The sequence below is a fragment of the Gambusia affinis genome, linkage group LG15, assembly GCF_019740435.1.
Source record: "Gambusia affinis linkage group LG15, SWU_Gaff_1.0, whole genome shotgun sequence".
Lineage (NCBI taxonomy): Eukaryota > Metazoa > Chordata > Actinopteri > Cyprinodontiformes > Poeciliidae > Gambusia > Gambusia affinis.
Window position 1 is genome coordinate 4,868,086 of NC_057882.1, and position 288,358 is coordinate 5,156,443.

Sequence of the window (288,358 nt, forward strand, 5' to 3'; positions counted from 1 at the left end):
TGACTGAACAGTGAATAAAAAAAACTTTCTAAAACTTGATGTTTCTTTCCATGTTTTGTAGCATTGTCTGTGGGTTTACAGTGGGGGTCACCAGCCACAGGTTAAAACTATTTGGGGGGGAAATTTTGGGAAGCCAGGTGCTAAATAACTTAAAGTATCAAAAACTGAGCTTTAATTTTATTTATGGGAGCCAAAAAAAACAAAACAAAGAGATACTGAATTTTACTTTTTAATGTTATAAATCATCTGGAGTAAAAAGTAACTTTTAATTGTGCAGCAGATGAAGTGGAATCCTGCCTAAAAGCCTCTAATTGATATTCATGTCATTCAGCTGCAGCAGTCATTTCTGACATGATGTATGATCTGTAGATGGACTTTCTGCTGCAGTCACCTCAGTGAGCTGCTGCTTTATGGAGCGGAGAGGTGGGGCTTCACACGGATACGCCCTGCGCTGCCCACTGACGCCAACAGGGTGTCATAGTGGAAGTGGGTGAAGTGATGCGTTAAGCTGATGGATATGGAGGATAAGGGAGTCTGAGGTCTTCCATCAGAACGACAGGAGAGCCGTCACAGCAGCAGAGACCAACATGAGGCTGTCATCGGGCTGGACGACGCTGCTCTACCTGCTGCTCCATGGAGCTGCTACCGTCTGCACAGGTATGCTGCACTTCACTTTAATACACTGTAAAAACGGAAATATTAACACCGACCTAAGATTAAAGCGCCAGATTAAGTCTCAGTCTTAGTGGCTGCAGAATGTTCAGATGTCATTTTTTGTCTGTTGAGTAAATAAATGAAAATATCAATAGCAGGTCTAAATTTCAGAAATGATTCAGATATAACTAATGAAATAACTTTCTGAAAATGTTCAGACTAGTGTAGTTCTGTCAAAATTATTGCTCTACAAAGTTTGATTTGCCAACAATACAGTTGATTGCCCAAAAATACTGACAAAAATGACAAATTTAAATCAGTACAAATGATTAGTTTACTATAACTTACGATTTATTACTTGATTATAAATAAATAATAAATCAAAAGAATGTTACAAGGTGGGTATTTTGTTTTGCAAGTATTTATTAATATAGTTTAAGTTACTCAAATTTAACTTTAGAAAACACTCACTACTGCTCATTTTGTTGTTTGTGAAAACAAACTGGCTTTTAAATTTGGCCTCAAAGCAACAAAAGGGAAAACCTGTAACTCATAAAATATTAAATTTAAGCAATTATTTGTAAGATGTCTACAAGTGTGTTCACCACGTTTGACGTGAGTAAAAGTTGTTGAGGAGTTTCAGCTGTACTTTCATGTTGGGATTTTTTAAACTTGCAGTTTTAAGTTTTACCAAAAATAATTCACTAAATCAAAGATAGTCCCCTAAACGTACAAGCAATTCATTTGACCTTGCTTCTGATAAGTGGTGCTTTAAGATTTTTCAGCCTGTTTTCTGATTTTGTCAAGTTTTAGTTGACGGATTTTCTGATTTCACAGCTCTGCCTTTAGAAGGTTTTTGGGCTGCAAAAACCTAAAAACCTTTTTGATAATAAAACTTTAAAAGGTCGACCTTTGTTATCATGTTATAGGTCCAAAATATTTTGGCAATAACTGATTACATTTAACAAGGAGAACATCCAGTCAACTAAGTAACATAATTTAAAAACTGTATTTCATAATTACTATGGTTATATTTGGCAAATATTAACATTTATTTCAGGATCTAAAAGATGCAAGTGTGGCAAAAAGACTGAAGAAATTTAGAGAGTTGTTACAGTTTTTATTGTAACAGAGTTAGTAAGGCTTTAATTCTTTCTATTCATATGCTATTAACAGAATTACATTAAATCACCTTTTTACCGTTTTGACACTTTTATAACAGCAAGTGAATGTTAGCAGAATAAAATGTCCTTTGTTGATTTTGTGTGAAGTAGAAAGCAATAAGCAGTGAAAAGCATCAATGCTTTCTTTGTGTTGAGGCTGCTGATAGAGTCTCTAACAACCCAAGAGATCCACACATGCAAAGAAATCAACACAAATGAGTCTATAAGTTTGGTGAAATAAAGTGAAATGTCAGCGAGAGAAAAGCATTGAGCTTGAAATGCCTTCCGCGCTCAGCTGCTGTCGTTGGCAATAACAAAATCAAAATGTTTCCTGAACGGAGAAACTGCTGACATGCATTATTACCCAGGTGACCAATTCTTCCACTCAAACTTTCATTAAATCTCAAAGGTTTTCTGGATATTTTGTCTCACTGAAAAATGTTATTATTAGATTCTTATGAAGAACAGTCCTTTACGTTCCTCAGCTCTGCCATCCTTCTGCCTATACTGTGAAGTTTCCACCTTCAAACTTCACATTTATTGCGGTTTTTGAGGGTTAGGTGGAAGGAAATTTCCCTTCTACACATGGTGTGAACAAACATATCCAAAAACTTGAGATTTGGTCTTGATTTAATGTTCTGGAACAAACTTTAAGGAAGCTATAGCGTGCTTTTTTTCCAGCAGTGGAGTCTTGTGCCGTGACGGCCTACATAAGCCGTGGTGATTGAATGGATCTCTTACTGTTTTCATGGAAAAACTGGATCTGCTAGTGGATAAATAGACAGATTATTCCTTTGTCAGATTTCTTGGGATCAGTAGCTGGTGGTGGCCGGTTTATGGTGAGATTATGGTCTCTGCACATACAGATTATGCCCCCAGTGGTGCTCAATGGTACATTTAAATGATTAAAAGTATGTCTGTGCTTAATGGCATCATTATGTTTAGTTTCTTGTGTTATGTATTGGAAACAAGAAACCTTTTTTATGTCTAAAACAGCTGAGTTTTTTTTTTTTCCTCAGTGAGAGGAAGGAAGAAGATTTCTGTAATTTTCTATTCTTATCTTTATGGTTTCACATATTTAGTGCATGAATTCCACTTTATAACACATAACATAATTTGTGGACAAAGTTTTCATGATTTCTGTTCATGTGTGGATTACCACGAAATGCAATTTATTTTTGTCTGTTCTAATGTGTAGAGCATTTTTCCTTCCTGCTGATTCACATGTGAACGTGAATAATTTGCCGTTTTTCAGTTAAAAAGCCGCCCAGTAACCCCGGAAGGTTTGCCAACGCCACCTTGGTGCGGCTGGCTGACTTCCTGAGCGCTGGATATAAGAAAGGAGTGAGACCTGTGAGGGACTGGAGGACGTCTACTGTCGTTGCCATAGACCTCATGGTTTACTCCATCCTCAATGTGGTGAGTTCTGCTCCCAGTTGGGTGGTTCAGAAATGTCTCTGGACAGATCAACGTCTTACTGGCACTTAAGCAACGTGACGGATTTTAGACTCTTGTGTATTTCTATATCTTAAAGGACGAGAAGAACCAGGTATTGACGACGTATGTGTGGTACAGGCAGGTAAGAGCAATGACTGTTAAGCCGTCTGAGTTAGGGCTGGACAATATGGCTGAAAAACGTACCACAATATAAGCATTTCATATCAGTGGATAATGATAATTATTATTAATTTGTTTTTCTGTTATAAATATCTGAAATCCTGCCACACTAGTAACTTTTTCACTCTGCGCCATTCCTATTATTTTTAAAGCGTTATGAGACACAGTGGCAATATTGGTGCTGCTCAACAGATTGTTGCTAGGCAACCAAAGAGTAAGTTTCCTCTGCCTACATCCCCCAGAATGCTGTGCGGTTCTGGATGGGAATTCAGTGAAATTATTGAAAATTCTTTCAGACACATTATCCATTGATATTGATGATGTGTCTATTGTGAAATATATTGTTGTTGATTAATTGTCCTGCCATTGTCTGAGTGAATAACTGTTTATTGATATTTTGTGAAAAACAATGTTTTAATTGTTGACCTAATCTCTAGAGATTAGAAAAAAAACAAAAAACTTCAAACACAGCAAATATCTGCTAAAGTATTTTAGCAGATATTTTGCTTCTCCAGATGAAGCAAAAATATCTGGGTTTTTTATTTTATTCTCTTTTATCCAAATCTGAATTAACTGTTTCAGTGCTCTAGTGTTTTAGATTTCATCATAAATAGAAATGCAATTTTTTATGTACATTTTTATTCTTATTGATTAGGTACTTTTTAAAAAAGCGTTTTAAAATTTAAATCTTTCAACAGTGTTTATGTCTGATTATATTGATCAGGTTATTATTCTTTGTTTTATGCACTATAACAAGTGGTGTAGTATTGGAAAACTGATCATTTACGGCGTTGAATCTTTCAGTCGTGGACGGATGAGTTCCTGGTGTGGAACCCAGAGGATTTTGATGAAGTCAAGCAAGTCTCCCTGCCTACAGCTAACGTCTGGGTTCCTGACATTCTCATCAACGAGTTGTATGAGATTTCCTTCACTTCGGCCCGTCCACTGCGCTGAATCTGATCATCCAGACATGGTTTGCGTTTGTTGTGTGTCACCGGCAGCGTCGATGTGGGGAAGTCTCCAGATATTCCTTACGTCTACGTTACACATGAGGGTCTGGTGCAGAACTACAAGCCCATCCAGGTCGTCACCGCCTGCACACTCAACATCTACAACTTCCCGTTTGACGTCCAGAAATGCAGCCTCACCTTCCAGAGCTGGCTCCACACTAGTAAATCTGCATTTATTCACAGAGGAAATACAAAGTGTTAGTTGCTTGGCTGAGATCTAAAAACCCTCAGTCATAACAACACCAGTTCTGTACAAACACTTGCCTCTCTACAAAGTTCTCGTCTTTTTTCTTTGCTTTGCTTTTCTCACGTAAATGTTTGAGATCATCAAACTAATTTTAGCATCAAAGATAACCTGAGTAAATATAAAATGCAGTTTTAAAATTATGATTTCTATGAAGGCTGATAGGTGCAAATGTGATGCGCTGCAAACACACGAATGATGCAAACCCCAAAACTCACACACACACACGCACACGCCCACACACACACACTCGCACGCACACGCATTAAATACAACAGAATAACTGTTGCATTAATCTAATAGAGAATAATGCTACAATCTCAGAAAATATATTCACTGCAAAACAAACAAAAAAATATATTTTGGGTACGACTTGTAGTGTAAATATTTTAGTACACTTAAAATAAGATAAAACTAAGAAGTAACTTTTCCACAACATATGTTAACTTATTTTAAGTGAATAATTCCTTGATATGAATAAATATTGTCATCCTAAACTTATAACAAGACATTTTTCAGTTTTACAAGTGGAACTAGTACATTTTCACCAATATTAATAAATTATTGATTTGAAACAAACACCTACATCTTGCTAACTTGTAAGTTAGTTTTATCTGACTTCAAGTGTTAGGATTTTGTGTTTTTGCAGTGTTCTGTTTATCGAGATGTTGTATGTGTTTTCTTTGAACATAAAATCTGTTTTTGTTTTTTGGGGGGTTTTTTTGCTTTAAAATTTAAATCTTAGATCTTTTAAAAGACATAAATTTTTTTTTTAAAAACCAAAAAAAACACAGAAAATGACAGATTTCACCTCCAAAGCAGCACATTGCATCCCGGTTGTGAGGAGAAGCGTTGTTGTTCTTGTTTGGCGCCTCCTGCTGTGGTTTAGGCTTTACAGAGCGGAGGCGGTGAATGAGAGCTGACTTGTTGTCAGGCCTGCTTCGCGCTGCTCCAAACATCGTGTTTGATCTGCAGTCGATGACATCAACATCACCCTGATGCGAAGCCCCGAGAAGCTCCGGGACGACAAGAGCGTCTTCATGAACCAGGGAGAGTGGGAGCTGCTGCACATTCTGTCCAATTACAAGATCTTCAGCGTGGACAATGACGACTACTACGCAGAGATGAAGTTCCACGTGAGTGTGCAAGGAAAAACTACGGAGATGAAATACTAAATGTTTCTCAGCAGATTGGAAACGCCAAACAGGACAAAATCTTTTAGACGCTTGCTTGTTTTACGTTTTGTATTCCACATTCTGATGAATTTTGGGTTTGGAGCACATCTAGATGGATAACTTATTCTCAGGTCACACATTCAAAGCGTAAATTAGTAACAAATTAAACTTTAAACAGTTTAAATAGGCTTCTTATTCAGCCTAACATGTTGATGCTTTCCCCAAGGTGGTGATCCGACGGCGGCCGCTGTTTTACACGGTGAACCTGCTGCTGCCCAGCGTCTTCCTGATGGTGATGGACATCGTTGGTTTCTTTCTGCCTCCAGACAGCGGAGAGAGAGTTTCCTTTAAGATCACTTTGCTGCTCGGCTACTCGGTCTTCCTCATCATCGTGTCCGACACGCTGCCTGCCACGGCCATCGGAACGCCACTGATAGGTGACTGGGGTTCACGAAGTCTGGAAGGAGTTTCCATTGAACCAGAAGACTATTTAATTATCTCTAAAGAAATGCAACATCATTCTGAGTTTGTATGTAAACAGTACATATCCAAAACTAGTTTACTCAAGCAGACAGTACTTTAATGCAGCATATTGAATTATTTATATTGAATTGTTCTGTCTCATTTCAAATCATATCAGATTGTCTCAGGTCAAATATTTCAATATGGCTGTGCATTACATCAAACCTAATCAAACTGCATCACGTTATGCTATTATATTATTTTATGCTGTCGGATGTCAAATTATTGAAAATCATATGTCATGCAAAACTATTTTATTTTGTATTGTAAAATATTCTGTTGTGTAATATATTTAAGCACCTCAAATCAAAAAGCATCAAATTTTGTATTATTTCAGTTTTTTTCTGGATCATTTTGAGTTTGGACAACAACAATGTATCAAAACCAACAGGAAAATAATAAATGCTTGTGTGTTTTTTTTTTAAAACCAAAAGTCTAATTTTCAGCACTACAGAAATTACAAACACAACTCTCTTCTGTGCAGCAAGCTAATGAGATGCTACAAACCTGTGGTTAAAATAGCTCCTAATTGTGTTATTTTATATCATCTTGCCTAACTTGGTAATGTCTCTTATCACATTATATTGTATTATTTCCTTTCATACTGTATGTTCCCATCACATAGCCTGTCAACTTCAAAATGACTGAAACCTGTGGAAGACCAAAATAATTACAATAATCTTTAGATTTGGCCAATAATAGTGTCAAATCATTGGAAGTTCAGGAGAAGCAAAGCCAGATGGCAAAGAGTAGAAGTCTTTCATTTCACATCATATTGAAACCACGTTGCATTGTACTGTGTCTCCAAAACCTTCAATCTTTGTGCTCTTACCTGGTCCTGCAGGTGTGTACTTCGTGGTCTGCATGGCTCTCCTGGTGATCAGCCTAACAGAAACCGTACTGATTGTTCGTCTGGTCCACAAGCAGGATCTGCAGCCACCTGTCCCCCACTGGGTGAAGTACCTGATCCTGGAAAGAGCTCCGGTTCTCTTCTGCATCCACAAAAAGCACCGCTTCTGTGCGAGGCTGTCGTCTCAGGCTTCAGAGCTGGATCACTCCAAGGAAAACAACTACGGGACGGGTAAGGTATACATGGCTATCGACACCGCCTCTCCTATAAAAGTTTAAATCCATTTAATTTTACTTCACTTTATTTTGCCTTTCATTCACTCAATAATAAAGACGAGCGGTTCACATAACAACGAAAAGTAATAACTAATGAAACAGAGAAGAAAGAAGCATAAACTTGTAATATTCCCCCCTATTCACGTTCAAAGAAAGTTGGCTAATAAGCTCAGAAGATAATGACTTATTTGGTCCAATGTAAATTGAAAAAGAAACACAATAAATTTCCACCAACAAAATCTCAGAAATTATCTAAATAAATTCTTAATGCTCTATTTGTTTACACTGTCTTTTCCATTTGTCAGTCACAGAATATTTTGATCGTTTGAATAGAAAAATGGGTTTCTAAATCAAAAATAATTTCTGAATCAAATTTCATTTTTAAATTGAAATTTAATCGTTAGACATTGAAAGATTTGCGTCTCTGTTTTAAGTTCTACCCCACACTTCCACACAATATGTGTGATCTAGCAAAATAAGAAACAATCTTTGAGCTGCTTTAATATTTTCTTCCTAAATAAATTGCGTTCTTCGTAGATGTAAGAGCCTAAATTACAAGATTACGCCTTTGTCTCATTCTGCAGCCCAGTGCTCCCTCCACCACACCTGTGAGATAGGCCAGAGGCTCAGCCAGCAAGAGAGAGAGGGTGGAATGCTTGGCCTTCGCCTGGCCCCATCCAGGGACAACACGCCGCCCGTCATGGACAACATCCTCCACGAGGTGACGGCCATTCGGCAGTTCCTGGAGAAGAGGGACCGGTGTCGGGAAATAGCCAAGGAGTGGCTCCAGGTTGGCTACGTGCTGGACGTGCTGCTCTTCAGAGTCTACCTAGTGGCCGTGATCGCCTACAGCATCACACTGGGCACTCTGTGGTCGGTCTGGCAGGTGGCCTGAGTTTCGCCCCTCCACCCAGTCAGCGGAGGTCAATCACAAATAAGGATATCAAGTGTAAGTGGCTGAAGCTCATCGGATAAAAGAGGCATTCATGAATAGAGAAATAACTCCTCTAGATGAGGCCACCATGTAAATTCAGAGGACGAGACACTAAAATGTCCTCGTAAACATTATAATTTAGGCCTAATCTAGCAGTTTGAAGGCATATGACTGAAAAGTAACAAGAGGGGCTTCATCAGGAGGAACACAAAAGCTTTCTGAGACGATCCAAAGGCACATTGGCATTCTGTCCCAATCTGTTTTAGGTGCAGTTAATACACATCGTTACAGGGGATAAAACAGGGACATTAGTGAAGCCAAAGCTAAGTTTTATCCCAGATATCTACTGAGTTGAAGAAACTAGGAAATGAAAAACAATAATCTGAAGATGGGAAATGATAATAAACTTGGTTACCAAATGAGAAAATATGTAAGAAAAATCTATGAATATGTAAATGGACGCTATATTGCTACACAATTAATGACTTAATATATGTAAATGGGTAACAAATTCTTTAGGACTGCTTTTCGCATTTAGATTTTCCTGAACCTGAAACTAAGGAAATGTGAAGTGGGACAGTTTTTGGAGAGCTACACATTAAGGCTATTGACACAAAGTTTATCTCTCCATATGAAACATAAAACAAACAAACAAAAAAAAAATAAAATAAACTGACAACTTTAATATTACTTACAGATTTAAAGCAGTTTTAGATTTAAAGAGCTCAGCTCAATTTAATAATTTTTCAGTTGGCAAATGTAGATTAATAAAATTCTGTAAGCAGACAAAGAAAGTGTTATATTAAAATATTTAATCTCTTTGTTGCTAATTACTACAGGCTACAACTGTAGTTAGCAGTTTCTGGTTCTCTCTCTGTTCCTCCTGTCCCCCAGAGCTGCGGACAGGAAGCTACAAATACCCAATAAACTGGCATTTATATAGCAAAAGTTAGCTGTTCTCTGCATATTAGCTAAATTTAGCTGATGCTAGAATATAAATTTATGTTAGCTCACTAACCTTGGCTAATCTTGTAATCTGAGCTAACTCGTAGAAAGCCAAAACCTCATCTCTTACTTTTACGTTCTCGTCTGAGGTTAATGTACATTTTGCATTGTCTGATGCTGGAAAGTACAATTCGGCTAACACAGTGTACTACAACAAGACAGTAACAATGTTTTTGTTTTTTTTGTTTTTTTTTAGTGCAACATTGTGCGCATTTTTGTGCCAACGGAAAATAATGCTGTGTGTAATGACCGGAAAAAACCCGCTGTAAACATTTCTACTATGTTGTAAAATATATCTTCAATTTTGAAGACACATTTAACGTGAAATCATTTTATTCCTCTCCAATTGTCTTTGTGTAACTGTGTGCACTATTTAAGAAAAGATACATTAAAAACAACAACCACAAAAAAAAACAATTGAATTTTCAGGTTATTGAGTGTATAAATGAAAAGTTTTGACACAAAATAAACGATAGATTAATCAGAAAAATTTACCACTGACGTTTTACCAAACTGCTCTTCCTTCCAACCATTATTATTTAATAGCAGCTCCAATAAAATTCCGTTATGTCTTGCTGTATAAAATGTATACTACAGTTTTACTGCTTTCCAGATTATCTGTATGTAATTTTACCAGCAGCCTGCAATTCACACAGTGACCACATGATGGCAGCATGTACAACAGCATCCGCCTCCTTCTACAGCACCCACCCTCATGTGAACCCTATTTTTCAATCAAAAGGACTTCAAAATTGTTCTTCTGATTAAAAGGAGAAAATGTCACAAATATAAAGGAGTTATAGATTTACTGCACTGTGAATAAAAGTGAATAAAACAATGTTAAATGTGTTGAAAGATATCAAAGAATAGAAACAAGAGGAAGAGTGTTTAGACATGTGGGTCAGAAATCATACCTGAAAACTCCCTCCTTAACAAGCCTAACAAACCATTCACCAACCCCTTCCTTCCTAATGCCCCAAAATAAGATCAAAGCAACAGGTCCGACAGAACCATTCACAATGACTTTTCCCTCCTGATTTCCTGTTTTTGTTTTCCGTCAAAATCCTGAAAGAGAGGCCTCATTAGTTTCCAATATGCTGTAGCCCAGATCTGATTGTGAGTGCGTCACATGGAGGAAATGAGTAAATATTGGAGCGATATTAGAACACAGAAGAGACACTTTGATGTGACACGGGTTTCACATGTAAAATAAAAAGGCATCCGCACAGATTTGACTGAATATTTCATATTAGTGATCTGTGCTCGCTTCTTCTCAACGGCAGAGAGAAAATATTACCAGAACACACGTCCTCCTGCACCACCTAACTACAGAAAATTGTTCATGCATTTATTTGAATGAATTAGAGGTCATTCGGTTGCTTTTCTGGACAGACATTTCATGATGCGATCCTAGAACTCCACAAGCTGTGAAGTAAACATTCATTTCAGTAAATGTGGTAAAACCCCCCCCCCAAAAAAAAACAGGCAGCTAAAGGTGTTGGAAATTGTACCTGAAATTCTCTATTGAAGTAAAAAACAAAAAACACCTTTTTAATGAACTTAAAACTTAGAAAGGTTTCTTTCTTCCCTCTGAAATGGTCCCTCAGCGGGACTGGAATGTGGGTCAAGGTTGGCTGTGACTGCACTGATATAAAAGGTCTTTTCTAATTCAAAACTTTATCTGCAAATTTGCGAGCAGTTCTTTGAAATATCTCATTCATAAAGCTGCACGGACATAACTTTTATAAAAAATATATATTTTTAAACATTTGTTGAAACTGTCACAGAGTCATGACAGAAGGAGACAGATAATCTGTGAAAAAAATAAAATCAAGCTCCTCTGCTTTCTCCTAGTGTTAACTAGAAACAACCCATCAGAGCCAGGAGGCGGGTCTTAGAGCTGTCAATCATCATTGTGCACTTTACAGTGTGTTCCAGACAACAGAGACTGTTGTGAATGCTCAGGCTTGTGGCCTCTGATGACGGATAAATGAATGGATGGATGAATGAATGAATGAAATGATGAATAATTGGTTGTATGAATGAAGTGATGGGTAGATTGATGAAGATTGTTGAAGGGATGGTTGGCTAAATGAACGATGGATGGACATTCATCTGTTCATCCAGATGAATGGATGGATGGACAGATTAAATAATTAAATAAGACAAATGTCTTTCATACATTTCTGGTGTGATGTGAACACAGAAGAAAAACAGGGACATTTTTCACATTATTTTACATTTAGTAAATTCTGCAAACTTTGAAAAAACTGGGATCACCTTCAAAATAGTTGGGAGAATCCTTTTTTTTTTTTTTTTTGTGGATGTTATTACATACATTATGAGCTTTGATTTTAACTGCATTGCTATAAATCCCATTAGTAAGTTGCTGTGGATAAAAGCATAAACGTAGCAAAAATGACTGATGAGTAACTAGATATGAATATAATCCACAGCGGGAAGATAAACCAGCACTAATATTTTACCACATGAATCTGTTTGGTTTTTTTAAACGGTTTTTTCAACTCAAACTGTGGTCTCAGAGAAAACCCAGGGGTGTGTCTGGAGGTGGCACACCCCTGAAATATGATTGGCTGAGGCCAACCCTGCCTCCATACGCTGGGTTCTGCTCCTATGAGCAGCTGCTGAACCGCCAGATTATTTTCAGTGCCTCATGTGCCGTCGCTGCTCTTCCCTCGGGTTTAATCGTATTTCAGGGCAGGAAGAAGGAGCCGGAGATCATTTTCAATGTTTTTTTATAAAAAATTCTGAATGCTGTAATATCGCAGAGTCTTGAAAATAAACTACTCCATATTTCCTCACATCAAAACCGAACAGTTTAATGCAATGTTCTCTAACCAGAATGGATGGAAAACATCTGAACATCAATTTGGACTTTGACTGGACCATTCTAATATATATATTGGGCTTCATCTGCGGTTTTGAATCGTGGTCCATTGTCCTGCATGTTTGAGGCATATTCTAGCCTCCAAACAGCCAACTTAAATAAATAATGTAATTAATTAATGAGATTTAGTTTTTTCCTTCACAGTTATTGTGTACTCTGTGATGGTCTGTTACATAATAAAATTCACCAAAGTTTGCTATGCCAAGACAAAATGACAAAAAATAAAGTTATCCCCCGTTTGGTGTTCAGCTCACTCTGAAACTCTTTGAGTGAGTTTATTTAAGGTGTTGGAGTTGGACAAACTGCTGCACTAAGAAGAAAAAAGAGAAAACGTTTGATGAGAACAGTGAAAGAAGAAACGTCATGGGGATTAACTTCAAAGCATCTTTCATGCATGCATAATTAATACAGATGTATGTGTTTCAGCATATTATATTGTTGCTGCAATTTATCCCAAATGCTTTGAGAAAACTACTAGAATAATATATATATATATTTTTATTTTTTTTATTTTTTGTCACTCCAATTATTTTTATTGGTCTAAAATTTTTGCACACATACATAGTGTGCCATTCGGACTTTGTATTGACTTGCATCCATCTTTGATTTCTATAGCCGGACACTAAACCAGGGGTGTCCAAACTTTTTCACACGAGTCAAAATCCTCAAGTCAGAACGTGTGAACCCGATGAATGTAATAACTTTAAAACCCAAAATTACTGAGTAACATTGTGATTCATTTCAATGTAAAAGTAAATCACAATACATTAACATTGGACGTACTCAATGGGCTAAGGATGCTCAAGTTTAAATAAAGTTGTCAGACTTTCATAGGGAGAGGATGTGCACTTGAAAATTAAAAAGGGTTTTGCAGGTTTGCTTTATAAGAAAGAAAAACATACAAAAAAAAAACCATTTAGCCCATTTTATGCAATTAGACCAATATTTGAGTTTGTTCTTATTTTTTCTTAAAGTTTAATATATTCATTCATTCATTAAAATCTAATCTGGGAGCACCAGAATTTGCTTTTGAGTAAAAGTCGCTGCATAGTTGGGGTGAACATAATGTAACAAAAGCCTTGCTATGTTTAATTGATCAAGAAGAGTTTTGCTCACATTAAGGATAAAAAGTGTCCATCTGCATCAACCTCCTGTAGATTGGGTGAAACAAATCTGTATTAGTTTTTAATTGCAGTCAAATGATCTGTCTAGGGGCCACACATGGTCCCTGTGCCACACTTTGGACAGCCTTACCCTAATGGGGCCCAGGCTTTGGGCCCCATTAGGAGCAGTGGGCCCTCAATGCAAGTACATGTTGGAAAACTACACCTTACAAAGTGAGAAATGCTAACACACACACACACACACACACGCACACACACACACACACGCCAGCACACATAGACAGAAAATAAGTGTTTTTTTCTGTTAAAAGTGTTTTAAGGAGTAAATATAGAGCCAGATGATGAGAAAACATGAAGTCCATTTTTTATTTCGTTTTCTAACTGCAGATTCAAAGTATACAACTCAACATCATGATTTGATTTTCATTATGAGACCCATAAATAAAAATACAATTAAAAAAACCCCACTTCAATCAACAATCTACTGTTAGTAGGATTTGAAAAAAGATTCTTTTTTAATATATATTTTTTTTCTATCAAAAGGCACAACATTGAATTTATTAACATGGAGAAGAGAACCTGCAGCATTAAATCTTTTCATTTTCCTTTTTATTTTTTTTTCCAACACTCCATCAGAGAACACTGAAATGTTACAAAGATGTGTCTGAATCTACATGGAGAGAAACGAAACAGGAAAAAACAACCTCTATATCAACAGACGGTGGCTATAGATTGGTGCCACGGCTTAAACAGGAAACGTACTGCCACGGGAAACAAAACAGAAACCGACCGAAAAATTAAAATAAAAATAGCACGTTGTCGCCGGAAAAGACAAAGGACCTTCGCAAAGCTCTAATGCAAAATTTCAAAAACATTTTTTTTTCCATTTTATTTTTGTACAAGTGACAACAATACGAGAACAACAGCAACAACAACAACAACAAAAACAAAATAAAAAATAATAATTGGGCACCTTCTAAGATTAGGCTAAGATTAGGTGCTGAGGTAGACAAAAACTAAAACAATTCAAATCATAATAGAAACACTATTTTCTTAATACAGAGCAACTCGACTGGCACTTGTGCTGCAACGACAATGGAGGAGAGAAGTAGCACAGACAAAGCCAGGGAAAGACGGGAAAAAAGCTTTGTTACGATACAAAAAACAAACAAACAAAAAAAAAAGCTTCGTCACGCTTGGTCCGACGGGGCAATTGGTCCTCAGTGCTAATATAAAAAAATACAATGTCTTGGTGCTTTGTTACTCAAACAGTTTTAGTCTAGACCTCAATGGCACATGCACTGCAACACTGCATGAAAATGGCTACTTTGTTCTAGAAAAACACCACACCAAAAACACAGAGTGCCAGCTTCCAGGGATGCCACGATTCCTCTCGGACCAAATTTTACATCCCCGACTGATAAATGCATTTTGTAGAACAAGGGGGATAAACAAACAAACAATAATAAAAAGTACTTTAATAAACAGAAGCCTAGTGCCAACCTGCACGAATGGAGGTTTTCCACTCATTTTCTCCTAAAAATCCCCAACAGCAAGGCTGTTGAGACAAAATAACAACAATTGCATTAATTCAGAAAGTTATTTTTTTAATTATATATATTTTACTCTAAATCAACTGCTGAGAAAAAAAAAGCTTCCGGATGCCAATAACAGAGTACAGCTTAAAGAAGTGAATCCAGAAGGTTTATTGCAACAATTGGCTCTAAAAAGTAAAAGAAGTCACAATTTGAGCTTCATGACATCCCTAGGGTGCTGGAGACAACACTTTTATTTTTCTTCTGGAAATACAAAACGTAAGCAGATACAGATGGATTATTTTTGTCGAACAATTTCCATTTTTAGGCACAAAGATAGTACAGAAACACCCGAGGAACACTGAGGGAAGAACTATATCGATGCCAATGTATATGTATATATTTATATATATATATTTATGTATATATATATTCTTTTTTTCCCCAACAGAAAAAAGTGGCATAGAATATCATTTTATTTTGTATCTGATTAGTGCATTTTCCCACAAACACACACACACGCACGCTCACACAGTTACACTTTTTCAACAAGTAGAAAACATTCAGAGGACGATGAGAAGAATAATGTGACTGAACAGGCTTGCATTGTGGCGTTCAGACTGAACCGTGACTGGGTTTTCATTTATTATTATAGTGGGTGGATATTACCCGGAGTCCCACCCACCACCCCGGCCTCAGCTCACAGTGTTTGAGAATAAAATGGCAAGACACCACGGGACATGCCATCCCTTATTCTTTTCTCTCTTTTTTCAAGTACAAAGAAATAAACTAAATAAAAACGTTGACAGTCAAGTTTGATTGACATAAACAACTGAATGACGAGTGCTAATTGGTCGGTTCGGCAGCGCCCCCTGTCTGCCGTTTCCGTTATTTTATTATTTTTTTTTCCTTTTTGTATCGTCTTGTGTCTTGATTTTTAATAATCGTCACTTTTTCACACATTTGTAAAACTGGTGGATAGATTTAGTCCTTCACCGACAATGCAACTGACATCCAGAAAGCAACACTTATCATTACAACGTGTTCACACAAATATTTTTTTTATTTTTTTTTTTCCTTTTGTTTTTGTCCAACAATATCAAAGAGGAGCAGGCAAAAATTATTCACACCCAGAAGGAGGGGGAAAATAACGCTTAAAAAAAATTACAAATATTTTTGTGCCCTGCTTTAACCCTCCACAAAAATGGAAAAAAGGACCGACACTGAATACAAAAATATCACCATTTTTTTATATATCAAATTGCCTCTGTTGGCTCTTGTTCAGAAACACACGCATGCTTCTCTCAAAGGGAGAAGCTCTATTTTTAACCTCCTGGTTGGTCTTTTTTCTTTTGTTTTCTTTTTTTTTTGATTACGCCTTGCACGTCCAAATTGTCCAATGCGCTCCGCATCAAATGTGACCTGCCCTGTGCGCTGCAGCGTTCTCAACCAACAACCTGTTCACGTTGCTCTTTTTTTTTTATTTCACATTACAAAACTACAACTCTATTCACATATGTTCAAGTTTAAATTCTTGTTTTTAAACGCTCTCAAGAAGCAACAGAAGTCATCCGTCTTACTCGTCACTTTAAGGCTTCAAAATAGCTTTTTTTAGCTTTTCTTTCTTTTTTTCCCCCCCTCTGCTCTTTGTCGTCGTCGGAGGTGCAGGGGGAGAACGTAAGAGAAGAATAAACATCCATTCGAATGACTTTCCTCATCCTGTCCACCTCCGCTTTACCGTTTCATAAGAGACTTTTCTTAAAAACACAGACAATCATAAATCAGCTTAAAAAAAAAAAGAGCATGAGATGATGTAGCATTGACAAATAATGCAAAAAACACAAAAGAATGTGAATTTTCTTTTTTCTTTTTGCCCCAAAAACAAAACACAAACATGAAAACAACTCAGAGGTAGCTTTTAAAACGAATGAGTGAACCATCCGGCTCCTTAACAAACAGACTTAATACCAAGTTTGGTAACACAGAAAACAACATGAAAAAAGAAAACTGAATCTCTTCTCTGTGGCACTTAATTTCTCTGCAAACGTGTTCCGCCTCATCACATTTTGTTTTTTTATTTCCTGCGATGCATCCTCCGACACGCACCGGCCCAAACGTACACATGAAACAAAAGGGAAATTATAAAATACACAAGGAACATGAGGTCACACACACAAAAAAAACCCAACAAAAAAAAAACAAAACACAGAGAGCGCGAGAGAGAGAGAAAGAGAGAGAGAGAGGTAATTCAAGTACAATGTGTTGAGCTCAAACTCAAAGTCAATAAGAAGAACCACAATAAGAGACGAGAGGGACGAAGTGCACAGACGGAACCGCAGAAAGAGCTCATTTCCTCTGCCTGGCTGCGTCTCATCCGACCGGCGACCACCTGTCTTTTGGATATGTGAATCCCCAAAAGATGTCATGACAATCGCTTGTGTGGAGCAGGTTTAAACGTCAGAAAGTTGGAGAGGCCCACCTTCACTTTTCCAGCGTTGTTTTCCTCAGCAGGACTGAGTAGAGTGCACATTTCAAACGATAAGGATGCTTCGCTTTATCCAAGGCAGGAAAATTCATAGAGCAACGTCTAAAAAAAGGTGGGAACTTTCTGTTTTCTGACGTCGAAGCATCAATCTGTACTTTCATACAGCCTCATCATACGCTCCTCATTTCCAGACGTTCACATTCAGGGCTCTTGCAATTTAGTCCTTAAAACCGAGGAGCGTTGGGATTGTGCAGCTAAGGCATCCTCAGCATGTTTACCGCAAACCGTCCAAGTCACAGGATTCGCGCAGACGACAAGCCTTCTCCCCCTCATGATTGGTTTTCCTCTGCTGTGGTGAGCTGACAGATCTACGGCAGCTGAAGCTTTTCTGCTACGAGTCAGTTTATGTTGGGTATTGTTAGTGTGAGACACCGATAGTTATGGGGATAAATGGGTAGAAGCAGTCCAGACACCTGCTGAATATAGCTGGGTTTTCTTGTGTGATATTATGATAGCGAATTATATTTTGTTGAAGGGTTTATACACCTTGCTGACATCAAACAGAGACTGTTGTCGTAGTTTGCTTTACCTGTGCAATCAAGCCATGATAAACTATGATGCAGAGCTAAAAAGAATAATAATAACATAAGACATAAAAGTGACGGTTGTCGGCCTTGAGCGGCCAGTGGTGACTGGAGCGTCTCCGACTCAGGAAGACCGCTGAAGAAGCCGGGGAGACCTCCAGGGAGAAGCAGCGCTGGTGTCTTCCCTGCTTGGTTTGCAGCATCTTAATATTCCCACTAGTCCAGTTCAACTGTCCCGCCTACTGCATAAGCCTGCAGGGGCCCACACTGATTCTCAGGGGCTATCTCAGAGCCACCACTGCTTCTGGTGGAAATTCAGGAATGGACTCATAAACTTGCAGGTTTTTGGGCATTGGAAAAGGAAACGGAAACAGTTCAAGAACTTAAAACAGAATGTTCATTAAAATACTCAAATCTAGACAGCTTGGAAAATAGCGAATGCAATATTTGGAAAGCATGGCACCACAAAAGCAATGTGAAAAAAAAGGAAGAAAAGAGGATGGTCAGATAGCCCTTGAGAATCTGCCTTCTCACCAAAGCGGCAGCAGCATCCAAACAGTCACGTCTTTGCAGCCTACTTGCTTTGTGGTGCTGCAGGAAATGACCTGAAACAATAGCACAGTTGCAGATGTAGTGAACGACCCGGTGAATCCGAACAATGCTGGAGAACTCTCTCCACGTCCAAGTCTTTTAGCCCCACCGCCCCTACGCACTCGCCGCCGCCTTTGCACGTAAAAACAAACAAACAAAAAAAAAAAACTAAACGCTCTTTTTTTTTTTTTCAAGCATCTTCTTGTTGACATTCCTCAATCTTCAAGACCTCCCACCCGCGCCGTTAGATTCTTCTTACCTCTCTGCCCCCATCCACTCCCTCCCTCCGCATTCACTTCACCCCATTCCCGTCTCAGACGTAGCAGAGGTACAGGTATGTCTTCTCTATGCGCCAGTCTGGAGGGATATCTTCAGGCTTGTGACCTTTCATGTGCTTCTGCATGGCTGACAGGCTGGGGCAGTACTCCAGGCAGATGGTGCATTGGTAGGGCGAGGCGCCATTGTGGGTGCGCAGGTGCTTGATCATGGCCGAGTAGTCCCTGGATCGCTGGTGGCACAGCTTGCACTCGAATGGCTTCTCACCTGCAGATGATGGGGAGGTGGTGGAAGGCAACGATTATGTTAATTACAAAGTCAATCTGGGCTCATTTTACACTCCTGCTGAGAACCGATGCTAAATCTGACTGAAAGGGTAAAAAAGAAAAGGTCTTATTGCCAATGACTTCCATCATTCACATAAATGTTAATACAAACCAAACTAGGAGAAGCAGCATTCAGCTTCTATACACAAATCTGGAACAAACTTCCAGAAATCAAGGCTAAAACCCCACCTGTTCAGAGACGCCTTTAACCCATAATAACGAGAACATTGACCAACAATTATATGATCCACCCGTTTACTCCTCACTATGTATTGGATTCATTTTTACACCTCTCAAAATGAAACAAATGGTTCTTTGTCTCATCAAACATTTAACTTGTGCACAGCATCAAATGGTTTTTGTTGAGATTTTGATGTAATTCTCTAACAAACAGAACCAGATGCATCCAGTTATAAAAAAGAGCAACATATTTGCGCTAAACTTAAAAAAAGAAACAAAAACCAAATGGAAACATTTGGATTGCTTGTTGCATGTTTTTACCTATGCGTCGACGACTCCTTAACATGTTTTTTTGAAACATAACACGAGTTAAATATGCAAATCATTATGAAACAGTACAGCAGTATTTTTTAAATAAAGAATTTACCGTAGAAAAGACAAAATATTCACCATAAATGTGCAGAACAACGCTGATTCAATGGCCGGGACAATCTGTGATCTATCTAACATGCAGCTCCTGCCACTTTAAACTCCTGAAGGTGTTATAAATCAGAACGACGCTGCTCTCCTGCTGCTGGGGCTGTTATGTTTAACGGCCACATTTCAATTTGGCAGCAGCGGCCGTCCTGAACGTGCTAATGATTTGAGTGATGGCAGGGAATAATCCACCAGCGCTCAAGCCGGCAGACTCAAATTAGACATGTAAATGCTGACCTTTACCAATGGCATTTGAAATGAGCTGTCGGAAGTGATCTGGCCCGGCGCTTTGCTGTCACCTTTCAGCAGAACCGCACACGTGTGTATGCGGTGACAAACAGCCGTGTTCCCGCCACTGTCGCTCGTCCAGTCTGTCCCGGAGAAACCCCGGTTAACCTTGACCTCAGCCGGCGCCGGGTAACGGTGTCACTTCGCCAATAGGTCTGAACGCAGCGCTGAAAAGCTGTTTAATTTCAGTGCGTACGCATGCGGGGTGTTGATATTGATAACCAGACTGTAAACACAGTCCCCTCAGATAATCAGCTAATAACGAATTGCAAATGGGGCCTTGGTATTGATCAGTCATTGGCATTTGGGATGTGTGGAGAGGCGTGGGGTGGGTAGGGGTTAGGTTGCCAATGTCGATGATTCATCAAGCAGCTGCTTTTGTGTGAGGTGGCCTTTGACTGTGAGCTTGTCACTCGCTCTTGTTATCTGCTGTTGCTCTCCGGCTTAACGCAAAGCCCCCCTCCCTCATACAAAAGGCGAAAGGGTGGACGGAGGGGAGCCAATTATTGGACAGGCTGCCTTGATAGTGTGGCTTAACAGCTGGTTTATTGAATGGGAGATGGGAGGGTGCTGCTGCGAGTGTGTGTGTGTTGGAGGGGAAAAAGATGGCGAGAGAGCATAAACCCTTGGCCGTGTGCCACCCTGGTGAGCGCTCGTGGTGGACTATACTCACTCAATCGAGTTTGCAGCATGCACTCATTCTCCAGGGCACCTAGCCTATCACTGTGTCAACATCTTTATGGGGCTCTAAATATACTGGGATCAATATAAAGTCTTCTGAGACATTCATCCACTGTATCACAGTAATACTGATTTTCATCTGCTCTGCTCTGGGCCTGGGAACTTTGATATCCTTTAGTCTTTTAATGGCTGTTTAAAAAAATGACCAAGAAATCCCTGAAGCATTGACTGAAAGTGTTTTTCTTAAAAATAAATGAATTGGAGTTATGGTAGCAGGAGGGCTCATGCATATTTTGGAAAATGTTAAGAAAGCTTTCATTTCATGTTGACTTTGGGAGCGTACTTCAAAGGTATCAAGAATTTATACTTTTATTTTGTGAAACTAGAATACACAGAGGCATGAAAAAGTATTTGGTCCCTAATGATATAAACGACAATCAGAGTAAATATAAAAGGCCCTTCCCCATTTATTAAAGGGAAAAACCTCCCAAAACTAACTTGACACAAAAGAAAGAATAAGTGCCAGATCTGTAGCTTAATGCGATCCTTTAAAGAGGACCTGCCTGACAACATGAAATAGGCAAAAAGTTCTCAAAAAGAACAAATCATATCCTGATTTGAATTACCAACATCTATCAGTCTGGAAAGGCTACTCTAACTCAAAATGTAAGACTAATTTATAGCTTGTTTTAGAGTTCAACATTTTTAAGTCAAGGAAAATATATATTTCTGAAAAACTGCTTTGAATTTTTGTTACTTGTTTCCAGAGAACCTTAAATGGTTTATCATATTTAGAGACATTTAGAGAATGTCTGTAAATAAGCTAACCTAGCTTACCAACACTACCAAATGTAGCTAGCTAAACAGCTAGCATGGCTCTTTAGAAAAATAATTCCATTTTATATTAATCCATTTTAATGAAAGCACAATTTGATTAATAGGTAAATAAAAATATCATGCTTTACATGTAGTGTTGGATGAAACTTAGTTAGCCTGCAGGCTAACTGCCAGCTAGGTTCCTATAGCAGCAGCCTGGCTGCTAAAGCTGGATGCTACAAATGTTGATGTTTTGCTCATGGCACCAAACCAAAGTTTTTAAGTCATTAATTTAGGTTACAGTCTAAATGTAAACACTTCTCTGGAACGTGTGTTTTAAAGTTTTGACTGTTTACCTCACAGTGCTACGCAAATATTTGAAAATTGAAAAGATAAAGCAACGCTGAATTCAACATGTCTTAAAGGTCAGAACCGGATTCTGTAAAAGGAAACTCACTCAACTTCAAAGTGACCCAATTGCCAGAAAACCTGTGGAAGTTGCTGATTAATTTACTCCATGACCATGTTAATTACTGTTGGCAATACAAGCTAATAGCTATTCTCTACACTAAAAGAACATCTTCATGAATATGTATTGTGTGGTGTATCTGTCACACAATGCATATTTAATACTGATTTAATAATATTCAGAAAGATGGTTTCTTTCTGCAACGTTTCACAATTGGAGGGAGCCATACTAGTTTTTGCGGTCTGGTTCAAGGAAGAGAATTCAGCCTTTAAAGTTTTAATCCAACTTTAGAGGCATTCTAGTTAATTGGTCAAAATTAACCTCAAGCGGAAATGTAAGGACCAATAAACCTTTTTCCATCTTCAAAATGCAGAAGTACGTGTTCCCTGGAGGTCAGTCTCCATAGAGACTGTTTGAGGTAAATGACTGAATCCATCCCTCCTTGTTGAAGAGCTGCTGCTTTACATCTGAACTTGTTTTGGAGGCAGTACCTGTGTGCACACGGTAGTGGGTTTCCAGCTGGTGCTTGAGGCTGAACTTCTTCCCACAGCCGTTACATTCATAGGGCTTCTCCCCGGTGTGGATGCGCTTGTGGCCCTTCAGTGTACTCTCATCTCGGAAGCAGCTACCGCAGAATTCACACTCGAATGGATGGTCCCCTGCTGTGATGCAGACACAGAAAGACCAATTTACTTAAAGTGCTGACAGTACATAGTCGCAAAAAGACAGGTGATTATTAATATACACACCAAACCATCTGACAGCTGAGCTAACAGCTCAAAACAAAGCTTTGTTATGTGGACAGACAGTGTTATGCACAAACAACAAGCATGTTTTAATGGATATCCATTTCAGTACCAGCAGACAAATACCAGCCTTTGTCTTTTTCTACAATTTTCCCGCACCGCTGTTGTGCTTTGTTTGAAGCCTTATAATTACAGTCTGTCTCAGTTATTCAGCAGCCATCCAATGTACGGTATTATAAACCATACAGACGGACTGTTTACTCTGCACTAATAGACAACCACACTGATAAACGGGGTAATACTAGAGGGATGAGCTTGTCATTGGGTATTTTAGCTCCTTTGAATTATTGCACTCCTAATTCAACAAAAACTAAGATGTTATTGTCTCTAGAAAGCCTAAGAAGCTTGACGAGTCGTGAAGGTCACTGTGTCATTGTGAATTCGAAGCTCTTTTGTCCATCTGTGATGTATCAGACCTATTTCAGAAACCTTGCTGCCTGTGGATGTACAGTATTTGTGCATTCTGAAATGAAAACAATCAAAGGAATTGCGTTCAACTCCTCAGGCTGCCACAGCAACGTGTCCCTCCTGGGCAGCCGTAATGGATCTTCACATGTCAACGTTGGGCAATATTATGATTTGCAGGGAGTCTCTCCGCAGCAGCCCAAGGACTAATTGTATTCCCGTGTTTGATGAGGACCCGCTCCTTGCATCATTTGCTCCCTTACGTGTTATCCTCTCCATCTGAGTGATGTTGCAGATATTTATTAATGTATTTTGCTCCACCGCTGCAGGTTTAAGTCACCATCAATGACCTATGCCTTTCATTATCTGCCTGTCCAAGCAGCAACATGCCGGGGAATAAATTGCATTTCTCGTTATGTGCCTCCACCGCTGCCCTGCTGTTAAAAAACAATTTCACTTCCACCCATATATTTTATTTATAATTTTATGTAAGTACATACAGTATGTTTGCCTGAGCTGGTTTATTTAAGATCCAGAGAGGAAAATGGGAGTAAAAGTGGAACATACAACGTACACATCCTCGAGTCTGATCACATTATGGGAATGTTATACTTTTATGGTGGAAAACATTTTCAGATGCCGTAGGGATGATGTTGGATGCACTTCCATTAAAGGGAAGCAATGGGAATGAAGGGACGGGGAATAAAACGCAGACAGGGATAGAGCAGGAGATATGGGTGTATATGGCCTCGGCGGTGGGGGCAGGGTAAAAATCAATAAAAGTGACAGTCTTTATTTGTCTGCATGAAGTTATCAGTGGCTCCCGCTGTAAGACATTGTGCTCTTTCTAGCGTCTCATTCACAGCAGAGATCACAATCCATCACAGAGCTCGGTGGGCTTGCACGATGCTGCAAGAATAATAATTGAGTTCAGATTCACCTGCCTTTAATTAGGAGCCTCCTATCAGTCTGGCAAATGCAATGCTAATGCACAGAGGAGGCCTATGGAGGGTTATTTATGTTTAATGTCCTGTTGCTGTGCAAGTGTCTGCTGCTGGAAAAAAGGAGGACAAATTTGACGAATAAAATACATTTAGCTGTTTAGGCAAGACTTCTTGCTTGGAACAAACCTTAAAAACATAAATAGTATGCTCCACTTAAGACTGCATTTCTGTTCTTTACACTGGTTACAGCCACAGATTTACGCCTTTGAGGGACAAGTCTCAAAGAAAAGAAATGTCACACTTGTGAGAGCCAAGTCCAAGTCTAAAGTCTTTGACTCCAAGTCCAAGTCGAGTATTAAAGGTTTCCACATTTTCGGGCATACTTCACACTGCAGAGGAAAAATGGACCTCTGATGACTTAATTACGGGGTCTGCAATTAATTAATCACAATCACATTTTAGAACTATATATATTTACAAAATAAGAAACATTTTCAATTCCAAAACCATGTTTGCTGATAAATCACTGAATAAATTAACTTATTATAACAAAGACAATCCTTTCTTGCATTTGTTATTTACATTATTCAACATTCAGATTGGCACAAAGTGCTTCAGAAATGTGCACTGTGGATCCTGACATCAGCATGAGCTCCAACATGCTGCTGCAGCGTTGGAGCTCATGCATTGAGATGCTACTTTAGGCTTGAATAGCTTCCCTGAAAGGCTAACTCCTTTTAGCACAACTTGAACACAACAGTAATCCTCTCCAGCATCCCATCAGAAATGTTTTTGAAACGGCTTTTTCGTCTATTACTGTTTGCAGATGTTCTTGTGCGTCGAATGTTTGGGTGTACCAGAAACATGTGTACACAAAGGTTCTGGTCGGAAAAATAAGAGAGGAATATATTTGACATTTGGTTGAAGTACATTTTACTGAAATAGACAAAATAAAACAGGATGATGTCTCGCTCCTGTCATCCTCCACTGCCACTTGGGAACACTAAAGCACAAAGACGTAAAGCAGGGCTTTATGGAAATCGCACACATTTCTATCACCACAAAAGGAGTTCATGTCAGGATCTTCTCGTTGCCGTTTCAAATGGAGAACACGTCGTCTGTCCATCTGATAACCGCTACCATCCCGACCCGCTTTCATTCCACTCCATTTCTCCGTTTCATTTCTCTTTCTCTCTGGCGCGACCACATGGCAGCGGGGGGGCGCCGCAGATGAGGACCCGGCACAGTGAGGTGGAACCGCAGCACGCCAAGTGAACCCAAGGGTGCCCCCAAGCATCACCACCTGCGTCTCCTGACCCCCCTCCCCTCCACTCCCCTCCAATCACCTCTTTTGACACCCCAAAGGGCCGCCGAGGGTGCCCATGGGCGCACGGAGTGTGTTCATTATACACGGTAAGAGGCTGTAAATTACCGGGCGACGTCTCTGCCAAGACCAGAACTGGCTTCGGTCCCCTCTCGCTTTCTTTCCCCGCTCTGTCTGGCTGCGGCGCTATCAAATACAGCTGCGAACACAAAACAACCCCGCCACAGCAGACAGCAAATTGGCTCCGAGTGAAAAAAAAGAAAAAAAAGAAAACCACACAGACACTTACACACAGACAGTGCACAACAACAGAATATTAATGAAGGCCTGATCTGTAAAGAGAGTGTCTGCCCTCTGTGTGTGTTCATGCGGGCGCACGTTGGTGTGTGTGTGTGTGTGTGTGTGTGAGAGAGCAGCTTAGGAAAGGGAAAAGCACAGCTGCCATGACTGCACTTCTACGAGCCAGCATTGTGTTTATTCACAAGTGCTTGACTCTATACTGTACGCTACACATGCTATAAAGACGAATACAAAGAGGCAGCATGGTTGTAACAGTATGTCCAGCAGAGGTGATGAAACTGCAGGTGGATGCAAAGAAATAACAGACTTGGTGAGGGCGAGGAGGCGAGATGTTGAGATTAAGAAGCTGGAATAAACACCATTAAAATCTGGTTTTTCTCTTTTCTCCTCCTCCTCATCCCTAAATGGTGATCCAGTGTCAGAGCCAGTAGCTGCAAGACTGCTTTCAAAAGATAAGGCTGCAGGCAGGTAAAATGAAGCAGACGCAATGAACGTCCATAAAAGTGCTTTCTGTTGTCAGCTGATACGACTGAATACTGATTCGAGCTGCATCTAAAAAGCTTCCGCCCCAAACAGACGCTGCCACGCTCCGTCCATTAAAATTAGAGTTGAACAGCGAGATCTTGGGATTTACAGGGAATTCTTGTCTTAACTTAGGACACTTTTCGCGGGAAGCGCCAACGGGAAGGAGCGATTTGTTTGATGCTTTTGTGCGCGAAAAAACTGCCTGAAACAAAGAAACCTCATGAAAACATCATCCACAGCACAGCTGACAAGCTTCAATACAGAAGTCGTTGTGATCTTTAGGGTCTGCTTTGAGTTCAGAAAACAAACCGGAGATGAAAGCTGGAGAATAATTTCAATTGAATCTGGGTTTATTAGCTATAACTGAAACGCCTGAACTACAGAATGTACTTCATTTTATGGTTTTTCTTCTTACAGTAACACACTAGGATTTTATTTGTGGAACTCCAAATTCTTTGCAAAAAATGTGAATACGGCCTGTATAAAAATATTTGATAGGAAATACGGCTTGTGAAGCTGAAATGCCACAAAGCTACTTGTGGCGCTACTGGAAGCCAATCCAGGTGCGCCGTTCATTTGGCTCCTGATTGGCTGAACCCCCAAGTGTGGAGATGAGGAAGACTGTAGATCAGGGGTGTCAAACTCCAGTCCTCGAGGGCCGCAGTCCTGCAACTTTTAGATGTGCCTCTGCTGCACCACACCTGAATAGAATAATTAAGGCTCTGGAGAACTGATCTACACAAGGTGGAGGTAATTAAGCCATTTCATTCCAGCGTTTTGTACCTATGGCACATCTAAAAACTGCAGGACTGCGGCCCTCGAGGACTGGAGTTTGACACCCCTGCTGTAGATGTTAGCGACTGTGATAATGCTATGACGGTTTCCACTGTGCGTATTATTGGATATCCAGGTATATTTGGCCTTCATTCATTTTGTACATTAATTGCACTCAGAGTGAAATATTCTGTGTTTATTTTTCTTAATTTTGTTAACTATGGCTTCCACTTACACACTGCAAAATCATAAAGGCCAATAATATTAACAAGATTTCTAAAAACAGGATCAAAGACTGCTGACCTAACACCCGACCAGCTGATGAGGCGCAGAAGGTCATTGCTGCAGAAAATGGCTGTTTACACAATGTCTTGTCCAAGAACTTTACTGGAAAGTTTAGTGGAAGAAAAACCAACACCAGCCATGTCATTGGCTGGTGTTGGTCCACTGTGTTTTATCGAGTCCAAAGTCAACTGTGACTAATTGACCATCAAACTCAGTTCATATAGGATCTGTTTATTTATTTATCCATCCGTTATTATTCCTGAGAAGTTGAATTTTAGGTTATCCGCTATCCTCAAAATGAACCAAAACATTTCAACTTTAACAATTTTAGCAGAATTTATCGCTGATTGAAGTGAATTACTGGAACAGGCATCTGCATGATTGGCTGCTTTAACTGGGAGAATCTTAATTTCCTTTTCATCTCCAAAAACTCTCTGAAGGCAGACAGAAAACTGAAAATCAGCAAAAAAAATCATAAAAAATGAAGTGATAGTAGATAGTAAAGCCACAGTCTTTATTTTTCTCTGACAAGTCTTTAAAGATTTAAATATCCCCAATCTCATGAGACAGTATTTAGCAGAATCTCAAGCAGCTACAGGGCTGATCTTCTAATGCGAACCTGATGTTTTAATCAGGATTTCTGCAGCGTTACGCATTGAATGGTAATAACATCAAAGGGTGACTCCAGAGGAACACCAGCCCTCTAGTTTTATTTAAAGGTTAAATTAGGACCCATTTCTGGCTCACACGACGCCTGCGTCAGTTGCTGACTTTATAATCCCCCGACAAAAGCCTCTGCGTCATATTTAAACGGCCGCGTTCACGGCTGGCTCATTGTGATTTAGCACACGCCCACAGTGGGACCAGGTTCAAAGTGGCAAAAGGCTGCAGAGTCGCATCTGCAGCTCCGTCGCCGAGCTGAGGTGACATTTGCTTCGTCGGGGTGGGCAGGTGGATCAGAGACGCCGCATGTGTCCTCTCCGGCGTCTGGTGGAGGGAACAGATGTGTGCATCGCTACTGTAACCCCCCCACCCCCCCACAACCCTCCTGTGAAGCCCCTCTGCTCCCACCACAATCACACACTAATGGTGTACTCGCCTGACTTGTAAATAGGGCCGACTGCTCTCATCTCGCTGCCTTTCGTTTCAAATATTTATCCGCGAGCTGGTGAGCTAAATCGGCTTTGACAGTGAGACTGTTATTTAAGGTCGCAGACAGGCGGTTGGGTGAGAGACGGAGAGAAAGAGGGAAGAAAAAAGGCCCTTTTCCTCGCTGCTGAAATGGGATTCATTTCCATGTGTTCATATTCTGTCATGGCCGCGTTTCTTCCCCTCCCTCCACCTCTGCTCTCAATAGCCGCATCTGTCAGGCTACCTCTGCTCCAGCGAAAAAAATGTATTAGAATCCCGGTCTTGTCCTTGAGAGCCGACACTGAGTGAATTATAGTGGACTGATGGAAAGGGGGGGAAATAATAAGAAGAAAAAGAAAAAAAACAAACCAGCCGCTGTAAATAATCTTCCCCCGAGTGCTGCAGAATGCATCCACGTTGACCTGAATTCATGCTGTTTATTCAGCGGAGCTAAATTTCCTAAAATAAAAACGCGCCTTTGTACCTTGTTTTGTACTGTAGGCTGTATTCGAACATGAGAATCCTTGTACTACTCACAGGAAAAGCTGAATCCAATTTAATTTTAAGCTGTCAGGTATTCTGTTACCCAGAAATCAGACAGGTGGGAGAGGGATTGTGCCAGTTTGATGGAGGAGCTCCAGGGCAGGGCCATTAAACAATATCAACTCAAATGTTGTCTTAAAAACTTTAATTTTGTAGAATAACCTCTAGTGGGCAACTTATTAGACAACAAACGTGATGTACTATTATGTTTAGTGGTTAATGTGTTGTTTGATGCCAGTGAGAGACTCTGTGCTGAACCATTATCCTATGAAGCTACAACTGAATTGGGCCCAGGAATGGTGTGGGACGTTCCGGTTCTATGTTTATTTTCCTGTATCCAAGAAATAGTCGACAGCAGACTCTGTGACGTGATCCGCAGCCAGAATACACTGGATTCAGCATAAACAGGACGCCGTTAAAGATGCCAGCTGCATGTCTCAGACTCTAAGAGTTGATTAGTGATAAGATTTTTTTTTCTATTATTTTCTATTTGGAACAAAGTTTGTATTTTCCCACAAATGTAGAAATAAAACCTTTTTTAGTTTGTTTTACAGAAGAAGGTATCCATTTCAATTGCACCTTTGGTTTTACAGCTTTTATGACCATATGCAATGTGTAATTTTAAAATAAAAGAAGTTATGCTAATGAATCAAGTAGGTATCCAAAATCAGATCTTTACTCATCCGTTTCTCAATACTGTAATGCCTGTAGTACTTTTTCATTACAGTTTCTGCACTGGAAAGGTATTATTCACCCGGTAATGGTGCCTACTCTTTGGCACATGCCAGTTGCATGTTTCAGACTTAGAAGACCTGAAGGTCATCCACTCCAGTGGACACCGAAGGTCAAGACTTGAAGACACAGAACCACAAAATCCACAAACAGCAAAGCTGAGCAAAGATCGCTTTTGCAGGTTTAATGTTGGAGTCTTTTTGTTTTTTTGTTGCAAAACCACAACGCAAAGCAAGTCTCCTCTGGAGGCCTGGGGTGTGCCTGGATGGAAACCGTAATGACGTCCCTCCCTCACTATCCTGCTCTATTAATTATAAACTGATCTCTATAATTTAGAAATGTCAGTCAAAAGGGGAAGAAACTCATTTTCCTTCACTTTAGCAAATATAGAGCACAAGATATAAGCCAAAAACAATAAATCCAGCATACGACAGCTTGTTTTCCCCCATATACCTTGAATTAATTGGAAAAGATGATGAACTTGTTGAAGTGTTTCACTATTTCACATTGTTAATGGATATGAAGTCAGGTTAGGCTTTAGAAATTTCAGCCACGTAAGTTTGAGTTCTGGATATTCACTAAAAGGATACATTAAAAAGGAATAGTAAAACGTTCAAAGCACGTTGCATAGCAACAGCAGAGTTTAGGGTAAACAGCAGCGCAACAGAGGAACCTGAGTCAAAACGAAACGAGATACTTAGACATGAAGCCCTGAAGATGCCCCTGTCTCAATCAGCAGTGAACACGGACACAGAGTGCTTCCACTGACCTGTGTGTGAGCGGAGGTGGCGTTTGAGTGCAGTATGGCTGGGGAAAGTACGGTTGCATTCGCTGCAAATGTAGCTGCGAACGCCGGCATGCACTTCCATGTGCTGCTGCAGTGCTGTCTGGGTCTGGAAACGCTTCCCACAAAGAAGGCAAAAGATGGCCATGTCCGAGCCTGCAAAGAGAAAAAAAAAAAACACAAAACAAAAACAGAAAGGTCACAGGTTAATCAGAGGTGGAAACTGGACGACATTGTTCCAATATTTTTTTCAATGGCCCGTTGCACGTCTGTCAGCCAATGTGTCACTGGATTAATTTGACGAAGGTGGTCAGAATTACAACAAGTTCTGTCTGACTGGATCGAAGAAAAAAACGTGTATATCAGGTATACGTGTCCAACAGGACTTTGTTTCAATTGCTTTACTCATTAGGGGGCAAGTCGGTGGTTCCTTAATTGTGCAAAAGCCCCAAAATACATTCATATCCTCCACACAGCACAACAGGAAATTTACGACAGTAAAAATAGTCTCCAAAACATGCCTGAACTGGAAAACAACCAGGGAGCAGAGAACATTGTCTGCAATTGCCTCTCAGATCTGCTAACATTAGCATGCAAATGCTAATACAAATAGTTTCCGTTAAGCAAATTTATTTTCATAATTCCATTTTCTGCAATTTTATGGCCAGTGGAAATGCAGTTAGTGTAAAATTTATTTTGCTCCCCTCGTACCACTGGATTTCACTTCCTTTATCTTCCACTAACACACGCTGAAGTTACTATCTACAGATGATGCTCTGAAACTCCTCTGCACCTTTCCTCCCATCATATTCCTCCTGCAACATCTCCCCCATCATTCTTTAGCACGCCACAACGGTGATTGATCAGGTGTGCAGGCTGTCGTGGGCCCTCCTCTTCCTCCTCCTCTTCCTCCTCCTCCTACTTCAGTGGTTATGAACATGAGGCGGGCTGCTCTTCATAGATTTTTAAATTAGTGTCAGCTTTGCCCCAAAGATGTGTTATTGACTGATGAAATAGAAACTGAGCTCCAAACACTCAGTCCTTCCCCAGAGTTTTCCCCAGCCTGGTAATTGAAAAAAGTGTGAAGGGAGTGTGTGTTCGAAGCGGTCGTGCAACCCTGTGGTGTGTGTTTGCATTTTTTGTTGTTGTTGTTTAGCTGTTTGTGCTTTTGCAACCATGTGCTCTTTATCTCTGCTGGAGAAAAATGCACCACACTCGCTGGAGTCGAGATTCGATTGAAGTATTGCATAGGAGATCTTTATCAGTCTGCGCAGCCACCCTGAAGCATTAGAAATGTGTACGTCTTTAATCTCTATAAATACAGTATGCAGCACATAAGCCCGCCAGGGAACAGTTAGTAAAATATAACATGTCACACGAGTGTGGCTGTGTTTCCTGTCGCATTATTCACTCCATCAACAGCTTGTGTGATTTGTTTGTGAGTGCTGTTTGAAATGCTCACTCCTTCATTAACTATATGGAGAGAGGTACGTGTGTTATAAGGACACCCATGTGTTGTTCTTCATTTATGGTGCTGTAGTAATTCATTGCAACATTGTATGTAGCATAAACAAACACCTGCACCAGTATTCACACCTACATCGGAGGTGATGAACAGTTAGATTTTTGCTGCTTTCAGCTGAAAACTCTGCTGTAATTGACTGTAAAACAGCCGCAGAATGAAACTGTGTCACAACATTTAATGCCAAAAATCTTGAGTTCACTAATGGGAAAATAGTTTATATAACCTGTTATGTGTGGTCGAGGTCTGATTAAACACATATTTGCATATTTTATTATTATGAAATTGATCTGGTCTTTGCTTGGAGTGCAACAACACATCAATCCACATTAATACATTGATTAAACAAAAAAATTGAACTGCCTTTGCACTTTGATAAATAAATCAAGTGGTGCTGATCTTGGTTAAATTCTGTGAAAATGTTTTGTTTTAGACTCTAAAAGAGGTGGAAGCTTAAATTCTGCTTTAATGTATAAAAAGAAATTTAAAAGTCTGTTTAAAAATGTATGTGAATTTATAAAAGCTGAATATATATTCAGTTTGTTTCTTCATGACTGAAAGTTTATCAAGGGCACTTTTAAGTTACTAGGTTAGCAATAATAAGGAATTTTAATAAGGTAGGTGAAAGTGTGCTTCTAAAAAAAGGAGAAAAAAAATAAAGTTGATTATTTTTTCATGGGTTTAAATTAAACTTCTTACCTACCTGTAGACTTTTAAAATAGTTTGACTTGGAACACATAAATAATGCCTGTGTTCCAGATCATTTTGGAGGAAAATCATTATGACAGAGAAACAAAAAAAACTGTTTATTATGGTTGTGGAAGTGGTCCAGAGTCAAAAAAAGAGGGAGAGAAGTAGATGTTAAAGGGGTGGGGGGCGAGTTTGGCCTCACAAAGACTTTGGCCAAATATGGGGAATTAGAGGAGAAAAGGTTTCTGGAATGTAAAAGGTCAACACACCTCTGACCTTTGGGCTTTAGCAGGGCGGATATATGAAACCCAGATGCAAACACGCCCTGACATCCTCACAGAAAAACAAAGCTTGGAAACAAAAAGTGGAAGCAAGAGACAACTAAAAACGGCCACTTTGAAGTCAGGGCAGCTACAGTGGCTGCTGGGACACATTAAGTTGATTGGAGAACAATATGTGTATCAGATTTAAAAGCAGCCAGTCACTTCTGTTAGAAAAGCACTGCTTTACGTGTCAAAGTAGACACGTAAAGCATGGAACGACGGTGGGAAAAATAGTTACATAAATCCAAAAACTGATCAACATTTAAACAAAGACAAATGTACCAAAGTGTGTAAGACGTCGGTCAAAAGCAAAGCTGAAATGAAAAAAAGTATGCAAAAAAACCAAACAAAAAAAACAACATCTTATACTTGCTTTCAAGGTATTTTGTGGTGTTTTGTCTGTATAGCAGCACGACTGAATAAACTTCATGAATTGATTCTCATCAGTTACATCAGTTTGCTGCTCTGGAGCAAACAGACAACATCAGACAAACTTCAGGAATGACCTCAGAGTAGAAACTGTTATTAACCATTAACCTAGCAAGGCTTATATGACTATTTTCCAAACACTTTACAGAAAGATTCACTAATGGAAAACATTTAAGACAGCTGACCATCTTCCCAGGAGCAAAAATTGACCTCAAGGTCAGAGCATGCAACGTTCAAAGAAGTGACAGACACGAGACCTCTCGACTTCTCTGTCCTTTGGACGGATGAGACCAAAGTAGAGATGTTGTACAGTTCCATATTGTACAGCTCCATGATTGAAGAACCCAAACAGTGCACCAGGCAGAGTGGTGAGTGGATTTTGATTTATGCAGTTTTGCAGACAATACACCTCAGAGTCATCAACTCAGCAATGAACTCGGCTGTAGACCAAAGTATTATGGAGTCACATGCGATGGCAGCTATTCCCAATCGGTCATCATCTGAATAATAATTATTAAACTGTCACATCAAACCTAACTTTGATCATCGTGTCATTATTTGTGGTTGGACTTGACTCAAATTCTGAATTGAGTTTTTTGCAGGGTCTTTAATCAAGTTTTTTCATAAAAAAAAACATACATAGAAAAAAATACATATTTTCATTTCAAACCCCTTTTAGTTGTTAAATTACTGAATAATTATATGAGCTCAACAAAAAATATTTGATGTTTGTAATGTGTCATCCAGGTTCTTCAACCATCAAATTGATGCTTTTCTACCTTTAATCTTTCCAGTGTCTCAGGAAGCCCTGATCCTCCACAGATCCTCTCTAGAAATGTAAACTGTGGGCGCTGACATCTGTGCTGCTGCCACATGTTTAGCACTGAGTTGCTATTTTATGCTAGAAAAGCTTCGCCGATAGGCCAACTCCTGTTAGCACAACATTAGTCTTTTCCAGCGTCCATTCAGATCACTTTTTGAAGCAGGAATAAACCTCCAGTTTGCAGGAGAAGCTGCTTTGTCGTCCATCTTTGTTTTCAGATATCATCTGTGCCTCACATTTATGGGCGTATGAAATGCATGAATACAAAAGATCTGACCGGAAGCGTCGTATGTAAATAAACAAAGTGACAATTCTAATGAGTTAAAATCTATGTAATCACTTAATAAAAATAAACGTACATCTTTAAAGAGCTGGTTATTTATTATTTCCAAGACATTACACCCGCCAGTCGTTTTAGAGCAGGGGTCTCAAACTCCAGTCCTCGAGGGCCGCAGTCCTGCAGTTTTTAGATGTGCCACAGGTACAAAACACTGGAATGAAATGTCTTAATTACCTCCACCTTGTGTAGATCAGTTCTCCAGAGCCTTAATTATTCTATTCAGGTGGTGCAGCAGAGGCACATCTAAACTTTGCAGGACTGCGGCCCTCGAGGCCTGGAGTTTGAGACCCCTGTTTTAGAGTAAAGGGAAAATGTGCCTCCAGAACTCAATTTCCTCCGCTTAAAAAACTTTAGCAATAAAGCAAAAAGAAATTAGAAGCAATCTCTTCATCGAGGTAAATTTCTAAATCTAAAAAAACCCAAATTAGTAACTAAATAAAGATAAGCCAAAGAATATTCAGATGTAATTTGAGAACAAGTTTGTCCCAAACAAAAGCTAAATCTGCAGGTTGTTTTACTTTTACCTGTGGTTGGTTTGAAGGAAATCTGTTTGCTACTTACTTTCATTTGGACTTCTTGCCTGAAAAGAGTAGTTTGTGGCAAGGTGCTAACTTCGATTACCTTTAGAGAAAAATTAAGTGGTACAAAGTATACAGTCAGTGCGGGGAATAATGGTGTGTCTCAGGAAAGTGAGTTAAGGTGTTGTCAGAGGCTGATAGATAAAGAGAGTGGACGAGAGATAAAAAAAGGAAGAGAAAGTGGGAGAAAACTAGTTGAACCGGGAGGTCCATTACAGTGTAAAATTGAGTCAGCCGAAAGTGACACCTGAAAGGAGGAGCTGGGATGGTGGCGGTGGGGTTCTTAGACTCATTCCTGTTTGGCTGTTTGGGAATAATTTATCTCCTCTAACCAGCCTCTCTCTTTACTTCTCATGCCATCTATTTATAAAGGCGCGGTGCGGTCGGGTGCAGTTTGTGTGTGGATTGTAATGGCTCTGAAGTGGCAGCGCTGCTGTTATTTAAGCGGGGGGGATGGACAGAGGCAGGTAATGGAGAGGAATACTCCCTGAAGGGAGGTGACATGAGGCCGGATGGGCGAGGAGCAGAGAAATGGCCCAAGGCGTAGAAGCCGGTCACTGAGCCGGGTTCGATGCGGAGGAAGGTAAACACACACCGACCCGTCTGAGCCGACCCCCCGCCGACACCGAGGGGCTTCTTCTAATTCTGTTTGGACGGGTGGGGAGAATTTGGGTTTACAATGACACCAGTCAGCAGTCTGTGCACAAAAACACAAAAACAAACTGAAAATATGAACAAAAAAGAAACTTTTTGGAAGAATGTCAGTTTTTAATAATGCTGAAGTTATGGAGCTACAGACCCATCGTTGAGAGAACTATTATTATTTAAATTTTTTTTACATATTTAGAACATTGACTGTGAAAACAGTAATAAAAAACAGAAATAAGGAGCAACGCCCATAAATTTCTCTAAAATGGCCAAAAATAAATGATTTCTTACTTATAAAAGTAATTTGTTTGTTTATTTGCGCTTTTGCATTTCTAATATTGTATAAAATAACCTAAGTGGTTAAGTGAAAAATTTACAGAATGGGCTAATTTAAAACAAATAAAATAATTGTAAGTAACTTTTGTCACGCTGTTAAAAATCGAACTGATACTAGAGACGCACCGATCTGATATTATCTGCATCAGTCCCAGTAGTGGAAATATTTTTAGATCAAGGATCTGTGACAATGTGCTCAATCCACAGGGCAGATCTACTCAGTCTAATTCTATGCTTTGTGCTCTGAGTGATATAATGCTTTATTACACCGACTGAATAAAGTTAAAGGTGTTTTTACATGTTTGACCAAGCTTGTGAAGCTGTACTGGAGCAGAGTTATCATATAAATTTGTACTTCGGAACATTTATGTCTGTTTATAAAAAGAAGCATTTTAAATTACTTCAGTTCTGTTCTTCTGTATCAGGTGATACTAAATCTCATATCTATAACCGGTATGAGAAGTGAAAACATGGATCGGTGGATCCCTCGCTGACATCAGCTGATTAATATTACAGTTATCTTCTAATTACCAATTTCCACTCTTTTTCCTTTGATTGGCAGTATTTTAAAGCAGCAGAATTTCACTTTCTTTAAAGCATGTTAAAACGAATTCAAGCCTCCTTTTAGCCAGCTTACCAGCAGTGTGTAAGCGCGATTGTACTCCCACCCAAACACTGAAATGATTTCTGATCCGGTTAGTAAGAAAGCTTTAACCCATTTTCAGAAATGCCTAAAGGTGACAGCTGCACTCCAACACTTCTTATTTACAGAAGAAGCTCCCCAGCCGTAACTGCTGTCATAACGAAGTGTAATAATAACACAAACACAGCTGAAACATTGGGACCCCCGAACTCCATCTCCACTGCACATGGTCCAGGGAGCGCTGCAGCCGAGACGCTTTAATGTGTGCTGACGGTGTCCTGCAATGCAGCGTGCCGAACAGAGAACCTGCCAGATTTAATGAGGCAGCGAGCAGCGGGACGTCCGCACAAGGTGTTCAATCACAGGCCATTACCAACAGACCTCAACCTCTGTTACTGCTTGCTCCTGTCAATAGCAATCTATGCTAAGGTATAGCTTATCTATGCGGAGTACAGAATAGTGACTAAACGTAGGTATTTGTATCCTCACACGCCTCCGTTCACTTGGTGGCGTGGAGACAGAAGCACGATGCAGAAGCTGCCTTCAAGCGCTGCTCATAAACTCCAACTTACAAGCTTCAGCTCATCTAAACCTCATCCGTGTTGTGCCTGAGCGCTCAAAGCTCACCTGCTAACGGGAAAACAACAACAATTAATCTCTTTAACTTGAGGGTTCTGCAAAAAAAACAAAAACCTTCCAAAGTAGAGCTCCACATAAGAAGGTCTGCAGAAAAGAAGTTCATCCCAGAACTTTAAAATGCAAGAGGCAGAGTCAAAGTATGCAAGCAGACGCTCCACTTTGAGTTGTTTCCCACTCCTACATACCACATGTTTTATTTTTTAGAGTTTGACAAAGTCTAAAAAGTGTGGCAGATGTCATAACATCTAAGTAAAACACACAAGTAGGTGGATGTTAGGTGAAAATGTGTTGAAGTCTCAGGCCATCATAAAACTATATGGAAACAGGTTCTTCTCTCCATGAAGACAGAAATCAGTAATTATTTTCTTCTGCCTTCCTAACCGTCTTCATTTTGCACCAGCCGGGGGAATCTATGTCCTCTGCACTCAGTCACAACAACCTTCACTCCCTGTTTTGGCTCGGCGCTGCTTTCTGTCGCCGTCTAACTGCCAGTTGCCACAAACACCCGTCACAATAACCCACCTCCCCCGTGTCGGCACGTCTAGGTGTGAGAAACGAGAAAAGGTGAAGTTCCTGCCGCTCTGCAGCTCCCGTCAAGTGTTTGTTTGTTACTCTAATCGGCAACGAGGCTTCATCGCACATCAGGTCACAGCTTCTCTGAAAAGGTCGCCTCAACCAGAAACTCTGTGAAGCGTCGGCGGGGGACACGCGCCGTCCTGTAAAAGAACGCTTTCGGATGTTCACCGTCGGAAAGGTCTCTGATAAAACACTGGGACATATCCATCGAAGCAGTTTTACAATTAACAACATCCTCCTGCTTACGGTTGGAGTGTATTTAACAGCAGCTGTTTTTGAACAGCGATTAAAGCATTGGAGTACAAACATTTTGCCACAAGGGCCATTTCTATTCAATCAATAAAAAAACTGTTCTACTTGCTCAACAACAAACTACACATGCAATCACTTAAGAAATAGTCATTGTTAAAGGAAAAATGTCTGAAAATTATTGCAGAACTAAACTGTGTTTTGTAGGATTGTCTTATTTAAAGAAACTCAGAGTTTACATAAATGTTGTTGAGTCTTAGTGGTCTTGTTTACTATTCAAATGATAAAGAAAGCAAAAAACATTGTTAATAAAAGATAAATACTTTTGTTCATAAAATGTTTCACGTTACGATTTCAGTAAAAGTCCAAAAAAACCTCCACCTTTCCTAATTAAATTCCATTTGGGGGGCCACAAATGGCCCACGGTCCACACTTTGAGCACCCCTGGATTAAAGGATGCAGATTGAAAGGAAGAAAGGGAAGAATTTTGGACACAAGTAAGAAAGGACAGGAGGGAGAAAACAAACAAAAACAAAAAAAAGAAAGAAAAAGAATTAAGACCCCCCCCCAAAAAAAACATAAATGACAATAAAGCAAACATCTGGGTCACTGTTTTCCATTTCATCCACACCTGGAGCATCCTGACATCAGATTCCAGGTCATTCCCTAGAGACTTTTCCTGTCTGAATAAATGCATTCAAATTAAAGTGATATCCTCCCTTTGCAATAAAGGATGAAACTATTTCAACCGTTTTTAGTAATAAACGTGGAAGCCGCTGCACATCCGACTGTCAGCATGAGAAAACAAAATGAAAAGCCGTTTTTTTCCCCTCTCCTCAAATCAAACTCTCAGAGATTTCCCTAAGGCATCAGAATCCACCGTTTCAGACCTCTGTGTGAATAGTTAAAGAAAAATCTCCACACAGCAACTGAATGTTCTCGGCTGATAAACGAAAACTGCCAAAACTGATAGAGAACGGGGGGAGGAGGAAAGTGTCATCACACGCGTTGCATCAGAATTACATCATGCTGCTGCACAAACTTAGCAAATGACTTCCTGTTTGTCATATTCAAACCTTTATTGGTAACAGTTTGGAAATAAAACAATCTTGGTTTCAAAAGAAGGGATATCTTTGAAGATTTTTGCTGGGCTTGAAGTCTCTTTTTGCATCCAATTTCCGTAGATTTCCTCAGGAACAGCGAGTAATTTGAGAAATCGAGAGTGGAACATATTAAAGAAGTTTTCAAACAAGACCAGAGAGTTCCTTCTGTTTCAAGGCAGAACATGCATCTGCTGCTTGTGGAGGATTGCCTGTATTATGTGGGCGGGGGGGCAATGCAGTGTCGGCCCTTTGATTCAGATGATCCTGTTATGCAGCTCTGCACAGCACAGAAACACAGAGCTGCAACTTCAGAAACGCAGGACTCTGGCTATTATATATGGCAGGAGAAAGAGAAGAAGTTTGAATGTTTGCGCTACTTCTAATTCACGTAAAACGCCCCCACAGAGATATTTATTGATCAGAGTGGAGGACGGAGGAATGAAAATGAGCCTGAGAGAGATCTGGATCCGGGGAAAACTGCTGGATGAAGTGGGAGAGGAATAAAACCTGAACTTTTAGGCTGGAAGAGCTTCACTGTTGGAGTAGAAGGATGCTGAGCTCATAACTCAATTAAACATTTTAATTGAGTCTGTAATTCATCACATTTTTCACAATTTAATCAAAATTGTGATTATGTTGATGAAATAAGCTCAATTTTCAATTAATAAGTTGAAGTACCAGGTCTAAAATAAAGTAATACTAAACTTCTGATCCTAGAGCGACTATAGTGTTTTCCTTCTGCATGGAGCGGAGAGTAGAGAAGCCCTTCCTGCTCCTGTTGCTGCACACTGCCAGAAAGGTGGCTGGAAGTAAAATCCTTACAAAAACACAAATTTGTCCCTTAGAAATATTTTCAATCCAAAAGAGAAAGAAAAATGAACAACAGAGCACCATGTGTTAAGCAGCAGAATGCTGGCTAATTAGCTAGCAAACACAAGTTTGTTATTTTATGTTCTACTCTAAAGGCATGTAAAATCTAAAAACCACAATGTTTTAAACAATATAAAAAAAAAAAAAATAAATTAAGCAATTTGACTTTATTTAGGGATCACTTTTCATACAAAGTAGCACAAAGGGGTTTTGTAGAAGGTAAATGAAGAAGCGATCACCATCAATAACAAACAGTTCTAAACTACTTCAATAAAAAGTGTTATTAGACAACTAGAGTGAAATCTAAAGGTGAAAACCCAACTAGAAAACAGTTAAATGTATGAAACAATTATGTAAGCTGAAAACGATGCTAAAAAGTAAAAGATATAGAACATTAAAAGCATTAAGGTCAAGTTGTATACGTTACAGAACAATAAACCTAATTAAAACAAATTGCGAGAACACAATTCAAGATGCTAGTATCTTCTAACAGCAGTGGAAATAATTGTCACTTTTTTTGTTTTGAGTAAAAGTAAATGGATTATGTTTTTTTGCCATTTTGTTTTAACATTTTTTGTTGATACATTTACTTCGCTCTCTTATAGTGAGTTCCAGCCGTTAGGAAGCAGATTTTGATTGCTGTCACCCGAATGTCTATTTGCAAAGCTTTTATGAGTGAAAAAAAAATAAAATCCCAGCAAAGCAGCATGATATATGATTAATCAAATGCCAATATAGATCCGATTATAGAGAAAGTATCCGGCCACATTTTTCAGGCAGAAATAAAACAAATCAAAGGGAAATAAATCCGTCCGAGCAGAAAATTCAGCGACCTGTTTTGTTTGTCTTTCGTTTTGTTGAGGTTATTTTTTTTCTCCTCCTCGTTTCGCCGGGCAGCGATAATTCACGTCGGGCCTGCAGCGGCGCTGACACTGTAAGATGAACGGCTCCCGGCTAGATTAATGCCACCAGATGCCAGGCGAGATGCCATATTAATTACCCAGAGATAATGTCAGCACAACCATATGGCAGCTCAACCGGCCATTTAGTTTGACAGGGAGAGGTCTTTATAGCCGTGCAGATTTGCTCATCTGCACGCCGCCATGTTCCCTGCCTACTGTAAAGTGCCACTTCCTGCTCTTTATGAGTATTTGCACATCATCACACAAGCTGTGGCGTCCGCTCGGCGTCTGCAGAAGGTTACGGAGGACAGAAAATGTGTCGAAAAGGAAAAAACAGAGAAGGCCTTCTGAGTCTGATTATTGTTATTAAAAGGAAGAGTTCATCCTAATTCATCCTATTAGACAGCGTTGACCTTCCTGTGTGGATCATTTGATGGTAAACTCTCTGATACTCGGCTTTGAATCTTCGCTAAGACAGAAAAAGAAAATATGTTTGTTCTGACTTAAATACTCAATACCTCAGCAGAACTGGGTTTAAAAGTCCAACAGGAACAAAAGCTAATCAAAAATGCTGGGATTTATCCATCCCGTTTTGTTCTTTTCATCACACACAAAAATTTCAGAAACAAATGTTTGATATTAGTCAAAAATACAAGAAGCAGAATTTCGGCGATGAGTTCGTTTATAGTACCAATCATTAAATTCGGACACATTGGAGGGTTTTTTTGTTTTAGCGTGATCGCCCTGTTTGAGGTAGTGCCACAGCCTTTCAATCCGATTTAAACACAGACTTTGACTATGCCATTCAAAAACTGGATATTCTCCTTCAGGACTTTCTGGTAGAGAGCAGAACTGATGGTTCAATGAATTCTGGTTCTGTAGAAGCAAACAGGCCCAGTTCGCCACACTAACACCGCCATGTTTTCCTGGCAGAATTAGATTTTTTTTTTCTGAAGCGTTTTGCTACTTTTATGCCAATTTAACAGGTTATAAAATGTTCCACTGAACTTTTGACCTTTGAACTGTCCCATTTTTGCCCAGTTTCTGTTTTTACTGGCCTCACTGCCTTACTGGAGACAGTGAGGCCTGCAGAGCTTTAGATCTGGTCTGGATTTCTTTTTTTTTTTTTTTTGACCTCTTGGACTAATTTTGATATTTTAAACTCCACAGTTCCTTTCTTCTTCTTCTTCTTCTTCTTTTTTTTGTGTGAAAGTTTTCAGGAACCTCAAAACTTTAAACCCCAATTTCAGATGGCGGAAACATTCTTGAATTCCTTTAGATCGAGCATTTTGAGATCTTTTAGCCTACTTCATGATGTAAGGCAGGTCCTGCTTTAATGGGTCTCACCCATCGATCTGCCAATAAATGAAATTAGACAGGTTCTCTGAGTCGATTCATAATTTAACAAGGAAAGGAATTACTATTTAACATTTGTCCAGGTTGATTTACTGGATACATTTCCCTTAAATATAATTATCATTTAAAAACATATTTTTTTATTTAATCATCTTTTTTTGATGTGAAGGTCCTCTTAAAACCTTGTAAGAAAAAAAAGCATGAAATATGTCAGGTGGCAAATACTCTTTTTTTTCTTTTTTTCTTTTTCTTTTTTTGTTATTTGACCTTTATTAATACAGGTCTCATTTCCAAGAGAGACCTGTTTGATGAAACAAAAGTAAATTTACGAAAAAATAGCAAAACAAGCAATTAGGAAATTTGACCCAAATAATGAAGCTAATAAAGTGTTCATAAAAAGATTTCTTCTTTTCTCTTAAAATTAATGTGAATTCTCCCAAAGGAATCAAAGCGAAAGCTTCAGATCAATGTTGAGGCCAAGAAAACACGACTTTTGAGGTTCTGACTGCACTAGAGGAATATTCTACGATATTCCATAGGAGTAGAAATCCTACATAGCTTCTGGTCCTTCATACTGTTGTTATTCAGACCGTACATTTTGCCAGTGTGTCTTTGTTTTCCTCCTGATCGCAGCACCGACTGTACAGATCACCAGCAACGCGAGGCAGGAATCAACGGCAATGAGGAAGAAAAAGCAGCAAATCCCTTTTTTGGTGATTTACAGTGGCACCGCTGCGCTCCCCCCCTGTTGTCCTTTCTCGTTGTGAACCTACAAAGATGGACCACGCTTGTCATCCAATCCAGCTGGCCCCCGACCGTAGCCTCCACCAACACCACCGCAGGAGCTCCCACCGACCCCACCCCTTCCAATCCCCACAAATCCGATTTAATCAGACAACTTGTGCTGTGCAGCTCGGAGTAAGAAAAAGGATAATTAGTAAACAGAGGGGCTACTCGCCAGGCTTCATTGGCATTCGCACCGGGTTACTGTGTCGCATTTAAAATGCAGTCTGATGAAGTCTACAGAATCAAACCATTTGTTACTCCTATTGAGGAGGCTTCAGGCTACTGGCAATTAAATTGGAATTAGCGCTGGGGAATGAGATACGGCAGATTCATACCAAGAAGGGGAGGGAGGGAGAGAGGGAGGAAAAAAGCTGTTTGGGCCTTGCTCCGCACCACATTGGGTCAAATCTGGAAAGGATTTGGTTTCTCTGAGGTTCCTGTAGTTCCAGATTTTATTGTAAAAACCTAAGACCGCTGTCCTTTTTAAATGAGCCTACGCAGAGAAATAAACAAAAAAAAGCAGCTGTCTAAAAGTGGGAAAAATATTGAGAATCTTTTGGATACAAAGTTACAGCCGCCGCAAAGATAGTCATATCTCGACATTTTTCCACAGTTTGGGGCGCTGCAACCACAACCCTCAACATATTTTGTCAGGAGTTTATGAGACAATCCAACACAAAGTGCTTAAGTAAAAAAAAAGAAAAAAAAAGTGACTACTAACCCTTGGGAAAAATTCCCCAAATAAAAAAGTTAAAACTGTGGTTTTCAACATTTTAATTATGCCAATCTGACGTCAGACTGCAAGGAAAACATCTCTGAACATCCTTTTCCAACTCCTGTCACTGATCCATAGTTCGATTAAGGTTTCAACTTTGACTAGGCTATTCTGACCTATGAATATGTTTTGATGTAAACCTTTTATCCTTGACCCCAGGCTTAGGTGCTTTGAAGGGTTTGTTCCAGTTATGAAGCTGGTATAAACTTATCCAGAACTTCCTTGCTGTCCGGTCTGCTTCGTTTCTTGGTTTGAACATTGAGAGCCACATGAAGACAGTTACAAAGTCAGCCTTCTATCACCTGAAGAACACTTCCAGGATTAAAGGACTGATGTTGCAGCAAGATCTAGAGAAACTCATCCACGCATCTGTCTTTAGTCGCATTACCGCAATAGCATCTGGTTCTGGTCTGCTGTGCATCTTCAGAACCAGAGCCAAACCTGGAGAACCATTTAGATTCTATCCACCACAAATCTGGTAAAAGCTTCCAGAAAACATCAAAACTGCTGGAACACCGAGTTCATTTAACTAAGGCTTAAAACCCACTTGTTTACAGTTGACTTTTATTAGCATTAAGTACAACACTGATCAAATTACTTAATGATAATTTGACTGATGATTTTGGCATTTGATCAAATGTAATGTTTATTGCTTGCTTCATAATTGGTGACTGTATGATGCTTTTATGTTATGTAAAACAAATACTCCTTTATTTGAAAAAAATGCACCGATTCCCTACAAGACTCAAACGTCTCCGAGGAAGACTTTTACTAGGTATTGTATAATGACTCCATGTAGCTAAATAGGTGCACAGAAAGTCAGTGTGGTTGAGAGAAAGAGGCGGCAACGTGAAGGCGTGGTCCGGGCCCGGTGTCGGCCCACTGCCAGAGGCAGAGCCAGGTGTGGATGGATAGAGTGGGAGCCGATAAATGAAGTGGAAATGAGAGGGAACAGTTCCCGCTCTACAGCTGGCCTGGGTGGCTCCTCGCCTGCCCTGGCCATGACAGCTGGCCTGCTCTTCCTCCGTCAGCATGGAGGGGGCAACAGAACAACTGGGACAACTGGTAACGACCCAGTGCTGGCCACTGAGAACGTGAGCTGTGATGAAACAGATATTTGAGCAGAGATTTGTTACTGTTTAGTGTTCATACCTCTGGGTATAAACCTATCCTGATTGAAAACATGGACGTTCCTATTAGGTCTTTTTAAAAAAAACAATTATCTTATGTTATGTCTTATGTTGCTGCAGCTGTTGGGGGGGGGGGAGAGATCACTAGAACTGCTGCTTCTTTAACTGTGCAGCTAAAATATCCAGAACACAACGACTTTAAATTTTTGGTTTCCGTTTAGAGTTTAGCTTCATCATCTCCTACCTGCATTTCATGCGCAATAAGAGTTATTAATATTTTACTTATAGATCCCATTCGTATCTTTTGGTAAAAATAATATCACACAGTTTGGAGGGACATGGAGCGTCTGGACTCTGAGCTTTTTCTCTGTCTGGGATCCTGCTGCTGCTGAGCAGAGATCTACTTGTTGCTTGGACTGAAACTCTGCCGCAGATGTAACATGCAACTTCCATGTGATAAAAAAAATAAATAAATAAAATCCTGCAGGTCAATCGAACATTAACGACTCACCCAAATTAAAATGCTGGAGAGGCTTTTCATTGCAGCTCTTTAGAAAAAGAGAAAGCACTAAAGCAAAATGTGGTATTAGACGAGGGGGAGAAACCAGAGCTGGAGATGATCATTATGATAGTAAAGTGTGTGTCTCTGTGTGTATTTGCAGCCACATAAATGTGCACATGCACTCAGATGCTTCATCCTCAAGGTTAAATACAAAGATGTCGTTCAAGCGAAGTCCATTACGGCAGCAAAGCAATGAAAATAAATGACAGCTTTCAGAGGGACGCTCGGGTATCCCGCCGAGAAATCTGCATGGGCCGATCATTTGTACGGCCATCTTTTTGTTCCCCCTCCTCCACACAGACATGCTTGATCGTGTGTTTACAGATGAAGCACCGCATCCGAGCGCCGACCTATTTTTCTCTTTAACAGGAAAATGGAGGCATTTTTACTCCAAACATATCAGGGAATCTGGCTGATGTTAATCCCCGTCTCCAAGATTAATGACGCCGAACCAGAAAGGAAAAAGAAGAAGAAAATCCTTCTTTTCTTGAAGCCTTTCTAAAGTTGTAAAATGTGGATAATTAAGGGTGGATTTTAGCTCTGAAAGTCCATTTATTTGGGGAAATGGAAAGAAATTTTTTTTTATTTTTTTTTTTTTAAGAGACAAAAACCCAAAGCTGTAAAAATAAGTGAAGTGCAGCACGATTTAACACCAGATTGAGAACAAAACACCCTAAATCAGATCAATATTTTGTGTAACTCTGAGTTCTGATGTTGGGATCAGGTCTCTGGGGGGCAGCAGCTTGTGAAGCTGCACGGAGACGCGTTTGAAGCGCTGCAGCTCGAAGCTTCTGACTCCAGCTGCAGGTTTGGGCTCATTGTCATGCAACGGCTGAGCGAATATGACAGATCTGATGCCTTTCTGACTCTGTGATGGAGAAGAAGACAAACGTCTTCAGTTCAGAACTTCGGCGCCGTTCTAAAAACGCAAGGCGGCTGCCAGGGAACACAAGGCGGGAGGGGATGATCTGAGATCAAACCAAGAAAAGTCAGGAAAATGTCATATTACTTTAGAAAACTGAACAACAATCCTCGACGTAATGCTCTCTGCTCTTCATATGAGAGAAATAATTACAGGAAAAAAAAGGGTCCATTTTCTGATCTAGTTATTATAGCAACAGCAGTAGTAAAAAAAACAAAACAAAAAAAAAAAAAAAACAACCCAAAAAAGTCTAAAAATGGTTCAAGTCTAAAAATGTTGACGCTTTCCTAGAGAAATAATAATTAATATTAAAATTACAATTACTGATAAAAATCATTAACGTTGATCGTCACTACTTCTACCAAAACGTTATAGAAAAAAAAATCCAACTACTAGTCATAAAATTAAATATTAAAGACAATTAAACAGTAAATTAACAAAGTTCTAAAAATCCAGACAAAGGAACTATCGATAAAATATATTCGCATTTGTTTTTTGCTCTAAAAATATTTTTTTTTAAGCAAACGTTTTGTAGGCTACATAAAAAAATATTTTTGATATATTTAATAAATTTCTATATTGAAAATCCAGAAATGTAAATGAAAGTGTTGCTATAGCTAACAACTAAAAATAAATCAAATCAAAATTCAGTTGCACAGAGCAGTGTTACTTTGACATATTTTACTCAAGTAAAATAAAAAGAAGTCCAAAAATTCATAAAAAATGTTATGAATTTAGGATTAATAAAAAACAAATCATAAAATTTATATATATTTTAATTTTAGTAAAATAATATACTTTTTTATTTTACTAAACAAATTATTTAGTAAGAATGCAGCAAAAGTCCTGAAGAACTGATCATAATGTCTGATTAAATATTTAAATATGATGCGATCAGACAGAAAAAACAACAAAAAAAAAGTTCCGTCCAAATTCTGGTATTTTAAAGCCTAAAATAAAAATAACATATGTCATGCAAAAAAACACTATAAAAACAACTAAATTTGGTAGAGGAAATATTTTAAACACAAGATTAATAAAACCTATAGAGCAGGTAAAATTTCCATTTATGTTGAAGAATGAGGCTGGTATGAAAACCAGGCTGACGGGACGGTGGTTCTGCATCATACTTGGTTAAAACATGTTTATTTTTCATTCAGGGAAGTTGCTGTCAGTGGAGGAATATCCAGAAACTTTACTCTTAAATTTTACTAGAAGTAAATTTTAGAAAGAATAGCAATAAAAATAAATAAAGTAAAAAGTATGCTGTAAGAAAATATTCCTAAAAGTATTTTCCATCCATCCATCCATCCATCCATCCTGTACACTGCAAAAACACAAAATCTTACCAAAAATATTTGCTCTACTTTATAGTGCAAATATCTTAATACGTCTGACAAAAGACAAAACTAACTTATAAGCAACTTTAAAGCAAGATATGGGAGTGGTTTTTTGTTTGTTTGTTTTAGGTCAAAAACTTACATATTCATCAAAATTCCCATTTTTTATGTAGAACATGGGAGAAATGTCTGGTTATCAGTAAAACCATCTGCCAGTGGAACAAGTGTATTAATATATTTGCGCTAAATATAGACAGAAAATACCTGGTAAGATTTTGAATTTTTGCAGTGCAACCTAATCAGGTGTTTAAATAACTCAGATATTATGAATTGTTAACAATAGTCATGTGACATAAACATAAGTTGAGGTCAAAGGAGTTTTCTATGACCTTACAGTCTCATCCATATCGTGATGCATCTCCACTGATCTCTGACCAGGCTAATGTTCTGATTTCCCACTAAGCTGACAGTATTCTTGCAGATCCTCTAAATAATATTTCCGGGCCAAATATTTACTCCCCCATCTTTTACCCGGAGCCCTGTACTGGAATCCCAAATGTGCCCCAGGATTTATTCCTCTGACCGGCCATCTGGGCAGTGGAGGAACACAATGTGGAAGGAAAAGGGGGCTGGGTGATGGGGTTGCAAACCCACATTAGTCACAGGCTCTTAGGTCCTCCAACCTGCACACACACGCACACCCACCCACACACACACTGAGGGGCTGAGGCCAAATGACCCCGTCTCCCCCCTCCCTCCTTGTTTCCCCTCCTCACTTTGGCTGCTGACATCGTCTTTCCTGGCTGGACAAAAGGCTTTTAGCACCTCGATCTACTGTTCCTAAACTCCTCACATCCCCAGCACCCATCATCCTTTGCAGCGTACAGACATGTAGAGCAGGGACGGGGTGTTTGTTTTGTTTTCTCAGACGAGGAGAAGCAGGGAAGGGAAGGGAAGGGTGGGGTGGGGTGCTGGAGCCGGCAGCGGGGAGGCTGGAGCTGTTGTTCTCAGTTTCAAAACGGGAGAGCGAATCATGGCTGAATGCTGGGTTAAAGCATGGCCGAATCGCTGCTGAGCTCTAAAGGTGTTGGGTACAAAGGCAATGGCATGCTTCTGGGCCGGCTTAATGTAGTTAACACAGGCCTTTTGTCAGGAGTCGCAGAGGATGAGTCCAGGGGTGGAGGTCTGGGGAAAAAAGTCACAGTGCGCTACAAGCCTCTATTGTTACAGAGGGTTTGCATTGAACATACAGGAGAACTGTCTTTTTTTTTTTTTTTTTTGCCATTTCCTCCAGAAGAAAGAAAACATGGAAATTAAGTGCAAACTGTGACCTTGATGCTCTGGAAAACAGCTGGACCGGTCCAGAACCGAACCGGGACACTCAGCCATCAATCTGAGCCCACGACTCAAAATCAGAATAAAACAGAAAAATAATAAAGAAGGTCATCAGAGTGAATCCATCAAATCACAGCAGCTGCTGGTTTTAAACGAGAAGGTAATCAAAACATCAACAGGAGGCGGATAAACAGAAAAAATGCAAAAGTAGAGAAATAGAAAATAAAATATTTTATATGTTTTTTTATGGTGGCAAAGATTTTCAGATTTTTTTATAAAAAAAAAATACTGTATAATTTTTGGTCCAATATTTCAAAGCTTATTATTATTATTATTGTTATCATTATTATTGTTGTTGTTGTTATTAATTAATTTTTAGGTTATTTAACCAAATCTAATGAAACAAAATAAAAATGATCAGTTCTGTCATAAAACCAATTAAAATGTAATTACCTACATAGTAATACCACCACCACTAATAATAATAATAATAATTACTATTATTATTATTATCATTCATGTCATTACTCAGAACATTTTGAGAAAAGTGATAGAAAATAGAAAATAAATTTCTCTTCATATTTGTATTAATATGTAACTTATTCTATTTTTACTTTCAGAACATTTAATTATTTTATTTATTATTTTATTTTACAATGACATCAGGGTCTTCAGGGAAATTTTGTAATTAAAACAGAAACAAGATAAAATAAGTAAACCACATGTTTTCCCTGTTCGCACTCCGAAAAATTGTATGGAATTATGTTTAATTTTTATTTATGCTCAATGAACTCATTTGACTTAAGTAAATTGTTTTTTTGGTAAATATTGCTTAATAACTGTAAGTACGATCAAGCTGGCCTTTCAACTTTAACTAACCTCACATGATTAAATACTGTTTTTAAATAAATTCCTCAGGGTTTTCAAGCAGTATGTCTGTGCAAGTAGAATAAATATTAATATTCACGATTCATAACTGTCCCATGCAGCAGCAGCAGCAGCAGCAGATTTACATTAGCCTCAGATCCAGCAGACATGTTTTCTTCAGGATCAGGAGTGAATGGATGAAGTGAAGGAGGAGCTGAGGCAGCTGTGACCCTGAGGCCATACTGCAGCGGCCGACTCCACTCCACAGACCCAAAGAAAAAATAAAAGCCTGTATTTATAGATCAGCTGTACGTCGATCAAACTACTTTGAGGGGAAGCGGCAGCTGATGGAGAAGACGACGTATGTATGCATGCGTGTGTGTGTGTGTGTGTCAGCTGCTGCGAGGGTTGCTTTTGGAAGAACTAATACAGTGCTGTGCCTCAATCTCCCTTAATTCCATTTAAAGGAAATTGATTTTGGGGGTGAAGAGGGTGGAGGCGGGGTGGAGCAAAGGGTTTGTTCTCTCAATTTTAAATGTGACCGAGTCTCAACCTCGTTTCATTCGTTCAGTCCTTTAAATGCCCCACGTGTCAGCGTCTTTTCGTGACGTACAGTTAAAAACGAATGAAGAAACTGAAGGGCTCAGCCGCAACAAGCAGGACAAAAAAAGAAGCATAAATATAAAAAGAGAAGAGAAAAAAGGGGGAGAAACCTCTGATAAAGACTTGCAAAAAAGGCTTCAAATAAATGTATCTGGGTTTTTTTGCAAAAGTATAATTTTACACTAAAAAGAAAAATACAACATTTAAATTAAGTCAATTTGTTCAATTTGATAATAGTCATCTATTACAGAAATATTTCCTCCTCAAACAATTTATTCAAAATGAACGTGTGATGACGGCCAGTTCCCTTAGCCAGACGGGAAAGACAAGAGAACATGCCTGAAGCAAGGCGTATGTTAATGTTTATAAACTCATCTCCATGTTTATGCTTAGAGCAACAATTTGCAAAATTAAAACAACTGCGACAGCGATTTGATACGAAGACGACTATCCACAACTTTATGCTTAAACGACTCAAATCGTTTCTGAGCTGTTACACTTTAAAATTCTTACAGTTTAAAATGTCCTTTCAATGAGATAATAATAATAATAAAAAAAGAGCTTTCTACAATACTGCCCTTCCCCCACCTGTTGCTGTGCTCTACCTGTAAGGTAACTGAGAGGGATTTATTTTTTTTTAGCTCAAAATAGGACAAAATGAGCTGGTTTTGGAAACATTTCTATTAAAATAAAATATTACAACAGCGAAACTTATCAATTACAGTAACACTATTTCAAAGCTGCAGTATGTAAGCGACGATAAGCAGGTTTAGTAATCAGCAGTGTGATTGGTTAGCAGCTGTTATACTGCTGTTAGCTGCAAAAAAAGCAAAAAAAAGTTAGAATAAGAAGAATATTCTGAAGAATAAGTTCTTGAAAACTGCTATTGTTTTCAAAAAACTAAAGTTTTCTTTTTTTTCTATATCTAAAACGAGACAAAAATGTAAATGTATTTCAGCAGTAGATTAATGTTGCTTTTCTGTTTTAAATTTAAAAAATTGACCATGTTTTATTTAATTTATCTTGCAGAGAACATTTAATAAAAACTCCTTAGTTACACAGCTGGAGAAGGCAAATTTAAATAAGTCAAAAACAAACAAAACCCCTCAAGAGCTTTAAAGTATTAGTTTTATTTGTTAATGTTTTACCTTGACACATTTAAACTTGAGTTTCTTTTTACTAACAGTCACACTGTGAGAAATTCCCACAGGCCCACGCATGAATAAGAACCTCCAGTGTTTGACGGAAAAAAGCCACGGAAAACAAAACCATTAAACCAAACTGACTGAAATGCTGCAGAACCGTTTCTGTTTCTGAAAAGGTCGGCTTGTTTTTTAATTCGTCATTAATTAACCTTGGAATGACAATGTTTTCTCTTATGTTAATTGTAATTACGATTATAATTCTGCACAATGGCTGATTTGAAAAAGGTGCAACGTAAAGAAAGTCCAAACTACAATGAATAAATAAAAAAAAACACCCTATGCTTTTCTGACAAGCAAATGTTGAAGCAAAGTCTACATTTTATTTAAAATAATTCAGATGATTTAGTTTCATGTGTAATACACAATTTTAAGATGCATTTTAAAAATTGTAAAAAAATTATTTACATAAAAAGTAATTTAAATTCAGTTTTGGCTGAAATAAAGTAAAAGAATACATTTTGTAAAAAAAAATTATGTTATGAAAAAAGCTATAAAACATTAAACAAGAGAAAGAAAATCACGCCACTCAGTGCACTGATCAAGTTTTAAATTTTTTAAAACTTTTACCAACACCAATATTCCTTTCACATCTGGCCATGATATTACAATTTACTTTAAAATATAAAAAACTTAATCTTAACTTTATTTGCAATTAATAAATAAATGTAAAAGGAAATAAATTCTTATTAATTATGTTTAATTTTTTTTTCTCAGATTTGCATTGAATTTAAAGGAAAGTAAATGATACAATGAGTATTTGTACCACTTAGAAATGCGAGTGCTTAAAAACATAAAAACCTGAACTTAATTATTTATATAACTATGTATCTAGCTATCTATGTATACATATGAATAAAAAAGTTAAAAATCGGGTGTCTTTCCGATCTCATTATGGATATTTACATCTCTATGCTAAAAGCACTAAGCATTAATTCACGTTCATCCGCTCCTCCAGTTTTGAAGAACAAATGAAGACGAATGCGACGCTCTGATTTCAATCCCTTCATTGTTTCTTTAAGCGAATCCCACTCATCAGAACATCGCTGAGCGGCTGCAGATTCAGTCCTCTCACTGCTGGCACGCCGAGGCAGATGAGCGCGGAGGAGGTTCGTGCTTTCCACATTTTGGATGGGATATAGGGGGTGAATCAAAGGCAGCTGAGGAACTCGGCGAGGAGCAACAAGCTTTCCCGTACAACAGAGGAGAAAACAAATCTGCTCACTGCCAGGACTGTTAACGGCCACCTGTACCCCACCTGTGGTTCCTGGAATAACCAACGCAACGAGACGACAACACAAAACCCATCCTGACATTTATGTTTGGGGAAATACAGCTTTGAGAGCTCTGCAAGCATGCAGATTAGATGTCATACTCAGGATTTTGCGCAACGAGTTGCCAAATTGTGCTTAGATTTTACAGCCAGGATGGTCAGGCCGAGGCCGACTGAAATCATCACTAAAAGAACATCATCTTAAGCCTCGGTCTCTGGAGGGAAGCAAGAAAAATAACACGCAGGCAAGAAGAAGCGATGCTGCTCCAGAAATTGGTCCTGCAGGAATATCACGTTGGAGAGATTAGTGGAGGATAATCATATAACGGTAATGATGGCAACAAAACGGCCTCATAAAGTCCCCTCTGAATAAAGACGAGGCGATACAGGCAAGACGGATAAAGCAGCACCACCGGTGTCATTCCAAGTAGCATGAGTGGGGGGAAAAAACAAAACAGAAACAAAAACACAGTTTGTGTGTCTGGCCAGCAGGGGGCGCTGCTCAGTTTCCACTGGTTCCCACCGGAGGGGAGCAGGGAATGGGAAAAGTCCTCACATGACCTCCCAGTTCACAGAAGTTTACCCTCCAGATAAAAAGCCTCTTATGAGTTATACGTTAAGACTTAACGGCCTCGCTGTCCGCCGCTGAGACAGTTCACGGCTCAGAATAAAGATTAGAGAATAGTTTAGAGGGTCATGTGTTTGTTACTGAGGGGCGAGGGGTTAACAGCGCAGGCTGTCGCAGCGTGGACATGGATTTACAGATGAAAACTGCAGAAAGACCACAAATGATCTTCATTTGTTCTGGTCAATATTAGCTAAATCTGCAAATGGAGACCCTTCAGAAGAACTTTAAAACCTCAAACTAGATTCTGACTTTAATGGTTTGGATGTTTGCATCTAACTCCATTCATCAGTCTTCCTGGAAATAAACACAGAACTGGTTAAAAGACGTATGCAAAATAAGAATATCAGTGTAATATTTAGCACACAAATACTTGTGGCAGTGATTGCTAGGCTGTTTAGTTTTGATTTATAGAACCTGAAGCTTCCTGAAAAAAACACTTGGGAAAAGACCTTTAATGCAAACAATGAAGAACCTGAAAACGGCGCTACGGTCTGTCTCCTCTGCATCACCTCATTTCTGCCTCATCATCTCTATCTTTAGCTGTTCCTCCTCTGCCTCCGCAGGCCACATTTCTCCAGCATTAGAACCCAGGAAATGGTAGTGCGGTGTGGGAAGCAGAGAGCCTGAGCGCCCCTGACCCACACTCTCTGCTATAAATCCACACTTTCTTCCCTTTTGACCCCCACCGTTTCCTCCGTACATCTGGCCAACCAACGAGCTGCCAGACGCACTCAGCGGCAACATACACCAGATGCAAACACCAGCTCTGCTCAGGCGCACGGGTGGTCAGGAGGGAACCCCGAGCAAGAGTGTCGTTAACTCAGACTTTAACAGGACCGGGGAGAAGAACTCAGCCGGATCAAACAGAACGCCGTCCGTTGCCACTTGGATTATGCAAACATTCAGAAAACAAACGGATATTCAATCTGTCAAGCTCGTGGTAATCCATAATGGGACGGTGTGTAACTATTGCAAATCATGTTTCAGAAGAAAAGGAACCTGAAGTTACATGAAATTTTAGATCAGAAACCAGCTAGTTCAAACAAAAATTAATGTTGGACAAAAATAAGCTGATTAAAAATGTAAATGTAGTTTAAAGCAATATTTCATATATTAAAATAAAAATAGCTATCCAAACCATCATGACCACCATTGAGCGATAGCCGCAGTCTTTTGTGTCGCTGCGAAGGATTCGTTTCACTCATCTGAGCAGAATTATCTTCATGTTGTTTTTGAGCTTTAACTCCATCTTTTAGGTGATGCTGGGGAATCTAGGTTTTTACTAGGCCATTATAAATATTTTGTATTTTCTGAGCCATTAAAAGGCTCAGAAAAAAAGGCATTAAACTTGCCCAGCGTGTGCGTTAAAGTCATGAACTGATGCTCAGATATCCTGCCTAAAGGAAGAACTCGTGGTTAGACCGACTCCAGTAAGATCTCTAGCTCCTGCAGCAGTAAAAGCCGCCCCAGATCATCACACTGCCACCACCGTGCTTGCCTGTCAGTATGATGTTCTTTTTCTAAGGGGATTAGTTAGTTTGACACCAGGAGGTTTCTTGACTCTACGTGTCTGGTAGATGTGGAGTTGAGGCTAATCACAGTTAATTCAGGATTTAAAAGGAGGGAAGATCACTTTCTCTCCTCAGGACAGGTTGGTTTGAAAAAGTTTGTTTTTTCACTTAATAGATGAAGCCATTAAAATTACATGATTGTATGATTTTTTTTTGTATTATTAGATGATAGGTGTGCCAATACAAAAGTAAATTAAATAAATAAACAAATAAAAAGAAGAGTCAAAATGAAAGATTTAGGTGTAAAGGTTGAAAGACATTATTGCTAAAATCATTTCCATAAAAAAAAATGCAAATAGATAAGATTATTTAAGAATAAATATTTAAAAGACCTTCTGTGTGTATTGTAATTAGAAAACAGCAGATTCTATGCATTTTATCACTATTTCCTGTTTATGCTCCATTTTCACCTCTTGATTTTTTTTTAATGTTCTATAGATTTTGCCTTCGTTTGGGTTTGGGAAGTGAATGCCGTCATGTGTGGTGTAATAAAACTGAATTGAAAGTGCTTTCCTTAAGGAAAGAAAAAAAGAATCCATAAACCTTCACCTTCATCTTATGATAAAAGTGGAAGAACAATTTCCCAGCAACAATGATTGCAAGTCAGCCTTGTCCATGAGCGGTTAGTGGGAGCGACAACACCTGGCATCAAGGTGAGCCTCAGATCTACCCCTAATTTCTTTTAGGGATGAAAACGTCTCCTCTGATGGAAAACCTTGGCTTTTGTTCAAGACAACGAGTTGAAATCAAACAAGGACTTTATGATCAGCTGCTGGTACGGAGAGACACTCTGGATCAACTGTCCTCTCAGGGTCTTTCTCACATCCACAACATGTCATTCTCTCCCTACGCTTTTCAACCAATCGGAGACGATTATCTTACAATTTAAGAGTTGTGCTCAACAAAACCTGTGGTTTGCTCGACTCAGAACCGCCTCATTAAAAGCTCAGACTCGGATGGAGATGCAAGTACGTTAAAAAGCGATGTGCATGTTCTAATTAGCAAGGAACAAAAGGAACAAAGCCCAAACAGTGCGATCCACGGAGGTGGAATTCAAATGAAATACAGGACTGCGTCAAAGCGTTTGGGGAATCTTTGAAAGGCGGACTTTCTCCTTCCCCCCTCCTCCTTCCCCACCCTGTTTAAGATTCCTGGCCTTTCACCTGACCCCAGGCCTTAGCCAGGAGGTGGAGGGGGGCGCTGGTTGCTGGCGGTGCTGGGGTTAAAGTGTAATCCTGGTCCTATGACCACAAAGGCTTGGCCCCCAAGGGCCAAGGACCGGCCACATTTTCTGAATTGCAACGCTCTGCTTCGGCAAACCTTTTCGCACCGACTGGGATTATATCTCAGAGTTTTTCTGGTTAAAGGTTGACCAACGGCAAAGTTCCCCTCTATGCGTTTTCTCCTATTGCATCATTTCTATCGAAGCTTCTGGAGTTGGGAACAAATAGGCTTCTCTGTCATCATATCAGAGTCTCAATCAAAACCAATTCTTTCTACTAGCCAATGAAATTTTAACATCACATGATTAAATTGGCCTTGTATTTTAAGCCTCTTAGATGCTGATATGTGGTTCTGGAGTACAGCTAATTGCTATCTTAAGTAATCCATTAAGGGCTGTTTCTCCAACAGCTTGTACGCTCCATTATCATTAGTTTTATTCTCAGGAAACCTTAAACTCTTTGTAAGAGCTCTGCGGCTTGGCCCTGAGCGCCTCTTTGCATCCAAACCTAAAGAATTTGCTTTTTTTTTCTTCTTTTTTTTTTTAAAAGAGCAACTTCAGAGGATAGAGACAAAGAGAAAAAAAGGTTTAATTGATGCCTCCCCCATTTTCCCATGGTGAAGATGAGAGGGCGGAGGGCTGGGGGAGAGAACGAGAGGAGTGGAGGGGGGGGTGATGTGACACCGCTCTCCCTGTATTGCGACTGTACAAAAGGAAGCAGATTTGCAGAAGAGATGACCCCTAACCTCTAAGGCTGGAGAAAAGGGTCCTTGGTGGCCCCAGCGCCACCCAATCAATCACCTCCTCCAGCCCGCCGGTCAGCCGGACTGTAAGAGGACACCGTGGTCCGACCGGCGGACCCACCCCCCAAACATTCCTCTGCAGGAAACCTTTTCTTTTTTAGCCCAGGGTGGGGGGTTCAGAAATGAAAGCTCAACTGTTTTTTCTTTCCATAAAGAAGTCCATGCTGTAAACCTCTAACTTCATCCTGGTTCAACTAGTTAAACTTCAGCATGAGAAAATAGATCATGACTGAAATAACTCTGGAGATCTTAAGTGGGAGAATAATATTCATATTGCAAATTAATTAACAGTGTTTTATTGGCTGGATGTCTTGGTTGGGCTTCACTTCAAGCTGCTCATGTTTATCTGTATTAAAGTCGAAAACAAAGTTTGATAAGGAAATTAACAGCATATTAATCATAGCATTTGGTTTCTGATCTTTTTTCTTTTTAATTCTTCATTCTTTGATCATACTGAACGTGTGTGAAGTTTAACGAATCAAGCATAATATGACTACAAAACTTTTTGTGTGGTTTTAACCCACTTGAATTTTCCAGTGGTTTGAACACACTTGAGCTTTCCTGAATCTTCTGACAGCGAGGCAGTAAAAGGATAACCGAAATGATTTTAACACAAATCACAGGTCATTTGAATCTACATTATTATGTGGTATTTAAACACAGTCAGAAAATGAGCCAATTAAACTGAACATTGCAGGTCTTGTATTTCTGTTGTCTCATGCAGAGCGCAGTGTTACCCAATAGATAGTGAATGTCAGTGAGGAGTGAGCAGCTGGCTGGTGCGGATAACTTCAGTCAGAACTGAATGTGAATAAATAATAATTAAATGCCACATTACTTCACATTTACATTGAAAGGAAGACAGAAAGGTGACAGACAGACCACTGACTCGCCTCACCAAGGAGTATTTCTGATTTTAAGACTTTACTTAATCCTGTTACATGTTTTAAACAAGGATATTCCTTTACATTTAATGTTTGCTGATTTTATTTTGTAACTGATGCAGGCTGCTGTTCTCGTGTGCTTTCGTGAAACCAGTGGCAGCGTTCCTAATGTACACAACATGAGAAGACCGATCTTCAACTGTTTGAAAGCAAAAACCCGAGAGCCTCCTGGTCCTCGGGAAATCTTAAGCTTTCACCTGAAGGACGGCAAACAAAAGCTTTTCAGTCGGACGCTCCCGGACCTTGTTGAACCAGTTCAAGACAGATCGAATGGTCACAGATCCTGAATGAACTGTGACACACAAGCTGATCTGGGATAATGATGACAGCACTGGGGTGGAAAGCTTAATACTCTACTTTCTTTGTTGTCCTCTTGGTCAGTGAGCATCGTTTATTTAATCTGACTATTATCCTACTTGGAAAGTGGGCCATAAAAGAAGAAAATGAGCATAAATTTAAATGGAACTTCTCTCAGACATTTTGATCCTAAAGTCAGATTAACCTTTTTTTTTTTTTTTAAGGTCTGTAAGGAAACCCTGCATGGAAATGTTGCAAAGCCTGAGCCTCTTCAGGTAAAACTGCTTTTTACTCCAAACAAACGCAGCAGGAATGTCCGATAATAAGGTGTCGGAGTGAGTCGCCACGCCCGCCGATCGTTCACTGTTAAAGGAGCAGAAACTGAAAAAAAAGGAGTGAAACAGGAAAATTCAGTCTCCCGCCACCCCCACTAGCCGTTTTCATGTCAAATGAACCCTTAAAGCAAAAAAAAAAAAAAAAAAAGAAAGAAAGAAGAAACGCTCTGTTTCTCTCCCTCTTACACAGCTTATCTAGCAAACCCCGTGGTTTTTATTTTTTTTCTACAGCCGGTGGCAAAGGCCTGACCAGGTGCCATCTATCAAAACAATCTGCTCTCAAAGGGAAACCTGCTATTACCTGATAAGAGGCTGCCCTCGCTAGGGTGTAATGGGTCCCACTTGAGTTCCTTCTTGGAGCATTGTCCCCGGCCGGCCACCTCCGAGACAAACCCGACGCGGTGACGGCTCCACGCCGCACCGCACCGCCTCAAACTGTGACAGTCGCTTTGCAAAAAAAAAATAAGCAACTACTCAGTCTTTACATTCACCAAGAGAAGCTGAGGTGCAGCGTTACTCTGCTACTTATTCTGGAAAGAACGATTTCTTTCATAAATAAGTAATGCATTAAAGAAGTTGGGCAATAAGCGATTTCTCATCGTTACAAGCATGCAGTACTCAATTCCCACTCACAAAAACCTCATCATTTGACCTTTTCTTTGCCTGATCTTATGCAGGAAAATGTAGAGAGTTTATTCGTTTGTTTGGAACTCTGCGTTCCAAATAAACTACAAGATTTTGTGATTTGTAACTTGCTTTTAAAAGTTGATCAGTCTCCTGACTTTTTGTTTCCCAAGCGCAAAAATATGGCACTTCAAAATTGGAAAGACAAGTGAACAGGGACATCGGAGAAAGGCCAATGTGAGCTGATCTTCATTAATCAGGAAATAAATACAACAAAAGAGAACTACTTGATTAAATATCTGCAGTTAGAGCAATAATGAAAAGTTCAAATAACTGAAACCAGGACAAAGCCTGCCACAATAAGCAATAAAAAATTATTCCATTATGATAAATTAAAATGAGCTCGATAATTTTAAATCTCACTAATATTTTTTGAAGGGCAATTTCATTCAGAGACATCAATCATTTTATTTATAGCTTTGGTCGTTATGTTTTATATGTTGTCCAGTTGTTTACAGAGTTAAGATTTATTGGTATTTGAGCCAACTTGCATTATTTTGCCATTTTCAATATAGTACTTGAAAATGGCCTCAAAACAACAACATTGTCATGGCAATAATTACTGGGGAAATGTATCACCCAGAATGTATTATCATGACACGTTGGACAACTGCAGTAGAAAGGGGCAACTTGGTTTGGCATAAAACAAAGAATATTTGTGGAAAAGTACTTCAATCATGCACAGTGAAGGACCCGTCAGGCTGTGGGCCTGATTCTAGATGTGGGTGATGTAGAGTTAGAATTTTATTGTGATATTTTGTTGATAATGATTAAGTTTATGATAAAAAACCCCAAACTATTTATGATTTATGTTTTAGGTAACTGTATTCACTGCAAACAAGTACTCGTCATCAAAAACATTCCCATTTGAAACAGGCATGTTAAGGACACCACTTTCTTTTAAAATTGTGAAAATATCACTAAACTGCACAACATAATTGCATTTCATCATATTTTCAAATAAAATTAAAAATAAATTTGAGGAACGGTAACTTTTCCGATTATACTGTCAGTTATGTTTTATTTGCCATCAATAAATTACATTAATCATAATAAAATTCTTATCGTGAGAAGAAATTTTTCATGATAAATGATACACAATATGATAAATGCACCCGCCACCTGATTCCATGAAAATATTTAGCAAAAATAATTTTTTCTTCTCAAATAAATCAGTCCAACACAAGAATAGTCCAACATCATAAAGCTACTGATGTAAAAACATAACGTAAAATAGAAATAAATATACCACTTAGCAGTCTGCTATAAAGAAAATTATATTCAAATCTCTTTATTTTTAATCGGAGCGGCTTCTTAAAGCTCATTACCTTCAGGAATAGATTCAGTTTCCTCATCAACTGGGAGCTGATCACATTTAAATGAAGTGATAATTAGGTCTGAATGTCATTTTTTACCCCATTTCATGCCTGCTGTAGGACATAGGAAGACACAAACACGGAACACAAACGTAACGTCTCCTGAATAATAAATATAGCCATCTTATCCTAGAAATGGACGTCATACACCAAAGAGAAGAAAGTAGTTTTTTCTCCCTCCTGTTGAGTCTCGCTCGACTCATTTAGGAATGCTGCCAAAACGAGCCATTAGAGATTGACGGGGGTTAAGCTCCCATAATCAATATGACACCGCTAAGTGCCGTTTGATTGAGATGCACGCAGTGTAAAAGGACATTTCTGCGTGCCCAGCTGCTGCCGGCACCAAGAAACGCAGCATTTGTCCAAAGCTAAACGGTCGTCTGAATGTCATTGTCATGGGTACATTAACTTTTATACGAGTCTGAGAGAGCGACTTGGAGTGAGGACCAACGACCATTTTCATTAGCGACGCCACTCAGTGTCATTATGGGTGCCGTCAGATGTACGGGGGACATGTGACATCACTTGTCACAGGTTTGGACAGCGGGTTTGGGGTGGGGGAGTCCAAGCAACGCTAGAGAATACATCGCCTTTTCAGGAGTTAGAATATCATGGAAAAGTTTATCTATCACAGCGATTCGATCCAAAAAGTCACAGATTGACATTGTATACATTTGCTACAGATGGAGTGATATCTGTGTTCCCCCGGAAAGACCACTGCTAAAGAAGGAGGCTGTTCATCCATGTTGATAGAGAATTTGGTGGAAGGAAAAACTGAAGCACTTTATTTTCAGTTTGTAAAAGCGTCAACTAACAGTTCTGCTAATTTCATTAAGAGTTTAGATAAAGCTTACACTGTAAAAAAATAAATAAGTTCAACTTGACTCAATCTAGTTTTCTGGTTGCTTTGGACTGCAGGTTTCAAATGGAAAATGTACCATTTTTGGGAAACTACATTATCTTTTTATTTTCATTCTACACAACGTTTTCTTAGTGTACAGCCTGCAGTGAAAATCAAGCTTCCTCAACAGTAGCCTGCTGTGGCTTCCCCTCATCATGGATGATGTCAACAAGCGTCAAGACAACAAACAATAATTGTCAAAACTATCCAGAATTCCAATATACTGATAGCGTATCTCCCATATCCAAGTTGAATGACTGAAATAAATGACCATTTTGAATGATTCTCTGATTTATAGACACACACCTGAGGAGCTGGTGTCGGGAAGGTAGCAGCTCAGTTTGTCGGTGCGAAACCTCGTGTCACCAGGCAACTGCATCTGATGGCTCCTTTGTTCGGGGTGAAAGGTTGGAAGCACTCCTACTAATCTCCTTGCTACACAATTAAGGAACAGAGGAGAGCGGCTCGAGCCTCTTCCCTCTCTCAAACAACAACAGGAAGGAAGAAAAAGCTTGAGAGACTGGTCCATTGTCCCTCCTGCTCAGTCTCCCCCCCAGCTCTCTCCACGCTAATCGAAAGGTATTTGCACTGTAAATTAAAAGGGCCCTCGCATGTTGCTGCTTTTACCACTGATGTGCTCTCCTAAGATATCCACAAACAGTTCCAATCTAATTACAGAGGGAGATTTACTTCAAATAACACCATGAACAAAAGAACCCCGGCTATTGTCCGAGTGGCTCCGATGTTCAGTGTCTCTTTCTCTCTTGGGTGAATCCCTTTATAGTCAAAGTCCTCGCCTCGCCAAGGTTAAAATGCGATGGGATATCTGGAAGCAGGGAACCTCCTGACAAAAGCGGCCCTTTTTATTCCCTGGATGCTGATTTCCACTCTCCGTCCTTATCTCAGCTTTCCCTCTCTCTTAACCAGGCGGATCTCGGACAAAGCCACAGCGGCCGACATGCAAATGCGACGAGAGAATGGCGGCGTCCTAGGGAGTTGAGATTGTCCGACAACGGGACGCGCTCGCCGGGGTTGCATTGTGACGCACGGCTGAGACACATCCTCGGGGTCGGAGGAGGGAGGCGGGGGTGCAGGGCAGGAGGATATTGGCTGGCCAGATTTGCAGCATGTCCTGCTGACTTCCATTTTCTGGCCTGTGAATCGCAGAGCCCCTCTGGGAGTCTATAATCTGCACCCCCTTTTTTGCACCCCCTCCCCCCGTGCCCCTGCACCGCATCATTTTATTGCTCTCCCAGGATGTGCAGGCTGATGTCTTCGCTCCACAATGATGTGTCCATGTGGGGATCCACACTGTTGCATCCCAATTTGCTACTGGATCCCACCCAGCTTATAAGAATGCCACCTCCCCTCCCTGACATGTTGTAGTCCTGTGGTTTCCCGTGGCGATGCCTCAATGCGGCCGTGCCCACCGTGACACTAAGCCTCAGCGATGAGGCTCGGCGCCGCAAAAGGCCCAGCTGGGTATTCCTCAATGAATGACGCCGGGTGCAGGGGAATGTGGCTGTGCCAACGCTTATTCACACGTTTTATCTCATTTACACACAAGCCGCCTATCCTCTATTCACACGGGCCGGTGTGCATAACACTTATAGCGGCGGCGGATGATTACAACCGAGCGCTGGTCACACTGTAGCCTCGGAGCCGGGTATCCATCAGCCAGAGCGAGGATCTCCCTCCGCCTGGAAAAACTCATTTAGATCTTATCTGGGGAAAAATTTGTTTGTGGAGGGAAAAGGGAGGGAGGTTCGCAGCAGAAGTGACTGTAGTCTGGCTAGTGCCGCTTGATTTAATTTAGCTGGCGATAGTGTCTCTGACCACTTGTACTCTCCTTGGTTTGGAAGGTGAGAGAGAGCCGAGGAGAGGGAAAGAAGGGACAAGACGAGAAAAAGCTGTTTGTTTACAGAGAAACAGGCAGACTGAACCGTGAGAGTGAAACTCAATCTGTGCTCCTGGCATCTTTTACATCAGATTATCTGGATTAGTCATAAGAAGAGATGATTCAATCACAGGAAAAAAACAGAGTTGGATTGACTGCTTATCATATGTACCGATTAACCAGTCATAAGAGTGAAAAGCTCTATAAGGGCAGAGGTTGGCAGGTTGCTGGTATGGAGAGTTTTAATACCATGACAGGTGGGAAAGATGTTGGGGCTGCAACCAATTTTAGCAATCGATTTGACTAATCGAATTATTGGATAAAACAAATTGCCACATTCTACAGATTTTCCATTTAACCATGTCAAATAAAAAATTATTATTTAAGGAAATAAACATTTTACTGGCTACAATGCAAAGACAAAAGTGTAAATAACTTAAATGTAAAATGTGTATTTATTTTGTACAGTCTTGGCTTAATTACTGCTATGAATGGCCATTAGCTTTTTTAAGCAAATGGCCTTTTTTAAAAAAAAATTGATTACTAAATTAGATGACATTTATTCCAATAAATGATTCATCATGATTAAAACAATTGATCCTTACAGCCCCAAAAGATATTAGCTTTGACGATAGACGAGCAGCTTCCATCAGGCTAAGAAGGGTTAAGACATAATATCAATCCTTACTGCTAAAAGGTCATTTATTCAAGCAAAACGTCTTCATCATCCTGGCACATTCGCCCCAGGGTAAGATGGTGCAATGCTCAAAAACCCAAGAGCTCCATCTCAGACTGCACAGGCCTCAGTCAAGGACAATACTTACTCCACAAGAACAGAGACATTTGTTCATTTACTCAATGCTGCAAGAGCAGAGATCTAATACTTCACAAGAGCCAAAATGCAGAACTCCTGGGAAACTCCAGAGAGAACAAGTAGAGGGAGATGGATAAAACGCGGTTTGTATGGAAAGTTTGAAGAAAAAAAAAGGAATTTTCTTTCTAAAAAAGAAAATGGGAACTTTTGTCTGCATTCTGCAATTAAACAAAACATAAATATCTCTTAGACAAATTAGATTAAAGTAGAGACGTCAATTTGTGGGAAAACGGACCCTCAAAACAAATGTAAAGCATGGTGGTGGAACTGTCATGATATGGGTTTGTCTTCCTGCAATTTGTGTCGACCACAAACTCTTCTGCATCAAGTATTCAAGGTTCAAAGGTGAATTTCTTCATCCAAGAGTCAAAGCTGGATCCCAACAGGAGAACCTTCTCAAACGCAGCAGCAAATCCAGAGCTGAATGGCAAAAAATAAAAATGTTTGAACTGATGAGAAATCTGCACAGAAAACCTTTGTAGCTCGTTGTGACTTCTGTGCGACCGAAACTTAAAAGTGAATGACCTCTATTAACCGTAAAACCATTAAAATGATTGTTTTGAAAGTGCTTAGTGCTCCTAAATACAACCACTGTTTACATTCATGTTGAGGTTAATGTATCACACAGCAAACATCACAGCGCTAACGCTAATTAGCGTCGGTTTGAGCAGCACAGATGAATCACATCCCTGGCCTCGTTCATCCGGTTCTGCTGCCAGAACGCTCGCCGACAGCCGGGTCGCAGACACACAGACGGATAATCTCCCCCGGACCGTGGACAGCTTGCTCAATTATGAGTGGGCCGCCGGCGCGTCAAGCAGGAGCGCGTCGCTAATCAGCATTTTGACTTAGCAGATGACACCGACAGCAAGCCTGACATTGCAAACGTTTTGGTAGTCAGAAGTCATAATGCTAATGCACATCTGCCCTCCACCAGAAAGAGCAGACTTGTAATCGCATTGAAATTCACTTTACGGCGTTCACTTTTGAAGGCAGCAAGCGCAGAGATACAGCGACTGTGAGGTTGCTGCCTTTCCCGGCGCAACACAACAGCGTTGCCTTTCTGGGCTGCAGGAATATTTGCTTTGCTTATCGCTTCCCTAATGCTCACTGACAACTTAATAACATCACAATTAACTAAATGCTAAACAGATGCCAGTGCTGGACTAATGTGATTGAGACAATCGGCACTTCTGACATGACCCCTGTGTAGCGCTGCCATTGGCCTAATTTGCTGGAGTGACATGACTGGACTGTGTGTGTGTGCGTGTGTGTGTGTGTGTGTGTTGGGGTTTGATTGCGAGGCCACCGGTGTGAACAATTTGCGAGGAAGAAAAGGCAAAGTGAGGGCGTAATGTGACTAAAAGAGCTCCTTATTCCTAACCGCGACAGTTTTCTTCTTCCCATCCTCTCTCCCTCCTTTTCCTGCACTCCCTCTCTTTCTCTCTTCAGCCAAAGTATTTCTGGCTTGAGAAAAGAAAGTGTTTACTCTGCGGCTGAGGCCTGCTGGAATCACGCTGTGTTCCCACTGGCTAAACCCGCCTTTGCCACTCCATGGTTTGCATATTGTCTCTGTTTTACAAGAGTTTCTTTAAAAACAAAAAATAAAAAAATAAAAAAAGAGCAAAGGGAGATGGAGTACAAAAAAAAAGCAAGAAAAAGAGAAGACAGGAAGAGCTTTCCTCCGTCTATTAGATTTGGATTTCCTCCAATGTGCGTGTGTTTGTGTGAATCACGTATAAACAGGAACACCAACAGTCAGACAGCAAATTCTTCCGAGGCTTGTGGAGTCCAAACTCATTTATACACAGGTCACATGGGAGATGCAGTCCCTGTTTCTGGAGCTGAATAACTGCAAGCGGCTCACACTGTGGCCTGAACTCGGCAGCTGATTCTGCACATTTCACTGCAGATTACAGCTGTTTACCTCTGGATATGTGGCTGCATTCCAGTAAGTTGAAGGGCAACTTCATTAATTTAATTTTAAAAGGTGAAACTTGCGTATAGATTTAGGCATGTCCCACTGGGAGGAAGCCCGAAGGAAGACCCACGACCCGCTGGAGGGGCGATGAATCCCGGATCTTATCATTTCTGATCATGTTTGGAGCCGATTTGGTTCCTCAGAACATCAGAATGTCCGTGTGTTTTACAGTGTTTGTGTTCTGGGCTCCTTTTGCATGTTTTACTGCATCAATGCAGCGTAGCATGGAGGAGATCAGCATGTGATTCTGCTGCGGTCTACTGCAGGCCCCGGCTCCTGTGACAGGGGCCATCAGGCCCCCAGATCAGGTTCTGGTTAATCAAGCTACGGTCGGTGAAACAGCTTTTGCAACCTTTTCTTCCACTAAACTTTCTATGCAGACAGTAGGTTTTAACAACGACGTTCAATGACTTACTGTGCTTGTTGAAGATTTTATTGACTACTACAGGATTCCCTATTAGGGTTGGTTGATGAATAAATTTTATTGATTTAGTGATTTTTTTCTTTTGAAAAGCTGTATTTTTTTTTTTCCCCCAACAACACTCTTTGGTTTTCCATCATCTGCCATGTTATACAGCTTATACTTAGTTGGAATTTCATTTCAGGGCAAAACTCAGAAGGTTCGATTGAAAAAGAAAATCTACATCTTTTCTGCCATTTTTAATTTCTTTCTAAAAAAAAAAAATTATTAAAATTGGATTCAATATAAAAAATCTGAGCATTTTCTTTTAAACTCCCAGTGATTGCATCTACCATAACTTTTATTAGTCTTATTTAACATTGGAATTTTGGGTTTTCAATAGCTGAAAGCCATAATAATCCAAAGGGATTGAAACAAACATATATATCACTATATGTGTAATATATTTTCAATCTTTAACATATAATAAACATTACTGAATCTTTTTGATGATTTTTAAATGTGTTGAGAAGCAGACGTATGTAACCACCTGCGCTGATGTCCAACAGAGAGATCTGCATTTCCTCTGCACTTCGAAAAAAAATAAAACCTTTAGCTTCAAACTCTTGCTCAGTGTTTTGTTTGTGAGCAACTTTCCTGACCTTTCGCTTTGCAGCATCAAGCTACGCTTAAATCAAGCCGAATGTGTGCGCAGCGGGTTTACCAATAAAACGCAAGAGCTATAAATTACAGAAGGGAACCAAAGCGATTTACTGGAGAGAAAGAAATGAATCCAGCTGACAGAGCCGCGGAGACAGAGGCAGGAGTGGAGAGAAAAATCAACTGGGAGAGGCTTTACTGGAAAAGCAGCCTCAAAATGACACGTTAGATGTGGCCTCGTTAAAAAACGAGGATGGCGTGAGACAAAATTCACTTTCAAACAGCCGCAGGATAACCAAAGTGATGAGAACGACATGGGCATGATGTTCGACCGCAACATCTAGTCTATTTTCTTATAGAATATTCAAGCAATTGTCACAAAGTCTTTTGGGATCCAGAAAACAGAATACATTTATGACTCACACCGCTAATAATAATTAGGTCCTTTAGTCCGCTTTTTTGCTCCCATTTTAAAGGAAATCATGCTAATATTAATTTCATCTATCACATTCAAATCCACCATAGTTAAAAGGCCTGACATCATTTGCTGGTACCAGGTGGTCATAATGTTATGCCTGATCAGTGTAAAAACAGTTGAGGAGATTGCGGTGCTTTGAGTGGGCTTAATGACTGCTCTCAGCGATAGCAGCGTTTCTCCTTTAAAACCAGGCAGACGGTGTTCTTGGCTCTACAAAAGCCCCACAGTGAGGGGAAACAGACCAATTTAGGGAAACAGAGTCTCTGACGCGATGCCGTCCAGTTTGGGAAAACATGAGACAAAGAGAAGCTGTCAGGAGAGCCTTTAAAACGCAGTATGTGTTGCACGACACTTCAGAGGAAGGATGGTATTCGGCAGCAGAGTGTTCAGTGGGCTGAAGCACACGAGAACATCCAACGTTTACATCAGAGGTTCGGCAAAAGGAAAAATAGATTCTGTAAAGAATCGCAATTCCTAGTACAGGGAATTCTGAATGGCTTAAGCTGCAAGTCTTTGCACCTCCTATTTGCACATATACTGCATATCACGTTCTCTAGACTGTTTGAATAGAAAAAACTTGCTTCTGAATCGAATCGTGAGCCTAAAAATTGGAATCGAATCGCTAGACAATGAAAGATTCCCAGCTGCATTCTTACACGTGCTGAAGTTGGTGCAGGACAGGGACAAACCCAGAAACACTACAGCTTCTGAACGGCACGCAGAGGTGTGCACTGGCTAATGTGTTGAAACCAGAAGATGGACAGAGAGGGAGGCGAAGAGGGATTGAGTCAGACTGCAGCTGATCCGACCAGCGGAGGAGATGCAACAATAGTTCCTATTCAGAGCAGCCAGAGAGAGACGGAGAGAGAGGCAGCCGCAGAGGCCAAATATTGTCATGGGGGAACATTAGCCAAGAGCTGAAGCTCTGCCAAGATTCAGCCAGAGATCAAATCTGGCTTTGATGGCCAACAGTGACCCCCTCCTTCCACCACACGCCTACTCTTGTCTGTCTTGGGCACTGTACAAACCTTCCTGTATGAATGCATTCCTGTTTGTTCTGTTTACAGCATCAAATGAAACTCAAAGCGCTTTGTTGTCAGTGAAGGTCTCTTGCTGCTCGATGTAAAGAATACATGAAAACGACAGCAGCTAAAGCAAGGGTCTAAATTCTGAGGTCTCTTCATATTCCTGTAGATGAGTAAAATAAAGTTTTTCTCTCCAACAGCTGGCAGCATTAATATTACCAAAACTATTTATGCATTAGTCCTTACTGGACTGATCTTTAATGCCCTAATGACATTCAGGTATTGACAGATCCAAAATTCCTCCGTAAATTCACTAAATTCTTCAATCTGTTGACTAATTTCTTCTGTTTTTATTTTGCTTCATAGTAGGTTATCAAGCTAATTCATGGAATTACGATTTACAAGATTCCTTTATTGTTATTTTAAGTCAGTAATCATGAAGGAAATGCAAGTTTTTAAATGATGGCTTCATTTAATATGAGAAAAAGCCTGAACCAACCTGGATGTATTCTTGTTAAATCATAAGTTAATCACATTTCTTTGGTCGGGTTTTGTTAGCCTGATTACTGCCAGGATCAGCAGAACCAATAACTCACCTAACAGAACCCATCTAACAACATGCAGTAGGCCAACAGAGCTAAAAAAAAAAAAAAAAAAGAAAGCAGCACGACCCGCATTGAGCTAAAGAACTGATGAGAAAAAAGTTGTTGTTTTTTTTTCTCATGGTGAATTTTTGCCTGAATAAATCCAGAACCAGGACAGAAAAAGGCAGATTGGTGCGTCTCCAAGGAAACGAGACAGAAGGGACAGAACGGAGGACGTTGCTGCGTCCCGCTGCTCGTCTCAGCCGCTCATCCTGGAAACGGGCCAGCTGGCTAAAGGGAGTCGACCCTCTGCACTCTGTTTAGCTCAGCACATGAATGATACTTAACCTTTGAATGTCACCGTATGTAATATTCAACAATACACAAAGAGCAAAGGAAAAATGCAGTTCTGTTTGTGACGAGGCAGCAGCCACTGGTGGACTTGGACGTGACCGGGACGGTGCTAAAATCAGAGAGCAGACTTTAAGTAGAACAGAAATTAATAAATACGGCGCAGAAAAATCCATTATCCTTCTGAATATGTAAAGTCTCAACAAATAAGGTAAACATGAAGTCAGCTATTTAAAGTCAAATGAAGCAATACATCAGTAACTAAATGATATATTAAGATTAAAGTAATACTTTAATGAGCCGATTCCCTGCAACATCATTGAAAAAGCTGGATTTTGAAAGATTTTAAGAGTCAATGTGAAGTTTTTAGTTTGCACATTTTTTAAGAACCAAAAACTAGAACTTTTGCCTGTTTTCCCTGGTTAAGCTGAATGATTAATATTTTTTGAAAGACAATTTTGATCACAGAGACTTCCTACTACAATTTAATTGTTGTTTTATTTATTTTGGATATTTAAAATGTTTTCCAGGTCCAGTGTTAAATGTGATTTATATATATTTATATTTTTTATCTTTGAGTAGGTGTACTTCTGTTAATATGTTGTTATTTTTACTATATTAGTTATATCAAGTAAAGGTCAGATTTTTCGACATGTTTCCGAGTGAGATTATTGCGCCGCTAAAAAAGCTGAATTTATTCAGAAACTCTTTCCACGTCGACTCGTTAGCAGGTAAAGTGTTGAACTGGAATGTTTTTGCCGTCAGGTATTCCTCCGTAGCGCCGCGGACCAAGAAACGAGGGAGCAACAAAAAACAACAAAAAAACAGAAAGTGGGAATCAGGCGGAGGGGTGAAAGCGTCGCGTCATGTTCTACCAGGCCTCATTTCTCAGTGTGATTCCTCACAGGGGCTTAACACACGGATGATTACTATACACAATTACTGTTTTAAAATCTTTTTTCAGCATCAAGAACAGGATTTGGGTCATTCTGTCTTTGAAAACATTCTTATATTTTTGCCAAGTATAATAAATCAATAACATTTATATATTTGGAATGCCTATATTTAGAGAAATGACTCCTTCCGCTGTTATGGCTACATTTATCATTAGCCTGTTTAACCCTTTCAGGACATTACCTCCAACGAGCTTAGGAGGGCTTAAGATAAAAGCTCCTAAATCCTGCCTGCACCAAACCAGAGCCCCCTTTCCAATGAATGACGACGAGTGTTTGGAGAAAACCCGAGGAAGAACTCAAACACTCGATAATAACAATAATAGAAACGCTTCTGGCCTGGGAGGGACGTCTGGACCAAGAAACTACTCAAAAACAACAAAAAAACAGAAAGTGGGATGGTGATGTTGACTGGCTAGTCTACCAGGCCTCATTTCTCAGTGTGATTCCTCACAGGGGCTTAACACACGGATGATTACTATACTATTACTGCTGCTGCAGTTGTCTGGAGGAGAGACATGACTGGCAGCTCAGACTGGAATGCCTATATTTAGAGCGCTCCTTTCCGCTGTTATGGCTGTTGAATCATATGGACTTCATGTCATCTGCCATAACACAGCAAGAGACCACGGACTTCCTGTCAAAACTACCGAAGGTTAACGACGAAAAGCAGCAGAGAAAAGGAAGAACTGAGACGAGAGAGAAAGGTTTTGATTCAGACCGGACGGACTCCGACATGATCCTTCTTTCTATGCGGAGATGAAAACTGGTCTTCAGAGAGGGAAACGCATTAAACTTTACGATGTGCAGAGCAGCCAAGAACCAAAAACCAGAATTGGAGCACAGAAAAACAATTACTAAAATAAGCAGTTTGACAGATCCACCAGTCAGACAATAAATCAGCTGGAATTTAAACCAATATGCAGATTGACTGGTGGAGCAGGTATCAACTGCTGTCATAATTTACATTGGAAAATGAAGAGCGAAAATATGGAAATGTTCAGATTTACTGTGTTTTCCTCATTGTATTTTACTTGAAATGTTAACTGGTCAGTATGGTTTTATGTTTTATTGTGTAGCTAAGCTTTATTATATACTTAAAGAGCCTTTAACAATGGGGTGTCCAAAGTACAGCCCGGGAGCCATTTGGAGCCCTTGGAAGGTCTGTGTATGGCCTCCACCTCAAATTAAATTTGTGCTTACAAACTTCCATCAGTCCATCCATCCATTTTCTAACACCTTTGTCCCTAATGGGGTCTGGAGGCGCTGCTGCTCATCTCCAGCTAACGTTTCGGGTGAGAGGTGTGGTTCACCCTGGACAGGTCGCCATTCTGTCGCTTTGCGAACTTCCAGGCTAAAGAAACGGTTCTAAAAGTTTTGCCTGTTGAAATAAAGGGTCAACTAACTTGAGTACAACTCTGGTGGGCCAACAAAGGAATCTGAGAGATTTGTTTTGTTGTTGTCATTTTTAGGGTGAGATTTTCACAGATTTCTTAAACATCTTCTTAACCTGGGAATCGAATGAACCTGGGGTTCATTCTAATTAATGATTACTAAATTAGGCATAATGCCTTAAAAATAATGCTTATAACACATTTCTGGCCCACTGGTAACCCTGTTGCACACACTCCAGCCCAGTAGGGGGCAGGCATGCGCCTCAAGGTTGTTATTCAACTGTAAAGAAGCTTTACACTTCTGTAAAGAAGAGTAGAGAACACTATTTATAAATAGTGTGCTGCAGCAGCACTAAAGTCGGTTAGCTGAAATAGTCGTGGAAAAGATTCAGAGACAAAATCAGCAACACGATGTGAAATTATTTGACAACAATGTAAATAACTGAAATTAATCTAATGAATAAATTACATTCTGCACAATAAATATTTATAGTATGACATTTTCTCTTTGTGAGAGCCATATTGGTCTGTAAATTAATGCTCAAACTGTCATGTTTAACTAATCTTCAGGAACAGCTTAAAGCTATAAACTTATTCCGAATCCTAATTTTTCTCGCAGCCTCTCAGGGGAACATATTTTCAGATCTATGCAGCTTCAGGCAGTTCATGATAGTTTAAAGCAGAAATAAAATGAAAGGATGATGAATCAGAGAGATCTGATCTAAAAATCTCAGCTTTTACCACATTTTGAAATCATTTATATCTGACCTCAAATGTACAAGACTACAAAACCAAGTGCAGGTTTTATGTTGACTTCGACAAATGAGGGCGAAATGGAGAGATTTTTTTAATCTCCAAAAGTTTTGAAATATAGGAAATGCCTAAAGTTCAAGATTTTCAGTCAAGAGGAGTTTAAATTTTTATTTATTCATTTTTTTAACCTCCAGACTCTGTGGCTAAACATATAAAGCAGCCCCAACGCTCCGGACGTCTACAACAGAAATTTGACTCCTCCCAAATTAAAAGGAGTTCATCGGCAGCGGTGAGATGCTCCAGGCCAACCACACGTCTGCCGAACGGGGATTTACATCCTCCTATTTCCATCTTGGCACCTACATCGTCCTCGCCTTCCCATGTACGGAGCCGAGCGCTGATAAACAACGTCGGCCTGCCAAGTTCTCTCTGCTTGCTGATTACTGTTGGGTCTGTCTTGGTTTAGGACGAGCGGGACTAATCCGCGATGATGCGATGTGTCTGTCAATCATAGCTCCGGTTAGTCAGAGAAGGCTGATTGGAGTCGGGCGGATGAGCCCAAACAACCCAGCTTCACACGGTAAACACAACGCATCCTAATTTATGAAAACACGTTGGTGTTTTCTCGTGGATTTTGTGCACATATGAAGCGCAGCCGAGGCCAGTGGTCATGAAGGTGCATCTGGGTGTCTGCATGTGTGTGTGCCAGGGCCTCCCTACCGGTGTGGATCTGCCGGTGAGCCTCCAGGGATTCCTCGGTCTGGAACTGGGCGCCACACTGGTCACAAACGATGGCCTTCTCTCCAGCTGGACAGAAAGAAAGAGGCAGATAGTTTTTAAAATCAATGTCAGCAGGACCTTTACATCCAAACATGTAAGAAGACTCAGTTTTTCTCCACCTTTTGCTGGACACAAAAATACCTAAATTGAATTTGGCCACTTGCATTAATTTTTTGGAAATTATATTAACACAACCACAGAAGCTAACATCTACAAACCTCCTCATTTTCAACAATCATCATCTAGGAGAATGAAAGGAGCCCCTTGATTGGCTACTCTGGAAAAGTCAGCCAATTATGTCTCAAGTAGAATTTTTTCTTCCCAATAACTTAGATATGAAATAACCTTCAAATAGCTGGGGGTTAACTGTACTTTGTTTCATAAATTGATATACAAGATAATCAAAAGTCATTCCTCCATCCACTGTGAAAGTAAGAAAGTCTTCAGAGGACGACTCAGAGGACCGTTTTGGATCTGAACATGTGTGAAACATTCCTGAGGGTGAACCACCTTTCATATTCTGCATGAAGGATCTGCTGACGCCTTCTCTGTGGTCAAAGTCTGGTAACCAGAGTCCAATGTGTCTGTCTGTCCATCCAACCAAACATAAATAACTTGGCTTCATTTGAGACACTTGTAGGACTCCAGTCATCAAGCTGCAGACTTCAGTGAGGAAACTTGCATGCTTCCATTCACTCTGTTGTGATAACATGCTGTAATTTGCACCATACCGTTTCATTTTTAGAACTTTTATGAATATATTTGAATGTTTGATGTGCTGTTTCCTGTAATTTAGCTTTCAGTGCATTTAGCGCTCTAATCTGATAACTCCCTCCATCCGCCCTCAGACTGGTCAGACTCCAGACTTGGAACTTCATGAATATGCAAATTGTGGCAGAGGGTGTCATCTCCGTCCCCAGACACGAGTTCTGTGGGCCGATTCTCCTGCACAAGATGATTAAACGTCAAACAAAATGTAGTTAGGAGTATGATTTGTCTCTGCACATTTAAAGACGTTAAGCAAAAAGAGGATTGCATATTCCTCAGCTCCGGTTATGAGCTCTGGATCAGGAATCGGAGAATGAGAGCCACTGAAATGAGCTCCAAGGCTGCACTCAGCCTGTTGGACCGGCGACTTGATCTCAGATTAAAAAATAAATAAAAATAACGATTCTCACTTACTACAATTCCAAATCAATGTCTCAAAAATGTCTCAAAATTGATTTAAAAAACTTAAATATATTTTGTAAAGAGGAAAAAAATGTTTGCCAAACATTTGGACTTATCCTGTTTTGTACTGAATTCTGGGGAAGATCAACTCAGACAAGAGTTCCACCGTGTGTGAGGTTCACTAAATGAAGATTGAGGACTTGGAGGAACACTGCAAATGAACAGCATGAACCTTTATGTCTCCATTTGTGATTCTGCCTGGCAGAGAAAACTGGAGTAGATCACGAAGATCATTTTCTTTTCTGAAGCAGAAATCATTATGAATAATTGCTTGGAATAAAATGAAAATCTATTTTGAATCAAATTGTGTCCCCAAAATTAGGATCAACAGAAAGTAAAAGATTCTCAGCCCTACTGAAAAGACTGCATTGATGCATTGAGAAGTTCTCAACGCATCATTACATGTTAGTCTTACCATTAATTTTTAGCCGGACTTAAGTCTGGTCTTTGACTAGGCCATTACATCTAAACTTTATGTTTAGGGTCATTGAGACTCCATCCATCTGTATGATGCCATCAGCGCCATGTTCCAGATAATTGAAATATCTCTAATTTTGCATTTTACTGAATGAAGAAAGATCTAAAAACAACAATTTTGACATCATGAGAACTTCAACAGTCCTACAGCACGGCTAGAGTTATGCATTAATGACCCTTTAATGTGTCAAAATGAGTCGCATGACTTCTCTTCGCTCTAAACCTCAGAACAGGATCTTAAAGCTATCTAAATAATGTGGGGCAAACCTCCAGCTGCGTTGTGCAACATTCTGCGTCTGTCTATGCAAGACTTTGGAGAAGCACGCAGCCATCGAGCCGCAGGATGGATTGTCATGTTGCTGCGTACTTTATCAACATGTCCAACCCTGAGCAAGAATAAAAGAGGCAGAAACGGGAGGTTGCATGCACATCCACGCAGGCCGTCGTTGAAGGGCGCATTGGATCAAACTGAGGCAAATGGCTTTTTATGGGTTGGCAACAAGCTCCGTACATGCCATACACATCACACATGAAACATGCTAACTGCTTTTTAACATCTGGTTGTGGTGTGTGCAGAGCAGCTGTGCGTGCGTGCGGATGCGAGCGTGTGTGTGTGTGTGTGTGTGTGTGAGCTGCAAGCACAGCGCGATCTCCCCTGACTAGACCTTGGTTTGTTCTTGGCACGGCCTTCTGGGTTACGACACCTCCACAGAGAGCGCGAGAGAGAGAGAAAGGGAGAGAGAGAGAGGGAGAACAAAATGAAAACAGGAAGCCAATTCTTAGATGACAGAGAGAGAGAGAAAAAAGTAAGGGAGCAATGTGCTGGTGTGGTTTTGCAACCGCAGTGACATTAGGGAACGGCTTGTACTGTAATAAGCTCCACCAAAAGCAGAAATGACACGGACCGTAACATGACAAAGAGTGCCAGCCAGCCAGCGGAGGCGCTTACGCAACAAGTTATGCAAAAGACGGGACGGCGTACATGTGATCATGACTAGATCATGAGCTGCTGTAATGCAACCTAAAACGCCTGAAAATCCAGGATTAATCCGCAATATCCCAGCATGCATTTCCATTTGGGAAAGTTTTAAAATGCAGAGCATTGGAGACAAAAACTGTTTTTAATTGGCTGCAAGTTCAGGAGGCATCTTCGCAGAGTGAGCTGCAGATGAGCATATGGCTGAATTAGCTTGGCGAAACCATCCACTTAACCTTTAGAGGAGAGAGACGTGCAGAGAAGATGTAGACAGATTCCCTCATTGCCTGATCTGCATTCATCACAGCCTTTCCTTTGTTGCGGCTGAAACTTTGGATTCATTGCTGCGCTATGTGTGATTATTACTTCTGTGAGCCGCAGCCGCTCGGATAAACTTCTCTGGACCCTTTCCACGTATCGATCCGGCTCCATCGACTGGCCTCGCAGAAAGCACCTGGGACGATTTTATGGCCACGGGAGTGCAACTCCAGCTCCGTCACATGAAGCTGATGGATCACATCAAAGTAAATACACATTGTGGTTCAACAATTCATCAGCTTCCATTATTTGGTGCAGGTTACCCGGCGCGGCTCTCTGCACAGCTGCTTCCCCATGTCACTGAAAAACTCAGATGCTGCTGCTATTAAATTCAAAACAGAAAAGTTTTTATTCCACCTAGAGAGCCACGCGGTGTGTTTATTTCTGCTAATTCTAACTTGCAGCTAAAGAAAGCCCAAAACGTAGAAAACTTGAAGAATAAATCAAAAACAAGCGATAGAAAGCGATTGTTAAGACAAATCTTTTTTCATTGGTTTATTGAGTCCTCCACTTCTCTTTTCCATCACCACGATGTTCCCATCACTCTCTGTGAGCTGGATGTTAGCCAGTGCATTGACTCAAAATATTGCATCCAAGCACTCCTTCGCAAATGTGGTCTTGCGCCCTTTTATATTTCAGTGATGACTGCGATAGGAGAGGTTGTGCAGCTTTATCGGAAAAAGAAATATGTTATTGCCTGCAAAACCCCGGGGAATCTGCTGACATGAAGACGTTTAGCACGCAGGCGTCAACAGCCTCCGTGATGTGGGTGTGCAATAGAAACTCTTTGCTAAGGATCTGGTTGGCTAAAAAGCTCTGTATTCAAATGTGTTGATGGAAGGTTTAGTGGAAGAAAAACGTGTGGTAGAAAAAAAGGAGCCAACATTGTGAAGATAAGCCATAAAAAAAAAAAAAAGTCAGGATGTGACTTGAAGTTAGCTATTAGAAAAAAAAAAAGAAAAAAGCTGGGCTTCCTGAAAACCTCACTGAAAAAAAAAAAGAGAATGGAGCTCCAACTTAAAATAAAAAAAAAAATTAATTTGTTTCATGTAATAAATTTCAATTTGTGAAATTTTATCTATGTTCCTTTAACATGACAACAAACTTCATATTAAATTGGATAAACTTAATTTGGTAACTTGTAACATTTTTTCAAGCTGGATCACCTGTTTTCTGTTTTCATGGCAGCAGAACCTCAGGCTGATCTCCTCCAAACTACGCTGCATTGTGGCAGCATTTCCTGTCAAAGGAGCCCCAACCAAGAACCCAGTGTTCAAACTGTTCATTAGGTTCACATGCACGTATTAAAAACTATTTTTAAGTTGGTTTGATGACATTTTATTGCTCTGAATTTTTGGTCCTGATTAGCTGTGAACCAGAATAACCAAAACTAAAATATTTCAGTCGGTGTGTCTACATCCATACCATCTCCACATTCTGAGTTACAAAAAACATATGTATTTTCCAATTATATTCTAATTCACTGACACGTATGTTGTTAAAAGACAACATTCTGAGCTTTCCTTGTTCAACTACCTGCAATTTTTCCATAACTGTTTTATTGGTTTCACTCTACAGTCACTAACGGCAACAAGGTGTCGTTTAGATTAACACTTGCATGGTTAGAAGTAATAACTGTGACTTCCAGACAGTGATTGAACACCATAACCAGTCTTCTGGGAGGCCAAGAGGAGTGTGCTAAATGGGCCAGGGATGGGATTTTAGTGCAGGGCACGCCCCTGCTTGTGGCACAAGGACATAAATTGTTGGGTAGGAGGTTAGAGGGGTGGAGGGGTGCCTGCATGGTGCCTTGCTTCAAGGAGAAAGGAGCTGCGTGAGGTCACTGCAGGGCAAGGAGAGGAGGAAGACAAGAATTCAGGGTGCACACGGCCAGGCAGCCACCCGGCCAGATGCCCGTCGCTCCAGTTAGCCGGCTAAGTGCTAACAGGGGGCCCCTCCGCCTGCTAATAGACTCCATCAGCCATTTTCAGTGCCAAATTAAAGGAATAAATCTTAAGGCCCCTTTGATCACGAGACGGAGAAGTTGTTAGTTTGGAAAGGCAGGGCAGCCTGGGGAACCGGGGAGTCATGCTGTTTGTCTTGTGTTGTGTGCTCCAAATGATATACATGCCTGCAGAGTCCACAGCAGAGCGAAGCTCGGGTTTCAGCGGTTTCAGAAGACAATAGAAGAAGATCCAAGAGAAGCAACTAAAAGTTTAGAAAAGTAACAATTTAAAAAAAAAAAAAAAAAAAAAAGCTGAAAAATCTCCGTAGCTGCTGGGGGGAACCACTGAGTCACTGAGCCACACATTAGGCCTTAGCTGACATAAGACGAAAAAGGTTACACAACCAGCATTGAGTTTGCGTGTGTGTTTGAAGGAGGGAGTAGGGGGGCATATGGTGTGGCGATCAGGTGCCACATGCAACCGAAGCCGCTTCCCTTTTCGCTTCCCTGTTTGAAATGTTGCACAACTGCTGTTGCAGCGTGCTGCAGCTCGGTTATTTCATAAAAGCCTGCAAGTGAGAAGGAGCAAACCTCCACCAGATAACACTGACATAACAGTGCTAGTCCATCTGTCTCACATGTTATGACATGAAAACCTTTTTTTTTTTTTTTTTTTTTTTTTTTTTATAGCATCATATTAAATCAGTCACAAACAGATTAGCTGCCGCTCCTGGAAATATCTCACTCCTGCTGGAAGCGCTAACTGAGAGTTAGCTCGCTGATGGAAAACAATGACTGCAAATTTACAATCTGTTGCACAAATTAGCAGCAGGACTGGATCAGCAGAACTGGTCAACAACAGATGACCTTTCCTGGATAACTTGGGTGTGAAATATCATCATAAAGTTAAAAAAACAAAAACAAAAAAAAAACATTTACCATATACTTAAAGGCTGAAAAACAAACATTTAAAAATGGATCAAATAATTTATATGGTGAAATTTTTAGCTGCGCAAAAATAAACTAAGCATGAAATATTTTACTTTAAAAAAGTAGGTAGATTTTCTGTAGGAAAGTGATGTAAAAATCAGAAAAAAGGATTTGCACATTTAAAAGCGAGGGATTATTTTCTCAAATTAGTTTGAACGAGATAGCAAAATGCTCACGATGGGAACACTCGCCTTATTTAGCCCCGTTAAGAAATTGGAACCAGATTTTCATGCTTTTGAGTAAAAGTCACAAGATAAATGTGTTCCTCTTCACAATGAGACTGAAGTGTATGCAAAAAGTTGCCAAAAGATGAAGGCTTTGTGCTTTTAGCAACATTTTCCAAATGAAAAGAAGATTTTTATTTGTCAGAAATAATTTTGCCTCTAATAAAACCAAAACTCAACATCAGCGGACATTCATAAACTGCAGTAGAGGAGCCGCGCAAAAATCAGCCGGGAAACTCTCCACAGTGAGCCAAGCTAATGAGACCCAAAGAGTGGAGAACTTAACTTGGGACGAGATTTAGTTAAAGTACAAATATTTCCATCTACAGACAAAGAGCCACAGGTTTTAGGCAACATAGAAATAAACATTAAACATAAAATATAATCCCAGTGAAACATAAAACTGACCCATCTTTGCTTTTATTATTTCCAGTTCGACTCTCCCACCTGAACCTCGTCTCGTTTGTTTCTCATTCAGGGCAGATTTGACTGATCCGCTTTTATTTTCCGTTTTGTGAAAATCTAAATGTACATGAGGAAATGCGACACATGCTCGTTACACAGCGTCCCACTTCTACAATGCCAAATTAAAATGCCTCTGGTTTTAAAATCCGTCTTTTGGAAAGGGGCAGGATGACAGAAAAACAAAAAGGTCTCATATTCTGTACAAATTTCACTTAAATCCTGCGGATTAAATTAGAAAATCTTTGTTCTACCTGTTTAAGTCCATGCATCAATAGATAAATTATATTAATGGATTTTGAGAAGACAGTAATCAATATGACGTTTTCAGAGATGCATTTTCTGCCTTCATTTGTTATAGATTTCAGAAGACAAAGCAGGTCTCACAAAGAAAACCCAGATTTAATATCAATCAGGAAAAAAAATAAAACATTTGATCAGTGTATCTCTGTAGCTGTCGGAATCATTTATACTTTCCAGTTTGAAATTAAAAAAAGAAATATTTTATGTCATAAGTTCTTGTTTTAAATACCATACAGCAGCAAACGCCTGATAAAAACTTAGTGAAAAAGATTAAAATATTATTTAAAATAGTTAAACATTTCAGAAGGAGTTCAAAAGAAAAAAAACTTCTTAAAGTTTTGAACTGAAGGAAGAATTCAATGAAAGCATCCTTTAATCCTCAATTTGAAGACGGTTTCAAACTGAAACCGTTTTTATTCTTTTGAACTCATAATTGACCTTGGGACTTCATTATTGCAACTCCACACACAACATCTGATAAGGATTAGCTCTGATTTATTCTAGCTGATCAAACGTCTGATAACCACATTAGAGATGGTTTCTACAGGACGCCAACAACTGCAGAAGCGTTTCACCACAGGAACCTGATGAGGTTGTGCATTAGCACAGGATCCCGGCCTCACTGGGAAGTGATGGTCCATTCGCTTGCCGGCAGTCTCCCCTTGACACAACAAGTGCTGATTCTGCAATTTCCCAGCACGGTGTTGCCACGACCATGTTTGTTGACATGCTTGTTCCAGCTAATGGTTTGAATGCAAACAACAGTAAGGCAAGTAGAAAACGCTAACTGGAAAAAATAGAGAATGAAATGAAAAAAATATATAAAATTACACTACTTAACTCAGTTATATTTGCTTATTTATTTAGAGTGAGTTTTTAAATCTGAGTTGAACCAAAACTATTTTTTTTTTAATGCAAAGACCTTGACCAAAAAAATTACTAATAAAAAAATTAGGGGAAAGATGTTAATGAGTTAATTTAATTACATAGATTTCAATGCATACAGTTTTTAAATTACACAAATATATATCTATATAAATATATAAAAATGATCTGATGAAGTCGTACCAAGAGGAGTTTGGCTTTTGAAGCCTAAAATAGCATCTCAATGCTAAACATGCTGCAGCAGCGCAGACGTCCCCAACTCTAACAGTCCACATTTCTAGAGAAGGATTTGTTCAAAGAGGTTTCACTTTCCTGAACCACTGAATGAGTAGAACAGCACTTTGCACCAACCTGATGGTTGAAGACGCTCAATAAACTAAAAACAACAAATATCTCTGATGTTGAGCTCGTTCCAAAATGAGCTCAACATTTTTGGAATGTTGAGTTAGCTGAAAAAAAAAAAAAAAAAAAAAGGGTTTTAGATTTGAAAATGTTCATTTTGTCCAGATATAATTTGATTTTAACTAAGCCCCACCAGTAGCTTTAAAACAAGAGAGATAAAACCTCAGTGTGGTGTGTGTGAGGGCATGACACACACCACCATTATCACACTCACATCATGCTCCTCAGCAGTGTGAGCTCATAATGCCACCATTCAGAAGCTTTGTCATTCAGAATAATATGTCGGAGACATAAAGAGGCCTTGTTGGTTTTTCGGGGGGTTGCCGCCCTGGTTTTCCCCACCTCTCCAGAAAGGCTAAATATTTTTTCCGTCACTGCATGCACACTCAAACTTATCACTCCTGTCCCAGTATTTCCTTCTCCATACGTGGAGCCAACACTATGTGCTTCGTTTGCAACAGATGCCCCCCCACCACCAGGGAGTTGCAGTCCAAACAGAATCTTTCATCAAAGACAGGCAACGGAGAATTAAACATCACAGTTACAGAGACCGTCTTTGTTCACAGCAACACACAAAAAGTAGGTCACCATGTTGACATGAGAATTAAACATTTCGTCCTGCATCGCAGATTAAGGGAAACGTGTTTCTCCTTCAACAATCAAGACCATTTTGTCCCCCCCCCCCTCCCCTCCTCGTCCTTTTGCTAAAATATTTACACGATTAAATGTGTTTAACTTGCAAAATTATAAATACAAAAACAGAACTAAACATGGAAGTTCTTAGTGGAAACCGCACAGTCATGCAAAAAATCTTTTGCAAGGACGGATGAAAATAAACCGTCAACAGATCTTACACACCCCGCTGCATTCGATGGTACGACACTATTTACAGTCTGACTGCATGAAAAAAGAGAAAAACAAAACAAAAAAAAAACTGATCTGAGAGCCTCCACAAAAATGAATCCTTGAACAAAGGAAGAAAACATAAAGGATCGCTGTAATGCATAAAATGAATGATTCAGCTCTGGGAAATCCATTTCATACGAGAGGAGTGTAGCAAACATGCAGTGGAAAACAGCAGCTTTCTACTGTCTGTAGAACATGAAGTTACCACAGGGAATTTATCTTCATAAACATAATTTGTGGAAGAAAATCTAACCCTTGGGAAAGATCTCCATGATCAAATTACAATCAATCATAAAAAGAGAAGCTAATAACACATTAATAAAAATGTCTGCACGTTAGCCAAGTGTTAATATTTCTGGGTTTTCCAAAAACTGACTGAGGAAATTAGAACAGAGTTTTGGCCACTTACCAGCACCACGGCTTCGAAATATTAGGGTTTCAAATAGTGATGCACATTATATCGGCATTAACATCGTTAGACATTTTATAACATAACTATCGGTCCAATGCGTAAAACTGGGTCGATTTTAGCAGCCAGTGTTTAATTTCATCTTGTTGCCATTTGTTTTTTCTGGATGGGTGCAGTGAAGGATTATTGAAGGTTTAGTTGATGCAGAGGAGCAACATATAAATAATGTTTGAAAATATTGGTTATCGGATGCAACAGTAACAATATCGAATACAGACACCGGCCTAAATGTTTTGAATTGTTGCATCCCTACTTTCAAAACTAGGGATAGTCTCCGTGATGTTAGAGAAAATGTTGGAGGGATTGGAGTTTCCCTCATGTGTTGCTGTGCACTGCCAGTCAGCAGCCTGAAAGACAGTCCATGCAGTTTTGCTACAGTAAAAAAGAAAGAGAAACTTGGCTCTTTGGAAACAGCAGGAATCTAGATTTAATGCAATATTAATAACAATGACTATATCATGCCAACAACTTGCATCATCATAAGCAATGAAGATTTTTTAATCATTGTGAAATAACTATAAATAATTTAAATGAGATTTCATGAATGCATTCGCAATATGAAGCCTGCCTTATGCGTTTGAAGTTGCTAAAAACATTTTCCAGATTAACGTCGCCTTGCAACAGGGTCAGCAATGAGGTTAAAACTTATTTTTACTGTAAATCTGTAAATCCATCTTTCAACGTATTGGGCGATCTCAATGGGAGATCTGTCAGGTCCAGTTTATTGTATAGAACATTTCAGCAACGAGGCAGTTCAAAGTGCTAAAAGCTTCATACAGTGATCAACTATGGGAAAAAAAAAACAATAAACATTACATTTTGTCAAATGGCATCATCAAAATCATCAGTCAAATACATTGATCAATGTTGCACTTCAGTCCTCAACAGGAGGGTTTAAACCTTGATTTAAAGGAACTCAGTGTGTTATGATGAGGAACCTGATTTTACTCTGCAACAAAATCCTCTTGGTCTAAACTCGGCCATCAGTTTTCCCCGTTTTCCTTTTCAAAGTTGTGAAATGTTTTGCTCTCAGTCCCTTTAGGCCGACCGAAAGCCTCTCTTAGAGCGTTTGCTTCTGCAACCACAGAAGCCATTGATCTTTCAGAGTTCCCCATTATGTATTTAATAAAAGCTTTTCAACACAGACATAATTACTGATGCATGTATTTTCTTTGAACTTATGCATTTCCAGTAAAATTGTGGCTCTTCATAGCTGGAAGGCAGGACATATTCCTGCAGAAAGAGGCTGAAGGACCCGTCAGGAGTCAGAGGAAACATGGGGGGAGGTGAGGGGCTAAATGGGAAAATAAAAAGGCTAATTACAGTGCATCTGTCAATGGCTGACCAATATTACACTCAGTGGTTTTTAACAGCCTAAACAGGGCAGAGGAGAGAGCGGCAGATTAGTGGGACAGAATGTGAGTGTGTGTCTGAGGCAGACAAGCGCAGTCACCAACGAAAACACAGCCTGGCTGTTCACTGAGCCTACATAAATGGCTTATGTAAGAAAGTACTCTCAGTACCAAAAAACAGCAAAAATCCATAAACACACAGAGACAACACAACCCCCCATCTCCGCTCCCCCGTACACACAGATCTACAGTGCTTTAACATGCTTGTGAGATCCTTCGCTCATCCATTCCCACAGCCCAAAAAAACAAAAAACAAACCCAAAACATTTCATCTGTTTCCACTCCAACTTATAAATTCACAGTAGAATAGAAGCAAAACAGAGACAAAAATAAGTCTTAAGTATCAAAGAAAACAATCCTATTCCCTGCATCTACAAGTAAATCTGTTTCACATCCAAATATCAAAACACACCAACTCCTGGGAACACACACAGACACAGTATGCCGTCTGAACAATGAGTACAGACACGGCATGCTCTCTCTCATTCTCCCCTGCCCTCCCGCGCTCCACCTTCGGCGTCATAACGAGCTCTGCCGAAATGTTTTATTTACACCGGCCTCTTATCAGCGGTACAGCAGCACAGTGGCTGCCAATTGGAGAGGACAGGGCCCTGGTACTGCCTGTACCCTGTGGTGGAGTAGGTGTGTGCCGCCTTCCTCCCGGCGTAATTTCTCTCTTTTTTTTGTTGTTTTTTTTATTTATTTATCAAGTCTGATCCTGCGCCAGACTGCCTCTCAAAATAATAAAAACACTCAGCGAACACGCATACAGGCAGAGGACGGGGTGAGTTTAAAATAAGACCCTGCGAACACGTTGTGGCACAGGTCTTTGTAGCAACTTAGAGGGATTTACATTCAAGGAGGCAAAGGCAGGTAATCCTCTGACAGCCTTGTCGTTATGCTGGCAAGCAATTTAGCAGATACATTTTTAGCTGTGATAAAGTCTTCCAGGAGGAATGTGAGAAATGGCAGAAAGCGAGGAGGAGGTGATTTAACCATCAAACACCAACAGGGCAGAATACGCATGGTACACATGCTACTTATAAACTGTATCTAAAACGCTCATTCAATCACTCGCTCACCGAATCGTCTTCTGTTCACCCTCACTAGTCAGTTTATTAGGTACACCTGTTCCAACTGCATTAAAACTGCCCAAACAAATGGCAGCAGCTCAATGTGTTCAGGCTTGGGGAACATGACTTATTGAAGTTCAGGTGGCGTTCCAGAATGGGTGAGAAAAGGGAATTTAAGTGACGTTAACAATGGCCTGATTGTTGGCGCCAGACGGGCGGCTCTGTGTATTTTACAGACCAACTGAGGCTCACCAAAACCGGACAGCAACATATTGGAAAGGCGTTCCTGGTCTGATGAGTCTTGGCGTGTGCCCACACTCGGAAAGTCATTTGGTCGTACCAACAGCAGACGACTTCTTTTTTTCCGTTTCATGAGGTTTGCTTCCACGTTGTGTTTTTTTGCAGGCACACAATTATGTGTGAAAGCCATAAGCGATGATCATTGTTCCCGTCAGACAGAAACTTTGAAAACAGTTTTGCCAGATCAGTCGGGTTTCCGCCTTGCTGGGTCTCTTTGGGCTGCATAAAACTTCTCCAGGCAATTTGGGCAGCATTTTACATCACTTGGTGGAATTTCAGTAAAATATCAAACCTAACCCTATCAAAACAGTTGTGAGGCAGAAAAGCAAACAAAACTTAACAGTATCCTTGCACTCATTTTATTAGTTCATTTATTTTGAAGTCTTTAGAAATGTGGCAATTAATAATTAAGTCATTGGTTAATATTGTGTCAAAGAAATGGATTTGGTCGATGTCAATTGTATAACACCGCAAGTGGGGTTGAGTGTTACCAGAACACATACCCACACAGCCTGCGTCACAAAATCTGTCAAGGACAGAATTATTTGTACCTCATTAAATTATTAGTCAGTAATAATGGTGTACCACCCCTGACAATAAGTGTTGTTGCAGCATTAAATACAGAAAAAAAAGTGATGTTATCTTGTTTTGCTAAGAGGATTTAACAGGTTCACTGGAAACAATAAGCAAATTCATCTGCTTCTCCTACTTCAAATAGACAACAACGTTTGAAGGTTAGAGTTACTTCAATTCAGGATTTCTGACTTTCAAGACAAAGGGAAAGACTGGACATTTTCAATTTCTAATTGTTAGCATTAGCAAAGTAAAATTAGCCTTAATGTGCGAAAACTTTGCATTAGGGATTTTTTTAAAGGTAAAAAATAAACTTATGGCCTAATGCACATTGAACTTTAAAGGAAATTAGACATTTCAGACAACCGAGATGTCTTTTATCCTTAAAGTCTGTTTCATCCAAGGTCAGAACAGGGCTTACATAGCAAAGAGAAGTGTCGGTGAGGTAGGCGGCCTATTTTTCATTTTAGTTCCTAAGTACTCTCAATGTTCTACCAGTTTCATCTGTCATCCAATAATCAATCTCAACTGTAGCTGGCAAAGTCTGGTTACTCAGTTTAGGTCTACCAGGATTGTCATTAATTTTTGATGAGGCAAAAGTCAGACTTGGCAGTTCAACCCTGGTTGACCCAATGGGGCAGAAACATGGAGCTCAGGAAAGTCTGAGTCACGCAAGCTGGAGAGTAAATGAGGATAAGGCAAAGCAATCATGAGAAGTGAGCAGAGACTTTAATTAATAAAACATAATTTCCAAGAGAAAGCTTCTTATGGTGCATTTTCGCTCCAGGAACCACAATGGCACAATGTACCACAGAAAACGGGCCTGATAGTTTTCTCTTAGGTAGACTGGAATATTTTGCGTCAGTCAGTTTAAGCAACCCTACAACCCATAACTTCTCTTATCTTTAAATGATAAGAGTAACAGGTTTTAATATTTGCAAACATATGAACGTAGTTGTACTGGATCTCATGAAGTATTACAGTACCTGGATACAAATGATTCCTTAATGGAAATATTTACATGAAACAAATGAAGTGTAAACATCTGCTTAGAGATGTTCACAGAGGTTAAGGGATTAATACCGTCGCCAGAGCCATTATGTTAGGGATTTAAAATGGTAATGCTACAATATTGAGATGAATTCATGTTTTAATATGTAAATTATATCAGTCAATTCCCTCAGATTGTGATTGTGTTTTAACTAATGTTATTTACTAATTTCATTTTTGATTAATGCAGACACACACAATATTGCAAACTTCCTCAGAATTGGAAGCGACTTAAATTCAGTTTCAGAGTGTAAGCACTGTGAACTTATTACAAGTTAAGGCTATGAAAAACGCTTTCCTCTCATCTGGGTGAGGAGACAGAAAGTTTAAGTCAGCTACATTCATTTAATAAAATTTTTTCCCCTGTAAGAGTCACTCTGCATGAGTTGTAAAGTGTAATTGCTGTTTATTGTTTCGGAAATGAAAACTTTTGTTTATTTGTGACTAGATTTCTCCACAAAGTCAGAATCTGCTAATTTAATTTGAAATCTGTTGTAGTTTAAATGTTTCTACACAGTTTGGAGTGACAGTACTTAAAATGTAAACCATAAGTGCTGTAAAACAATCAGGTGTTTTTTTTTTTTGTCTTTAATTGGATTCTGGACTTGCTTTGAAATCACGATTTCCTCATGTGTTTCAGAAAATCATGTTTGAGTTCATGAAACACCGACGAACAGAACAATCCATTGTGCAAAGTCTTTCCCAGTAGGAAAATTCTGTTTTAATATACATATGAAAGAAGATTTGAAAAGATCACCAATATCAAGCCAGCAGCTCCGATCCGGATATGACATTTATCAGTTAAATTACAATTAGCTAGCTGTAAGACAAAACAACTTATAACAGGTGAATTAAATATAGTGCAGACACAGCAGCTACATGTGGTGATACTGAGCCAACTAGGTGCAATAGATGAAGTAGAAGCTTATTTTCAGATATATCAGCGACTCACAGAGGCAGAAAATATTTTATGATGCGAACAAACAGTAATATAGATAAGAGTAGATAATCTTGCTCTTCCATGGGAGTGGCGGGGGTGGGGGTGGACAAGCCATCAAAATGCACAGAAACACGTTTTCTCCCAATGATATTGTTATCGACGGAAAAGAAGAAGAAATCAAAGGGAAGTGAGTGAGCACGAGGAAGAGGGAGGGCGAAAAACGAGAGGAAGCAGATGAAGACAGAGAATATTCAGGTCGCATTTGACAGCTTTACGGTCTGTTGCGCCGAATGGGATGTCTGGGGACGTGGCAAAGCAGACAAATATTGACTTGCAGAGCGTTCAAATGCACACACACGCACACACACACACACACACACACACACAGAGTCTGGGGAAAATACATGAGACACTTGCACATGAAGCCTCTAAATTCAACCTCCTTCAAAATGGATGAGCTCACATTGCAACATCATTCAGCCTGTTTTTCTTTTCCTCAGCTCAACCTCTTAATCCATTTTGCCAACAAACCAATTTGTTTGTCCAGTAGGTCAGAGACAGTTTCCTGCCCTCACTGTTCCCTCTCCTCCTCTCCAACTGTTTATTTCCCCCCCTTCCTTTGTCGTACTTTCTCTGAATGACGGAACCGTTTCCAGAGTTTTTGCCCCCCGGGGGATGGAGGGCATCTCAGTCCACTGTCATTCCTCCTGCTCCCTTCTTTGCTGCAGTTGCTTCTGCCCTTCTACGTCTTTCATAACCATTGCCCTTATAGGGATGTAGAAAAATTGAGACTACCATAAATCATTTTAAATGCAACTTTCATGTGACATAGATGCAACTGGAGAACAAATGTTTTAGGACGAGGATCATAGAAGGAAAAAAACCGCTGCAGGATCCTGGTTGCATAAGACAGCACACCCTTGAACTAATCTTTTGAAGCAGTATTTGGATTTATTCTCGGCATCCAGTCTGATTCAGGTCACAACTGCCTTTGGTCACAGTTCAGCTGCCCTTGAATGATTTTATCCCTCCTTCTGCTGCAGTACCTACATGGTTTCCACTTTACATATTAATGCATATTAAAGTATGTTTGGTGTGTAAACTATTAAAACATGCAGTGAAGAGTGTTTTTAAAGGAAATAAAATACCGGGGCTCAAAATGTAGAGTAGGAACATAATAAGTGTCCTGATAGCTTACCTCTAAGACTTGTTGGTTTTCAGTAAAATGTAAAAAAATAAATAAATAAACGTCTTAAAGGCAACTTTATTTGTTGTGTAATGACATTTTCTTGATGAGACATGAAAGCATCTTTTTCTCTGTAAATGGAGAACAGAAAGATGCGAGCGGATGATGGGTGGAATAAATGCTATTAAGGTCGGATGAACGTTTCCCAGATTACAGAAAATATAAACTCTGCTTTATGTGTCCCATCTTCTAGTCCAGTAATAGTAATTACTCTGCCTGGCACGACACTGACTCAAGCACTTCACAAGCCTGCTTCCCTCTCCAGACCATGGTCTTTCTTCTTCTGTGGTTGCCCCTTAAAGGTGAAAGGTGCCACGTGTTTTTAGCTTTCCCTCCGACCCCCCTCCGGTTCAAAAAGAGAGAGAAGAAAATGAGGCTTTGACACTTATCCCTGCACTCAGACCACAGATGCCAGGATATCCCACAGGGTCTTGGGTGGATTATGTGTGTCAGTACAAGGATGGGTGTGAAAAAAATAAAGAGTCCAGCATACAAGAAGTTGAGGCCAGAGGAACCACCTGGGGCTCCTCTGGTGTGCGGAGGCAGGAAGTAAGTTAATGTTCCTAAAAATGAAGAGGTTATGGCTCCAGCAGTCTAAAAAATACGATGCATGCTATCCTACTGATCACCTAATATTGCCCCAAAGGCATCTTGTGATCGTCAATTCATTGGTAATTGATCATTTTAAAGCCTTTAAGCTATGGAAAGTTTGAGATATAAAACGGTAGGTCAGACATCAAGATTTGACCATTTTCATTTTTTTTTTTCTTTTCACACCTCTGTTGAGCTTTGTCAATAAAAATAGAGCTGTGTTTTAAGAACACCTGTGGAAGTCCAGGTAGTAAACCTTCCTGAACTGGGTTTGATAAAGACATGACAGGACAAAAACAACGTCACCAAGACAGTAACAGATGCCACTTTGTTGGTTACAGTGGCAACATGACAACAGATGCTCATATCACACTTTCTACTTGAGTTGTTGCAACAAACTCTTAGTGAAAGACATGACAGCTGGGTAAAACTTAGATAAAGATCATGGTGTTAAAATACATCGTAATGACTCTCTTCTGCTCTTGGATTAAAATAAACTAACCAAGTGCCTTCTTTAGCTAAAAATATGTCTTCATTTTAAAGACATGATAATAAAGCATTACACCAACCAGTTAGTGAATCCCAAAATATTTAAAATGCTCTTCCAAGAATTACCAGCAGAAGAAAATAATTTTATGTTTACAGTTTATTTAGAAAAAAACTAATTTTTCTCATACATTGTATCTATTTTGGTTTATACTGAAAACAGATATGACACACAGTGAGTTGTGTTTGTTGCTGTAGAGCCACCGCTGTTTGCACACGCACAGTTGAGTTTTACTACAGCATATCAACAAATACGATATACGTAAACACAATATAGTAACCATAACTGATATGAGCGTCTAATCTTAGGTTCAGGGCTCTAAGCGAATCAATGCAGGCCCCGGTTCAAGGTTAACCAACATAAACCAGTGAGGTCAGTGGAGCAGGCTGTTAATGTATAACCTGGTCAAAGTCATTGAGAAAGAATCAACCAGAAGGGTGACCGACCAAAATAACAAGGGTCATGGCAACCATCTGTCGATCTAATGGTTATACATTACAACTCATTTTTTACTAGACCACTAAAACCAAAGCATGACCTTGGAACTTTGTTAGCCTGCTGCAAAAACGTAACATTCATCTTATTAGCCTGAGTCTATTCATTTCTTTTAAAAATGTATCCAATCTTTAAAAGCTTACACCTTCAAATAAGTTTCTTTAATGCAAGTTTCATACATAGTCTAATCTGACTGAAATGCAAATATTTGTCAGTGGCTGAAACATTATGGTTTTTGACACTTATCCCTGCACTCAGACCACAGTTTTTGTTTTGTCTGTTATCTGAACGAAACCAACCAAAAGTTTTAATCTGCATCACTAACAAAAATAACAATCAAACCCTGCATCACATTTGTCCAGCCAAAAGGACAAAGGCAGGAAAAACCTCCTCTGAACCGACGAGGTCCCACAAGGCTCTATTCTTGGAAATGTTCACCTTTCACTTCATTTTAATGATTTACCAGATGTAAATATTAATGTACAAATATATTCAGATGATGCAATAACTTTTCGTTTACAAGTAACTGCTAGTGAGTCTTCGTTAGACCATCTTTAAGACTTGGCTTTAGGAAACCAATAAATCATTTTGATTTAATTTCCCTTTGGGATCAATAAAGTATTTGTCAATTTGAATTGAATTTGAAACCAAATGTGCATTTCTTTAATCTTTTAATTTGTCTTTAATTGTAATTATATAATTTTTATTATTTTTTTCTGTCTTGTTTTTCAGGTCTGGTGCCGGATGGGGTGAGCAGAAAAGACTTAGCTACTTTAAATTACCGTAGGACTGAAAACATTTTGGGCTGACTGCAGCTTTCATAGAAAGCTATGAAGTTATTTTAGTCATTTCCTTACGTTTTTTTATACACACTTCAATGTTATTTTAGTCCTTAACATGCTGCTTGAGTTCTACAATGATTTTATTACATGCCTTGTTTATAATGCAATTTTATGTACCTCTATTTCTTTATTTTTCTGTTAAGCATTTAGAATCACCTCTGCATGAATAGTACTAGTCAAAAACTTGCATTGCCTGTTGGGCAAATCTGCCACATGCTCAATAACCAACAGTGTTTATCATATTGGATTACCTCTTTTTAGATAAAAAGAAATGAAACAAACTATAGCATCAGCCTTATTCCACATGAGCTTTGACCAGACATTGAACCTTTACCCCTATGAGCACCACCAACTCTGAGCAGCTCCTGGCAATCCAGCTATTGACATTCTCTTTACAGTGCTGTAAATGCATTTATAGTTGAAGAGAGGACGGAAAAAGATGGTTGCTGGAGGGAGGCAGGAAAACTCATTTTGGATGTAGTTTCAGCCTGGGATTCTAGCGCTCAGCTGAGGTTTGAAGGAATGGCGCAAATAACAGAAAACCAACACTTGTTGCTCTGTTTTTTTGAATTTCTTCTGTGGTACTGACCAATCAATGTTACTACAGGGTTTTAAGACAGGAAATGGAAAAGCTTGTGTAATATGAGAACAGACCTCCTGCTGCCCAAAAACCATGAAGTGGGAAAATAATAAATATTCAGCTCATTAGACAAATCTTTTTATTGGCTAAAAAAGTAAAAAGTTGCCTTTTAGTGCTACCAAATCTTGACTTTTCTTCTATCTCATCGTCTTTTGCTGCTAATCTTTATAATTCTTTAAACAATATTGTGCAGAAAACACGACTAGTCTCTCTCACACACACATTCCCTCCCTTTGCCCAGCTCAATAACCTGTAAAAATTTAGTGTTTAGGGCCCATTATTTCCTGCTTTCAAGTCACACATTGTCAAAAGGCAATGCTCAGGTTATTAAGGCTGACGTCTGAAACCAGGGTGGAACGAAGGGAATACAGTGAACACTTGTGCAGTAAAACTAAGACAAAGAGCTGAAGGGTGTTAAATTGGCAGAGGAAAAAACACTGGTTTTAACCTCCCTGCTGCAAAGGATCGTGGAGGGGGTCTGTCTGCAGACGCTGCATCTGGTGGAGCTTCAGACTGCAATGGTGGAAATCAGAAATGTGTACGACAAACAACCATGTCTGGCAGCCAATGACCGGCTGCTCTGGTCAGAGCAGAATGGGCAGACTGGTTTGAGAGAAGCAGCAGTAGCTCAAAAGTGATGGTTAATTTCAGTTCATTTTCAATTCAGCAAATGGGGTGTTATTATTTCTTGTAAAACAGTTTTTATTTTTTCAGAAACAGAAGAACTTTCCCATTTAAATTGGTCCATTTCAGAATCCTGTAACTTTAATGTCAGTGCATGCGCTCCCTATTGTCTACTGGGCCAAATTAAAAATACGATGTTTCCACTAACTGATCAGACATCCACGCTTTTTGCCGGCTTTGAACGCATCATCTCGTTTGTGAATCGCGTGTGGTACAAAAGTCTCAAAAGTCGAAAGCACAGGTGAGCCGATCCGTGTTCTTGTGTTGAGCAGTTCCTCGCGCATTTGCTGATTTGTATTTGTTATGCATTACGACTCGTGCAGTTTGAAACGTGTACATTTGAGAAACTGTTCACACATTGTCATACACACGTCAATTCCGTTGTACACTTACAAATCTTGTGGTCAGCTTCGTGAGTCATTTTCAGGCTAATTTAACTCCATTTGTATCTGGTTGATACAGAAATGATAATCACTGATGGATATGCAGCTTGCATGTGGTCTTTGTAAATAATGCTGTAAACCTCATAAAGGTTAAAGCTCATCCAGATGAGCCCCTGAAGGCATGACTGATATGCAGATCTGAGGAAATCCAAATGTCTCGAAAGAGCATAAAAAAAGCTCGAAACATGTTTTCTTTTACTGCACACAGGTGCATTCATTTACATACTTGTTATTTCGTTCAACTCCAAAATCCTCTCCCCTCCACATTGTTAAATCTTCCACATAAAACTTAATAAGTGCCAACTTCAAACGAGCAAATCGGATCAATTAGGGAAATCTCACAACAAGGGCTATTAAGGGAAATAAACTTACCTCAAATTACCGCACAACTTTTACCCATCAAGCCTGTGTTATCAGCCAAATGACACCATACAGAGGTTACCAGCTCTTTTCCATGAGGTCATCTGTTTTCCTGCAAATGGCTTGTCAAGACTGAGGATTTAAACTGCTGAGCAAAGTGAATTATAGGGAGAGAAATCCAGTGTGAATATTGTGTCCAGGCCCACAACACAGATGACATTGAGACCCAATTAGTTGTCATTTATGAGAGCAACGGCTCCGCTTTCTGCCGGCCTGCCTTCCCCAGCTGCTTTCGTTCTGTTCAGCATATTATAACATGCATGCTGCTTTATGCTTTTTCACAGAAACAACAGTTATAAACCATTTTTTTTATTTATTGCAAAATATTTTTAGAAAATATATGTTTTTTTGTATGAGTCCTGATCCTGCTGCGGTTGCGCCGCTTTGTGCTCAGGGATACGCGCAGCTCTGGATATAGATACAGCAGAAGTCATACTGTAGAGGCAGTGACAGCTCTTGGCAGGCGGCCAAAACTCGGGGAGCATGCGTTTATGTGTGGGTGGTGGTGGTGGTGTGTGTGGGATAGGATCAGCTGAGAAAGAAGTAGGCCAAACGGTGACTCTGCGGTTCAAAGAGTGTGTCTGTCCTCTCTTGTTACTCTAACTGGGCCTTTACCCTCCTCTTCTTGTTTTGATGTTATTCTATAAGGTCACATGGGAAAAACTATTTTTGCACATCCAGTTCATCCACTTTTATTTGAAGTGCATGATATTCATTTGGTTTTGCAAGTTATTTGCAGAAACTAGAAAAAGGTTGTGTAACGTATGGGGCAAACTTCTCCATACTGGTTGCATAATTTCTTAAAATATTTTAAAATTTTCTTTTCTTTTTCATGTGAAAAGAAATAAAATTAAGATGCTGTTGAAAGTAAGGATTTACCTGCATGAGTAAAGTTTGAAAATATAATGTAATCCACATATTCTGACTGGTTTGTTTGTCTATAAATACAGGTGTTCTGAATTTTCTTTCTAAAGATATGAGAGTCAATTTAATCTCCAGACACCAAATAGTATCTTTAAGCTAAAAAGTCATGAAAAGCAACATGTGCAAATCAGGAATAACAGCTGAAGCGAAAGCACTGTTTATCTCAGCGGGTCATATTATTACAGAGCTACGGAGCATTACGTCGTCAGAGTTGAAGTGATAGAAGCAAGAAAAATGTGGGATGTCCCTGGAAAAGACTGGCCCACGCAGCGAAAAACAAGATCTTCACAAGTGGGTGGTGGTGTGTGTGTGTGTGTGTGTGTGTGTGTGGGATAGGATCAGCTGAGAAAGAAGTAGGCCTTTAGACTCTAATGCAAGTATCTTAGTACATTTGAAATTAGACAAAACTAACTTGCAAGTAACATTTCAGCCAGATATAAGACAAGTAATTCCTTTATAGATTAATCCATCCATCCATTTTCTTACATGTCCCTAGTGGGGTCAGGAGGTGCTGGTGTCTATCTCCAACGTTCTGGGCGAGAAGCTGGATTCACCCTGGACAGGTCACCAGTCTGTCTTAACTTTATAGATTAATGAATAATGAATATTCCTCCATATTTATGGACTACTGACTCAAAGCAAGCTCCTATATTTTGTAGAAAAGTCACTTTTAAGTTAGTTTTGTCTTTTTTTTTTAAGTGTGCTAAGACACTTGAAATAAGCAACAAGACCAAAAATACCTGGTAAGATTTTGTGGCCGTGCAGTTTGTTACGGATGGTGCGCCACACTGGCCACAATGCCGTATTGGTGGAGAATTTTTAATTATTATGAATTATTAAAATTTTGCCGTTTTGTTGACATGACAAATTTGTATTGGTCTGAGCAGCAGCTACATTTAAGGTGTTCCATTTATTTTAGGCGGATGTGCTTTTTGACGCTGCTGATTTGTCCTGATCCATCTCCCCCATTTGCAGCAGTCTGACTTTGGGTCAGCAGACACAGACGCCAGGACTTATGCCATTAGCAGAATGGCAGTGAAGCCTCGATGAGCAGTCTGTCGAAGCAACAACATTATTCATCTGCCATATTTACACTTCTGCCTCTAGCTATTAGCATTATAGTCTGCAATAATATTTTACAGCTGCGTTTGTGTTATAAAGTGATGTGCAGTTGGTGTAAAGCAGAATCTGAAGGGCAGACGACTGGAAATAACATTAAAAAGTACTGAGTGCAAATGTGATTTTTGAATATGGACTTGAAATGCTAAATTGTGCTGTTAATTGTTTGATTAAATACCTAAAATATGTTTAGAGTACATGATATAGGAGTGTGCGAGACATTCATAAGTACTTAGCAGCAATTACTCGATGCTGAAGCTCATGGGCAGTTTTAATAAAATGCTAGAAATTAATTTCAATCTTGGGCCTGCTCCGGCTTCGTCCACTAACAGTAGCAATAGCCAATAGCTTTACCATCTGGGAACAACAAATCTGTCCCCTTAACAAAATAACCTACTAAAGGTGTTCTTTTAGAGGAGTGACTTAAAATTTTAAGTTCCTCTTTAATGTTGGTGGTGTTTGTGTGACACATAATAAAAATCACTGGAAGGACTAATGTTGGAACACTGAGCCATAGCTGTTAGCTACAGAAAATAAAATCAGTTTTTATTTAAAGATTACTATAAAATTATCAAACTAAGATAAAAAAAACATTTGCTTTAAAAAGAAATCTTGACTGGACTTAAAGTTGAGGGAAATTATTGTCGTGTCAGCATTTAAAACCTTTGAATGAGTGACGGTTCTAAAAGCTAGTTATCAAATTATGTTCAAGAAGCAAACTTTCAATTTTGTGAACATTTTAGAGAGCGATTGTAATTGTGAGAGTTTTTAGAAACAGCCTTCAAGAACTTCAACAATAGCTGCAAATCAATACATTCTGTTCCCTCGAACAAAGATCCTCTGGGGGGTTTCCCAAAAGCCTGTTTACCCCCGGATTGAAGTGCTTTTGCTTCTGACCAGCCCTATTAGTATTCTGAAGCCACTTGCTTGTTTTCAACAGTTATAACACAATATCCATGCTTTGCTTTTATGTCGCACCTCCCAGTGGAATTAGCAGCATAAAAGCAATCCTTGTGTGTCCTGGCTACTTCCAGATGGCTTTGGGAGTGCTTTTATCTCTTCCCTCTGCCTCGCTGCCTCTCTGTCTCCTTTCACTTTCTCTTGCTCTCTTTATTCCCCCCACATGAAAGTGCCGTCGGCAGATCTTTGCTTAGCCGAGTTCATTCTCTCGTCATCCAAAAATGTAAAAGTTTCAAAGAGCATTTCATGAGGGAGCTCTTCCATAAATGGGACTCATAGCCCCTCTAATCTGTGCTGCGAAATTGATCTAAAAAGTTTCCCAGAGCTATCGGCCAACTTACATAATGCAATAAAGCGCCGAGCCTCAGAGGATATTTACTTTTATTACCGTTTGTATCACAAACAATCATCCCATCCTGGTTTCCCAAACCTCAGGCTGCAAAAAAAATGTAGATTCTTTGCAAAAAAAAAAAAAAAGACAAAAAGAAAACAAAAACAAAAAAAACGCATTTCATCCAAATAAACGCATAACAGAAAAAAGTTAACTCAGAGCTGTCAAAAACACAAAAGTGACTGAGTTTGATAAATAATATAAAAGAAGGCAACATAAAAGGGCAGATATGCTGTCTGAATGCAGTTTAAAGTGGGCAAATATGTCGGAGCGGCGTTCTGATGATAAATTCATGAGACCATCACAAGACTTGGTCAAGGTCTTTGTAAAATAATTCATTTATCTGACCATTTATTTAACTACATATTGCTTCTTTTGTCCAAACTTTGAGATTTAAGCGAATGACTGGGTGCGATGTGAAGAGAGACTGACTGCCTGCTAAAGTGAAAATCTGTTGACACTTGTGTAAAACCTGCCTAATTACACACACAATGAAGAAGCTGTCAAATCTGAATGACTGACTTCAATTTCTGCACGTCAGTGAATACCGCCGGCTCATTACGGAAACAGACGGGAGGCAGCAACAATCTAATAGCTATAGTGCAAATGTATGAACCACTGTTGTGTCCTTAACACAACAGTGTTTTATTGTGAGGGGATAATGCTGCAGAAATGTAGACACCCGATCAGGAATGTGACAGTCACACGGTGTCCATCTCTAGGATAACGCTCACTTCTCCTCCAGTTTGGATCAAGAAGGAGCTTCGATTTGACGAACCACCGTTTGGCTTCCAGCTGCAAACCGATGACTTCAGAGCAGCAAGCAGCAGATTTAGTTTCCTTCAAATATTGAATAACTTTGATGAGACTTCTTCCTCTATTTGGGTCAAAATGCAGCTGGCTGTACAGCACAAAATTAAGCCTAATTTACTGTCTTTGTTCTCAAGTTTCACCACACTTCACGTCACCTGATCATGAAAATAAGTCCTGAAAATAAAGAGTTTGAATCAATTATAATAAGAAAAAGACTGCACTTTTTGCTGAATCCACTTCATAAAGTTATCAAATAGTGACATAGCATCTTGTTTTTACCTGAATAGGCACATCACAACCAGGTCTGGTCTATTTGCAAATATCTAAAGATAAAAAATACTTAGTTTTGTTTTTCTTTTTTAAAAAAAATATGGTTTCAAAGCTGGAAAAAGTCCAACATTGTCTCACTCTGTTGGACAATGTCTCCCACCCAATGCATGAAGCTGCTACTGAACTGGAGAGCCTCTTCAGCTGCAGACCGCTGCATCCTGGGCGCACAGAGAAGCGTTATCAGAGATCCTTACTCCCTACAAGCTTAATAAATGTTTACATCCTTGCTGTTTTTTGCACATTTTATTCCAATTCTTCATAGTCTGTTGCATTTGATGAACTATATACATGCATAGGCTAACTACGAGCAGCAACTGATGTCAACGGGAGGCTGTAACTGAACAGACAGGCAGAGTAAACAGCAAATATCAGCTTGGTGCATTTGTGCTGCAGTATAAACAGCAACAAACAAAAGAAGAAAAAGAAAAAACGTGCACAATGAGCAGGTTTACTACTTTTACTTAAATCAAAATCAAACTAATGTTGAAATAAAACATATATATTTGCCTTTCATGCAAATCTTTAAATGACCAACCTGAGAATCTCAGGACTAGGACTGGTTGTGACGGTAAAGCGAGTGCAGGATAAACACCGTCGTGGCTACAACGTGCGCTGACACACAAACCCAAGAAGGAAAAGCTGCACAGTGATTTTCTCCGAGCAGGGATGCAGAAATCCTGCATCAGTGACCGTCTGTGTCTGGGTGTGCATGTTCATGTTCATATGAGTTTTACAGTCCTGGCTCAATACAGCCAGTGTCGTGTGCACGCGCGCACACACACACACACACACACACACACACACGCATGCATGCACAAAGCAACACAAATCCATACTAGCCACAGGCTCCTCTCCAATCTATTTTCTGCTCAGCTGGTTTTAAATGAAGTTATTATGACTCATTAAAATGCCCACAAGCTTGTGGAAGTCGGCCAATTACGATTTAAATTTAGCCTCCTGCTCTCACAACCTTATCTCCCCCCGCTGTACAACCTGCCTCTCATTGCTGATTCTCTTTTTCATATTTTAATCGAGAGAAAAGGTTTGCGATGCGTTCAGGAATCCTTCAGCGGCCTCAGATGGAGCTCTCACCCGCGAAGCACAGGGGCATCACTGCTCCACGTGAGCACCGTCGCAAAGAATAATTACACGTTGAGGAGGAAGATAAAAAAACAAGAGTAAAAATTAAACCAGGATTATATTGACATGTGCAGTCCAGATACACATAAAGCAGAGCCTCCTCCTCCTCCCAATGTGGAAAATACCACTAATTACTATACAGAGCTGAACAAATGGACCTTGCCAGTACCACAAGCACACACTGCCACATACACACAAAGTTTCTCTGGGAAACTTGGATCACTTGGCTGTTTTTTTTGTTGTTGTTGTTTTTGTTTAATCCAGTGAAACAAACAGTATCTGCTTTCCCTATTCTCCGAGCCCATTCTGCCCTCCAGATGCAAGGTAGAGACAGATGCAACATTCCTGGAAGCAGGTTCATCTCCAGATGTTTCTGAATTTAATGGGATTCATAGAGAGATGTTTTCTTTTTGTTTGTTTCTTTTCTTTGTATTTGTAATTCACCGTGGAAGGGATTTAAAGAGCATATCGTATAATAATCTGCAATATTTCATTATGAGCGTCATGTACAGTCTGACACTTTAGGGACAATAAATATTTTACAGAATACATTTTTCATATTTCTTAAACACTTAAAAAAGGAGATCACAAATGAGCCAAACATTGCAGATATAAATTAAAAATACTAATTCTATTGATGGTATTCATCTTTATGTTTGTTTTTTTCTTTTTTCTTTTTTTGAGACAGATGCCCCTGACCCAGTGCTATTGGGTATAACTGCTTCATTCCTGGATTAGAGCCACAGGCAGAGCTATCACTCCCAGTTGAACGAACCACTAACCCAGTGGGCCAGGTCCCCTTTCAGAACAGAGCACTTTGATGTTAACTTTATTTCATTTTTACTTTTCATAAAAGGTATTCCTGATTCCTTGCTTCTATGTTGACTTGTTCCCAGAATAGAGCCGTTGGCATCATTAATATTGAACATTGGGCTGGGCGTTTTTCATATGATCATTTATCATAAAAAAAATTCTTATCATGGAAAGGATTTTCTGTTTATTAATGTCTCGATAAATAAAAACAAAAAAAGCAAAACTGACCGTATCATCAGAAATGTGATTTTTTTTTAACTATTTTCTCCATAATTTGTTCCAGGAGAGCATCAATAGATATCAGTAAAGTCTGAAAATATAATGAAATACAGTTACTGGTGATTTTTTCTAGAGCAGTATTTGTGTCATGAATGTGGTGCCAAACGCAGATGCAGCAAAACAGTTTCCTAAAAAAAAAAGAATCATTTCAATCTTTTTGAATGAAAAATACTACCACAAAATATTGCGATAAAATCCTAAGTTCATGCTGCCCACCCATAGTTGCAAATGTTCTATTTTTGGATTTTACTGTAAAGCAATCCATGTTCACAGGATCAGCTGTGGTAATCTTTGTGTGCTCTCTTTGTGTTAATGTTCTTATAGAAAGTAGCCCTGGTTCACTGATATGATGCTTAGCAGCGTCTCTGTCCAGATCCGAATCACTGCCGCTGCTGCAAATAATTCTGGACTCTGCCTCCTTCCCCTTCCTTAGAAAGTACTCCTGGTCTAATTTTCCTGGGTTTCTAACTGTCGCTATTTTCACCAAACTAAATTAAAAGTAACATTGTTCCTTTATCATGGATAAACAAGTCCACAATAAAAGGTTATTACTGTCCAAGCATTTTCTAATGTAGAGCTGACATAAAAACAACTTGGTACCAGGATCACCAGTCGTTTCCACATGGTTCTTATTAGACGTAAACAACAAGCTTTAGGTACGTTCACCACGCAGACAGTTCTGTCAATCAGCTGTGTCACATTTTGGAGACTTCCATGCTACAGAGGACATATAAAAACCTCCTCCATTGTCCTCATGCTACCCTGAGCTGCTCTGAAGGACCCGCAGCATGAATAATACACTTCCAGAGCAGACAGAGCATTTCCACCTGATCCCGCTTTAGCCCCTGTGAGCAATGTTCACCATTCATCCTGTAGCATCCCCCCACACCCCCAAACACACACGACCTATTTTAGCATCCCATTCTGGAGCAAACAAACGTCTGCATCTAGCGGGTCTGCTCTCTCCGTTTCAGTTAATGGTGTGTGCGTGTGTGTGTACTAGATTCGTGTGCACGCACACGTGTTTATGGGTGTGTGCATTCTACAGTATCACTTGAATTTCCAGGAGAGCAAATTAATTGGCAGCCTTTTGCAATAATTGACTTTTACCACACACACACACACACACACACACACGCACAACCCCCTCCCCACCCACGCAAACCAGCATCATGTACACACGGCAAGCAATCACTTCCCTCCCTCAGACACACACACACACACACACGCACACACACACACACACACACATTGCTTGCTGACAACAAAGCTGCTGGGAGGAGGGAGGGATGATGAAGCGAATCCAAAATTCAATCGACTGTGTTCTTGTTTTGAGCAGAAGGCACACAGTGTACTGTACTCCGAGAGGCCATAAAAGTCTCACTCTACACACACACACACATGCACAAAACAGCCTTTGGTAGACACAGACGTTTCAGCAATCACCCTCCATCAAAACACTTTGTCTCGCATACAAAAATAAGACTTGGCATCGGAGCGGAATACCAAATCAAGCCCATTAAGGGAGCACAGGGGCACTCGCTACTTAGCAACCAAAAGGATTTAAAGCTGCAATATCCCTGTAATAAAAGGAATAAGATCAGGTCTTCCTGTTTTTTTTCCTTCCTTTTAGTCAGAAAATAGAGAGGGCTGAAAAGTCAACTTTGAGCTTTTGTTCTAACTTTTCAGATCGACGGGTTTTGGAGTAATCAACACCACGGGGAAAAAAAAGGAGAGCAGTTATTGGATTATACACTAATCCGCTGGAGACATTCGTTTGGCAAGAAATGGTTTCCTCAGGGATCTTTTATTCCTTTTATTTATTACTGCTATTAATTCTTAGGAGGGCTTCATCTACTTACATCTCTGACAATGAGGTTTAGGCTTTCACATGTGTTTGTTACTGTAACTTATTCTAAAGGGCCAAACCTTTGCTCTCATTTAGGCCACATCTAGTTTGAAGGAGCTGCTTCAAGTCTTTATTTGGGTTATGACATCAGTAGATGGTTTTATGTAACTTTAGACATTTAAACATAGGAAAGAATGACATTCAGTAAAAATGCTAATATTTTTAGGGCATCATGGGTACATCCTAAAACATATGAATCAAAATTTAGAATAGAAAAGCACAGAAGAGCCATTTATTGTTCCAGCTTGGGTAAATGTAAGTGTACAAGGTACATGCAAGGACATTCAGACAAAGGTAAGAAATATAGAGAAAGCAAATTTACAACTAAATAAAAAAAAACTGCACCATTATTAAAAACATCATATTCTGCTTAAAAGACATGTGCATAAAAATCTAGCTATTTACAAGATTATTAAATATGCAAATAACAGTAATGTAAATACTTAGTTTGATGGGAGCAGTGGTAATTAGAAAGTCTAGGAAGGATCTGTTAAATCTCTTCTTTGTGCACCAAAGATGCAGCAGTTTGTCTCCTCAGGAGCTCTCCAGCTCTGCAACAGTTTTTTTTATAAAATGATCCAAATGGTTCTGTTTACAACAGAAAACTATTTTGAATTTTTAAAGTTCAATCATAAATGTCGATATACACACCCAGCACAAAATATGTACTTCTTAAATCGCCAAGCATCTGGAATGTTATCCCCGTCTTTGTTTTTATGACTGAAAATAACGACCAATTCCATCTAAGTGGAGAAAAAAATATGTAGAAAGTGAGATAATACGCAAAGCATTCAAAAAGATTCTACTTTTAAATTCATAATTATATGACCTTAAGTAACAAATATAAAAATGTATTCTTGCTGTCATCTTATTGGTCCTCCCCCACCATCTCAACAGCCAAGCCCAACCTTTTGGATGTGGTGAAACAGGAGATTCGCTTCATCGAAGTTCACTGAAAGTTCTGCTGCAACTGACTGAGGTTGTCATGCAAATCTGGACCCAAATCTCTGATTCATGTCTCCAGTACCTCATTGACTCAATGCTGTAAAGCATTAAGGCGGTTCTGATGGTAAAATGGAGTCCAACTCATTACTAGTAGGGTGTATCTAATAAAGCGGCCACGTCAGTACACAAATACAAAGCTGGAGAGCAAAAGGAGACCAGAAGTGTTTAAAGTCTAATCTGAGAAGCTTAAATGAGACGATGAAGTCATTAGACAATAACTTTAACTTGGATGCAGGTGATGCATTTCTCAGGAGTTACAGTTCAAACCTACAGCGTCTCTTCCAGAAAGGCTGCTACAGGTGTCAGGTGGGGACACACTGAGGTTTGAAAAAAGAAAAAGAAGATGACATTTACAGCAACCAGCCATCAGGCCTGAGAGTGGCTCCAGCCGCGGAGCTGCCAGCCCGCTCATCCAGAGTCTTTATCACAGGGGATCATCCCTCACATACTGTTCACTTCACCTATTTTTGTGTTTTATTTCTTCAAAACCTCACTTCTGTTCCCAGAAGCCCAGAGCGCAGGCACACAGAGTTCTGGCTTAAGGAGGGCACTCGCTCTGAGTAACACGTTTCCAATGAAGTCGCATTTGCTCAGGACACAAGTCTAACAAGCCCCCCTCCCACACACACACACACACAGTCCACCCCTCCCCACTCCACCATCTCTGAAGGATACTAAAAATATTAGCCTGACAGCTACGCCTGATGCTGCTGTATTATGAGCGGGCCCCTGTGCTGTGTCACCTCTCACTTGCGTCCTGCCGTGTAATGGAACCCAGCTGGGAGTCCTCCAGTGGCCCGATGCCGGCGGTGTTGGGAACCGTAAATCAGCAGGGTCAGGGGAAGTACGGCGAGGAGCGCAACGTCCGTTTTAAGTTGCAGAGGAGGAAAAAAATATGCCGCTACGTAATGAGCTACTGCTGTTGCTATTCTCTGTCAAGCTGAGTTTATGCACTTAGAAAATCAGTGTAGTAAACGGAGCTTCGCAGAAGTATTCACACCCACACAGGACAAACGTTAGGTTCTACAACAGCATTTCACAGAGCAATGCTCAACCCATAATCTGACCTATGACCTCTGATGTCCATATCTGAACTCACCAGCTTTTACAGCATGTTGCTGTAAAAATCTTTCAAGTGTGAATACAAGCAGGGAACGTTTGTGTTCTCAACCCTCAGGTCGTATGTTTTTCCATATTTCCCTTTAGCCACTTGAATTTCAGGATGAAGGCCATTTTTCAAGGTGGCCGCAGTTTTTGAGCCTCTTACGACAATTATTGCCATAAAATGTTACCCATTTTTACATCCTATGGTTTTGGGTTTGGTCATTATACTCATAGGACTTTAAGGTCAAAATATATAGCAAAATCAGATGCTGGTTTGGTTATCTATGGCCACCAGTGGCAAAAACTGTGGATTTTAGTGCAAACATATTCTCCAATTCAACAAAGGCGGCCATATTGAAAATAGCCACTAGAGAAATTAAACACAGATCTAGAAAATATGATTTCTATGATTTTAAGCTACATAGACCCCAATTTGACACCATTCAGTCATCTAATTGGTGATTTTAATGTAAAAATGTATTTGCCATGGCAACCAAGGTGGCCATTTTGAAAAAAAGAAATTGGTAAGTATGACTTCTATGGGTCAAAATATGTATTATTTGACACCAGTAGTATTCATCTGGGATACATATTGGCAAATATAGTGCAAGAATACATTTTCCTTAATGGCCATCTTGAAAAATGGCTGCTATCTTGAATTTTTCAGTAGTTTTTAATCAACAAAGCAAGCTCCTGTGAACATTAGTGGCAAGTTAGATTCTTGTATGCACATGTGAAATATTTTGCTGAAACATTTAATGTGCGGCTGCACTAAGCTGGACGAAGAGAGCATCAAACAGAGAAACAGCCAAAAACCATTCATTATCTCTGGAGGAGCTGCACAGATCCTGATAGAGGTTGCTTTCAGAGTTTAAATCCAAGCATTCCATCTACTGGGATGTCCTAGTCAAAGTTCAGACCTGAATCCAATATATTTGAGTGAGGATTTTAAAACCATCCGGTCTGATAAAAAAACAAACAAAAAAAGATAACAAAAAATCAAACACAAAACAAAAAAACTTTCAAGTCCTGGTAGAAATGTTGCAAAGTTTTGAGTCATTGACTCAGAACGTTTGCACTGAACTCTGAGGGAGTTGGAGTGGATTCAGGAGACAAAATCAGCTGTGAAATAAAAAAAATAATAACGCTAATGCAAACTACTAAACAATTTGGTTCATTTTTTTTTATCCACTTCTCTTCCTGCTACTTGCTTTTAATAGCAGCCCCCTCCTCCCGCCCCCGATTCCCCTGACTCTCGTCTCACTCATGCATACACACTACAGACACACACACACACACCCACACACACATTTAGGAATTTGTGGCCTGGAAGGCAGTCAAGTTTCATTAATTTCTGGGTTTGGGTACAGTACAGTGTGTTCCTGGACTCACATCTGCGAGCGATCATAAATGCTGGAATGCTGGCAGAACATCCAGACCTGCCGGCACAAATATGTCGTCATCACTGAGAGGGAAGAGCCGGCACCGCGCCAAAACAGCCGACCGGCCGAGCCGAGCGCCGAAACAGCCAGACAAAAGCGCCACGGAGAAGGAAACAGGCAAAGCCCAGTGGGAAGGCTGACCCTCCCACCACATTTATGTGAATTCACAGCATTTCTTTTGTTGTTTTTTATTGAAATGTTCTCATTTATCAGGCCATTTTGCTCTTAAAACCTGACTGGGATCAGATTAGAAGAGTGAACTGGCACTTTGGAGCCAAGTCAAACAGCTGGCTGAGGCAAGATCTGTTCTGGTAGATTTTCTTTTAAACAAAAATCTGTTTCACCTTCAACGCCTCCCTGGCCATTTCCCTTTTTTATTACAAGTAAATGATCAACAGCATTTTACTATATATTGAGTATCTAGGTTGTGAGTTTGATTTAACGAGATGAGCCACCAAAAACCATCTGGCTTTGTACCAGATTGTCTAATCTTTAAGCGTAGTAATCTAGATACTACGCTTAAAGAAAAAAATTGTGCTCCATCAAAGTATTTCAGATTGTCACACTGATTTTAACCTAACAAAATACAAAAAGAAGTTTTTAAATCATGATTTAGTAAGAGAAAACAACACAAAGCAAAGTGGCTCTACGTGAATAGTAATCACCTAAAACAACCTTGTTGGATTATTATTTAAGTTTAATTATTAGAGTTATTTTTAGAAATTCGAGTTAAATTTCAAAAATTTAACTCACTTCAACAACTTGGTGGAACTATGAACTTTGCTCTCTCATATAAAATACTAATAATCCAAAGTAATTAGCCACTTTACCTTTGAATGACTCAAGAAAACCCAGATTACTGTTTTAGAATGGCCTAGTCAAAGCCCAGCCCAGAACTCCCCCACAGTGATGTTAAGAACTTATCGCCGGTTCTAGCAAATGGGTATTAGCTATTCAGGGGGATTACTCTTCACAGTATTATACTCTTAATTAAAAAGGAAAATATAATTCAACTTAATATACGAGTAGTAAGTTACCAAGAATAGTGTCTTAAATTTTTTTTTTAAAAAACAACAAAAAACTGCATTGGGTTTATTAAAAAAAAACTGCTATTTTAAAGATAAACTCATTTCTGACTTGTGTAATGTCAACAATTACCCAAAAGACGAGCTCTTTTCACGGCACAGCAGCCATTATTAAGTCAGGGTGGAGCTGAACATGCCGCATCAAGATGTGCGTTTGCATAATGAAGTCAGCGTTGTAGAACCACCGGAGCTGTGGCGGGGATTTGGTGGCTTTAACACGTCAAGATTCGGTTCCTGGAGATCAGTAGAAATGCTTGATTTAGAGCTCTGCTATGGTTTTATTTTTTTGACCAAATCCAGCCCAGATTTAGTCTACAATTTCACTTTCATTTAGATGTATATTCTTTCATGAATAGACATTTTTGGAGCTTGTTTGAAATAAAGAATAAACTGACAAATTTCCACAAAGTTTAAGGAGTTTTAAAGATGTGTACTTATTATATTTAGAAATAAAAAATAATTTTCTACCACAAGTCTTTGAAAATGTAACTGGAAGATGCACTGAAGGCGCGTCCTCCAGAGGAAAGTGCCCTATTTGGCAGATTTTCTGAAACTGATCCAGATCTGTCTCAATATTTAATGACCGCCCTCCCACTTTGCAACAAAGTTGAGTCAAATTTGGTATTTTCTCAAACAATCTGGAAAAACAGAAGGAGGAAAAAGCAGTGTAGAAATAAAAGAAAAAGGAAACATTTTATTTACATTTTAATCCAGCCTTACTTTATCTAGACAACCGATATGATAAATGGAATTAGGAAGTGTTAATCTTCTTATAGTGCCTTGCAAAAGTATCCGTACCTCTTGTCTGGTGTCTTTCTCAACAAAAAGTATAAAAAAATCTGATACATGTAAAGCATGGTGGTGGCAGCGTCAGGCTCTGGGAATGCTGCTACTCAGCAGTGACAGTGATGAATGTTGAAAACTAACATTAAATGCTACTCTGTGGCTGTAATGTGACAAAATGCAAAAAAGTCGAATACTTTTGCAAAGCAGCACGGTGAAAAATACTTGCAAGCTAAGGTTCTGTGTTCCACCCTCTACATGCAGGCCTTGGTTCCACGCAGCCTGTCAAACATTAAACGGCCTGTGGAGATAAAAAAAAAACAATGCTAAGAGGAAAAAAACAAACAAACACGTGGCCTGAGATGGAAAAAGGCGAGGGGAAAACAAAAATGAAATAGCTGGCAGAAGGTAGACTGTACATACTGTACCCTCAGAGGTGGCATGCTGCCCAGATGGGCGAGCTGCCAAATCTTCTGTAGCTACAACAAGCTGAGGGAGAGACAGACAGAAGGACAGGAAGACAGGCAGAGAGAGAGAGAGAGAGAGACGCAGCGAGCAAAGCAGCGGCGTCTGAAATGCTCCACATCCACGACGCGCCGCGCATACCAACAAGCCTCTTGCCTCATCTCCACAATATTCTGGCTTTTGTGAAGCGAGCTGACGGAGTATAGCGACAGGAGGAGAGGTGGAGGAGAGGTGGTTGGAGGGTGGGGTGGGGGGAGGGGAGGAAACAGGCTCAAGCTGAGGGTTTTTGGGACTGGGTGAGGTGTCGTCATTACAAAGAGACATGATAAAAATCCGAACGTGGTGTCAGACCCAGAAAAAGCCCTGAGAGTCAAACGGTGGAGGCGGAGGAGCAGAAGACGAATAAAAAAAGGCTAAAAAGAAGAAAAAAAAAAAGAGTAAAAAAAAAATAAAAAATACGAAAGAAAAAGACAACAAAGAGTATCAAAGAGGCTCTGTCTCTGCGCTGTCTCTTCCCTAACCGTCGCCCGTCTCGACTGAAGCGCTCGGCTTGCCTTTCACTCCAGACCAAAGCGGCGATGAATCAACAGTGATGCGTGCAACAGCACAGGTTGATGTCGCGCATCGACACAGCCTTGCATGGAAAGAGGAAAGAAGAAGAAAAAAAGAAGGCAAAGAAAAAGTTTGTGCACTTGCTGCCACAGATGCTAAAAATACACTGCCCACATCTTCCGCTCATGGTGGGGTATGTGGTTCTTCCTCGAGTTTTCACCGTTCTGTTTTCCACTTGATCATCACTTTCATTCAACGACAGCAGATTTTAACTCTGACTCATTATCAACCTGTTGATATAACATGAACGTTGGCCTGCAGGAGTCAAAGCCCTACCAAAGGCTTTACAATAAAAAAATTAATTATACAAATATTCCTTGTGGTTACCTCATAGGATAAGAATAAGGGACAAGCATTCCTTCTGAAATGTGCAGCATCATCTCTACAATTAATGTATTGATTTTTAATTAGTATATAAAAAGAGTGAAAAAACATGACATGAAAGGAAACAATCACTGAAAATGTTCTTTAAATCAGTGAAAAGGTACATTAACCTAGTAGAGTTAATCACAAAATACAGGAAGTTCACACTATTTATATTTTAGGTTATTATTCTGGTGCAAAAATATATTTTGTTTCAGCAATTAAAAAAAAAACGACCTAAAACTCAAATGGACTCATTAAACCCAGAGACACATTTCAAGGATTTATTTCTGGTTATTTTAATGATTATGGCTTACAGGAAGTTTTGTTGGCGGGACAAATCATTTGGAAAGTGTCCATAGGAAGCAGGCAGAAGAGCAGCACTGATGCACAGATACAGTAATTAATGCAAAATGAGCTCTGACCAAGCAGCAAGTGCAGATCCATCATAGTACCCAGGCAAAACTTTCAAAAAGCACTCGTTTCTGTATTAAAAATCTTTTTTTTTCTTATTTAATCTGATGCAGTATGCTAACCTGAATTTTGGATTTTCATTAGCAGAAGTTCTCTAGACTACAAATTCATTATCATGGCTTTTGATTATTGTAATGGCGTCTTCACAGGTCTGTCTAACACAGTGTTTCCCAACCCTGGTCCTCAAGGCACACTGTCCTACATGTTTTAGAGGTTTCCCTGCTTTTATGTGCCTGATTCAACTGATTGCAGTTCAACAAACGCCTGTTAATCAGTCATCAATTGAAATCAGCTGCACTGAAGCAAGGAAATACCTAAAACATGCAGGGCAGTGTGCCTTGAGGACCAGGGTTGGGAAACACTGGTCTAACAAATCAATCAAACAGCTGCAGCTGATCCAGAATGCTGCTGCTCGTGTTCTCACTAAAACCAGGAAGATAGAGCACATAACACCAGTTTTAAAGTCCCTCCACTGGCTCCCTGTCGCTCAAAGAATAGACTTTAAAATACTGTTGTTAGTTTATAAATCACTGAATGGTTTAGCACCACAATACATTAAAGATTTGCTGCTGTTGTATCAACCTTCCAGACCTCTCAGGTCTTCTGGTTCTGCTCTGCATCCCCAGAACCAGAACCAAATGAGGAGAAGCGGCATTTAGCATCTATGCACCACAAATCTGGAACAAACTTCCAGAAAATTGTAAAACAGCTGAAACACTGACTTCCTTTAAATCTCAACTAAAAACCCACTTGTTTAGAGTTGTATTTGAAACGTAATCAATTGCAAATTTATTGACGGAATCTGACTTGATGTTGTGTTTTTAATGTTGATTCTATGTTGCATTGTGTTTTTGTGTTTGATTTGATGTAAAGCACTTTGAAATGCCTTGCTGCTGAAATGTGCTATACAAATAAAGTTTGATTTGATTTTGATTTTCTGATGACAGATCTCTGCACCAAAGATGATCATTTTTCTCCCAGTGAGTGAACCCACCATGCCTTAGCGTTACAGGTCTCTGCGATAAAAACATTTTGGTTTCTCAGATCAAGTCAGACGACCAACAAAAGGTGTAAGAGACTCGGAGATACCAGCTGCAGAAGTTACAGTAAGGGTCGACTTAGTATCCCAGGAATAATCACAGAAACAGACAATAATCATCCTCATTAGGTTAATTATGCTAATCTTTAATAATAATAATAATAATAATAATAATAATAATAATAATAAACTATTAGTTTATCATCATTAATTTGAAACAGTACACAGCTGCATAACACCGACTGATCTCTCTTACACACACAGTGTGACATCGCCTCTGGTCCTGATCTGAATAACTGGATAATTATTGTAGGGCTTCTAATACTTTGCATTAAATCAGTAAATTATTTACCAATCTAAAATGTAATAGAATCTTTTTAAATCAAAAATTACAAATGTATATTTTTTAATAAGGAGAATATCTGACGTTGCGTTATTTTTTATCAATGTAGAATTTTACGGTGCAAGTAGATATTCAGTGATGAAGGGAAAGTTCTTGAACTTTGACTTTAAACTAGTAATAATAAAAAAAACAGAGACTTTTGCAATCGTCTATTTGTCCAGAAAAATCGGTATTAGCAGATCATAGCTTTACATCATCAGTCGGTGCATCGAGATCAAACATTGGGGTTTGTGGTGTTTAAGGATTCTAAAACTTTTGTAGAAAGTAAAATAGAAAAAAAAGTAAATCTGAAACATACAGCTTCTATAATGAAACTGTTATTCCATAACTGTAACTCTGTAAATTAACAACAGCCTTAAAAAAGGCCTTGATCAGAGGAGACGTATACAGTAATGACTGACGCAGGAACACAATAATTTGTAAACTATTTGCTTTCCGTTGTAGAGATTCATTCTTTCTGCTCTGACAAGTGATTGAGAGGATGGGGGGTTTGGTAGTGGTGGTGGTGTGTGTGGGTGTGTGTGAGTGGGTAGGTTGGTTGCCACATGTTTGCATAGTGAGGATTGTGAAAACGGGGTGTAATTTAAAAATAAACAGGGAATATTTGCTCGGAGCAACTTCTGCTTGTGACACACTGAGTTGTGTGCTGAGCCAATTCACTGGCACAGCGTGAGTTTGTCATTCATCTTTGTCATAAACATAGCAAGGCTGTCAGCATCAGTGTCAGTCACTGTTAAACTGCTGGTGAGACACGAACAAACAAATGATTCCTGTAATTATTCTCTTCAGAATCCAGGATTGAGAAGTGGGAGGGTTGGGGACGTTGCTGCGTCCAAAACAGGGACAACTTAAGCACCTTGATGTTTAAATTGAGGCATTTAAATCTTTGGCTTTTACTGATTTCATAGTCCATGTGGAAGAGAATTAGGGAACTGTTAGCCACTTAAAATAAAAAACTATTAAAACTACGTGTGGTTGAGGACCAGATGTCAGTTCATTTAATAAAGTTTAAAGCCCCAGAGATGTAGGGAGACTGGATGGTGATGAGCCTCAGGGCGGCTCAACGTTACAGGAAGCTGATCAGTCAGCGCCAGTCATTGGTTTGTTCAGCTTCCAGGATGTCATCGGTATCTACGTCTACAATCTCCCTACAACACCCACGTGCTGCAAAACCAAGATATTTCAGAGACTTTGGGATGCTGTACACCATCAAGATTCTGAGCCGCCGTTGCTAAAAGTTTGGACACCTCCGCTTTAAAGAATTATCCAAAATGTAATTTATGTCTGCTGTTTGAAGTATTTTTAACCACTTTCTACTGTGCTTTCCCCCCTTTTTTCCTTGTAACAAAGCGCCAACATAAAGACAGTGGGTTCTAAACATTTATCATTTGTAATTCCTTCATGATGGAAAAAAAAATATTTAAAATGATTTGTTTTGGTAAAATATTCGCTCCATGAGTGGATCACTGCTGTGTGCGGTGGAAAAGGCACTGATCCCATGATTTCAATGCTCTTGGTTACAGTCCAAGATCTATAATAGTGTTTATTTTTTCGGTACCTGAATGGGAGAGCAAGTGCATCCGTAGACGGAGACTGTCGAGAAAGCTCTTCCCACAAAGCTCACAGCTGTAGGTCTTCATTCCACTGTGCATCTTTCTGTGAACGAGAGAAGAAACAGAGTTATTCCAACTGTACCCCATTGGTAAGAAAGTAAATTACAACAGGATCAGATTAACAAGCAAGTCAACTGGTTTAGAATTCAGTTTCAGCCTTAAATCACTACACTTCATCAATATCTGCTCAAAAAGTACATTTTTCTTTACATAATACTTTTGTTGCACCTACATCTATAGTCAAAGGTAAGATGAAAATTTAAAGACAAGAGTTCTCCAAATAATTTCAAGTTGAATTAAAAAACTTAATTCAACTTGCCAATTAGACATGATTACTGTTAGACGGAAAGAATCAAGACAACACAAAGTAGGCCCACCTTTCTGACAAAACACAATGAGCAGATAGTAGAAAGTGCAAAAAGCAGATCGAAAATGGTGCTCCAGCTTTCACTTGAAAAGTCAGATGTTCAACAAAGAAAAAAAAAACACAAAGAAAACAGTAAAACCTTTCTTCGAACTCAAAGTGGCAAAAAGATCAGCACTCTATGTGCAGGGAACATGCTCAGATCTCTAATGGAGTCACTAAGTTTGTTTCTTTGGGAGCTTTGCTATTTTGTGAGATGATATTGCACTTTGATCAGCAGATAAAAATAACACTCGGTTCAACAACTACAGGTCAGTGGAGCTCGACTGGAAACTGTCAAAGCAAAATTCAAGCAAGGCTGCAGCAAATTGAATTCGAATGCTTCCCTCATGCAAAGTTGCAGGACGGCTAACAGCTTTATGAGAAGGGTCAATCCTTGATTGACAATAAATCATCTATTTCCAAATGGACAGTCATTAGGCTGACAGGCAGCCTAAGTGACAAAACGAAGGGTCAATATTTGATTGTGTGGCGAAGGCCTTGAAGGTTAGGTAACTAAATAACAGACTTAGCACTAAAAACCGCCTGTGTTGCGAAATCCTCAAGGACCCCACAGCTCAGTGAAAAGCATATTATTCTTGAGCGATATCTAAAGCAGCGCTCTAAAGCAATTAAGGTGACAAGAATTGCCAAACAACTGCCACGGAGCCTTAAGCCTCCTAAATACTTCAAATACTTCATCTTGAGAGCGGCAGCACTCACACGCCCACGAATGAGATGACTGCTTGTCAAGACGGTGCACTTTCAGAGTTTAATCTTCAACACAGGTCACTGTCTCACATTGCTAGATCATACTGGTGGAATCATAACCAAGACAGCTGGCGAAACCAAAATTGTAGCACAAAAAGAAAGGCTTGTGATTCAACGTTCAGGTGAGAAGAAAACGACAATGTCAAGCAGATTTCACAATGCCACTGTGAAGTTGGGTGGCAGAGACCGATCAGCCGAGCGAGTTCTTGGGGAAACAATGCCCTTGATAAGAGATCCGCTCAACTTGGGCGAGATGACAGCCATCCATCACGCCAGCTCTCCAAGTCTCTGAGGAGGAGGTGGTGCTGCTCTCCCAAAACATGACTGATTGATGTCAGATGTCGAATGCAAATTGATTTACAGCTTTCCTGTGCACCTCAAATCAGACAGAGGAAGACAAGCGCAGTGACGAGACAAAGACAGGCAGAGATTATAGCGTTTTCCCCTGCGACGGCTGCAGCAGTTGAAGCGGCCCAGCAGTCCTCTCAATTAATTGCTGCATGAAAACCTTGAAACTGGATCAGAAAATGCTAAGAGGACACATAAGTCAGGGTAAGCATTCTGTGGTTGAAATTTGAATAGAGTGACCGCTATTGGGAAGATTCAAGTTGATAAAATGTTCTATAAATACTAAATCTGTCCCTGACAAAGGGAGACACAAAATCTTCAGAGATATAGCTATATGGAAAAGGAGTATGACAATAGTTCAAACACCTAATATACCTTTATATGCAAGAATACACACAACGTAAAGTACCTAAGGCTAAGCACCAGCGCAGAAATTGACATCCACAATCTTATCTCTGCTCTTGAGGTTACAGCCAATCAGCACAAAGGAAAATTAATGATGTTCATAGATTGGCTGCTTTATAAATGACCCCTAATATCATTGCACTGACATATTTCAGCTTCCCAAGCTGTCTTTATTATATATATTTTTGATACGCTGTATGAAATATATTGATGGATCAGCAAATTTTCCTTGTGTAGTTTGCACTTACAGTCCACTAAAAATATCCACAAATACTGAACTGCAAATAGACAAGTGTCCACTGTAATCCTACCCATCCACCACAGACTAACATGTCATGCCACCCGGCTCTTAAGGTACCTGACCTCAAGTTGTGCTTGAGAAGCTGAGGATTTGAGTGGAGGCAGCCTCCTGATGTCCTTTTGGGCTCCACCACTAGGTGCTCGTTGGTGAACTCCCAGCACCAGGTCTGGCTCCATGAGGGAACCAAAGTTATCCATTCTGCTTGAAGCACACCAAGAATCAACAAACGTTCATCTAGTTTGTTCTTGGTCCGACCTCCCCAATGAGAACAAGTTTCATGGGAGACCCTACCAATCACCAAAGATCGTAAACATTCTCAAACCCATTGAACGTGGCAAAACTGAGAACATTTCTTTCAAATTTGACCATTTCCATCAATCTTTTCTCATGTGATTCTTCAAAATGCCCCAAAACAGGACTTAGGTGGACAGTTAAAGAGGAGGAGCAATGTCTGCTTTATTACAAATCCGATCCCGATCCATCTCTCTCCAGCTCCATCCTACCATCACTCGTTAACAGGACACCCTGATACTTGAGCTAGATATAGGATATATTTGATGTTTTACTGAATTATAGCAGCACCATGTAAGCAATTTAAACCCTCTACTCCAGTTTCAATCAGAATACCATAGCAGAGGAATCAGACAGTGAGGAAGTGTGCATTCAGACATATTACATGTCTAACAGCTGCAGTTGCAAACATAGTGCTACCATTCAGCCACCGTGTCGCAGCTACATTGCATTCCACTTAAGCAACTGTCACTCGTACTCAGGAATGCTCACCTCGCTGTGGGGAGAAAAAAAAAAAAAAAACAGCTGCACTCATACTCTGCTCTTGCACATTTTCTCTAATTAACTGAAGCGAGTCCTGTGATTATCCACGTTGCAGGTAGTGCGCGTTGAAATCAACAGAAATGAGTGATTTTAAATGGCAGGTCATTCATCTCCACCGATGATACAGCAACCTGAGCAAAGCGTCAGGAGGGGGTCAAACGTGAGGTACTCACTTTTACGCCGATAAGAGGGGAAACACACGTAAGCGGCAAGCAACACACACAGAGCACAAAGACTTTCTAAAGCCTTTTGTGTCCTGCCTCAATCTGACCATTGTGCCCCCCAGACAGAGCACCGATAAGACATGGATGGTCTTATTAAGGGCACTCAACGTGGAACCAGTGCTTCGTTTTGCTTTTTTTACTCTCTAAATGTAGCGCTGACGAGCAAAGCGTTCTGTCTGCAGCTGAGAGTGTGTTAAATTTAACAGCAACAGCCAGCACTGCTCAGTGAAACAGCACATTTCTTGATGTTGAACAGAATGAAAACAGCGCCTGGTGAAATAATCCTGTCTTTGAAAAGTAGGGTTTTAGGACCATTAGCAGCCTGGCCGGGCTAACGCGCCAGGAATAAAGGTCACATTACAGATGTAAAGTGCAGGTTCCTGTCAAGAATGAAAACGTTAAAATCCAAAATGTAGAGTGAATCTATGGCCAAAATGTCCACTGTAGTCAAGTCAACCCACAGAACGGACGGTCAGAGGGATCGAAATTTTAAATCGATGGAGCCAGGAACAAAGTCTGGAAATAAAAATATTTTTCCAAAGTTTATTTTCCACTTGGACACTTTTCCAGTCATGGGACATTCTTGAATCAAGATTTTTCCAAAGTGAGTAGGAAAACCCAAACAAACCTCCAGACAGCACTGCCAGAGAAGGACCAACATTTGTAAAAGAAAAGACCTCATTGGTGCTTCCAGTTGGATTCATTTATTAATCTTTAAAAGACATTAGAAAATCAAATCACATTATAATTGTCTGCTCATGTCTTGCTTCCGAGATATATAGCGGAAAGCGTGCGAGTGTGTGTGTGTTTTGTCTGCGCGGTGGTAGGGACGGAGGCTGATTTGAAACAGACTGACTGTAGCCATTAAGGAAGTTCTCATAAAACTCTCTGAGGCCATTTACTCAGTTAATAATCAACTTTGTCCAACAGTCACTTTTGACAGCGGCAGTAAATTTGAAATTTATGTCAACAGAACATATGCTGATCACCTCGTGCGGTGTGCCTCCTCGTAAAACGCAGCCCCAACCAAGGGCTGTTTGACTTCACTTGTGTGTGCGACTGAAATGTGAGCCGATTACAGGCCCGTGTTATTGAGCCGTAACAGCTTGCCTCGTGTAATTCAGAAGTTTTTCCTTTTTTTTTTTTTACCACCTCATATCGCCGGCGGACTTGGCTGGGTATAAATCATAACTACTGCTACATTCACTGAAGGAAACACACACAGGCTCCCCACCCGCCCTATTTTTCTTACGATAGCTACAAAGGTAAGATAAGGCAACCTGCCTGACAGGATGAAACAAGAAAAAACGCAAACGGCGACATAACAAGAAACAATAAAGATAATATGACTCAAGTTCATGGTCTTTGGGTGGTTTTCATCATCTAGATGTCCCAGAATGTGATGTGACAGAGCCAGTGAAGCAAAACCTGCAGAAAAATCCACAAATTGATGAAGCGCAAATGGGCGGAGATCCACTCTATTCTACCTGTGGAAAACCAAACTGCTTCTTAACTGAGATAAGAACAGAGACGTGTTTTCAACTACAATCATGTGGAATTAAAAAATGTAAAATTAATTGGACAAGTATTTCAAAATCAAACAATCAAATTGACCAATTTTTTGTGGTCAATTTAACCTCAGTCTGTTTAACCTCTCACATCAAGCTCATGAGGAAATAACATTCACAGCACTGGGCTCACAAGTACAAGATGAGACGTTAAAATATTTTTTTAAATTTATTGCTGCATAAAAATACATTTGAAAATCACTGTTTTATAAATTGCAAACCAGTTTGTTTTTTTTGTTTTAAAAAAAAAAAACTTAGAGCAGAAAAATTCTGTTGCGGTAATACTTTTCTAACTTGTATCTTCTGAGTGTAGTACAGTCAAATTTTTTGGGTGTCAACTACTTTTAGTGGTTGCATATTTCTAAATAATATGCAATAGGCTTCATCACTATTGTATTTCAAACATCGAGCCAAATCTGATGAAAATCAGACCAGATTACTTAAAAAACCTTAACACAGTGAAATGTCCCTTTATTTCAGCTTCATGGGGAGGCTGTGAATCATATGCCAACTTCAGCTTCATTACCGCATTAGCTGTTCTAAAGACTGTGAGAACATTATCATAATTCAGTTTGACTTTGACCAGTCTGAATTCTCTGGTGGAAGGTTTAGTGGAAGGAGAAAAGTGTGGTAGACATTATTGTCTGCCTGTTGCTCCAAACTGTTCCCACACAAACAGCATCAACACGGTGGGGGGTATTTTGGCCAGATGACGTCATGCTAACTGAAGACGGATCGCTGTTTTGTGTTTCTGTCAACAGGAACTAAGCCTGTCCAAACAACTGTCACTATTTTTGACAGTAGACTCTCCAACTGAAGCGAAATGTGTTTTGTAGCTTGAATGAGTACAGAATAGTAGCTGGGACCAATTAACCCCACACAACAGCAGACCAGTAACAAGCCGTTGTAATGGCATTAAAAGGAAAGACAGGCCAATAAGCATTGCATTACAAACGAAGCTCCCGTTCAAACGCTGCTGTAAGTGGAGTAATGCATTGCAGGAATAAGAGCCTGAACAAAGCGAGTGTCCATTTGAAGATAAAAGCACGCTGTGGAGGAAGACTGTTGCTGCATGACTTCCCCGTCATTAGAAACAGAGCTGAAATGATGCACAAGGCGTTTCAGTGACAGTCGGGTGGCTGATCCTAATGCAGCCGTAAGTGGCCCAGTGTGCAGCCGCCACCTCTTATTTCGGTTTCCCGACAGAGACGCCGGCTTTTATCAACAGGACTTTTTGGTCCACAAACAAAACAAGCGGCTGATCGAGAAGAACGTAGAAAGAGTTTGATCTCCGCTATAGAGAGGAGTCGAGAACTTGACACAGCCCCTCATCTATTTGTTGTCCTCTGCGCCATGAATCCATTTTGTCTGGAGGAGGAGGAGAAAGCGGCTCCCTTTGGTGTCATCTCATCCGTCCAATTCCGCCGGCCTCCCGTCATCCCGGCTCTGTGTCTTTGCGCAATCTAAATGTATCAGGCGAGGCTGCTGTAACGCTGTTTATCCAGAGTCCTGCTGCACATATCAATGACTCGGCCCCCGTCGCCCCGCGTCGGGGAGACGTTCATAGAAATTCAAGCCACACACGCGAAGCGCCGAGGCACTCGTGTTGAGCATAGATGAGTGGTAGGGCAGGAGGAAAAGGGAACAGACAGAAGAATGAGGAGATTTTCATCCTTTTTAAGTTATTTATAATACAGACACCAACCGCAGGCATAATCTGCTCCGGAGAAAGACGGCTACACTTCTCGTTCAGGATGGAAACAGCAGGAAAATCGCTTTAATGAATACTAACATGTTGCATCGTCAACATTTCATACTGAGGTGATATATCAGCTCAGTTTTAATAATGAATGCAATTATGACGACTGGCTCCAAGTAATAATGAGGTATATACAGGCGAATTAAAATCCAATCGGTCAGGCTTGACATGCAGAAATATTACACCCCCACTGACTGTTTACGGCCTCCAACCTGTCGGATTGTAAAAAAAAAAAAAAAAAAAAAAAAAGAAATTGCATCATTTTATCAAAAACGACTGATGGAGGCTTCAGAAGACAGAAGAACAAAGAAGCTGCTCTTTTTTTTTTTTAAAGTGTCCAAGACAAAATGTTCCAGACTTTATAAAGCTGAATTAATGCAAACCTTATAAAACTAAATTATCTTGGCACCACGTTAAACCTTTAACCTAAAATAGTTCCAGATGAATTCCTCAGATCTATACGGAGTTGTGCAGGTTAGTCATTTCACCTTCTTCTCTGCTCCCGTTTCAGCCACATTCTTCTTCTTTTTTTTTTTTTTTTTGCATTATTTCTACAGTTCAGAACAGCTGAGAATGAAAATCAGACCAGAAACAAGATCTGTTTTGATCTGGTCCAATTATTAACATTGTCCACCCCGGAGCGCCAATAGAAGGTACACCTGGCTCTGGGCTTCTGCGTTTTTATGTTTACTTCCTGGAGGTCATTGATGGCACCATTACTGTCACTGAAGAGTAACTAAACCCTAAATAAACTTTTTTTTTTGTCTAAATTGGTTCTTCAAGGTGATATCTATATGTTTCTGTGTACATTTTCACAGAAAAATTTAATTCTAGAATAAGTCTCCTCTCTGACATAGAAGGCTTCTTCCTGTTCCTCTCTATAGTCACCACATGCTTGCAAGATTGACTGCTGGAAAAAACTGGCATTAATTGACCTTCTGAGTTTAACTGCATTGTGCTCTAATTGGTCAGATTGGAGCCGACTAATGGATGAGGTTATAATGAAATTAATTGGACCGATCTGAATTGAATTTGGGCCAAACGGGATTGAATGTAATTGGTTAGCACTTTATAAATAAAGTAAACAGAATTGAATTTAAGACCTGAGACACTTGGAGAAAAGTATATATCTAGATTTATTTCTACCAATCAGAGATTGAAGACAGATTATTGCTTGGACCTGAAAATCAGGGTTTTCTCAAATCTGAACAAGACTGAAAACACAAAATGTCAAAGGAATAAAATAAATTGAAGATGATAAGAGCTGCAGTTCAGATTTTGGCCTATCGGTGTTTTTAAAGATCAGTAATCTGGGATTGGCCAGAAAACACCAATCAGTGCATTGTTAATAAATACTGCTTCTAAATTGCTGCTGGCTGTGAAGGGCAAGATCCAGAACGCCAGAACCGAGTTTGGGCTGATACAGAAAACGAGAAGAGAGGCGGGACACGCCAATGGTACCAAAGGAGCCTGAGAATGTTTTTAGTTCACGTCTCAGATCAGCGCCAAGGCGAACCCCGTTCTCCTCCTGCTCCATGTGGACCCGGCTGCATCAGTGCTCACAACTTCACTGCAGCGTGGAGGGGAAATTATTCTTCATAATGCTGAGGAGTAACTGTTCAGATACAACAGAGACAACGAAAACTGTACAGTAAGAACGATTAAGGCCTCTGCACTAACATGTTGCTTCCAGGAAACATTTTGTCTGTTAAGTGCTTTTCACATAACTCTGTATTCTTATGATTTTAGTTTGAAATAAAACATCAACCTGAAAGAAAAGTAATGAAACAATAGCTTCAAAACCAGAAGATGTTGGAGGATTTATAAACGGCCAACAACCTCAAACGTCCTCATCCATCTGAATATCTAATAAAAACAGAAAAATTTTAGAATGTGGCTCCAACACTCAGCTGCATCTCATTATTAAAAATAATACTAACGCTCAACTCATTTTAACTGATTTATTGCTAAAACACTTCAAATGTTTGTTTATATTAATTGTGATCATCATGGCATAAAGCTCACAAAAACTCAAAATTCAGCTTAAAGGAAAAAAGGGTGAAAACAATACTTTTAATACAGAAATGTGATGCCCTACATACTCATGTTGATTTAAAACTTATCCAGCAGACAGCTATTGACAAACAAACATGATGATTCAAAGAGCTCTGCATTTATATCAATAGAAAATATAGTGGAAGGAAAAGGTGTGGTAGGGAAAATGTGAACAAGCAGCAGGGATCACTGCAGCCTGGAGAGGATTTTCAGGGAAAACAACTTAGAAGTCAAACAGGATCTGAGCCAGAACTGCTACAGTCTTTGTTCTTTTGCACTGAAGTCTTTTTTTTTTTATTGGTCTAAAACTAACATTCCAGTTTTCAGAGAAGATGGAATGAACCACTTTCCGTGTCATAAATCCATACAGTACATGAGTTTCAGTAATTAGACCAAATTAATGACATGAATGAACTTTTCCATCATATTCCAATTTGTGTAAGATGCATCCATTTTAATTAACTGCACACACATTAATTAAAATGCAGCTTTGTGAATTTTACTCACATGTGGAGGGTAGAGTTAACTGCTTGATTTTTGAGAATATCCTCATTTAGTCTAAAGTTTTCCTAAACAAATTGGTTTTATTAATACGGAACGCTTAGTTAGGAAAGAAACATGATGTAACAATTAAAAATTGCACCAATTATTAACATTCTGGAGCCAGTGGGGTTAGAAGACACTCCTTCTAATGCTGGAGATCAAAACCACGGCTCTGCTAATTGTGCTTCCCCAGCGTTAAGACCATTTCGGCCTAATCCCAGTTAGATTCCCGGATTCCCCAAAGCTTAGAAGGTGGGATTCACACCTTAATGCCCCTCAGTGTAACGAGCAAAGCCATTTCCTCCCATCTTCTACAGCCCCACTCAATCCAAAGTGCTTCCCTGCTCCAACAAAGTCATTTTATGCAGCGAGGGGTGACGCCGACAGCAGAACGTGACCCTGAAGGTTGCCGTACAAATCCTCGGCCTGGCAGGCGAAAATTAAACTGCAGAGAAATTATGAGAGTGGAGCCACACAGAATGCAGATAGTCTGAGTGAGAGCATTAAAGAGCTGCAAAAATCCCCTTCATCATCATTTTATTTAACCTGGACTGTGTGAATATTATTCTGTAGACCTGCAGTTCTCACCACTGGTGGTCCTCAGAAGATATTTTGCTCTCAGTTATGCGGTAAATATGCCAGAATAACCATCAAAATGGGCTCCTTTCAGCATTACTGCAGACTCCGAGAGCAGCTTGTTGATTAACGAAAACGATTCCTAATTATTATTATTATTATTATTTTTAGAAATCACAGTTATATGAGTCAAGAAGCAATGCAGCTGGAGAAAATGGATTTACCTTAAATTAAAAAAAATATTCTTTCTCCTTCTTAACAAATACTCTTAATTTTTTTTTCCTCCAACAATAAAATGACAAAAATTAAATATACACAACAACATTAAATAAAGTCCATATTTATCAGTTAACGCAAGCTTTCTTAGCTCTAAACTACTGAGCTGTAACTCTAACTTCTGCGAACTGATCAACATTCGACATGTTTAAATAACTTCCACATCGCGTTGCAGTCAGTCATACTCAGTTATGGCTGACTTTGCAGTAATGTTGATAAACAGATGCTTTAGGGTTCAAGTTTTTCTACTTTGGGTTTATTTCAAACACAGAACCTAAAAACAAAGTTGTTAGTCAGTGCACTTTTATTTAAAATTTAGCATTTACTAATTACTGGGTGCGAAACAACTTCACTGCTTACTTGCAGTTTTTTAATGACTCAATCAAATTATCTCATATTAGTGGTACACATAGCTTGAAAAGGAAAAATCAGCAGTTCAAATCTGGGTTTAATGTCTCCATCTAAATATTCTATGATTATGATGCAATGTGGCGTTTTCGTCAAATCTTGCACCTGGAAAACTAAAATATCATTAAAATATAAGTGTACATAAAGTCAGGCAATAAGAGGTTCGCTTTATTTCTACAGTTAATGAGGTGTTTTTTATGACACAACCAAGGAAATTCTGTCCCATTTTACTGTTTTTAAAATGGGTGTTAATACAGTTAACAGGAAAAACTTTAAAAACATTTACTGAGGTGGTCCTTTCTATAAAACGTTTAAGACGGACTCCTGCAGACAGCTGCGCGGTGAGGGGAACGGTGAGGGATCTGAAAGTTTGAGGCTGCGGCTGCACGTCGGCTCAGGGCAACACACAGGTGTGAGCGCGCCTGAGTGCAGTTCCCTGCAGCTTCTCCCCTCGGTCATTACTATAAATGACAGCATGCACTTAGTCAAGCAGCCTGGTTAAATAAGGATTAGAAGGATGGGGAGAAAATAACTTCACACTTTTGAGAGCAGCAAATGGTGTTTGCAAAGAGCGCAGCGGAAAGCAGAGAGAGGCAGGGGAGAGCTGGGCTCTGCCTGCAAGTAACCCGACGCGCGCAACCTTCCCTCGTTTCGTTTTTCTCTTCCGCGTCTGAACCAGACCTGGAGACACCTTCGCCGAAGCGTTGGAACAAAGACGAAGGATCACATGTAGAAAGTATTTCTGTTAAAGCCTATCTCTGAGACAAACATGAGCCCTGCTGTTCCCTCTCTACCCCTCACCACCACCCTCCCTCCCTCATGCTTCTCGTTTGGTTGGAGCATCAAACGACCCCGCCGTCTGAAAATAGCGCGTCGACATTTCTGTTTCGTCTTGTCGTTTCCTTTTTTCCTCCTTTTTATTCTCGACAATGTTGCCAGTTTGCTAGACTCCTGTTTCTTCTCATGCCTCCTGCCTTCTTGATCTGTGAGAGGTTACAGCGCAGAGTGTCTCAGACGTGCGTGCGTGTGCATGTGTAAGTGTGTGTGGCGCAGGAGAGCTTTGGTGGTCTATAAAAAGCAGCCAGACAAAGTCTTCCCTCTCTCTTCATGCATTATGCATCGGCATCACCTTCCATCAATTGGCAGAAAAACCTCAAAGATGTCTAACTTTAGCTTCCACTCTGAAAGCCAAACAGAGGAGAAGATGTGGTATTTTGACTGCCACAGTCGAGCTAAGCACCTGTTACATCAATAAAAGCTGCGTTTCGCAACAAGACGGCGGCAACATGTGCGATGGAAGATGAAGAAAAAGAAGCACTTATATGCGGAGAGTGGAGAAAGGGAGCAACAACAAACCTGAGAAGGATGAAAAATAAAATAAAAAAAATAAAGAAATAAAAAAACAAGCATGTGTTCAGAGTTTCAGCGTCACCGCCAGCGTGGCTAATGGTTCCAGGTCAATATGACAGGTCAGCATGGGGGTATGCAAAGGTAGGTTTATACTAACTGTGTAAACTGTTTCCTAACCTCAATGAATCCCAGGGATTCTGCATATTTTAACCCTTCACCAACACTTTTAATACTTCCCCCATGAAGCTGCATAACCAAAAGCAGGCAGGCCGAGGTGATTGCACCGATGCCTATCACATTATAAGCTTCTATCATATCTGAGATCATGTTGCTCCAACAAATGGAACCGAAGGCTTTAAGCACATCGTTACCAGCGGTGAGGAGAATGCACATCGCTCCTCCTGCAGCATCGTGTTGACCAGATGTTGCTTATCTGTGGAAACGCTTGGCGCGCCGTCAACATGGCGTCGACAGCGTGGAGCGTGCTGCGTAGCACGGCTCCGTGTAAACACGGCTGTTTGTCTGGAAACAGGAGAGGGACCTTGTGATTTCTAGTTTTGGGAGTCAGCGAGAGCCAGAGGGGACCAGCTGACAAGGTGATTATTTTTGGTGTTCTGGACGCCGTTATGCAACGGCGCTGGGATTGATTTACTGTACAGCCCTAGCCACTGCTGGAAAAAGGAGGGAAAAAAAACAACATTGAGAGGAAAAAAACAGCAGGCCAGCGGTGTGTTTGTGTGTTTCAGGGAGAATCTCTGAATGTGTATGCAGAGAGAAATAAAAGGATTTAATACTGGGGGTTGGGAGGAAGAAGCTTCCAGAGGCTTATTTTGACACTGGAGATGGCCGCAGGCAGGTTGTTTTGATGTCTGTGACCTCACACAATCCTCTGTTTGCGCTTGCGTGTGCGTCTGTGTGTGTGGGAGGTTCAGGTGGCAGGTGGCACTGAGCCATGTGCACCGTCATTCACCGCACGTCCGCCTTCCAGGAGCAGCAGCGCAGCACCCAGGGGCGACCCAAACAGCCCCACCCGCTGCTCTGTGGGGCCGCAGTAACCAAGCGCTCCCGTCTCAGCAGAAAGGTTGTGATAGTCTGCTCTATTCCAGGACTGTCATCGTGTTTATTTATCTCCCTGACGGACTCAGGCTGCCTCCACTCTGATGATACCCTTATGGACGCCGTAGAAATTCAGCAATCCGCTCCAATAAAAGTTACTAATTTTTGCTGCTTGATGCATTTAACAGTCATTTCATTGTCCTTTAAAGTCCTTTCAATCAAACAATCAATGCTGCACCCATCCAGTCAGCTGGCTGAAAGAATCCTCAAAAACCATTAGGACAATATCAGCCATTTGGAAATAATTGGCAGTCACAAAGATACACAGTCAAACTATGGAACCTAAAATAGCGCCCCCTATCCCCGTTATGCTGTGTAAAATCTACAACATTCATGGTCGCAGCTGACTGCAGGTTTTACCAGAGGAGACGGCCTGACTAATTGATCGTCTGGTATTTTTTTTGCATTTTAAGTGAAACTGTGATGTTTTTACCATTGGAACACAGAAATCTTCCAAAAAATTGAAGTGGAAAAGTTTTTTGTTGTTTTGTAATTGAAAATAAAATGGACATTTTAGCATATCTTGAATAAGCTATTGGTGTTTAAATACATAAATATTCTCAATACTTTTTTCTGCCACAGGTATTTACTTTTTCACTCTCCCGGCTTGGCCTGCATTATTCAAACTCAAGTTCAAAATCTACCCCAATGGGTTTTTGTGTGATGTAACCCATGTAAAGACAATCTATATCCAAGTATGAGAAGAGACATGCCTTTCAAGACTTACAGAACATCCGTATCAACCAGTAAAAGCTGGATGAATGTATTTCTAAAAATTACATCTTATATTTAGCTCTGATGTTCACAGCAGATGTCAGACTTTTGTATTTAAAAGCTGTAACAAAAAAAAAGGACTTGCCACTACAAGTGCTGCATAATTCATGACACACCTGCGACACTATTTCCATCACCCATATTTTTGCTAAACTAAATAAAGTGATACCCTAACAGGATTAAAACTGTATTAGATATGACTGACTGGAGACTAAACTCGCTCCAAGGAAAGCCAAACATAATGAAGCATGACAAACGCTTCCATTTCCAGCAGACAGACTGATTTTCCCTGCAGTTTTCCTCAAACCTGACTTTGGGAATCATCGCAGCTTGTTACGCTGCAGCGGCGGCTCTCTGCACGGCCTCATGGCTGACATTTAACACGCAGTTTGTCTACGGACAAACACGCTGCATGTGATTGCTGTGGCATTAGCCCCGTCATCTGCGCACAACGATTAGGCAGAGAAAACTTCAGTGAGTGAGTATGACAGCTGAACAGCAGCCAGTGAAAGGAGTGGGCGGTCTGTGCCAAGAATTCCTGTCGGGTTGAATCAGAGCCTGCGCCGCGCGTAGTCACGTGTGACTTTTGGGTCTGAGTGTGTGAAATCTATCTAATAACAGAGCGGCATGCGAGTGGCCTTTTTGTAAAAGTCACCCAGTTTGCGTCTTAAAGGACAGATCCAGAGGGGGGGTGGAAAGGAAATATGAGACATGCAGGAAGTGGTCCGGCTGGTTCTGGGCTGGACCTGGAAAACTTGCTGCTCAGGGTGTTCAGAAGCAAAATGTGCAGTCCAGAAGAACACACCTATCAGGGAGTCTCAGTAACAACTGAATGCCAGTTCTGTTAGTCTCTAGAGGAGAACACTGCAGGGGAATTGTCCTGAACGCTGCCGAGTGGAAAATTTCTGACAAAAACAATCAAGTCGTACGAAAACACACGGATATGTCAAATCAAAGAATTTTAAAAACATGATTTTTATAAATCTCTCACATATTGTGTGATTAACAGGGCCCATTCCCCTCCAATGTGCACAGAGGGGAGGCGCCGTTGCCATAAGACAAGCGTTCCGGAAAGAAATGGAAGGGGAGGCGAAAATATACTGTGAGAGCGAAAGGATAAAATATGTGCCGACAGCTTTTTGGCCAGGAGGCCAGAACACTGAAATAGTAGCGTCTGTATGTCAGGCCGGGGTCGTTCCCTGCACTGGAGAGCAGACTCTCCCCGACCCCGGCGAGGGGAAACATCACACAGCGCTACAGTCAGCTGATAATGTGTTATCCCGCAGATCATCAACCACTGGTCCAGATGTGACGTAACCGTAGCCCCGAAACGACCCAAACCGCAGAACAAACGGGAATTCATTACATCAGCAAGTGGGAATTCACACCTTTGTGCATATTAGGGTTTAAAAAAAAATGACAGACTCAGATATATACATACACCCTAAACTAATTAATAAACTCTAAAAACTGGTTTCCTATGCTGAAGCTTAGAAGCTCCTAACATGGGATTGCAGAACGACACAGACTGAGCTTTTGATCAAAATGTTTGGAGGAATCCAGATGAAGCTTTCAAACCTAAACACATCGCACAAATTGTGAAGCTCGGCGGTGGCAGCATCATGTTGAGGCAGTGGTTCCCAAAGATTTTCTCCCCCACCCCCATGGATTACAATAAAGAAAAAAGAAAGAAAAAAAAAATCAACTGGACACACGCATCGTTCAACCAGACATAAATCTAAACACGTATCTTGTTTTCAAACTTCACTGAAGTTTATTTCACACTTCAGGTTTCAACAAAACACACTAAAAACAATATTTACAATGAAACACTTTTGTGTAACAGTTTTTTTTTGTTTTTTTTTTCATTCATCCATACTGCTTCCCGCACCCCACACTGCAACGGCACGGCGCCCCCCTTAGGGGGCGCGCCCCACACTTTGGGAACCACTGTGTTAAGGGATAGTTTTGTTCCAAAAGCTTGATTGAAACTATCATTCAAGACATATAGGCACAAAACATGATTAGATTAAAAATGTTCATACAGCAGATGTTACTAACATAGCATTGCATTTTTTTAAATGGCTGTTTCACTGTTTTTCATGTCTCATGGTTAGCATGTGAGCTAACTTATAAAAATATACGAAAATATATGAAAGTAAAGTTTCTCCAACCAGAACGGTTCTTATTACACATTCTACAGATTATGCTATTATTTCATGAATGATCTGTGAGGAATCAAGAGTTTTGATCAAAATGAGCTGCAGGTCAATAAAACCAGGGAAATTACTTTTTCAACTTAGGAATGAATGCGTGTATGAAAAAGTTTTTATTTCAGCTAAAGAAAAGGGTCGGTTTTGAAATTTGGATTTTTATGTTTCTGAATGAAGGGAGTATTATTATCTAGCAAAATTTATAGTAAAGAAATTAATTTATACTAAACTGTTATTGTCCAGTTTTCTCCAGACATGGAATATAATACATGGTTACACAATTATTTTTTACTTTCTACTTCACAAGTGTTGTCTTATTTTGTAATGTCTCTTGACTGATGAGCACTTCCGCCCCCTGGAGGGCCTCACCGCCATGTTGAGGTCTGACGTGTGACGTTAAAGATGGCTGGAGGAGGAAAGGAGGAGCAACATCGGCAAACGCTTCACAGCGGGAAAAAGACAGGAATAAAAATATCAAAACTGGAAAACATTGAAATGAACGTGAAGGCGGCAGCGGTGTTTAGCAAACAAAATAAATAAAATTGGCAATTTTCTCCAACTGCAATACAGATTTTCTTAGGAATGAATAATCAATTCAAATAATCATGAGTTCAGTACCGACCAAAATATGGCCATGACTATTTCCCATAATTTAGACATGGAGCAGATAAGAGGGAACATTAGCAGTTTTATGTTGTATAATCAGCTCCAATAAAACAAAAAGCTAAAATAAGTCACTAAAAGAGAAACTTAGTGACATTTGTGTCGATGCTGACTGGATAAACAGGATTAATAACGTTAAGAAGGGAGTGGTTTGTGTATCACAGTGAAACAGTAAGAGACTGATTACATTAACAGACTGTAATTCAATGAAGTCATAATAATATTGCATAACAGCTCTGAGATTATTAATCTGCTGCGGTGGCTTGGACCTGCGCTCAGACAGCAGTGGGTGGACTTTTGCCTTTCAACAGGTTAGGAGGAGCAAAGAGGTAGAAATCGATATGACTGCTAATGCTGTGACTCATCAGACTTGTGTGCGTGTGTGTGTGGGTGTTTGTGGGCGTAATGCACTGTCTTGCTGCGCAAGACAGTGCATTAACTTTAGCACATTAGCATTTTACCCCCCCCCCCTAAGATCAGCTTGTGTGACCTATGTGGTTCTGGTGGCTTCTCTTAGGGTGGCAATGAATGACAGGAGCTCAAGCTGGCATCAGTTGTTTTCTTTAATTCACCACCTGCATTTCACACATGGGCATCGAGGTAAAGTCAGTCTCTAGCATAAACATGCTCCTGCAAGGAGGAGCCACAATGTTAACGTGGGAAATTCCCGCCACACTTTCTCACGAACTAAACATTTCTAAAACGCAACAAAAACAATATAATAGCAAAACAGTGTGACCTACATAAAACATATTTCAATAATATGCAAAAACGAAAACCATAAACATATTTTATATATAATATTTCTTTATAACACTGCAGAGACACGTTACCTCGACGGTGATCCTCATGGCTCTGAGGATTACCCATAATACCCTGCTCTTTCTAGGGTGAATGTAATACTCCATTAAACCAGCAGATGGTGCATTTTAGCAGGATTTAACCTGAACCATTTTAACTATGTTACACTTGCATAATTTTTTTTTCTCTCAGCGCAAGACAGTGCATTAACTTTAGCACATTAGCATTTTACTGCCCTCCTAGTGCACCGCCTATGGCGGTGCAATAAGATCAGTTTGCATAACCCTAACCCTAACACTTGATCAGCTTGCATAATTTTTTTTTCTCTCAGCGCAAGACAGTGAATTATCTTTAGCAAATTTGCATTTTACTGCCCCCCCTAGTGCACCGCCTATGGCGGTGCAATAAGATCAGCATGCATAATTTTTTTTCTCTCATTGTAGAGCAACTTTAGCACATTAGCATTTTATTGCCCCCCCTAGTGCACCGCCTATGGCGGTGCAATAAGATCAGCTTGCACAATTTTTTTTTCTCTCAGGTTGAGAGAAAACCTGCGAAAGACAGTGCATTAACTTTAGCACATTAGCATTTTACTGCCCCCCCAGCAATAAGATCAGTTTGCATAACCCTAACCCTAACCCTAGATCAGCTTGCATAAATTTTTTTCTCCCAGGTTGCGCAGCAAGACAGTGCATTACCTTTAGCACTGACATTAGCATTTCACTGTCCCCCACTAGTGGGGGCTAATAGTATTGCACCCTCTATGGCAGTGCAATACTATGGACCTTACCAAGCTCCGCCCACAACCGACCCACGTGACCGCAAGTCTCACAAGCAAAGCCTCGTAGCGCATTGTTTCTATGTAAACATGACTCCATTAGTGCATAATTTCTACCTGATTTTCACAATATATCAGCTACTACAATGGACAGAGGAAATAACAAGTTCATGTCATCATCTGGGAGGAGGTTACTGGTTTCTCAGTCACAAGCTGGTTGCAAACCTGAGGCTAGCAGGTGTCAGTCGGTCAGTTATGGTAGATCTGAAATTTGGTTTGATGACCTCAATATGAGAAGCTACAGACTGATAAGAGGAACCAAAGAGCTCTGTTAAGGTAAAGAAGCCATTTGTTTGTTAAAATTTTATGAAATCTATTTGTTCTTTTTGATGTTTGTTATGAATGACGTATAATCACAAACAGGGTAATTGGTCCAACGTTTAGAAACTACAGCGGCTGTAATAAGCCACAGCAAATGTAAACAAAGGTAAAATAACCCGAACAAGTGATCAACTCAAAACCATTCGTACCTTTTTAGTCTGTCTCTCTTTGTAGTTTAAGCACACTTGTTACCGTATCAACCGCCTGCGCCCCGCAAGACGAGCAAAGATTACGTTAAAAACATAGCATCCAGTCCGTTACGATATCAAGTTTCCAGGCTTGATATTTATTTATGGATTATTAATCAGCGCTTCCCTGAACACAGCGATGGTTGATTGACCAGCTGTACTTCGTGCTAGAGTGGCTAACACGAGTAACAATTTAGTCCAAAGCCTTTTCTGCTAAAATAAAATCTTTAGTGTGTGTCAGATACAGTACACGTTGCATATTGATCTGTTTAGCTAACGTTAGACTGTGTAGCAGACAGGCTTCAAGGTGTAGAAGTTGTATCGGAACTGCTATTATGCTGTACTTAGCTAACGAAAAGCTCGTGTTTGTGAGACTGCCACCCACGTGACCACGTAGAATGAGCATCAGCCAATGAAAAGCGGCCCCTCTGGTAAGGTCCATTTTATTAAAACTTAAAAGCACCAAAATAATTTAAATTGATAAGAACCTGTGAACCTGCAATATCTTTTCCTCTTAGGTTATGGAACTGCCTTGCGCAAGACAGTTCATTTGCTTTAACCTTTTAGCTTAAATAAGCTATTAGCTATTTCTCTTACTTATATATATTAAAAATAAACCTTTTTTAAAAAATATATAAATTTTCTATACGTATATATTTTTTTATACGTGACACGTCAGCTGAAGCATATGTCATACATGCTGGAAAATGTCAATCACTGATTGGTTGACACATACCATCTTGTATCTATGCCTGTGACGTAAGGTGAAGAAGTTGCCAGCCAGCTGTGATGTTTGCATTTTTTAAAATCGTTGCTATGCAAAGCTGACTGGTCAGCAGCAGGATACGTCATAGAAGCGGGAAAAGCTCCATCTCTTTTCCATCTCTTTTCTCTGATTGGCTGCCACGTACTACCAAGTCGTCGAAGCTTCTGGAACTTTCTGCTTCCGAGTCTGCTTCGGTCAAGGTAAGAAGTGTTTGTGCTCTCTCCATAAAATATACTATTTCAATATTTCATTTGATTACAATATTATTATAACTGCTTAGACTTAATGTGCTCTTTGAGAAATGTGCTCAATTTTAAAAGTTTGACTGCTGTGGAATATTTTGTTGTGGCTCTGATAGTACCTGATAGCTTGATGGAACAGGATTTTTGCCGATTTAGCCAATTTATTCCTAGCCCTCATGATATATGATATAGTTCCGCAAGTGCATCTTACGTCGCAAGTTGCACTATAACAGGTTAATTTGTGATTCGGTTTGGTTCAAATGTAGTATGGTCTGAAGCGCAGCACCTGTAGTCATTTCTCTGTTGATTTTTAGCGTGACTCAGCAACGGAGAACATCGCGGTTCTGGTTCTCATTTACTAAATAAACTTAGCTATTTTATTTTAGCTTGGTGTGATGTAAATTATAATTTGAATTTAAAAAAATAAGTTCATGATCTGAGATTTTATCATTATGTTTGGCCCAGGAATGACAAAATAAAATATCTAGGTTTATTTTGTGTGTAAGACCTTTGACGAAAGCCGGTTAGCGAGTTGCTAACATGTAAACAAATGATGGTTCCGGTTTGCTGCGGAAGTCGCACCCATAAATCACACAAAGGGAATTTGGAAAGGTGAAGATAAATGTTTTACACCCACAGGAAGCTAAATAATTAAATGTTACAGTGTTTTTAAGTCTCGTAATTTTGTTCGTATTTGTCTGTGTGATATACAGTGATACATTGAGATTGGATGAGATATTTTTCCGGCTGGGAGAGTGCTGTTTTTATTTTGCGTGTCAGAAGCACATTAGTGCGCAGATTCAAACGACGTCATACTAATGCTGAATTCACATGATTTGATTAGGGCCGTCTGCTTTACATTCAAAGTCTATGTGTGGCGTGTTTGCAAAGCTAGCGGTATGCAGTTGAAGCCTTTCAGGCTTTTTTGAGCCTGCCTGTATTTGATCAGCAGTTTTCCTGCACATTGTAAAAAGCTTCACTTGTGTGACATTTAGCTATGCTTTACTTCATTTTGTGCATATGTAATGATTAAGTTGCTGCATGATTGATAGGTTTATGTAGTTCAGCACTACGTCTTTTACTTCAGCAGCATTAATTACATTTCCACAGAGGTTATTGTACTATACTGATTGGACCTTCAGTATTTGAATAATTGTTTACAATTTAATTTGAGGTTTCATCACACAGGATGAATCCCATATTTAATTTGCATCTGTTTGTAATTTTGATGTTTAACATGTTTTAACAAACTTTTATATTTTACTTTAAAGAGCTTATATAGTAAATGAATTGGTTAATTTGGTTAAAGTTTATTTTTTCCATTTACATAAGACAAACCTGTTAGATTTATTTGTTTAATCTGTTTTTTTAATTACATTTTTGACCAAGTTGTAAAAAAGCACAGATGTTTACACCAGTTGTGAAAAGTATATTGGTCCTGTTTAGAAGCCTCAGAATATTTTGAACTTTGTCCTTATATTAAGAAAAAAACAACCTATTTTAAAAAATATATATATTTTTACTGTCTTTTTAGTAATTGAAATATATTTTTATTGTATTTACAGCTTTTCTCTTGTGCGAGACTTGGCGATTTGGAAGTTTTCCACTGCTGCCTGCTGCGATTCTCACCTCTGCATCACCACATCATCTTATTAATTCACTTATACTCATACCTCTTTATCCTACAGACACATATTTTATCTACATATTCAGACAAGTTCTTTTTTTGCACAGAGTAACATTCAGTTACACACACTGTTACACATGGGATTAGTTTGACCATTTCTTATGATGCTTACTGAAAATTTCAAAATTAAAGCCTTGGCAATTTTTACATCATATATTTGCTCATTTTTGCTTGACGTGATTGGTTTATCCAAAGCACTCTTAGACACTGGATTAGTGAGGGCATTTAATATGAAGCTTACTGCAAATTTCAGAATAAAAGCCTCAATATGCCCCTCTGAATAGTGCACCGCCGCAGGCGGTGCAATGATATCATTCTGCATTATCTGGTTCTCTCAGATTAGGGAACTCATTAGCATTAGCCTTTTAGCTTAAATAAGCTATTACCTATTTTTCTTACTTATCTGCCATGTTTAGTATACTGAAGGAATTAAGTAAATTACAGAGAACATTCTAATAATATCCCACATGCTACTGAGAGCATTCACGCTAATATTAGCATTTTTGCTCATTTTAGCTTACACTTACTTTATCATACTGAATGGTGCATATCCAGTTTACTTAACATTCTTGTGATTCTATTGATTCTATTGATTACATTGCAGCTTTCTTTAGCATTGATGCAAATTGTTATCATCAGAACGCTGGGTCCAAACCGACGGGCACACTTTGGCAGGCCCCAGTTAAATTTCTTCAGGAATTTTCTAGTTTCTTATTACTGTACAGACAGTCATGGAAAGGTTTCTTTTTTTCGTCCTGTCTTTACGTATGCATGATTAAACAAAACAACTATCCATAATCATATAAACATGGTTAAAGAATGCTAATTAGAGATCACATCGAATCAGACGAGCATTTTTCAAGTGATTCTTGAATAGAAACAGAAACATCTGCTTGCCCCCATTTTGGCTGAGGGAAATACATTAAAGCTGTATGTTTCCCCACAGTGCGCTCTCTATCGCCAGGAACTTAAACACCCTGACCTGCCGTCTGCAGGCGACAGGGGACTTATAAGGAGATGTACTCAGCAGCAGCGCCGGCGGTGTCGGGACAGCGTTTAGACCGCTTTGCTAAAATGCATCGCTGCATCTCTTTGAACTCTGCATCTTAACAAACACATCTCCATCCTCTTATTTTGTCGCTGACCCTTTCCCGCTGCACCCCCCACCCCGTGTGCACTGCCTGCCACCCGCTGACTCCCCCTGCGCGTTACCTGAGACAAGCAATTTACCTTTTTTTTGTTGTTTGCCTGACCCAGAGAAAACAATTTCAGAGGGGTCTTCCTGCACTCTTAACAGCCCTCGGTTTGAACAGGTAAAGGCGACTGGCATGCCACAATGGCTCTTTTTTTCCTCCGCAGAGAAGATGAATTGGTGAGCTGTCAGCCTCAGACAGGCCGAGTAGCAGTGTTTCTGTAATGGGACACTGGAAGTGTCTTTGATTAATGGAAGAGCCACACTGAGCTGTTAGAGAGCCCGCCGTGGCCCAGGGAGAGCGATTGAGCGGCGGATACATGCCGACAGATGTGCGAGGGAGCGTGGTGCTCGATACATGCAGAGGAGGTAAAGGAGGCGTAGAAAGGGACTAGAAACATTCGCACCGGCCAGAAGCCTTTTTCTAACCCCGGGCCTATTTTAACGCGTTCTCTTCACTGGTTCAAAAGTGAATCTTGTCAACCGAGCTACTTAACATCTGGTCTTGGTTTGATGCAGCTCGCCTCCTCTGCCTCTTTGATGCTTCAAAAAATAAAGCCAGAATAAAAGCTTTCAGGAATCTTTCTGTTTATCACAGGAATCCTGGGAAAAACGACTTGTTCTGAAGTGATCCAGGAGAATTTGACATGAGAACAGTTCAAACTTTGCTTTCAAAGCTTTAAATGTGCCTGGCTTTGATGGCATGTACAGCTTCAGTGCTATAACAAGGAGACACCAGACATCCTCCAAGTTTTGGAGAAACCCTTAAAGCCAAACTCAAAAACAAAGGATTTCACAGCAGCAGCAGCACACTGAGAAAAATTTGACCAATGGTTACTTAAAAAAATTGTGGCAACAAAGTGACACGTAATATAATTAAATAGATTTTAGGTTATACAATTTTGATTAAAAAGTATTGAATATGTTAACTTAACTTAACTTAAAAAAATTAAGTACATCTTAATAAAAGCAACAGCTGAAATGTGTTGGATTTAGTAATATCAAGCCAAATGATAAGTTATATTGCCCAAAAATATTTAGTAAATCCAAGTCAATTTTACAAGGAAAACTTATTTTTATTTACTAAGTATTTGAGCAAAAATGATTTAGATTTACTAAATATCAGCATAAAAATTATTTGGATTAAGTAAATAATATAAATGATATCAACTCATATTGTAGCACATTATTGCTTAATTCAACACATTAACACTGTTGTTCTTATTTATCTGTAGCTAAAATAATTGATAAATTTTAAGTTTTTATTTGTATCATAGGACTTTAAATCTATTCAATAATATTGAATGTCACTTTGTTGCCATAATTTTTCTGTGTCTAATTTACACAATATCCTGACCAAACTTGAGTGGCATCAAAAAACAACAAATTACAATGCATAAAACAGCAGCAGCATTTATTTGTGCAACTTTATAAAACGTTTTTATCCAGCACCCAACAAGTGCAAAATTCCAAAATACAACAATAAAACAGAGAAGGGGCAATATATATCAGCATTAAGTCAAAAACATAGTGCCACTCTGCTCAAAGTATAGTTAACATGATTTTTTAGAACCATCACATCAACAACAATCAACTTGGACTCAGTTAAGCTTGTTTCAACAATTTATCAATCACATAAGAGTTCCCTTTATGTTTAAGAGGCATGCAGAGCACAAAACAAGTATGCACATAAAACTTACCAGGGGAAAACATGACAAGATGTGAGAGAGTTTCTGAAACACTTCAAACGTGTATCTGAGCTCCTTTGGATAGGCAAGATTCACAGCATTCGCCAACCCAACAAGGAGGGAGCAAGTCCTTGGAAAGTTACCCAGAGCAGTTAGAATTTTCACGCCGTCCACCACGATACTGATGTCTGGATCCTCTGACGTGTTAGCTTTGATGTTGTAGATCTTCAGGCTTTGAACAGCAAGGTCCTGTGACACACTGTCTTCATCAGCATCCTGTAATAGCAAGAACATTGTGCATATCAGACAGTATAGCCAAAGGAGAAGGTTCTATTTCCAAAATTGCTTACAACTGTTTGGACAAGAAAATCTGGAGTTTGTCAGCCGTTGCTTGTAATGCACTCTATTTATGTCAGTGTTTTAGACAAATCTGAGATAACACTAAAAAAAACCGCACATAATTTAAAAATGAAAAAAATATATATATATAAATCAATCAATCATAATAATATATAATATTATTATAATATAATCAATTATACAATGATGAGCTGAACAGTTACAAATATTTCTAAAAGAAGTTTCTGAAATTAAATCAATCCATTACACTATTATTTCTTCCTGGCACTGTCTTGATAAATATCTTATTCTGCATTGCCTCTGTCTTTCTGTAAAAATGTCTTCGTATTCACAAAGCAGCGTCTTGGCCATCATTTCTTAGCTCGCTTTTAGGGACAAATTGCAAAGACTTTTAAAAAAATCAAGTTATGGTTAGGTAAAGCATTCTTAGGAAAAAAATTACATAAATTACTGACAAGTTTTAAATTATGCCTGTTGGTGAAATCAAATTGAGATAGCATTCTGCACTAGCACTTAAAAATTCCTTAATGGAAAATAAAAATTTAAACACACTTAACAGAGGACAATGATATAGCTTGCCAAGAACTACTGGGAGAAATACAGTTATGACTATTTTGTGATTTGACTTTCCAACGAATACCAAGTAGAAGAGATGAGAGAAATCACCTACTTTATATTTTAACATCTACTTCAACTTACATCGTACTCTTTTAAGAGTTGATCTGTAGATTCCCCAAGGTACAGCATCAAACATCGAATGATAACATCTCTGGTCATGTTGATGTCAGGATTGTTTGGAGTCTGAAACAAAAAAAAAATAAACACCAGGTGGTTTATATTACTGTTAATAAACTCAAGGATCCTTCCTGTGCCGTCTTGGGGACCAGTGTAATAAAACACTACTGAAACAAATTCTCATGCGATTATTTCATATTCCATTTAAAAAGAGAATCACAGGCTAACCTCCAGTAAATTTAAGTAATGATATTCCAGAAGTTTAAACACAAAATTTTGAGAATAAAATATTAGCAACCACAATGCTCAATGAAGGATACCTTGAGTAGGATAGCCTGTAGTCTCAATCCCATGCTTCCGCCCTTAGAGTGGAAGAGGTTCAAAAGTCGAGGAGTATATTCATCCAGTTTGGACATGAACTTTGATTCAAGATGCACCATTGTGATTCTGTGAAACTCATCCTGGATCTGAAAGACAAATCATGAAACCAGTTTTAAAGCCTCAAATATTACAAACATACATACTGTTCTTACGACATTTTTCAAAAGCAAGACGATGGATCAAATTTGATCTATAAAATAGATGACAGTAACGTAACACATTTTGTATCAAATAGGTCTGCCAAGTCTGTTATGATGGCCTGGTCAACAATGCTCTTATTTAACTTCAATGTTGAATCAAGTATATCTCTAACAACTTCAACAGATGCTGAAGATGAAATGAACTGAAGGTCTTCAACTAAGGCATCGTTGCACTTCACTGAGGCATTATAGACACTTTCTAGCTTCAGCAGAAGTAAACCGATTCTTTGAAGAACCAAGTATGAAGCACTTTCCTTATCACAATCTAAACTTGTGCCCTCATTATCACTGGCCTCTAATGAATCAGAATGGTCAACAATCTGATCGTGGTGACTCTCATACACACCTTGCTTAAAATCGCTCGAAGAATAGGATTTGTGTTTTGTACTTTTGTGTTTCAAAAATGTATTGTATATATTTGTCCGAAAGCTGCATCCTTCAAATACACAAAAGACAGTTTCGTGGCTCTTCAGGTGATTTCCTATATGCTGAAAGTAGTCCTTCTCTGTAGAACAACTAGCACTGCAAACTAAACACTTAAAAGCAGAGATGATTCCTGGCTGTATACTGACATGAGCTGTATGATACCTGGACAAATGTGTGCGAAGGGCACCCTGTGTTTTAAATGTGCAAGGGCAACTGTCATATAGACATGGCTGGGTTTGTCCACGACCAAATGTTGCGTGTTGTAGTCTGTAATGTTTTAGTAGATTACCCTTTGTTGCAGACAAAGACTTGCAGATCTTGCACTGCCACCCCATAGGCCAGAACCTAAGATAATAAGAAAAAAAGGTGTTTTTAAATTAGTGTATAACTAGTAGCCTACATCACTAATAGATCTAGTAATTAAATAATGTGCCAGGGCTGAACAATTAATCAAAATTTTATCAAAATTGCAATACAGCCTACTGCGATTTTGAAATCACAGGAGGTACAATATTTCTTAAATTTCTTAAATCTTAAAAAATTATTTTAAATGAAATGTTCTGCTGCAAAGATGTCCTGGCCTACACATCATAATCTAGAGACTCAAAAAAAAAACATCCGTTACACATCCCTGCAAGAATCGCGCCATAATCATCTTAATTTTTTCAATGAAAATAAGAAAACAATTATACAAAATTATATTTCCCTCAGAAATTGCAAATCATTTCGCAACTGTAATGTCCCTGAAAAGATCATCACAATTAAGTATTTTTTCAAAATCATCCAGCTCTTTAATATACCAACTATGGATGAATATCTCATCCAATCCCACTTCAAAAAATGAACTATCGTTTTAAGATGTTAGACAAAAATATGAAACAGATTTTAAGGTAATATGCATATCAACAAATGCCAAACAATAAATATTAAAATCAAAGATGCCCAAAACGGACTAACGGAACATTTCTCTCACTCTCTCTGTGGCAGATCAGAGTCAGTACGAAGCTCTACGTACTGATTTCAACCCAACATTCACAGACGCATGTCAGTGTAACTGTGTATCTGTCAGTGTGAGCTGCAACCACAGTTTGAAAGCATAACGTTTTTCCGAGAAAACAAGAAAAAACGAGGAAGCCGTTTGTGCCATCTGGATGTAACTAACGTAACGTTAATGTAGAGCCTCAGTGAGAGCCGGTGAACTTGGGTTTAGCAAAACACCAGCCATTGTGCTCAAAACACAATAACAGACGTTCGATGAAAATAACGCCAAATTAAAAGAAGAAAAAAAGAAACAGCACACTTTGTTTCAAAATGTAACTATGCAAAACGGCTGATTTTTCTTCCGAAATGTGTAACGTTATAAAAACTGATTAGAAATCTGCTTTTAACATGCTACTTGAGTACATTTTAATTGTAAAAACTAAATGCAGTAACTTTAAACGAAACTCCTAAGTTGATTAGCCTTCTCACCGTTGAAAACAACGTCTGTTCCGCCATTATGGTGCCCAAGCATGCTAGCTAGCTTGTTAAGGTGGGGGAGGGGGGGTTTGGGCTGAGCCCAAAAAACTAAATTAAATAAAAGAGTAGCTTGTATTCTACGGACACTATATAACGGTATTACGTTGGTCACATTAAATTGTGAGATTGAGACTACTTTTTCAATCATTGCAATGCGTTTAGTCAAATCAAAGACGATGTAGACTGAATTCGAATCCTTCACACTATAACTTAATTGACTTGCTGTACAGTAAAGTTGCCATGTTTGGTAATTTGCAGTAACTTAAGACAATGTTTAACTGCTACAGACACTTGAATTGTTTGACTAAGAACAATTAAAACATGTCTTACCTTTAAGCAAACGGTAGTCCATGAAATGAGCAGGCTCGATGTTCCTGTGATGAAAATGCCTTGGGCGGGAAAAATTAAGGCCTCCAAATGAGTAAAATTTATCAATTTTCTGCACTTTTGACTTTACCAATGAAAATAAATAAATTCTACTTATTGTTTTTCTGCTGATTTTATTTTAAAAAATACAGAGTAAAATGCAATTAAAAAAGTAATCAAATTTGGTTAATTCAGCTCAGTGAGATTCCAAACTGCACAAAGTCTTTTTTATTATGTATAGTTTGCTCTTATTTATTTAGTAAATATTAATTAATCCTGATCACAGTTTTTTCAGTGCAGTACTCCGGATCACATCCCATCCATTCAGTGATCCTCAGTCCATTATAATGGGACAAATTACAGCCAAGAGCGACAGGTCTCCTTTTATTCTCATAACATTTTGCTCAGTTTCACATTTCTCTTTGTTCATGTTTAAAATGTATCTAACAGAAAAAGGACTCGTTTTCTGTTCCACACAATGAGAGATTATTTTACAGTTATTATTAACCCAAAAGTTAGGCAGTAAAAAACGAAAGTAGGAACACAATAGAGAGGAAATGTAACGTAAAGACGGCCAGTCCTTCTCTTCAAAACGCAGCCAGTAAATCAGCTGATCTGACTAAATAATTTAAGCTTCAAAGTGATGTTTTTGATCATTTAATATTCCTGTTATCTGCACTCTGCAGCCGTATCTTCTGTGAGGTTGAGGATGGTCAGAGAAACGTCTTCTTGATCCAGTCGTCCCAGTAGCTGATACTTTCTGGAAGCTCTGGTCTCAACTTTATATCCGTTTGGAGCTGATTGTTGCAGCCGTATGTTGATATTTCTCCTTTTTCCCAGCAAACATGCTTTGCTAGTGTTGGAAATGTCTGATAGCACAAAAGAGTAAAGACAATACAATTGATATCCCGAGATATATCCAATAATTTGACGAACGTCTTGGTTCCCTCTCTTCTTGATTTTCCTCATGCCTGCATTCTCTGTCAAGCTGTATAATCCGGTGATATGCCTCTCCGAATTGTGCGACTCTATGAAATAAAGCAGGGACAACAATGTCCAAATCTGAGGACTCTTGAGATCATCTGAAAGGTCTGAAGAGACATTGTTGCCCGGAAAATATTTCTGCCCGTTGATGCATCTCATAGACTCTCAGTTGCCTCATTGCTGGATCTGTAAACTCCAGCAAGGAGAACACCAATGTAGGCATCCAGGTACGTCTCATCAATGTCTTTCCATGTGTTGCCATGGACTTTTTTCCCCTCAAGGTTTGTCATGGCAATTTTGACTGTTTTTTTAGTGACAATGGCAAAAAAAGATCAAACCACATCTTGATGTCACTTACTCTTCTCACAGCAAACCTCCTGACCCCAGGGGTCATTTTGATGATGTTTGCAGCTGCTGTCCTTCCATGCACATCAGGAGGAACTGTACTCCAACGGATGTTGCCACGTTTGGATTGGAATGATTCAAAATAATCAAAAATTTTAACCGGGTCACAAATGACCCGAACACCACAAAAGTCATTTTTTTCACTAGAGCACTTTATAATTTATTAAAAAACAAAAAAATGATTTTACTTTGTTTAAATGGAAGTCCCTGACAAAGTCAAAAAGTTTCAACGCAAAAAACAAATGTATGAAGTACTTTTATGCATGCTAAATCTCAAAACGGGTCCGTAGGGACCCTAACACCATAGGAAGGTTAAAAGCTGTCATGCTGCAGCAGTCAGGAGGCTTTTTCTCCTCTCCCTCCTCAGAACCCCAGTTGGTTTGGTTTGTACCTTATGATTGAGTTTTGTTAGGTTTGTTTTGCGTTTGTTTATTTCTAATTGGTTATGGGTTTTGTATTAATTTGTTCTGGCTTCTTATTTCAGGTAATCCCTTTTCAGGTTTTACTTAATATAATTTAATAAATTTCATTTTTCATTAACTGAGAAAATCCTTGTGTGGTCTCCATTAATGTTACCCCACCAAACGAGCCAGGTGGACGTAACAGTACTAACACAAGTCAGAAAATATTCATTCAAGGGTTTCAGAGCTGATGTCACAGAATCTATGACACAAAGCATTTGATCTCAGTGACATCATCACTTAGGTAGAAGGTTGCCATTGCTATGGTAACCACTTGAGGTTCTTTCTGTATGTAGCGCTTTCTGTCATCTATGCTAGATTTAACGCTTCGGGTTCGTAAAGCTAACTGTAACACCCCATGGTCCTGCCAGTGAAGCTGAGGATGTCTGACCCAGAAATAAGGACACTTTATAAGAATAAAGAGTTTATTTACTAACTCAAGAAATAGAAATGAAACTATACCACAGTCATCACTGTGGGAACCATATTAACACAAATAACAAATAAAAATACACACGACTTTATCACCCTACAGGTGGATTTCCATATAAACTATACCATAATAGTTCTCTTAAAGAAACAGAACACCACATTTTAACCAAACATATTAACCAGTCTTTTACTTTGACTTTTTAAGTTATTTTTCTCCCATCATATGTCTTGGAAATTATTAAATCTTACTTTAAGATATTAATTTACATGCATTAAATTTGTTAACCTTGTAATTTTTTTAAAACAACAATAACACATTTCTGGGAACCCAGAGGGTTACACCCTCCCCTGGCTAAATGTCTGGATGTCCCCATCAGACAACTCTCTAAGTGTTAAAAGAGTTGAGAAACTCTCTAAGTGTTAAAAGAGTTGAGAAACTCTCCTAGCTGGGAACCCAACAGGTTACATGTATGCAGACAACATTGCAGAGTAGTGAGCAGAAGGCTCGGCTTAAGTCTTTTTTTTTCCCCAACACTGGTTCTCTCTCTTTGTTTTTGGTTCATTCTTGTACTCATCAGCATTCTCATCTCTCCCATTGCCTTCACCTATTGTTCTATCTGTTTCTTTCTCCAAACTCCCTTAAATAAAGAGCAGCCAATAAATGCTGTTTTAGTCTCTTTTTGGATCTTCCAATGATATATTAATCCAAACCTTATGGGGTATAATTTAGATTTTTCTGCTGCCTATTTTCAGCAGCTAGAGTTTTGTAAGTAGGGTTCTGTGACATAAGACAATTTGACAAAGTAATTTGCTGTCAGCATCTTACTTGTAGCTTATCAACTGCTTCACGCCTCTAACCTCCTGAGCGTCCATCTTTGCTGCAAGTGCTGACACACGTGTGCTCTCTGTGAATGATTTACAAATCATTCACAGAGAGAACGCCGCTGCATATAGCCTGCTCTGTGGACAACAATGTTTGACTGTCTTTGTAGTCATTTAGTGCAGAATCATACAAATGTACATAATTCCCCACCACATCTGATAAACAATCCTCAAAAGTATTCATGCGTCTTGCAGATGCAAAAACAGGAGAGTGGAAGCTGACCAGTTAAAGCGAAATATCAACACTGATGTGCCAATACTTAATTGTAAGTTATTTTATAATGGTAACATCAACAATGTGTCTCCACTGATAAGGTTGAACTGAAGAGGAGATTGTACAAAAAACAGTACAAAAAATAAAAAACATGAGTAGTTTGTGTGGTCCACTGTTGTCTGGAAAACTCTAAGAAGGATTTTAAAGCCCTCCTCACCCCAGCCTCCAGATTCTGCGTTACACCCCTGAGTTTGATGTCGCAGCGCACAGAGCTCCTCCTGCAGCTCCACAGCTCAGATGGCTGCGACACTTACCGTAATATTAATAATTATAACGGTGCTAACTTGCCATTATAACTATTGCCAACTATGGACACGTTTATTCGTGGCTGTTTTCACGTTTATTGCACTGTTCATATTGGTCTCGATGTTTGCAGTTTTCTGGAGCGCAACGTGAAGCTCGATGTCATTCAGAGGTAATATATTAACTTGACATCAACAAAGACACAGCGGGACGGATCATCCGGGAAATGATGAACAGGAGAGACTGACTAAAACTACCTTAATGACGGACAAATTCTGGGATTTATTATGAGTCTCTGCTTATTTCCAACCCCAAATGAGCAACTTCATGTTCAAAAACGAGCCCAAAAAGGCGCAACCCGCCACTCATTAAATTTGCAAGCGACTTTTAAAAAAATGAAGCCCAAAGCCGCTTATAATAATCGGACTTGGCGACAGAAACTGAAAATAGTTCCAGTTTGTCCTCCAACAAAATGCGCATCTCCCTCCATTTTTAACATTTCTGTTGCATAGAGACGTCGGTCACTCGACAAGACGAGTAGAGGAAATACGATTAAATAACAAAAGAAGATAGTAACGCACAGTAACGCAAAAATGATTTTGATAAGTAATTGTAGTCTGATTACTGGATTTGAAATAGCAACGCGTTAGATTACTCGTTAAGGAAAAAGTGGTCCGACGTCAGTAACGTTACTGACATCACTGGCCAAAACATCCTCTAAGGTGGGAAACATTTCCACTGATCCCCGCTCCACACGCGCACCCCACAGTACCAACATTTTTCCTAAATCCACAGAGTTGATCGTGTGCGTAAAAGACGTTTCTCTAACATCAGATAGCTTTTCCGGTTTACTTTTTCCCTCGCATCGCGCCTCCCCTAATGTGCTCTGGCGCCCCCCAGGGGAGGTGCGCCTCACACTTTGAAAACCGCCGTATTAAGGTGTTTTTGTATTAATAAATTCATCTTCTGCATGTTGTATTTGCTCAGGTCGCCTTTGTCTGGTAATGAAATTTGTTTGACAATCTGAACAGAAACAGAATTGGAGGGAAAATATTTTTTACAGCCTATCATGTCCAATTGTTTCCTCTTTAAACAGGTGGAAAATTGTAATTAACCATTTTGAATACTTACCAGTAACAATGGAACCGAATCATCCCTCCATGACAGCAGCTGTTTGTAAGACGGCTGAAATGGAGGCTCCAGATCGAGCTCTCGTGCTTTCTGTTTGGACTAATGCCTGTTTATTGGAGCTGTGGCATTTTGCTGTACTTTAAGTGGAAGGAACCACGTTTTATAGGTAATTAGTCGGGCGGTGAACCCACACTCACTGTCTCTCTGGCATTCACACACATTTTGCTCAGTATGTTGCATCCTAACACCATTAAGTGACAAACCCTTTCTGACACTCGCAATCCTGTTCGAAAAGTGTCATTTATAAACCTGTGGGAAAGATGGAAGCTCTTCCAGCTGAAGATTACAACTGCTACCACCAGTTGGAGGTGTGATGCCACATTTCTATAGGTTTTTCAATAAGCCCTCATCCTGCTGCAACCTCATTATGAGCTCTGACAGGGATCGGAGGGGTTGTAGGTGAGGGCCACAGTGGGGGTTGGGCATGGGTGTTTATGTTGGCCCTTGTTTCCAGGGTCGGGAACTGTCCCGAGGGAGTGCATTCCTCACCCAAAGCCCAACTAAAGGTATGTGAACCATCTGGACAAAGACATTGGTCACAATGGCCCTACACAGTCCCATGTATTTAGTCCGCCAGCAAACTCATACTCAGGACTATTTCCATTCTATTGGCGCCGTAGGAATAAAGACAGATATCCATCGACTCCCTTATGAAGCAACCGTTATATTAATACTGTTTGCGTATGTGCTGCTTGATTTGGTCCTTTTGGCTCAGCCGTGGTGCACAGGGTAATCTATGATGCCTGCATAACTGCATGGAGGTAGAGAATGCAGCTAAGGTCAACGTATCGCCAGTCAAGAGGTCAATGAGATGATTGTTTCCTCGTTTGCTCATTTTATCGCCATTTCAAATCATCATATGACTCCCGCTAGCGCATACCAGCGATGAATGCACAACAGACAAATGAAATGCTTGCTCGCCATGTCCTTGCAGGACAAAAAGTTGATTTATACAAGTTTCAGTCCACAACAAGAAAAAGCCGGTCTATTGCAAATATGTACAACTTTTACAAATACAGGCCTTGTGAGTAAAATAAGTAATCAATACCACTCCTACGAATGATTAGAAGTCTGCAATGCCTTCTTTTCAAACCAACAAAGTCAAATAACCAGAGGCTTATGAGTGCACATGATCCATACAGCTGCATTACGCCGGCATGAACTTTTAACCTCCATGCAGCATAATACTTCAAAATACACAGCAGTCGCTACTCAGACCAAGAATGTACTTTTACACACCAGCAGGGGACTCGTCATCATCATTGGTTGTGTCTGACAGTTTGTTCACAGAGGACTGCTTCAGCCGGTTGGATGAGTGCGACTCTGGAGCCGAGTGACCGGCCTCAGACGGAGAGCATCGCGGCACCAGCACTGCAGCTGCATCTAATAAAGAAACTGAATTTGATAATCGGCTGAGACAGTCAATTTGCTAATAAGGGATTCTAATTAATTAATCAATGTGAATTTGGTGGGAGCAGGCGCTATTGTCAAGAGCGGTCAAGTGTAGTTTGCTTCGCCTCACCCCGTTTCTCCCCCGCCCTGCTCTGAGCTTTACACTTAACTTGATTTCTATTTTATCTGGCACTCAGCAAATTTTCTCACAGCAAAAGGAGAGGTGGGGGAGTCGAGGATGGGGGGCTTAGACAATTAGGTCTGAGAGCGCACAGACAAGAGCGGGTGTGTGCATGGGAGTATGCAGACGCCGATTTCTATTCAGAGTAAAGGATTCAGAGAATATGACAACCTCGAGCAGAAATATATCTGGCATTATTATGACGTTAAAAGAGTCGGCAATAACTTAATAAACAAAATGGTAAAACAATACATATATTTCCATATTTTACGTTTGATACAGACTCACTTCAGTTTATTCATACACAGAAGTAAAATGTCATCAGAAGTCAGACGAATCCAGTTTAACTAGAGATAATTGGATCAAATTAGGAAATTTGTCTTAAAACGGAAACTGGAGAAAAACTTTCTCTAAGTCAAAGTCAAGTTGATTTAGTCCTTTGAATTTCTGAAGTTAGCACAAAATGTTGCTAACCTGCACTCTTTCTCATAACACCAGTCTGTGCCACCTGTAAACATGGTGGAACATTAAGTATAGAAAATTATTTACCGATACAAAAAAAATAAATTTACTCTGCTATGATTATGTCTCTCTTAAAAAAATATTCCCAACCACTGACTTGGAGGTATTTAGTTTTCTTTAGATAAGTCCTTACAATTTAAGGTTGTTCCCATATTTGTTGAATTTTGACAAAATGAACCAAGTTTCACCCACATGGACACTGGATATATTTAAAGACAAAGAGCAACAGATCATTCATGGGGATTTACTTTTTATTCATAAATCGGGATAAGCTAAATATAACTAAATATCGTAGTAAAAAAATATGCTAATCTGAACAAAATAATGCCTTTTCTTATTTGTAGTGTTTATAAGGTAACACTGACTGCCAGAAAACTTGATATTACCTAGTTTATTTGCTAAGTTAACTATCACCAGCTAGCCATATTGAGGCAGTTTATTTTACCGGCACAATAAATAAAAATTTACAAATAAAAATAACCATTAGCTTGATGCTAAAATATAAATACAAAGATACATTTTAAAACAACTGAGTTTGTCTTAGTAATTAATATTTGATATTTATAGAAATTCTGAGCTTCAGCCCCGATGTGCAGATATCTGAAAGCTAAGTTACTCAAGACAATTAAACAAAACTATGAACAGTGACTGGCAATGAATTAACACAGAAGAACTGTGACACATATTTTAAAACTAAAAATACTATGCCAATTCTTTAAAAAGCAGCCTAAGAAATGTTTTTCTGAATAATTTAATCTGAAACATTCTTTAGGTGGCTGGGAGATATTTAGTTGAACGTATAAAATTGATCATTTGATGTAAAACCTCTTTTCCCCCTGCATATATCTGCAAATCGACTTGCAACAGCATTTGACAAGTTCAACTCGCAAGGACTGAAGCAATATAAATTAAATAGATCGCATGCATTTACTGTGAAGACTCTGGGCCAAACACTGCTCCGTCATTTTAACTTGAGCGTTAAAACAATCCGAAAGACGTGATAGAAATTATCTTAGCTTGAGGTTTTTCAGAGCCCAGCTTTCCAGGCCATCTTGAAGCAATAATTGACAACACACTTACCACCTCCAGCCATCACTAAAGCATGTGTTTGAAGCAGCAAATGAGCCCGAGTTACATTTAAATACATTTAAACGTGGGAATCGCTGTACTTTTTACAACACTACATAAACCTGGCATCTATTGTAAAAACTCCCATGTTTTTACAGACAAATTAAGTTGTAAAACATGTTGTGCTTTTAAAACATGACACATTATAAAACATGATGTAAGCTTGAGGTTTTTTGGGTTTTTGTGCGACATTTTCTAAGTTGTGACAATACTGGATTTTGACCATTTCTGTCCTGCAAAGTTATATTTGTGTGTTTAAGTTTGAACTGCAGTAGAAGTTCAGTATGTTGATTGCAGTAAAGCCCACTAGATGGAAACCAAAACCTCCCCCATGTTTTACGTAGTGAGTAAAAGGTCTCAATGTGGTCAGTAGGAGACAGACAGAACAGACGTATGAATAAATATGCTCTCTTGGTAGTTTTTTTTAGTTCAGACCGTGACCTTAAAAGCATCTGAGTCCTTCAGCTCAATCTCAGATACTTAGAGAGCGAAAGAATTTACGCAACAAGTGGTTGACTGACACCACCTACTTAAACAAGGTGTGTTTGAGAAACTGGACCCAAAGAAACAGGAAGAAAGATCTCTCTCTCTCTCTCTCTTTCCTTTTTTTCTTTTTAAAAAGAGAACAAAACAAAAACATCTGAAAGACCTGCAGGATACGCTGGCATTTCTGAGACATGGAGTCAAGTCAGGATGTTTCAAAAACCTCGTTTGGACAAACACCAGACAGACAACAAAATGCTGCAGAGCTGGAAGTGGAAGGAATTTATAGAGGGGTGGGGGTTGCCATGCTGGTCATACTGGTGTTGGTGGGAGGGAAGGAGCCTAGCGGTGCTGGAGGTCAGGGGTCAGCTTCTTGCACTCAACAGCTGTCCTAAAAGCAGCCGAGATAAGGACTGAAAGCATCCTGTGTGTGTGGTTGTGTTGTGTGTGTATGTCTATAAGTGCAAGTATATATGTGGTGTGTGACTAATACCACTAATATCTGCCACTGGGCAAATAAGATACAGTAAAGCCTGACCGACTGGAATCTCACGACTCCACCATCTATTGCTCAAACTTTGACTCAAGTGTTGAGAAAATGAGTAGATTACCCAACTGGGCCAATGAAAGAGGAGGGAGGTCAAGGCTTGACCGGTAGGCCGGGTCATTCATCAACCACTAATGGCCCGAGCTTTATGCTGTCATGATGAATGACCTTTGTGCAAGAGGGAAACGACACAAAGCTTAACTGCAAGACAATGGCATCAGCAGAGGCATCCATTCTGCACTCGTCAATCGAAGTCTGAAGGAAGCTGGAGTTTGGGTGTGTTTGTGTGTGTGTTGGTCCGATGAGAGGTGTTTTAAAAAGTTTGTGTGTCTGTGCGGGGCGATGGCTTATTTCCAGCTTTGAAATGACATGCAGAGACAAAAGCAGCATTACAGGTGGCGACATCTTGTTTAGGCCTGCATGGGCTGGTCTGTTGTTCACTCCTGGACGGAGGTTGGACAGGTTTTAGTCTGAAATTGGTCAAATAAACAACTACATTCTGATGCAAAAAAATAACCCAAACAGAATCCTCATAGGTTTATCATTATCTGTAATACTGACGCAGCTCATATACAATATTTGGCTGAAGATTATATGAACTTAAGGACAATTTGACAGGTTAGATGGTGTTATGACTATAAAGTGAGATGTTACTACAAACGGTCTAACAGTCACAGTGCAGTAGAGATACCATGTTAAGAAAAATTAGGGATAACTACAGCTACATTTTTCCTATATTTTAATATATACTAAATGCAATCTGTTGTTGAATTGGTTTTGGATAGAAACTTAGAAACTTTTTAAACTATTTTGAATAATTAACTGAGCTTACTACACTGCCAGCATCAATTAGAATGCATGCATGATTAAACTGAAGTGATTTTTATTTTTTGTAAAGTACCACGAGTTTACAAACATATATATTGTGAACTGGTGCTATATAAATAATAAATAATAATGAATTGAACATATATGCACTTCCTAATTTGAGAATTCAGACTGAAGATTGAATGTGAAATCTAGCATCTCTTTTGCAGATCTGAAGAGAATTACACTGTCAAAAATCCTGCAGCTTTGAGGTTCAGATGCACATAACCTTAAGGCATTTCAATAATTCATATGAATGCAAAACTACACTCTTCAGCCAGAGAGCTATTGGTACCTGAAAGGCGTTCAAAGCCAAAATCCACACTTTATCTCCAACAAGTCAGGATCTTTGTCACATTATCAGTTTCTTCTGCACCTTCACTGTCACCATGAACCATGAATACCAGCTACTTCAGAGCACCACAGTTAAGATGTATACAGTATATTTATATGCATTCATGGGGACATCTGCTCTTTCCAAAAATTGATTCTGCTGCGTATGACGACCCCTGAGTGCACAGCCGGGGTCATGGAGTGCTATCTTCAGCTACAAGAAGGATAAGAATTCCTGCAACAGATGGTCTGGCCCCCACAGAGACTGTTGGGTCACTCCGGGTTTATACCAAAAAAGAGTGTATGGAAGACCAAAACTGCAACTAAAGCTGCATCAATTATAAAATGAGCCTGTGTTTATTTTAAATATTTAACTGAACAAAATAGACTAAAGTCACAATGATGAAAGATTTTCGAATTTACTACAGGATGAAAAGTTACAAATACCAAAATACTGTTTGATTTTATCACATGGCGAATTTATAGTTTACCTAAATATGAATATTTCATTGGTAAATTGTGTAATTACATACTCAAAACTACAACACGATATAAAAATATATTATGAGTATATTTTGCTAAGGACAGTTGCCATGGAAAAGTTGTTAGTTTCATTCCAGCTTCCTCTTGTCCCCGCCCGTGCCTCTGGGCAAGGCACTTAATCACCTATTGATCACATAAATCACATCTGCATATCAGTGTACGAATGTGTTTAATTGGGTGAATTTGACTTCCAACATGATAAGATTAGTCCTATATAAATTCAGTCCATTTACCATATTTCACAATTATTCTTTGGATTTATGTCACTTTTAGCTTTCCGTAAGAGAAAGGCAGCAACATGCTTAAAAATAACTTCTTTTTTTTTTTTATCAGAAAAAGTGTGTAAAAAAAAAAAAAGTAATGGAACATAAACCTGTGATATTAAAACTGCCTTTTCATTATCCAGATATGACATTCTGCGCTTTTACATCCTGTACCGATGTTTGTAATTACATGGGTATTGACATTTGTGAGACAGGAATAAATTCTTGAATCGAGTACTAAAGTCAAGCCGGCTGACAGCACTTAGTAAAGTAAGTCAGGTTTATTTAAATGCTTTTCACAAACTAAACTACAGAAAAACTTTGAAGTGAATAATTAAAGTGCTGATAAAAAGTTAAAACAAAACAACAAAAACATGATGCAACTAGAAATCCGCTGAAAGTTGTTTCTCTGCAACTCTTGGTTTTGGTTCCTTTCCGATTGCCTCAACTGATTGATAAGATAGCAACTATTTATCAGTATTGTGAGAAAACCAACACTTGGCTAACCATTAGCCACTAATTACACCTAAGCTTTCATCTGTATCTGGGTTTCCTGTCGGCGCTGAGCTAATGGGCCATTTCTTATTTAATGAATCTTAGTCACATTTGATTCAAATAGTTTAAATTTGAAAAAAAGAAAAAAAAAAAAAACGATCAGCTGGCATCAGTAAATATTGAGTATAAGGGCCATACTAATAAAACATGAAGTTATAAGAATAAAGTCATACAATTCCAAGAATTTAAGTCATAGTATTATCAGAATAAAGCCATATTATGAAAATGAATTCATATCAGAACAAATGAGAATAAAGCTGAAATAAAAGAATAAGGGTGTAATAATATGAGTCAAAGTGCTTTGAGAAGTCATAAGTTTGAGAATAATGTCACACAGTACGATTTTGTTATAAGAATAAAGTTGAAATATTATGTCTATTTCCATAATATTACAAGTTTATTCTCATTATTCAAGTGGCCGTCAATAGACGCTGTGGCAGAGGATCAACGTTCAGCAGATTTCTGGTTGCATTTGTGTTTAGAGGAGTTTAAGTTCATGATTTTGAATGGTAAATGGACTGAACTTATATAGAACATTTTGACCACTCAAAGCGCCTTTACACTAGAGTCACATTCACCCAGTCGCACTCACAAACACACACACATTTATACACCAATACACAGATCGGTAGGCAATTTGGGGTAAATGTGGCAGGAGGAAGCTGGAATCGAACCTACAACCTTCCGATCACAAGATGACTACTCTACCAAAGAGCCACAGTCGCCACAGAGCCAAAGTTTAAATCCGTTGATCCTTAAACCACGATGAATACAGCCATGAATGAAACTGGATAATGACTGATCGTTTGTCTGCAAATTCACCACTCAGAAAATGTGGAAAAGCTGCTCACTGTTTGTGGTTTGCAAAACAGGCATCCTCTTCTCTCTACATTACCTGACATCTCTGATTTTGACCGATGAACGACTTTTTTTTTTTTTTTTTTTTACTTCCCTTGTCACCAATGTTAACTGGAATGGTGCTGCTGGTATAGGCTGTGCTGCAGGTGCAAAGCATGGTGGGACTAACCGATCCGGCTCAGGTCTTTGTGTCTGGTGATCATTAGCCGAGTAACGCGTGATGTAGCAGTTCTGCAGGAAACATTGTTGGGATGTCATCTTAATGGAATGCAGCAACAAAACCACATGGTTTTCAGCACAACTTGGTTTCAAATAATCACTGGAGATGCTTGGTAATAAAATCTGGCCGTTCTCCTCACAAACCGCTTTCATGTGTTTTCCTTCCCAGATTTGACTAAAATCCATCAAGTGTTCTCGAAAGTAGTTTAAACACCTTTTAGGAACAAATCTTGGTTGATTGGATGCATTCAAAAGAAATCTGATTAGATGCCTTATTTGATGCCATCAGATCCATGTGTGCATAGAGGCTAATAATGTTTGTTGCCCCATACCCGACTTTACTGGGTACCAAGTGGTGACATCACAATCGCATCTGACAGAGGGGCATTTGGTGGCCATTCTGACAGCCACTGAAGTTATTTTCTATAAAAAAAAAAAGTGCTCAGTTTACTGCGAAGAAATCTTAATGTTAGTCCAATAAATAACATTTAGAGTTGCTCTGCTTTGAGGTCATAGTTATATTCTGTCATACTTATGAGTTCAAACGGGAATCAGAAAATAGAGGTTAATGCAAAGTTCTCAGATAGAAAATGGTAAAATAAAGAAAAAAATAACCATGAAAGGCTTTTCTATAGTTGACATATTGTACCTAGAACATGTTTGATTTCACATAAAAGTCTGGTTTTAATTTACAATAACTAAGAGGCTTTGTTTTTCCATTAGAGTCTGTTTAAAAGCTTCTCGATGTACCCTAGTAAACTCGATGATGCACGAAAAAGGCTGCACTAAGAATAACAGCGGGCTCATGTGAGTGATCCCAAACAGCCTATCAAGCAGAGCTGGAGGGAACTCCTTTTCCTCCGTGCCACTATCACTTCCTCATTTTGAGGTCTGGATTTATTTTTCCAGATGCTGAATAAGTGTCGAAAACCACAAGGCTGTGATATTATTAAAGAAAGCAGCTGCTGACACACAAATCCGTGCACACGTGCAAACCCCAACGTTCTCTTTTTATTTTTTTGTTTCTTTGTGGTCAAATGTTTCTTCTGTGGCATTTTCCGTCCAGTTTGCTAAACTATTGAAAGCAGCACTTAAATAAAATTGACAGCAGAAGCGGTGCGACTCCAAGCACGCCACGTTGAATCAGCCACCTTGAATCAGCCACTTTATCTTTTTAATAAAATTATGCTGCATGCATTCCTCTCCTTCTCTGATCACAGAGCGGGTGTTGCACTTGGCTGAGTCAGGCGGCCTTTTGGCGGGAAGTCCACCTCTCTGATGTGTTTTATTAAATGCAGCCATGACTATTCCTTGGCGTTATTTTAAAGCATTGAAACTGAGCCTTCCTCTTCAATAGTCTCCACTGGAACCATTCCTGTTGGCAACATCCCAGTCCTCCAAACAAATTCTGCCCTGTGACTGGCACTGGGCGCCTTAAACAAAACACAACGTTTTTAATTAGCTCGGATACGAATTAGAAGAGCAGAACACACCTGACTGCTGTAATTGGCCGGAGCATGATGCATTGATGGTGATGGCTGAAGGCTCTGGTTCACGAAGACATTTTTTCTAATGCATGTCTCTCAGACAACGCAGACCTCCCAATTATTGATCAGACGCAACTGGAACCTTCATACCACCAGAAATACCACATTTCACATCAAAAATATGAAATGTTTACAGGATCAAATTTCAAGAGTTCTGCTGTCATTTTCCACATTTTTGGATAAATCCAAAACTTCAGACTGAATTTATGGACAGACAAACAGACAGAGGAGCGGATGATGATGATGGATGAATGCAGCAGGAAAAAATTTCAAAACTCAAAATATTTGTCTTTGCTTTTATTTTATTTTTTTTACAGCGTTCCAGATCTGGAAAATACTTGAATCCCATATGTTTCCAAACTTTTCCTGACTGTGTAGGAACCCTGATTCCTCCAAAGTTTCAGGATCTGCAGCAGCTAAAATAAAACAAGTGGTGAACAAACCCAGACTATCTGTGTGCTGCTGCTCTCGCCTGAAGCCACACAGCGGTATCACTTGTAGGCGGCAGAGGAATCTGTTCAGACGCTCCTGAGATGAATATCAAGACAGGTGCTGGTGACTGCACTGTATATTCCCTCTCTCTCGCTAACGCTTTCCACCCTCGCTCATCATTCCTCTGTCACCTCACTGAAAGGTTGGTGTCTTTCTCTCTCGCAGGGTGTTTGTTCAGATGTGGGCAGCCAGGACCATGTGCACTGCCTGGGGCTTAACAATGAGATTAGACGGTGACAGTGACACGGTGGCATGGCCAAATGATCTCCAAAACCAAAGGCGGGGGCTGAAAAATACAGGATGTTCTCAGCTTCAGACATCAGTCTGAGACTCTGTATTCTCTCCTGAGCTGCTCTTCTATCATATTTAGGTTTGGTTAGATTTTTATTGCAGCCAGAAGGACGCAAAGTTGCAGCCTGAGCTACAAACCTTTGATTAAAGCTGTTAAAGTGTGACTGGATGTATGGATTTGCTTTACACTTACCAAAAAGGTTTCGGTTTAATGCTGTTTTGAATATTAAAAAAGAGAAGTGTTTAATAAGTCAGAGGGCGATGCATCATTCATATTGCACATGAAAATAATGTTATGAGAGGAGGCGTAAGCAGCTAACCCAACGTGATGAATTTATTCACTTCATGCTCCCTGTCAAGGATATCTGAAGACTCCTTCAGACCTTTTGTTCTTTCTTTCTGGATGCCAATACCGCGTCTGAAACTAGTTCAATAACTAGTTCATATTCAATTTTATAAAGACTCTAGATAAGTAACTTTGAAATATCGTAAACTAGGCAAATGTGTTCTGACAGCACACAAAACAAAGCTACTACGCCATGGGCATCAAAAGTCCATTTATCGTAATAATAAAAAGAAGACAGCATTTGAGGATGCTGGGTGGTCAAGGCATGAACCCGGGGCTCTTTGTAGTCCATCTTGGTTTGTCACGATATTGGGAGGATAACAATGGAGGAAAATTAAAGCTGTAAAGCTCACTGTTCCAGAACAAGAAAATCTTAGCATGTTTTCCTGATTAAATAAACTGGATTCATTCATTCATTTCCAGTGAGATTGTGCTGCTGTTATTAAAGATATATTCAGTCTTAGTTCTCTTTACAAGGCCTGCCGGTAAGTATGAAGAGTGCCGCCTTTTACTCTTTTGCCTGTGAGTGAAAGGGGATATAATACTGAAGAAATCTCTGAAATTGTGTTTTTGCACAAACTCTTTCTTAGTGAAGCCCTGGAGGTCACTTTTTACTGGTGCTAAGGTCTGTTAAAGGAGTTTATGTAGTTATGAAAAGCTGTTTGAAGTAAAACAAGTGAGACACTTTCAATGTTAAACACTTAAGATTTCATCACCCTTAGAGTGCTTGTTCCCCCCTCCAACCCACGCTTCTGCAAGAAACTCCTTAGTACAAGGTCATTCGCTTGTCTTACAAAGAACTCTCACTCAAAAGATTTCAAACACTTTCTGACATGCTACAGAAACAGGATTTTTTTCTATGTTCAAACCTAAAGATTTGGTTATTGCTCTCCAACAGCTCTTCTTAAATTGACTCTAAAAATATTTTAAACATTCAGGTAAGCAGGAGATTTGCTCACTCAAACAGAACAGCTTACATTCAAACAGAAACAAAACTCCCTGTGGCAGCATCATCACTGACAAACACGTGTTGAAACATGCAAACATAAATGTCCAAATCTCAACCTCTGCATTTTTTTTGTAATTTCATTAAAATTATACTGACTTTCTAACCTTAACAGAGCACACATGAGATCATATTACACCTGGATCCTGATGCCAAATATTCATCACTGTATATTAAGGGAGTGTGATACTCATAATTTTCTATAAATTACTTTCGAATTTAATTATAAATGTAAAAGCTGTTTTTAATGATATTCTGATTGAGTGAAGTGGAACTATGACAAATTTTAACTGAGCAAAGTAGAAAGTTTTTCTAACTGTAACATTACTGGATTCGATACACATTTGATAACTAAAAGATGCTGTAGCTCCCCCCCCAAGTCTATCATGGCAAACAAACATGCTCTTTCACAACCTGCTCTATTTCTGGCACTGCAGCGGCTTCAAAAAGCGAGTTCTGCTGGACAAAGGTCCAAACTGCCACCTATCATCAAAGCATTGACGGCAGGACCAGACGTGCCATGTGGCAGATTTTATTTACATCCAGACCCAAACCAAATACTGTAGTGGCAGAAATATGCGTTTCAAAAGTAGGATTAGAGCTGCTGCACGAAGTCCGGGACAGTATGAAGTAATAACAGCACAGACCGCCTTAACTGTTGTGACGATAGAGTCCGTTGCACCTTATCAAAGCTGTAATTCTTGACAGCCACACACACATCTGTCAGTGACTACATTTCCTCTGAGGATTATAAGACTGGTGGACAAGCATGCTGCCGGTGCTGCTTTAGCTGAGCTCCTTCAAGGAGGAAGATTTGTTGTGTGATGGATTATTATAACCCCACCACAAACATTTCACAAAGATACAGCTGGTAGAAAAAAAATTTGAATATATTTATTTTTCTTCAGCTTTTTTTTTTTTTTTTTGATCACACTTCACAATTTCAGATCGGTATTTATTTCACATAAAAGCAAGTTGAGATCTCTTTTTTAAGGGAATAAAGCTGTTCCAACCAACCTCTATGAGAAAGTTCATCATTATGTCTTGTGAAATAATGAATAATGCAGATCCACCGATATAAAAGTTTGGGCCAATATATCGGCATTTGATAGTAATATTGCTGCTACGCCAGATAGCTATTTACAGATATTATTTCTGCACATGTTCGTTAAGAAATCCCCTGAATAATAGTTTTATTACTCTCAATTTTTTAATCTAACGTTTCTAGGACCTTCACTAATAGATCCTATTGGAAGCATCTCCAGCTTGTCCAGCCAATAGTCATAGTGTAGCGATGTCTGGTGATCGGTCTATTGTGCATCTTTCTTCCAACATGGTGGGTTGCAGACATCATATGAAACCACCCCATGAAAGCCAGCTGAACACAACATGTCTGTATTTCACGTTTCGGTGAAAGAAAAAGAAAAAAAAAAGAACCAACTCAGTTGAGTGACGAGACTTTGAAGCTTTGCATGGTTTCCCTTTGCCCCTGATGTTTTTGTGACAGAGTCTGGACACTGTTTGGAGTTTCCCTCAAAGATGCCTTTGATCCACACAAGCTGAGGAAATACTATGCCCCATACAAGAGCAGCAAATTGCATCGACATTGAAGGTGATAAATACAGAGGCAATGGCTTCAGATTATTGCATTGCAAACTCAAAAAAAAGTTTCTACTTCAGAGGCCAAACAACAGAATAGGTGTGATACATCAGGTTGTGCTGTTAATAAAACTTTACACTGAAGCCGCACTGGCTGAGTTTGTGGCTTCAAGACGTATTCACGTTTCAAAAGCAGTTCTTTAGATGCGAGTCAGTCAGGGTAACTGTTTCTGTGCAATAAAAGGACATACTGGAGATTTTCAAAAATGCATCTTTGTGTTTAAAATAATAATAATAACAAAAAAAGAGTAGTAAATTTTAAACCAGCTGTTGGATATTTATGTATTTTTTGAAGATGGAGAGCGTCAGTAGAGACGGATTAGGTTAATAACAAGTTAACTACACCCAACCACACACTTTCATCTTCAACCTCCACAGTCGAGGACAAAATCTACAGCTGTAGATTTTGCTGTAGACAAAATCTACAGCAATTCAAAGAATTTCAGCAAGTCTTTGAATTGCTGAAATTCAAAGACTACATGAGAAACTGCAGACAAAAATCTAGTTACATAAAATCTAATTCAATTCAAATGAATCCAATTCATTCAAATACACTCCTCAGTCCATTCAAAGTCTGGGTGAAACATTTAAAGAGGCACATTGCGTATAAAACCGTCTGTTTCGATGAAACACTGCAAACCATTTCCGAAGAGCTTTATACGAAGACCACAAGAGGCCATGCTAGCAAAAGTGAAGCTCTGTTTTGTTTCCTTAAGAATAGATTAGATCAGAACAATTCATTAAATAGTGGCATGGAGTGAAAGATGCAACTTCAACTAATTTAACACTGAGATTGCAAACAGGACCGTCTCCCTGAGAAGTGCCAGGACTTTCAATTAAAATCTAAAGAATTCAACTTAAGCTACAAATGATTCACTTGTGCAGCATATTGTCGATACGCACTTTCCAGTAATATAATGTGCCTTGATTTATCCAATAAAAGTGACCATTTTCCTGAACAAGTTAACATGGAGAACTATTGGCTAAGTGCAAAAAAACTATTTGTTCTGCTTAAACTATTTCCCGTCGAATCACATTACAACCTTAGATTTCTGTGCATTTTATTGAAATTTGACATAAGAAAGTCTGTGATCATGTCTTGTCACCAATTGTCACTAGACTTTCACTAGGCCATACTAATAAATCAATATTCATTTTCTTTCATTAATGACTATTCTTGACAAAAGCCTTAACAGAGCAATTGTACTTATGTTGAGATCAAATTGCACACAGGTACAATATTTACTAATTAGACTAACTTCAAGGCAATCAGTTGAACTAAATTTAATTTAGGAGTATTTAGGTAAAAGGGGGCTAAAGCTCAACTACAATGCACATGACACCATTCAGGTTTCTGTTTGAAATAAAACTATGGAAACCATGCATCATCTCGTTTCAACATGACAGTAAAGCATCACTTTATGTCGGTCTGTCGGACAAAACATCAATAAAACACATTCAGGTTTGAGACTGTAGTGTGTAAAGACGAGAGAAAAGAACTCATAACACATTTCTGAGGAGATAATCGGGATCTGAGAGCTGCGCAAAAATATTCAGAAGACGTCCATCCAGGCAGCGAGCCGACCGCTGCACTCTGTGGTGACATTACGAGACTTTAGCGCAGACAACACCTTCCCTGCAACGCTTCCTTTGGACCAATAAAATCATAAAACGCCTCTCAGGCTGCTTCCCTCTCTTTCAGCGTCTCTTTGAACTCGGGTGACGCTCACTGCAGCAGAGCAGAGACGGCAGACATGACAGTGTGAACAGCAACAGTCTGGTGCTAGACACCACTTTACACCACGGCTGCAGTTCTGAGTTCAAAGCCCGCAACTGGGGAAAAAAAAAAAAAAAAAAAAAAAAAAAGATTTTTCCGAATCATAGGAAGGGTAACCAATACGCCGGCCAAGTACAAAAGGGTTTATTTTGGCGGCTTTTTTTGAGTGCCTGACGGGTTTGGCGACAAAATGGCGGCGGATGGGATGTGTGGGAAGGTCTTCGCCAACGCGTGAGCTACATAGTGAGTACATGTCACCATTCCGGCAGAAATAAAAGTGAAACCGAGACAAAAATCGAGGGCGCGGCGGAAGAAAGAAGGGCGATGTTTTGAAAACAAGCTTGAATAGACGAAGGTATACAGTAACACAAAGACGACAGCGAAGCCCTTTGAAACCAGGAGCGATTTAGCCCAGCACCAGGCATGGAAAACAGCAATTTTACAATTCTCCTTTTGAGGGGTTTCTTCTGTTTGGGTGGAGTGTTGAGGGGGTTAGTGGCGCGCTGGCAGCGGAGGCAATCTGGGTCTCAAGCACATCTAAGGTTGGGCAATTAGTTCCAGTGCCACTATTAATGTGGTGAAGGGGCGCGCTCTGCGGGGGGCTGAGGGCCCGGCTCAAAGGGCTGCGGTCCTCGCTGGGAAGATGGGGGAGAATGTGACCGACAAAGGTGGGGGTCAGGACCTCGGGGCCATGTGAAAGCTGCACCGTGTCCACTGACCTCTGAGTGCTGGTACAGGCCCGGCCGCCATATTGCACACCATCACAATGAGCCAGTCAACCGTTACACTTATTTTTGTCTGTTGCGATAAGGACAATGTCCGTCCTAATATCTGGAAAGAAAAGCCGGGCTGAATCTGGTTCCCCAAAGAGACCGGGGCCAGATTTTTATCTGCTGAGGTATTTAATAAAGCTCAGCATTGAACCAATTACTGAAGAACGCCTTGAATAAACTTCAGACCTTCAATTTACATCTTATTGCACTCAGCTTCATAAAAACCAATGCATCCATCACAACCTAATGAGAAAGACACAAGTGTTTTAAAGTGACTCAGGAGCCTCCAGTAACCAGAATAGACACCGACTTTGCTATGTAAAGATCAATGCCCCATCTTTATCATATTTATGGATAGTCAGAAATTCAAACACTTTTTATGCAGTGGTGTTTGAACCTTTCCCCACTGTGGACAGAGAAGTTTTACCAGTAAAAATGCCAAATAATTTAAAAGCGAATTATTTGCTTTAAATTAAACAAAGCCGAGGAAAACGTTTTGAAAAAGGGTCTCAAGAAAGTTGTCCAGTTTTCAGTCGTTGGCTTCAATACTTTTTTGTTCCGTTGGTCTGAGAATTTTCTTTTTTAAAGTAAATAAATAACTTCCAATAGGCAGATGTGTCCAATTCTTTGTTTGAGCAGAAAGCCCCCCCCCCAAAAAAAAAACAATAAATGGAAAGAACTTTGTATTGATTAAGTCAATGTGATATTACCAGTAAAAAACTCACCCTGAAAAATTACAGATTCCCTGAATACATCCCTGAATTTATTAAAATAAAATGCCATTTTTGTCATAAGATGGCATAAAAAAAATATATGCCATAAAATGTTTACAATTCTTGAACTGCAACTGAGGGTCACACTAAATTATTCTAATGGGTGCAAATTAGTCAAAATAAAACACTTGTGTTCCTAGAAAATGCAAAAAGAAAAAATATATATAAATAAATAATAAAATTCACATTGTGTAATTATTCTAAACATGTCTTTTGCTTATTAGAAGGTTCAAAATGAAAATATCTCACCTCAACTGAAACAAGCAACGATGAAGAGAATGCGGGTCAGAAACAGAGATTATATTTTTGTTTTTGCCGGGTTACGCTGTTGCCTATATTGTACTTTAACATCCACGCCCAAACCCACATCCCTCTCTGCTTTTCATCACCTCCACAACATGTCAAGGGCATTTGGAGGACAGAAAGTAAGACGGAGACAAAGTGGGACCGGGTGTATTATTTCTGTTACTTTCTGCATGTTATGCCTCTGGATTTGAAAAATGTCTTCTTGCTCCGGCATCTTTTTAATGCAAGTCCCTGCCGTAGTTTCAGGATGGATGGATGAAGGCAGGAGATGCTGACTTATAGCTCCGCTGCTGCAAAGCTGTGGATTAAAATGTGGCTCCTGGTGGCCATTCAGAATATTAACCACCAATCTTTTGTCATGGATGAGTAAAAAATATTTGTTTTCCTCAACAGCTAGTCTAGAAGACCAAATTACATATATTTTCATTAGTAATTATTATTATTAGGCAGCATTTTTCTACTTTAACCTTGCTTTAGTAAAAAATAACTTCTAAATATTTGTATTTTAGCTATATATTGTTTTATATAAAATATCTCCATCTTGGTCTATTTTTTGCATTTTGGTAATCTTTTGGATTTTATTAATATAATCTAATGAATATATGCTCTTAATATTACTGGCTGGCATTTGCAAAGCAGCAAATTCAGGAGTGCTTTTATTTTCCTCGTCACCGATTGGCTGTAACCTCCACGAGTGCGGATAAGGAAAACTGTAGACATTAGCTTCTGTGGTGGTGCACTGTGCATGTTAAGATATATTTGGTAAGATATATTTGATACATTTGGTGTTTGAATTATTAAAATAGGCAGTTGCAAACATATCTCAAGTATTTGTGGATTTCAGCTACTTTCAGGTGGCTGGAAATACCAATAACCCACTGAAGTAGTAGTATTTATTAATTATTCTTGTTATTATTCCTATTCTTCTTCTACCTCTTATTATTATTATTATCATCATCATCATCATTATCATTATTATTTCTCCATTTAAAGCTGTTTTTTGTAAAAGAAAATGTGATGGAGTATTCTTCTTTTTTATATTTTTATTTTATTCCTAGCATTTATTTTTATATAAAAAAATAGATCCCAACCTGAAGGCACATATCAGCTGTCTGTGTTCTGGTTTATATCAGTTATTTTTTTATTTTGGCTTTGCTTTGGATGTCGTAAAATGGTAAAATAAATAAGCATCGATTGATTGATCTCAGCCAATCAAATGGTTGATGCTTTGACGTGCTGGAGCTTGAAGCAGTTTATTTGTATTTTCTTAAATGTCTAAATAATACATCAAAGCATCACTTTAATCAGTCTTCAAAAAAAAATTCCACAATTTTCATAAACTACTCCAAAAATGAGCAAGAATCATAGAACTGTACAAAGATGAGTTTCATGAAAGTATTTTTCGGGAAGATGAACAACCGCCTTCGTCTCCTGATTGGTCGGCGTCGGTGACTCCAGCCAGATTCAAATCTTTGGCTGCGGTTTGCTGACCGCTACAGTTTGACAGAGTCCTTTGTGTTCCCTCAGGACAAAGGGGGTGAAAGGTGGTGGTGCTGTGGGGGATAGAAGAAGCTCACACCCCCCACCCACCAACGTACCCCACCTCATCTGTAAAGTTCTCTCTGGCTGACCTTTGACCCCTTCTGCCTTTGTCCAAGTAAAAATAACTAAATCTGTTCTGGCAAATGAATGCCTTTGAGACCGCCGCCCTTGTTGTACAACTCTGCGTGGCTTTTTCCCCTCCGTCCGTGCCTGATAATGTGGAAGGTTGACTTAAAGATTACGTTCAGATTAAGTTGGAGTCTTCTGGCAGATGGTGGCGCTTCTCTTTCCCGCTCGCCGCTGGCCCTGGGGTAACTTCTTGTTTCTTAATGAAAGACGGCAAACAGAAAATTGTCTTGTAATGAACCTGTGAGATTAAGGTTAATAAATGTACTTGGCAGCCACTGCGTTAGTTAAGAGTCCGCTCGATTGGACCGTTTGGGTTTTAGGATTTGTCACAAAACGGGGGATGATTGCAGAGATGTTAACCCAGCTGGAGCATCAGGTTAAAATAAGTTTTTTTTTTTTAGATTGTGTTTGTTTAGCTTCCACAGCAGGTCAGATTTTGTGCTGGGATTAAATAGGTCAGTGAGTAAAGGGAGGATAATTATATGTGTCTGCCATCATGCTCACTCTTTCAAAAATGATGCCTTTGCAGAGTAACCGAAAACAAACTATGGTGCCATCATAAAGCCAATTTTCATCCAGCTGATAATAATACTTGTTCAGAATTAGAAACCAACGAAATCAACAGCTTCATGCTGAGTTTCCTTACATAATCTTCTGCTAACTGGCATTAAATGAGGGAGTACATTTTCCTGGATTGTTTTTAATCTGGATTGAAGTGAACGGTTCATAAGGGATCCGAACTGGACAACATGAAAAGATTGTATAGGAATGAATTGGACTAATTTGAATTTCAAATTCCATAACAACTGGAAAAGTGTGAGTTAGTGTTATAAACAAAGTAAAAAAAATTTATGTACACCATTAAAAAAATAAAAATTACATATAGGTTTTATTTGTTCAAGAACTTCCATTGAAGCATTATTAATAACATTAATGTAATTCTACCCAACAGTTTCCCAAAGTTGGAATCCATTGTTTGTATCCCCAAGAGAGACAAAGTTTAAACAAATGAGTTTATATTTGATAATCTGGATCTGCAGGTCGGAAATCTGAGGAATCTGAGAAACTTTTCCACTAGTTCTTGGTCTGATTGCTGCATCTCTAGAGGAGGAAGTGGAGTGAAATTAGCCAAAAAAAAAAGGGCTTAAAATTTGTGGCTCTCTAAGCTAAACTAGAATTACTGTTGCCAAAAAAAAAAAAAAAACTAAACTCAACTTACTTTTGCAGGATAAAATTATTTTTACTAAAACTTCTAGAAAACGTATGTTAATGTGTCAAAATTATTTCTTAAAATATATTAAGAATCAGCAACATTGAAAATATTTAAAATATAAAATTTACATTATAAAGTGACTCTGTTTTGTCATTGAAAGGACTTTAAGCTGTACAAGAACTCTGATGTTGTCTACTCCGCTAACCAGATGCAACACCAGAAAACACACATTTAAATCAAAATGTTGGCTCCATGTCCTTCAGTTTTCATCCCGTACCAACCTGTTCTGTATGGAAGTTATTATAGTCGGCTGTTCCCTCTAACCTTTCTTCTCCTGCACCAACTCCCCCAACGTACAGACAAAAGTCAGGTCTGTAACCCCTCCGGCCCCACCCCCGTGCTCTTTGACCTATAGTGGAGGCCTGGCTGAGCACAAACAGTGGTCGTCCCCGAAGCCCCGCCACCACCACCTCCGCCGAGGGAGCCGGGTGGCGGGGCTCCTGTTTCACTCGGCCAATGAAAGAGCCTACTGTAAATAACGGGGACCTGCCTCGCCCCGGTTTATCTGCGCCGAGACCCCAGCATCCATCCTACTGTAACAGAGCCTGCCGCTCACAATAGACTCTCTCATGGGTGTTAAGACTGCGGTTCTCTCTCTCCTTCTGTGCCCACTCAGAATAGGGATTAAGGGGGGAAAAAAGGCTCCTGTCAGGTCCTTGAAGGGGGTCAACCACCCCCCCACAACCCACCACACCACACCACTACAACCCCATCCAACAGACACTTTAGCCTTTGTCCCGCTGTGAGACTTGGGAGCAGGAAAGGATGGAGGGAATGTGGAGGTGGGGCGAAAGGCTGAGACCAATCACTCTGACAAAATGCTGGATCAAACTCTTGGGTAGAAAAAAGCATCAAAGCTCACCCAGCGCTGAAGCCACCAATGCATTTCCACTGAAAATCCATTGTTTTCTGCGACAAGAGAAGCAGGTTGGAGGGTGGCTTTTTTAGTTCTGTAAATCTATTCTAATCCGATAAATGTATGATTTCTTGAAAAACTAAAATAAAAGAATGTCTGTTAAACTACTCATATGGCCATTTTTTAAAAATAGTTCCCTAAATCTTTGATGCTTTCTGAGTCTAAAGGAGTTGCGATTTGCCCCGTCTTCCTGACTTTGTGCAACATAGAGATAAAGATAAGAACAATAAGACGCGACTTAAAGATGATGAAACGCCACATCCTGTCAAACAGCAAGCCACTTCTGTACGTGAGCTTGTGAGCTGGCACAAGGAGGGAAGGAGGCCGAAAGAGATAGAGAGGAAGGTTTTGGGTCAGAGGCTAAGTGAAATATATCCCCACTCTGAGGCATGCAACAGAGAGGATGCAGGAAGCTGAGGGCCAGAGATAAGGGCACAGACGTCCGTGATAAGCACCCAAACACCTGTTAGGGAAGCTTCAGCTCCTCGCCTCGGACCAACACTTACAGGAGGCAATAAAAACACAGCCAGGCCAGGAAGAGGGAGGAAAACCGTCGCAGTAATCCGCTTTTCTTTTTCCGATAGGCGAGCAAAGAGACTGAGAGTGTCTGGGCGCTCGGTGAACGTTCGAGGCGCGGGATAAAGCTCCCGTCCTGCTCGGCGCGGCATGCTTAATGGCATATGGCAGGAGCCTACAGCATCATTTGTAAGGTCAGCGGCGAGACAGCGGTGGCAGAAATGATGCCGTTTGAGTCATGACATGTCAGAGCCGCCCGCCTCGGCGATCAGTCCAGGAAATGGAATGGGTACCCCCTCCCCAGCCGTTTTTCTTTTTTTTTTTTCCCAAACAATCCTACTTTCCTTTGAAAGCCGAAAGAAAAACACACAAGCACAAAACAATCTGGGAGCAGTCAGGAAAGACCTTGGACACGACTGACAGTGAGCGCTGAACAGAGGACTCATGGTGCATCAGGACTGAGACTCAAAGCTGGATACAGCCTGATCCTTAATATATGGGTCAAATATGACTGTGATAAGCAATGGCTAATTATTCAACAAAAAGAATCTTACACACTAATAAGTACTGATTTATTTTTAACCATTTAAACTCAAAACTTAATCATGGGAAAATAACAAAGACCATTTAAGGCACCAGAATAAGGGGGATCATTTGTCATATCATGATAAATTTCTTTTGATTTACTGTTGTCACAATAAATTCAAATTAATGACATTTAAAACTCTCCAAAGCTATCCATATTAAGTTTTACCATGTTCTCCACTTATTGATTTAAAGTGTCAGTAAATATTAATAAATCTGAAAATATGGCTAAATCCAGTTACAGTGTGCAGTTTAGTGTTACAAATGGGAATGTTTTTTTTAAAAGCAGCATTTGTGTTTGTGAAGCTATGATGCCTACGACTTCATGACAATTATCTCATAAAGAAAATAAGTTGTTTTAGCGCTACTCTTATCGTTATCATAATAGTACCACAAAACGTGATAAAACCTGAAGTCCATATAACTTCAAGTCAAATGACCCTAATTACAGGACATAAAACTTACAGGTAAGAGTGATAAAGTGCATTTATTAACAGGTCAACAATAACTAAAGACAGCTAAAAACAGCCACACAAAGCTTTTTGACCCGAATTATTCTTCCCCAACTTTCCCCCCCAAAAAGGCAGAAAGACAGTTTAAGTGCAGCCCTGCTACTAATGAACCATCCCCTTATTTTCAGACATTCTTCATCTCTACGCAGGAAAACGTTGGTCTAGCTGAACTCATCCACAACTAAATAAGCGTCCATCCACCCATCCAGCCAGCCTTACTGCCTGCCTGCTTGCCTTACCGCCTGCCTCGCCCCGGCGAGCGAGCGGGGAGGGGGTGTATCGGCCACATCCATCATCAGCTCTCTCCCTCTGGTAATCTCTCTAGGCGTCTTCCGTCAGCAAATACATAAATCAATTATGGTTTTAAGCTTTATGCCATGATTTACCCAACTGATCCCTCCTGGATTACAGCGGAGCTTAAAACGTGTCGGCCAGCGGTAGAGCCGCGACTCGCCTTGACATTCATTGTGCTGCTGCCATGCCGCTCGGTGAGCGCCGTGGCAGCTGCCACGCCAAGTCTGAGGGATTTTTTTCCCCTTCTTTTTAATAGAGATAAGACAATCATCTCCATTATTAGTAATTTCTTAAAAGACAAGAGACGAACTCACCTTTGGATGAGCAACATTTTAAGAGAATATTTTACTAAAGAAGAATTTTGGACAATACATCACAAAAAATATTTTTAAACAAATGATTTTTGACGCTTGGACTTATATATATATATATATATATATATATTTGTCAAAGACTCAAAATAGAGACCTAGCATGTAGTTCTGAGATTCTAATCACTTCAACACAACATATCACTATCATTTTCAATTCTAGCCATTCATTAGATATTGTAAGATAATTTAAATATAAAAAGTCGTCCAATTAAAGGGCTCCTTTGCCAAAGGAAATATTCATTTTGCTCATCTATTTAATGTCACATTGACAACTTTAATGCAGTTAAATCTAAAAGGCAGCAGAGAAAGTTTTCACATTTTTTTAATTACATGAAAGTAGCTTCAGTATTTCTTAAAGCGCTATAGAATAGTTATATCACTTGTTTAATTTTGCATGGTTCTAATCTATTGCATTATGAAATTATGGGATTAAAAAAAAAACTACACCTTCGAAAAGACTGAAGCTTTCCGTACTATCTGTACACTTTGAATTCTTCAAATTAAATTTCTGGTGCTGTTGTAATTTTTAGGAAATTGGAAACTATATTTGGGAAAACTGCCAGAAGCAGGGGGGGGGCAGCGACACTGATGCAGCACACAGGATTGTGCTGCGTGGTCGATTTTACATATATGTATATAATTTTGGTATCCATTGGTTTGCAATATTGGCCCAAAAAGCTAACTACTGCTTCCAGGTGCCTCCTGGAAAAGGCACTAGAAAAACAACAGTAACTAGATTACATCAGCTTTTCAACTCCCTGAATTAAAACTAGTCAAACTGCAGAAAAAAACTGATACTCTGCTCAATGATCATATTTAGTTTACAACTATATCTAACGTTACCTAATCTTTGCTCTATGTTGGTGCATAGGTTTTCCATCATTGTGTACATTGGTATAAAAATGCCTGGCAGCATCTTGAGGGACTGAGCTGAAACCTGAAGGAAATCTCTTTACTTGACACTTAAATACAATTTTAATCTTTATGTTAAAAATATCTACAACCGATTTAAAATCAATGCGTTGAATAATGCATTGATTTTAAATCATTTTTCACATACTGAAAAATAACTAAAAGTCCTTCATGTTTCCTTTAACTTTCCATAAGTGCTTCCATGTATCAGAATCAAAATAATTATAAATATTAGACAAAAAGTCTTTTAACACAAATGAAACCATGGTATTGTTACTCTGTGTTAGCATGGTCTCATTACCAACACCAGTTTCTAGATATTAAATGGGCCGTTGTGTGGTGTAGTGGAGAGCAGGAGCCCCATATACAGGAAGGTCCTGAGTTCGATTCCCGACTTTGAGACGCTGGCTGCATGTCTTTCATCGTTCTCTCTTTGTCTGATGACCATCAATAAATGCCTCTAGTACCAAAAAATTATTTAAAATAAATAAAAAATATAATTAAATATGTGTTTTCTTTTTTTAAGGAGAGATTTGCCTTCCCCAGAGCTAAAATCGTATTGATTATCCAATCTTTAACAATAAAGACCTTGTTTTCTGTGCCAAAATCTTGACATGTAAAGTTGTTACATTTCAACATGTTCCAAAATGTTTTTTATAACGCGTACAATGAACCTGAGTGTCACAAATCCAGACATAATAAGGAAAGAACTGTAAAAACTGCATAAAGCTGAATAGTTTGACAACACTTGGACTTGTTTTGACTCGATGAATAAGAGGGAGACCACTTCATCAGTGAGGTAATACGTGTTGAATCCTAAATTCACCTGTTGAGGCAACATGCCGCCCCCGGCCCTGAAGAGCTGGATAAAAAACCTACATGGTGTTGCCATGTCCTCATTTTCCTACCTGAGGGCTCCTTTGTGACAGGTGACGTCGAGGAGAATAGGGGCTAATTTTTTACGACCAGCTTCCTAGCGTGCTGATATCACTCCATTGGGGCCCCTTGCCAATCTCTGGTGAACCATTCAAGTGGCAACAAAGAGGCTAATTAGAAGCTCTCTCCCTTTAAGCCACGAAGGGCTTCGTTTTTGATACTTCCCAGGGAGGCTTGGGGGCCTCTGAGGTGGCAATGGCAGCTTTCCACACGCACACACACACTCGGTTTGGCCCCTTAGCTGGAGCACATTTTCTCTTTGTGGCGGCCCTGCTCACAGTCTGCCAGACTGATAGAATCAGAGAGAAGGAACCGACACATCTTCTTTCATGTGGCGGGGACCCAGAGAGGGGATGCTAATGGGATATCGACGGGATTAGAACCCAGCGCGTTCAGGTCCAGGAGAACAGAGGACAGACGGGGGGCGCTATGAACCTGAACTAAAATTTATTGACTTTGTTGCTTTCCATTGGAAAGTTGACGATGATGCACAAACCGGACTACGGTAGGAAAGTTTTCACAGAGATGAACTTCTGCTGAATGTTCCCTCATAGTTGCTCAATGTGCGTTTGTAGATAAACTACAGCGTGACTAACAGCCTCTGGAACCCCAGATACACATCAGGAAGTGAAGACTGATAACACATCTGCATCTCACCTGATAAGCAGTTAAATTAGGACAGCAGCCCCACACCTCAACAGCCACAACACATGTACAGAAATATATGAAATATTCCAAACATTTTTAGTCATCTTGCCTCTTTGGTGAACCTGTGCCATGTCATCCTGCACATTTTAGTTCTCTCCCTGGAGGCACCAACAACCTTTTCTGCATGTCAATCTTCGTCTTAGGCCTTCTAACGAGCCATCATTTGTTCCAGGTGTGTTAAACCAGGAAGAGAATTAAAACATGCAGGATGCCTCAATCGGATTTAGATCCAGGCTTTGATTAGGCCACTCCAAAAGCAGATTCTTGGGTGTCTGTGTTGGACAACCCAAGTGCGCCTGAGCTTATTATTAGGGATAAGGTTATTTATTTAACAATTACTCAGAAGGATCTTTGCTTCAACCTGTAGGTGTGCAAATGAAAATTTCTTTTACATTTACTAAGCTTTAAAGTTCATCCATACTCGGATGGACTTGCTCCGTCTTTCTTGTTTTTACAGATGTCACAGAAAGAGCATCACAGCGACAGCCTCCTCTGTCGGCAGAAGGAACAGCGTTGCAATTTTAGCCATTTGACAGTCTTTGTAGTATTTAGTGAAGAATCCTAATCAATTTGCACAATTCCTCACCGAGTCAGTTAAATAAATGTATTGTTTATTATTTAAATTTGGTTACACAGAGCTAAAACAGTCTGGAATTAACATTTGAACACAATCTGCACTGATGCCCGCATACACACACTGCCAACTTCTACAGCAAACCTTCTGCCTGACCAAAGGGGCCCCAGAGGAGGAAAAAGATGGGGCCCTGATGTCATTCAGTGTCTGACGACATCTCCTGAGCAACACTGAGGCACCTGGTCACACCAAGTAAAGCCACTAACTTTATCACGCGTGTGCATCCCTTCCCTCTTATCTGGCCAACGAAGCCGTTTTAATCACCCTCCTGATTAGATCGCTTCCTCCTACTGCCATTAGAACTACCTCCACCTCCGTTTGGAGACGCCTTTCACTTCAATATTTCCAAAGTAAAATGAAAACAATCAATTTTACCTGAAGCTATTAACAGCCTGAATAAGAATCCAGAACTTGATGTGTATTAAGGTGTGCGTTTGTAGTTTGTGCAGCCGATTCCACGTGATGGATCCCCTCCCTGTGTTAAATCTTTAATCGATACATCTCCCTATCCTGACAGTGAGGACAGAGCCCAGATCTGAGATCAGAGCGATGGCGGTGTAAATCTTTACGGTTCAACCAGAGCCTTTTAAGGCCTGTCTATAATTGGGCCTCAGCCAGCAGCTGCCGTCACTGAGGGCCCGGTCAAATCGGGAGCTCCTCGGGGGCAAAAACAAACACCTCGCCGCCCAGAAGGGCAAAGGAAGCACCTGTGTGCAAAGATAAAAAGGAAGACGACGTCAAACAGCCCTCTGCCGCCGTCTCTGGCTCAAGTTTCTGGAGAGGCGTTTTTGTACTCCGATTATACTGTGAGCATGAGCTGGGAAGAATTGGCTCACAGAGTGATTTCAAATAGGGGGTAATCCACTGACATGTAATGGATGCTTTGTTGTCAGGAAAAATGCTTACAGACTCACAGGTTGGGACCGAGAGCCCCTTTACTCCTGTGGTGCTCCTGTTTCAGAAAGTTTGGCCCATAACTCCATCACTTCATCCTGACAGTACAGACTGAGGCTCGATTTGCATCACGACGTTCAACAAAGGAAAACAGAGGAGCTGTGGCGACGCTGTCGGCGGTGACGGCGACTGGGTTAGGGTTCAGCACCACAGCTCTGGGTGTCTGTCATTTCCACACGACACCCGTCATTAGGAGTTTTCTGCAGCTGCGCATCAGAAACTGATACTCCTGCTGCCATTCAAGTAAACAGAACTCAGTGAAGCATATCATTAAAGAAAAAAGAAAAAAAAGAGCAAATTTACCCCAAAGATGCTTCTTCTGTTACCAAGGCTTACTCAGCTGCTAATTGGACGATGATGCATTTGACATTTACTGTGGCTTATTTCTATATTTAATCAGCATCGCCTTCAAATGCTCTTGGTTACCAAGAGTCGTGCAGTTGGCACTTCTGCAATTTGATGATAATAATACAGCGAACCCCTAGATAGTCCAGTTTAAATGATACTAGACATGAACCAATGAGAATGTTCTCTGGTAATATATCTGTGCACGATTAGGGAATTATGTTTGTTTTTTTATTAGGTTTTGGGGTTTTATTTTAAAATTTCTCAAGAAACTGTAATAAATTCCAACTGCAAGACAAACAAACAAAAAAAAAAGAACAAGAATGATGGAATCTGGGAACAAAGCTAGCTTCAATTAGCCACAGACAACTTGTGCGGCATTACACACCATCTGTAGAAACATGCTCGTCATTAAAACTTCTCCAATACAATCTGTGAAACAAACTAGATGACACTAACAGTAAAACCTTTAAGTCACAATTGCATTAAAGCTAGCATCACTTTTTACACTGGCGGCAAAGCTAGCTATGATTACAAATTGCTAGCGGACCATTACTTCACATTTGCACCATGATGCAGTTCTACTGTTTATGTTTTAGCCACAGCATCTGGTCTGTGAAGGTCTCAGTAGTTTGTTAGAGAACATTAGAGAACAACCAGCATCATAAAGAATGAGACTGAAGCTGAACTTATTGGCCTATATTTAAAACTCAGTGTGGTAGATTCATCTTTTCAGCCCAACTCCAAACACATTTTTCAAACGCACTTTGGAAACAGAGAAATATGCTTTATTGTCCCACACTTGGGGAATTCGAGAATGCTTTTCTTCACCATGAATAGAGGAGAAGACAACAGGAAGTTCAGTAAACACAGGAAGAACCAGCAGAAGAACCGGTTGGTGGCTGCAGAAGACTACCTAACCCTAACCATAAAAATAAACAACAAACTGAATACAAATGTATACATATTACACTGAGGTTTATGCTTCCACTATGACAAAATATAGAAAAAAAATAAGAGATATGTAATTGTTTGCAAGGCTCAGTATGTATAAGTCTATATTTGGTTCAAATATGCATCGCATGCTCAGGGAGAATTCATGGTACCTTAAACTGGAAAGCCAAATATTACATCTTGGCAGTTGTTCATTGCACACATTAATGTTGTGTTACTGTTTCTATTAGATATGTTATTCAGCTCTTACCAGCCTGAACACATTTCTGGTTTTCTTCAGCTTCTCCTGGTTTGGGCCAATTGCACATTTTCTTTCTTTTCATGTTCCTCCTAAACTTTAGCAGATTTTTCCTCAACTCTAAAACATATCGCATCAGTAAACACGCCGCCTGCTGTTGTGCTCAATGACTAATAAAAGTGGGAGTTTTCGGTTTTGATGCATTAAATGGCAAAACAAATGGGGATTTTCAGTGTTTTGCCAGTCAATAAAGACGAAAAGAAAACCACTTGAAGTGTCAAATATGTTACAATTTAATATGCTGCAGAAGCTCAATTTGTTATTTTAGAACAAAGTAAAGTGAGCTGAAAATATCACAAACAATGAAATCAGATCAAACAAAAGCTTTCTCAAGCAAATTCACCAACTTCTATTCTTTGGATTCTTGCAGGTTATTGCTATCAGCAGGCCGATAGAACCCAACAATCTACTGCGACTACTATAAAAACAGGCAGTTAATGGTTGACGGTGGCCAAAGAAACCACTCAAGAGTCAGTGTGTGTTTGGAAACGATCTCTATACCTTCCCTTGACCTCTCTTCAGAGTCCAGCCTATATGTACACCTGTGTGTGCATACTTCGTTATCACCTGCAACAAACGCATTGGAAGTGCTATCGGGCCTCAATCTGCTCTTGGTTTACTAAGAAAGATTGCCAAGGGTTATCTGTCTCACTCTGATATGCAGAGATAAGGGCCTGGGGCTGGCTGTTTAAACACCTGGGGCCCCGGGTATTAGAGCGCCCTCCGTCCCCCTGGTTTTGCCACAAAAGGGGAGAGGAGATGGAAGAGCGAGCGCTGGCTGCTGCTTCGACTGAAGGGAGAATGTGTGTGAAAAGTAATGAACACGAGAGCGTGCGCGTGCGGAGGTTAATGTGGGGGTGATTATTTCCCACCACTCCCACCCGCCGTACGCCTGATGACAATAAAACACGAAGCCGAGCAAAAGCAAAGTATATTTTCTTCAATTTTATCAACAAAACTGGGTAAAATACGAGCACGGACAGATCTGCAATTGATCTTTTTGCTTCGTTTAAAGCTTCTATAGAGGGAAATCTCTTTCTTCACATATGGGACGTACCTTACAGCAAGGGTCAGTCATTTGCATGAGAATGTACGATTAAGTGAAAGAGATAGAGTCAAGGCTGTGTTCAGAATACAAAAACGAGGAGGTTTTCCTCCTCTATTACCCCCCGCCCCCCACCACCTCACCACTCCAGTCCCTTGAGTGTTGATTACTTTCTCAGAGCAAGGGTTACTAAAATATTGCAGTAATCTTTTCGGACTGAAGCCCTGACAATGCTCGGCCCATTCGCCTTCGCGAAATAAATCTATGACCCGTCAGCGTGGAGCTGATGATGATGTGCCTGTCAGAGTGTGGTGGGGGCGGGGCAGAGGGGGTTGGGGCGAGGAAGGAAAAGTAGCGGTCAGACGCGGGATTGCTGATGTTTAGAAAAATTAACCTCAGGCTCTTATAAAGTGTGGCCCCTACATTTAGTTTTAGGCTCTTCCTTCAAATGTAATAAACGTCAAACGGCACTGGAAATGAAGTGCAGAAGCCTGGAAACAAATTATAGTCAGAAAAACTGCAGAATGCCAATTTTAGAGATTTTCTTCTGAAGGTCGAGCAGAAGATGCCGGAAAAACTCAAATTATTTATTTATTTGGAACAATAAATGGCAACAAAGTGACACACAAGACATGAATACATAAGAACTACAATTTGCTCAGATACAGACGGGGGCAGAAAGCATCACTATAACAACTGATGGTTGGATGTCTGGCGATATGGTGAAGTTGTCTGAAGAGAAGAAAAGAAACCAGAAAAACAAAGACAAAAGTTTGTCGAGTTTGTGGTGAAAAAAGAAATGCAGAAAAAGATGGTAATTTATTTTTGCAGCACAAATTTAGTTACTTCCAGTTTTCTTGAAAGTATTACTAACTAAATACCGTCTTGTGAGTTTTAAATATCGTTACACTGTTTGATGTTAAAGTGGTCAATTTAATAAAGGTTGAATCCAGGCTGTGTCTAGTGAATAATCATTTATCTTTATCAAAATATCCTTCCACTTATGAAGCTAGGTGAGATACTCCCTCACTCAGGTCAGCGCCCCTTCCCGACCCAGACGGGTCACTCAACCCTCTTTAGACTCCAGACCAGGGTCTCAAAGTTTGAGTTACTGCCTCTACTTCCTGGATGTGCCAATGTTCTCTGGTCTTTTCTCATTTTGAAAATGCATGAGAAGCAACTCTTCATTTTATAAGGAATGATTTTATAAGGAACTACATTAATTTATAGTTATTAGAGCTTGAGACTTTGTTGAAGTAAATTATGTCTGAACAGCGTTAGAAGGATATCCAAAAAGAGGCTGGATTTTTCTACAATCTTTGTGTCAGACTTTGCTATTGAAATAAAAAAGGCATATATTTTAAGACTTTTTACACATCTTCACCCGGGGCAACAATAACCATGGAGGACACTGCCCTTATCTCTCGGCTCCTCTCCGTTTTTCTCCATTCCAGCCTGATTTGCAGTAAATAATATGTTTCCAGGTCCGTGTCTGAAGCGGCCTCGGCGTATCTGTGCCGTTCTTTGCGATATAAACCAGGGCACAGAGGAATGGAAGGGGGCAAAGGGCAGATTTATTCAGGAAGTGGGTACTTTCTGGCGCATTCATTGCAACACCGAAGCACACACGCAGACACCTCACAGCACTGACCCGTGCCACATCTGGAAACAATTACACCCATGTTTTGACTTGACCCGCATGCACCCAGGTTAAACTTTTTTCATGCGCTTGGTCCTAGGGAGGGGGGCTGGGGGGGAGGCAGAGGTGACCCTGACACGGTGGCTGTGGGGAAATGATGTGTAATTAGTCCAACGAAACAGAACCCAGCCTGTCTGAAATAAAACACGAAGAATGCCCAGGACTTCGTACGAGAGCAGGCGAGGGAGTGGATGCGCCGCTCGACGACCCACGGAGGAATCTGTGAGGACACGAAGAGCATCTGAATTATCAGGCATCTCAGCGCGGCGCGGCGGCGCTTTCATGTGCGGACAGCTGCGGATGATGCAATGTTTGATTTCCACACTTCAGGAGGCTGTCAGGACAGCGCATGCAATATTAAACAGTGTCGTGTCGGTGTATCAACCAGACTAAATTAACCCATTAGTATGCTACGGTGCAAAGCGGGAAGATCAATGCATGAAACAGTTTGGAAATCTCCTTTGATACAAGATTTCCCAGCTTGAGCGAATTGATGAAATTCCTCTTGAAACACAGGCAACCATTTCACACACCAAACCCCCACCCACCCCACCACAAGACAGAGACTGATGGAGCTTGTCCATTAACAAAGTGAGTTGCTGCCTCTTGCATAAAGGCTTGAGGAGAATTGATCATAAGCAGCCAGAAATCTACCTGAATGTTCACCTTCTCCCCATGAAACAACAATCAGTCCGCACTCAAATTCCTCCTTTATGTCATAAATAATGGGCACTTTTCATGAAGGCCAAGCAAATAGAAACGCTTTCAGTCGTAATTGCCAGCACCAGAGAAGTAACAGACTTCATTGCTGTTATTAAATGGTGGAGAAACATTAGTGAGAGGCTCTGAACAAGGACACTGCTCTCATGAGTAAAAGCTGTTCCGTCATTTCCACTATTTCTCCCAAAAACAACCGTGAGACACATTTAGCCGCGATAGGAGCAGCGACTGAACTGGCTTAGGGGGTTAAAGATTGAACTTTAACCGCTGCGTTTCTTATTGATCTGAGCAAACATTGCAGGGTGAGAAGGTGGCCTTGAATGCAGCAGAATGTCTCCAGTTAAGGGGAAAAGTCGGACTGTTAAAATCCCAGGAATACAAGGTTAGCGAGGCTGACTGACTCAACAGGCTGAAAAAGCTGCAGTGCTGATATCTCGTCTGCTGCCACTCCCCTCTCCCAGAACTACCTTGTTGTCTCAGGGCCCGGCTTCAGCACTCATTTCCTGAGCTCACCGTCTACTCCAATTATCAAGCCAATAAAGGACCCCCTTGTGCAGTTATGGGAAAGGGGAAGAGAGTCAGGTCCAGGACAAGGGGGTCCCACAGCGGTAAGTGTGTGCGATGGCTGCTGCCCACATATTGGAAGGTGTGACTAATGGTCTTGGACAATGTTGAGACAGCAGTGCTTCGGCAGTCACCTGGGCAGGCCTGGCAGTTACTGGAGGAGTGAATCTCCTGGCCGCAGCGGTCAGCTGCACGGAACTGCAGTTTGACATTTACAGGATCTGAACTCTTCAAATGTAGAATAACAGAGGAACTTTTTTTTGTTGGCTGTAATAAACAAACAAAAACAATCTACAAACTTCTTTTCCTTACTGCGCATTGCACAGAAGTGGATAGGTGACATTCACACAGTAGGTCAATGCAACGTTTTCACCACAGTCTTAATAGCCCAATTTCAATCTTTTTACCCCAAAAAATACAACCTGTGCCACTCCCATATGTGGTACTAATTCGGATATGTATCTAATGCTGTCTGAACGGACATCCCGCATTTAATCTGACGTTTAAGTCATTAATGTGAGACGTGTCAGAATTCTGCACCAGAAAAAGCAAGAAGCAGTAAATCTGGACACAAACAATGGCTGAAAATGATAAACTTGTGATAGAAGTCTGTGTCAGTGAAGCACATCACATCACAATCCCACCTGGTCCGACTATGCATCCAAACAGAGCTCTATGCAGAAATTGCAGTCAATGCTTCAAAAACGGCCATTACTATTAATTGTGCTTTATGTACTTAGCTTCCTTTGTGTTATGAAGGCGTTTGAACCGCATTCGGTGGGTTGCTGTTTTGAACACCCCTCCACCCTCCTCTGTTCCTCCTAAGTCGCTACGCAACTTATCATTTGCCATGATCTTGTAACAATACGGTCAGAATAAACTTTAAAATCATTATTAGTTCCGTAAACAGAGCGCTGCTGTGTGACATCTACATTCTTCTGTGCATGCATGGGCTCGTAAACCCTTCACAGAAGTCTCACTGCACTCAGGTTTAGTTACATGAATACCCAACCAAAAAATAAAAAATAAAATGTTTTCAGCAAAAATGAAATTGGAATTGACCTGTTTTATAAATATAGACTTGGATTCAATTTCTATTCATCTTTTGCAATAAACAAATACATAAATATCACTTTGTCTGGTAGACATTATCTTTCTACATGTCAAGAAAATGTAGCAGATTCAACACTCATGATATCCATCTTGCCTATTAGATATAATGGAAACGCTAATTGAAAGCACCGTGTTCAAAATCAAAACTGTGAAAATTTTGATCAGTGAAGACATTCATTCTGTCAAACAGGTGGCCATTATTTAAAGACATCATGCTGGATTGTAGTGCAGCCTGAATATTACAGATCATTCCAGGCATTGTTCAGGAGAAGAAATGAAATTGTCTAAAATGGAAACTGCAGACAGAAAAGCATGGAAAAACACAGAGAACTGAGATTTTAATGAATGGAAGAACAATTAAAATGGAAAATCTGAGCAGCCAGTGGCCAGCAGACAATAAGAGAAGGTCTAAGCTGTAGTTATACCTCCACATAGCAGCTGTCTTGAGATAATTTGACTGTGAAGAACGCCCTGTTGACTTGAATACCAGCACTTCAGAGGCTGCAGTTCTTACTTTAAACAGTAGGTGAAGCTGCAGATAAATTTGCCTGTATTCAACAACTGAAAGCAAAAAAAAAATAATAATAAAAAATTATCCATAGAAGAAGTCAAATCCCAGCATGTCTTAACTACAAAGTTTGACTGCAAAAGCTTAACTGACAAGTCTATCAAACATTTAGTGATGCACTACCTGCCTGTACATTTCTGTCGCGAGTGTAAGCTAGCAACAAAAGGTATCTGTGTGTATTTCGACAATTAGAATGAGGGGTGCACCAATTCAAGTTTTCTTGCCAATCATCTTTAAAAAGCCTGGCCAGCCAATTCTGATTTTGTTCCATGCCGATTTGTTTTTTGTCAGAAAAGTCACTACACACAGTATAGCGACAAATCCTCTGAGTTGGTAACAGTAGAGTGACTACTGTTAACTGCACACATCCAGACATGAATAAAACAGACAGTGGCAGACTTTCAGACCTTTCCCGACAGCATGAGATTGGTCTCTCTTGACAGTCAAAGTTAAAGAAATCTGGGCCAATTTACAGGTCAGGAAATTTATTTGTCCACCCCTAATTAGAATACACCTATGTGAAGACAAGCTCTATGCTGTCATCCCATTATTGTCCTGTTATTTCAGTCGTCGTTGAAAAAAAACAACATGAGTAAAAGAGATGACAGTTTGGTAATAAAACACACCAATAAGCCTAAAGAGGAACTGAGAAGCAACTTATAGACTGATAAAAGCAAAATTCTACTTTCTGGGTTTCAGATTACGACAAACACTGAATTTAAACCATAAAACACTGTTTAGCACGGTGGCTCAGGCATCATGATACTGGGAGCAATCAGGAAAAATCCCATAGAAAGTCTATGGGGTGACATCAAACATGCCGATTCTGAAGCCACAACAAGCAATGTAAATAAACTGCAGAAGGTAACTCCTGTCATGTCGGGCTGGAATGCCTGTTGAAAGGTGCCAGAACTTGTTTGACTCCATGTAACAGATATGTAAATCAGTTCTCAGGATGAGTGGTAGGAAAGGTAAATAACCGTTTAGTGATTCACAGGAAAGAGAAGAAAATTTGTCTGGTGGTCCTGCTGATGGTGTTTCACCCATTTTCACATTTAAATATCAACAAACAGATACTGCAGTCAGTTGCCTTTGACCACCGTTGAGTTGTGATTCATTTTCACTATATGGACTGGAGATACACTAGGTTGGTAGGAAGTCTATGACTGCATCAGTATACAGGTGGCTCTATCAAACTGGGTTCTTTGGTGATTTTTCTGGGCTTTAAGTTTAGAATTAGGATTTCTCAAAAGTGTAGCTTCGTATCATAACGACTCACATTGCAAAGTCTAAACGAATATGACAGAGTCTGAAAACCAAGTTCTCATTTTAGAAAGTTCTTCCCTCAATCTTTAAAATTTTTCTCAGGCTCATCTATCTGGAGGTGACTCACCTGTGCTGCTCCACAGCTTCGTTATCCGGAAGCTCTGCGCCGCAAACGTTGCATCGTTCGTGCTGGTTCCTGCCGTCCGGTTTCATGCCCACTGCCAGCTCCCCCAGCTTGCTGAAGAACTCTCTCTGGATGAAGCTTTGCGGCAGGAGGCCCCCGTAGGTGCTGAAGTCCATAGACATAGCCAGGGCCGGAGACATGGGGAGAGCAGAGGCCATGGACACCGGCATGGATATCATGGCGTCTGTTTTGTGGTTAACGGGTAAGGAGTACAGGGAGGCCAGGTGCTTCTCTGTCATCCCTGCCATCGCCTCCAGCCCCATCTGACTGACTTCGGCCTGGTGGTCGCCCATGCTGTCATCGCGGACATAGTGCAGTTCTCGAGCGCTGGTGATCACGCTGCTCCTGGTTGGGGTTCCGGGGCCGTCTCGGTTCCTGTCTTCACCGCTTCGCTCTCCGTTGCTGGAGGCGCTGGACTCCATGTTCTGAGGGCTCTCGTGGCCATTTCCACCCATGTCCACCTGCATGTTTTCGGTCTTTATCTCAGACATCAGGTGGTGGGAGTTAGCGTGGATGAGCTGCTCTCCGGCGAAGCCCTGCTGCAGCAAAGACTGGCCGATGCTCATCAGGCTGTCGACAGCGGCTTTGGTGGGACTCAGGTTGGAGACGTTGAAGGAAGTGGAGACGGAGGGACTCTGGTCGACTACGCCGGACATGTTGGGAGCCTGTTGGGTACCTGACAGGTAGGAGCTCTCCATGGAATGTTTTTTGGAGATTTTGGCTCCGTTCTGGCCTTTGCGCTCCTCGTCCTCCTCTGTGCTGCCATCATTAGCGCTGACCTCCACGTCGTTCTCGTCCGAGGACTGGATGGTTTCCAGAATCTTTAGGCATTGTTCCTCTAAATACTCAATCTCCAGGATCTCAGCTGCATACAGAAGATCATCCAAGTCCTCCACCTTGGCCTGGAGCGTGGCAGTGTAAGCATACTCCAAAATCTGCTGAAAGGTCTTTGGTGAAAGAAAGTCCAGGGTGTAATGCTGGCTGCTGCGGTGGAAGAGGATTTCAAACATTTTGCTGGTGCAGGCTAGCACAGTCCGGTGAGCATGAAACTCTTGGCTGTCCACCATGATGATCACATCACAAAGAGTCCCGGCCAGGCGCATCTGGTTGGCCTTCTGCAGCAGGGCGGTGGGATGGTTGGGGTTCTGGAGCTGAATCACACCCATTTTACTTAAATCCATTTTGTCGATGCAATACTCGAGGCCGACTCATGAGGCTCGCCTTCCCCCGTTCAGGAGAGCTTTTGACCGTCTTTGTAAACAAGTTGAAACCTGCACAGAAAACAACAAAAAAAAAATTATAGAATCAATAAATGGGTGTGAAAAAGAACTTACAAATATTAGTTTTTGCTCTTTTGACACGCATTTCAGAATAAAAAAAACTAACATTAAAAGCCATTTTAAAATGATGTGCCCATTTTTTAATAAAAAAAAAACGCAAATAGATTAAAGTAAACAAACTTTTGGAAAGCTGAAGGTATCTGGAAAGCCAAAGCCAGGCCTCATTACTTCTAGGCCTATACAGCGAAACAATTAAATAAAAATTGTTCGAACAAATAATATTAAGCATCACACCCCGAGCTACAAAAATTCAAGGACAGATGAAAAATAAAATTATGGCTTTAACCAGTTCTACCCCAGTCAGCCCCACACAGATTCGTCTTCATTTGCAGATCCTGCGCGGTTCCTCCCACTTTTTCAGGACTAGTGTAAGCAATTTGATTGGCAGCAGATTGCATTTGTTGATTGGCCCGTGGATTTACGTCACTGGAGGGGCGAAGGTGGTACTTGGGCAAGATGACATGCAACATCAACTGGACGGGGCAAGCCACAATGAACCAATATACTGACTGCCCAACGGTACACGTGCAAGCTGACAACAACCACGGCTCCTGTGCGCTCATGCTCCCACATTCCTGCCGATATTCATGCCCACGTAGTGAGGAACTATGTTGGGTGAGTCTGGTTCAGTTCTAGGCATGTGCCTAGAACTGAACCATTAACTAGTCAGAGTTAATGGTTCAGACATTAACTCTGACTAGTTAATGTCTGAGTTAATGTCAGACATTAACTAGTCTGACATTAACTAGTCAGAGTGAGACTTGACGATGGAGAAGGAGCTGAAGACATTTTGAGGAGAATCTCAGTGAAAACTATTATCCAGAAAAATGGAGAACACATGGAAGACCAGAGAACCATCTCAAGTAAGTCTGGACTGACAAAATTATCCCAACAAAATTATTATGGTTTTTTTTGTGACTCATCCAGAGGTCACAAATAAATCATAAAAACATTTAAAGCACTTCAGGGCTCATTCCCTCAGGTAAGGTCAGAGATCATACTTCAACAATAGGAAGTGAGAGAGAGGGCCTCCATTGAAAAGCTGCAAAGCCAGAACCACAGTTGGCCCAAAAGAACACAAAGGCCCGTCTCACATTTACCAACAAATATCTTGAACTCCAGGATTTTTTTGAGCAAATATTCTGTGGAGACTGTCAAACACAGCAGCGGTGGTGTGTTGGTCTGAGCCTGCTTTGCTGCTTCAGCCTCAGAACAATTTGCTGTAATTGATGAAACATGAATTCTGTTCAAGAGCAAAAGGTCCTGAAGGAGACTGTCTGGCCACCAGCTAAAGCCTAAAGCTCCAGCTCGCTATAATGTTATGCAGCAAGACAATGATCTGAAAAGAGTCACTTTCGTTGTAGGAGGACACAACCAGTTGCTATGTTTAGGGTGCGAATGCTTTTTCGGATTGTTCTTGGTTAGTTTGGATGCTTTTAATTTCCATCAGAAGCAGAAGAAATCTAAGAGGAAAAATAGCTTCGAATTCAACAAGTGGAAGTCTATCTTCCACATTAGAAAGGTTATTTTAAGCATTTAATGTGACAGTGTATGTATTCACATCACACCTCAATTTATTATGCAAATGGAAAAGTGTGAGGCCACTGGAGTCTCAGATTGCAAATATCCTGCAGGGACGGTAAACAATCTGTGCAGCGGCATTGTTCTGAGAATGTGCACAGGGTGTTGACAGTATTTTCTAAAAGGAGACAATTTGCTGGCTGTCCGACAGGCTCCCCCTGCATACCAATCAGTCCGACATATGTTATGCTAAAAAGATGTCTTCATTTGCTTATCTGATGGGGATGTACACCAGTTAAACAAGAGTGAATTGTGGGGCTTTCACTCCGCCGCTTGGCTCGCAGCGACAGTCGACAGCCTTTCTGAAATTAAATAGCATCTTACTCAGTATTCTCATCACAGACGGGAGCAGAGAGCAGCGGCCAGGAATGGGTGGAAAAGAAAGCAGGATGAGGCGAAGGCACACAACGCTGCTGCACTTAACGCCCCTCTCCTCTCCTCTCCTCTGCTCTCCTCTCCTCTCCGCTCTCAGGCGCTTAAAATCTCAAATGAATGAACATGTCTGTTGACCGTCGGTAATTTCATTATCCAAGTTAACAGGGCAACATGTTGCTCCACCTTATTTCTAAAGCATGTTTGACCCACGCTAAATAATGAGGACAGGTCCAGATTCAATTAGCAGCCCTGAGGCTACGTTGCACTTTAAAAATTGGACATCTCTGCATTCAGATTCGCCCGACGTGAAGTTACAGCACGCCGCTTCTCGGGTCCAATTAAATAAACACTGTTGCAACAACAGATGATGCATGAATGAAAGAAAAGGAGGAGAAGCTACCAGCTACCACTTCCACTGACCTAGTTTCTGGCTGAGTTCATAGAAGGCGAGTCTTATGAGAAAGGACAGCTCTGACTGAAAAATAAAAGACTTAAACGCAATCAATCGGCCGAAGATCGGACCAGTGGTCTGAGGGTCAATTACCGAAAAAGTCAGATTTTTTTCCTTATTCACTAAATGCAACAGAACTAAGAAACCCCACAAAGTAAATCCATCACAAAACACATTTAGAAAAGATCTACCAATCCGATTTTTCTCTGCCCAACAGCGGTTTACAAAATTTTCTTCAAGATCCAGCCCACCAGATTTGACTGATTATGATGTTAAAACACAAAGCAAAAAATATGCTGCATGATGTTTGAATTAAAAGATTTTTTTTTTTCGAGTCAAAACTTCCTCTGATTATTGTCAAACTCAAAAACATATATCCACATGGAAACTGTTTTTCTGATACATTACCACACTCAAATTTTGGGAAATTCTTTGTTTTACTGGCATTTAATCCAGAAAAGGTCAAAGAAACAGATTTTGGTTTCTGAACAGGCAGCATGTTGTCCATTGCCAACTTTGATGCACTTTTTAAAATGTATATTTTTCAGATCACATCAAGGTTAGTCATGCTTTAATTATTTTATTTTTTTTTTAAATGGATCCTAAACTACTACCTGTATTAATGAACCTGGAGTACAAGTGTCCATTTAATGTCTTATTATTTTAAGAGAAGAAAATAGTCGTGGCCAGGACAAGATTAGACCAGTAAGACTTTTTTTTTTTTAAATTGATCATTCTCCTCAATCAGAAATCAAAGAGAAAAAGTCTCATCAGTGCATCTCGCCTTTTTCAAACTTCCTAGTTTCAAAATCTTCCATTCTGCTTGTTGAAACATTTTATTAAAAATAGCTAACGAAAGTACAAATTAGACTTTCCTCAAGCTGTATCTAGTGTTTCCCGGGAAATAGAAAAAAGTCTGATCGGTGCATGTCTCTTTTTAAAACTTTCCCTCATTTGAATTTGTTTTCTGCAGCATTCAATCTAAGGACTACAAAGAGAAAAGTTACATTTGTCACCTGAAAACTCCATATATTTACGTCCTATTTTTATTCTTGAAAACAAAACTGTTCAGCTACTCCTATAAGCCCAAAGTGGAGCAGGCTGCAGTGATGTTAAATGATGCTGGCACCTATTGTTTGCGCCCTGAATCACAGAAAATGATCCCACCACTGCGTGGACCGGTTGTCTTTTTTGGGGGTGGGGGGGATTTAACCCAAATCGATTAGGAGTGGAGGTAATGATGAAACCACAGCTAGGTATTCCTCTAGCTGGGAGCCCCCCGTCTCTCTGTGTAAACAGAGATTATGCTTCAAACCGAACATTATCTTTATAACATGTTTGCCAATAGGAGCGATTTATGGCCCCGTAAATGGTCGATGCTTGTTGCGCTCTGCGCTGGGATGTAAAGTTCCCGTTTCTGTTCTGGGGGACTTTGTCTGGTCTCTATTAATAAAGAAGAAGGCTGCGGAGCGTCTAGACGGCGTTAGTGTTGAGCCAGCTGTAGCAGACAAATTATACACAAGGTTATGCATTATGCAAAGGAGCGGGGACTACATTAAATACATTAAAGCAGTGGAGATCGTCTCCCCAGAGGACAGTATAGATCGCTGACAATGACCATATTAGGTAGGCTTCACAGGGAAAAAAGAAAAAGGACCAGAATCGATCAGATCACGGGTTGTCTGCCATTGCGCGCCTTGACGAGGCAGCCACAACAAGGATAAACAGCGCTCAATATTCCACTCTGACACACAACAAGCGCAGAGAAAAATAAATAAATAAATAAAAGGTCCAATCTCGGAGACTGGCCGTGGCGTGATTTTTTTGTTTGTTTTTTTTTTTTCCTGAAGAAGTCCACCTGAGAGCAAGCCTGATCAACGCGCAGGTGGCGGAATGAGAGCGGGGGCAGGTACGATCTCTGCCGCTGCGAGGAGATAAAGAGGGAAGGAGTGAAAAGGGGAAGAGAAAGATCAGACACATTCGATAACAAATCAACTTGCCATCGCTTCTGTTACCAGTTCCCCCCCCCCCTGCCCGCTCTTCACCCACCTCACAGCGATTATTGATAACCAATCAAACATCCAGTTGGCTGCCAATCAATTAACAGCCCGACAGAGCAGGAGCTGCGTGGGGGTTTTTGGGTTTGTTTTGTGAATAAAGACCGGTGTCTCCAGTCCTCACCGTGATGTCACCTCAGCTAAATGAGCCAGGCTGGTGCGCCTGGAGACGCGGGGACTGGAAAAAGAGCGCGTCTGTCTGGAAATTGCGTAATTTTGACTCAAATTAAAACGAGCGGAGCGAGATATTTTTGCCCCCTCTCCCTAGCAAAGTGACGCGCAGCGCGGCGTCATGTGCTGTCTGGCTCCCGGTGAAGCAGCCAGACCTCACGTCCTCTGACTGCGATCTCCAGAATACTAACCAGACAACACAGAGAGAGGCAGAGGGGCGGGTGGAGGGGATGGGGGTAGGGGGGCGCACGTCAACCTTAACATCTCCACAACAGGCTTCATGCAAACTTCCACACCTTGCAGGTACACACTTGTTCCCAGCCAGAACTCTCCAACTTGGCTGAGCCCAAGTGGCGTCCGCTGGCAACTTCAGCGGCAAGGTTGAGCGAGGACAGGCGCAGCGGAGAGCGGCGCTGCGAGGGGAGGAAAAAAAAAAAAAAAAAAAACACGCATGAAAACATCCCATATGGTGAATGAAAGTACGCGGAACACACAGAGGGACGCGCATGCAGAGAAGCGGGTCTGGCACTTGTCGCAGCTGCGTTTAGCCCGGGTCGGTACTCACCTAACTTGCACGTTTTCACTCCGTGAAGTGCACGGGGTTGGGGCTACAGCATAGTAAGGCAGTTCGCAGTACCCGCTCTCTCAACACGCACTAACTCCTTTCTTCTCTCGCCTCAGCAAATCAACACGGTGCTGACGTCAACGCAGCCAGTCAGCCAGACGAGCAGAAGCAGCAGGCAGGCAGGCGGGCAGGCAGCCGGGGCCGGGCGCTGCATGCGCTCCGCTCCGTCCAAACGCTGAGAAAGTGAGACACCTAGGGGGCTGTCTCATGTCGAGCTGCTGCTGCCTTACAGTGTTGGGAACGAAAGGTGACCGACACTGCCCTCTCTCCAGCTGTTTGAACACAAATACAGTAGCCCACAGCTGTACTGCATGCAGCCAGGGGCGCAACCAGGGCGACTGCGGCCCTTTGGGGAAAAAAACCTGAAAATGGGAGGGGGGCGTGAAAGAAACGTAGCTATAGCAATCATAACAATAAGTATTTGAAGAAAAAGATTGATGAAGAGCTCTCCTTTGAAATGCACGAAGACACTACTATCAAACAAACTGAACAATTGAAAGCACTCAAATTTTGTGATCAATAAACATACATAACAGTGATGGCAAGTAAAGTTTCAAAATGTAAAAAATGAATGCAATAAAATTAATAAGAAAAAACAATGTAAAGAATAAAAAAGGCAACTAAGACCTTTCTCAAAAGGCTTTGGAAAACAGTAGAATTATTGTCCAGTTGATAATTATGAAAAAAGGAAATAGAAAATATATTTGTAGTTCTGTGCGTCAGTGGTTTGTAGTTCCTATCTATCCCAATGACTAAACCATCCATCCATCCATCCGGTGTACCAGGTAAATGTACTTTTTCTCACCTTCTTCCTGAAAGAAGCACAATCCCTCCCCATCGTTTCCTCTTTGCAAACAAACTGTCAAAGTGTGTGCAGTAACTTACTTCTTCTGTTCATGTACACGAACAAAAGAAAAAGACTGACTGACGAGGGTTACAATCAAAAAACTGAATGGATGTGGCAGTTGTTTTTATTTTAATAGTACCACATATGTGCTCAAGTCCAACCCAAGTGGACATTTATTTGGCGTTAATGTTATTTTGTATATTCTAGGACCGGGATCTTTGGCTCTCCAGTCGCTTTCTGTGGTTCTTTATGACTCCTGAAGGACCAGCAACATGGATAATTGCTCGCAGACCCTGGCAGCAGAGTCCCAACATTTTGCACTGTAATCCTGAATCAGCTACTTCAAAGAAGTCAGGGAGCATAAGTTTTCTTTATTAAATTTTGTACTTAAATAACACTAAATATTTTATTCTGAATTATTTTCTATGAACCCATTCGGCAGCAAATCAAAGACCCAATATCTGAAAAAAACAACGTGGAAAATGTCAAATTGCTGTATGTCCAGAGAAAGTTCTCAATATTTCCCCTAATAAAAGTGTCGACTTTTCTGTCTTTATGGTTTGGAATATTTTATAATATTTCTAGTCTGCTCTTAGCAACAAAAACGAGAACTTTGCATGTAGTGATAGTGGAAAGAAAAACTTCCCCTTAAGGAGAAGACACTTCCAGCAGAACCAGAACCCGGCCATCTGCCACGACCAACTGGGTTTGAGAATAGAAAGCATGCACCGATCCAAGAGGACTTGAGTTATAAAGTTTAAAAATAATTTTAAAAAATTGTTATCTATAATAGTTTTCCATGGCTTATTCATGGACCAGACTATTTTGGTCCAACCTATAGTCAGTAGGTTCAGCCTAGATTTGATTTGTGGCTCCTGAATTTCACCTTTTCTTCCAGTTTGTTGTCCACTACTGTCTGCTAAGTGGTCAACAGTTTCAGCTTCATCTGCCAGCTTTAGAAGGCAAATTCTTGTTTTAACAAATTAATCAGCTTCCCCCCCATTTTATAGAAATATCGCCAAAGGATAATTGAATTGTTTTTGTGTGGATCATTTTTGCAGTGCATTACTGGCCCCCCAAGTGCTTTAACTCTCCACTATTTTCTTTCTACTGTAGACAAATGAGCAGTGATGCAACGGATGGTACACCTCATTATTATTTGGTCCAATAAAACTCGTAAGAGTATTTTTATTTTATTTTTATTTATTTATTTATTTATTTTTTACTAAGAGCACATGTCGGAGCTGTTCTGGATATAAACTTGATGAATGTCTGCCTTAATGCTGACTCAAGGAAACCTTTTAGCTATGGTTTAATTTGCCTCTCTTTTAATTCTTTTGTTGTGCTCCCTTTAAAGGCTCCCTCTGAGCTGCTCTTCTCCCAAAATTCGCAAAGTGTCCAGCATTCAGTCAGAAGAGGAAGTTCTGGCTATAATTTGTGAATAATTTAGTTTTCTGCAAAGATCTCCGTGTTCCCAAAATCCTATTAGATAAAGTAGTCTCCTGGGTTTTTAATCAAACCCTCCAACCACTGTACTAAATCTGTTGATTTTTTTTCTCCACCCTTTTTGTTGAGACTCAACACCCAGAATTATAAAGCAACCTGAAACCATCTGAGCAGAACATTTTAGCAAAGACAAACCAAATACAAGGCGTCAGGGATTTTTTTTTTTACCAGTTTTGAAGAGTTTAGTTCCCCCTCGCGCCTCAGACTCACATCAACCCTCTGCAGACTGGGGCTGATAAAAAGCAACGCAACAAGCCAGAGTCTGGGTGGATTTTGTAAAGGAAGGCTGGGGTCACGCAGCGTCTGCAACGGATCACTCAGTATGTCTGATCAGTCAGCGGCTGGCAGAGCGTTTGGACGGTTTGGCAACAAAGGAACCTTTGCAGCAAACTGACATTAAGAGGAAACTCAGCAAAGACTCAAAGGGCGATCATTATTTTGTAGGCTTCTCCTGGAGATTAGACATTTGACTAAAATAAACAAATGAATAAATAATTCCAGCATTTACGGCAGACTCTGCTCGTGGTTCAGGATTTGTGGATTCACAAACCCGTGTAGTTTGCTGTGGAATGCGACTCCAAATTGTTTGTGGAAAATTTGCCTAATTGTAGATTTTATTTTATTTTTTTAGTACAGCATATCTGAAGTATTCAAAAGAAAATGCAGCTTGGAACCAATCCAGGAACTCCATTCATAGTCACTGGTGCTGATTGGCTGATCAGCACCAAGAGGGAGCAGAGAGATTAGATAGCAATAGTAGAACTAAGACAATTTCCTCTGTGCATAGTACTACTTATTAAGCTTTATTTGGGGTTTAAACCATTAAAACAGTCAGATAGTAGCCGTTTTAGAGGTTGCAAGTAAATTTTTGTTTCTTGGCTTCATTCACTTACAGTAAAAACCTGTGACTATTATCTGAAATAAAATAGTTGAAGATGACAAGCTGGATTGTGAAAATCAAAATGTAAAGTAACCAAGGAACTCTTTTTATTATTATTTACACCTTTAGGAAGGATTAATACAATATCAACAATTTTGCTCTTAAGAGCTTAAGAGCTCTTCTCCATCTGGCAGCAACATTTTAGCTTGTGTAAAGGTTGAATCTTCTTGCGTCTGGTTAAAGAAACCGATCCGAGAGTTTTCACTTCTCAACACCTTTGAAACGAGACATAACCAATCGAACGTTTGAAACAGAGAGTGCAGGTCTGAAGGCGCCTTTCAAGGAAAATCTCATTTCCTTTAAAATACAGCTGTGCTCTGGGAATTTTTAGATTCATCCAGGCATGGATCACAGAGAGCTTCATTACCTCGGATCTGCATGCTGTGCAGGCTTACCCGGGGATAAAGAAAAAGGCACTCCCTTAATCTGGCAATAATCCACCGTTTTACTGAGGGAGAGGAGGATGAGGGCAAAATTATAAAAACCAGATCTCCGCTGCACTTTAAAATAATACCACGAGCCAGACAAAGATGGGCTCCCTGCGTGGAGTTCTGGGTTAGAAACGGGGCAATTAAGTGTGGGAGGCTGGTTTATCTGCAGTGGGACACATGTGTTTCTGTTCAGATCTCAGAGCTTTGTTTGGCATTTATTTATGCAGGCAGATGAGGATCTGATGTACACATTAATTCTTTATTTTATGGGATTCCACTGAAACCAAATTAGCCAAATAATTGGTGCATGAATGAATATCAGTGCCCTTCCCTCCAACGATGCATTTAGTAATGTAAAGGGATCAAGTTAATCGGTCTGCTAGCAGAGAGCGCAACAAGCAAAGTGTCATGATAAACAATAAATTACACTGGAAGAGTGAGACGTCACCCAGCGGCCCAACTGGGCAGAACTTTGTAAAACTGCATTTTCTTATCAAGCAGATTATGAGAAGGCTGTTAACTATCTGAGAAAATGGGACAATCAGACAATCAATAATGGGAACATTGAAGACTGAAACAATATTTATATTAGGAATCAAATAAATGAATAAATAACTTAAATATTAATAATAAAAGATGTAATTGGACAGAAGTTATCAAACGTGCAAATAAACAGAGAATTTCTGAAACTTTTGTTGAATTTAAACGTGTGGCAGCCATGTTGAATTTAAACTGGCGACATCTTCGCAACTTCTGTCCAATTCTTTTGACTTGAAACTTGGAAAAATGCAACTCATGAGTAAAAGAGCTCGTATTCTGGAGATGGAAAGCATATGAGACGGAAACATTTATTCAAGCAAAGTTAGTCTGAATTTTTGTATTTTGTTTTACTTTTTTTTCTTCCTTAATTATGATGGAGTACTAGAGTCATACTAAGAAGAAAAATGAATAAAACAAATAACTACAAGAAGTCATAAAATTATATAAATTAACTTTTGATAAAACAATAAACCTATGTCAGAATAAAGTCAAAATAATACGAGAATAAAGTCCTGATATTTTGAGAACAAATTTAGAATACTACAAGAATAAAGTTCTTGCTCACATTATTTCAACTTTGTTCTCATACTGATTTATTCTTGCAATATATATCACTTATTCTTTTTTATAATTTCCTTATTTAATCATTTTTTAGAGTGGTCCTTATTTAAAAAAAGGTAAGGAATGGGTGAATAATTTTTTTCTGAAATAATGTTTAGTTACACAATTGTTTGAACCACAAAAACACAGTTCTCAAATGCACCATTGAAAAGATTAGTTTCTGAAATCATCCATGTACACAAAGACCTAAATGATGGATATATTTCAAACTCTATTTAAAGTGATTGATTAGATTTATGCCGATAACAGACAAGGTAGTTTGAAATATAAAAAATTAAATAAATAAATAAACAACTGTTTAAAAGACTTCTGTATAAAGAATATATATTTATTCTTTTATAATTTGCATTTAATCATTTCTGTTGGACAGTGGAGATTTTTCTGAAACTTTAGTAAAAGTAGTGGTTTTATATTGATTTTGTTTTATATTTACTTCCAAATAAAACCAGGAATATGATGGATATATTTCAAACTCTATTTAAAGTGATTGATTAGATTTATGCCGATAACAGACAAGGTAGTTTGAAATGTAAAAAATTAAATAAATAAAAACAACTGTTTATTCTTCAAAAATAAAATGTTCTATGAAAAAACTTATACTCTAGTTATTGTTCTCGACTCATTTAATAAATGTTATATGTATATATATTCATTTTTCAGGCTTTAAATGCAGAGGAAGTTTTTAAATGGGGTTGGATTTAAAAACGGCATAACGTGTGGCCCTTTTGCATTCAATATATACTATTATTTATGAGACTGAGAAGCCACCCATTCTGTTTTCATTCGAATGCATTAAATATCATCCATATCCTGAAATATTAAAAAGGCACATGAGAGCAACACCATTGCAGTGTGTTACATGTGCTACATTTAGCCTCCATGCACCAAACACTCTGCTGCTGTGAATCTAAATCTGTACCGCCTGCGGATTTAAAAATATTTCTAATATCTGCAGCATTTACAGAATCAAGAAATAAAATAACAAGCCCAGCTTTCTTATTGAGCTCTAATTAAAGGCATCTGTGTGACCCATATTTTTGGGATGAATGAGGTTTGGGACTAAGTGCCACACAGAGATGCTGGAAGTCAGAACTCCTACAGATTTGGCATTTTAAAAACCATCAATTTGACTGTAAAGACACATATGTTATAAAATGGGTTATACATTGAGTTTATATAGATTAGAAGTTACTATTGGTTCCAGTAAACTCATCGTCTATCGTTAACAAAAGTAATTAAAATCATTTCAGGAACGCTTTAGGAGTTTCTCAAACACTTCAACTAAAATATGACTGGAGTATGTTGAATATGTCATTAAATATCTGATGCTGATCTTTCTGTTTTAGGTCATATTTACACCCAAATATAATTATATAAATATTATATTTTACAGAAACTTTTCAGACCTTTGAAAATTTATTAACAGGAAACTGAGTATCACTGGGAACAGATCCCAGTTCTGGTTCTGACCACTGGTTTCAGTGTTTAGTCATAGCTTGAACCAAAACGGATGGAAGTAAATTTATTTTTATTAGTTTCATGAGATTCAATCTTACATTGTAGAAGGTAGAATGGATTGTAAATTTAGCTGACTGAAATATAAAGAGCAATCTGTTCTTCAAGCCTCCAGAGTCTTTAGGCAAATGACGACTTTATCAGAGGTTCCTTTTTCCAATTTTAAAAACCAGAAATCTGTTTGTTTCTCTATAAAATTCATGTAATTTTAAATTCAAATTAAAAACTGTAAAAGCAATAACTATGGCAAAAAAAACAGAAACGTTAGTTTTACATTTATCTTTTCAAAAACTAAAATGATCACCCAAATAAACGTATTAACGACATATATACAAATGTTCTTTTCTGTTGAATCAGTCCAAAAACATTTGATCTCTGTGGTTGTTTTCAAACTGTTCCTCTACTAATATCAGGTTCGATTGGATTTAGTTTGATCCAAAATTTTTTTGCTCATCCTCCCCCCCCCCTGTTTTGGTCCCAGCTTTCCAGGGTGACGTTTTTAGTTTTCATGTAGTTATTACTAGTAAAAAAAACAAAAACACATTTCTGGATGATGATGGCAATATTTTTGACAAAATATTTTCTAAAATAACATTAGTATTTCTGCAGGCTCTGGGCAAACCTGAGGCATATTTCTATAAATGGCTTCAGGTTAAGATGTATGTGGCTCTGCTGACACACACACCAAAAACACCCCCATTGTCTGTATCCTGTGTAGACATGGTGCTTGGAAAGGTTGCGTGCGTGTGCATGTGGGTGTGTGTGCGTGTGCGTTGGGGGGGTGCAGGCCCCACACAGAGGACCTTTGTGAAACTCTGCCCATGAAGCCCGGCTGAATGGACTCTTTTTACACTTGTGTAAACCCGGGGGCGTCTCTGGCACAGAGGCCACGCCTCACTGACCTCTGACCTCCACCTCTGACCTCCACTGGATTTGGTCAGGAGGTGCCTTTCGGTCACCATGTGCTCATGTGCAAAGCCGAAAGCAGCTCAATCTTTGCTTCGCCCCAGTCCTCAAACTCGTAATATAGTTTCAGTGAAGCACAACCAGCAGGCACCAGAAGTTTAACAAGCTTTTTATGCCCAAATTGTTGACTGAAATTTCTGCAAAAACCAAACGTGGTGAACAAGTTGAAGGAGAATTTGATAAATATTCCCAAAAAATAAAATGAAATCTTCTCTTCAGAGAGAAACCGTGTCGGTTTAAACCTTCCTTGACACCTGAATCACAGCGCTCTTTGTGTTTACCAAAGTTACAGGTTTGCTCTCTTCCACACGCAGACAGAAAAGCCCAAACCTGCTTCAGGTTAATGGGTGAAATGGCTCTGTTGACCTAGGTGTTTTATTTATCAAGTGCCTCTTTACTTCTCCATTCCAAGCCTTCAGCTGCACCCCCAGAGGACAAACCAGAGCGCTTAAGAGAATCCTGTGGATCAATAAATCTGTTGTCTTGAATAGCAAAGGAATGGCAAACCCCACGAATTCAAACTGTTTGGCCAGTTTCAGGTGAAGAGTACACCTGATCCAAGACACAGCAGCCAATCTTTTAATGAACTGCAAGTGGTTGTTAATAAGATGGGGATTATAACAGTAAGACGTTTAAACTGACAATGAATCATTAAAAGGACACTTTTTACTGACTATAAACAATAAAAACATAACTATTGGTACAGTTTTCCCCCACTTATGGACAGAAAAAGCAAAAATATTCACAGCCTTTAATGTTTTCATTTTAATGATTAAATTCAGAAGTCAACTAATCCAGGGATTCTACTGTTGACTGGTGAGGACAAAACAAAAACAAACATATTTTGGTCAGCTTGCATGATGCTGTGCGTAGCGAAAAGCTAACAACACTTCACACAGTGGCTCCAAAGTGATACATGGTGGTGGCAACATCATGCTCTGGGACAGGGCAGCTCCGCAGATGGCTGGAGCTGAAGAAAACCTTTCAGAGGCTACAATACACATGAGGTTGAGTAGGACAACAACCATAAACATACAGCCAGAGAAACAATCAAATGCTTCTTCTCAGAGCATATTAATGTGCTCGAATGGCCTAGTCAATGTCAAGAGCACTCTCCATGTGATCTGATTGAGAAGGTTCGGAGCTAGAAAACCAATTCAGTCTCTAAAAGGTCCGAAGCGAATAGAATCATGACCCAAACGGCCTGCAGCTGGTTCCGTCCCGACACAGACGAGGCTCATATCCAGAGCAAACCACTTCCACTGCTTCCATTCTGCACCACGCCGTGTCGGTCTGTCACATGATATTCAATTCAAGTATACTGGAGTTTGTGGCAGGACGTAAACATTTTTAAAACATTAGCATCTAGACAAACCAAAAACAACAAGCTGATGACTGTGACTACAGTGATCAATGAGACTCTGGTAAACAAGTGACTTAATCCAACAGTTTCATGCAATCAAAGGTGCGTGTGCGTGTGTGTGTGTGTGTGTGTGTTGACTGATAGGAATTTGGTGACTGTCGTGTATGTGTATTCCCTGACTGTCCTCACTGAGATGCTGCAGCATCGTCTGAGGCTTTCAGCTCTGGACAACAGGACAATGTTGACATGAACACACATTACTCTGACTGAGCTTTAAACAACATCAGAGTTATCCTGAATGTGGGTAATATTTAGATAGAAAGCAATTTCTGCACATTCTTGCTATGTTTTATCCAATTATAAAAGTTAATTTTTTTGCCAGGAAAAAACTGATTTTTGTTTGAAATATTCTGGACTCAGACCCAACATAATTAACAGTGAGCTTTTATTAAATATTCATAACTTCTTCCAGACCAGACTCACCTGGACTGTTTGACTCCTGGGGAACTCTGACTTCATCTCATCTGAACAGAGCAGACACTTCCATGCCTGTGTTCCCCTTTTTGAAGAAAAGCTTAACGCCACACGGGGCCCCTGCATCCCGTCACATCTATGGCAAAGGGAAACACCAGGGTCAATTTGATTTGTTTTCTTATTGAGAAATGCTCTTGTTGCTAAATGAAAAGCTTTAACAAGGGAACTTGTTGCCGGTTCCAGAATATTTTTTTAATTTTGCTTTCAAAGGTTGTCAGGTTTATGCAAATGTTTAGAAAATAGACAAGTTTATTCTTTTTAAATCTCTTTCTTTTAGCTGATTAAAGTTTGATGGAAGGGAAATCTCAGGTCATCCTTATAAATGTGTGTATTCTTATTTTCACAGGTTTGAGTATCAAAGTCTTCAAAGTCTCCTATTCCTTTGGAGAAGGAAGAGGAGACTTTTATCCATCTCATTGAAAGTCACTAAATTATCCTTAATATCCAATAAACTGTTAATTTCTGCCTACATCCTTCCAAAATGTCTGATCTGAATCTGTTCTGCTTTGGGAGGTCACAGGGAAAAGTGTTTTGACCATAAAGCCATTGAGACAAACACTAAACCCCACACGGACCATGGTGGGGTAATTTTCTCATTAATAATTAACATATTTGAACCCATTTACACTCACTCACTGTCAGCTGATCTTCTGCTCTGGAAAAAGCAGAAACGGCAGCAGGGAAGCAGGAATGTTAGGGGAGCGAGTCGCTCCTCCGCTCCGTCTTCATGAGCTGCAGACTGACAGTGTGAATCAAAGGGATTTCACTCGCTGCACTTTTTCCCACCACAGACCTTTACAGATTTAACATCTTTTGAGATGCTCATTTTAAAAACCAATATTGTCATTATTTTATAGTATTAAAATGTTTCCTTTTAGATTCATTTGTAGAGAAGGAGTACTTAACAACTTAAACTACCAACTGACTTTTGTTACTATAATCTCCCTACCTGCTCATTTATGATTTAAGACTGTTCTGTTGTTCTTTATAAACACTGAGGAGTTTTAGTCTTCCCAAATAAAACCTGTACATATTTGCATTATTTGCCCAGCATCTAATCAGTTTCTAGCTAAACAGCTAACAGCGACGTCCCTACAGTCTGGCAGAATGCAAGGAGCATCACTGGAAGGTGGATTTTAGTACCGCAGCAGTCACAGAATCAGGTTTGTTAAAGGAAAAAAAAAGGACACTGACATTTTGTCAATTACTGACAAATGTCAGATTACTGACTAGATGTCAGTAAAGTGACATTTTGTTAGCCACTCCAACAGCATCCCTGGTGCGGTTTCTCAGTTTTTTCCATATTCTTGGAATATCACAAAATTATCACCAAAAAAAAAAGCACATTTTTCTAAATTGCCCCTTTGAATCAGAATATGCTAGTTTTGACAACTGCACAGTTTTTTCTCGTGTAGCAAATTTGCCCTTACTGTACAATCGCTTATTCTTGTTTGTTGTTCTATTTAAAGATATTTCTATCCGACTTAAAACATTAAACATTTATTCTTGTTAAAGTCAGCTTAAAAATCATCTTTATTAAACAATTTGAAATGAAAATAACTATTTCAAGATAGAAACAAATAATACTGTATTTTGTTGGGATTAAAGCTTTTTAAAAACAAAGTAGACCTGCTGTCCTTCAACACCAAGATGAAGTTTATTCTCTGTTAAACGGGACTTCTGTGTGTAATGTTTCACAGTCTTTACTGGCGGCCATATTTTCTGGTTGTCTCGTCTCTTAGCAGTAGAATGAGCAGAAATCTTGTTTGAATGCTGAGGTCTGTGGTTTGCCTTCTGACCGGGCTAGATATCAACCATATGTTGGAACACAGACAGCAATTTTGTCTGTATATTAAAACAGAAACGGCGTTTTCTTTTCTTTCAACATGCACAAATATTTACAATGAATCCGATTTAAGACATCAGACAAACACTCCTCCCCACTCTCCAGTTTACACCAGCAGTGTGAATTTGTTTTTCTGCCTGCTTTCAGCAGCTCTCAGTTTGATTCCTTTCCTGAAGAGCTGCTTAATAGCCTCTTTCCTCTCACAGGAGATTGCACAGACATCTTTGCTGGGCCAAAACGCCCAGAGAAAAGCTAACTTACTGCTAAATACGTGGACTCGGATTCATCTCATGTCACTGCAATGAATAAAGGAACCAGTCGTGAAACGGAGAATAAAGTCTACAAAGAAAGACAGTGAGATTTTGGGTTTTTTTAAAAAGGAGAATATGTATGTGGAATACAGATGTATTGTGCTAGAAAACAGTTACTGCTTTAAATCTAGCGTTTATTTATTTTGATAATTAATTGTCGGCAGGTTTTTCAAATTGGACAAATAATTGATTAAACAAATGAACCAATAAATGACTTCATGAGTGAGAAATGTCCTGAAAATCAAATGTCTCTTGATTTCATGCAGAGTCGTACTCTGTCATTGAGAATATATGTTCCAATCAGGCTCCCTTATTAGTTTAAAAGTAACTTTCAAAAATAACCTCCACTCAGCTCACATTTCTGCCTTTAAAATTTTTTTTTATGGTCGGATGTAATATTCTAATGTTAACTGTTGTGTTTTTATTTGCTGGAAGCAGAAAATCATAATTTCCAGCAATAAAGACCTGAAAGCATGAGTCTGTGTGGAATTAATCACATTAATGTGTTTCTCTTTGTGAACTCAACTACTAAACCTCAGTATTATTCAAATACATACAACATAAATATGACATCTGTGCTGCTTTAAATTTCATTTCTCTAGTCAAAAGTTCCAAACACAGAATGAAACTTCAAGTGAAAATGATTAAAAAGAAATGAACCTACAGGAGAAATCCAGGACATGGATCCAAGCAGCGAGCCGACCAGGAGCTGAGATCCAGAGGAAGGTGACTGCTGACAGGAGGCAGGTGGTTGATTACTGACGAGGTGCAGCAGGGAGAGAAGAGAACGGACTGAGAGGAACTGGAAAACTAACCACAGAGATAACGGAGAAACTATAAATCATAACAACACTGAACAAAATCTAATTGCATGAACAGAACACACAAAAAAACTGAGAAACTCCACAAACTAAAACAAAAACAAAATTTTGTAAGGCCAGACCTTTAGAGAATTAATAAATGACCTACGTGGATCTAATTGAACAAAGTTCTTTCTGTAAAACACATTACTTCAGAGGGTCATGGTGTTTATATGAAAAGAATGCATTGATCTGTTTGCTTTTAAGTAAATGACAAAATAAAAATAATTAGTACTGCTACTGCCCTAATACAGTTTATCTTAATGTTTGCTATAACATTTGTGTATTATTGCAAATTAGACATATAAAGGCAAAAATGCAAAATAAAAAATGCTTAATTTAGTCAAAAATTGCAAAGAGTCTCATACGTGTTGGTTGTTGAATTTTAACATACATTGTGTGAATCATTCGTCAGTATCGCCGCCATCTTGTGAGAGGCAGATCCACCAGATTCTAACAGATCCAACCCAACAAAATATGAACAAGGTCTGCTCTGCTCCACAGGGTTTAACTCAATCTATACAAAAAAATCCCTTCTGTTGCACTTTAGAAATAAAATGAATAAATTCCAAACAATGAAAAGATAAAATAGCCAAAACTAAAGAGATTTCTTTCTTAGGAGATTCTTTCCATCTAAAGCAGGAAGTGTTATTATCCAGTTAACAAGAATAAACATTTTCTTTCTTATTGAATTAATTAAATCATTTGATTTGTTGTTATTATTAGTAGTATTTAATAAAGTCATGCTTAAATAGTTTTTTTCGTTCTTTTTTTTTTTTTTGGTCTGTCCAGCATCGTTGGTTGTTTCAGGTGATGCATGTGTTTGTACGGAAGTCAAACCAGATGTTGTTGCTCTGTGATGGAATGTTGCGCTTCACACTTTCTTCGCTCGTTTCCATTTACAGAGATGAATGAGAACGTTTCACTGCCTTACCAACCACTTCTGTTTGGTAGCCCCAGTTTCCACCACAGGCAGCCATGAACTGTAGGGAAGGCGCTGCTGTAAAGGAAGCCCAAATCCAAACTTCTTCATCATTTTCTCTCCTTATTTTATTTTTTTTTCTCCGTTCTGCTGGGAAACGAAAGGCATGTAAAAACTCTCATTCCTATTGTACAGAAAAGGGCCAGCCAAGCTTGTGTGTCCATAGTGTTTAACCAGTGGACCGATGGCAAACGACAGAGTAATCACCTTACAGTGCTGGTAAAACCAGAAGGCCCGGTCACTGCAGGGAAGCCCCTCACAGCTAATCCTTCATCACTTCAGTCTTCGGTTTCCAGTGTCTGTGAGGGAATCATGCAGGATGACACAAATACACATTTCACTTTAAACAGTATTGTAAGTTCAATCGAGACCATGGGATCTTGTTAGAACTGCTGAATGACGGACAACAAAACTCTTACATATCATTGGCAAGAATCAAACAGGAGACTTGAAAATGTGAGGTCTCTGCCAGGTGTTATTATTGTCATCTCCTAAATGCTTCCCACTTGAGACCCGTATCCTGGACATTTCAGACGAAAAAGTAAACGATCAACAAAAAAAATATTGCAATCGCCAATCAAAATTATTTTAATTTTAACATTCAAGAAAAAAAAATCAAAAGCTAACAAACAGAAAAAAAACAACACTGTTCTTTATTTTACCATGAGGTGTCCATAGGAGTCATTATACTTTAGATGTGATTCATTTCTAACCAGAAAAGATTAACTTTGATCTGTTATGGGAAGGATTATAATGACTTTAATAAGAGTCGTTTTTATCCCTCCGGTCTTGATTTCAAACTCACTTTACTTGGTTGCATGGTTTAAAGGTTTAACAGAGCAATAAAAACGAGTTAGGTTGTTAATTAACTGCCAGGTTAGCCGTACTCTTCTAAAAACTTCCACTGAGAACGAAAAAACAACACACTTCCCCACTCACCTCTCTGGCCTTCCAGTGAGGTTTCAACATCTTCTCAGGCAACAGAGCAACAATGCAGATGTGGCTTCATTTTAACTAACGTCACGCTAAGCAATAACGTGCCTCAAAGATGTTAAAATCAGAAAAGAACTTAATGAGAGATTTAAATCTCAAGTTTCATTCTACATTCACGCGTCCCAGAAGTTGCCTGGCAACATCACAGTTTTTGTAGAGCTACGAGGTACGATGAAGGATATAATCACCAGCCATGCGGTGAAGTGCAGACCGAGCTTCAGAATAAGGAAGGAACTGGATTTCAGCGATTGCGAGCTTTGCACGGTCGTTGGCGCCAGATTTTCCCAGCACAACTGTCTCTGAGGTTCACAAAGAATGGTCTGTGTGGACGAAAATGGCATAAAGTCAGAGCAGCTCGGACAAACTGGTTTGAGGTGATAAAAAGGCATCGGTAATCATCATTTATCAGCTGCAAAAGCCTTGAGGCAGATGGACGACAGCTGCAACGGAAAACCACACCGGTTAACAAACAGCCATCAAGCCCAGTTCATTATGAAAACTGATTTAAAGAATTTTCTGTTTGAGAAAACCCAGCACTCTGAATCAAGTCATTATCCTAGAAACATGTTTAATATGGGATTTAAAAAAACACATTCTGGTCAAAACAACACAAAGGTTCTTTACTTTATTACAAGATGCCAATTTAGTGACAAAGTCTCTTTATCAGAAGTTCTATCTATCTATCTATCTATCTATCTATCTATCTATCTATCTATCTATCTATCTATCTATCTATCTATCTATCTATCTATCTATCTATCTATCTATCTATCTATCTATCTATCTATCTATCTATCTATCTATCTATCTGTCTGTCTGTCCGTCCGTCCGTCCGTCCGTCCGTCCGTCCGTCCGTCCGTCCATCCATCCGTCTATCCATCCATCCCTAATAAAGTAATAGCATGTTGTGCTGTTTCCACATTATTTGTTGATTTCAAAGTAAAAGACATCAGAGGAAGTGAAATAACAAAAGGACAGATAAATGGACCAGTCAACACCTTCACCAGTCTGACATCAGCCGCTGTCAGAGGAATCAGGCCAATAATTGCAGTTGTTTCATGTGTGTACCTGTTGACCCCACCCACCCCTTGTCCCTCTCATCCCTTCATCCTCTGCATGTCCGCTCCGTGACCAGAGGATGGGAGTGGGCAACAATGCTGCCAGCTGCGGCTTCACGCTGTGAGAAAAGCCATTCATTTAAAAGGAGTTTTTGTTCAGTTTAAGAAGTGAAGTGGGAAGTTATTTCTTTGAAGAAGAAGAGCTCCCCCCCCACCCTCCCCGCAAACCCCCCTTCTGGAAATTTCCTGATCAAAAAGCACGAGTTCTGTAATTTGCTGAAACTCATGGTGATGTTCTCTGGGAGAACCGGAGCAATGAGGGGATACATAATCTGGCAGGGGGAAGTGGGGGGGCAGGAGGGATCTGAGTGGGAGAACTGGGGGGGGATCTGGGTCACTGGTCATCCTGAAAAAACAGAATGCCAGTTCACTGTAGTGTTTTCCTGCATGGGGGCCAAACATCTCCTCCTGCACTCAGCTGATGGCGCTTGCCACTGTAAAGATTAAGTAAATGTATTTCTCTTTCAGGAAGCATAATCTCACTTAAAAATGTATTTTCCCAGAATCTAGAAAAAAACATTTACTTTGGGTCCATTCTTAAGAAGTAATTCTTTCTTAAATCAAATCCTAATTTCTACACTGACTGATTAGCTTGGCTTCTATTTGGGCTCCAAATGGAAGCGAGCGCATCATCTTAAAAACAAAAACAAAAACAAACAAAAAACGGAATCCACAATTCTGGCACAAGCTTTCACTCACTCACCCATTCATTCAAATCAGCGTCTGACCTCATTAATAATGCCAGTCCACAAATCCCACACACACTCCAGAACATAGCTGCAAAGGGTGGACCCAACACATTTTGGTTTAGAATCAAGGATCTGAAAAGGGTGACATCTATTTCAGTTCAGTCCCATCATTTCATTGTTTTATGAACATATATTGCTGCAGTTAAATCTGCGAGTGTCCACCGCCTCTACACATGCTGAGATGGACATTTGAGCCAATCGTCCTTTGCAAAATTTTACAAACTCCATATGTCAGATTATATGGCGAGGGTTTTGGAGTTGCAAGTCTTATCACAGATTTTGTTTGCATTTCAGCCTAGACTTTGACTAGGCCACCATGACACATGAATCGGCCAAAGTCCAGTTCATGTAAACCATCCACTCTGGGCAGTCATTTTGCAACACTACGGTCAAAGATGAACAGCAATACTTTAGATTATTTGGACTGACGTAAGAGAAAACAATGTGGGGTCAATTTTTGCCAGATTATGTATTATTTATAAATGTCATAGTTTCCAGATAAAAATGTATTCAGCAAGCTAAATTAATCTAGCTCCAAGCTAAATATTTAGACAGCAAGCTAAATATTTAGCTTATTATTTAGCAAGATAAATATTTAGCTTCAAATGAAAATCCAAACTAAATATTTAGTTAACAAGAAAATTTAGTTTGCTAACTAAAGTTTTAGTTTGGAGCAAATATTTAGTTTGTAAACTAAACATTTGGCTTGCTACATAAATGTTTATCTCAAAAATGTGACATTTATAGATGAATGAATAACGTGGTGAAAATGAAGTCTGAATGATCCAAATTATTGCTGTAAATTTTTATTTTTGACTATGTAACTTTATTTAAAAAAGCAGCTCATAATCCCATTTCATCTGTGCTTGTATGTTCAGGGACGGTTTCCTGTTGAAAGGTGACCTTTCACCCCGGTCTCACTCTTCTGCAGGCTGCTAAGGAGGAGCCAGTGGAGAACCCTGATGTTCAAGGTTAGCTCTCCTGCATGTGTAGTTCATTTCATGAAAAGCAGAAATTTTCATCTTCGTCCAGTCTGAGCTGAGCATCTCCTTCCATGTTTTGAAAGGAGACAACAGAACTTCTTATCCACTTCTTTCAACATTGTCTTTCTTATTTAGCTCAGCCATAAATCCGATTTGTTGTCCTAGTTGCCTTGGTTTTCTATGTGCCATTAAAGGAGATGAATCTATTGACATTATTAACAAGAAAATGTTGAATTGACTATTTTCTTTCTACGCTATTGTTTTCCATTCCATATAATCCAAATGAAACAAATTCATTTTGTTGTTGTGATCAATGATTTTGTGCAGTAAACACACCGACGTCTCCCGACGGAGCAGCAGGCCGATGAGCCGGACGCTCTCCTTCTTGTGGCTTCTGCAGAAGGCTTGAGAGAAACAGAAAGTTTTCAGCATGGGAACGAAATAAGTCGGTCTGCTCATCTGCTGTGATGCAACTCGGATGTGATTTAAAGGTTGGGAAACAGAGATGAAGCAGAGTGTTCTGGATCGGTATGCATGCTTGGCTGCCTCTGTGCTGAGGCAAAGTGGGGGGAGGAAAAGCCGTGACGGCAGGAGCGGCCTGGAAACGAGGAAAGTGAGACGTGGCTCAGCAGAACCGGAGAACAAACATCTCTTAAATGATTGTTACCCCGAAATCTGGGAGGAAGAGAGGGGACGAAAAGAGCAGAAGGTTCCACTGCTCAAACATCAGCTTAGATTTATTTCAAACCGAGCTACAGTTCAAGATTTGCTAAACTCCAAACTGCTTCATAATCTTTTCCACAAAGCTGACTTTGACGGGAAGCACGGTCTCCTGTTTCATCCAATCACTTCAGCTCAAGTGACGGCGGTTCAGTGTTTACAGCAGACGGGGAAATGGAAACCAGGTCGATACCTAAGAGAAGAGCAAAAGTTTAATCATTTAAACATGTTTAATGTAATAAAGCACAGGAAGTCGGATAAGCAGCACTGAGAGATTAACATGAATATAAAAAGATTTGTCTCCCTGGCGTAGATGTGTTTATTTCAGTCAGAAGAAAGAACTTTCTCTTTTCACTAAAATGACTTGGTGCTCATTCTGCCAAGATGGGAATAAAATCTGAAATAAAATTAGGAACGGTCTGTTTCAGAGAGTTTCTGAAGCTGGCAGGCGTGTTTTCCCATCACATTAAGCCGTGAGCAACATGTCTTTAGAAGCAATCCTTCAGAGACCTATGGCATCCCTTATTGGCACCTCTGACTGGGAGTAAAACACCTTGAAAAAAAATCCTGCTCTTATTGCGGGAGCATAATCTCTCAGGGACACATTTTTGAAAATTGCCGCCTTTAATTGAACTAAATGAAGTCAACAAGCAAACATTTACACATCAACAATAATTGTTTCGAGGCACAGAAGGAAAACCTCAGACGCCTCCTGCTACACAGTCGGAGCATTAACAGTGAGGGGTATTTAACCATTCCTGTTGCACAATCCGTCTGAGCTGACCACGAAAGAAAGGCACCACCGAAGCTCAAGTTACACCTGAACTGTGACCCCTGACCCCGCAGGTTTCATGGATGCAGAGCAGGACCAGTTTGTCAAATGTCATCATCTAATATACATTGAATGTGTCATTTAATGATTCTGTTGTCTGAGCTGTAGGGAGTGAGCGTCAGGCCTGTAGATCTGGGCGATGTGCTCCGTCTTCCTGGTTTTAGTCAGAACGCCTGCAGCAGCGTTCTGGATCAGCTGTGGCTGGAGGACTGATTTTTTTTTTAGGCACACCTGTGAAGACACTGTTGCAGTCAATCAATGCGACTAATTATAAACATGGATGAGTTTCTTATTTGTTAGTCCTTTAATCCCGGAGATGTTGTTTGGGAGATAGAAGGCCGATTTTGTAGCCGTCTCTATGCGTCTCAGGTCAGAGTTCATCACTACAGTCAGATCTTGGCCTGATCTCTGGTTTCTAGCTGTAATAAATGAAGCTGCTTTAACTCTAGATCGTTCCGCAGCGTCACCATCCACATCGACTCTCAAGAAACTCGGATGATATGAGTTACGACAACATTTAATTTCCCTTTGGGATAAATAAAATAGCACTGAACTGAGTCGTGCTGTGGGTCTGTGGGAGGTGTGCTGCTGCCTTTTGAAGCTTTCTGCACATCTGTGTCAAGCGTGCCCGCAGCTGCGGAGGGCAGAGTTGGACTTGCAGGTCAGCGTTCTTACAACATGTGTTTGTACCTGTTTTCTCTGACAGGGAGCTAATGGCTGAAACACGTTGCACATGGAAAGTTTGGCAAAGACAAAAAACTGCCACCAGCATTGGCTAATTAACTCCTTCCACGCCGCGGTGAGTAATGCCCTCTTTAAACATGAGACAGTGGTGTGTGTTGAAGAGCTCAACACAGGACTTCACTCTGTGTGTGTGTGTGTGTGCGTGTGCGCGTGTGCGTGTGTATGTGTGTGTGTGAGATCAGACAGGTAAGAGCCACGAGGCCGAGCTGTGTGTCGGTAGTTATCAGTGTGCAGCATCGGTCTGAGGCCAGAGAGAAGCACACTACAGCATTGTTGCCGTCCGGGGGAGGAACGGCGCGGCTGAAAGGACCCTAATCTGCTGTGTGCAGATCTGAAGGGGTGGGGGGGCGAAATGATGACGGTCTTCGCAGGAATGAGACGGAGCTTTGAGCCTGACGGTGGATTGTTTGGTTCTCCTGACCCATATGAAGATCTTATTTAGCTGCTCTTGGGAGGCAGAGCGCTGCTGCACTTGTATGGAAATGTAGTCGATGTTTGTTCAAGTGGTGAAAGAAGATTAAAGGAAATAAAAACTGGGTTTTAGCCCACAGAAGAAGGGAAAGAAAAAAAATTTAAACTAATGCACTGCAGCATTAGAATGAGATCCAGTGAGATCAATACAAATCAGGCTTTTCCAAAAAGATTATAGGTAAATATGATTGGATGAATGTGAAAGATGCTGGGTTTTAAATATTTATCAATATGTAAAGCTCATAAGAAGAATTTATCTTCACTGCAAAAACACAAAGGTCTGGTTTTAGTGCAAATATCTTGTTACACTAAAGAAAAGATAAAACTAACTTAAAAGTAAATAGGAGCTTTTTTAAGTACATAATTTCTTAATATCAATGAAAAGTACTTGTTCTGTTAGCAGGTAATTTTACTTTCAAGAAAACATTTTTCCCATAATATCAGTGATAAAATCTCCCAGTGGAACGAGTAATTTTTCATCAATATTAAGGAAATATTGGTTTAAAAGAAGTTCCTATACATTGATGAAAAGTTACTTAATATACCTACCGGTAATTTTCTGTATTTCACCACAGATTAGACCAAAAATACTTGGTAAGATATTTTGTGTTTTTGCCGTGCTGCTTACCAAATTTAGCTTAAATATATTGTAATACAAATATATTTGAATACACACGTCATAATGCAGCATTCTCCATTCAATTTCAGCCTAGGATGTTTTTGAATTTACAAACCAGATATTAAAAAGCAAACCTTTATATGTGCATGAACACGTCACAAATTACTAGTGACCCCAAAGTGTCAAGCAATAACTACGTTTATGACAGGAGCTTCAGTCTAACAAGCAATAACTGAATTTTTAACTTATTTTTACAACAGTAAGGTCAGTTTGAGAGCTTAATAAACTTTATAACATCTAAGGCCTTAGCATCATGTCTTATTCTGTTGGAAATCCCCAGCATTTGAACTTATATACAGGTAATTTATATATCATTTAATTTATATGCATTTAGGCAATTTTCAGGTTTCCATCCATCCATCCATTTTCTATTCACCCCCTTGTCGTTGCTGGTGCCAATCCCCAGCTAACGTTCTGGGTGAGAGGCGGGGTCACCCTGGATAGGTCGCCAGACTGTCACAGAATTTTCAGGTTTCAAAATTCTAATTCAACCAGTGAAAAACTACAATATTTTAATCTCAACGGTTCTGACGGACACGCTAAAACCTCAACTACAATGCAATAATTTCAATCATGTTTGCTAAATTAAATATCCTAATATTTATCTCCATGTTTAGAAAAAAAGGCCCGAGATCAGACATTCGGGGTGAAGCCTACGTTACAACTGGGGCCATGCTGCCCTCTCGTGGTCAATATGTAAAAGTGCATGTTGACCACCATAAACCCTGTTCAAAATCAGTCCGTGTAAGTTGTTCATGTCAAAGCATGTTTCTTTTCTTTTCTTTCTTTTTGCTTTTCACTACTTTTATTCTGAAGGAATTTTAATCTAAGGATGTACATTATAAATATGTTAACAGCTGACAATCTTACAGGAAAACTTTTAAGTGGAACAATCCACTGCTGGATGTCCCAGTTTCTCCCTGTGTTTAATACATCAAAGCGATAAAATTCTGCTTATTCTCCTGTGTAGAAATTCTGATTTTAGTTTCCAAAGAGCCTTTCGTTTCAATTTTTCACATCTTGAAGAAGAGCATCAACAGCTGAGGGTTGTGGTTGTTTATAGTCATCTGTGTCTGTATTCTCATCTATTATGGGAGCTGAACACATGCAACATGACTTTTAGTATATTTATACTAAAAACTATAAACTAAATGTTAAAATGTGTATTAATGTTTACATTCAAAAGTCTAATTACATGAATGTTGTGGTTCTGTTGCTCAGCAGACCTGAAGTCGTCGCTGTTACTGAACCTCTCAGGTTTATGTGTTGCCCTGCAGGTCGGCTGGGTGAAGGTAGGGTGCTCTATTTTCCCTTCACTCACAAGAAAGGCAAAGTTAGTCGTTTGGAAATATTCCCAGCAGAGAAAGGAGCTGAATGACCTGTTGAAGCTACGCTTTGTAATCTAGAAACAGCCTGTCAAGCAGCTGGCTGCAGATAGACTGAATGATGAACCTTCTAAAATTAACTCGTTGAATGTCCAGTTTTATTTCATAAAGAATGGAACAGGAAAATGAACAAACTTGTGTAACACTTAATACAACTCTGTGGAATAAGAAGATTAACTTGAAAATGGTGAATAAATGTATGGAATTGGTCTAATTTTGAAGTTTTTATTTTATTTAGAATAAAAATACACCCCTCCCCAAAGCTACAGGCAACATTAAAAACTTTATCACTAATGTTAGGTTCATTAAAATAAATTAATTTGAATAAAGCATGAGTGAAAACAATAAAATGTAAGATTAAATAAAACTTTTATTAACTAAACTGGATTTAGTTCAGCAGCAACATGTAGAACATTTCTGACCGGAGGTACTGATCAAAATCTATTCAAAGTTTTCAGTTTGTTTCTTACGTTTTCTTTCACCATTTTTAATAGAACAAATTAAATAAATTCGTCACAAAATGTTTTTTTTTTCCTTTTAATTTTATTGAACACAAACATTTCTGACAAAATGCAAAGTCAAAATGTGTTTTCCTTCATTCCTCAGTTAGTATTCTGTATTTACACCAGGGAATAGTGAACAAACAGACACTCAGACAGAGGAGAAGCACACTGAGCTGCTGTTTACAGAGAGAAAGACTGGAGAACAGAAAGTTCTGGATCAATGACAGCAACCAGCTGCTGGCAGCGGAGGCTCCTCTGAGCATGATGGACATTACAAATCCCTTTGCTGTAACGTGAGAAAAGGACCTTGGGAGTAAGATTTAATCTTTTTTATTCCCTAATCAAAAAAAAAAACAAAAACGGGATTTTAAAGAACAGAACCAAGTCCTTCTGTTTGGTTCTGGCTAATGAAGAATAAAAAATAATAGAAATAAAAAAAAAAATCACATAAACCAGCAAAAAAAAAAAAACCCAAAAAAAGAAAAACCTGATCAATCCAGATATTTTAACAAGTTTAAGGCAAGAGAAACAAACAAGAAAGCATTTTTTTTTTACACACATTTCCAGGCAAAAGTAAGTCAGTTAACTTTTGTTTGTTTTGTTTTTAGAAGAGACCAGAACAAGTTCCACAACATTTGAAAGCATAAAAACATGAACAAAATAAATCTAAAAAAAAAAAAAAAAAAAGAAAATAGGAATTTTAAGAAATTATTCATGCTGTTTCTGACAAATCTGATCATTTCTGGAAACATAATAAATATGTTCTTAGCTTGTCCACACTGTTTTCACGTGATGCTAGATTTGAGCGTTAAAACATTAAATATCTCCTTTTGACTCGTTTCGCTGGCTTGTGTTTGTGTAGTTTTGGTCATGCCTAACCTTTCTTAAACGAGACTGCGGCCAAGTCAAAGTAAGGATCTTAGCAATAATCTGTCCTTTTGAAATATTTATTATAATGGAATGAAAGGATAAAACGTCCAAAGGGAACCGGAATAATACAGCCTTACAGAACATCTGAGAGGGTTTGAAGAAGCTTCATTTACAGCTGAATGGAGCAGCGAAAGAAAAGAAATTGACAGGAGGAAGTAAACGGGAAACTTCAGAATACAGAAACCAAGAGGAAGGGATTGTATGGCGTCGTTCTCCAGTCTAAAGGCACTCAGCCGGACGTCTCTAAGCTGCTGACGGCGGGTTCGACGCTCGCTACCGGCTACATCACAATCAAACTAGACGCTCAACTCTAACACTCAAGGCTCGTGTGTTTGCTGTTCACACTGAACACAGAACTACAGAAAAAGACCTGACTTCTGCTCCGCTTCTTAACGTTTCAAATGCAGAACTTTAGAAAAGGAGATGTTTTACTATCAAGACACCAAACTCATTTTTATCAAGAGCATTTCCCCACCTTAGGCAGAGCTTTCTGTTTTCAATCAGTTTAAGCTAAACCTGAACATCACTCTGCTTGGTGGTTTGCCATCAGAATCTTTAGGACTTGTTACAGTTTGGACTTTTTGGAAACGATTTTTAAAGACAGATTTTTGCCGTGTAAAACTTCTGCAATCACGCCTGCCTTTGTTCAACAGTTTTTTTTTTTTTTTTTTTACAGCAGAACCTTCACATCTATTGGCCACCTTGGTAACGATGCAAAAAGCTTTCCATAAAATGTCCAGCAGTAACACGATCTCATCGAAAAACAGTGAAAAGTCCAAACTTTACTTTAGGAAGATTTATTCATTGGGGAACATTTCCATGTTCTTTTTTAAATTTTATTTGTTTACTTTTTAAGAAAGTCACAATGGAGCTTTGGAAAATTTGTACTGTCTCTTTAAAAATTTGAAAAACGTCTCTTTAAATATTGAAAAGTTTGGGCTAGTAGCTTTATTCTTTTTTTAAATATCATTAATTTCCAGATTTTTAAAAATTCAACACCGGCCTCATGTAAATAGCACGTTCTCTTTTATTTCTTAGTTTCCATAGACGGGGCTCTGTGACATTATGTTCCTTCACAGTACGACCAGTGAACAAAGTTGGTAAATAAATCAGGTACATTTATTTTATTATAATTTTAATAGTTGTCAAAACACTTCTTTTAAAAAAAAAAAATGTGTTTTTAAGGTGAGACTTTATTCATCACTGATTAAATTTTCTGAAATTTCAGGTTGGGTAAATGAATTTTGAGACTTTCTACCAGGAGAGCCAGTAAGTTTGGAAGGTGCTGCTGTTAAAATAATTAGGAAGGAAAAACTAAAAGTGAAACAATTTTTTTTTTTTTTTTGCAGTTGTACGGGCTGATCTTTAAAGCAACTCAATAGAGAGGCCAATTAATGACATCGATGGATTAGAGACAAAAGTAAACTACAGAACATATTTTGTTGGACTTTTTTTTTACTGCTGCGCAATAATTTACTGCCTAACCAAATTTCGACAAGCCCCTCCAGATTTGATGCCTCATAATGAAAAGAGAAGCTGCAAGTATCCAAAGTTCCAGTTGAATTCGGTTACTATGTTAACAATAAATATGATAAAAGAAAAAAAAAAAAAACAAACACTGGCTATGAAGGAGCCAAATACAGACATAACACACTTGGATCTATATTTCTAAAAGGAGTCATGAGAACAACTACATCTCAGTCCACACTAACTTGATGTTCCTGTAACCTCTGAAGTCACTCTAAAGTCCAAACCTGTTGCCTAACCTATGTGTCCAAACCACTTTAGGGAAACCTCAGGAAAAGTGTGACACACGTGTGAGAGAGAAGGAAAAAAATGTGAATTTTCAGAACTCAAAACACAAGAATTTCGCAGCACACATAAAGGTGTGGAATTCACAGAGTCCTGCAACATCAGAACCGGGTATGTTGCTGTTTGGTGGTATTTCACCATCTAATTTTTAAATTTTTAGGAAGAATCAGCCGACCATCTGATGACGAAACCTCAGTGCTTCATGAGTGCTCACAAACAGTTTGGCTGGATTAATGAAAAAGTGGGCCATGCTGCCGGTTTCATTTTAGATTTGGTGGATTTAATGTTTTTGTGCACCTGGAGAAAATATTTATAGTTGTGAATCGGTTTTGTTGCAGGTGCTTCACAAATTGTTTCAGAAACACAAAGCAGAAATCTTTGTCACAAATGCAAAGTTCCAAATAATAATAATAATAATAATAATAATAATAAATCAACCTGACCAATTACTGTGGGTTGATTTTAGAGTTCCCAGTAAATATGGGTTCAGCTCCTCTATAAAAAGCAAAATCAGGATGTTTTGATGCACGGTGCTGAAATTGTAAAGGTTGTAACCATACATTTCCCCCTACATTTTATTACAGAATATTGCACTGTAAAAATTGTACAAATGCAAATGTTTTCAATGCATGGGTAATTTCTAACTATGCACAAACCTTAATTTTGTCATTTCATTTTAACAGGGTTACAAAGCTTAATTCATGAGTAGAACACATTTTTGATCTAGTTTGTCCGTATACATGTATTTTAAGACAAGACGGGGAACTGCAAAGTGTAATGAGGTTACAGGTAAATCTACTGACATAAGTAAATAACTTAAATGGTAGATTTTAAATGAGGTTCCCATTATTTACATCCTGCAGTGCAGGTTTTCATTGGTCCAGTTCATTTATATTCATCCAAGGCCCATTATATTTGGCAACACAATATTTAGTTAAGGTTAAAGTAGGATGAGGAATTCTAAGGAGGGTTTTATAGATATTTAAGAGATGAAGACAATTTAAGGCATGAAAATTGGAATTAAATAGGAGCCTACAAAAAAGAATGAAGTTGGGATTTAGCTAATCTGAAAAACTCTAAGCAAAAACATAAAGGCCCCCTGAAAATTGAGTCCATGTACAGGTTAACATGCAAGAGCGGATAACTCAAGGTCTTGGCATGAACCTTTCAGGCGTATGGGGGGGTGAGGGGATGTGCTGTATGATTTATATAAAAAAAAATAAACATGTTAATTAGCTTTTGAAGAGCAAACGCAAGACACAAACACATGGCGACCAAACCCACCATGCAGGAAAGGACAGAAAATGAACCAAAAGAAAAACTGAGGAAAGGAAATATTTTTTCAAACAATTAATGTCCCGCATTTTGTGCTAACAGCAACACTCTTCAGTGTGGAAGTTGAAACGGACTGATGTATACTAAAGTTTATTGAGTAGTCTTTTGAATATCAGTAAAGTGTTTAAAAAATGACATTGAGGTGTAAGAAACTAATTTCTACAGATATTTTGGCTGCTACTTTTAAAGAGACGGATTGCAGCTAAATGTTTTACAGCAAAGTTACTTTGTCTTATCCTTCCAAGCATTCAATCGCTGCCACAAAGCAAACTGAATTTAGGAATGTAAACTGTTTGGGCTCAGATCGAAGGTAAGCGTCTCTAGAGAATAGGAATGTTTATACCGTGGTACAAAGCTATTAATGCTAACAGCGCTAATTGCTAATATAAGAAGCAAAAGTTGGATAATATTTGTTTGTGAAGCCCTGTTTCGCCGCGTGGTGAGATGTTTGCCTTTGCTCCAAATATAATTGATTAATGATGTCTTAAAAAGCTTTAAAAAAACCCAAAAAAACATTTTGAGTGCATTTATCTATAGTTACTGAAGAGAAATCAGAATTGGCTGACTAAAATTACTATTCACAAAACTCTGATCGGTGCATGTATAAACAGCCTGCAAATGGACTTTTAAAGAGGACAAAGAAAACAAGACATTAACTTTTACGTCAACATTTCTCACAATCATTTCTCCATTTTTTTTGTGAGAGTGAAGATGAAATGAAGGAAAACGCAGGATTAAGAAGCAGAAAAAAAGAAAAAAAACCCCGACCACATACGGATTTACAGAAATACAGCAACTTTGCAACAAACCCACATGCTTTAATAAGACATTAAAGAACAGCTACATAGGCAGTGAGAACAGTATTGAAACAAAAAACAAAAAAAATACAGACAAGGGAGAAAGAAGACCCACAATTCATTATCACAATAATGAGCGTACTGCATAAAGAGTAGTAGAGTCGGTCTTACATTTGTGTGCATCTTAAAGGCAAAAATCTGTGAATTAAAGCTACAGTTCATCCAAGTTTATCTAGAGAAAATATTACAGATGCTGATCTGCTTACTACGTACAAAAACGGGTGGCTTAACGTATGAATATCTATAGTTTTACAGTGACTGATTTAGGTGGATGTGTTGGGAACTAAGGCGCTGCATGAAGTTTATCACTCCTGGTCATCTTCCCGCACAAACACGAATTTTCTTTGTAGTTTATCTTCTGAGTTGCTGCTTTTGTTGTTGTTGTTGTTTTGTTTTGTTGTTTTTTCTAATGCAGTGGGGTGGTGTGTGTGAAATTGTTTCGAAGTTTCAGTGACTGTGACCACCCCCGCTTTTAACCTGTAAAGCCCACACCCCGAACTCTCCCCCGCCCAACCTGCACCCCTCCCTCCTCCGTCCTCCCTGCCGCTCCCGGCTGGAGGACATTACGCTTTACTTTCGCTGCCGTTCGCCTGAGGTGCCTCGTTGGGGACCGTCTTCACCTCGGCGTCCTTCACCTCCGGCTCGGTTTTGTCGTTGTTGCTCTTCACAGTCTTCCCACTACAGGGCGAAAGCAAAGGGAGTAAAAGAGGGGGAAAAAAGGAGATTCCGTTAGAATCGACGAGGCTCTGTTTCCACTGCTAAACTGTCTGCCTTTTGTCTGATTCCTCAAAAGGGAGGAAAAGAGGTGAAAACATGCAGGATGCTTTGAGGGAATCTGTTGTTCTCGCTCCTGGAACTGAATGCATTTCACACTTAATGGGATTGAGCTCGCTATCCTAGCCAGGCATCAGACAGGAGCACATGGATGTCACAGCTACTTCCCAGGAACAATGAATGCTGATGTGGAATGACACAGGGCCGGTACAGTAGACAGAGCGCTGGAGGGAGGGAGGGAACCGAGCCGCGGCCTACAACAGCGACTACAATACACCAGAGGATTACATGCCATCTGGACTCAGCTGAGCTCAGACACAATGGGAACAGAGTTTGAAGCCACACATTACTTTTTTTTTTTTCCAGTCTAAAAATGTTTTTTTTTTTTCTTCCTCTGCTGTCCTGCCTGCCGCCTCTCAAACAACTGCTCTGATCCTCATGCTTTTCTATCCTGTCCACCAACAAGAAAAAAAAACAAAACAAAAAAAAAACCCGCATAAAATTCGTGTTTGGTTTCGTTCTGCCTTGCAGAAATACTAAACGCACATTTAGTCTAACTTTAGTGCACCCTGCTGAGATTTTAAGAGAGTGAAAGCAAAAGGACTTATGGTTTTCTCACTTTTGTTTTTTTCTTATTTTTTATTTTATTTTTTTACAAATAATAATCTGATGACATGGATGATGTGAATGTGCAAACAGAACATTTAATCAGTACTTTGTAGAACTGGAACCGGATTTGACTGCGGCTGCAGCTGCAGGACGTTTCTACCGGCTCTCCACGTCTAGAAATCAAAGTTTGAAATGTTCTTTGTGAAGCAGCTCAGGGTCACTCAGACTGGAGGGAGAGTTTCTATTGTCAAACATTTTCCATTGGATTTAAGTCTGGACTTTGACTGGGCCATTCCAGCCTGTGACAAAGCGATACATTTCAGCAGAACAGTGGATTCATTTTTGAAGAACTGTATAAAACATGGAATCACTAGTTAACATTTAAAAGAAAAACTGTTTTGAAAACACTTCAGTGTTGGACACGACACCAAACTATGTCTGATATAGAAACCAGCAAACAATAAATCCATGCGCACACTTCCATAATGATCATGACTTTGGTTCATTTTTAATTATGATGTCTGTCACAGAAAGTTTCTTTAAACTACAGGCCTGCCGCTCTATTTGACCCTGATCCCTGATTCTCTGTCTTCTGAAGAAACATTTTTTTTTTTTGCCCAGCATCTTACTCGAGCATATCAAAGGTAAATGTGATGGGAATCACACACAACTCTGTTTCCGTCACTTTTAGCAAAGCTGCAGCATTTGCTACGGCTGGACTGTGGAGTTCCAATGTATTAAAACAGGATATTTATAGAAGAGTCTCATAAAACAAGGCTTTTATTTTGATAAGAGATTACATTTAAACTGGAATATTGGTTCAGTCCTTGATTGGATGTTGTTGTGCCAAAAACCTTTGCATTCCCCTGTAACTTTACTTAAAAAGGGACAATGTACAATTTAAATTGATTCATCAAATCATCATTTCGGATTCTAGCTTTTAGCATTTGTACGGTCTGCAGAGTTTTACCATCTGCAAACAAGCGAGGTTGGAGCTGACGGAGTCAGGCTCTGATGGAGGACGGCACGGCAGGAGCGCTCTGCGTCAGGCCCGTCTGAGCTGTGAAGGAGAATCCCTCCAACGGCAAGTAGGCTTTCATCACACTGATTTGGAGCTGACAAGCTCCCTGCATCCAAGTAGCTCTAAACGCTTCGCTCTTCATCACTGACATCTTCCCCTGAGCAGCCGCGTGAGCAAATTAAGAGCTGGAGGAAGAGGAGAAGGGCGAGTGTCTCTCAGGAATTCATCTCCTGCTACACTCTCCTCCTCGACTTCACAGGCTGTCAGGATTCGGCAACGTCGGCAAACTACGGAGCGGAATTCAGAAAACTCAGCTCCAATATTCCAGCTGCCGTTTAGAGAGCTGGTGTATCAGGGGGAAGTGTGTGGGGCCCAGAAACCGGGAGACGGGGACCAAAAGCACCTGCTGTGAGATCACATTTGATCAAACTGTGATCGCTGTTTTCTGTAAGGCAATGAAATTATCTTGATCTATTGCCAGAAAAAAGATTTTGCTACCGAAGCTGCCTACTTTGACAAAAAGTATTATCAAACAGAATTTACATACAGCTCTGTTAATAAATTTAATCAATGGTTTTATTTTATTTTATTGTTTTATTTTAACTTACAATTTAATTTAAAAAAATATTTTTTTCATTTTTTTAAATTTATAATTTGCTTACATCTTATCTTAATTTTTGGTTTAACTTTATGTATTTATTTCCATATTGTTGATTTAACATTCATAAACTTTTCACTATGTTTCTTATGAATGCATAGTGGGGAAGGTATGAGCCAACAATATTAAAAATATTTTACTATTTACCATTATGTAATTTAATTTGTTTCACCCTATTTTTTATTTCACCCATTTCATTTTAGATTGCCATATTTTACACTTTACCCTTGTTTCACTTCACTCTGATTCTATTTCAACATAATTTTGTGTTTTCTATTCATTGTAATTCTATCAACTTTAATATTTCAATTTCATTTGATCATGTTTTTGGTTGCTCCATTTTACATCATATGCGTCACGAGACTATGAATTTTACACAGTTTTCTATTCTTTTTCTCTTTCATTTTATTTATTTTTTTAAAAATGAAAAAATTTAACTGGGATTAAATTTTTTTTCGAAAGCTGTCAAGTATGGAGATTTGTTTTAGTCATTTATTTTCATCTTTTGAAGAAATATTTTTTTTTGTTCATCTCTTCGTCTTTTAGTTTTTTTCTTCTGAGCGCTAACGAGCTGAACGGTGGGAAGACGCTCGTTTCTGTGAGGTTAATGAGCAAGTAGGTGGAGGTGGAGGCAGTGAGGTGGAGGGTGGAGGCATGCAGTGACTGATGGTGAACATCTGGCAACGTTCAAGGAACTTCCACCCTTAAATGGTCCAAAAACTGACCTGACATCAACAAGTGCTGATGTCCAGAGTTATTGGTTTTAGATTTCCCACAATGCATTGTTTTCTCACACTGATATAGGCATCAGTCTTCAAAAAGAAAAAAAAAAACCCAAACAAAAGCCACAATGAATGCTATAAAACTGATGAATATTTACTGTGTAACAAATTCCCCCTAACTTTTGAAATGTGGGACGTGTCTGCAGTCGCAGCTGTGCTCCTTCTTCCACTTGATTAATTCTGGTAAAGCAGCTCCTGCTGCCTCTGGATCTCTGCCCACAGCTGATGCTTATTGGATGCTGGTACCGAGCCAATGGCCAAACATATTTCAGGGTGAGATGAAGGCAATCAATATCTTCCACAGGTCAGCAGTTTTAACAGGGACTGATGAAATGTGATCTTCATTTCAAACTTTCTTCACTCTTGGCCTCAAACTTGGCTGTATGGGATCTTTAAGAGCAAGTTATTATTTTTTTAGTAAGATAATGGATTGGTTGTATTTGGCTCCAGATTTTAGCCTCTTAAAATCAAATCTCTGCCAATGAAAAACTGTTTAAATACATTAAATCACAGTTCAAAAACGTACAGAAGCTCACTGAATTAAATGTCAGTGAGTTTCAGGGACATGACAGAACAAAGGTGAAGCTCTACGATGTTTCATGAACATTCATGGAATCTCTGTAGAAATCTGAACTTTGGATGCTGACATTAAGGGATGTCTGTGCTGCTGCTACATGCCTGCAGATGCTAAACATGGAGCCATGGAGGATTGTTGTTTTTTTTTTTTGCGTTCCCTCACAATAATGTACTGATCAGTTCATGCAGCATAACTGAATACTGTAAGCCTTCCTTACGGTGGCCATCGTACTTTCTGCTATTGTCATAAGGTTTTTCCATCAATGTTAGTATCTTGTGTTTTATATATTTTTGTTTAGGGTAAAAAAGTGCCACAAACCTATGATATAAATGGTTATTATCATGGGGTAACAAATCATCTGACAGTTTTGATTGTGTCTCTTTTGTTTTGAAAGTCTGAATGGTTTAAAGGGATGTTTTCATGTGCAGTCCCATCTCAACCTTACACAGACAAATATGCAGTGAACAAATCAATTTTCATTCAGTTTTTTGTACCAGAGAGTTAAGAATAAACACTGAGGGTCTTTAAATGTGTAAACATTTGAAATTTTAAATTGTCATTTGTGACTGTATACAAAATAGACCAGCAAATATTGCAGTACGCATATTGTGAGGGAAAGCAAAAGAAAAAGTTTTCCCTATTCAAAATTTAATGCATTAAAATCTGTGTAATTAATTATTTGAAATGAACCTTTAAAGCAGGCAATATAAGCCATAGGAATTAATAGCAAAATCCACACTGTGTGTTCAATTAATCAGTTTCACTTTTTGAATGAATGAAATAAAAAAAAAGCTTTTGGATGTTGTTGTAACAGACTGAGATGCAGCAGTACCTCTGTTCTGAACAGAACCATGCATGTGGGAAGAACCGTTTAAGGGTGAAGTTCTTTTAAAAAATGGCAGCCCTCATGAAATGACCAGAACAAAAGGGAGCAATAAAGGAAACGGAGATGTTCATACTCATTTTGGGTTGATGTGGTGGAGTCTGAGCATGGGACACAGCAGGCATCGTTGCTCTGGCCGTCTACTTGTAAGTCCTTACTCTGGGTGCTGCTGGGGGCTTTCACTGACTCACACAGGTTCTGAGGCCTGTCGCCATTAGCGGACGGTGGGCTAACTGGCTCTAATACAGCAGGGCTGGAGGCAGGGGCAACTTTTGGAGTGTCGCTGAGGTCAACCAGGGGCCCGACGCTGCATTCGGAGTCTGCTTTAGGTGAATTGGGTAGGGCTGCAGCGGTGTTTTTAGGAGAGGAGTTAGTCTGTGGCGTGCTAAAAGCCTCTGTAACCGAGTTAGCAGCAGCCGGGGGGAGTCGGTTTACCGCCGTGTTCGGGGAGTCGGCAGCGGCAGGTCTGTTTGGCAGGAAGTAGCAGGGAGTGGTGGGGGAGAGAGACAGAAGAGGGGAGGTGGACACAGGAGAGGAAGCATAGAGCCAAAAAAATGTGAAACAAAGAAGGGTAGAGTGAGAGTGCAAGTCAGGGTAACAACAAGGTTTTAAGTGCTTCTGTGCTTCAATGGAAGAAGTAAAAAATCTATACAGTCAAAATGTTAGCAACAAAATATTGGAGGGTAAAACACAAAATAATCAAAGGAATGGACAAGCAGTTTTCCCAGGATGAAGGAGTTGGTCTACAGCTTCTGCTCTGAGCTTTTACAGAAGCTCAAGGGATTCTGTTTGGTACAGAAACAACATAAAGCCACATAAATCCAACGTCAGCTGGACCCTAAACCTAAAGAGCTGAAATGATTCTGGTCTCAGCAAGTCACCCGTCATTTTCTCCACTCTGTTTGTTCAAACTCCACACCAACATGTTTTTGAAACATTAGGCAGCAATGAATGTTATGTTATGAATGTTCCTTCAAACAGCTTCCTAATCTATACTACACAACGAGCATGAAAACAGCTAAAAGAAATGTAGCTTCTCAGCCTCAAAGCCGTACATCAACTGAAGCATTAATACCCATTAAACTTTTAGGCAGTTTATCTTAATATTAATACCTCAAATTAAAATGAATTTCATTAGGATTTAATGTGACAGAGCAACACAAACTGCAACATGATTGTGAAATGGAAAGAAAACGGAGAGGTTGCCTGGCGACTGCTAATGATTACCCTTGTGTGTAATCTAACCTCAGTACAGACAGAGAAAAGGGGGCTGAATTCGTTTTCACACCTCACTTTTCATTTTTATATTTGTCGAAAATATTTTGAATCACCTGTAAGTGTCTTCCTAGTTTACAATTGAGTAGCACTTTGTGTTGTCCTTTCACAAGAAATGTCAATGAAATACACTTATGCTTGTGGTTGTAATGTGACAAAATGTGGAAAAGTTCAAGGGGTACGAATACTTCTGCAGGCCACTGTGTATTCTTGAGTTAGAACGGCCTAGTCAAAGCTCAGACTTTAATCCAATTAAGCACTTGTTGTAGACGTGTTGCTCTCCATTCAGCTTGAATGACGTCGAGCCATTTTGCACTGAATCAGGAGTTTTAGTGTATAGATAAGCGAAGCTGGAAGAAACCTCAACAAAGCTGCTGCTAAACGTCGACACAAACAAAACCGTGAATTACTTCTCTGCAACTTCATAGCTACTACATGTTGGTTTGTCACATCAGTTCTGATATTGTACTCTAAAACTTGAGGTTGTATTGTGACAAAATGTGAAAAGGTTCAATGGGTATGAATACTTCTATACAGCACTGTTTTTATATTTGTCTTGTTTTATCTGAAAATCCTACATATTTAAGCCATCAATCCACCAGCTCAGTGTGTAGACGCGGTTTTGGACCGTCTCTCAAAGAGCCAATTAAAGCGCTCGGTTCTCACTCTGGTTCTGTCAGCGGGGTGGTCTCATTGGGCTCGGTGGGACCCCCTCCCTCTTGGTTCGGGGTGTTGTCTTCCTCTGTTCTCACTTCCACAATCGGCTCCTTGGACTCGTCCTTCCTGTCGTCAGAAAGAAAGGAAAGAGCAAACGGATGCATAAATTGCAGGCGTGTGTTTGTGAGACGTGAGGAGGTCTCGCTCAGGCAGCTCAACGTTGCGGCCCAGGAACACACGGTCACCTCACGCAAACGATCGGCAGCAGCGTAAAACAAATGAGCTCAAAGATTCAGATACACATAGAGGGTCTGTTTGGCTGTCAACCGCGCTGTCGCGTTCACTCAAGCCAATATTTGATCATCTTCCGCCTCCACCAACCTGCGTGCTCTGATTGCAGGTTTTTTTTTGTTTTTTTTTTTCCCCCCGGAGGGCTTCACCGCCGCCGCCGCCGCACTCGGCTCTCTTGATTGTGCTCGGCTTTAAAAGCGTTTGCTGGCAGGGAACGACATGTCTGAGATCTAAAGGTGCAAAACATCTCTGCAGATCTCGCCGCTGCGACTCGGTTCACAGCATGGCACAGGCTCTGAAGAAGTGTTTTGTGAAGGCTTAGGTTGAAATATTTATTTGTTGTGTGCGTTGCCTCCGTAAGGAGGAGCTGCCGAACATATTGAGGTGAATTCTTGATCAAAGTACGGCGGTCTTTTCAGGAAGGTTGCATTAGTAATTATGTTGCTCCAAACATTCTAGCATTGTCAGTAATTCCTAATCATCGAACATAATTGCATTTCGCACTCATTGTTCGAGAAACAGCATCCTCCACTATTCCCGGTGAAATGATTGGGCTGTGTGAAAAGCCTTAAAGTAAATGTGTCTTTTAGTTTAACAGGGGAATCGCACTCTGCAAATTTTAGAAAAATGAATCCTTTTTTAATTATTACAAGAGGAAGTATTTTTAATAAATTTCTGCTTCCACAATATATATATATTTTTTATCACCAACACTTCTTATTTTTACTCCAAAACCGTAACTACTTTTTGCCATTTTTACTTTCTTCAAATTTGCTAAGCTAGTGATTGTACTCGTGTTAAGCAGAGTGGAGGATGCTGTGATGCTGTGGGCCTGTTACGGTGCACTGCATTATGAACATTAGCTGCATCTCCACCAAGTCGCCATGGCATCTGGTGCATTTTTATCAGAATTTACAGAGCATGTCAGATTAGATTTTTCCTTAAATAAATACAGAGGCAGTCAGCAAATTCCAATGCGTGCGCTTACGAGAACGCTGCCTTTCCCTCCTCGATGTCCTTGCTCTTGGCGCCCGGGCCGGCTTTCCCGCAAACGTTGACGGCGATGCACATGAGGAGGCCGCACTGGTTGAGGAAATAGCAGGTGACGTCCACGGCAACCAGCAGCAGCAAGAAGACAACGATGAGGATGCCCACGATGGCGCCGGTGCCGAGTCCCGAGCCGCCGTCTGCAGTGTCTGAGGAGGAAGAGAGAGGCAAAGGGGGGGATACGCAAACCACACAAGGCAGAAGAGAAAGAGGGGTTTCAACATGGAGGAGAGGAGAGGGGGGGCAGCCAGGAAATTAGACAGAGGACAGACATGATGAGAGGCGATGAGGGATACGGTGAGTCTCAATGAAGATGTGAAGCAATCAGTTGGAGGAATCGCCAAGTACACTTTCCAAAAATTAAAAACTTTTCACTTCATCTTTAAGAGGGAAATGTTGTACTTTCTATTCTGTCAAATTCATTTTTAAGCTTTTAAAACATGAAACTGTGAAAGGTGAATCCACGAATAACTTTTAGTTGTTCTGCAACAGTTTTCTTGCTCAATGCTCCGGGAGTTCGAACAATATTTGGGAGAAGAAACTGAAGGATTTTAGAAACAAATCTGTGGGAGAACATGATGCTGCTGACACTTTTTATACAATGTCAAGTGTTCACTCGATACCAAAAAGCCTTCCTGGCTTTAGTTTTCAGTTCCTTTGGAGGAAGTCCTGCATGGTTCCCAGACAATGTTAACAGAGTCTGGACTGAATCCAGCATCGTTCTTCTCTCCCACGTGTCTGAAGCAACTAAACCACAGAGGACTGTTCAAGGTGCTGATGTGTTGTGCAAAAAATAATTCATCGTCCCCTGGGATTTTTGTGATGCTCCACTTATTTTCGAATGGCCCTGGGACAACACTGGAGGAGATACATAGCAGCATTAGTAAAACACTCCAAGATTGACTTTAGTTTTCTGTCCAGAGTTTCATCTCCAGTGCCTTACTTTAGCTCTGTAGTTTCCATACTATATCTAGTGGACAGTATAAGAAAATACACTTCAGTATTTGGAATCTCAGCTAATTTTCCAAACCCTGTCTTCAGATGGACTGAGTGACAAAAGGCTCTTATTCAAAGTTTAAACTGAAGAAATAAAACTGAGATTAGCAACCAACATTACAAATAACTGATAAAAGACCAGTCTCTTAAGAAAAGACAGATGAACAGGTTATTTTTAATACTCTGTGCTAAAAATAACTTTTCTAATTATATTGAATGAACTCCAAATCTTCAGTTCATCGTGCTGACACAGATATAATCTGCTTGTAAGTGACACAGAAGCTTTATTATCATTGTAAATCTGAACACTTCTGGCAAACTATGTATACTAACTATGTGAACTATATACAAACTAAAAAAAAGTGGGCTAAGAACAGGACCTTGGGGCACTAAAACAGTTTATTTTATTTTAATGCAGTACCATATTGGGACTTGGTATCTACAGCTCTATCAGAGTGGGCCCCACTTCTGGCGCTCCACTGGGTTGTGTGTTTGGCCCCCTACTGTCCACTCTGTACACCTGTGCCCTTTGTCAGCAAACCCACAACAATGACGTTTAATTAGAGACTGGGCTCATCGTTGGTGGGGATGAAATGCAGGGAGGAGGTGACCAGGCTGGCGGCTTGTCGTGCTGATAAAGAGGCGACCCCTGACTTCTGTTAGAGCTGCTGTCCTGGGTTCGCAGGCACACTGTGAGGCCGAGAGACAGTTTCTACAGCAGTCCGATAACTCTCCTACTTCCATTGGAAGAGTGATCTCATCATCACTAAACTTTAACGGTTTTCTTTCAAACAATATTACACAAGCAACACTGTTACATGAGTAAATATTCCACAGTGTATTCTCCAGAAGTAATGCACTGTTAAAAAACCCCAAACAAACAAAAAGCTAAACACAGGGATAAATTCAGAGACCACGTGAGGCTCAGGTGCAGTAAAGGCTATTTCCTCGGAGCACTCTGGTCAAAAGCTCATCAAACGTTCTTGAGAGAACAGGAGCTCCATTCTGCTTACTAAATCACCTGAAACATTTGTTATGAAACATTTGTAGTGTTATACTCAGTGGTCCAAAACGGCAGTGCGGAGCTGCAGTGTAAATCAAAGGCTGAAACTGTCCAACAAAAAATATTTGTTTAAAATAACATGGCTTGCAGTTTTCTGTCCTCACAAACAAATGTTCTGCAAGGTGGCATATGGTAAATGTACTGTTTGCATTCATTTTAATGCAGCAATAAACAGCTTGATAAACACTGTTATGCAACACCTAAAGCAATACTTCTGCTTTCATTGGTTAATTACTTCAGAAAACGTGCTGAAGTCAGCATATGGCGGGCTCTTTGTCAGTGCTGTTGCAGCAATTGTTGCATATTTGAAGTTACAGTCAGAAGTATGAATCCACAGATGATGGTAAAGGCTTTGGAGCTTTGCTGGGAGCTTCACTGTGGACATGGACACTGGTTCTCCAGCAATTTCCAGGACACGACCACGTTAAACACAGAATTTTCAAGCTGTACCGTCATTCCAGCCTAGAGAAAGGTTTAGGTTTATTAAACACATTCAAGCCCATTCTGAGTATTTTTAAACTCCTAACTGAAAGTGGAACAGTGCAGAAATCCTGGCTAAAGAGCTTTTGGAGCAATAAAAGAAAAACAAAAGACATTTTCCAAATAAAGATCATGTGCTCATGTGAAAGCCCATTCCTCTTCGTATTTGCTAGCTAGACGGAAGGAAATACCATCATTTGTTAACCAAATTTAATTTGTGGAAAACAACTGTTGAAGAACACTCAAAATTACTCCAAGATTTCATTTTAGCATAATTTCTCTCAAGGTATTTCTTATTGATTTAAATTGCCTCTAAAGTAGCAAGAATGTCCAAGGACTCGTGTTGAAATCAGCCTTTATGCCCGGCTAACGTCTTTTCATTACTCAAGCTTGTAATGTTGCCAAAATGAGATCCTAATCACTACATGGAGAATTAGATGTGTAAATCTTTCAGGATTGCTGTAATAGCAAAGCTAAACATGCCTTTCATCCTGCAGTGCAGAATGATATTTTTTCTAGGTGGATGGGTCCTCACACCATGGTCCTTGGTTCAATTCCTGACCTTGAGATCCTTGCTGCACATCCTCCGCCCTCTCCTCTCTCCATCTGGTGGAAGTTAATAACGGCCAGTAGTGCAAGAAAAGTCTAGCATCCCAAGGCTAACTCTAATTTAAATTCTCTAACTGTGACTTTCCCCTCCTGACTGATTGGAACATCAGAAGCGTGTCTCTGCTGCGTGTTCTTACAGGTGCCAGCACGCCGTTACAGACAACCTGTGTTTCTCCTCTGCTCATTGATTCATTTGCATTTTAACAGGAGCAATAAATCATGCCGCACGGTTTAGGGTTGGGGGTTTAAATGCTCACATCTGTGTGTCGGGAGAAACACTTCTGTTTGCAGGTGCCAGGCGGAGGCGGCTTCCTGCTCTCCCCAGGAAACTGTTGGTGACACGCTGAATGTGATAAATCTCGGTTCTAAAACTGAAAATCCCACACATGTCTGAGAGATCAATAAGGCCTGTCCAGCACTAACGATCACGCTTATTAACACAACTTACACCGGTGATTCATTAGTCCCATGAATTACACTACCTGATGCACGCTGTGGTCATCTGTGTTTGTGTGAAACAGAGCAGTGTGAGGTGAAATGTGGCCATGCATCTCACAACTCACTGCTCAGAGTGGCTTCTGCAAAGACATTTCATGACAAATAAAAGCATCTCTGATATTTAAAAAACAAACAAATGCATTGATGTAAATTTAAAAGGCATGTTGTTGGAAATTTCATAAAAAAACTATTTTTGTTTGCAGATTTCCTGTCTTTCCTTTTGTCCATCATAACCAGAATGTTTCCAAGAAGGACACGGATTACAACCACAGAACCAGAGCTGAACTCCTCCATGCCACTGCGCACTGATGCAGTAATTCATGCAAGGGGAGCCTAGACCGGGAACTGACTGGAGGTGCAGTACAGTACAGAGCTTTGCTGTTATTAAAGGCACATTTCTTCATTAGAATGGATTTTTATTACTCTGATTTGATTACAGAAACATGGACTCTTATTTTTATGTCTGTGTCTCTTCTCTGTTTCTCCCTGTGAAGCTCTGGCTTATTTTTATTTAAAAAGAAAAAAGGTCTACATCACAGAATGGCCACTGTGTGGCGCTGCACCGCCATTAAAACGCCATCAGCTCTGGCCTGCGTTCACAGCAATGCTTACAACTGGCTTGGTTGTCTGACTGATGAACATATCTGGAAACTCCTCCTGGATCAGCAGCCTGAGTGGCTTTAAGCTTTTAACAAATGGACGCAGAAACAGGAGGTGTGGTTTGATGTCAGAATCATATCGCTCTCTTTGTTTTTTTAGCTTAAGCAACCAGAACGAATTGAAGGATATCGATTAAAACAAAGTTCCAGCCAAAACAGACAGTGGGATATATTTTTCATTCAGAATATCTCCAACTCATTTACATTCACGTGCATGCCTACCGCTTATTAATCCTGAGCCTTCATCGATAGTGACATCTAATTAATCACATCCAGCAAACACAACCTGGGGAATCATGTCAGGCTGCACAAAGTTGATCTCAAGTTTCTCAGCAGCGGCCGCTTTCCCTGCAGACTGCAAGCACACAGCGACTGCGTGCAGTTTGTTTTAGGTAACAGAAATATTGCAGAAGTTTGTGAGATGAAGAGCCTGATTAAATTCGCTCTGAGCTGATCAGCGCTGCCATTACTCAACAGACTAATGATCAAGAGGAGGAAGAGGAGAGGAACTCTGGGGGGTCCTGACGTCTCATTTTCCTGCCGACACGATTTAGTTGAGATTAAACGGAAGCGCAGAAGGCATGTCTCATTGTGACCGAATCAAACAGAAGACCTGATGTGCGGTGAGGACCATAGTTATTCACTTCCCCTTACAGATTAGGTTTTTAAGGAATACCAATTTTGAGTAAGAACTGATTTAAATAGGATGGGGAATCTGTAAAGATTAGGGTGATGGCATAGAGGCCTACCGACTTGAAACAACTAAAGCGGATTGTCAAAGAGAAATCGGCCAAATTTCAGTTGAAAAACGAAACTGTTTTCCCCACATCAACAGCTGAATGATGTATATCTGGATAGTGAGGCGGGTGTATGATTAATATATCTGTTTCAAGCTAACAGTTATTGTAAAAACATCCTCAGGGATCTAGTAAAGGATTTAAAGGATTTAAACTCTATGATTTAGAGATTCAAGATTTATTAAATATTTCCCCCAAATGTTGGAATTTATTGATATTAGAAATTTTTCTTCTTAAAGAGTTCTTAAACCCGATTTATGCCGCAGCGTTTTTAACTGCTGCCAGTTTAATGCTCAAAAGCAGCTTTTATTTTGACATCTTCTGTGTTTTTATAGCGGTTTTTATTACATTTTGGTGCATTAACCATAAATCCCAGCAGTTCAAATGCTTTTCATCCTTTTAACAGAATGATTTGATGCCGCCGGGTTTTGTATGAATCAATTTGAGCTACAGCTGAACGCATGAGACGTTTTACATAAATAACACTCTTTACAGGAGGAAAAAAAAAAAATCCTTACACTTATTTCAGAGTTGGTTGAGCTTTGGCACCAAGACACTGAATCTGATGGCTGAGCTGATGGCTTTACCTGCTCCGTGACATTAAATATTCCATAAGAGCTAATGAGTGAACCTCTGAATTTGCCTACTTTGAACAAATGGAGAACCACTGACAGGCAGCTGGAACCTGCTGCTTCTTCAAGTATAACTGTAGGATTTTATTGAATTATTTCAGCTCCAGACTGAAACAGGACAACACCCGCAGAAAACCGCTAGAACTGATTCATTCTGCTCCTGCAACGTATTATTACCAGAACATTTTAGCTCACCTGGAAGCGTCATAAATGAAACAGGAGCAGCTTTATAAAAAGCATAATGATTGACCTTTAAAAGAAAACTCTGAAAATTTTTCATCATCAACCATAATGCAGCCTGTACAATATGTTCTACTTGAGACAGACAAAAATATCCATATCTGTGGGATTGCTAAAGGCAAATCAATGCAAAATGTTAAGCACAACTTCATGGGATTCTAGTATTCATACGTCTGACGTATTACGATTCTGCTGCTCTTTAGCAGGTGCTGGAGCTGCGTATAAAACAGATCTATACTGTGCAAGAGAGCGTCGAGTAACCTTGGACCTGAGAGCTTTTATAAACTCAGAGTCTGGCTAGAACCATTAAAGAAGAGCTTTTAATGCGTCCTTCACTTACTTCCATGAAACGTTACATTCGAACAGGTAGCTGAAAAGTGATGACTTTTATGTTTAACAGACTCCAGAGGTCAAGAGGGACACATCACATCGAACCGGCTGGTTTTCACCTTTTTCTCAACAAATGTCTTTAAATCTAATTAGTGTTTATTGTGATGGACCAGCACAGTGCAGACTACGTGTGGAGTGGAAGGAAAGGGAAACGTGGCTCAGCTGCAGTGTTTGATACGAGTCATGAGGGCAGATGCCCAGGGCGACATTAGTATGGGGTAAATCAATATAAACTTAGTCGTGTCCTGAATATGCCGTAATTACATTTTAAATTAAATGTAATTTAATTACATACATTTAGATTTTAACACACTGAAGGATATTTTCTATCTTTGTCCATACTGATGATCGATAAAAACCCAAAACTCAAGTTTATCAGGAAATTTGAAATCAAAATCAACTGAAATGTGCATGAATTACTGCGTCAGTGCACCGTGGCACGGAGGAGTTCAGCCTGTGGTGTTCAGGAAGAACAGGTTGCTTCAATCGCAGCCTTCAGCTCATCCGCACGGCTGGTTCTGGTGTCTCGTGTCTTCCCCATGATAATACTGGTTCTTCTCAGGGTTTAAGTCAGACCAGTTCTCTGGTCAGTGAGATCCTGGACATTAAAGCAGTTATTGGTGTGGTCACATGAATAAAACCAGCCTCTCCATAAAGCCTGTCGTGGTGTAAAAAAAGGAAAATGATCATTGTGGTTCACATCCTGGTTATGTGAAGTGGCTGCAGTTAGCTTTCTTCCTTTCACTTAACTTTCTAATAAAGTGCTTAGATTAAACTCTTCTTTAGCAATGACCCTTTGTCTGAGCTTTTCTCCATAACTGTGTAAGCCAATGTTTTTAGGAGTTCATAATACAAGCTAAAATTTGGGGTTTTATGAACAATAATCATCGAAAATACCAGAGGTAAAATGCAGAAATATATCAGTGAATCTATGAAACGTAGTTTCCCTTTCTTTAGTTTAATTAGTACAGCAAATAAACTTTTTGTTGATATCCTGGTCTATTTAGTTCAGATTTTAAACAGCAACGTTAAAGCTTCGACTACAAGGAGCCGCTCTGAACAGCGTTCAGTTCCCTCAGGGGGTTTAGTCACTAAAGCCTCAGGAAGCCATGGCTGTCTTGAAACAAAAAGAAAGAATTTATTTCAACCCTACAATGGTTACATGGAAATACACTGATATACATTTACAAAAATGTCTCAAACAATAAAATAATTTCACATTCTTGAAATCATTTTTGCGGCATTAAACAGTTGCTGCGTTTATGTTTTCAGACACTTTCTGTGTTTTAGGTAAAAAGAGAGCATGAACTGTCAAAATAACAGCAGATGTGTTGTATTTATTGAATATTCGTTTGAAAAGAGTTATGTATACTTTGTCACAAAACATGATTATCGTTTCTTTTCCCCCCCTCATAACCCTTCCATCCTCTCCTTACAAGGTGGTTTACATAAGTACGTTTCTGTAAATGAGCATAATATGTGGAAAAATAAACTGCTGTCAGACACCAGTTACTCGACTGGAACCAATATTAAAAATCTCAGTTTATCTTTCGTTTTGTTGAACAGCAGGACAGTTGGAGCTCGACAGGACTCAGGCACAGGATTTGCACTCGTCTCCTGTTTAACACATTCATAATGCTCGACTGGGGGGTGGGAGGGCTGGAGAGAGGGGATTTGAAGCAGCTGCGTTGCATATTGTGGAATACTGGATCATGCCTTGTGTCAGCTTGCATGCTGTGTTCATGCCTTCATGTCATTGTGGCATTTCTGTGGAGAGAGGTCTCTGTTCAGCAGGAAACCTAGTCCTGCAGGAAAAAAAAACGTCTGCTACAACGGCCGTCTCCGGTTCAAACACTGCAGACATGTTATTTAGCAGTAGAAGGTAGTTTCTGGGTTTACCACCCCTATTAAAATCACATTAAGGCATTATGAATGTGTTAGTGTTCAAATATGTAAAACAAAGCAACAATACTGCATTGAGTCAACACACCTGCAATTGGTAACACTGACAAGCATTTAAAAAATCCCTTCCCCTAAATATACTCATATACAGAGCTGTGAAAAAAAGCCCATCTATAGACTTCCTTTGTTTGTTTATTTGTCAAAGATAAATGGTTCAGCTCAGGGAGTAAAAATTAGATGTGCAAATATGTATAACGTGGGACATAGTTGGATGGGACGGATGAGGGCAGGATATATTGAACTTTGTCTTCTCCCACTCCTTTTTCAAACGACATTAGAAGGTTTTGTATTTTTACTTTATGGTTAACACGATATATACTTCTTATTTTATTATTTGACATTTTATCCGTTTGAAATGAATAAAGACATAATTTCATTTCAAGTCTAAATGTTAAGCAATGATTTCATTTGTAAACCAACCTGCTCCTGGTTATAGAACTGCTTTCTCCCCTGGAGGGTTTTCAATGAGGAGCAGTCTGCCATGCCACTGAATCTCATTCACAGTAACCTCAGGAATTTGAAAAGGCCACTGTAAAAGTGCTTTTATCTATATTTTCTGAGCAGTTCAGAGGTGTATCTTGGACCATTTGAGGTCACAAACACCAGACACACTCATACCTAAGCGCCGTTTAGAGACCGTGTGAGAGGAAGCTGGAGTACCTGGAGAGAAAGCAAGCATGCACAGGGAGAACATGGAGATTCCATTAAGAATGAAGCCAGGCTGGGATTCAAACCCAGGACCTTTCAGCTGTAAGGCAGCAGTGCTACCAACTGTACCTCCATCTATAATCAGGTCTGGGTGTGACCAGGTTTTCAAATAGACCACGCAGTCAGTTCATAATTGAACACTGACAGCGATTACTGTTTAGTCAAAGATGTGTTTGATGATCTGAAACATTAAAGTGTGACAATAAAAGCAAAACAGATGAAATCTGTAAGGGGCTGATAGTTTTTCACAGCGCTGCTCAACATGAAAACGGATGAAAAAGTGAACTGAACCATAAATTTCCCCCAAATCTGAAAGTGATGCAAGTACTGAGCACCCTGTAATAGCATGAAACCAACGGTCTTGACTCTTCATCTTTTTGTTTCCAAACTTGTGTGTGGCTGCACAAAGGTCAGAAGGCATAGAAAGCAAAGGAGCCTGAACCCAAAGATTTGAAAAGGTCCAGATTCTCCTCTTTCTCCTTGAACAAAATCAGTTTATGAGAGCCAGAGCAAAGTCAGCGATGACAGCAGGAGAGTCACCAGACTGCAAGACACGCACTGGCAGCCCAGGGTAGCTGGAATTATTTGCCATTAATACACAATATTTACAAGTTGTTGTTTTTTTGTTGTTGTTTTTTTTTTTTTTTAAAAGTGATAGTCATCAAGTGGCATTAAATAAAAACAACATAAAAGTACAAAGAAAGAAATTTGTGTTTATGGCAATGTCATGGTCCATAGGTGCCCAGAAGATCACACATGGAGACAGGGAGAGGACACGGAGAAAAGGGAAGCAGGAGGTAAAGAGGGAAAACAGGGAGAGAGAGATTGAAAAATAGGTCAGAAATTCAGAAATCCAAGTCGAAAAGGCGATTTTTAAACTAAATAGAGGAATACAAAGAAGGGAACTGTAAGTCAGAGGAATAAATAAAAATAATAAAATAAATAAATAAATAAATAAAAGTCTTAGTATGTTAGTAGCACACCCAATGAGTGATGTTTTATGGCAGGAATGGATGGAAGGTGATGGGATGATGACAACAAGGAAGGAATTTCAGGCAACAATGTTTATCTACGTCAGCGTGTTAAAGTATTCGCTGATGTTAGAGATCACAGCCGCCCAGAAACATCTCAGACTTCCTGTCTAGTTTAACATTTCAAGCACCAAGTATTCCTTACTATGCACATAGGAAACTGTGAAATTGATGTTAAAGTGTGTTAATTATTTTTTTTTACTTGAATACTAAGAAAATTATTGTTTTACTCAGAGTATCATATGAAAATAGTCCTTGATTTGTACTGTCCAGAGTAACTGTAATAACCATTGCTTATGACCTGCAAGCAACTTGTAGAATTTCAAGTCAAATGAGACTTTTTAAAGTTGAAACAATCAAAAACAAAAATTAACTCTTTACTTTGAAAATTAAGCTTTGTTTGTTTATTGAGATAGTAGGAACGTTTTTATTTAAACAACTTTCTCTTTGGGCTCCCACGAGTTTGAGTCCAAATCTGACAAACTTCCTAAAAGCGACTAAAAAGTTTGAATGAGCCTAAATTATTTGATGTTCAGGATTCTCATTTCTTCACATTTCAGAAATACAGACTGGCAAGAAACATTTTAGTATAAACTGGATTCGGATTCTGTCATGTCTCCTTTAATTACAGCAGAAATAGAAATCTATTGAATGAGAAAACAATGTAACCCTGACAACAGAGTTTATTATGAATAACTAAACAAGCAGAGAGACGTCAAGAGAAATCTTGTTTGCACACTTCTCAATAATTGAAAGAAGAAAAATGTCATTTACATCAGGCTTGTCATCAGGAAGCATTCTGGGTAGAAGCATGCACAAAGAAACGATAAAAGTAGGGAGCTAACCACAGCAAAACCATTTCTTCTGCCACCATCACACCATTGGAGAAGACATGCAAAAACCACACATCCAGAACAGAAGCTTGGTATGAGGTCTGAGTCATGGATGGATGGGTGACTGACTGCATGGTTTAGATCCTCAGCAACAGTTTTCCTTTAGCTTGGGAGATTTGGATGCTTTTGTCAGCACTTGCTACAGTTATCTCCAAGTAAGTGAGAAGCACGTCAAGTGCATCTTTAAAACGCAGAATATGTTTCAAAAGTTAGCTTGTTTCAGTAATTCAGTTAAAAATAATCCAAAGTATTTTCACACGGTTCTGTTCTGCATTTTAATGGAAAGTTGAGTGAAAGGAAAAAAGTGGGGAAATACTGGATCCTATCAAGTCCCACGTCTGCACAGCTATTTACCAGGACATTTCAGAGCTTCTAATCCTAATTTTATTACCATGGCATCAAATAAACAATGAGAGAAAGCAGAGTCAATGTTACAGAGAAGCTGAAGGGCACAATCAAAACAAACGTGGCTTCCATTCCATCGCAGCACACCAAAAAACAGTTCTCGTCCGTGCCATGCTGCATTGATGCAGTAATTTATGCAAAAGGATCCCCGACCAAGTGCTTTGTGCAGAGCACTTGGTCAGACATAAGGACACACTCTGCAGTAAGGCTGTGGTTTTTTTTGTGGTTACTTGTGGATCTTTTTTTTTAACCACAGGTTTTTCCTTCCGCTTAACTTTCTATTGTTTTTTGCATGACTAAAAACTTTCTATGGCTTGCTCTCCTTCTTTAAGGCGTCAGCGACTGTCTGCTGGCAAACTGTCAGAATTATATAGGTCATAAGAAAATATTTGTGTATTAAAATATTTTTTAAAATATGTTGCACAAAATAAAAAATTTCTACAAAACTAAATTCTGTAAGTCAACCATGCAGTGAAATGCTGATTTATTGATTTGCATTTAGCTTAATATTGAATCTCTCTACAGAGGAGAGAGGCATTAAAACATAATGCTAAGATACAAAAAGTTGTTCCAGATTCAAAACAGCTTCAAATGAATGCAATATATATCTATATCTATATCTATATCTATATCTATATATATATCTATAGCTATATATAGATATATATATAGATATAGATATATATTGCTATATATATATATATATATATATATATATATATATATATATATATCTATATATATAGATATAGATATATATATCTATATATATATATATCCATATATATCTATATATATCCATATATATCTATATATATCCATATATATCTATATATCCATATATATCTATATATATATATATATATATATATATATATATATATATAGATATATATATATTGAGTTCCCACACTAGGAGCTCATGTTTAAAACAGAAAAGAAAAAAAAAACAGTCAACAAATTATGTTTCCACTGCACATCAACACTGCATTCGGATTGGAAGGTGAAATTGATTGTTTGTTTTCGAAGCAGCAGCTGTTTTGAGTGAGTATAACCAGGAGCAGCTGCAGGGACACGCTCAATGAAATGCAGATGTTGCAACTAAAAATAAATGTTTAGTTTTCTTCGGCTAAAACTGGTTCAGAGAAGCTTGTAGCGAAAAAAACAAAAAGTTGGGGGGAGGAAAAAAAAACCCACTTTAAACGAACAAGAATAAACTGAAACAAAACAAAAGTTAAAGGGAAGTAATTAGAGGAGTCAAAGAGGGGAGCGACTTGGATGAAACCCAGGTTAACTTCTGCTACGGTAGAACTAGAAGAGATCCAAACCTCCCACTGCTACATGGCAGATAATAAGACAAGGAAAATAACGTGTTTTTTCATGTGCCATGCACAGCCAGAAAATTGCCTTTTGGGTATTTTAGTTATAAATGGCAAATGTTAATTTAAACTGGAGGAGGCACCATGCAAAATAAAAAAATAAAATAAAAATGGCTGTAAGGGCTGGATCCCCACCTAACTAGGCCACACAGCAAGCATTCAGGTCAACCACATCCTGAAAGCTGTGGGAGCCACTAAACCGAGCAGCGAACGCAAAGACAGAGGACGTGAAACAGAGAGGATGGCTTTACACATGGAGAGTAATGAGGCCAAGTCAGGGAGGTCATCAGTGAAACAGGACATCTGCTATATTTTTCTTACTCTCTATGAAACATCAAGTAGACGTTTAGCACAGTTTATCCCGTGAGTCTGCTCACTCTTCTGATTGGCTGTTGGACGCTACGGGAACTGCTTGAATCCATTTATGCACAACAGCCTCGCAAAAGTATTAACAGCCAATTAAAGCCATAACTTAATATTTGGTGTGATAAGTATTGCATTTTGCGACAAGAAGGAAGACATGAAAACATAGAGAGTGAAAATAGAGAGAATAGAGAAATAGAGGATGACAGACAGTGATTAATCTGTTCCACTGCTCGGGTTTAGTGCGATGGGGAGGCAGCCCAAGGTCACCAGGTTCCATTTAAACACAATGGAGCAGAGGCTTGACCGTGACCAGGTCTCCCATGTAAAACATGCTGCAGTTTCAAAACATCTGATCCATTTTATCTACAATAGGTTGCAGAAATATTCAGCCTCTTTTAAATTATTCAAGCCTTTACAGTACAACCGCAGACTGCCAGGCAGTTGAATGGGAGTTTTTGTGAAAGCCCAGCATACAGTAGTCCATAAATATGAAGTGGAGTAAATTTATATTCCTCAGCCTGTACTTTGTAGAAGCGTGTCAGCCTGGTCGGGTTTGTCTCCAACAGCCGTCCACATCCAGGAATAAATATTTTTGTCTATTCTTCTGTGCAAAATGGTTTAAGTTCAAACAGGTTTGACAGAGCGTGTTTTCTAAATCTTGGTCATTTTAAATCCTGATTATGCTTTAATCTCAACAACTCCATTGCAGCTCTCATTGCATGCTTATTTCAATTCAAAAGTACTTTATGGATATAAAAGGTGTTGTAACTTAAACTATCCAGGTTTCTTTAAGGAGTCATTGCAGATGCTGACAGCTGTGTGGCAGAGGTCTGTGTTACAGCAGATCTGAAGAAACCTCTGACTGACTCCACTGCTGTCCCATGAAGAACATTATGATTGTCCATTATGTTATTGTTACTAAGCATCCTTTATTTAGAACAATTATGGACAGAAGATCCAAAACAGCATCTTCTCACCCCTCTTGCATAAAGGTCATGAAGGGAGGAGTAACAGCTGGTATCAAAGTAAAAGGGGCTGAACACCAATGCATGCCAAAATATTCAATTTTTACCTTATTCTTCTTCCACGTCACATTTATGAACTACTTCATTTTGGTCTACCAGATAAAATCCCAATAAACTGCATCATCGATCCTGGATTATTCATGTCAGATCATGAGTGCAAGTCGGAGACTTTAAATCCAGAGGGCCCCTGGTCACGGCGGGAGCCCGAGATGGTGTTGTGTGCGGATGTCGGAGGCGGAATGATGGAAGTGGTACCTGGGACGGTGGTGGGCTCTGAAGCTGTTCTGAAGGAAGTGATGGACGGCTCGGATCGGCCCCGCTGATTCTCCGCCACCACAAGAATATCGTAATCCGTGTTCCAGTCCAGGCCATTCAGCATCACGTAATCGCTGGCAGAGGGGAGGCGCATTTCCGGTTTCCAGTCAGACATATGCTTCTGGTGGGGGGGCGGGGAGCAGACAGGACAGGCATCAGCACCAAGTAGCATAGGAAGGCGGTTATTTCAAAATGAATGCATACTGCCACCAGTCCAATTAAAATAAAACATGTTGAAACCAGGTTTATGCATACACCACATTGAAATTAAGTAAGCACACTTGTTCGGATTTAGGTCAGTTTGGATTCACATGCACAAAGATTCCTACGCCTGTAAACGGTCTGGTAAAAGTTCAGATGATATACCAGCTTATTAAGTTTCTGATAATTCACAACTTATTCATGTACTATTAATCACATGTCAAACACATGCCTTCCTTGTGGCACACCATGAAAAATCTAAAGAAATGAGTCAAGATGTCAAGAAGAGAAATGCGGACATTAACGCATGTGGATGGTCCTGGGGTAGAAGAACATCATGTTACGTTCATCGGTCAAATACGGGGGTATTTTACAGTTTTTAGGGAGTTTTTCTGGTGTACTTCACAAAAACCTCAACCAGAAAGTCAAATCGACAATGAACCCAATCTGGGCAATGCCACCATCTCTTGTTGCTCTTACGATTGCAGACCAAACTTTGTTGTGAGACTTTAGAAGGTTAAGAGAAATGGGCCAAAATAATGAGAAAATGTTTACATTTTTGAATTTGAAGAAAATATATTCTAAAATATGAATTTTTTTATTGTTCTGCCACTTAACCCTCCCGACCCTATTAGGGACAAGAGTGAACAGAAAATGGATGGATGGATGAATGTTCTGGAACTTAACTAATATAAATCAGCTTAATTTCCTCAAGTGACCTAAGCCATAAAATGTTTCGTCTGATTTGATCTGATTTAGTGCTATAGAATACAGTGTTTGTTGATATCTTGTTGCAGTTGGATTCATAATTTGACCAGGACTGTCTGAAATACGAGATCTACATCGACTCACTTGGGGCTTCCAGATTAAATAAAGTCTTGAATATATTTTAGTTTCACAAACTCTGAATCGCAACCAGCAGCTAACATCTGCTGAGGTGGCCCAAATGTTAGCTAAGCTCCTCTCAAAGAAATATCCTCTCAGAAGCCAAATCTGGTGTTTCTGTATGAAAATGATTAGTATTTTTTTAAATTACCATTTAACAGAACTCAGTTGTAAACAACCACTGGTTGGAAGCCAACTGGGGATTTAGTGTTACTGGTAATTTTCCTTTCTCCCCAGTGAAAAATGCTCATTTAAAATTGGCAGAACCCAGTCTGGGAGCATGTGTTTGTTTCAAGACGATACAAATTGTTGCCTTAAAACAATAGCTTGGATTAAAGTGAGGCTAAATGTGTTTGTGTTGCTATTGGCGCTTCTCCTCATGACAGAATCCAGCTGGTATCTCCTGCTTCCACTTGCCAACAGGATGTCTCCAGGACTTTTTTTTTTTTTTTTCTCATGATAATTGGTGAAGAAACTGAGAAAATGCAAAGTGGCACCCTGTTACCTCCTTGCCCGGTGTACTCACAGCCTTGTATTTGATCAGGTAGTGCTTAATGGGTGAGCCTCCATCATCCTGCTTGGTCCACTTGACTTTAGCAGAATTACTGCTCTTTATAGGTGTGACTTCTAGTATGGGAGAAGTTGGTTCCCCTGCACAAGATCAGAACATTATTATCAGTTACATCAATACATTTAGCCCAGTTTGTGTTTCAGATGCTACGCATGTTAAGTTTAAGGAAAATATCTGGGCTTCATTTAAAAGGGGTTCTGTGAGGGAGTTCAGAGTAGCCATGGATTTCCTTGCATAGTAAGTTGAATTTGAACTGGGACTACACCTTCTGGTACGCCTAAAGTCTGGTAAAAATGTAAATGAAGCAGATTTTTCAAAATGTATACTTTACTCTTCATAAGTTACTCTTTGTAAGTTTGTCGTGATAGACAACCATTCGATGTAGGAAGTTGGACCATGTCTACAGTCAGAGCAATTCTCTAAAAGTTGACCACCTTACGGCTTGAGGATGCTATATTACCTCCAATACAGCCATCCTATTCAGGAGTGTTGGATGCATCAGGTGTTTCACTTACTACTAATCACTACTTCACAGAACCCAACCGAAAATAATCCAAAGTTTTCTTCTAGGGTAAACGCTGAACAAAAGTTTGGAACTGACTTCATTTTAAATGGAACCGTTTCTTCAAATACAAGCTGTTAGAATCAGATGACTGTAAAATGTATATGCAATGTTAATTATATTGTCATACAAGCTGTCCTTTGTTTATCCTGAATAATACTGTAACACTGTTGACACTAAACGACCAAACTAAAAAAAACAAAACAGAAAAGCCTTTTTGGGATATTTTTATGCCCTAACAGTTATTGGTACCTTTGTAATGCCCTATAAACAGCCTACAAATAAGCATACATTTCACAGCATTTGTTGTATCTAACAATTAATGTTTTTGGGGGTTTTTTTTGAGATAAATTCAACATTTAGCATGACTGTAGGTATTCATAGCTGAATATTAATCTCCAATTAAGAAACTATAGATATTTTAAGCTAAATCTGTAACAATTCCCATGAAATAAATGTAACTGGTTGCATTTTTAATTGATGATTTTAGGTAAATCAGAATGTCAGGAAATGGATTAGTAATCCGTGACTTCTGATGCTTTGATGAAAGAAAAATGATGGAAATGAGAAGCTAATTTAGCCACTCGTCAAAATTGGAAATGCTAAAGCACATGACTTTCAAATAAAGATGCATTTTTCTCTTCATAATTCAGGAAAATGGCTACAAGAATACCAACTCTGTGGTAGACGACTGGCTTGTAACGTCTTCCAGTTTCAAAGCAGCCGAGTTGCCAGACATTCCACACATACCAAGCACTTTGATGCTATTTAGAGATTGAAGTGTGAATTAGGAACATTCATTTCAATTCAATTTAAAAGCCCTGGTTCAGGAATAGTGGCTCAATAAGACAATCCACATTCTTCAGACTTGTTTAGTTACAACTGAGGTAAATTAAATTCTGTGACGTAAATAAATTCAGACTAAGGGAATGGATGAGTAAGAGAAATAGCCAGTCATTTTCACAGTTTCTGTTTTTGTGATTTTTTTGCATTCAAAATCATATATTTTGTGGTGCTATTCTATTCTATTCTATTCTATTCTATTCTATTCTATTCTATTCTATTCTATTCTATTCTATTCTATTCTATTCTATTCTATTCTATTCTATTTTAAGCCTTTTCCAGAATCTACATGGGAAAATGAGAAGAAAGCACAAGTTTTTTTTATTCTTTAAAGAATTTAAATAGCTGTACATCAAGGAAGGCTGAGGTAGAAGTGTAGTAGCAGTGAGAAATGCTGCCACCTGCAGGTGGGAGTTGGCAGTCATTTGTATTTTTGACCATCTTTACCGAATATTTGCAATAAACTTAAAATGGCGCATTAGGGAGAAAAAAAAATGCAGAGATTGTTGATTTTGAATGATGTTCTATGATAGTATATTTAGATTTTCACATCACAAACATTTTTACCTGGGATGCCAATAATTGCTCAGGATGCTTAAATAGTATTTAGTCCAAATAGAATTTTAAAATCTAAATCTCAGCCAAGCTGGTTTGTTTCTTGTCATTAGACAGTCGATTCAAATCTGTTTTTGATCATAGCAAAGTGAGATTTAAATAAGTCACAAAAAAAAAAACATTTAAAAAAATAAATAAATCAGTGTATCCTAGTAACCCTGTTGGAGTGGTTTCATTCCCAAAACCTGAACCACTCTTACCGCTGCACTTGTACATGAAGAGATATCATTTCTGTTCAACAAATAAGCTTGCTCTTTCCATGTGACATTTGGAGAAAAAAATTTATTAATTCATTAATAAATAAACCATAGCAGCTGATTTGAAGCACTTGTTGAGTCAGAAATAGACCAACATTTTAAGGCCAGAGTGAGAAATGATATAAGCGTTAGAATTGACTGCGTGTGGATTATCAGCTGAAGGACAGCATGAGGGTTTGGAAAGGCTGCTCTCTGACGGAGGTGCTGCTCTCCTCCTGGCTCCTCATTATCAGCTCCGTCCTCCTGGGTAATTTCTGCCCGGTCGCACGATAATGAGCCTGTAGGCCTTGATTGGACATGTTATCCTATTACTTTTAATAACATTTACATAGGCTTATGGGAGAGAAGGTCAGCGCGGTTCTTGGTGCGTTTTGTCATGAATGTTTGCTTCTTCTCATGCGCCTGTGTGATGGGCGTGGAGATTGCGACTAAAAAAACAAAAACTCATTAGCTGTAAGCTGATTGGTTATGTAAATTTCGAAAACAGATCGCACACGGCTTGAACTTTGATTTTTCCGGAAAGCGGAGGAGAAAATCTAATTCATGCATTTATTTTAAATTGCCCAGAAAAAGTTTCTCTTGCACAGATTTTTAATATTCTACAGATCAGCGCTAGCAGTTAAAAGTTAATGAGATGAATGTGCATGACGACACTTCATTGTTTAGGTTAGAGTGCTGCCTAAACAATCCAGCAGGCTGGGGTGAGCATGACCGAGGCTGGAAATAAATTAGAAAGTGTTAGTAAAAGCAGCAGCAGGAGCAGTGAAGCATTCAGAGCGGTTATCCACAAGCATCCGTCTGGATTAGGAACAAACTTACTGAAGCTATAACACTCAGGGAGAGAAAGTGAAGCGGTTAGGATGAGAGACTCGCACTGCGGGCTGGAACATGTACAGCAGGTGCCACACAAAGAGGGTGGAGCATGTGGAGCGCCCACCACCCATCACTTCTAAGTAAGACGTGACTGCAGGTGGTGGGAGTCCACATGCAGACGGTGGCACCTTTCCCCACATCCCAGCAAACAATCAGAGACGACAGAAGTTAGAAACGTACAGAAGTGGTTCTAGGTTTTGTGTTCACACCTCTGTCTGCTGCTGAACGTAACTGAACGAAAAGCAAAATGAAGTTAAATTTGTGTTCCCACCAAGAAGACATGACACTAAGGACGCACACATGCAAACAGGAAGGAGGTGTGGGGAGGAGGAAAGAGAATTTAATCCGCAGGACGCGGTGCGGAGATGCGCACGTGTTGCAGTGCGTCCAATCAGTGGAGTGTGAGAGTTTAAACTCTTCTAAAATGAAAAGCATGGAAAATGACCCTGTGGAGGATCGTGTTTAGCAGTCAGAATGCTGCAGATGACTACAGGTGGCACCTTGCGAGGATGCATGAGATAAATACAAGTATTACTCATTAAGGCGTTTTTTTGCACCCAGCAATATGAAGATATAGAAAAACTATAGAAAAACTGTAGGAGTCTGTTTCCAGTATTGGGTTTTGAAAATGTACGGTTTTAAAAACTGCAAAGAGTTTTTGTGGTCTAAAGGGATTCTGTGAGAAAATTTCAAGATGACCAGATGGATGATAGAAAGTAATATAGCACTGCCCCTCCTCCACCTGTTGCTGCACACTGTTGGACAGCTGGCTAAAACAGGTCTAGTACTTTATTCTATTATTATTATTATTATTATTGTTATTATTATTTTATTATTATTTTCCAGATACTGTAACCAGTTTCCACTTTATTCCGAACGTGGTGTAAGTCCCACATTTAAATCCTGATTTAAATCTGTTCTTACACACAGGTGCATCTCAATAAACTGGACTTTAGAAGTAAAACTAGAATCCCATGGATTTATTACATGTGATTCGAAATAAAAATAATTCAGACATTTGTTTCTGTTAATTTGTATTTAAATGGCTCCCAGCTAAGGCAGTCTCCTAAATTCAGTTTCTCTAAAAATTCTAATAATACATGAAACTATTTTTAAAAAATACTGAAAACTGGGCCTATTATAGGTTAAATCCAGTTAGTTGGGGCTCATTTTACAACCATGATGACAAATGATATGAAATATCTGTTGTGTGATGATTTCATGCTTAGTACTTCTATGCTAGAGTTGAATGAAAGATGACAGAATGATCTAAAGTGATTCAATCTAATTTGAAAGAAAAATTACCTTCTGTTGATCACCGAAGACCACATCGTCAGCACCATGCAAGAGCCGCATGGCGCAGTCACATGATGCGCACGGACATGATTGGTCAAAGAAAATACGGGAGGGCCAGAGCGGGGAGAGGGGCGGGGCGGGGAGCCACATGGAAAACATACAAAACAGTTTTGAAATGATGAAAACGTGTCGACAAAAAAACAAAAAACAGAACAAATGAAAATGTTAGAGACAAAATAGCAAAACAAAACAAGAGGAGCAGATTAATCCCTCAAATGAATCTTTAAAAAAAGGGTCACTGGAGATAAGAGGCATGAGGCAACTTAAAAAAAAAAAAAGCCAATAAAAATCAATGTTGCCTTCAATCTACAGCAAAGTAATTTAAAAAGAAAGCAAAGCAATTGCGCAGCAGCTGGGTTTGAATCGGATGTGGGCATGAATAACATTTTGCTTTGTTTTTGTAGTTTTCCATGAACCAGTCATGCTAGCCAAATGTGAAACAACACATTAAGTATGAACACATGAAAACCTGACACAATAAACACATTAAGTATGAACACATGAAAACCAGACACACCGTCAGACCTCAGGAGCCAGAGTCCTGCAGGTCTTAGACGTTTCACTGCTTCAGCTCACCTGGTTCTGCAGGGCCCACATCCACTACCAGGCCTCTGCAGAACCGGACGGCGTACTGAGGAGGGTCTGCAGCCGGCTGACACATCTAAGACCTGACAGACACCAGACCTGAGGATTTGTTACCTTCGTCACAGTGATGCAGGAGTAACTGAATGATGATGCATGAACTGTGAAGACGAGCAGCCTACTGTTAAATCTGCGTCTGAGACATGAGCAGTCTGGTTGAACTACAGAGAGCACGGTTCATTTAGGTGACTCCTGGAGGTTATTGCATAAACAAAGGCAATGAACATGGAAATGTTAGTCAGTTAATAGGGAACTATTTTTTTTTTAATGAAATTAAAAAGCGTGGTGTCAGTGATTCCTGTGTAACCTCTTGTTCAGAGCAGCAAGTTAAAGCTTCTCCCGCCAGTTTCTGCAAAAGATCCAAATTAGTCCATTCGTGCCACACAGGAATGAATCAACGCCGTCTAACAACACAGTCCGGTGTTGTTGGACTAACTATCTTATATTTGAGCAAAAATACACATTCACAATATTATAGCATTCAGAAATTCAATAAATCATTCATATCATGAACTGTTTTTTTTATCCTCCAAAAAAGCAACTTCTAAAATACTAGAGCTCAGCTGCTCGCATATAGACATTGACTTTGCAGCAGTCTGGAGCAAGCATGTGGCACCAGTGGGCAGAAATGTCTCCTTTTTAACAAAGATGAGCATCCAACAAAACCAGGCTCAGTATGAACCACAAATGAAAAACAAACACAGAACCATTGTGCCTGTTGTTCCTTCTTTGGGAAAGAAACACATGATCCAAACACAAGATCATGGAAGCAGCAACTATTAATAACTTTGTCAATGAAAGAGACCTGAGACAGCAGCACTTTCTATGACAAAAAACCCCAGAAGAAAATACAAAATGTTGAAGGCAGCAAAACTATCTCTGTCTTTGTCCAGAAAGTTTTACAACTGGACCAAATAATGTAATGAGTCAGGGCAACTCTTCTAAAAGAACAAACGTTAAGGGCCACAATAGCTTAGTCAGTGTTTTTAGAGCTAAACAGAAAAGAGCTGGATCATCAGTGCAGTCTGTAGAAAAGAAAAACAAATCTGTTAAGGAAGCAGAACACACAAGAACTGGACCAAAAAAAAGAGAGGTTAAAATAAAGTGAATGGCAGCATCAGCTCCGTCAATACCAGGACAGAGACAGCTGAACACAGACCCACTGAGCCAGGAATACTTTCTATGGGAAAGAAAATGAAAGAAAAGCAAAAACAATTCTCTTTGTCAGACATACGACCTGCTGTTTGCTACATTATATGACATGAAGAGTTTCTATGAAGAAATGTAAGTGATCGAACTACAGAAGTTCATTTATACTGATGGTTAACATTTGTATATTAATAAGTAATAAATTCCCCATAATGATCACAGACACTCCCTAACCTTCTTCTAAGCTGTCCTTTTTAAAGATCTACTCGTCATGAAACTTGAGTCAGAAATCGACTTGTGTGCAGAGAGGAGGTAGAAAAATAAATCAACAGAAAAGAAAAGGCACCTTTCAGTAAAATCATTCTTCTGTGGCTAGTAGGAACTGAAAGTACAAAGACCCCTGCACCCAAAGCAATGAAGAGTAAAACACAAACTCAATGTTATAAACATTACAATGAATTTAGACTGAAACCAGAAAACCTGATGCATTTCTCAACAGTTTTATGAGCTGATGGGTTAGGAGGAAGTCTTGATAGACATGACTGGATTATGAATAGATGCTAATTAGTACCAGGGTGAAAAGTAGATGAGCCGCTTTATGAAGAGAACGAACCCATCTCCACAGGGGAAAGGCAAAGTCCTGCGCAGCATCAGCAGAACAAACCTCAGTTTCGTCTTGGTCTGATTTCCTAACTCATGATAAATGGTGGAGTTAGTGTAATGATGGGATTACATTGATCTTTTGAAGAAATATCACTTCTTTCATCCTAGACATTAAAATTGGAGTTAAAACGATACTTTATTTTGGTCAGCAGAACAATCTTACACTAACACACCAACGTTGGTTTTGGTCAACATCGATAAGATTTATCCTGTTGAGTTACAGACTTAAGACATAAGGTTTGACTAGCTGTAAGTATGACTCACTATTTATGCTAACACAAAAGCATAAACATACTGTTTGACAAAGGTTAGGATTTAAAACCCACAACTTTTACAGCAACATGCTAGTATTTTTTTTGCTACCTCGACTAAAAGCACGTTAGTTCTGAAATCACGGATTCTCCCAGTAAGAGCAACGCCACAGGAAACGTAAACGTCCTCCGTCATAACAAAACAGACTTCACAATTTCAACCTACAGAGAACCTAAAAACATAAACATATGTACGGTAACCACAAACAGGGTTCCTATGCAGTCTGGAAAGGAAGGGAATTTAAGAATATACAAAAATAAGGATTAGTTTGAAAAAAATTAGTAAGCAAAAAATATTTACTTTGAATTCCAATTATTTAAAAATTGTGTCCAGTTGATCCGTCTTTTCATCTAACCAGCCACAATTTTTGCCCATTCAACTATTCATCTGTCCATCCGCCCTACCATCTGTTGGTCCATCAACCCCACCTCCCCAACATCTGTTCTTTCATCCATACGTCTGCCCATCTTTTCAGCTGTCTCTCCATCCATCATCTCACCAGCTGCTCCATCTCTCCACCTGTCGCTCCATATTTTTATCCAGCCATCCATCTAGAAAATTTTGTCATATATTCAAGATGAACTTTAGAGTTTGAGAACCAGTTAAAAAGTTCTGAGATCTTTTGAGAAAAGTATGCAACGTCGAATGTGTGGGAACCCTGCAGAACCAGTAGGTTTGTCCCTTTTAAACTGGTAAGTGTTAGTGTGATTAAGGACGAATCAACAGAGTTAGAAAAGCAGTTAATCTGTCAATGTAAGCTGGTTCTGTCTTGGACTGGTTATGCTCATCACACAGAACACGATCCCTCCTGTGAGCCACACCAGATATTAATGAACATCTACGCTAAGTGTGAAGCCAGGCAGGCAGGACAGAGAGACGTGACAGACACACTGCTGGACTCGCATATACTCACTAATGGCCATAGTGGTGGCAGCGATAGCAGGTGGGATCGATGATGCAACTGAAAAATGGTGAAAACAGCATGAGAGAAGCAGGAGTCCTCAGTGCTTAGTGATGATCACAAACGGCAGGAATGCTCCCATGCAGCTGCTGCAGAAGTTAACATGACCCAGCATCTGATTGGACAACAGCTGAGCACCAACAATGTGTTCAAGTCCTGTTCAATGTGTTAAACCTTCAGGTGTGGAAATCTATTACACCTGCTGTAATGGCTGCATTTGAAATATGTATGAAAAGGTAGGTTTTTCAGTAACAAACCAAATGAGAACTAACTATAAAGTATGGCCTATGCTGATATAATTGGCATTAATGACATTAAATAACCTGTCAGAGCTGAAGAGGGAAATAAATCTACACCCAGTTTTATTATTCATGGTTCAAATCATGTCAAAATAAAAAAGACAATATGTTGGTAAGCTCAGTTGAGGTGATGAAGGATAATTAGTGAAAAAAATAAATAGCAGCTTAGAATATTTTAATTCAGTTTTGACTCTTGGATCAAAATTACTTTTCCATTAAAATCTGATTATGTGGTTTTTTTGTTTTTTTTGGGAGCAAAACAGAAAAACAAACAATGGTTTTGTTGATGAAAATGTGCATGTTTTTGTCATTGCATTTTGGTCCCATTGAAAACAAAAACAAAGTTTGATGAATATTTGTTTTCCCAAAAGTGAGTCCAACATTTTATGGTCCTGTGGGATTCTGGGTTCCTCACAATGTAGGAATAAGAGCATTTTTGAAGTAACACCATCTGCACCACAACTGGAGCTTATTCCCTGGATGCTGCCTCCATCCTGCCCCGCGTCTGACTAATTAAAGTGCAAATTAAGTCGGGCTTTTAGAATAAGCGTAGCTGCTTTACCTGCCTTCCAACCTTTTTACGTTCTATCACACCAAGACCTAAAATTTCTAAGTAATTTATTGGGACTTTATGAGATAGATTAGCACACAGTGCTGAACAATTCTGATGTATAAGACAAACAGCACATGATTTCCAAGGATTTTATAGAAAAGTCTGAAGACTGTGGCTTAACTTTGTATTCAGCACCCCTGAGTTGGCACTTTGCAGAACCAAAGGTCCACCCTGTCTCCATGTTGGGATGACACATTGAACAGAGCTGAACGAGATGTTCAAAGACTCAGATGTTATTGTAAAACCCAACTCTTGTTTTAAATTTGAAATCCAACTCTTGTTTTAAATTTTTCAAACAGCCTGTCTGCTGGACTCCTTGGTCCTCGTGATTCTGTTTGCTCTCTGATGTTTTCATCCAACCTCATAGTTGTGACAAACATGACAAAATGCGGAGAAATTCAAGGTGTATGAATACTCCTTTTACAGACTAAGTTACAAACTTTCTGGAATAAGTTGACGGTTTCAGCATGAATGATTTATTTCAGAGACCGAAAGTTTTTGCGCTATTGCAAAAAATGATCTGGATGGTCATTGATTACTACACGGCTCAGGCCTCCTCTAGTGTTTATGTCTTTTCTCCATATCTGAAAGCGATTTGAGCCACCTCTGCATTTCACACAAAAGGCGAAACAGGAAAAATCCCCACTGTCATCCCACCTATGTGAAAACATCTTCAATCAACTTTGCATTGAGGAAATGGACATGTGATGAACGAATGGGAATCGGTGAAGACGTCGTTTCATCGTTAACATTATTAATAATGAAGAATGTTCAATGGAAATGATGCAAACTGCAGATAATAAGCAGATAAGAAAGCGAGAAGAAGAACTTACTTGTGAGAGAATATTCTGAGAAGTCCAGTGGAATACAGAATAGATGGAGGGGAAAAACATGAGAAAACAATAACACAAAGAGAACAGAAACAATAAAATGAGAAATATGACCAATGAAAAAGGGCAGCTGTGTCCTGCTGCATCATTAACCCTGCGCCATTCTCCTACACCGTCTCACTGAGCATCATGCACTTTCTTTTTCTTTCTCTTCTTTTTCACTTTTTTAAAAGATGCTCTCATAACACACAACTAGGAAGTGAAATGGACTGACTTCCAGCCCTCCATCTACTAATATTTCAATTCAAGAGTAACTTAAAAATCTCTTCTAGGATTTTAATACCAGAAATTACAATATAGGATGAACTCTAAGCATCGACACCCTTAGAGATTTCTCACAGATTTGAGCTGTTTTGTCCATATTTTAGATCATCAGTATCAATATTAAAGGTAATCTAACTGTAGTGAACCACGAGCTGTTTGTGGTTCAGCATTAGCAAAGTTTTCTGTTGAATGTAAACACAGATAATTGGGGAATTTGCCTATTCCCAGATTTCTTCGTAGAACATATTGGAATTGGCCTCAAAATTCTCCCGTATTTGTGCGGACCTATTGTTGAGTCATGACCTTTGACCTTCACTGTGGCCGTGAGACCTGCAGAGCTTCAGACGTGGTTCTGGTTTTTTGTGACCTCCTGGTTGGTCGGAGGAGGTCTTCTTCTCCAAATGTGGAAGGTTTTAGAAACAGGTTCGTGAAACTCTTTCCAGGCTCAATCTGTTCTTTGCTTCGATCAGAACATGAGCTGTTGCATACTGAGATCTTTTAGACGACTTCAGGTTGTCAGACAGGATCTACTGAAGTAATTTTCAGATTCTTTAGGTCAAACAGTAATCAGGCTTGGATGATGCCAGTAGAAGTGAACCAAAAATGGAGTTATTCACAGTTAATTCATGATTTAACATGGGGAACAATATGATTTACACATAAGGCCAGTTAGCTTTGGATAGCTTAAATAATTATTTTGAAAACTTAACATTTTTTTTTTTTGATTAAAATTAGTCTGATTATGTTAATGTGGCAAAACAGCAGCATTTGTAGAAATCTGTAAGGGTCAAACACTTTTTCACAGCTCTGAAAATGCAATTTAAAGTCTCTGTGAACTCAATTTTATGTCTACAGACTAGTGGAAAATTAGAAGAGTGAATTTGTTGCTCGAACACCAGATTAAACATCTTCATAACAATGCTGAATCAGGCACAATAAGGAAAATGCTGAAGGGGACTTTTCTACAGGAGCAGCGAGGTGATGAGGTGCAGATGGAAGCAGGAAACAAAAGGTGCCAGACAGGAAAAGAAACATCCATTCATGACCCTGGCGTGAAGATCTGAATGAGAAGATGGTTAAAGATCCTCAGAATGGATAACATGATGGAGCTTTGTTGATTTTCTTAGAAATTGATGCTTAATTTCTAAGAAAATATCCTGAGCTAGAGAACTATCACTTAGTTCTTTCACTCAGAATTCAGTTATAAATTGATGATTCAGTTCAATAATAAAATAATGTCTACTTAAATACTTCAGACAAAACATGAATACTTGGAAAATATCACCTCCAGCTCTGAGAAAAATAAAGGCTTAGCCTGAATGTGAACTAACAGCTGACTCCATTCACAGGTAGATAATGAGCCCAACACCTTTTCATCACTTTATCTGTCAGAAAAACTAAGTCCTTCTGCAACTCCTCTGCTAAGTATTTGATTTATTCATCTGTTCACCCCAAACACTGCTGTTGTTTAGAGCACATACAGCGATCTGGCTGCCATGGATCAGATGGTCACAAACACCAGAATGAATCTCATAATTTGCTTCACCTTCTGAGTTCTGGGGGGTTTTGATATTGTTTGCTTGATGCTCTCTACTGGTGGATAGTTGCAGGGTATGGTGGCGTGCTTCAAACGATTTCAGCTTATTCTAACACAATCTTCATATGGTATGAGTCTTGTCCCACTCATTTTCACTTTTAGTGCAATTTCAATGTGTTCCTCAAATTTAGGTCACTAATTAACATCAACTTCTTCTTTTAAGAGAATGAGAACTATTGTGTCCCCATCTCAATGTGTCAAAAAAGAAAGATTTGCTTCCACCACTGCTATCTCGTTCCTACACATGCTCAACTTGTCTCATCTAGGTAAAGCTACAATGCGCTAACGTATTATTTTCAAACTGACTAAAAGATAATTAAATCCTATATTTACACACAGTGATCTGATCTCCAGTAAATCGTGTCGCCAAAATCTACAAACATGCAAATTTTGAACTTGCAGTTCTGCTGGTGTGAACTCGGCACACTCTGCGAATCAAAAATCGAAACAATAAAAGCCTGTTTGATGCATGATGTGTGTATTGCATCATGGTGCGTGAAGATTCCTTCCTAAGTCCTCCAGTATCAACTTTAATGCAGCGAATGAAGTGAAATATATGGAGATAAAAATGTAAAAAACCCATAACATAATTTCAACACTCTTCATGTGCTACAGGCAGCTTTTTGGTGTTACCATGACAACATCTCTGTCAGTTTCATCTCTCTCCCTCCTGCCTCACTTTCTTTGCTGCTTTTATCAGATCTACAGGGACTCAGAAACAAGCCACTGGGCTCTAAGAAACAAGAGCCAGAACAACGTGACCCGACCAACCACTGTTTGAGTCCGACCACAGCAATGAGCAGTGACTCTGGGATCGAACAGAAATTTACCTCCTCGCTTCTTTGAGCACAGATGGGGCATTTGGTGGCGAGAGAAACATTTAGATCAATAAAAGCCTCCTTACTCACTGCTGCTAAGTGTAAAGTTGAAGCAGGCCTGCACTAAACTAAAAGTGATGAAGCAGAAGAGCACATTTTAAACTGAAATAATGTACATTTTCTTGGCTTAAGTTTTTTTTTTTTTTTTTTTCTTCCTGCTAAATATTGAAATGTCTGTAGAAAACAGGATAAATTATTCCTGTTCAGAATCCAATAGAATATACATCTGTTTTTCACAAAAAGTGGTACATTATGTCATTTTGAAAAAGGTGCATGTTTACAATTTTTCAAAACTCTGCAAGATGTTGTACAATCTGCCCTGATCTATTGAATTTTCTCAGTCCACATTCTTTAAGTTAAACTTTCACATTTGCTTTCTATTAGACATTGCTGTCAGAAAGCAGCCAATTAGAACCATCTATTGCGATCACTAAAAAAAACCAGCAAGAATGTTCTACTTTAATAAAATCACCAGTTTATACAATCAAACATGTTAGCTGAGGAAACCTGAACTCAAATAAAAAAAAAAAAAAAAACATCTCTGCTGTTTTTTGGTCAGTACTGATCTCAACCTTTTGCCTGCTGTAACTTGGCAACCTCTGGTAAAGATGTGTAAAAGACATTTTCAAAAGAAACTTAAGAAAAATCTAAAATTGAGTCTAAGTTCATTCCTTCACCATAGGAAATAAATCCTGCATTACTGATATATATTTTTTTAATTTTTGAAAAAAAAAATTAAAGAAAGGTTGTATGTTGAAAACACAGCAGATGACCAGATTCTGCTCTGCTGGACTTTCTTCAGCACTAAGTTTCATTGACTGGATCATTTGAGGAATGCATTTACATATTAAAATAAGTTAGGTTAGGTTATTAGGACACCTCAAGACTAATGGTCTAAAATGTTATCCTCCTTATCCCCTCTATAGTATTGTCCATAATTTTCAACATGTCGATCATAAAATGTGTTGGCTCACTGTAAAATGAAGTCTTTCAGCTCACTCAATCCCGGGTTTCTCCCGCTAAAACCCTCAGGAATGAGAAAGCATCGCCAGGAACCCATTAAGATGGATTATTTCTGAATCGTTTTATCTCGGCCGTTGTCAGATTTGTGCAGATGTGGAGTGCAGGAGGCGCTGGGCTTGTGATACATCCTGCTTCCAGCAAAACAACTGGATGCCCCTTCAGAAAAAAAGTCTGGAGCTCCCTGTGTGCTTAATAATCTTCCTTCCTCTCAGATGACTTTGCTCCGTTTCATAAAAAAAAAAAAAAAAAAAAAAAACAGTTCAAAGCCTCCTGAAATACCTCTGCTCTTCATCATGAACTGCCATCACCACCACAACATCTAAACTCTCCTCAGGAGGACTTGACCTGTGGATGCGGCATTAAAAATTCATGCTGCCAGTGGTCTATAAATACGGAGCTGCGTCTCCCTGCAGTGAAGTGTAAATCAGATTTATAAATACGCATGAAGTGTCTAGAAAGAAAAGTCTAAATCACCTCAGCTGGCGGCGAAGATGCAAAGGCATCTCGCACGGCACAAACATTTATGAGGACAGAAACACACACATTATACATTCTGCAGAGGTAACTCTACGAGGCAGCTGAGTTAGGAAGCGGCAGCGGCCGGTGGCTTCGTGCTCCCGTCTGATGGGAGGAGGACTACGGCGGGGCTTGGCGTGAGAAAAGAGGACTGAAGCATCTGGGCTCTGCTGGACGCGGTGGAGTGAGCTGCACTAGGTTCAAAGCTGCAGGGTCAGGGCGTGTTTGGAGCAGGGAGGAGAGGCAGGCACTTACGGACTGGCTCCGTCTTGAAAGTGCTGGAGCGGCTGCTCTCGCCTTCGCCTTTGCCGTTGATGGCGGACATCTTGACCTCGTAGGTCGTCTCCGGTTTCAGTCCGACGATGGTTATCCTGGACATGTCTGTTGAAAAGACGGGGAGGTCATTACACCAGATGACACGTCTAAGGAGAAAAGGCTGATTGCTTTTTAGATGCTAATTGGATCAAAACACCGCAGTAGGAACAGAAGTCCGTCATATTTTTCTCTTTTATTCTTTATAAATAGCCAAAGCCGCTCCTCACCATTAATATCATGCTACTTTATCTTGTTTGTGTCGACCTGAGATATAAAGTTGTTGCTTATCTTCAGCCTGGTCATGCAGTCTAGGGGCACAAACAGATATTATCTGGGAGATAATAGGTGTACAAATGTTTCTTTAGAAACCTTCATTTCCTGCAGCAAAACCAAAAGATGACTCATCGTTTTGTTTTCTTCTTAGCCTTTTCATCAAGCTTCCTCCAGGACTAACTGACTTTCCCCGCTGTTCTGCACTGACTCTCTTCAGAGTGCATCAGTGGATTTGCATTATCGGATCCCAAAATAGAAATGTAACGATGATGAAGTTATTTGGACATTTTCATCACTCAGAGTGGCGCGGAAATTCAAGTTTTTAGTGAAGGTAAAGTGATGGATAAACAGCATCAAACACAAAATAGCAAAAATTATATAATTTTGAAACGTGGGAAATGGATATGCATTTCTCACATTATTATTATTTTTTTTGAAAATACATAAAATAAAGTGTGGAGTTTATTTCAGGCCCTCAAATTTTACTGGTTAAAACCACCGTGTGTCTCTACTAGCTTAAACACTTTTGTAAATTGATATTTGCAAAATCACTTGAACTCAGTCAAGTGGTAGCAAAACATCTGGACAAGCCACAGAATTTAGATCTGAACTTTAACTAGGCCATTCTGACACATGATTGTGCTTTGATCTAAGCTATCCTATAATATCTCTGGCTGCATGATTTCATACTGGAAGCTGACCCTTGACCTTAGTCTCATCTCTTTTTAGCCTCTAACATGTTTTCCTCCAAGATCCTGCTGGATTTAGCTCCATCAGTCTTCGCATCAACTCTGTGTAGCAACCTCCCCCCCCACAGCATGATAATGCCACTACCATGTATCAACCCAACGATGTTGCGTCCCAACTTTACATATCACTTACATACCTGATGTGTCATGATTTATGTTTGTAAGATTACCAAAAGTGTAAACGTGAAACAGCTGCAAATCATTTTGCAACGTATGTTATTAATGGTACATTCCCCGTCATTTAATTCAGAGAAAAGCTGCACAAAATTAACAACTTTTTCCCCGGGAGAGGAGTTCTCACCGCAGTGAAAGGATAAAAAGTGAGAGCAGGAAGAAAGCAGGCCAAAAGGCTGAAAAATAATTACCGGGGGAGCATTGTGGGCTCCCAATACAGATTTAATTGAAGGAAAATGAATTAAATTAAAGATCTATTAAAATCCAAGAGCCATCAGGTGTAGAACAAAGGGAAAGCAATCAATAGCGGCTGTGAGTGCAAGTTTCCTGAATCAGGTGAATTTATCTGATAACATAAGGGTTCTACACACCCAACATGCATGCGCTTCCTCTCGTGTCATAAACAGCTACTTGGCTGATGCCCCACTGAGCGACACAAAGAAGGAGTAATTTCATAGCCGAGAGCTAATTTCAGTTGTGCAAAAAGGAAAAAAAAAAAAAAAACACCTGTGCAACATGTCTCCATTACTGCGACAGCATGTATGAGATTAACATCTCAATCAGAGGGAGTTTCAGAGAGAACTATTTACATACAACTAGAAAGCGTTCCGCCAGATGGATACAAAGCTTTTGGTGTTGGAATATAATTGATGTCAGTGTCGAAACAGTTTGTGTTTTGATGAAATTTCTCGGCCGCCTGCAGTAATTTGGTTCCTGCTGCTTCTGGGAAAGGTTATCTCCACAGAGCCTCACAGTTGCTACAAACTCAGCCCTCCTCAGCCCCTGCTGCCCTCTGTGCTGCGACAAAGAATCCCTATGCTGCGGGATGAAGACGCCTGTCCATGTTACTGTTAATTAATCCGTCTGATTCTAAGGATATGAGAGAAGCACATATCCTTTTTATAAGATTCTGCTCTGGTGCCTGAAGAAACACAGCAATCTCTGGGATATTGCAGATTAAATTGATTTGAAAATATGTTATTTATCAAAAAGCAAAATAAAACGTTATCATAACTCGTAACGTCCAAGTATCTTCAAACAATTGTTGTCATGGGAAGGATCTCCAGTAGCCGTCAGCCTTGCACAAATGTAAGGAAGCCTCTGACTGAAGACTGTTGCAGTATGACAGTCAAAACTATCATATCGTTCCAACTGGTCAATGTGTGGCAGAGACTATATTCTTACAGTAACATGATCTGGATGACACCATCAGTTGTTGGCTAGCACTGCTAATCCACCTTATGTGTGTTTGATGTTTCCTCTTTAGGGAAATCTCTGTCTGATGACAGTTTGAACTTCCTCCTTCTCTCTCTGATCTGCACCATTAAGTCTTTTTTCCAACTCCTCTGGGATTTGGGGTCAAAGTTGAGTTGCCATTTGAACTTATAGAGATGCTAAATCTCTATAAGTTCTGGTTGCAAAAAACAAAACAAAACAAAAAAAAAAACCAAACGACAACATCTCATCTGAAGGTAAAAAAAAAGTAAGAGCAAACCTCTTTCCAGCTGTGAGGATGTTGCACATCGAACATGTGCAACACCTCAACTAAAAAAATGACAAACAAAAGTGTAGAAAAAGAATAACAGAATGGCTGCCACCATGACTGGTGCAATTCTAACTTCTGTCATCACACTTCAGACTTTAGACAAATATTAAAGTGGAAGAGCAAAATGCAGTTTGTTCAAATCCCAGCTTTAAAGTTCAGCTACAAAGACAAATAGTTTCTCCAACATAGATAATCCAGCTGTACTGTAATGTGAAGGCAGCTCTGTGCAAAGGCTGCCTGTTCATTTAGAGCTTTCTTTAATTAGTATATGCTAACATGGTGGTGCTGTATGATTACACCATGGTGGGCGAGCCAGCTACTTCTGACAGCTCTGCCTTTAAACATGCAACGGCGGCTCCGGTTCACACACACAAAAGCCTTTCTATTGAGACACTCCGCCACTTGATAACTCTTTATCAGCCACACTTTGCTTCTTTTCTTCCCCGGCATTTTACTGCTCCAACAGCTCCAAGTTTGCTCTGTCTGATTTCAGAACGCTAACGAGGCTCGGGGAAAATGTCTTTTCGCCTTGAAAGAGCTCCAATTTCTCAGAGGTGGAGACGCCGTCGTAGCAAAGGCTGAGATATTTTGGTGGCATTTACTGTTCAGCCGGCCGTGTGTTGGGCTTCGCAAACATGTTTTTGCATGACGGGCGGCTCTCGGGCCTGGCGCTGACAGCTGAGCCTGTCAGCCGCTGACTGATAGGTCCCATGCGGCAGGAGAGACGAAAAGCATCCAGATTTGTGTGCGCTGCGAGCCGTCATTGGGACAGGGATATTATCTGGGGCCTGTCAGTATCTGAACCCGCTGTCATTTGCACTACACTGTGCTCTGCCTCTTGTCCTGACGCCAGCCGCTGTCATGTCTGGATTACCTGCTGTTACCAAACGGCGGCACAGAAACACTTCCACACTTAGAAACTGAGACGCTTTTCCACTTGAAGCTAAGTAACAACTGTAATCGTGATGGAGAAACAAAATAATAGTTGGGTAATTTCACATAAATGTCAGCTGGCAGGAAGATTTTAAGGATTAAGTTGTCCGTTAGTGAATATGTAAACCGCAATTATTTATTACATGGACAAGATGTTTGTTTTAGGGATTACATTCAAATTGCAGATCTTGATGCATAATATCGATATTTTACTGAATTGCAATATTTTGTGTGGTTGTTCATGCAACTTACTATGCACAAAAAGTAATCAAATGTCTGTGTGAGCGGTTTATGAAACAGAAAGTAACTTGTAGAAAAAGAACATAGACATTCATAAGTAAATATGTAAACAGAAAATGTCTACATATTTACTACTGTTTGGGTGCTGACATTATTGTCACAAGATCACAACAATTCAAATTCAATCCAAGATTCTTTATTGATCCCAAAGGCTATTTAAAAGTTAAATGTAGCTGATTTAATGAAAAAGTTATCGTAGATGGAGGAAGCTGTAGAAAAAGAAAGCACAACTAACTGGTCTTTTGGTGAAAGATTTACTGAAACTAAGCAGCAATTTTTGTCTTTATCTGAAGTCTTAATTACAAGGTTCTGATGTCAGTTCCAACGTGTGATAAATCATAAAACAGGGTTGAACGCGAGTTAACTGATCACCCGGGGCATCTTGAAATAGCCGCTGCACTTTGTTGGAATACATTTTTTAAGCAACTTTCGGGAGGAAATGTAGGAAAGGCTCAACTCTGTTTACCTCAACACTGAATCTCATGGAGCAGAACTGTGTGTCTGCAGCAGCCTACATGCTGCTCCCCTGTTTTATCAAACACAGTGAGGAATCCAGAGTGAATCCTCGTGCTGCTCTCTGAGTTTCACTTCCAGTCGGAGATGCATTCCGGGAAAATAATTTTTAAAAAACTCACCGTCTTTAGCTTTGTACTCCTCACTTTTCCACTCCTTCCCAGGCAAACGCCATTCCACTCTGTACTTCAATATCGGCACTCCACCCAAGGAGAACGGTTCTTCGAACTCCACCACCGCCGTGCTGGAGAACGGCTGCACTTCTTCAATTTTAGGCGACGACGGCACCTCTGTAGCAAACCAAACAATGAGAGATTACCCTCTGATTGAAAAAGTTCAGTATTGGATAAAATCATTTTTGCCATTTTTGGGAATTAAGTTTTAGGAAAGTGTAAATTAAATGTCAGTAATTGAGTGTGTACAGGAGAGGGAATCGGTTTTAACACTTTAATTCAGAAAGATCTCCTTACATTTGGACCCTGAGTTTAGCAGCAGTCTGCAGAAATGATACCTTTGTTTGGGTAAACATCAGAAATGAGGTGCTCCTTTAATAACAAGGCTGCATGTTTGTCTCATTAAACCTCTCCTGTGCTTGTTGCTGCAGCTGAAACTGCATTTAATGCCACCAAGGAGCCACAAACTCGCCGGTCACCAAATGACAGAGGAGCCGTTACACATGACATAATGAGTTTCCAGCAACAGTTTACATCCCGCCTGTGATGCACTTTGAGCCATGATTAAAGGACTCTGTGATTTGGTCTCATAAGCAGCGCTCTGCAGAGACTAACCTTCCTCATGACAGAGCTAACTTTGTTTTTATTCTCTCCAGGGAAGATGCTCAGGTGGATGTTGGCTTCATTTAATAACCTTTGTTTAATCTTATCTTAATGTTATCACTATATGGCCTAAAATACTGTTTCAAAACTTTTAATTAGTCAACCACGACTACTTCTTTGCCTGGCGCACCGCTAAGTGGTTACACAGTTGGGAAAGATAAGAGAACACGCTTATTCAGATAAGGTGGATATGTGTTGATGTGAATAAAACAAGCCTGAATGATCTTTCCACCACACGCAGGGAGCAGGATGAAAACATCTTCACGCCTCCCTGTCTGAGGACTGCAGAGGACTACAACCAATACATCTGATCTAAACGTCAAGCTGTTTTCTCAGAGTTTTTCTATCCTACCATCACAAACAAAAACAGATGGAGTTTGCTAAATGCTATTAGGACTTTAATTGAACTTGGAAGACTGACATTTTTCTCAAAACCAATGACTAAGATGTGGGAAAGCATGATGGACCAATTTCCTGCCAACGACCCTTGGAAAGCTAGTTTACACTTACTGAGACCGTGAAGTAATTTTCCACAAAAATCTGATGGCCTCTGCCAAAAAAACGGTATTTGAGTCATCACTGGATGCTTCAGCAGACAAATAACCTAAGAGGAAAGTTATTAAATCAGAACAACATTCTTCCATGGAAATCTTAAATTTCTATTTCTTTCTTCTTTTTTTTTCACACGTGGTGTGAATTGGTGTTATACGAACTGAGGTTAACTGGATGCTCCCACCTTGTGAAATGTCAGAGGAGAGAACTAGGTGCTGTCCTGGGGGCCTGCTCAAATTGCAACCAGCAGGGGCACCAAAGACTGTGGTACTTGTCATTTTGAAAGTTTTCTGCACAGCATTAAGCTGCTCCAAAAATAAATAAATAAATAAATAAATAAATAAATAAATAAAAGATGAAGGCACTGTCTGTCTCCTAGTGTAGTACAGGTCTCTTCTAAAGCAAAACAGGCATTTGTTTGTATCTCTTTAATAATAGAAGAAGTCTACTAACTGATGAACACAGTTTACTGTGAAACACTCTGTACCTACTGATGCTTTTTCTTTATTGTTTAATATTCATACAGCTGCTACAATATGTTCCCTTTGAATAACTCTCATAGTCAATGCGAAAGTTGCTGTAACCTCTAGGGGGCACTAGAGAGGCTTTAGGGTTTAAATCTTGTTTGAACACAGCCTACATTAGCCTCTTTAACAGCTATAAATGGTGCAGAGAAAGAATTTTAAATGAATCATTCAAACAGTCCAGAGCTGCTGCTGATATTCACATTCTGAGGGATTCCAACATGTAACCTCAAGCACATTAAATGTTTTAATTATCCAACACCTTTTTTTTTTTCTTTTCTTTTTTCAGTGTGCATGTTCTTGAGACATACAGAAAGCAGGGAGGGCCAGCCACTGGAGGAAGCCACTTCAGTCATACTGATGAAGTTTTACAGCGAAGCAAGGAAATTACCTCAAAGAGCCCACAGGATATAACACAATGGCACCGAGGGTGTCACCACAATTAATTCGGCCACACACCATTTAGAGATCCTGAGCGACCTATCGTTTGCAAGGGCTCCAAAGCAATTTGCATGCAGAATGAAGCTAGGACTCACCAAACTCACAGCAGAGGAGAAGAAAAGACTTTAGAGGGAGAGCCTGCTGTGAGTTCAGTGTTTTTCTCACTGTCTGCTATTCAGACGGAGCTGCAGAGCATCTCAAGGCTCCCTGCAACTTTACTTTCTGTTCACACCTTTCTGAAACAAACATAATGTTTCCTTTTAGTTATAAGGAGACAAAGCAATTTTTTTTTCTGCAGCCGTCCTCTCAATCGTGAAAATGGATGATAAATGTAACTCATTCTTTATTATTATTCTGTACATTCACTGGCTGATGCCGAACCTGTTGGGCTTGTTGAGGATGCTCCTTGTAGCAGATCCTAACATTCCTCTTTGCTGAATGCTGCATTTTATTGCACTGATTCATTGTTCATGTTAAGAACCCCCATTTGTGTTTTCAGTGAACCAACCTGCTTGGATTAGAAGGAACTCCTTGGATTCAGAGCCTATCACATTTGTCGCTGTGCAGTTGTAGCTCCCAAAGTCATTTTGGGACTCAGGTGTGATCTAAGAGACAGTAAAAAAAAAAAGGAAAAAAAAAGCTGATAACGTTTCTTATCAGTTTTTTTCTTTCATTATTTCATGCTTATGTACATCAGGATAGCCAAGAAACACAAAGATGTTTGGTGCATCACCTCCAGAAGGCTGATGTTCGGGGAATTGAAGATCTTTATGTTGGTTGAGTTAGCAGTCGGCAGCTCGATGCCGTCTCTGAACCAAACCACAGAGGCTCTGGGGTTGGCTGCCACCTCACAAGAAATATTGGCGGGGTTTCCTTCCCATGTGTATGCTGCCACTATGCCCATAATCTTTGGAGAATCTACAGGAGTAGAAAGAAAAGACAGAACACATGAGACATCTGAAAGAAAAAAAAAATATTCCAAACAGATTAATTCCTAAACAATTCATTCCTAAACAGGAGATGATCGACTTGTATGCACCGTCATTTGGGTTGTTATTGATTTACAAATTTGTAAAATCTCTAAGCGTTTAATCCAAGGAGCTTCTGTTATGTTGCTGATTAATTTCTATTATTAAAGCAATATCCCAGACATCAGTTGCCAATTGAAAACCAATGATCACTCTTGGCACTTATGTTAAAAGACGTCTGCCAAGAATCAATACTCTGCACAATCGCAGGGATATTCAAGCAACTACTCAATGTAAGTGAGTTGGTTCACTCAATGTGATTTAACGTTCACGTCCCAATTCTTCAAACCAACAAACCGGATCCTTGACATTAGCGATCCAACATGTAAAGTCAGATGTCCTTGAGCAACCCTGAGTTCAAAACACAAACATGTCTGCAGCAAGCATATTACATACACAATGGATTAAAGATAAGGTCAATGCAGGGCCAATGTTTGAGCATTTCAAGTCTCTGTGGTGTTTGGCCTCACAAAGCATAAAGGGGAAATGGAAATATCTTCAACCTCACAATCTCAGAAGTTCCTTCATCATTCAGCATCGTATTTATTACATTTCAGTATTTTTGCTGCATCCCTTGTAATGCCTCATCTAAAAAATATGGAAATAGTTTGTAAAGATTAAAGTTGGTACCACAAAACCAATTTGGAAGACAATAATGCTAAACAAACTTGAGAAAATGAGGCTTGGAGAGAAACATTTTTACTAGGTTGCTACTGTATCTGTCTCTCAGAAACAAACCTCGATAAACACAGCCCAGTAAAATGGATCGTGCTGTGTGGCAGATAGATGGCCCAGCACTTGAATTACATCTTCATTGTGCGGAGTGGAGACAGAGGACACGGAGTGAGAGCTGTACTCAAAACAAAGCACCTTTCTTATCGATAATTGCCAGGCAACACTGATTCAGCTGCCTGATTGTTTTGGTGATTACACTGGCTAACTGCAAGTCCTCACACAGCTCCATCAATGGTGCATTGTGATCACATCTCTGAACTTTAAAGCACAATAGGCTCAGGGATTATTAGTCCAATTAGACAGTGATTGTCTTTTTCACTCCTTTTAGGAATAGATTTCAATATTAGATTAAACTTTCTTGGCCAATCACGTTAAGCCAGCAGGATTTTTAACAAGCTGGCACATCCTGGTAATTGATTCATTATCTTCCAGTTGTTTGAGGTCTAGTGTATATGAGTAACAGACAGTCTAGGATGGAAGCTCAAACATACCTCTTTCCCAGCTTCACTTTCCAGCTCATTCCAAAGGGTTCCTAAACCACAAGGGATATAGAGTCCTTCCAGGATACAGAGTCCTTCTTAGTCCGCCCTGGGGTCTCCTTCCAGCACTATGTGCTCACACAATGTCCAGGAGGCATTCTTATGAGACTACCTAGACTACCTCAGTGACTCGACTCTAAAGCTCCTCGCCCTTTAAGACTGTTGAGATCCCACCTTTATCACAAAGAAGAGGAAGTTAATTTCTGCTTCCTGTATACCATATCTTTTTCCATCCAATCAGGTGAGCGTCCGAGCGTAAACAGCCAAAGGGCTTTACTTCTTTCTTCACCATGACAGCTTGGCACAATGGTCTCTTTACTGCTGATATGGCCTCAGTCAGTCTACCCATCCTTCTATCAACTCTGAACAAGACACCAAAATACTTGAAGTCTTCTGGTTAAGGCAGGAGGAGGTGACTCTCATACTGCCCGTTTGCACTTGTGAAGTAGATGTGAACAGCTTTGGCGCATGCTGAGAGTCAGGGGTTGAAGATGCCAACTGTACCACTCAAAGCAAAGATGTGACCCAGAAGTTCCCAAACCAGACCCCTCTGATCCTTATCTGTAGCCTTAGCCAATCACATTTGTAGGCTATGTATCACATTTGAATTTGTTTCCTGTGCTAGAAACTTAGATCGACTAAGCGCCAAAGAGAGGGACACACCCAAAAAGTTTTTAAAAGCACCCTGCAGCCAAATGCTCTACAAGATTCTCCACAAAATTCCTCATACAACAGGATCATAATCCTTTCTCAGATCCACAAAACACATGTGAACATGAGAACCAAACTACCACGACCCCTTCAGTTGGTTCACGATGGTGAAGATCTGGTTCATTGTTGTTCTTCTTAGAGGATGAAAGCTACAGTAACCTGGTGTCTCTGAATTTAAGGTTTGATGGTCAAACCCCCCAGAGTATCTCTGGATGTCTGAGAAGAGATCCCTCAGTAGCTGGATAGCTGTCAGCCTTCATCATCTCTGGATGAATCTTCTGGCAATCCTGCCCTGTAAAATCATCCCTGACCAAAATTCTCTCTGTTTAGTGCTCAATCCAAGTCATCCACAACTCTCACAGTGACATTTTACATGCATCAAAAGAAAAAGGACTCGTTCTAAAAAAAAACCAGCTGTTAAATCCTAAAAACGGCACCAGATCCCCAAAGAGAGGTTGGAAAGTGGGTCTTTGTTTCTATTGGTAACAAATCACAGTGGTACCACTGACCCAGCCCGCTGCTGAACCATTTATCTTCATGAAATGAGGTGAGCAGAAACTGGAATGTTCACATTTCATTTTTTTGGTCTGGGAAAGAATTTTATTTCCTGTTTACGTCCTTATTCGCATCTAAAGTTGTGATTTTATTTCAGGTCTACAAAATAAACCAACAGTTAAAGGTGTAAAGATACCAAATGCAAAAACTTTCATTTCCAGGCATGTTTTGTTTATGTTGACTTGATTTCAAAAGAAAAGAAAAGCTCCCTGGACCATCACATGAAACGATTCAATAAATGAATTATTAGTATTTATAAACGATTCAGGTGTTTCTTTATGAATGGAAGTGAAGAGAGAGAAAAAGACGTATGGCTTACAGCGCACTTCCAGGAACAGTTGCTGGTTGTCTTCGCCGATGGAGTTGCTGGCAGTGCAGAGGTAACGACCAGCATCAGTGAACTGGACGTTCTTCAGGGTGAGGGAGGACACCCGCGCATGGCTTCGTACTACAACGTTCCTGTCGAGGCTCTATAGAAAAAGACATAGGGAATTATACACACATAAAAACAGGTGACTTCAATAGACACCAGGTACAATCGAGGGATGAGGGCAACAAGTAAGGTGATGCTTTGGTTGACTGGTTGACTTAGTTGTGCAAACACGTCACGACCCGTTGAGTTAATGTTGACTGACCTGGTGGTGGGTTGAGGTTACTGATATTAAATGCATTCATTATTATGTTATTGCAACTTGAACACCACCACAATCCTAAATATTATGTTTTCCTCTTCACTTTAACTTTTAGCACATTATTGACCTGGCGTTTACCAAGCTTTAGATATGTGTATGCAAAAGCTCACACCACAGCTTCCACCATGGCAGGTGCTGAACAACAGACAAATGGAAGTTGAAACGTCTGTGAACAACTAAGCACAGTGGATCCCTGCCCATTCGTGGTTAGGTATTCATAGATTTTTCTGTGCAAAGTGGCCAATCCAGGAGTGCCATTCAATTTCCTTGGTGCTGATTGGCTGTACCCCACAAGAGGGGACATAGAGAAAAACAACGGGTGCTACTGCAGCTTCTGCAGTATTACAGAGATGGTTTCCAGTGTGTATATCAATGCATGTTAAGGTACATTTCTTGTTTGAACCATTGAAATAGGCCGTTGTAAACATTTTTAGAGAGAAGTCAGAAGTATATGAGGATTTCAGCCATTCATGCTGCTTGAGGTCCTTAAACCCCACAAATACGGGGGGTACACTAAACACCCTAAACATACACCTGCACAAAACGTACAAAAATCTGAAGTTTTTTACCAAAAATGTAAATTTTAGACCGATATGGATTTTAAAATTGCTGTTCACAAGCAGGTTCAAATCCTCACACTAGAACTTAAGTGTAAAAAAATAATGGTACATTTAATATTCCTATTCTTCCAAACCAGAAAAGGAATTGGACCAGAGGATACTTACTTACTTATACTTATCTAGCAACCCAGAACAGGCATTAGAACAAACTTAGAATCCAGAAAAAACTATCTTAGCAATACTTTTTAGACTCCTCTTCTTTTAAACCAGAAATGGAATTAGACCAGAGGATACTTAATTATACTATAGCAACCCTGGACAGCAGTATCTAGTTTATATACCTTGGATCAACATTATTAGATTATTTTTCTTCTTTTGCTCTTTCATTTGGTTTGTTATATTGTTTGTATTTCCTTTTTAATTCTTGTAAAGCACTTTGTATTGCCTCGTTGCTGAAAATGTGCTATATAAATAAAATTACCTTTCCCTTTCCCTTTAAAAAAAGAAGCACAGAGTAACCATTCTTTGGTCAAATTTCTTACAGTATGGATCTATCTGCGCTCATAAGAGGCTCTAAGTAAATTACGCCTCACTTAAACTGGAAGTCAGTAAGTTTTAAAAAGCCCCAAGCAGTAAACTCTTGAAGTTGATTAGCGTCCCTACTTATTTAGAGGCCTTTCTGCAGGTTTACAAGCTGCATACTTACAGCTGGAGCAGCATAAAAGCAATGAGGAAAATTAGCTTGTTAAATCCCACTTTCATTTTCATTAGAGGATCCTGTTTATTGCCCTGGCTGCTATTCGGTGTTGCTGAGAACTCCTCCTCCTCCTCCTTCTCCTGCGCAGGTGTGCATCTGACAAACGAGTTTACTCAAAGTACTCCACTCGCTTTTATAATAGAGCATTGCACCTGGCCTGATCCTTGATCTTTGCTGTACATCACGATGGTTTGTGATGCAGCCTGTTTTCTCTCTCCATCCCATCTGCAGTCTATACGAACACGGAGAGATTCATTGTTATAGACTTTCTGAAAGCCGCAAAATTCTGCAGCAAAACTTACAGCAATGAAACATACAATAGAGCAATATAAGATGAATAATAACGGTATGGCTGCACAAAAACTCCAGCAGTTATAAATACAGTAAGGACTTTTCTTCCCACACATCAGCAGGAGACATACATCTTCCTCCCAGCTTCCACAATGTTCCATTAATAATTCAAGCACACTCTGTGCTTTATTCGTTACTGTTTATATTTACTTATCCATATTTTTCAGTATTGGAATGACAGCATGACTGTTTTTTTTTGTTGTTGTTTTTTTTTTTGCAGGAATATATGATGCACATGTGGCATAAATATTTTCTTGTTTAATAAAAGACCTAAAGGAGTGTCCTGAAACATTTTAAAAAGGGCAGCATTAATCTTGTCTCCCTTGCACAATGTGGGCTGTTTAAATGCAAACACAGAAAGGTTAATGGATAATAATACTTTAATGAGACTGCAGAAACAGAAGTGAATGGGCAGACCTTTAAAAATAATTAATTTATCGGCTCCAACAAAAAGGAGATGTAAATCTATCAGCTCTGATTCCACATTGTACTGATTTCAGTAACGGTACGGACTGCCATGTTTTTTCGTGGGATTTTGTTTCAGAGGTGACCAGTAGATTATTTAAAATGGCACTAAAGAAAAGAAACATTGTGCTCGCAAAACACCTGCAGAAATAAACTTCAGCGATTCTTTTCAGCAAAACAGAACAAAAAATACAGAGTTTGACGCTAAAATGAATCTATTGCTGCATTAAATCATGTTTGTGGTTTTATGGTGTCAGTGACACTTTTAAAGCCATAACATCATCATGCAGCTTTTACCAAATTTAGAATATATTTTTTTGGTCATTTTTGAGGTTGATAAACATAAAAGCACTCTTAAATACCGTTTACTCCAAAAAAATCCATATTCTATAAAACATCTCACAAAAAAAACAAAAACTCAAAACATAAATGAAACTGCTCTGCTGAAACTGTAACTTGCTGAATAGCAGAGTTAAAAACACTGAAAACACATTTCATCCCTGCCTACAGTCCGAGTGTTGGCTCAAATGAGCTGGAGATGTATGCATTCATTTAACACAGCTGGTTTGTCCTGTTTGGGGCCATGGATGTCTGGATGTAACAGCAAGAACCTCACTAATGGGATTTTATAATTTATTCAAAAACAGCCAACTTGGCACTTAAAAAGTCCTTCTTTATTCAGTTTGCTGATTTCTGGACCCTAGAGATCCACAGGACTCAAAGGCAAATATTAAGAATTCAGTAACCAACTATCAAACTTTACTGAGGTTTTACATCTGCCAAAACACATAAACATATTAAAATTATCCTTTCAAAACCACAAATACCTCTGTAATTTTGAGATTTTTTCAAGTTAATTTGTGGATACATTGTTTTCCTACAAATCATATAAGGTTTGCCCATGCTTATATTTGGGGGAAATTCAAAGTGACATTTAGTTTTGTTGTGTTCCACTAAATGAAGTCCTGTTGTGTAGACTGAAGCTTTATCTATGCTCAGTCTATCCATGCTTAATTTATGCTAATACTTCCTTGTCAATCTTCAAAGGATATTTTATTTATCCAGTAGATGTAGGTGGAGCACAAAAAGCTCTTTCTCGTCAGAAAGAGCTGAAGTCTTTCTGATGAGATGCAAGAGGAAGTGTTGGAGCACGTTGTCTCTCCTGACTTGTTGCTGTGCACTTCTGGTCAGCTGCCGAAAAGAGTAGTCCAACACTCAGCAAGCTCACTGTTCACAATGACTCTTTAAAGACATGTGGATGTCATGATTGGGATAAGAGTTTAAAGGGTTAATCTGATTTAACCAAACTGCATAATTAGGATCTAATATGACTGCACAGGGAACCTGCAGATCTTTTTATACCCATTCAATAATAGTTTCTTAAGCAGTGTATTTTATTGGGGTTTTAAAAAGCAGTGGAGAATTGTTAAGTAAAATAAACTTGTTGCATAGTTTATATATTTTTTTCAAACTTCATGATTAGACTGTATTGGACAGAGCTGACCTGATTTTGGTTGGCACATCTGACACAGGTTGTGGCAAAGTGAGTAGAGAGGGAGTGTTACAGGCAGATGGTGAAGACAGCCATATTGGTGAAGGTCACTGGACACAGAGGATGGCCCGTATATTCATATGACAACATTACCAGAAATTAAGGGTCCAGCTGATCGTACAAAGCAACCACCTGGGTTCATGCAATCGCAAAAAGTGAAGTCATTAATCTCCATTAAGGGCTGTAAATACCATTCATTGCCTGTTTAGACACTTTAACTCTAAACATGTTTGTTTCTTATTTGCTACTTTTCAAACACATTGTTTCCTACATGTAAATTCAAAAATATCTGAATGTACTGTAACAATCTAGTTGCAAAAACATCAAATTCTGATGTGCTACCATGCCAACCTTTAAGATGGCTGTCTTGACCGACTGTCAGACGCTCCAGAAACTGCCTGTAACACTATCTGCCCTCAGCTTGCCACCAATTGAGTCTACTGAGACCCGCTCAGCTCCTTGGAAACCAATTCTTCAATACACTGATCACTGGCCTCAGGTTTTCACCAACTTCATTCAAATTCTTACCAAATGGTTTGATTGTCTCTGGGTGTTCAACGGCTTTTCTCAGAGAATTTATACGAAATATTTCACCCATCTGGTGGAAAGATCATTTACCTTATTTACAGAAATACAGAACATGTTGTATTAGTTATCTGATTATTGAGATGTTTTGTGCCTCCAAAGATGTTAGAGATATAATAAATACACAAAACTAGATGGGAAAAAATGACATGTAGACCAGAGAGTATCAAACTATCTAGAAAATAAAAGTTATAAAGAAAATAAAAGTCACTTTAACAAGAAGAAAAACTCTGTTAGCTGGGAAAAACATATTTCTGTATAAACTCCATATTCTGCACATGTTCCACAGTGACCACCGGGTTGTGGCTTAGAGGGGGGGAAAAAAACGCCACTAAATATTAAATCATACTGCATGTAATAAATCTGCTCCGGTGAAATAATCACCATGGTGACTCGGTCATGGTCAGACTCTGGGATTCCTTCGTGTCAAACAAAAACATAATTTTCTATAATTTAAGCGTCCTGGTGGTTATCTACAGCCCTGCGGGTTCTTAAATTAATTAAAACAGGTCAAAACAGGCTAATAGTATGTTTTTCTATAAAGAGATGTTAGGATTCTGCATGTGGTGACACTTAGTACAGGGAGAGTTATGTCTTAGTAACACAGATGCACCTACCAGGCGGTAAATGTAATTAGAAAACCGTTTTGTTGCAGTAATTCAGTTTAAAAAAATGGAATTTATTCAACGTAGATATATTCTAATCAAAGCAGTTTAATTAATCACTATGGTAACACCAGCAAACTGGTCTGACTTTAAAATCTACGCAGTATTGTCCAAACATGAGACATGAGAGTCAACCATGCAGATGACCTGAAGGTCCAGTGAGGTTTCCTAAACGTCTCAGCAGAACCACAGGCTGACCTCCTCCAGGCCACGCCGCACTGATGCATTCATTGATGAGGAAGGAGCCCAAACCGAACACCGAGTTAGCTTTTTTTTTTTTTTTTTTAATTGGGATGATGTAATGCTGTAACTTTGTGAGAAAGTTGATATTGGGTTTTCATTTGCTGGATGACAGAATCCTCAAAATTAAGAGTAGGAAAGTAGTATTTCACTTTTCAGATAAACACAAGTTCCACTTCTTGAACTGAATTACTGGGATAAATTCACTTTTCAATGATAGATGAACTGAGGTACACATGTATTGTTAGTTGGATGAGTGAGGTTGTTAGTGTCTGTCTCTTATTTAGATCTTTTCGTTTGGTTTGTGGAGAGGTTTTGTGTTTTTCACTGTCTGTCCAAATAATCCTTATTATCCAGCTTCAATCTTGCTTTAATCCACTTTTAATGCTTTTAGTCAGAAAAAAAAACAAGCACAAATTTTGTTAGTAACAAAATTGAACTAATTCTTCTAACATATCCGTCTGAAAAAACCTGAATATACATAAACACCTCTTGGGAAAGATGAGACGTTTTTGTCATCTGGACAAACTGTCTCACAGTCAGGCTCCAAATGACTGAAAGAGTCATCCAAGTGTGTAGTTAAAGCCAAACATGCCAGCCCCAGGACCCTGACAGGAGGCGCAGCGTTTTCTACCACTGTTTGGATTTATGCGAGTTCAACTCACGGCTTGCTCACAGCAGAGCACACCGTGGTTTATTCAGCAGCATGCCGCCGGCTCCCTGATCTGTCCACAACAAAAAGCAGGGGTCTTTATTTTCATTTCCCAAAAATGATTTTAAAGGCCGAGAACTAAGCAGACCCTGCAGCAGGAAATAACGGCGCGGCCAGGAGAAAATAGCTCAGACTGCTTTCAGATCGCGGCTCCATCGAGAGATCGAATCTGCCGACAACAACAACAAACAGCGACAACTAAATAGGGTAAGTCTAAATGTGTACTGGAACTAATTGGATTAAATGAACTGCACTACATGCCTAATGACCTACACATTAAGTGTACAGCTAAAGTCTAAAGCATATTAAACGCAGGCTAAATTACAACCCCTCTGCTCTGCAATGGAAATGGAAACGGGGGGAGGAGTCTAAGGTGTAAGTTCAGGGTCTTATTAGTTGACTTTGGGCTATGAAGTTTTTGGCAATACCTCATATTTGTCTGGTCGCGTCCAAGATGCCTGGGAAGAACAAAGACAGAGGAAGCAAAGGCAGAAACAGTGGAGTGAATGATATTTCAGACAGGATCCACACAGACGGCAGAATGGATTTCACTTATTCCGCACCAAAATGCACGTCTCATGTGCAGGGCGCTGAAAGTCCATGAAAATTGCTTTTTGACATCAAAAACATCAAAGTACACAAATCATCTCATAAGCAGTTGGAATATATTAAAAATAGTACTAAAAATCTGTTGAATTGCTTTAGGAGTTAGAAAATTGTGCAACAGGTCGCGACTGTAAAGCAGAATTATTTAAGCTAAACACAAAAGACGATTTTCAATAGAGATCGTCTTATTTTCATTCCTGTACATAAAACTGATCATTCACAGAGAAACAGAGCAACCCCAGTACACAAAAGCCTTCAGATATTTGGTTGTCAAGCAGACTTGGTGATTCTTTGCTGTCGTTCTGCTACAGTGAGCCTCAGAGATGCTAATTTACCTTCCTCACCAGGTTCCCCACTCTGTGGGGTGCATAGAGAAGCTCTAGGCCTCCTCCAGCTTTTTGCTTTGTGACTACGTCAATGAGAGCCGATTTCTACACTTCTGATGAAGTATGAAGAACTGTGCTTGTACACAAAACCCTTTGTACACGAGGCTTTTGAGCAATGATAACTGTCCCTTTAGAGCAGTTTTTATTGCTCTAAAGGTGTACTTAATTGTCTAAAAACACTATGACCTAGCATCTTTACCTGAAAGCAAATAAAGCAGTAACAGAAAAAAATGAACTTTATATATTTTTCTTTTATGTCAAACAACATAAACCTGTTATAAAGTCACCATTTTTTGCTGCTTGTACACAGGCAGAAATCGTCCTAACTGTTCTCACAAATAAAGAGTCTCTATGGAAACAGTCAAGACCTTCTTTGTAAATAAAAGTTTAACCAAGCTTAAGAAATGACTGTTTACACAAAATCCAGAATGTTCTAAAGAACAACACCGAATAAACACCTAAAACGAGACCAAACAACTTGCCTGCCAACCTGAAGTTAAGCTAATTTCATTGAAGATTAATCAGAGCTAAAGATTTATTTTCCATCTGAACGGATGTTCAGGTGGAATCAGGGAATGAGAGCAGGAAACGGAGACCGAACAGCTCCAGTTAGAACGCCAAAGTGGAGCTCAGTTCTGCTTTGCTGAATGGGACCTTCTTAGCTGCTTATTAATTAATGTACCATAAAAAGGAATTGGCCACACTGTGGAAAAAAGGCAATAAAACTAATTACAGGTGAGCCGCTGCAGGCACGTAGACGTGTTTTCTTCCTAATCAGCGTTTCCATTAATAGCAGCGCTCTCTGCTTCCAAGGTGGGCCAGGAAATATAACCTGACAATGAGAATCCTAAATTTGAAGTTGCACAGTTTTTTCTTTAAAAAAAAAAAAAAAAAAAAAAAGACTGATTTAAAAAAGAAGTAGAGGCTGTTATGTTAAATTACTGTACTTCTGTTGGACATCATTATGAATGAAACTGTCCACTTCATGTCTGATGGATGTGAAAACAGACGACAGAGTGTCACAAACTGTAGCCTAATAATGAATCACAATCCAGTGGAAATTACGGAACCGTCACCAAATGATTAGAGGAAATTTCAGAGAGCGCCAACATGAAATCGAAACATTTGTGACAGTGATAAATAGGAATAAAGGGGGGTTGTGACAGGCTGTGAATGGGGGACATTTGTTGACAACTGTGAGCAGCGATGGGCAAAGCGAGGACTGTCGTGCAGGTGGAAGATAAGATTCAGAAACTTGCAATGCAGCCGTGACTGCTTCCACTTTCTGGCAGTGATAAATTGCACGGTTAATAAGAGAAAACTGGGGATGTGCAAGCTGTGTCAAAGACACTAAAAGTCTGGAATATTCTATACCAATGATGGCAGCTAGAGATTCGTATCTGGAGAAAAGTTTCTGATCAACGTTTATGCCTACTAAAACTTTCATAAAAATTGTACGATATATCAATACCAGCAGGCTGTACTTCTTTTCACATGTGATCTATAGCGGATTAAACCACAGTTATAAAGGTTTACAGACTCGCATGTAACCTTAAATTTTCCGCTGTACCTTTAAAAAAAGGTAATCAGGTTTCTTACCTGAGACAGCCTGGGTCAAGAAGCAGATGGGGTTGTCTGGTATTGTGCTAACCTGGTTCCAATCCTTCTTGGTCAAATGGAGCTGCTTTAGACGTTAGAAATCCGAGTGACCACAGATTACCTGAGGGGTTCCTCAAGGTTTCGTTCTTTGACCACTTTTATTCAACTTCCATGTCCTACTCTTGTTTCAGACTATGGAGTACAACGTCTCTGAGAGTACTTATGCTGACGACACCCAACTACAGGTCTTGAGTCACTATGTGGCCACAGTCACTGTGTTTTTGAGTGTGTCAAAAACATTCATGATCGCATTGGTCAGATCATAGCCTTAACCAGACTCAATGAGGCTAAAAAACACAGCGCTTACAAGAAACCAGATATCTACAGCCTGAGTTCTGGTTCATCTAGCTCTGTAGACATCTTTGTAGAGTTAAGATTTTAATTTACTTTTATCAGGTTTTTTTTTTATTTGCTTTACATTATTCGCATATGATGGCTACATTTTATGATTCTGTCCTTATTTAACATTCTAACACCTTCTGTCTAACAGTAAAGCACTCTGTCTTAACCAAGACCAATGATCGTTTGGTTAATTTCTCAGATCTGAATTCCATATTAAAATTTGATTTATGCTGCTGCTTTAGACCATCATCCATCACAGGAGACCAGAGGACAAAGCATGAAAAGCAAAGTAGGCCACTGTGGCCTCAATATCTGCACATCCTCTGGGACGCCACAGGACAGGTGCTCAGTGTACTGACTGTGCGCTGCTCCAAGAATAACACAGCTGCCGTTTCATGCCTCCGTCATGTGCAGCACCATTTACATAATAATTACATCTCATGATGCAGGATAAAATCGCTTCAACGGAATGGCCTCAAAGATGAAGAGTTTCAAGGTTATTTTGTGCCAAATTGTGTTTTCTTTTTGTTTAGTGGCCAACTACCAGCGGTCAAGCTGGTCAGTCCGAAGTGTTGATGCAAGAGAAACTGAAGGCGCTTCGTGTTTACTGCTTTTATAGTCTTATATCAGCCATTTTGTTTAGCATAAGCTGGAACACAAACCGATGTTTGTTTTTAAGTCTGCAGCAGGGTGATTATATTTCTTACTGTTTACCGCTGCACATGTTGACAGGACAGACTGTTGTGACGGATATTTTTTAACACTATCAAACTTTAATAAGGAAAAACACTTGGATGAGACTCTGTTGCCAGAGCGTACTGATCAGTGTACTGAACAAAATGCAGAACAATAATACACATAGTTCTCACCTGTTAAAGGGACAGTTTCAATTCTTTCCAGAGACAGTTTGATAAATAGGTTTATGAATCTCACCTTCCTCTGGCTGACTTCAGTTTGGAGAAACAGAAATTAGTTTTACCAGCAGAGCCTCCAAAAAAACATTATTTATTTATTTTATTTATTTTTTTATCAGAACACTTCCTGAACTGTGACAGTGCAACAGTACACAAAACTCAGTGTGTTAATTTAAGCACATTTACAACTGAAACAACTGTTGGGAAGAAGCCTTTGCTGAAATACTTTGTTTTTCTTTAACATAGAAAATATCCCAGGGTCACTTCTTCTTCTGGAAAAGAGCAATTAACTGTGATATTGTTGTAATCTTTGTGTACTTTCTTTTCTTTTTTTGGTTTTCCTGCAGAAAGTTCTCTTAGTTAAAGTCCTTATTTGTGTTGTGTTTATCTTGTAGCTCATTACTGTCCTCTGAACCCAAAGGCTAATCATATTGAACCTGGTTCTGCTGGATGTTTCTCCCCACTGTCACCACATGCATGGTCAACATGCAAACTACAAAGTCAGCAACATTGATAAAACCAGCTGGGATTTCTGAGGCAGATAAGTATTTGTCAACTGGCATTGTGCGGCATTGTTTTATAAATTAGTTTAAATTGTTCTTTTTTTTTCTATTTTAATTGGATTTGAAATGCCTTTCATTCTTTCTAATTTGATACAAAGTAGCCTTGCTATGTGAGTTTGAGTACTTCCCTTAAAATGTTTTTTTAACTGCATTTTGAAATTAAGTGCACCATGTCATATTTGAACTGCTGCTGTTTTTAGATGGTTCATTACTGGCCTTTGTTAGACTTGGAACCAGGCTGAGGAGCTAATCTAATCATTTGGTTCAGCTGTTTTGGACGCATCTAAAAGTTGCAGGACTGTTGCTTTTAAGCAAATGCACGTTTAAAAATATCAATAAATCAAAACCAAACCGTAATCTAGTTTCCCTGATGATGATCATCTCCAAAAAAAAATGAGCACACTCATTTCTAAAGTGGGTCATTACAGCACTTGGCAGATGAGCACAGGCAGGCAAAAATAACCCGAATAAAAGCAATAATTAGGAGTAACGTCAACAAAATTAATTTTCACCTTTTTAGCGTATTCACACATAATTTTCCTGTAGGGTCTTCTCAAAGCACTTCCAGAAAAACCCTCTCTATAGGAGCTAATAACCTCGATAGAACAGGGACAGATGGAGTGTTAACACCGGGTAAGTATCACAGCACAGAACTGCCTGGAAATTGGTTTTATAGGAAACTGCACACTCGCCTCTGGCATTCGCTATGAAATCTATTAAAAATTAAAACCATTCCAGAGAAGAATGTGACGAGTTTAGAGAGCTGTTAGACTCCGGAGTTTAATTCAGCTGATGAAATGATTGCAGGTTGGTGTACGAAATGAAGCGAGACAATTTGAGATGATTGTCCTGCTGGATGGGAAACGGTGGAGGTACAGTTTACTGAAGTCATTTTCAAGACAGAATAAAGACTGAGAGGAGAGTGGCGACTAAATGATTGTGATGTCTCTGCTGAAACTGAGCCATGTCTTGCTTTCACCAGGAGTTCAAAGTGATTATGCCCAAGAAAAGCAAAACAGCATCATTGTAATGGATTCACACTGTGATAAATGACATATTTCTTACTCTCAGTTTCTTCAGTGTATCTTTAAAGTTGCTAAACACTGGCATTAAAGACACCCCTGTTGTCAGGCGTTTGTGACGCACATGAGTTAGCGCATGATAAACCATTTTAGAAATCCTTCCCCTTGTGATGTGATATATTTTATATCCTGAACATTTCAAACGGAATCAGAACAGTTTGAGAAAGAAAACAGGAAAAAAATTGATCCTCAATGATCACATGAACATCCTGGTTGCACACATCCACTGAGAATTTCTTTTTAAAGTTGTAGTAGGTCATTTTTAGAAAAAGCACGTCTTTTTTTGTTTGTTTTTCTTTTTTACATAATTGTAGACTAATAAATAAATAAAAAAACATGTGTTAGCATGGTATGAGACAATCTGTAAATGTACTGGAAATCAAGCTCTTTTACTAACAACCAATCAGAACAGGAAGGAGGGTCTTAGCGCTGTCAATCACTCCAATGTATGCAGTCTCAGACCCTTCCCCACAGCAGAGCCTGCAGTGAATGCTAAGGCTAGTTAGCATGGCCATCGATGACAGCAGCTAAATGGTTTTCCTGGAATGATGAGTTGTGCGCATCGTGTGTCCGTCTCATTTTATCTCATCATGACTTCGTATCAGTTTCAACAAATATGCATAAAATGTACCTTTATAAAAGTTACATTCACAGGCTATGCAATTCAAGCATTCATTTGTCTTTGGCTTATCAGTTGCTTCTCTAGTTTATTCATTTCATTTATTGATTTAAATAGCTTTCTATATAACCATCAGCCACACTGTCAGTGCTTTCCAAAGATCATTCAGGAGAATAAATGAAAGTTAGAAATCTGAGTTCTCTCTGCAAACTGTGGATTAAGCTGAACTTTAATTGGATTCTGAAACTCGGTTGGCAGTTTAAGGCATATTGATGCAAACAGGTTGTTGCAGTTTTTCTATTTTTAACATTTTCCTTGAAACATGTTTGTTTCTCGGGTTAAAGGTACGTAAAAATGTTAAGGAAATGTCTCAGTCATTCATAATCGTTTGCTCTTTCAACAAAGGCATGGAAACATTTCATATCCTCTGCAATAGGATCAAATAAAGGAGCATTCTTTAGAAAATTCCAACACGATGCTCTGATCTCTGTGCATAATAAGAGACATTTACAGAATTGCTCGTGGCAGAACTGTTTCTCCTTACCAAGTGAAAAGTGAAACATAACAAGCTGTACCTGCTCTCCTTCAGTGAAAACTCTGTTTCCAAATCTCCAGGAGATGGTGGGTGTGGGGTCACCCGAGGCCTCGCAGGTCAGGGTGACCTCCTCATCAAACTCTGAGGCAGTCTCGTTGTTGAAGTAGGTAATGTTCGGCAGCACTGGAAACAGAACAGAACGTATCAATGCTTTTCCGCTCGGGACACAGCAGGGGGTGTTTGTTGCAGCCTACTCTTCAGATTTCACACTGTGGAAACACTCTCCCTTGACAGAGTTTTAGCGTCTCTACAAACTAAATTTGCCCCTTCTTTGGGGTTTGGGGAATAGTTGAGGCAGCAAAACAAGTGTAGAAGTAATTTAGTTTTGAATCGACTCATTCTAAGATCAAAAGTATCAAATGTCACCATCTTATCAAAGCCATGTGCCTCTCAGTGACACAGACGTCTCCTCTGGAAGCTACAGGTCCGATGATTTGACTTTAGAAGAAAGCCACAGGCGATGAAACAAATGTTTGAACACTGAACAGATTTCTACTGCTTGTTTCCACTTTATTGTTTATGAAATTCAAGTTACTTCGCAAATCGAAGTCTAAAGATTTCTTGAATCAATGTAGAATATTTCAGTCCACGCATAACCCTCTATCAGTGCCATCAATACTTGCCTTCAAAATAGGTTTCAGCAATTTATTATTACTGTACAAATAACCCAGTTCGGTTTTTACAGATCAAATTCGTTTAGATTTGAAACTACATGCGATTAAGTGACACCCAGACGTCCCATAAACAGAGAAATAGCTCTTTAATTTAGTCCATTGCTGTATTTAAAGATTCAGTTAATATTTGATTATCCTATTTAAAACAAATACCTACTTGGTTGCTTCGTTCAGCATTAGGGGGCCTAAAGGTTTCAGAGAGATTTTTTTTTAATCAGTGTTAGTGACTTTCTAGGGTAAAAGTCTACACTGATACATGTTTAAAATGACCTGAAGGGTGTTTTAGTCACTTTTCAACAGGGCATGCTGAGCGCTTCATGTTGTGTACGGCTACATCCAGCTAATGGAAAAGCTGTGAAAGGAGTGTGCAGTAAATGTCAATGAGTGCGACAGGGAAGGCCAGAATGACAGAGAGAGAGAGAGAAGAAAAACGTACGGGAAGGGAGATATTCTCTTACCGAACACGTTCAGGCTGACTTCCTCGGTTTTCTCTCCTGCCTTGTTCTTGGCGATGCAAGTGTAATCTCCTTCATCCACCTTTTTGACTTCCTTTATTACCAATTCAGAACCATCCTCGTTCAAGCTGTATTTGTCGCCCGTCTCAAGGACGACGTTGTTACTGTAGAGGTGGGAAAAGACAGAAAAAGGCAGCGGCTTCACTTCGCAGGACTTTTACTCAAACACCTTCAGAAGCATACAAAGTAATGAGTTAAATTATTTTATTTAAAACTAATTACTGTAAAAATGAAAACACACACAAGTTTGTGAAAGGGATTTGAGATGCAATATGTAAAGAGCCTTAATGGTACGTTCTTGCTGGTTTTTGATAAACATATACAGGTGCAGTGAAATAAATAAATAAATACATAAATAAATAAATAAAACAAGGAAAAGTTAATTTACTTAAACTACTTCAATTAAAAATGTGAAACCCAATTTTTTTTGATAGAGCCATTTTATGTAGAGATCTGTGCTTTTAAATATTCTTTTTCCTTCCACTAAGCTTCTCATTAAGAAGATCGGAAATATCACATCATCTGCATCTTTTTGTTTGTCTCTTTCAAAAATAATCTACATCTGTGTTAAGCTGCTTTATTAAAGCGGAGAAGCTCAGGAATGTGACCTTACAGCACTACACCTAGTCAACTTAAACCCTGAAAAGCGTGTTTCCCCACAGTATACTAATGTAGTCTGATGTGACCTGGAGCCAATGCTTATTGATATTTCATTCATAGGGAAGGGAAAATGTCATACTGCGCCCAGGTAACGGTGGGCTCAGGGAAGCCGTCTGCATCACAGGCCAACAGGGCAGATTCACCAACATCTGCTGTGGCGTTGACTTCGGACTTCCTGGCACGGATTGTGGGAAGAACTGAAACGGAAAGAAGACAAAAAGTTAGAGGGAAGCAAGTCACAGGTCAGCTTGCAAGGTAATCTTAATAGTCCCTCCTACGTTTTTGATTAATATTTGTGATAAAAATCCTTCGCCGTTCTATGAACCTCTGCCTGGGGTGATTTGGACTAAAAGCTGAAGCGGAGCCACCATCTAATTATCAAAAACCACAGAGCGAGGAAAATAAAAATCAAGAGCAGCGTTCCCACAGACTCAGGGTGAGGCTGAACACATCCATGTGCTTTTTTCAAACCGTAAGCAGACCGAGTCCCAGAGCAGGACAGGTGGACAGATGCAGAATATTACGAGCCACATCTTAAGCTTTAAAAGAGCAAATTTCCTCTGACAGACAGTCTTCCTAATCACATCCCTCCATTATGAGCAAACTAGCGACTTGTTGGGAAACCGCTCATGCTGAGCGCTAAAGTAGACGCAGATGGAGTGCTTACCATTAACGATGACCTTTATCGTCCGGAAGTCAATTTCTCCCCTGGCCATAACACGAGCCTCACAATTATACATTCCTTCATCGACCTTCTTGATGCCATGTATCAGCAGGTGGCCATTATCCATGATCTTGTAGCGCACTAAAAGGAAAGAAAAGCCGAATGCAGAATCAAGCATTAATATCTCAGAAATACTCAACTCCACTCAGCCGTGACAGAAACAGGAAAAGGGTCATATTATACTCTGTCTTCACGTGTTTACTTATTTATCTCGTAAATAAATATTATTTATGAAAAATCATTCGGTGCTTCTCTTTGGGTATTTCACTTTTGGATACTCGAACCTTAATGCCAGGCGTAATTCTAATGAGTAAGTTTGTCACAAAAGGCAAAAACAAAAGAAAAAAGAACAGTATAAAAAATACATCAAATTAGTCTATTAAACTAAATGTTTTGATAAAGATGGCCTCTAATTTGACTAATGTTTTGGCTAAGAGCTGCAGAGATTGATGGGGGAATTACACATACACATATAAGTATGTAGAACGTGTACATGCTTATATAGCATTTTCTTTACTGCAGCTTTACAGTCCAGTCTGTTGAGCCTGGTCCTTCAGACTGGACTCTAAATACCCAGGAAAAGAATCTTTACCTTGAATAGCAAACACATGATAGAAGGTATTGACAACAATTACTCTTTCACATACGGTGAGCTCCACTTACATTGTTTTTTACCTGAATAAGTGAAATAATCATTTGTATCCACAGAAATACATAACTGTATTTTGTTTCACTGCAGTGCAAAGTCTATACAGTAGACCTGAAGTGTCCATGGGGGTCACTGACCACCGCTGCATGTTCAAACATCAAATATACCTTCACAGTGGAAATTATCTTAGAACTTAAAGCTGATGGCCGCAGTCTTCCTGACCTCAGCTTGAGGCTACAGCCAATCAGCAACAAAAAGGAAAAAAATAAAGTAAAATAGGGATCGTGGATTGGCTGCTTTGCAGACATCAGCCAATAGCAGTGACGTAGGTATTTCAGCTTCCCCGGCTGCATTTTTCCAAACATTTCAGATATGCTTTACTGAAAGATCCATGAATATTTGGATTAATCATGAACAATTTTGAGTTACACTCCACAGAACAGTCTGAGAATACTGAACTGCCACTACGCAGGGGGTCACCGTACCTGTGAGTAAATAAAGTGAAAAAGTGAGAGGGAACTTTTAAAGTGAATGCTACAAAGGTATTGCATGCTAATTATGAATGTGCCTTTAACTCAAAATGTACTAAGCTCAATCAGTTTTGCTTTTCCAAATATGTATTTCATGATCAGCAGCTCTAAACTAGGAGAATTGTTTTGTTTCTTTTACAATGAGAACATTTTAACTCAGATATGCATTTATTGTTTTTGTTACTTATTTTTTCAGAGGTTGGATAACCTGGAGCATAATTATGTTATATGCAGGGAAGCCATGAGCTAAATGTCTTTCTTGGGACAATAAAGCAACTATTTCTATTCCTGAGGTGTCCATCGCTTCAGATTCAGGTACATTTCTGTATGCAGTACTCTGTTGATAGTATTCTGAGAATAACTATAATATACTATCAATTTAATACAACAAATTAGTGACCGCGCTATGGGACATTTTAAATAAAGCTCATATCCGAAAATCCAGTATTTAGGTGATATCAGTTGGAGCTGGAAGACAGGAAGTGAATCGATTTGCTTTTCCAAATCTTTTTCTGTCATCATGAACTTCAACATGCTGCTCCAAGAACTGCTCTCCCCTCCAGAGTAACTTTCTAAGCAGTTCTATCCCTCTGGATTCCAGCGAGTCTTACAGAGCCAGTTTTAGGATTCCTCCACTGCTACCTGGGATTCATTGTGTTTTTTTTAATTGGCTGCACCTGTGGCGAGCTGAATATAATGCAGCCCTCGTCTGCTGAGGCTGGTGGGGGGCAGGAGAAGTCTCCGTGCTGGAACTCGCCTTCCTCACTTTCAGCCAGCGCTGACTAGACTTTAGCTCACCAGGTATTTCATACATAGATACAAGGTATTGTGTCAAGACTTATTTTGCCTTCAGAAGTGCCTTAAATTCCCCGTGGATTCTACAAGACGTGTGAATAATTCTCTGGCATCTTGCTCTGCACCGACATGGTGGGAGCGCACAGTTGCTGCAGGTTGGTCAGCTGCACATTCAGCATGAGAGTCTCCTGTTCCAACATCCCAAACATGCTCTGTCGGATGGAGTTGTGGTGACTGTGAAGCCACTCAAGTACACTGAGCTTATTTTGTGAGTTTGAGTTGATTTGAGCTCGGTGCCATAGTGTGTGTTCCTGGTAGAACATGTGGTCATACAGGAATGAAACGTGGCAGCCTGCAGTATTAATACAAGCTGCGATGGATTCATGTTTTCTTGTTGCTAATCACAAATTGTGATTCTACATTCTCAAGGTTGTAAGTGAAGTTGAGATCCATCAAATCAGCCTGCATTTCTGCTCGGTTATTTGATTTATTTTGCTTTTAGAGATGAAATTCCACATTCTTCTGTTGAAGTCTGACTGCTAATTCTTCTCTGACCTCAAAAATCATTTTAGTCCAAAGTACTGGCTGCGTTTTTTTTTCCATTCGAGTTATTTTTCCTAAGCCAGACAGATGGCCGTGCATTAACATCTCGGTAGATGAGCGGTTTACAAAATACTCAAGACTAGCTGCTCTTGCACAAAACCACCAGGCAACACAGATCAGTTCTTACCACGCTCATAATTCCAACTCCTGACTCGCCACCAGGGGGCGTGTGTCTGAGTGACATGGTTTTATGCCAGAACGTGGGGCTGTGTGACGCGATGTGTAGACATCACCAATAGAAAAATATGACTGTAGTAACCACTGTTCACCCAAAGAGGGCAGCACTGAGGCAGCTTTAGGCTGAATGTGCCAGAATCAAACAAATTCATAGAAACATGATACAGTCTCTACAGAAACAAAGATTTTAGGGAACAATCCAGACAGTTCCCTAAAAAGTTGATTTTGGGGTTTAGTTATTCTTTAAGTCCTTTTTCTTCTGATCTCCCATTTAAGCTACCATCTAGATGCCTTTATGCGTGGAGTTGTTGCCATAGGCTTGACAAAATTTAATTCTAAGAAATGTACGTCCATCAATCCAATCATAGCCCACACCCGCAGGGTCACAGGGAAACTGGTGCATATCTCCAGGGGTCATTGGGTGAGAGACGAGGCACAGTCTGTACAGGTCACCATTCGTGGCAGCACTGCTACCAACTTCAACCACATTCCTAAGAAATTTATGTAAACTTTTGAATTTGAAGGGACCTAAAAAATAAAAACTATTCTAGAATTGGAAGATACTTTCCAAAAGTTTCTTTTGGCAGGTTTCAGTTCTGGAAAGCTAAAATGAGATTTCAGTGTCTACTTGTCTTAAAAGGTAACATGCTGTCTAAACTCGAGGAACGTGTGATGTTTGATTAATGTGATTATATGCTGGGAGGGCTGCTGGAATGGAATACTAAACGTTTTCTCTCACTATATTTTCTGTGTTTTGCATAATTCAGGAGACTAACAAGTTCTCCTCATGTGCTATTACTGTAACTTCTGCAGAAAAATAAAGTACTTATCTGATTGTGATGGAATGTCTTAACCTCTTAAATGAGGTATTGAATTTTCACACTCTAGATGTATAATATGTTTAACTGCAGATTGGAGGGGGGGACAAAGTCACTGCAATTTTTGTTTCTCACAAGTTTAGAGATGTGGGTCTTAATTTATGTTTCAGCGACACTTTAGCATAAGCAGCTCTTTGTGGACATTTAACCATATGGTTAGGTCGACTGCTGCACTGAGGAAAATTACATGAGAACTTCTCAGTGCTGGTCACAATTGGAGGTTTTTTTTTTTCTTCCTTCAGTGGAAAACACATTCCTTGATAAGAGGCCAAGAATAAAGGCAGGCTAAGCGCTGCTTTGTGGTAAGTTGAGGCTTTCCAGCGGTCACCAGAGGAGGGGTAACGTTAAGGTTAAATCAGACCCAGTTCAAGTGCAAAACAAAGCTCGTTTTCTTTCTCAGTTGCACACAACACTGACATTATTCACCAAGGCAGAGTTGGACAAAGGTTTGTAAAGCCAAAATAAACTCATGTTTGGCTGCAGGAAGTTGCCACAATAACAGAAACTCAGCCAAAGTTTACATATAGACCCCACATGTGTTAGAAATTGGCTAAAAATGCCTCCACACCGAACACAAATAGATATTACATAATGGCCACATGTTAACTGCCTTTATAGGTTTGGTTGAGGACAGCTGCAAATTTGTGAATGAATAAATATCCTCAAAATGAGTTACAGCAAGACTACAACCCTAAAAACACCAGCAGGATTCACCAATTCAGAAACATGGATTATATCACTAATATTAACTCAGATGCAGGTGGTGGGAGACAGAAGAACTCAGTATAAAGTAACATGACTGTTGGACAATGTCTCCCACACCATGCATGAAGCTGTTGCTGAACTGAAGAGTGACAAACTGCTGCATCCTCGATGCACAGAGGCGCGTTGTGGTAGATCCTTCCTCCCAGCAGCTCTCAGACTCTGAAGTCACCACTGCTCCCAATAGACTCAATAATTGTCGACATACATTAGCATTTTTATTTGCACAGTTTTACTCACATTAAGTAATATTTCTGCACATTCCTGCTGTTGCATAGTTCTTATTGTTACTTATTGTAAATAGTCTGACTTTCTTGATGTAAAAATGCTAAATACTTTTAATAGCTAACTACTACGCATGTTGAAATTTTGCCTTTAATATACAGTATGTTTTCTTTTTTTATTAAGTTTTCTTATAGACTTTATATTCATATCATGCTTTGATGGCCTGTTACTTTGCTGCTGGTGCTCCTGAGTTTCCCCACTGTGGGACAATAAACGGTATTTCTATGCTATTTATGGGAAAGCTACATTTTTTTTTTTTTCACCTTCTTCAGTTTATGCTGTAAATGTTTGGGTTTGCACAGAAAACCCCTGACACTGGAGTTTATTTCAACAGCATTCAATTCATTTTTCCTTATTTTCTGCAGTGATTTGATAAAACCTATTCTCCATGTTTTGATTTGGAATAAAATGCGGAGTATTCCCAATGCACTTTCTTGCATGGAAATAAAATGTAAATGGGATGTGTGCTGCTGTGAGGAGAGTTCGGGATTTTTTATTTTATTTTTTTTTTTTTTGGAACAAACTGCATTTATTTTTTTGTATACCCAAAACAAAGTTCATCCTCTTCTCATCTTATTCCCACAAAACTAAATGTTAAAATGTATCATTTTATATTTATTTGAAATGCTCTGCTGCTGA

The 288,358-nt window shown here is 39.6% G+C and overlaps 4 protein-coding genes across 17 annotated transcripts in view; 1 reads left to right on the forward strand and 3 right to left on the reverse strand.

The window, feature by feature from the left end:
• The first annotated feature begins 587 nt into the window (after positions 1–587).
• On the forward strand, positions 588–9,795 carry htr3a (5-hydroxytryptamine (serotonin) receptor 3A). Its single transcript, XM_044141488.1, has 10 exons — positions 588–657; positions 2,603–2,656; positions 3,073–3,236; positions 3,352–3,396; positions 4,239–4,348; positions 4,436–4,605; positions 5,664–5,824; positions 6,090–6,300; positions 7,230–7,466; positions 8,095–9,795. The coding sequence occupies exons 1-10, from the start codon at positions 588–590 to the stop codon at positions 8,403–8,405; spliced, it is 1,533 nt and encodes a 510-aa protein (XP_043997423.1). The 3' UTR covers positions 8,406–9,795.
• Positions 9,796–14,073: 4,278 nt separating this feature from the next.
• Positions 14,074–202,244, reverse strand: zbtb16a (zinc finger and BTB domain containing 16a). Of its 6 annotated transcripts, none has more exons than XM_044141311.1 (9): positions 202,118–202,244; positions 199,246–199,372; positions 189,705–189,821; positions 183,377–184,704; positions 114,310–114,407; positions 74,396–74,482; positions 30,728–30,898; positions 22,681–22,851; positions 14,074–19,219 (listed from the first exon to the last, which is right to left on the reverse strand). In XM_044141311.1, exons 4-9 carry the CDS (start codon positions 184,612–184,614, stop codon positions 18,990–18,992), a joined length of 1,995 nt encoding a protein of 664 aa, XP_043997246.1. In that variant the 5' UTR covers positions 184,615–184,704; positions 189,705–189,821; positions 199,246–199,372; positions 202,118–202,244; the 3' UTR covers positions 14,074–18,989. The 6 variants fall into 6 exon arrangements, with proteins under 6 accessions (XP_043997246.1, XP_043997243.1, XP_043997242.1 ...); XM_044141308.1 differs by lacking the exon at positions 189,705–189,821 and adding an exon at positions 201,404–201,481; XM_044141307.1 differs by lacking the exon at positions 189,705–189,821.
• LOC122845184 lies at positions 138,514–144,681 on the reverse strand. Of its 4 annotated transcripts, none has more exons than XM_044141315.1 (5): positions 142,625–144,681; positions 141,066–141,121; positions 140,090–140,236; positions 139,734–139,835; positions 138,514–138,950 (listed from the first exon to the last, which is right to left on the reverse strand). In XM_044141315.1, exons 1-5 carry the CDS (start codon positions 142,644–142,646, stop codon positions 138,618–138,620), a joined length of 660 nt encoding a protein of 219 aa, XP_043997250.1. In that variant the 5' UTR covers positions 142,647–144,681; the 3' UTR covers positions 138,514–138,617. The 4 variants fall into 4 exon arrangements, with proteins under 4 accessions (XP_043997250.1, XP_043997249.1, XP_043997251.1 ...); XM_044141314.1 differs by lacking the exon at positions 142,625–144,681 and adding an exon at positions 142,247–142,598; XM_044141317.1 differs by lacking the exons at positions 138,514–138,950; positions 142,625–144,681 and adding exons at positions 139,341–139,422; positions 142,247–142,598.
• Positions 202,245–212,492: 10,248 nt separating the features above from the next.
• The window catches only part of ncam1a (neural cell adhesion molecule 1a), a 285,015-nt gene continuing 209,149 nt past the window's right edge, over positions 212,493–288,358 (reverse strand). For 2 of the 6 annotated variants that reach the window (XM_044141318.1, XM_044141321.1), the window contains 19 exons: positions 282,984–283,121; positions 282,396–282,513; positions 281,600–281,760; positions 280,448–280,590; positions 274,130–274,159; positions 267,442–267,592; positions 264,288–264,472; positions 264,063–264,159; positions 261,324–261,491; positions 256,654–256,779; positions 252,064–252,078; positions 250,271–250,318; positions 248,617–248,619; positions 242,041–242,165; positions 240,369–240,549; positions 225,922–226,129; positions 224,652–224,768; positions 222,787–223,176; positions 212,493–218,084 (listed from right to left, as the gene is read on the reverse strand). In XM_044141318.1, coding sequence (XP_043997253.1) covers positions 217,970–218,084; positions 222,787–223,176; positions 224,652–224,768; positions 225,922–226,129; positions 240,369–240,549; positions 242,041–242,165; positions 248,617–248,619; positions 250,271–250,318; positions 252,064–252,078; positions 256,654–256,779; positions 261,324–261,491; positions 264,063–264,159; positions 264,288–264,472; positions 267,442–267,592; positions 274,130–274,159; positions 280,448–280,590; positions 281,600–281,760; positions 282,396–282,513; positions 282,984–283,121 — 2,519 coding nt within the window. In that variant the 3' untranslated portion in view covers positions 212,493–217,969. Of the gene's footprint in view, positions 218,085–222,786; positions 223,177–224,651; positions 224,769–225,921; positions 226,130–240,368; positions 240,550–242,040; positions 242,166–248,616; positions 248,620–250,270; positions 250,319–252,063; positions 252,079–253,930; positions 253,934–256,653; positions 256,780–261,323; positions 261,492–264,062; positions 264,160–264,287; positions 264,473–267,441; positions 267,593–274,129; positions 274,160–280,447; positions 280,591–281,599; positions 281,761–282,395; positions 282,514–282,983; positions 283,122–288,358 lie in introns of all 6 variants that reach the window. The other 4 variants (XM_044141319.1, XM_044141320.1, XM_044141322.1 and 1 more) reach the window with 4 other exon arrangements.

Bases quoted from the DNA above. Each gene is read 5' to 3' on its own strand.
- htr3a (XM_044141488.1), top strand. From the start codon at position 588: ATGAGGCTGTCATCGGGCTGGACGACGCTGCTCTACCTGCTGCTCCAT. The intron at 3,397-4,238 runs GTAAGAGCAATG...TGAATCTTTCAG, and splicing joins CGTATGTGTGGTACAGGCAG to TCGTGGACGGATGAGTTCCT. The intron at 4,349-4,435 runs GTATGAGATTTC...TGTCACCGGCAG, and splicing joins GACATTCTCATCAACGAGTT to CGTCGATGTGGGGAAGTCTC.
- LOC122845184 (XM_044141314.1), bottom strand. From the start codon at position 142,442: ATGATTGAAAAAGTAGTCTCAATCTCACAATTTAATGTGACCAACGTA. The intron at 141,122-142,246 runs GTGAGAAGGCTA...TTATTATCTTAG, and splicing joins AACAGACGTTGTTTTCAACG to GTTCTGGCCTATGGGGTGGC. The intron at 139,836-140,089 runs GTATCCTTCATT...TTTTTGTTTCAG, and splicing joins TACAGGCTATCCTACTCAAG to ACTCCAAACAATCCTGACAT.
- zbtb16a (XM_044141313.1), bottom strand. From the start codon at position 184,614: ATGGATTTAAGTAAAATGGGTGTGATTCAGCTCCAGAACCCCAACCAT. The intron at 30,899-74,395 runs GTAGGGAGGCCC...TTCTCTTTGCAG, and splicing joins TCACCGGCAGATCCACACCG to GCTCGGACATGGCCATCTTT. The intron at 19,220-22,680 runs GTACTGCCTCCA...CATCATCTGCAG, and splicing joins CCACTACCGTGTGCACACAG to GTGAGAAGCCATTCGAGTGC.